Genomic DNA, 272,818 nt, shown 5'->3' with positions numbered 1-272,818 from the left:
TGATAAATTAGAAACTTGTCCCAGAACCGTGATGGAGGAGTTGCCAGGCTGAGTCAGGTTTCCCCAGTGCCTGGGCCACGATCTGGTTATAAATTAGGTTCCTCTGAAATTATATTAACATTTCTGTCCACTAGGCCAGTGGTCGGCCAACTGCAGCTCGTGAGCCACATATGGCTCTTTGGCCCCTTGAGGGTGGCTCTTCCACAAAATACCAACTTCTGCGCATGGGCCACGAAGTTTCAATTGCACTGTACGTGCGCGCCCACACGTGGTATTTTGTGGAAGAGCCACACTCAAGGGGCCAAAGAGCTGCATGTGGTTGGCGAGCTGCAGTTTGCCAACCATTGCACTGGGCCATTAGAATTCATTCTCCTAAATGTAGTAACAGTATTAGTGAGTCAGTCTGTATATGCTTCAGCTGGATTGTGCTATTTGTTGCTTGTGATAATTTCATAGTCTACGTGTCAGATGTTTGGAGAAATCACCCATCATCCTCTTGATTATCAATGGCTCTACCTGAATCTATACTAATAAAAGGGTAATATGCTAATTAGACCAGGAGACCTTCCAGACATCCTTCCGAACAAAGCCATGGTGGTGGGGCCGAGGCAGAGGTGGTTAGGGGAGATCAGGCCAGGAGAAGAGGGCAGTTGGGGGTGATCAGGCCAGCGGGGGTGGGGGGAGCTGGGGGTGAGCAAACTGGCAGGGGGGGCCAGCAGGCCAGCAGGGGGGGGGCAGTTGGGGGCACACAGGCTGGTAGTAGAGGGCAGTTGGGGGTGATCAGGCTGGTGGGGGGAGCATTTGGAGGTGAGCAGGCCAGCGGGGGGGACAGTTGGGGGTGAGCTAGCCAACAGGTGGGGGCAGTTGGTGGTGAGAAGGCTGGCAAGGGAAGGCAGTTGGGGGTGAGCAGGCCGGCAGGCAGAGTGGTTAGGGGTAATCAGGCAGGCAGGCAGGTGAGCAGTTAGGAGCCAGCAGTCCCGAATTGTGAAAGGGATGTCCAACTGCCGGTTTAGGCCCAATCCCACAGGATCCCTATTGTCTTTGATGTATTAAAAGGGATATTTACTAATTTTTACTTGACATTTCTAGTGCTTTAGTGTTTCAGGAGAACTAATCAGACATATATTGTGCCAGAGAAGCCAACACATATGTTGGCCTATAAGTTGATCAGAAACCAGTAAATACTACATGACATTCAGGAGCAAGTCTGAAACATGGGGCACATGTAGCATTTGGAGAGTTAAGACCATAGGTGGCTGTAGAAGTCAGCAGGAACGGAATCCTGCCAACATTCCCCAAGGGGTCCCAGATTGGAGAGGGTGCAGCCCGGACTGAGGGACAAAAAAAATGAGTTTGCATGTCACCTCTGACACGCGTGTCATAGGTTCACCATCACTGGTAGTGGAAGAAAAGGCAGTCAGTGACCCAAAGCTTGAGGGACATGCCATCTACTAATGATGCTTTTGAAGAAAGAGGGGACCACATACCAAGGCATCCAGGTAATCTCCTGGAGCTAAGAGTGGCTCTTAGCTGACATTCATCAAGGAAATGGGGACTTCGTGCCCTAGCTAGTTTGGCTCAGTGGCTAGAGCATCAGTATGCAAAATGAAAGGTCCCAGGTTTGATTCCAGTCAAAGGCACATGCCCTGGTTGTAGGCACGATCCCCAGTGGGGGACTTGCAGGAGGCAGCCGATCCATGATTCTCTCTCATCATGGATGCTTCTCTCTCTCTCTCTCTCTCTCTCTCTCTCTCTCTCTCTCTCTCTCTCTCTCCCTCTTCCTTCCTCTCTGAAATCAATAAAAATATATTTCTTTTAAAAAGAGCCCTTGCTGGTTTGGCTCAGTGGATAAAGCATCAGCCTGCAGACTAAAGGGTCCCAGGTTTGATTCCAGCCAAGGGCACATGCCCAGGTTGCGGGCTCGATCCCCTCCCCACTCCCCACCCCCATAGTAGGGGACGTGCAGGAGGCAGCCAATCAATGATTCTCTCTCATCATTGATGTTTCTATCTCTTTCTCTCTCTTCCTTCCTCTCTGAAATCAATAAAAAATAAATTAAAAAAAGAAATGGGGACCTCAGTCCTACAAGTGAAAGGAACTGAATCCTGCCAACAGCATGAATAAATTCTTCTAAATCCTTCAGAAAGCAGAGGGGCCAGCTAACACCTTCATTTCAGCCCTAAGCAGAGAACCGAGTCATGTCACCCCAGGTTTCTGGTCTCCCCAGCTGCGAGATAACAAATAGGTATTGCTGAAAGCCACTAAGTGTGTAGTTATTGGCTTTGCAGTAATAGAAAACTACTACAACTTGTATGTAACCTTATTAGATAAAGTGGACACTTTGTACTTGTCTGTTTGGGTTCATTTGTTTATTTAATTAATAGATAATGGGTGCTTCCTCATCAAATTGATGCTTGTAAACTGGATAAGAGTGCGTAATTCAAGACAGTTTGGTCATTTCAAAGCAAGTAGCAAATTGTAATTGGATATATTCCACATTTCATGCCCTATGTGGGGCTCTGGCTGAAAATCGGTCCTGAATATACTAGACATCATCAGAATAGCTTGATGTTCTAGCTCATGACAGCGGGGACATCATTGCAGACAAAAGTTTTATGTCAAAAAAGTGATCATAATAGCCTTAAAGTTTGAATATTCTGGGAGCTTCTGCTGTAGCAAGTACGTTTATTTTCTAATTACTGCAGTACTGTTTGGTTCTGTGTCAAATATGCCTGGCATTTGTAATTGTTTAAAAATTTTGGATAATATCCTGTTTGTCTTCTTTTTAAAAAGTTATTGTCTTTGATGTATTAAAAAGGACATTTACTAATTTTTATTTGGCATTTCTAGTGCTTTAGTGTTTCAGGAAAACTAATCAGACATATATTGTGCCAGAGAAGCCAACACATATGTTGGCCTATAAGTTGATCAGAAACCAGTAAATGCTGCATGGCATTCAGGAGCAAGTCTGAAACATGGGGAACATGTAGCATTTGGAGAGGTAAGCCCACAGGCTGTTGAGGTCAGTAGAGTAGATGTGGAGACTTAAGCCTCAAAACAGAGCAGATGTCACACTTGCCTGCAAGAGTAATGGTTCTGCAGAGAGAGGCCAGGCAGAGTGGGACTGCATGAGAGAGAAGCCTCGCTGGATGGGGCCTTGGATGGGGGTGTGATTGGATGGGAAGACCCGCAGGGAAAGCCTGAATTCCTACCAGAGAGAGAGGTTTGGAGTTGATCTAGTAGACAGTGGGGGGCTAGTCACTTTTGTTAAACAGGTGGTGCTAATTACTTGAGGATAATCAGGAGTCACTGCAACACACTGGTAGCTGAAGAGTGTTAGTTTATTAGGAAGATGCACCTGGGAGAAGCACGTCCCTGACTCACTTGAGGGCAATTGTTGCAATTGCAAATTGGCAGCCCCTCTTGTGTCAGATGTGCTTTAGAGGGTTTGGGATAGAAACAGTATTTCACAAGCTCACAGAGTGAGCCTTATTTATGCACCACTTAGAGCCGTATTTAATCCCAGATTTACTGTCTGCTCTCATTTTAAGTCAGATTATGTAGGAAGACAACCATGGTGAGGATGAAAGAACTTTGGTGAGCTTTCTTTAAGCAATTTACTATTTTTATTTAATGTCTTTAAGTGAATCCCCCAACTTTTGTCACTGAGAAGTTTATGAATTGCGGTATATAGGAAAAAACTATTTAGATTAAATGAAGATGTTCCATGATATTGCCAATATTGCCCGATATTTTATAATGAAATGTCCAGTCTCTAAATCATGACATTTTTCTTGATACCAATTGAGAATTTTTCTACTTTCAAACAGTAGAGGGAGCCATTACTCTTGCTATAGTAATTATTTTTTCTTCCTGGCAGAAATATCACCAATTTAGAACAAATTATTGAACTACTGCATCCTAGAATTTCTAATTATTATCCTAAAACTGTAATGCAGCCTTTTCTTCACACTCTATAACTTGTAACTTCTACATATGCTGTTGATGGTACTCCTTTCTACATATCTCCCAATATACATTTCTTGACCAATCAAAATGAACTGCAATACCAGGATATTTTTGGTGCTTTTGTTCCCATTCATTTTTACTCATACTTTCCCTCCTTTCTGGAACATCAGTGATTATCATCTGTCTAAATCTGATTTTCTTTCCTGAGACCCATTTTAGAAACAATTCTTTAATGAATTCTCGGATCTCCCACCTCTCAACTTGTGTAACATGGTTAAGTTCCTGTTTTATAGCACTAATACAACTGCTTATATTTATTACAATAAATAATCACTTTTATTACTCTTCTATTTTGTCATAATTAGCTTGCCAGATAAAATACTGGCGTACCAGTACTATTTGAATTTCTAATGAACTATGATTTTTTAAAAGTATAAATATATCCCATGAGATATTTGGGACATACTTGTATCAAAAATTGTGTATCAGGAATTGATACATAATTGGGCATTTTTTTCTAAATCTGGTAACCCTAATCATACACACTTTGATTGTAGAGTTTTTATCTTATTCATATTTATAACCGCAGAGCACAGTATCAATTCACAGTGGTTGCTCAATAAATAAAATGTCACATGTGGCTAACTTATTATACTGTGAAAGACTATTACTTTTGAATGCAGTAATGGCTTTGAAATGATCTACAATGGTACTGCACTAATGTGTTGACAGCTCCACCCCATTGTCTGTGTCCATGGGTTATGCATATATGCATACAAGTTCACTGGTTGATCTCTTCCCATCCACCCTCTCCTGCCTTCCCTCTGAGGTATACTTCTCTTGAATGGATTTTGGTTATAGTTATGTATATTATAGACCTTAAAAATGTCATACACTTTACTTAATAAGAGCCCTTTTGTAAATCCCCGCTGAGGAATTGTACAGAAAGTCATACCAAGCTAAATATGCAGATAATCCCGGTGCATTTTTGAGGGAATGAGGATGTTCTCAGCGTTTGATGGCAAAGCCAGAAGTGACCACAGGAGCACCCTTTGCTGGCCTGCTTCTGCCCTTGGTCATCAGGTGCCACAGTAGCAGTACCTTCTGATAGGGGACCCTTCACCTCTGGACCTGCTGCTGAATCTTGTTGAAATCTATCCTCCCCTATATCTTAATCCCCAGGCCTCCTGTGTGGGTGACCTCAGGGAGTCACGGCACCCTGTAAGAGTTTGGGCTGCTATACCAGAATACTATAAACTGGGAGGCTTATAAAGAATAGACATGTCCTGGCGGGTTGCTCAATGATTGGGTCATCTTCCTACACACCAAAACGTTTTGGGGTTTGATTCCTGGTCAGGGCACATACCCAGGTTGCAGGTTTGATCCCCTGTCAGGGCAGCTGATTAATGTTTCCTATCTCACATCAATGTTTTTTTCTCTCTCTAAAAACCAATAAGCATATCCTCAGGTGAGGGTTAAAAAAAAAGAATTAGACATTTATTTCTCACAGTTCTGAAGGCTGAAAGTCCATGATCAAGGCACTTACAGATTTTGGTGAGGGCCTATTTCTGGGTTCATAAATGTCCTTTCTCTCTCTGTGCCCTCACATGGCAGAGGGAGCAAGAGTTCTCTGGAGTCTCTTCCTAAAAGGGCATCAATCTCATTCATGTGGTTCCACCCTCATGACCTAATCACCTCCCAAAAGTATCACCTCTAAATGCCATCCCATTGGAGATTAGGTTTCAACATTAGACTTTGGGAGAAGGGATACAGTCATTCTCTGGTGCACTTCCGGAGGGAGCAGCTTAGAGGCCTGCTTTGCTTCAGTTCTGTGGCTTGGGCAGATGGACCTCTTTCTTCCATCCCTTTTATAACTATCTACAGGCCCGGTGCACAAAATTCGTGCACAGGGGGGATCCCTCAGCCCAACCTGAACCCTCTCCAATCCAGGATCCCTCTCGCACCCAGGACTGCTGGCTCCTAACCGCTCACCTGCCTGCCTGCCTGATCTCCCCTAACCTGTCTACCTGCCTACCTGATTGCCCCTAACCGCTATTCCCCTGCTAGCCTGGTCACCCCTAACTGCTCTCCTCTGCCGGTCTGGTGGTCACCCCTAACCACTACTCCCCTCCTGGCCTGGTCGCCCCTAACCGCTCTCCTCTGCCAACCTGGTCACCCCTAACTTCTCTCCCCTGCTGGCCTGATCCTCCTAACTTTTCTTTCCTGCCAGCCTGATTGCCCCTAACTGTGTCTGCCTCAGCCCCTTCCACTGTGGCTTTGTCCAGAAGAACATCTGGTCTAATTAGCATATTACCCTTTTATTAGTATAGATAATTAAGGTACACATGGAATATACAGATGATGTATCATAGAACTGTACACTTAAAACCTATATAATTTTACTCACCAATGTTACCCCAACAAATTTAATAAAAATTAAAAATAAATAAGTGAGCAAATAAAAAATAAATTAGTTTTTTAAAAGAGTAGACTGAAGGGTGAATGGAAGGTAGAGCACAGCCATCACTCTTTATTACAAAGGAGGTTGAAAGATTAGACACACATGTCATTCTGCACTGATCCCTATTGTGGGCTGGGAGGAAACACTAAAGGCCCGAGGAAAAGTGGACATTTGTGTAGATTTCCCAGCTCAGGATTGCTGCCAGTAGATTCAGTCCAGTGCTTCTGATAACTCCTCATGCTGCAAGTTCCTTGATCTCAGGGAGGCTGAAATTAATGATTTTCCAGTAATAATATTTTGCTCTCTGAAAATGAGGTCTACTCCACCCTGTTGCCAACCATATCATATGCACATTTTCTAACTTGCAGACATTCCTTTTTAAATAGCATTTTCAAGAAAGTTTTTGAAATGACTATTTCCATTTAAACAAAATTGGGGACTGTGAACCCTAAGTTGAACACTTTTCCCCCACAGCCTGCTGTTTTACTAGTAAATCTCCAAAATTGTATTCTGCCATTTTGTAGGCCTTTGGTGTTCTAACCAGTCAGCATTCTTCCAGCTTACCTACTTAAATCTTTCAACTTTATTACAATAGAATAATGTGTTCCCACATTGGTCCTTGTAGTCATTAAAATTTAAAATATCAGGTACATGGTTCTTACCTGTTCAGAATGAATCCAGATGTTCACCTACTGAAAGGTGCCAGTTTTTTGTTTCTCTCATAGATTTGACGTTGGAGAATACATTTGGAACAGCTCCGCAGGGACTGTTGGTCACAGATGGCTGAGTGATAATAAATCTTGAGGTTGAGATATAGTACTGGATTGCTGTACTTGAACTGATTTTAATAAGTTAAAATACTCTGCCCTCCATCATCCAAGTAAACAAAAGGTATCTCTTATTTATTTCTTTTTTTCCCCCAAAAAAGATGCACTCTTAATTTTGTTCTTACTCTGGCATCTCTTCCTGGAATTTGCTCCTTCCCTAATATAGGCCATAAAAAGATTCAATTTTTTCCATCTTAAAAAAAAAAACCTAATCTGACAAGAAAATTTCACTTGTATTTCCAGACTGAGTTTTTATAATGCTCTTTCTCTTATTCATCATCATACTTGCCACATGGTGCTATAATTATCAGCTTATCCATCTGAGATCCTTGGAAGCAGGGACTGTTTCTTATCAATCGTTGCATCTCCATGGCTTAGCAGAGTGACTGGTACATAATAGGTGCTCAAGAAAAAATGAAGGACAGTCTTCTAAGGCAGAGGTTTATATCAACTCATTTTTCTTGTCTAGTAACAGATAAAAGAGTGATTTAGTAAGTTCTTTGGTTAGTCTACTTAAAATGTTTTAAACTATTTACAAGCAAAAGGGAGGTTATACACTCTTGATTCTCAGAAGAATTAGATAACAACTTCTAAATGTATTTTATTACATTGGAGAGCTTAAAATATATTTTCTTATGTTAATTTTATAAACCAGGGCCTCCAGTAGAATCTGATGGCACACTCAAATTGAGCTAATTCACTGGGAGGGAGGTATATGTTTCATGAAAAGACTATAGAAAAGAGGTGTTCAGGGTACAGGGAAATTTCAAGAGACAGGGCAGCACACTTGGGCTGATATCAGCAGAGATGGGGCCACCCCCAGGATCAAAGGGAAGAGTGGAGAAAAAGGTACTGGAAGTCACAAGGAGAAAATCATGTGTTTTGAGGAAAACTGTGCCATCTTTCCAGGGACAGGATCATCCTGAGGCAACTCCCCTTTCTTCCTTTCATCTGCAGCACCCAAATGGCCAACCCAATAGCAAGTCATGGAGCAAGCGAACATGTTGCTGTGGTTCTTATAGTTGCTTCCCCATTGTATCCATGGAGAAGGGAGGAGTGTGGATCTGGAGGCTGAATGGAAGATATAGGGTATGGTAATCACTGTTTATTATAATGCAGGTACTTTTTCTGTGGAATATTCACAGTGCTTCAAGAAAGCCATAAAATCATCCAGCAAATGCCTGATTTAATTTTGACTTAAATTAAGTAATTAGTCATGCTTCACTTAACTTTGTTTTATTTAAGTGCAATTAAAGCATTCTTGACTTTAGGAACTGCAATGGGGGACAAGAAATGATACTTCCATGAAAGCCTTCACTTGTACAATATTAGCTGGAACATGGGTGAATTGAGTTCACAGATTGCATTGCTTTTGACCTCTGTCCACATCATATCAACATTTGCACTATGAAATATCTCACCCCACAAGGTGATACATTTCTCAATTGACTAAAATGCTTTCCTTTCCTTTTGTATTAGTCTTTTTAATAATGTGGAGAGATTTCTTCAACTGGGTTCACTGTACATTGCTTGAAACATGCAATTTTTTCAAATACTATAATATCTTAGTATACATCCTTCAATTTAAATTTGAGTAAATGGTGGTTTAATTCTGTGGAAATTCTCTTTATGCTCTGTATTGACCTTAAGTAGATAACAAATCTGGCTAAAAAGAATATTGATGTCTAAATAAAATTGATAATAAAAGGTTTTATACATATTGATTTGATCAAATCACAGATATGAAACATATATTTGATACCTGAAATTGGATGCTAACATAGAAAACTAATGCCTTTAAAAATATGTATGTGTAGAAAATACAGTTTAGTATTCTGACAAACATGCCAATGGCCTTCAAACAGGAAAATACCCACTCTAGGCAGTAGATTCTTGACCGAGACAAGTGGTTCAAAAGTCACTAGACCATTTACAAAATGGCAAAGTAAACTACATGTTATTGCAAACATTGTGTCCCCTAATTGCAAAATACAGCAAATTTAAATTAGAAAAATCTGAGGTCCTTTCAAAAAATTAATTTAGTCAATCAAACATGTTTCAAGTAAAACTTTATGGAGAAAGTATTATCAGTTTAGTTGGTTTTGTCACAGTTGGATAAGATGGAACTGACTTATTTGCACTAAAAAGTAACTCATTTAGGTAACAGCACACTTTGATCCAGCACATCAACACTCTTATATGCTTTAAATATATGTACAATGATTATCCTTCTAAGTAAGTAGTTATTTAAAAAAATAAATATGGCCCTAACTGGTTTGGCTCAGTGGTTAGAGCATCGGCCTGTGGACTAAAAGGTCCCAGGTTTGATTCTGGTCAAGGGCATGTACCTTGGTTGCGGGCACATACCCAGTAGGGAGTGTGCAGGGGACAGCTGATCGATGTTTCTCTCTCATTGATGTTTCTAACTCTCTATCCCTCTCTCTTCCTCTCTGTAGAAAATCAATAAAATATATTTTTAAAAAACAAAAAACAAATATGTAAGGTGAGCCTTTTGCAAAAAGAAAATTCAGAGTCAAGACACAGTTCTAGGTGAAATAATTGCATTGTAGAAAGAGGACAGTCTAGTATAGTGGAAGTCATCTAGCAAGAAGAAATCTAGGGTGGAATCCTTAATATTTTTCCATTGAATTGGGAAGTGGTAGTTAGTATCTTGGGCTGTAGGGCCTGACCATCTACCTTCAAATACAACCCCTCCACCCCATTACTAGTCATTTAAACCCAGGAAAATTACTTAGCCTTTCTGTGCTTCAGTTTTCTTATCTGTAAAATGAGAATCCTAAAAGACCTATGGAATCCTATATAATAAAAGCCTAATATGGAAATTGTCCCCTCACCCGGGAGTTCGACTGGGAGTTCACCCAAGGGGGCGGGGCCATCCATCCAACCACCTGCGGCCCCTCCCCCGGCAGGCCCCACCCCGGTTGTCAGTGGCATTAGGCATCCTGGGAAAGGAAGGCCCTGGCCGGCAGCTGGCAGCTGCTAGGAACCCTACCTGTGCATGAATTTCGTGCACTGGGTCCCTAGTAAGATTATAATGGGCCTTCAAAATTAATATATGAAAAAGTCTATAGTGGTTGGTGTATATTAGTATTATGTAAGTATTAGCTGTTTTTAATAAATGTTGAATTGAATACCACCCTATTCACTGACTTGAGTGACTTCACATAGGTTATTTCAATATAGTTCAATTTCATTAACATCGAAATCTGCTTAATACCAGGAAAAACATAGTAAGGGAGATATCACTCTACATATGGAACTCATAGCCAAGTAGGCAATGATGATACTCAGATAAGTAAAGCTTAGTTCTATGGGTGGTCCTGAATGTTGGGGGATACCCAAACTACTATATTCTCAATAGTTCTAACTCCAAAATCATCTTGTAAGTCTTGTATTTCTCTAATTTAATGATACCCTGTCTTATTCTTCAAGTCCCGAAGAACCCTTCAAGCTTTGAAGCTCTGGATCAATAATCCTGAATTGTATCCAGAGAAAGGCACAGACACTGGGATCCCTCTCTGGATACATCATCTAAAGGCAGAGCACGAGCTCTGAGAATCTCCATCTCAATTCCCCCTTCTCCATTTCCATTAGCGGCCTTTACCCTCCCTTCGCCCATGACTGCGGGAGATGCAGGACGCCACCCATTGTCTTCACTAGCAAAGAAATGCAAACAAGGATCCCAGAAGGCTGGTGACCCTTGTACCCACGGCAGGGCCTGAGTTATGCACCGATTGTCTAGTCCTGACAAAGGGAGCTCAAGCTATTTCCTGATCAAATAGCCTCAGAGTAAATCCTTCTAGTATTTACTGACCTTTATGACAGCCTGTCTGCTACTGCTATAACCTGCCTGACTAAGGGCTTTATGTTTAACCAAATTTGAATAAAAGTTTGGCATGACCTGGGCACTGGTGGAAGTCCTTCCCCTTGAGTTGGACTTGCCCGCCTGGTCCCCCAATATTTCCAAATTATCTCATCTCTTCTCTTTCATTTGTGTGTGGCTCCTCTTCCAGATCCTGAACCCTGAACTACGCGGGACGTGGGGGGTACACAAACATATAACACATGACCATCTTACCTCAAGGCCTTTAAGGCTGCCTCCTTCAGTCCAGGAACAGGACATATGGACAAAGCACCTCCAGACCCTTGCCTTACTTCTCGTGTCTCTTAGGATGCCCCTCCTAAGGTAAATTGTTAAAGGTGATTTTTATGAAGAGAAACTAGAGGCCCTGTGCACAAATTTGTGCACGGGTGGGGTCCCTTGGGGTGGCCTGTAGAGATCAGGTCCCAGCTCATGCCCCCAGCCTCACAGCCCCGCAGCCCTGCCTGGTGCCCTACCTTGACCTGGCACCACCCCCCTCACTTGCTCCACCATCCCATTTGCAGGGTGATTGATTGGGACCAGGCCCTCCCACCCAGCTCCCTCAGTGCCTGGGAGTCAGGCAGCGGCCCCACCTCCCACCACCACCGCTGGTCGCCGTTTGCCAGCAGATGGCAGAGGAGGCACTGTTGGTTGCTGATGGGCCCTGTTCGCACCCACCTTGCCTGGTGCCACCCACTCACTTGTTCTACCATACTGCCGTGGTTCTGTTCTCTGCCATCCACTGCCAGTGCCACATTGCCACGTTCCACAGTGCCCCCTGGTGGTCAGCGCACATCATAACGAGCAGTCAAACTCCTGGTCAGTCGAACTCCCAGTCGACCACCGAGAGGACAATTTGCATATTAGGCTTTTATTATATAGGATACCATCTGTGTGATGGATTCATTCTGATTTTAAAATCTGGGTTTTGTTGACATTAATATCTGGAGCTCCTTTAGGTCTGATTATATGGTGTGACATTTCTGTTCATTTTCCTTCATGTGTTCATGACTCTTTTGGTGCTTAGCTACTGTTGTGTTTGTGCTGGATTTTGCAGTTGCACAATTGTTTATAAAAGTAATTTGAGGCGTTGGATGGTGTTATCTTCCTTCAGAGAGGGCTTTATATGTGCTTTTGCTAGGCTCCTGAGAGCACTAGCAATCTGGGATCATCTCAGTTCAGTTTCAGAGATGGAGATGCTGTGAAGCTGGACTGTGCTTCCTGTGAGGGCCTCTAGCTTCCTTCTCTAGGCAGAACTTTGTGTTCCCAAACTAACGCAAGCCCCTCCTCCCCTGTGTGAAGGAACCACACTCAGTGCTTCTCTCCTTCATCTACTGAGCTGTCAGAAATTATTGAGGTCCAGCCCCAGCAGGTCCAGGGTTTCTCAAAGGTGTGGACAGAGTCGGCAAAGAAGGAATGACATGGAGGCAGCGTTCAGTCAATCATCATAGCCAGGTTCTCTCTTTATTGTCCTGTTACATCTGTATTTATACCATTGATTTTAATCCTATCCATTCTATTCCAAAGGTTAGGGGGTTCATTATCTCCATTCCAAAGTCACTACTCTTGTTCTGTTAAGCTACAAGGAAGTAACTGAAAGAGATTATCCTAAGTAAAGATTATGTAGCTTAAGCGTGATTGTTTGTAGTTAAAGTCATTAACTACCCGCCTGGCACTTAGTGAAGGGGTTTTACTGATTTATTCCCTTCCTTAGTCCTGTTAATCCCTAACTCCAGGGAAAAATCCCCACCTGGGGAAACAACCTTTCTTGGAGAGGTGACCTTGGTTAAAACACATAGCACTAAGAAGGGGAGCAAACATATTAAGAACAGTATGCCATATACACCAGGTCCCTTGAAACATATGCTGTGCAGATGTTTCTTTCCTGCAGTGACTATGTCAAGCATCAAGGATGGACCGGCTTCCGGCAAGAAATGTTTCTTCCACATGTATATGGAAGGATCCAGAAACACACAGTGCAGTAAAGATAGCCTCTTTAATAAATGGTGCTGGGAAAACTAGAAAGCCACATGCAAATGAATGGAATTGAATTACAGTTTGTCCCCATGTACAAAAATTAATTTAAAAGGATTAAAGACCTAAATATAAGACCTGGAACAATAAGTTATATGGACAAAAATATAGGAACCAAACTTATGGACCTTAGTTGTAAAGAACATTTTCTGAACTAGACCCCAAAGGCAAGGGAAGTAAAGGCAAAAATAAATGAATGAGACTATATCAAACTAAAAAGCTTCTGCACAGCAAAAGAGACTGACAACAAAACAAAGAAATAGTCAGCCAGATAGGAGATAGTTTCAAACATTAGTTCCAACAAAGGTTTAATTTCTAAAATATATAGAGAACTCATAAAACTCAACATCAAAGAAACAAACAACCCAATCAAAAAGTGGGCCAAGGACCTGAAAATACACCTCTCCCAAGAAGACATCCCAACAGCCAATAGATATATGAAAAGATGTTCAATTTCACTAGCAATTATGGAAATGAGAATCAAAACTACAATGAGATACCATCTCACACCTGTTGGTGTGTCTATTATCAACAAGACCATCAATAACAAGTGTTGCAGAGCTTGTGGAAAAAAAGGTAACCCTCATTCACTGCTGGTGGGAATGTAGGCTGGTACAACCACTATGGCAAGCAGTCCAGTGATTCCTCAAAAATTAAGAATAGTGACCATCCGACCCAGCAATCCCTCTCCTGGGTATATACCCGAAAAACTCGAAACCATGTATTCACAAATATATCTGTACCCCTATGTTCATTGCAGCATTATTTACAGTGGCCAAGACATGGAAACAACCAAAGTGTCCTGTGATAGAGGACTGGATAAAGAAGATGTGGTACATATACACAATGGAGTACTACTCAGCCATAAGAAAGGATGGAATAGTGCCGTTTGCAACAACATGGATGGGCCTTGAGATAAGTCAGTCAGAAAAAGCTAAGAACCATATGATTTCACTCATATATGTGAACTGAAACATATGAACACAAACAGCAGGTGGAGGTTGACAGAGGGAAGAAGGTGGCTGGGGGGAAGAGGGTCCTAATATATGATGATGGGAGAAGATTTGACTTTGGGTGGTGGGTACACAGTGCTGAAATATACAGATCTTGTAACATAGAAACCCATACCTGATACCTATATGTTCATGTTGACCAAGGTCACTCCAATAAATTCAATAAAACATGAATAGAAAATAAAAAAAGAAGTGTTTCTCAGCTACTCCTCCTGGAATCAAGCCTCAAAATCAAAAACCAAGAACAGGGAGGAAGAATAGGAGGAAAAAAAGAGAGGAGGAGGAAGGGGAGGAGGAAAAGAGAAAAGGAGGAAGGAAAGAATAAAGAATGGTGACAGAAAAAAGTGCATAAGACAAGTTTTTATTTTAGAAGGCATGTGGACCAATGGAAGAATTGAAAGGTCCAGGGAAGCACCAGAACCATGAATAAAAAGCAAGGACTTTGGTTCTGTCTTGAAGTTACCCAAATCCTTCATTTCTCCAGAAAACTCTTGTTCAGGGGTCCTCAAACTTTTTAAACAGGGGGCCAGTTCACTGTCCCTCAGACCGTTGGAGGGCTGGACTATAGTTTAAAAAAAAACTATGAACAAATTCCTATGCACACTGCACATATTTTATTTTGAAGTAAAAAACAAAATGGGAACAAATACAATATTTGTATTTGCATGTGGCCCGCGGGTCGTAGTTTGAGGACCCCTGCTCTTGTTAGTAAAACATTTCTCCAACTTGCAGATGACCGTACGATGACTTAATCAGAGATTCCTTTGTAGACATGGTAATGATGGTAAAGTGACCTTAGGTGAAGGGGATGTGGCAGAGGAAGGCAATGGGCAGGATGGAAGATTGGGAAAGATTTTTGGCTCAGATTTAGACTTGTTTACTGTTGGGATATTTTACTATTACTAGATAGAAAAGTTTGAAAGGTGCAGAGATCAAGGGTTGCTCATCACATAATAATTTTTGCATTTTTCTTATGGCAAAAACAAGTCTATGAATGAGAACATTGGATGTTTACAGGTAAAAGGTGAAGATTTCATGCTAATGGTAAAGTTTCCTGTGCCCTCATCCTTCAATATTACTTTCCATTGTGACCACTGGTATCATTGTTGGGTAAATTCATGACTACTTGCTGTAACATATATGTTATAGGTATTAAAATATATATAGTCAAATGTAATCAAATATACATAAAACAACCTTTGTCATTTTTACCATTTAACAAATATATTTTTATTGATTTCAGAGAGGAAGAGAGAGATAGAAATGTCAATGATGAGAGAGAATCACTGATTGGCTGCCTCCTACACGCCCCCCCATTGGAGATCGAGTCTCACAACCCCAGCATGTGCCTTGACTGGGAATCGAACCATGACTTCCTGGTTCACAGGTCAACACTCAACCACTGAGCCAAACCAGCTGGGCTTATTTTTACCATTTGTAACTGTACAATTCAGTGGCATTAACTATATTCACAATGTTCCTGTTGAACATATTTGCACATATTGTTTTTTATATATATTTTTTATTTTCTGGTACTTCTAAAGGTATAATTTTAAAACACAGATCTTAAGTATTAGATTAATGACTTTATACAATGTAAATTCAAAACAAGATCTAGAATATTATCATCACCAAAAAATTCTCATTTGCCTGAATGCTACCACTAAATGTTAATTGTGACCGTTGTAGAACTTAATAAATCATAAAATACCTATTCTTTTATATGATTTCTTTATTCAACAATAATTTTTGAGGTTCATGTATGTTGTTGCCTTTTTCAGTACTTCATATCTTTTCATTGCTAAATAATATTCATGGTACTAATTAAATAAACTATAATATGTTTCCTCATTCTTGTTTGATAACTTGTTTCCAGATTTTGGCTCCTATGAATAAGGTTGCTCTGATGATGATGATGATTTCTTTGCATAAATATATTGCGGTGGGGGATTGATGGGATACAGGGTAGCTAAATGTTTAATGTTGTAGTAAATTACCAAAGTGATCATTGCATTTACATTCCTGGCAAAGAATCAACATTACAATTGTTTTTTATCCTCACAAATGCAGGGTGTTGCCAGTCTTTTAAATCTGAATCATTCTGTTGACTATGTAGAGGTAGCACATCTCATATTTTTATTTGAATACTAGAGGCCTGGTGCACAAAAATTTGTGCACTCGGGGTGGGGGAGGGAGGAGGGTTCCCTCAGCCCGGCCTGTGCCCTCTCGCAGTCTGGGACCCCTCAGGGGATGACCACCTGATGGCTAAGGCCTGCTCCCTGGGGGATTGGGCCTAAGCTGGCAATCAGACATCCCTCTGGCAGCCCGGCAGCCCTTGGGGGATGTCCACTTGCCAGCAGGGAGCAGACCTAAGCTGCAGTCAGACATCCTTAGCGCTGCTGAGGAGGCAGGAGAGGCTCCCACCACCACCGCTGTGCTGGCAGCCATCAGCCTGGCTTGTGGCTGAGCAGAGCTCCCCCATGTGGGAGCGCACTGACCACCAGAGGGCAGCTCCTGTATTGAGCGTTTGCCCCCTGGTGGTCAGTGTGTGTCATAGTGACCAGTCATTCCCAGTCTTTCTGCTGTTAGGGTCAGTTTTTATATTACCCTTTTACTATATAGAATAGAGGCCTGGTGGACGGGTGGGGGCCGGCTGGTTTGCCCTGAAGGGTGTCCCGGATCAGGGTGGGGGTCCTGCTTGGGTGCCCTGGCCAGCCTGGGTGAGGGGTTGATGGCTGTTTGCAGCTGGTCACACCCCCTTCAGGTTGGGAGTCCCCACTGGGGTGCCTGGTCAGTCTGGATGAGGGTCTGAGGGCCGTTTTCAGGCTGGCGGGTGACTGAAGCTCCCAGCCTCTCCTTTTTTTCTTTTATTCTGGGATTTATTTACCTTCTATAATTGAAACTCTGTTGCCGTCACTGGCACTCCCAGCTCTGAGGCCGAGGCTGGCTGAAAGCAGGTATCTGAGGTTTGTTTGGCTTCTGTAATTGAAACATTGTTGCTTTCAGGCTCAGAGCCGGGCCGCGGCAGGCAGGGAACCTTGGCTTCCTCCATCACTGGAGCAAGCAAGCCTCCTGCTCGGTTCAGCTGCATGGCTGCCATCTTTGTTGGCAGTTAATTTGCATATCTCACTGATTAGCCAATGGGAAGCATAGCAGAGGTACGGTTAATTACCCTTTTTGTCTTTTATTAGATAGGATCCTTGATTATTAAGGACTTGGAGAACTTTCTTTTGTGATTATTGGCCACTGGCTTATTCTTTTTTGCAAAATGTCTGTTGCTGTGAAAATATTTGAGTCTTCATATTTTTATTGTTGATTTGTAGGAATTCCTTAGATAGTCTGAGTATGAGTTCTTTCCAGATATATGTGCTGAGTATGTATTTTCCAAGCCAAAGCTTCTATACTTATTTTATCAATGGCATCTTTTTATAAAAAGCTTTTTAATTTTAATGAGGACCAAATAATCTTATTGTTTATGGTTAATACTTTTGTATACTTTAAAAACATATTTGACTATCTTTGATTGTGAACACATATTCTTATGTTTGATTCCAAAAAATATATGTATTTTTTGTCTATGATTTACCTCAAATAAACTTTTGAGTATGAAATGACAATTATCCCAGTACTATTTCTTGAAAAGTTTTTACTCTCTACTTTGAAATGTCTTACATTTTTTAGAAAATCACTTGACCCTACATAAGTCTTGGACTCTCTACTCTGGTTCATTAATTTATTATTATAGCCAATGGTACAACCAGATTAATTAACAGAATAACTAATATCAGTAACTCTTTTGAAATAAGGTAGTATAATACTCTACCCTTATTAATTTACTTTAAGATTTTCTATCCTCATCTATGGTCTTTGCATTTTCCTATAAATTGTAGAATCAGCTTACTAATTTATTTAACAAAGCCTGATAGAATTTTGATTAGAATTGTGTTGAATCCAAAGATCAATTAGGAAAAAAGAGTTATCTCTACAAGACATATACTCAACTTGATCTATTTCTCGTTCACAGTGGCAAAGATAAGGAGACACCCAAAGTGTCCTTTGATAGAGGATTGGATAAAGAAGATATATACAAGGGAATACTACTCAATCATAAGAAAAGGTGAAATACTGCCATTTAAAGCAACATGAATGGACCTTGACAATATTATGCTAAGCAAAATAAGTCAGCCAGAAAAAGCTAAGAACCATATTATTTCATTCATATCTATATTTATCTATCTATAAAAAAATAGAGAAATATGCTAATTAACTGGGATGCCATAATGGGTTGACCAGACAGGAGGTTGCACATGCAGCGTTGGGGTCTGGGTGGCAAGGGCCTCCACGCAACTGTGCTGGGGAGGGCCTGATCAGCAGCAGCCACAGCTGCTTCAAGGGCCAGAGAGGAAGGCAGGGTTGTAACGGCAGCAGCCATGGCTGTTGTGGGGCCCGGGGAGTGAGGCAGGACCAGAACAGCAGGCTGAGGGTCCAGGGAGCGAGACAGAGCCGGATGGGCAGCGACTGCAGGGGTTGCTGCACTGTGGGCCCAGGTCAGGAGGCAACCAACTGATGTGTCCCTCTCACATTGATGTTTCTCTTTATCTTTCCCTCTCTCTTCTATGCTCTCTGAAAATCAATGGGACAATATCCCTAGGCGATTCGAGGGTGGGCAGCGCCACGCACTTTCCAATCACTCACTGGGCTCCTAGTGTGGATATAAAACTGAAACTCATAGTTACAGACAACATTATGATAGTTTCCAGAGAGAAGGGGTTGGGGGGGGGTGTAGCAGAAGGTAAAGGAGACCAAATATATTGTGATAGAAGATGATTTGACTTTGGGTGGTGGGCATGTAATGCCATATACTAGTACAGATCATGTATCATATAAATATACACTTGAAATCTATATGATCTTATTGGCCAACTAAAGGCCTGATGCATAAAATTCGTGCAAGAGTAGGCTTTCTTTCCACTGGCTGCCAGCACTGGCTTCCCTCTGGCATCTGGGACCTGGGCTTCCCTCACAGCCCTGGCTTCATCTGGAAGGTCATCTGGTCTAATTAGCATATTATGCTTTTATTATTATAGATATCACCCCAATAAATTTAATAAAAATATTTGTCTATTGTTTATATGTTTTATTTCTATCAATAGTAATTTTAGTTTTCTGTTTAGAGATCTGCCATATTTTTGCTAGATTGATTCCTAGGTATTTGATTTTTTAAAATGCTATTTCTAAATGATATTATATATTTATATTTTATCTTCCCATAATTTGTTGCTAATATATAGAAATGCAACTTATTTTATATATTGGTATTACATACTGAAACCTTGCTAAATTATTCATCTTATCAACAATCATGTTGTCTACTAATATTGACAGTTTCACTCTTGTCCAGTATTTAAAATATTTTTAAATATTTTTATTTCCTTAACACTCTAGCTAGAACCTTCACTATATTGTTGGATAAAGCAGTAAAAGTGGATATGCTTGCTTTTCCCCCAATCATAAGCGATATTTCACTATATGATGTTTGTAAGAACAGAGATCTTTTGTTTGGTTTGGTTTGGTTTTGTTAATCCTCACCTGAGGATACTCTTTTTCCATTAATTTTTTTTTAAGAGAGATGGAAGGGAGATAGGGAGAGGGAGGGAGAGAGAGAGAGAGAAAGAGAGAGAGAAGCACTGATGCTTGAGAGACACATTGATTGGCTGCCTCCCATGCATGCCCCAACCCGGACTGGGGAACGAACCTACAACTCTTGACCAGGAATCACACCCATGACCCTTGGGCAAAACCAGCCACGGCAAAATTTCTTTTAATTTTTTTTAAAAATGAGGGATGTTAATATTTGTGAAATGTTTTGCTACCTCTGTTGAAGCAATCATTTCATTTTTTTTCTCTTTCTGTTAATGTACTGAGTTACATTTTTGGATATGAAACTTATTTTGCATTCCCTTGATCTATTTCTGGGTTTGATTTAACAATATCTTGTTGATTTTTATGCCCATGATCATGAGGGATATCTGTAATTCTATTATTTTTGGAATGTTCTTATTAGGGTTTGCATTATTAGGAATATACTGGCTTTGTAAAATGAGTTGGGATGATATTTATCTTCTATATTTCCTGAAAGAATTTGTGTAGAATTTTTATGTTTAATTTTTATTTATTTTTTTAAATAAATCTTTATTGTTCAGATTATTACATTTGTTCCTCCTTTTTCCCCCCATAACTCCCCTCCACCCAGTTCCCACCCCACCATCTGCCCTCACTCCCCACCCACTGTCCTCATCCATAGATGCACGATTTTTGTCCAGTCTCTACCCGCATCCCCCAAACCCCTTTCCCCCCCAAGAATAGTCAGTCCATTCCCTTCCTATGCCCCTGATACTATTATAATCACCAGTTCATTCTGTTCATCAATTCTTTATTCACTTGATTTTTAGATTCACTTGTTAATAGATGTGTATTTGTTATTCATAATTTGTATCTTTATCTTTTTCTTCTTCTTCCTCTTCTTAAAGGATACCTTTCAGCATTTCATATAATACTGGTTTGGTGGTGATGAACTCCTTTAGCTTTTTCTTATCTGTGAAGCTCTTTATCTGACCTTCAATTCTGAATGATAGCTTTGCTGGATAAAGTAATCTTGGTTGTAGGTTCTTGGCATTCATCACTTTGAATATTTCTTGCCACTCCCTTCTGGCCTGCAAAGTTTCTGTTGAGAAATCAGCTGACAGTCGTATGGGTACTCCCTTGTAGGTAACTGCCTTTCTTTCTCTTGCTGCTTTTAAGATTCTCTCTTTGTCTTTTGCTCTTGGCATTTTAATTATGATGTGTCTTGGTGTGGTCCTCTTTGGATTCCTTTTGTTTGGGGTTCTCTGCGCTTCCTGGACTTGTAAGTCTATTTCTTTCACCAGGTAGGGGAAGTTTTCTGTCATTATTTCTTCAAAGAGGTTTTCAATATCTTGCTCTCTCTCTTCTGGCACCCCTATAATTCGGATGTTGGTATGCTTGAAGTTGTCCCAGAGGTTCTTTACACTATCTTCATATTTTTGGATTCGTTTTTCTTTTTGCTTTTCCGGTTGGGTATTTTTGCTTCTTCGTATTTCAAATCTTTGACTTGATTCTTAGGATCCTCTTGTCTGCTGTTGGATCTCTGTATATTATTCTTTATTTTAGTCAGTGTATGCTTAATTTATAGTTGGTCTTTTTTCATATCCTCCATGGTCTCACTAAATTTATTGGTGGTTTCTAGAAAATTATTGAAAGACCTTAAAAGTGTGGTTTTGAACTCTACATCCAGTAGTTTGCTTTCCTCGATTTCTGTCATTTGTGTCCTTTTTCTTTGTCTCCATATTTTTTTATGCTTCCCTGTGTTGATAAAGTGGTTTTCTGTGCTGAGTGTCCTGTAGGGCCCAGTGGTTCAGCCTCCCCAATTACCTGAGGAGGACACTCTTGGTGCACCCCCTTGTGGTCTTTGTGCACAGTCTTGTTGTAGTTAAGCCTTGATTGTTGTAGGTAACACTGGGAGGAATTGACCTCCGGGCCAATTGGCTGTGAGAATCAGCTGTGTCTGCAGTGGGAGAACTTCTGTGCTGGAGACACCCCTCCGGGGCAAGACTTGCTTCAATGGGGCTTTGGTGCTCACTGGGTCTGCCCCCTGAGTGTGTCCTTTAAGGGTCGAGCAGGTGCAAACTGGATGGCCCCACTCTGATCTCTGGGCTTCCTGGCTCCTGGATCTCTAGGGAGGTGCTAATTTAGCCTTTTCCTGAGGCTACCCAGCAAAAGCCTCCATGCAGGGCTTGGGCAGGATGGGTCCCACGGGATCAACAGGGCGGGGCTAGCAGTTATGGCTGCTCTCAGTCCTGCCCTCAGAGGCTCCGCTTCTCAATGTCCCAGTAATCACTGCAAACACCTCCGAGAGAAAGCTGCCCTCATGTTCCAGCCACTGCCAGACAGTCCTGCTTCTCCCGTATGAGTCTGGGTCCCCAAAGACTCACCCGGAGCTGGAGCCCAGAGCCTGAGACTCCCTCCCGATTGAAAAAGACAACCATGTCCTCAGCCTCCAGCCCTCTCCACATGCACCTCCGCACCTTAGTATTTTACTCCCACACCGCTCCTCCTCTGAGTCTCGATAAGCTTTTCTCTTTCCTTCTAGTTGTAGAATTTCCGCTCAGCCAGCCTTCCTGTGGTTCTGGATGATGTCTGTTCCATCTTTTAGTTGTATTTTTGAAGTTGTTGTGCAAGGCGGCAAACTCTGGTGTTTACCTATGCCGCCATCTTGGTTTCTCCTAGTTTTTATTTATTGACCAGAGGCCCGGTGCATGAATTTGTGCACCAGTGGGGCCCCTCAGCCTGGCCTGCAGGATTGGGCTGAAACCAGCTTTCTGACATCCCCAAGGGGTCCCGGATTGTGAGAGGCACAGGCCAGGCCAATGGACCCCACCAGTGCATGATCAGAGCCAGGGAGGGATGTGGGAGGTTGGCCGGCTGGGGAGGGACCATAGGAGGGCTCCAGGGCTTGTTTGGCCCGTCTCACTCAGTCCCTTTTGGCTGGACCCCAGCAGCAAATTAACCTCCTGGTTGGACCATATGCCCCCTGGTGGTCAGTGCACGTCATAGTGAGCGGTTGAGCAGCCTTAGCATATCATTAGCATATTACACTTTGATTGGTTGAACATATGACCTATTGAATAGGCACTTAGCATATTAGGCTTTTATTATATAGGGTTAATTTTAGAAAGAAAGAGGAAGGGGGGGGAGAGATGGATTTGTTATTCCACTTATTTATACATTTATTGGTTATTGTATGTGCCCTGACTGGGGATGGAACCCACAACCTTGGGTCATTAGGACAACAGTGTATCCAACTGAGCTACCTAGTCAGGGCTTATTATCCTTAAATATATGAATGAAATCAGCTTTGAAGCTGTCCTGGGCTGGCGCTGTGTGTGTGTGTGTGTGTGTGTGTGTGTGTGTGTATATTATATACACAGTAGAATACTATTCAGCCATAGGAAAAAATGTAATCTTACCATTTGGTCCTCGAGGGCATTATCCTAAGTGAAATAAGTAAAACAGAAAAAGGCAGAGTTTGATCTCATAATTTGTGGACTCTAAATAAAATCATTAACAAAAACAAATAAAATGGGAAAACAACCAACCTCAGAAATACAGAGAACAGATTCATGGTTGCCAGATTCAAGGGGTAGCAGGATGGGAGAAAAGGATAAAGCTGTCAAAAGGTATTAACTTCCAGTCATAAATACGTAAATTCTAGGGATATAATGTATAGCATGGGAAGCATAGTTGGTAACACTGTCTCATGAAGTAAGAATAGTTACAACACTTTTTGAAAAAATTGTCTTTATTATTAAAAGTATTACAGATGCCCTCCTCTTTCCTGCATTGATCCCCCCGTACCCCTCTCCTGACCCCTCCCCAGGGCTTCACCTCACTATTGTCTGTCCATGGGTTATGAATATATGCATGTAAGTTCTTTGGTTAATCTCTTCCCACCCATCTTTCCCTCTGAACTTCGTCAGTGTCTCTAAAAGGTATAAAAGACAGTTGTGCATCAAACATTGGTACAAATGCTTGAATTTATGTAGTCCTCACAATTAAGGCAGAAAATAGGTGCTGTTTTTTACGTAAGAAACATGGGAGGGAACACTGTTAAAGTACAGAATTTTCTATTGTTCTCTGATACTCTTTTTTTTAATCCTCACCCAAGGATAAGTTTTTATTGATTTTAAAGACAGAGAAGGAGTGAGAGCTAGAGAGAGAGAGAGAAGAGAGAGAGAGAGAGAGAGAGATCGGCTGCCTCCTGCACACGCCCTGACTAGGGAGATTGAATCTGCACTCCAGGTATGTAACCTGACTGGGAATGGAACCCGCCACCTTTTTGGTGTGGGGAATAACACTCCAACTTACTGAGCCACCCAGCCAGGGCTGGTCTCTGATACTCTTTATAAAGTCAGAATAATTTCTTTCTATTCTGAATGCATGATGAATTCTCTCAAAAACCGTTTGGCATCCATATAGATCAGTGGTTCTCAACCTCGGCTGCACATTAGAATCACCTGGGAATCTTTTTAAAACCCTGATTTCTGGGCCTCATCCTCCAGAAATTCTGTTTCTTTGTTATGGGGTGGGGCCACAATATTAGTAACAAAGAAACAGAATTTCTGGAGGATGAGGCCCAGAAATCAGGATTTTAAAAAAATTCCCAGGTGATTCTAATGTGTAGCCGAGGGTGAGAACCACTGATATCGATGATTATGTTAATAAAGTAAATTATATTGAAGTATTTTGTATTCCTAGGACAAACTCTTTTTTTTTTTTTTTTTTTTTTTTTTTTGCCAATCCTCACCCAAGGATATTTTTCCACTGATTTTTAGAAAGAGTGGAAGGAAGGAAGAGAGAGAGAGAGAGAGAGAGAGAGAGAGAGAGAGAGAGAGAGAGAAACATTGATGTGGGAGAGACACATTGATTGGTTGGTTACCTTTCACGTGCCCTGGACTGGGGATCAAGCCTATAACCAAGGTAAGTGCCCTTGACCAAAACAGAACCCAGGACCTTATAGTCCCCAGGCTGACACTGTATCCATTGAGCCAAACTGGTGAGAGCAAAATAAACTTTTTTTGATCTTGATATGTTAGTTGCTTAATTTTACCTTTGTACATTTGTGTATTTTAGATAGGTATGGTATTTGTATGGTACTTTTAAGCTTCTCAATTTTTATTAAAATTATAAGCATCAGTAAATAAGTTGGATGCTGACTACTATTTTCATTATGTTTGTGTAATGCCTTAAACTTTGATAAATATTTTATTTTACATTGCATCATCAATCACCAGATGACATGCATTTAACATACTGTTTTATTTGTTTGTTTGTTTGTTTTTGTCTATTTGGCTGTTATAACAAAATACTGCAAAATGTTTGGAAGCTGTGAAGTCCAAGATCAAGATGCCAGCATGGTTAGTTTTGATGAGGGCCCTTTTCCTGGTTGCAGACCTCTCCTCGTATTCCCACATGGTGAAGGGCTGGGGAGTTCAGGAGGATCTTTTTTTATGAGGGCACTAATCCCATTCATGAGGGCTCCAGCCTCATGACTTAATCACATTCCTAAGACTCCACCCCTTACTATCACCACTGGGAGTGGGGGGTAAGATTTGAATATATGAATTTCAGGTTTACACCCACATTCAGTTCATAGCATTAGTAGATTATTTAACAGATTACTCTGTGCCTCTTAAGGAAACACTATTATTAGAAGCTTGACTTCCTGATCTATTTCTGCATAGCTTTAGAATATATTTTGTTTCACTCATGTAGCTTCTGCTGGAACACACCATGAGAAGAGGGATGTTCCCACTATAATATAGTATGTCTTTTGAGAACAAGGACCATGTTCCTTTTTTTATATATTCTCAGTTCATAACATAGTTTGTGGCAAGTAACAAAAGCTCACTAAATACTTGTTGAATAGATGAGGTTACTATTGCTTGGGGAGAAGGGGAAAGATTGAGTTTATTTTTCATTATTGACTAGCTCTCACCCTGTGTGTTTCTATACCTCCTTATGATCTTCCCTTTCAATGACAATGAAACTTAGACGTGAAGTCAAATTCTGGTTTTAAAAAATGGTAACCTGGCAAATATGTTCATGCAACAGTGCTTTGCTGTTGCAATGCTAGCATCAATGATGCTTATTTCTAGTTCTCCATGTTCTGATTAGAGTAAGAGATACAGAGTAAATCATTAGACATGTCACTAGTGGACTTCTTTGGGTGGCCTTTTTTTATTTAAGGCAGATTTTTCAATGTCAAGTCATCAAATGATAAGCATATGGTCTTATTAGTTTTCCCTGGAATCCAGTCCATATTTGACAAAAATCTGTTACTAGCATTTTTTGAGCCATAAAGTCTCTGTAATCTATGAATGGAAATATAATATTGAATTTAATATATGCTTCCTGTAGATATAAAAAATGTTCTTATTCACACTGGTACAGTTACTTTAGATTACAATTTATAGTGTCATATTTAAAAAAATAAAATGTTTTAATTTTCTTTCATCTGAGCACTGAAAGCTTTATTTTTAGAACTGAAGATTTAATTCCAACAGGATATGTTTAGAACTGTCATGCACTGGCCTTCTGAAAACATTGAGTTTCCTCTTATTAAGGAAGTGTAAACAGGTTATAGCTCAGAAACAGGTGCGAGAACACTCAGCTCTTGGAAGTCCACCGTGGTGTCTTCCAGCAGAGCACAGCAGACCCTTCACCTGTGATGCAAGTAACACTGAATTAAACTCCCACATCTTTCCATCCTTTTACCCTCTTAACTGGCAGTGCATAATGTAAATTACATTCATATGTTTAAATAAAAACATCCCCTTCCCAATTTTGTCAACATATTTCACTAGGAAACCATGTGTGAAGCTAGGCAAAGGAAATCTTCAAAAGGTTCTTCACAAATAAAATGTTAATTGTAATTTAGAACAAGTGTACTTTTTTTTTTTTTTAACATTTAACAATGTTTACTGAGCATCTATGGTGTGCCGTGTATTATTTAAAGTCTAAGAGGACAATTGTAAATATGACAGGCATGATCCCACATCTCTTAGAACATAACATTCTGGAGGAGGGAGAGAGACAACAACCAACCAACCAACCAACTAACCCAGTCTTTCTAGTTAATAATAACTGTCATAGAGAAAACAATACAATATGTGCTGGAGAGTGGGCCAGGGATGGGAGCATGAAAAAGTGAGAGGTAGTTGGAGAGAGGGTACATTTTTCTTTTTTTTCTTTTTAAAAAAATATATTTTATTGATTTTTTTAAGAGAGGAAGGGAGAGGGATAGAGAGTTAGAAACATCGATGAGAGAGAAACATCGATCAGCTGCCTCCTGCACACTTCCTACTGGGTATGTGCCCGCAACCAAGGTACATGCCCTTGACCGGAATCGAACCTGGGACCCTTGAGTCCTCAGGCTGATGCTCTATCCACTGAGCCAAACTGGTTAGGGGTACATTTTTCTTTTTAACCCTTATTACCCTACATCATTTAAAAGTTGTATAAACAATGTACTATTGTTACATTGCACACACACACACACACACACACAAAATGAATTGTATTTTTTAAAAGTAAGAACATTTACTACATATACATCTAGTAGGCAATCCATAAATTTTCCCTTATTGTTCCCCAAAGTTTTGCACATTTTTTGCATGAAAATTATTGAATCCATGGGCATATATTGTATCTGATTGTCATACTTAAGTCTCTTTTGTTCAAAAACAATTTCATGACAGGAATTTGACCTTTTGAACACTGCCTCAATCTTCCTCACAGTGTCATTTAACGTTATACATAACTCAATACCTTATATTTCCTGTAACCTAGAGTTAGTTTCCAAGTCTGGATTAGATACTAAACATTTTTAGGCAGCATCATGGTGATGCATATTTCATACTGCATTATATCTAGAAACACATGATATTTGGTTGTCCTACTATTTTTGAAACTAAATATCAGCCACCATATTAAGAGGAAGACAGCCTTGTTTCTTTGTCACACATTAAAATTTTACTTTATAACCAGAAAATAATTTATGTGGTGCACTTTGGCATCATATATGCATCCATTCATTGTGTAATGGTTTTAAAACAAATTTGTGATTATTGACTACATATTTTAATTGAACATTGCAAAATAATGATTCTTTTGAATTATATTCTTTTTTCCATGACTATTAGCTGGCATTCTTATGTAGAGTAGAGCTTCTCCCATGGTTACTCTGAAATACAGTTCCTATTAGAAAGGCAGAAATACATGAATTTAATTTTTCCATTTTATTTCATATTTTCAAAGAAAAATTGATTTGATACCCAATGTAAATGCAAAAATTAGTTTTTTCTGATTTTCCCCACTTTTGGTTGCTATTATGATGGAATAATAAATTTTTATTGATTCAATTCTTTATATTAAATATTCAGCAATCACATCATCTTGCTCTTTTCAATGCTCAAAACTGTCACAATTTTAACCAGCTAAAAACTCTTAAAGCTGACTATTGGGTCTTTCTAACATAACTCTATTGTGGCATTGGTTAGGAAAAGTTTTCATGAAGAGGACACAGAAATCACATCCCTAAAATAAAAAAAATAAAAAAACTGATTAAATAAGCTTTATTTTAAAAAACCTTGCTTATGCAGAAAAAACATCCTTTCATGATTACAATTTGCAACAGACTGGGTATAGAAAGAACATACCCCGGCATGATAACGGCCATATGTGACAAACTCACAGTTAAAATACTCAATGGAAAGAAATTGCAAGCTTTTCCTCTGAGATCAGAAACAAGACAAGGATGCCTACTCTTCCTACTCTTATTTAATACAGTACTGGAAATCCTAGCTAGAGCAATTAGTCAAGAAAAAAAATAAAAGTCATGTAAATTGGAAAAAAAAGAAGTAAAATTGTTACTGTTTGTAGATGATATTATTTTCTATATAGAAATTCCCTAAAACAAACAAAAAAACTGTTGGAACTAATCAATAATTTCAGTAAAGTTGCAGTGTATAAAATCAACATGCAGAAATCAGTTGAATTTCTATACACTAATAATGAAACACCTAAAATAGAAATAAAAACTATTTCATTTATGATAGCATCAAAAACAATAAAACCTATGAATAAATTTCGAAGGAAATGAAAGATCTGTGCAATGACAATCACAAGACTTTGCTGAGAGAAATAGAAGACACAAGAAAATGGAAATACACCCCATGTTCAAGGATCATAAGAAATGTTATAGTGTCTATACTACCCAAAGTCATCTATAGATTTGACATAACCACATCAAAATACTAAAGTAATTCTTCACAGGAATATAATAAAATTCTAAAATTTTTGTGAAACCACAAAACAACCCATAGAGCCAAAACAAGCCTGAGGAAAAAGAACAAAAGTGTAGATATCATACTTTAAGATTTCAAACTATACTATGAAACTAGAGTAAGAAAACAGTATGGTACTGGCATTAAAATAAACACAGAACAATGGAACAGAATAGAGCCAGAATTAAATCTCCATGTATGTGATGAATAACAATCAACAAGGGAGACAAGAATAAAAAATGGAGAAATGATAGTCTCTTCAACAAACAGTATTGGGGAAACAGGTTAAATACATAAAGAACCATGAAACTAAACCACTATCTTACACCACTGACAAAAATTAATGCCAAATGTATCAAAGACTTAAACTTAAGACCCAATACCATGAAACTCCTAGGAATAAATTCCTGGACATTGGTATTGGGAATACTTTTCTTGATATGACACCAAAAGCATAAACAACAAAAGCAAAATCAACAAATGGGAATACATCAAACTTAAAAGCTTCTGCACAGCAAAATAAACAGTTGTCAAAATGAAAAAGCAATCCTCAGAATGGAAGAGATATTTTGAAATCCATATATCAAATATGGATTAGTATCCAAAATATTTAGAGACCTCATATAGAAAGACACTACACGATCCATTTAAAACATGGGTAGAATAACTAAATAGACATTTTTCCAAAAGAAGACATCCAAATAGTCAACAGGTATATGAAAGGATGTGCAACATCACCCATTATCAGGGAAATATAAAGCAAAACCACCATGAGATATCACCTCCTCTTGTTAGAATGCCCATCAAGAAGACAAGAGATAAGTGTTGACAAGAATATGGAGAAAAGGGAACCCTTGTACACTGTTCGGGGAGGATGTAAATTGGTTCAAGCACTATGGAAAAGAATATGGAGGTTCCTCAAATAATTAAAATTAGGACTACTATATGATTCAGCAGTTCCATTTATGGAGATATACCAAAAGGAAACAAACCATCAACAGAAAAAATGGATAAAGAAGAACACACACACACACACACACACACACACACACACACACCACATATATGTGAATATTCTGCAGTCATGAGTAAGGACATTCTGCCATTTGCAACAATATGGATGGATATTGAGCATATTATGCTAAATCAGACAGAGAAATGCAAGTTCTCTGTATCATTTATATGTGCAATCTAAAAAAGCCAAATTCATAAAAACAGAGAATAGAATGTTGGTTGCCATGAGATAAGTGGTAGGGGGAATAAGTCAGATATGTTGTTTAAGGATACAAATGTGCAATGAGTAGCAAATAAGCCCTAGAGAGCTAGTGTATAATATAGTGAATATAGGCAACAATATCCTATCTAATAAAAGAGTAATATGTAAATTAACCATCACTCTGCGACAAAATGGCGGCGCCCATAGTGGCTGGGGAGGGATGCTGGCAATGCAAGCCCAGTGTCTGGCCAGGCTGCATGGAGGGAGGGGAGGGGAGGGGCCTCAGGCCAGAGTCCCCCTCAAGGAATGCCCAGCGTCTGTGCCCCGGCCGGGCGGAGGGAGGGGAGGGCAGGGGCCTTGGGCTAGAGTCCATGGTGAGGGATGCTGGGCTCACTGTAACGCCAGCCCAGCGTCAGCGCCGAAGGAGGGGAGGGGCCTTGGGCTGGAGTTCACACCCCGGACATGCCTAAGGAAGGGAGGGGAGGGGCCTAGCAAGGAATGCTGGGCTTGTGGTGATGTGTTCAGCTTTCAAAGTTATTTGCTAACCATCAGTAAGTAAATAACTTCTAAAGCTGAACATGTGTGCTTGGCTGGGTGAAGAGAGGGGAGGGCAGGGGCCTCGGGCTGGAGTCCATGCCCCAGCTGGGCAGAGGGAGGGGAGGGGAGGGGTCTCAGGCCAGAGTCTGTGTCCCAGCTGGGTGGAGGGAGGAGAGGGAAGGGGCCTTGGGCTGGAGTCCGTGGCGAGGGATGCTGGGCTCCCAGTGATGTGAGCCCAGCATCAGTGCCCAGGCGGAGGGAGGGGAAGGGAGGGGAGGGGCCTCGGGCCAGAGTGTGAGGTGAGGGATGCTGGCATCATTGCAGGCTGGGCTGAGAGACCCCCCCCCCCCCTTCATGAATTTCGTGCATCTGGCCTCTAGTTGTATTATAATAATCACATTTGCTAAGAGAGTAGAACTTGATTTCAACCACTAAAAAAAATAATCATGTAATGTGATTGATTTAGGTGCTAATTATCAGTACAATGGCAATCAGATTACACTATATAAATGTATTAAATTCACATAATGTCTGACTTAAATTTATACAATATTATATATCAAAGATAATATTATTTGATATTTAACAAAAATAAAGATATAGAAAATATCTTGATCTTCCCAAGTCATTATTAACATATTGTAAGAACATTTATTAAATGGACTTAGGGGCAGTAAACTACCTTGGCAGCTCAATTACAGCCCACCAAGTGTTTTTATAAATAAAGTTTTATCAGAACACAAACACTCATCATTTAGCATTATCTTTGGCTACTTTCCTACTACAATGACTTAGGCCCTCCAAAGACTAAAGTACTTACTATCTGCCTTTTTGCAGAAAAGTTTTGCTGACCCCTTGTAGGGACCATAGTGTTTAGGAGTTCAAGTAATATGACCTTTTTTGTTTGATGTTGTTTCATGGGTTCATCTTGATTTTTTCCAACCAAATTGTTAGCTGTTTCTAAAGAGCAGGAATGGTGTTTTACATTTTGTCTGTATCTTTCATAACACTCGGGCACATAGCTTAACATAGGGCAGGTCGTCTGTAAATACTTGATTGGTTTGTCGACAAAAGTGTACTTTCACAGACATTTGTTTGTTTGCTTTTAACAAAGAATATTAATACAGAATAATGCAATATCTGGGAACACGTGTATATTCTGTGCCTGGGAATAATATGTGAATGCACTGAATTTATGTATTGTAAGTGAAACACATTTTTGTACCCTTCATATTACATTACCGAGGTGACCCCATATTTCTACCTATTCCATAAATTTGCCTTTTAGATAAGAATAATTTCTTCTACCAACTCACGGAAATAATTCACTGTTACTTTTAACACAACTAAGTAATATATAGATGACTTTAGAATGAACTTTCTGTGCAAATAAACACCCTAATGTTGCAGGGGGAAACATTAAGATCAATGTCTGTAGTTCTCAAGGGCTTCTGCTCAGCTTGATACAGAATATGAGATTGAAAAAATCCCAAACAAATCCATAATGGAGAGAGCAATAAAAAATAGTGCTTAATAAAAATTAAGGAAGACTCTCACTGGGCATAAACTAAAAGAATTTACTGAAAGCATAGCAGCTGCCACCCACTTTAAACAACCTATTTCACTTTTCCTATGCACAGAGCACCCACTGGATTTATATCTTACCAATTGCACTAGAATTCAGTGCAAGGAATGGCTATGCCTCATTGCCTTGGGAATGTAGAAAGAACTTGTTTTTTACCTCTATTGGCCCTTCTTTGTCTAGTGGTTATGTTTCTTGCCATCTTGCTTGACAAAAGTGGCAGCCCCTCATCCACTGATAGACATTTTGGTTGTTTCCATATCTTGGATGTTGTGAACAGTGCTGCAATGAACATTACCAGGGGAGTACTAATACCTCTTGAGATTCTAAGTTTAATTTATATATATATATAAAAGCCTAAGCGACCATTATGACTGAATGACCAAAATGACTGGACGACTGGCAGGTAGCTACAATGTGCACTGACCCAGACCTTGCTGCTGGGGCTCTGACAGCCCTGAATCTGGTTCACCTGCACCCCAGACCCAGAAAGGAGAGAGGAGGGAGCCCAATTCCTCATGGAATTGGCTGTGCCTTAGCTTGCTGCTGGGGCCAACCTCCCTTGGTCTCTCCCCCTGGCAGGCTGCCCCCCTAGATAGGCCCTAATTGCCAAGGGACCCCACGGGTGCAGAAATTCATGCATCGGGCCTCTAGTTCCATGGTTGGCAAACTGTGGCTCGTGAGCCACATGCAGCTCTTTGGCCCCTTGAGCGTGGCTATTCCTAAGCCTTAGGAGTACCCTAATTAAGTTAATAACAATGCACCTACCTATATAGTTTAAGTTTAAAAAATTTGGCTCTCAAAAGAAATTTCAATCATTGTACTGTTGATATTTGGCTCTGTTGACTAATGAGTTTGCTGACCACTACTCTAGTTCTTTTATATAAATGCCCAGAAGTAGGATTGCTGGGTTACCCAGTAGTTCTATTTTTATTATTTGAGGAACTTCCATTCTATTTTCCATTTTGTATTCTTACCAAAAGTGCACAAGGGTCCTAATTTCTTCACATCCTCACCAAAACTTTTATACTTTTGATAATACTGTATTGTATACCTATAATTTGTTAAGAGGGTAGATCTCATGTTCTTCTCACAATAAAATTATACAAAGTGAGAGAACAAAAGTGGGTGTTTTCACTGTGGTTAGTATTTGTTTTACATATGCAGTATGATTAATATTTGCCTCTGTGCAAATCAGTTTAGGTTTAGTTTTTGAAGTAGTGAAATCCTATGGGACTAAAATCTATTGAATAAATAAAATTTCTGTGCAATAAGCAAATTATTTCTTATGCTATTGTTCATAAATAATAGAGCATTTTGAATGAATAAAGAAATATAGACCTATTAATTTAAGGCCTCATTTGCCTAAGCTTATGCAGTTAGTAAGATTTACTGTAATTGTAAATTATTTCCAAATTGACTGCAGTCTTTGTTCTATACCTTTAATATGTAGATAATTTGGCAAGCAGCCAATTAAAAAATAGGAGAAATATTAAGTCATTTCATTTACTTTTCCTAAATTATACTTATAAATGAATTTTGCTATATTAAAGATTTTGTAGACATTCTAATATATTTGATATTTCTTAAAATTTCTGCAAAATGATACCTGAGTATTATATACATCTATGTGCACTCATATGTACATGTGTGTGTAGGTGTGTACATACATATATATGTATACATTAGAAAAGGTTCTTAGAAAATTTCTTTTTACTGTTTATAAGTCTTATATCTTAGAATCCCAAAGTGGATAATGGTTTTTGTGCACCGGGACTACAGCTCCTGGGTTAGTTCCATTTTGATAAAATCTGTCATTGATAAAAGAGAGTTCAAGCTTCTCTAAACCAATTAAAATGTTTTTGCCTCGGGATGTAAATAAAAGCACATGATAGAACTAAAGCAGAGTGGAGAGTGGTAATCAGTATAGCAGTTCAGTATTGAACAATATTGAACACCATAACAATAACATCTAATAAATCATTCTGAAAGGTACATTGGATATATTTTTTCAAGGACAAATAAAGTATACTCATGAGGATCAAAAGGATGTCTGTGTTATTTTTATGGTCTATTTTAGAAAGTATTGACTATTTTTTCTAGAGTAAAGTTTACATTTCTTTAATATGTGAAACATTCATCAAAATATTCAAAATCTGTCATATTATGCTTAGATACATTATGAATTGATATGTAAATCAATTTAGAGATTTATGTAAATATATTTGTAACTCAACTTAAATAATTTAAAAGCCTTTACATTTAATAAAATATCTGTACCATTATCATAAAAGACTTTAGTGTTTAAAGGCAAAGTATAGCTATTAATTTTTGTTTTAGGAATTTATTTTCATCTAGTGTGAGAAATTGTAACTGTTAAAATTATCTTTATAATAAATTAACTCTAAGGTTTTGCTTCTGCCTTTTTCTTACTGCCTTTTCATTCGTAAGATATCGCCAATTATCTATGGCTTAATAATTATGATGCTACAATGAGAAGAAAATGACTTTGAAAGATGATATTTAACACAGAAGTTTTTAAGAAACATTCAGTCTGTAGCACAAGGTTATTCTTGTTTTGGAAAACACATCGTGATGCTTTCCATGTTTTTCTTTGTTATTGTAAGTTCCCCACTCATGTATTCATCAATTCTAGATCCCTCAAAACCAACACTGACATTTTAAACCTAGAAGTTTACTAATGTTTCACAATACATGTCGAACTCAGCTGCCATACAGTAAATATAGTTCTGTACCTAGAAATAACATCTAATCCTGGCTCATTCAAATTTGTAATACCAGGTCAAGCTGTATCTGTAATTCCAAGCCCAGGCTGTAGCAGTCTCCCCCTAGGGTTACTTGATGCTTGGTTGAAGTCATCATGGCTGGCATTTGCTTATTGATATCCAAGTGGCCAGCATCTGCTGAGGCCATACTGTGTCCAGCACCCTAACTGAGACTCGTGCTGCTTTCCAGGGCCTTTGATAAAGCTTAAAGAAGGTCACATCCATGAGGCATAGATTTATGATCTGGAAAATAAATACAACCCTCCTCTATGTATCCCCTGTCTGTGGACCAAACACCATAGATTCAGTGACCTCAACATGTAAAGGCTCTATGGTACTGTGCTAAAGACATTAAAAATATAGAACCACAAGTGTAAACATCAGACACATGGCTCAGAAAAGTCTCCACAAATTGCCAAGATCATGTGCTTAACTAAAGTCCCAAAATGAAGTTGCATTTCCTAGCCCAATATGGCCTCTCCACATTGTTATTTTAGTCCCTGCATTCAAATCTTTATTTCACAGGGTTCCATGTCCAAGGAATTAGATTATAGTACCACCATGAGTTGAATTTACTATCCCCTTCCCAAAATGTTCCAACACTGTTACAAATGGCCCTGTAAATCTTTTTTATTTTTCTATCAATTTTATTTTGTATTGGTTTCAGGTCTACAGCTTGGTGGTTAGAAAATAATATATTTTAAATAGTGTTCTTGATATTTCCAGTACCCAAATTGGTGCCATACATAATTATTGCAATATCATTGACTATATTCCCTAAGCTTTACCTATTAATCTTAATGGTTGGATGAGACAGCAGAATAGTGGTTTTCTCTGAGCAGTGAGGTCCCTTTATCTGGGAAGCAGCTGTTTCCTCTACCCCTCCTGCCTTATGTTGGCTTATTGTATCTGTCCTTCTTATCCCCTGCCTTCCTTCCATTATACTCACTTTTTGTTTTACCATTGCATTTGGAATAACTGTTCTCCACATTACTGTTTTGATTTTCTGCAACCTGAGTTTTGCTTTTCACTTTTATTTTGAGTATCCCTGTATTCATTTCTCTCTCTTTTCAAAAATTTTTAGCCTACTCTGCCCACCCCATTTTGTTTTAGTCCCAGACTATATTCACATCCTATCACTGTTTCTTAATAGATATATCTTTCTGCAATCTATGGGGCTACCAGTTTTACTCTTTGACTGCAGAATTTTCTTGTGGGTCATATAGTTCATCAGTTTCAAAGCACATGGATATTCCTCCCTTGCAAGTTCTGATCAATTCTACAGTTTCCAAACCACTTTTTCTTTGTTAAACATAAGCAGAACTATCCAGCTCCTTGGTTCTTAGGGACTCTGATAGTATACATGAAACTCTAGTTTCCAGTATTCAGTTATATTAGGATTCTTTCTTCAGTGGCCGTCAGAATGTTGCTTTGGCTAATCTATTTGAATGTGAACTTCACTGCCATGACAGTTGCTTCCTGCTAAATCATGACATTTTCCTGCAAGAATAGGAAAAGTTGGTGGATGGGCAGGCTATGACAGTGAAGGTAAGAGTGGAGAAATTCAGGTAGAAAGGTACATTTGCTAGATCTCATTGTGGAAGACTCTTTAAGTATCTGAATCATGGGATGATAATGGAAAAGATCTGAAGCATACTGTCATCATTTTCTGGTTATTCTCTGTTACAGGATTCAAAGCTGGGGTATGGCCGAACTTGAGTGTACAATTACTAATGCCTCCCAGGCCCTACAATTAGATGGTTAGTTTTCATTTTCATTTTTTGATTTCTTATTTTATTTTTATTTCTATTTTTAAAATAATTTAGTTTGAAGCTAATTTTGGCTTTACACTGTTATGGACCTAGAGCTCATTTAGGATCTTTCCACACTCTAGTTTTGACCAGACATGTCATATGTTCTTAAAAATTTATTCTCGAGGAAGTAATTTAGCTTTTGAAAGTGTTCTATATTCAACAGGTTTTGAAAATACAGTGTTAAAAAAATTACAAAGGTTTGTCTATTATAGGATTTCTCAACATCTGCAAAATGCCAATGTATATGTATTGAGAACCACCAAAAGGTGTCACTTTTGTTCCTAACTTGTTTGGCCTTGATTTATTATTCCTGAACGGTACTCCACAATTCAGGACTTTGGGAATCAGCATATTCACTGTGTACTCTGTACTTCAGTGGTCTAGAGTCCTCACTATTCTTCAGTTATGAGGAAGCCTCCCAGAAAAAAAAAAAAAAAAAAGACTCCCGGTTACCATTTTCTGTACAGATGCAGAAAGACACTTAGATCTTGAGTCTGCATTAAACTTGTCGGCTATATCCTTTATTTTAAAATCATTACTCAGTTTAATGACACACAGTTTGATTCAGTTCCAAGGTCTCCATATAATATATAAACAAAGCATGAGTTCAGTGGGTTTCTTTTATTCACTTACATTATCTTACATAGTCTTCTTTGTTTTGTCAATTCTAAATAATACTTAAGACTAACAACTTTGCCCCATATAATTAAAACCATGCATATATGTTTGTGCTATAGTACCTATTGATCGATTTATTAAACTATCGCTTAAAATGGCAGAATTTAATGTTTGCCTTTATTTATTTATTTTAATAGATTTTTATTGATTTCAGAGAGGAAGGAAGAGAGAGAGAAAGATAGAAACATCGATGATGAGAGAGAATCATCAATCAGCTGCCTCCTGCACACCCCCCACTAGGGATCAAGCCAGCAACCCAGGCATGTGCCCTGACCAAGAATCCAACTATGACCTCCTGGTTCATAGATCAACTCTCAGTTACTGAGCCACCACAGCTGGGCTGCCTTTGTTTATTTTAATGTGATCTGCAGTTATGCATACAGTAAAACAAAATGACAAGTATATTGTTTTATTTAATAACTCAATTAACCCATGTAGGCTTAATACTGAGTTTGGAAATAACAAAGAGAACCAAATCACATATTTTAAGAAACAAAGTACTTTAAAAAATAAACTGAAAGATGGGATTTGAAGAACTTCAATAATAGCGTAGAGCACTTTCAATAAACTAAGGTTATTTTGCATTGCATGAAAGAGAAGGAAAGGATATTCAGGTGGTCAAATTCTTTTATGGTCTTAAACTTTTAAAAATTGAGAAAAATAAAACTGAAGACTAACAATATGAAAATTCTTTCTAGCTCTTTTCCTTTTAGCTCTCAAAATGAGCAACTCTGAAATGTGAGCCTCGAGATAATACTAAGAATTCTTTTGATGACATTTTTGACAGTGAGATCTTTTTCAGAAGTTACTTTCCTAAGTAACTTAAAAGAGAAAAATGCAAGTATGTACAACTCAAAATTTTAAGCTGCCCAAATTAAACCCTGATTTCTCTCCCATATTACATATTTATTTCATTAAGTTTATTTAGCCTGGGGTTACTTCCTAACATCACTTAGTTGAATGTACAAGCCCAGCCTTTATGGTGTACAGGTGGGAAATTATTTTCTTGGCCTGAAATGAAGCCGTAATTCCATTTCTTCAGAGGAATTGAAGATATGAGTCTATATTTGTTAAGTGCTTGAGCTCTAGCCAAATTCTGTGCCAACAAATACATAGTTGGCAGAGGAAGTGACTCTGGAGCCACAGGATTGTGACCTGAGCTGAAGCTTCAGTAATAAATTGGGAAGTCAAGGGAACACAGAAGGTAGCTGAAGAGCTTCAATTAGCACATTCCAATAGAAAATCCTGTATTAGCTTTGTATTTCTGCATATAAATACAAATGTAGCAGCTTCACATAACACACAGGTATCATTTCAGAGTTTCAGTGGGATAGTTGTCTGGCCTGGCTTAGCTGCGCCCGGTGCTTAAGTTTTCATAGGCTATCATCAAGACGTTGGATGAGCCTCACTCGCCCTGGAGGCTGGACTGAGGAGAAAGCCGCTCCTGAGGTCACTTGGGTCATTGACAGAATTCACTTTTTTTGTTGTTGTTGTAGAGTGAGAGCCCCATTTCTACTGGCCGTCAGCGGGAGGCTGCCCTCAGCATCTGAGCTCCCCCCTCCACCCCGCCCCTATAACTCTTTGCCGAGTATAATTTCCAACATGGCTCCTTAACTTCTTCAAATCCAGCTAGGAAGAGAAGATATGCAGAGTGAGTCTGTTAGCAAGATGGAGTTTTACATAATGCAATGTAATCACAGACGTGATATCCCATCACCTTTGCCATGTTCTGTTGGTTAGAAGCAAGCCACAGGTCCTGCCCAGACATAAGGGGGGAGGGATTACACAAAGATGGGAACACCAAGAGGCAAAGATCACGGGCCAATTTTGAAGTCTGTTGCCACAAATACTACGCTTTTACTTAAAGAAGAATCTCTGAAAGGAAAAGCTGTGCATTCAATAGATACGTAAGCAAAAATGTAAAAAACAATAGAAATCATTGTTCAGATGTCTAGCATCATAGACTGGTTTTGCCTGTTCTTTTTCTTTTAAAAAAAAAATTTGTTGAGATGAAATTGAAGTACACTAAATTGCATGTATTTAAAGTGGACAATTAAGTCAGTTTGGACATGTGTATACTAATGAAACCATCATCAAAACAAAGATTAGAAACATTTCTGCCACTCTTAAATGTTTTCTGTGCCCCTTGGTAATCCTATCCTCTACTTCATCCCCAGCAACAATTGATTTGCTTTCTGTACTATAACTTACTTTGGATATTTTATAATTTGAAAACTTGCCAAAGCATCAAGGATATTAAACTTAAAACCATGAGACACACTACAAACCCACTAGGACAACTAAAATTTAAAAATGGACCATGTGTTGGTGAGAGTAGAATGAGTGGAACTCTGTTTCATTGTCAGTGAGTGTGAATACAAAATGGTATAACCAGTTTAGAAAAAAATTTGACAGTTTCATATAAATGTATACATGCAACTACCATAGGATCTAATCATTTTACTACGAGGCATTTTTACCCAAGAGAATAAAAAACCAATGTTCACAAGAAGACTGTTACACAAATGTTCATAGCAGCTTTAATTGCAATAGGCAAGGGCTTATATTAGCCCAAAAATTTAGCCACAGGTAAATGAATAAATAAATTGTGGCATAATCATGCAATGCCACACTATTTGGCAATAAAAATGGATAATTACTAATACATGCAGCAAAGAATGAATCTCAAAATTTCTATGCGGATGACTGGCCAGTGTGGGGCAGTGGTTGAGCATCATTCTATGAACCCAGAGGTAATGGTTTAATTCACGGTCAGGTGGTCAGGGCACATGCCCGGGTTGCAGGCTCAATCCCCAGTAAGGGCTGTGCAGGAGGCAGCCAATCAACATTTCTCTCTCATCAATGATATTTTTGTCTGTCTCTCTCCTACTCCATTTTTATTTTATATCAATAAAAATATATATTTTTAAAAATGTCTACAGTGAGTAATAGTCTTGCCTGTTCTTGAACTTTACATGCATAGCATAGTTACAGCATGTGCTCAGTTGTGTCTGGCTTCATTTGTGCAACAAATATTTATCCACATTGTTGCTTATGTCAGTGGTGCATCACTTTTATTGTCAAATAACAGACTTGAAATTAAATACTCTCCATGTCATACATATATTAACACTAGTGTACAAAGCTCACCAATAGCAGTCTATTCAATTTAAAACATTAGAGGTTGAGAAAAAATTAATTTTTTTAGGTACACATTTACAAGTTCAGTTTGTTACCTTGAACCTTGCCTTGAAAGAAAAAGGCATGAAACTCAAGTTATGCTCTTTAGGAATATTACTAAAAACTTTGTGATAAATTAATTCATGTCACACTTTAATGACTTTCTAAATTTATCATTTTTATTTTATTAACTAGAGGCCTGGTGCACAGATTTGTGCATATTGAAAGTCAATTAATTAGCAGGTGGGCTGGCGGGGCAGGACTGGGCAAGACTGGGTGGACATGCCCTGGAGCCAACCTGCCATGGTCCCTCCCCGGCTGACAGCACCTGGGGTGGTGCTGGGGCTAGAAGGGAATCTGCAGAGTGAGTGGGGTCCCTTCAGCAGGTGGGGTCCCTCAGCCTGGCCTGTGGGGATCGGGCTGAAACTGGCATTCTGACATCCCCCAAGGGGTCCCAAAGTGCAAGAGGGTGCTCTGCAAAGTTACTGTTGCTCAGCAGCTCCTGCGTTGAGCGTCTGCCCCCTGGTGGTCAGTGTGCATCATATCTACCAGCCAGTTGGCCAGTCAACTGGTCGGGCAGGTTGCTTAGCCTTTTATATATATACTAGAGGCCCGGTGCACAAAAATTTGTGCACTGGCAGGGGGCGGGAGGATGGTGTCCCTCAGCCCCACTTGTGCCCTCTCACTGTCTGGGACCCTTCGGGAGATAACGACCTGCTGGCTTAGGCCCGCTCCAGGTTGCAGAGGGCAGGCCCAATCCCTAGGTGCAACCCCTGGTTGGGCTCAGAGCAGGGCCGATTGGGGAGTTGGGGCGCCGCACCCTGTCATGCACAGAGCAGGGCAGATCGGGAGGTTGCAATGCCACCCCCAGTCACACTCAGGGTAGGGCCAATTGGGGGGTTGGGGTGCCGCCCCCTGCCAGCCTGGATGAGGGGATGATGGCTGTTTGCAGCTGGTCACACCTCCTTCAGGGTGGCGGTCCCCACTGGGGTGTCTGGCCAGTCTGGGTGAGGGCCTGAGAGCTGTTTTCAGGCTGGAGGGCAACTTAAGCTCCCAGCCTCTCCTTTTTTTCTTTTTATTTTATTCTGGGATTTATTTACCTTCTATAGCTGTCACTGGAGCTGAGAGCTGGCTCCAGCTCTGAGGGCTGAAAGCAGGTTTCTGGGTGTGTTTGGCTTCTATAATTGAAACTCTGTTGCCTTCATTGCAGCTCTAAGCTTTGAGGCTGAAGCTGGCTGAAAGCAGGTCTCTGGAGCTTGTTTAGCTTCTATAATTGCAACATAGTTGCTTAGAGTGCAGCTCAGAGGCTGGCAGCGGCAGGCTGGGAACATTGGCTTCCTCCGTCACTGGAGCAAGCAAGCCTCCTGTTCACTTCAGCTGCGTGGCTGCCGGCCGCCATCTTGGTTGGCAGTTAATTTGCTTATCCTGCTGATTAGCCAATGGGAAGGGTGTTGGGGTTATGGTCAATTTGCATGTTTCTCTTTTATTGGATAGGATATATAGACTAGAGGCCCAGTGCACAAATTTGTGCACTGGTGGAGTCCGGCCAGCCTGGTCCCAATTAGGGCAGATCAGGGCCAGGCCTGTTGGGAGGAGGAGATGGCAGGAGGTTGGCTGGACAATCCACCCTGATTGGGGCCCTATCAGGGCTTGGTTAGCTGGGGTAGGGGCCATGAGCTATTGGCTGGTGGGCCCCACCCTCGATTGGGGGTCAGTAGCCAGAGGGAGGAGCTGTGGGAGGTTGGCTGACCAGCCCCACCCCTGATTGGTGTCGGGGGGCTGATCAGGGGCAAAGCTGGCTGGGGGGAGGGGCCATGAGCCAATCTTGGTGGTGGGGGCCCATCAGGGGTGGGGATGGCCAGGGGGAGTAGCTGCAGGAGGTTGGCCAGCTGACCCTGCCCCTGACTGGAATGGGGGAACCAATCAGGGGGTGGAGCTGACTGGGGGGAGGGGCTGCGGCCAATGGGGGTGGTGGTGGCCCACCCAACAGGGGTGGGGCCAGGCAGGAGGAGGGGCTGCAGGAGTTTGGCTGGCTGGCCCTGCCCCCTATTGGGGTGGGGGGGTGATCAGGGGCAGGGCTGGCTGGGGAGAGTGGCTGTGGGCCAATTGGGGTGGTGGGGGCCAATGGAGGGGGGCGGCTCAGGGGAGGGGCCACAGGAGGATGGCCAGCCGGCCCCACCCCCTGATTGGACTGGTTTGCTGGCCACAGTGGGTGTCATAGCGACCATTCTGGTCATTATGGCATTCTGGTCACTGGCTTTTTGATATATAGAGATTATGTTCTTGGATTATTCTAAACAAGCCTCCACTATTTCTATTTTATAATTTTAAATACTCTCAATTTTCACAGCACTTTCTCCTTATCACTCAGGAAGAAAATATATTTAGTTTTTTTCATTTTTCTTTATAAATCAGTACCTCTAGGCTCTTAATCTTTAGCTGTTGCTTGGCTTTAAATTTCCTTTGTGAACAGTTGCCTGATATTTCCTTATTGGTACTATAGACACATAAAACAATTATACATAAAGAATGTAAGATATTGAAATTATAGTTCACACTTTCATCAGAAGATTCTGGAATCCTCCAGCTTAATCAATGTGATACTCCCACATAAATTCTTTTTTAAAAAGTTTCAAAAGTTTCAGGTATTAAGTTATTAAGCTGCACTGCAGTATTATTTTATTAGGTGTCTGTGGTTCATACCATTGAATTTTCAAAATTCACTCAAATGGTGATAGGTCTATTCAATTAATGAAAAAAGTTATTGAGAGGTTTATTATTACCTGAATTTGCCTACAGAACAGGCCCATATCCTCTACAGTAACTTAAAATTTGTAAAAGCATGTTCTTAATGGGTCTGAGTCCTGTTTTCCAGCATCAAAATATAGAGTTCCTCGTGTTTTCCAAGGTATTTTAAGAATGTGTTGTGAGCAAACAGCTTCACCAAACTGCATGATATATATATATTTTTTATCTTACAGGTGTCTTTAGTTAGACCAAGTGCACTAAGCCAACAACTAAAGCTGGCTGCTTTGCCATGATACCAGTTCATTTTAAATACTAAGAATGATTTGTGGGTCCTAGCTGGTTTTGCTCAGTGGATAGAGCATCAGTCTGTGGACTGAATGGTTCCAGGTTTGATTCCAGTAAAGGGCATATGCCTGGGTTGCAGGCTTGATCCCCAATAGGGGACATGCAGGAGGCAGCTGATCAGTGATTTTCATCATTGATGTTCCTATCTCTCTCACCCTCTCCCTTATTCTCTGAAATCAAAAAAATATAAAAAAGGACTGATTTGTGGGAGTGACTTATATTCAGTTATTACCAATATTGAGTGTGCTTAATATTAGTCTGATATTTGGGACACACACCTAAGTTAAGTATTTTGTCAAAAAGAAAGATTATAGATATTAGTTATAAACAGAATAAAATCTTTGGTACTTGAAGGAATTAAAGCAGGTCATGAAGAAATAGTGAATTGATATTTTATATCCAGAGTTTGATGCTACAGGACTATTACCAGATATTTTGGCTGTCACTTATCTCTTTCAAAGTGTTTAGTATTATTTTATTTGTTAATACTTTGTATTTCTTTTTCTATGAACCATTTCTTCATATTTTTGGCCCATTTGTCTATTAGGTTGTTATTCTTTTTATTAGATTGTTAGAAGTATTTATATATAAAGGAAACTTCCTTTGTGTCTGTCATTTGGTTTTCCTTTTGACTTTTGTTTAATATTTATTTGCCATAATGAAGTTCTAAATTTTTATGTAATAAACTTTTAAATTTTTTTCTTAATGGCTATTAGGGTTTGTATCTTGTTTAAAAAAGATTTTTGTCAACCTAAGATTATACAAAATTTTATCTTAGTTTTCTTCTATATTATGGTTTTATATTTTTATCTTTATTTTTATTTTTTTTAAATATATTTCATTGATCTCTTACAGAGAGGAAGGGAGAGAGATAGAGAGTTAGAAACATCAATGAGAGAGAAACATTGATCAGCTGCCTCCTGCACATCCCCCACTGGGGATATGCCCGCAACCCAGGCACATGCCCTTGACCGGAATCGAACCCAGGACGTTTCAGTCCACAGGCCGACGCTCTATCCACTGAGCCAAACCGGTTTTGGCTATTTTTATCTTTAAATATTCAGTAAACTTGTTTTAATAAAGAGGGAAATAACATTCCTGCTCAAGATTTTTTTTCAGACATAGATTTTTCCCCACACTATTGAAACACCCACCTCTTCTCACCTATTTGAAATGCCATTCTTATCATATACCTAACACCTAGGAGTAGTTAGACTCATTTTTTAATTCCCCATTTTGTTGCATTGATCTCTTGTTATTACTGAGAAGCCACAAACTATTTTAATTAGTATAGTTTCATAAATGGATTTAATATCTAGTTGGATTATCCATCCTTCATTACTCTTTCTGCCCCCAGACTTTCTTTGTGGTCTCTCATAACAGTCTTTTCATATGAACTTTAAAAATCAGTTTTTCATGTAAAAAATTCTATTTGCTTTGTGTTTAATTTTATATACTTTCTTTAGAAGAAATACCTTTTTTTCATTATTGAATCTTATTTAAAAAATAAAAAAAATTAATTTCGGTTGACATTTAATATTATATTCATGCCACATGCACAGCATAGTGGTTAGACATTTATATAACTTATGAGATGATCGCCCTGACAGGTGTAGTACCCATGGTGCCGTACAAAGCCATTACAATATTATTGAGTCTTATTATTGTTATAACTTTGTTTCACAAAAGATGATGGAAGTAGAAAGGCTCATAATGCATTCTCTTACATTTTGACAACAAAGGATTGAGAAGAGGCTGGTAGGATTAAAGCAGAGCTATCATGGTTAAAGGGGTAAGTTATTACTTATTGAAATGAACTATATGGCACGATATCACCCTTTCTGAGGTTGGTATCAATATTCACATTGTTATAGATGAGTAATCTGAGGTGCCGACTGGGGTGGGTAATAGAGAGGGAACTGGAAGTATCTAAGCACTAAAAATGATCTACCTTAAGACATGGACTGGAGGTTTCTGGAGATGATGGGGGCAATGGGGTGACCTGAGAGCCAAAAAGACTCATCGGAGGGGAGCAAGCTGGGAGTGAAATTTTGAGAAGATACTCTCAAAGAGCATTTTGGAGGAGGTGTTATGTAGCATAAATTCATATTTCATTGTCTCCTCATGAGGTGTTCAGTAAAAACATACTATTTTTCATGACTTTGTGAATCTATCTGTTTTTAGATTTGACACTGGGATAAACTGTCAATGAGTGAGCCAATTCTTTAAAAAATATGGATCACATTATTAATGTTTACTTTTAAAAATAATGATTGTTTTTATATTTCCTAGAGGTTCTGTGATTTCTTTAGGATGTAAGCAAGTTTTTAATATGCCCCCTACAATGCTTTGCCTTTAATGGAAGTGCTCTAAAAAGTGTCAATATTTAAAATATCATTAAGAAAGGTCAAAAGTTTATTTAGCACAGATTTAAGCCTCCTAATAAATTCAACTGAAATGCATAATTTAATCCAGAATTGAGTGCTAACAATAAAACTTTAAAATTCTATGTATTAAAAAATAATTTTCTTTTTAATATTTTAGAATGTCTTTTAAGTGACATTTTTTTCTGACAAAGTAATGCATTTATAACAGAAAATGTAATACAAAAATATAAAGAAGAAAATTAAAATCACCCATAATCTTGTCATTTAGTAAATATTTGGTAGCATGTTGTTATATACATATGTATATATCTGTGTTTTATGTATGTGTATGCATTCTTATGAAAGTATATTTTTACCTGATGAATTTTTACATCTCCACATTTAAAATTATGCTTTTAAGTCATGATTTATAGTTTTAAAGACAATTTTAGGTAATTCATTCTATAATTTATAATATATCTAACCAATCTTTACCTTATACCTAATAATGGATGGATATCCTTGAACTTTATATTTCTCTTTAGTTAAGTTAATCTCATCCCCCATTATCTCATAACTTGAAGTTTGGCAATGCTCTAAGTGTTTCTAGCCTTTTCCCTTCTTCCATCCTACCCATCCAACCCACCAACACAAATAAGCATGTTGTTTGCCTTGACTGTTGCTAGCTTGCTTCCTCGGCTAAGGGGCTGTCATCTGGCTCCACAACTTTCTAAGTCTGATACGCTAAAATCAAGCCTTAGTACCCTTAGTTGTAGATTCAGTAGGTGATTAAAAAGTGAACTTAGCCTTTTGCAAGGCATTTAGTAAATAACTGTTGAATGGATATAAGTTTACTTTGAGCTTGATGATTTAGATCTTATTCATATCAGAAGCACAAAGCCTACTTGACTGGCCTTTCTTTGGTTCTCAGTGTGTGTGTGTGTGTGTGTGTGTGTGTGTGTGTGTGTGTGTGTGTGTTCTCTTAATTCAGAGAAACAAATTCTAGCAAACATGCCCTTTTTTCCCATTTAGTTAGGATGTAGCAATTAAAAATTGTGTATTTATTTTACTTAGCTCTTTATTAGAATTAGAAAAAAAGGATTACAAAATTACAGAAACAATTTAAAACTGCTCAGAATTGCATAGGGATTTAACTTGTTTTATCACAATTATGATATAATATTAACTGTATCTATCAAGAGAAGATTGGCTGCTAAATTATTTGTAATTATTTACAAAGCTAGTTCTTGAACTTCAAGGATTTCAAAAACTAATCCTATATGCAAAATCCTGAGAAAGAATGCAGAACTAATGAATTAAAGATTTATATTCTAATATCAAAATTACATTTACATTATGCTAACATGATAGAAAAATTAGGCACTAGAACATTTCAGGCTGCAAAAGGATAGATAATACACTTTGGAAGATTTGAGTTTTAGAATTAGCTATATTATTCCCAATTAACAGTGGAAACATATTGATATACTTTCCATTAATGCAAAGGTAAAGGTATTTCTCCACTAATAATAATAAATGGTAGCATTTAGCATATAAATGGTGCAGGATCTTAAATTACCTTTACTTTTGCTATGTAAGGGCAGCTGAAGGAAATTTAATGCATTTTTTACATGGTGTAATTTTATCTTGCTCATACAATGTGAGAAGAGTAATAATGATATTATAATATTAATATAAGTACAAAATATACATATTGATGAATAATAGCCATGTTTGTCGGACCTCCTTGCCAAGTCATATTAAAATGACAAATAATTGCAATTGCTTCACAGAGAAATGGTGCAGGATCTGTAGTCAAAAGCACATTAGGGACCAACAGGACCCATTTGTTATCCTTTGTCAGGAAAACATGGCTCCTAATGAAAGTGAATGAAAGAACACTGATTGAGGACAGTGACACTAAACCTCTTTCTCGACAAGAGTCATGACATGGGTATTAATGAGAGGATTGAAAGTTAAAGGCAAAGCTTTGGGTCTTAACATCTCTGTATAATCCTGACTTTCTTTTTGTTTCGTTTTTAAAAACAAAGCCTGATCATTTCGAGGTCTGGGGGAAATGTAGCTATGGGGAAGGAAAGTGCAGTGTAAAATGTAGTGGAGATATCCAAAGACATTTCAGGGTCAGCGTGTTCAGAATGGATTCCCCAGGTAACTTGGGGCAATGTTATTTAAAATCTGAACAGCTCTCAAATCAAAATCTGAATACTTCCTTCAAAAGAAAAACTGCTTTATTTTCATTCCATCAGTTAAACATTCTTTTCTTCTTAATTGCTTCATCTTTGAAAATTATGGTCTCTCTATGCAAAATATTGCTGGATGAAGAATTTTTGAGTAGGGAAATGAGTAGCCTGATGAAAGGAATCAGGAAAACTGAATTCCAGTCTAGAAATCTCACAACACAGTTTTAAGGAATTATGATGGCTTTGTTATAAACCCAGGCATATACAGTTTTATTTCATTTTATACCTACTGATTCTATTACTGAAATATTTAAGATCAGCAGTTCCTGGCTGATATGGTGTAAATATGCATGTACACATCTATGAACATAGAGAAAAAGTACCTTGTAATTTCTAGTATTTCATTCAATATTTATGTATAACCTATCACCGTGGTGCATACTGGGAATATCATTGCCCACAATGAAGCAGATGGATAATACCAACTCTCACTAATTGAATACACTACATACCAGGCACCTTGCTGAGTTTTACAAAGGTGATCCACCTTATACTCTGCACAGCCCTCTGGAGTAAATACTGCTACTGTTGCTATTTTACAGGTAGGAACTCGGAGGCACAGAGAGGCTTACCATATTGCTTCAGATCATATAGCTGGTATGTGCTCAACCTACACAGATTCCAGAGCCTTTCCTCCTATTATCCTATGTAACAAAGAGCTAACACACTAATTAGACTGAACAGCAGAACTACCATCCAGACGACCTTCTGGATGACCTTCCAGATGAAGCCAGAGCTGCGAGGGCCAGCCGAGGCAGGTGGGGCTGTGAGGGCCTAGCCCTTTGCACAATTTTGTGCATTGGGCCTCTAGTATCTTTGTAATATACAATATATTATATACGTGTATACATACACCACACACACACACACACACACACACACACACACACACACACACAGACAGAGCTGTTATTCTGAGTTAGTTCCCTGAGAATCTCAACTAGCTTTGATAGAGCTAAGGACCCTTAAAATGAGCAAAAAAGACCTCTGAGTACCCTAAACAATTTTTTCAGTCATAAAATAAGTGAGTTACTAGGTGCTCACACACAAATGTGGTCAAGACAGATTGAGTCTGACCTCGAGCCTTTCTACTGAAGTGAGCGTACTTTCCTAATGCAGGACTTCCTTTGGTTCTCACTTAGAGAGCTTTATCTCTTGACAACTTGCATATTATAAGTGGCAGGTTTCAGGACAGGTGAGTCACAGTGGAGAAGGCTAGAGATGGGTACACTGATATCATGAAAAGGGAGAATAAAGATGTAAATAAGGCTATGAAATTAAAAAAGAAGATTATTTAAAGCCAATTATCCTGTATCTTTCAAAGACCCTAATTCTATTGAAATATAACACATTATGACAACAGATTCCTAATGATTATTCTGAAGTAATAAACACAAGAGAATATGGTTATTATGCATGTAAAATATAATATACTTTAGTAAAAATTTTAACAAAAGATCGAAATAGTAAATTTTGACATTTAAATCTGTTTAAAAGGCTGTGCCATAATTTACTTAAAATGAACACATCCTTTTGCAACAATTACAATATGAATAAGATGCAATTGTACTTCATATATTAAGAAAGGTATAATGTACATTTGTGTTGCTATTCTGTCTTTTGGCAATGACCCTGATATTTTGGGGAGGAGAGGGTGCATTTAACCCCCCACCCCATGTCAGATAGTCTGGTGGAGGCTCTACCTCTAGTCCTAGGGTACAGCATGTGATGCAGACCTACGCCAATCAAGGCATCACATTTTCCCAAGGTGTTATGTTCAGAGATGCAAACAGTTGATCTAGTAAGAGTGCACCTCAGAGTTATTGCTTGGAATGTTAAAACAAGGCTCTGTCTCTTTCTTGTTAAATGTCAAACTAGAAGAATGTAGCCCCAGGAGTTACTGGCCTCTATGATGTGACCTGAGGGGAGAGCTAATCTGAGAATGAGGTTCACAGGGCGGAGCAGATGCTGAGAAAGAGGAGAAACCACGGTTGATAACATTGTACAACTATGAGTGATTGATTCCTTTTTTGGTTAAGCAATCTAGGAGCTTTCTTTTGAAATTTGTAATGGATAGAATTCTAACTAATTCAATAGATAACACATACATAGAAAAAAATGAAAAAGAACTACAATGCCTATTATAGGTAGTGGTGTGGGAAAAGTATACACATATACATTGAGGTAGAAATATAAAGTATTACAGTCTTTATGGCAACATCCATTAAAATTTATATGTATATAAATAAATTATATACATGTACTAGTAAATGTGTTTATATATAATGGTCTATATATCATTCATCTTACTCCTGGGAATTTATATCTTAAAAACAAAAAACATACATAGGACATGTATTTCTAATAACTGAAGTTGTTTATTGCAGCATTTTTCATAGTAGCAAAAAAGTGGAAACCGTGAGTGTGATAATGGCTGCATATGTTATAGCACAGTCACAGCGTGGACAGTAAGTGCTGTGATGTAGCCTTAAAAGAATGAATTAAGGGCGTAGCAGATGACTTGGAAACATTTCCACAAGGTATCCAGAATGACAATCAAGATGTAGAGAAGTGGTGCACCATGACTTTATTTTTAAAAGCCAAGATAATCCCCAGCATGTGACTATGTATGACTACATAGGATTAGAGGAGTACAAAAATATGAATAGTATTAGACTTTTAACATGGATTATTTGGGGGACAGAGTTTGATGTCAATGAAGAGGGAAGCATAAAGAAGGAAAAGAAAAAAGCAGGAAAGAAAAAAATTATACTTAAAATAAGCATGTGTATGCTCACATCTGTGTATTTATGTAAAATTATACTAGTATATATGGATTACATTCTAAGTCATATTTATGTATCGATATATGTACAAAGAAATCAAATACAGATGGGCATTTTAGGTAGGTATGAATTTTACTATTATATGTAAAGAAAAGAGAATGAAATGCACTAGCTGACCGAGTTTGTGGTCCTATTGCACCATAGTGGAGGGTGGTCCGGGGCCTATGCTTCTGGCCTACCATGATTAGCTTCTCAAGACCTTGGCTTTCACAGAGAAAAATGGTAGTTTGGGACATGTTCATCCCATGGTAGCCCCAAGGGAGAGGATCAGAGGACAGACAGCGGTCTCCAAGCCCTCACTCCAGGACACTAGTTTTCTGAGTGCACTGGTGCTATCCTTTCCCAGCTACAGTTACACATCCACCCAGGGTCATGTCCTGTCATACGCTAGTCTACTCATATTGTATTACAGTCTGCTCATAGTTTATTATACCATGTTATGTTACATTAGTTATGCAGCATTTTTACTATATTTTATTATTTTTTTTGTGGGGGGGGGTGATGCATGCCTTTTATTGATGTTTTAAATTCCTAACTGCCAAATTTATGTTTTTGTTTTGTTTTCATTTAGATCCTAGGTCTAGAGTATAATTTCTTTTGATCTTGCAACTGCAATTTTCTTTTCATTTGTGAAAATAAATGGCTTATTGGGAGTTGAGATTGCTCTAAAAAAATACCACACACACACCCATAAAAACAAAATAAACATACACAGAAGCACGTGAGGTGATAGGGGAGGAGGGGGGTCTTTAGAATCGGAGGACTGCTAGCATAGACCCAGGGGGCAGGAGCCAGGCCTCGGAGTAGGTCCTGTTTGCCACTCCAGGACGGTGAGGTGGAGATCTTGACGGGTGAAGGGGGAAACACAGACTTCATCACCAAGGAAGTGGCAGGCACCTTGAGTCTCTTTCAATGTAGGGAAGAACCATTTCAGGGGGCTTTTTTCCATCCAAAGCCGGAGGCTGGAGAGTTAGTGCTCACTGAAGGGAAGGGGATGCTGGTGAAGACAAACCAGGCAAAGGCAGCGTCTCACATGGTGACAGCTTTACACGAGGCAGAGGGCGAAAAGATGAAGGCAGGAACCCATGGAGTTGAGCAAAGGAGAAAAACTTGGTGAGATAAAAGGAAATGTCCAGGAATGGAGTCTAGCTGAAGAAGCAGCAGGCTAGAAATTGCAGCATGGCCACCACGCAGACTGCGTGCAGGAGCTGGGGCACGTGGGGATGGAGAGAATAGGGAGGGCAGAAAGTATCTGAGGTGGAGAGAAAGGGGTGATCTGCCCAGGTCCAGCACCACTGCAGGTATGGGGAGAATGACACAGGATTTCTCGGTTCTCTTAGCCTTTGAGACAGCATGGAGGACCTGGAGAGAGTATTATACTGAGTGAAATAAGCCAGTCAGAGAAAGGCAAGTATCACACGATCTCGTTCATATGTGGAATCTAATGAACAAAATAAACTGATAAACAAAATAGATCCAGGGATGTAGAAGCATGGAACAGACAAATTTCGGAGACAAGGAGGTGTGTGTGTGTGTGTGTGTGTGTGTGTGTGTGTGTGTGTGTGTGTGTGCGAAGAGATTAACCAAAAATTTATATCCATATTTGCATAACCCACGGACACAAACAATAGTATGGTGAAGGCCTGGGAGTGGCAGCATGGAAAAGGTAAGGGGCAGGGGGAAGGGGGGCGGGGGGAGGAAAGGGACATCTGCAATACTTTTAAAAATAAAGATAAATTTTAAAAAATAATAAAAATATTTTTTAAAAAGCCTTAAGACCCACTATTGGTTATACCTACAAGATGTGAAGTGCTGTTGTTACCAGTCATCTTGCAGAACAGTTCAGAGTGGTCCATATTGACCAATAAAGTTTCCATGTTCCCCCTCTTCTGAGTCCTTACTACTGGATGGGTCTCGTTCACACGGCAGCTTAGTGGGCTTGGTAGCTGAGGAAAGAAGCTGGGCCTGGAGTACTGGGAGGGCCTGGTGGCATGGAGCGTGGCTGGGAAGGAAGGGGGAGCAGGCGGCAGAGCTGTGAGCATGGATGGGAAGGAAGGGGCTGTGAGAGGAGGATGGGGGGCTGGCTGCCCATCTGGCCAGAGGACCGGCCTGCAGCCTTAGCTGACAGGAAGGCAGCTGAGTGGAGACCCAGCTGGGCCCCCTCTCCGGGTTGGTGGTGAGGGACAGGGCCGGGCTTGCTCTGAGGGGGTTGCAGCAGGGGCAACTGTGAGCCCAGGTTGCCGTGCGGGGTGGCCCAGAAGTCTAGCTGATACCCCGGGAAGAGGCAGGGCTGTCACAGGGCTTCCCAGGGGGGCAAGTACTAAACACACGGTTCTTGCTCGGGAGGCCAGAGAACCCTCCGCCTCTTGGACTGGCTGCAGGGCCTGTGTCTGCTGCAGCTGGTTCTCTCTCCTCTCCTTTTTCCCGCTGGGGCTGTCCTGGGCTCAGCGGGTTGGGGAGCAGGTGGTGGAGCTACTGCTCCTTCTACTTCGGGGCCATTTCCTAGGACTTGGCCTGGTCTCAGGACAGGTGATGCTGCTTTCTTTCTTGCTGGGATTTGGGGAATGGCTGCACTTTCCTCCTGGGGGCACTCAGCCACCACCTGGACCCTCAGCCCCTCCTCTTAATGAAGGCATTAAGAGGCTTCTTCACGTGAGGTTTTCTTTTTTTCCTCCTTTATTTTTTCACCGTGACTGGTGATTTCCGGCTAAGGCTGGTCTCAGGCAGGGGGTGCTGGTTCTGCTTGACGGTGGGGGAGACCATGGCGGGGTGGGAATCCCTGAGGCGGGCGGATCAGGATGGGCCGGAACCACCAGGTGAGCAGAGAACCCCCTGGAAACCAGGCTGGACATAAAGGCATTCATGGCGAGGGAGGGGTGTCCCCATGCTGAAAGCCACCAGGAGGAGGGGAGCACAGGGCTGGGCTGCTGTGGGGCAAGCTAGCTGAGGGGATGGGGTTTGTCCCAGGCTCTGGGGGGCAGTGGGTAATGTGGAGACAGTTCATATGGGTGAGGGGCCTGGGATTCCTGCCTTTGCATCAATCTCTGGGGAGAGATGTGGGGAGGGAATTCAGGGGAAAAGTGGCAGTTGCTGTAGGTGATGAGGGCGTCAAAGGGTGCCTGTGACCTGAAGGCTGAACAACAGGAACTTCATTACACAAGTGTGCTGGGTGAGGAGGCCTGGCGTCCCTAACTGTGGCGCTGGAGGGGACATCAAGGAGGGGCCATTTCATCTGCAGGCACCTGCGCACTCCTGTGGGACCCCACTAATGCACAAATTCGTGCACTGGGCCTCTAGTATATATAAAAGCCTAAGCGACCTTTATGGTGGAATGACCAGAACGACGGGTAGCTATGATGCGCACTGACCACTAGGGGCAGACGCTCAAGGCAGGAGCTGCTCCCTGGTGGTCAGTGTGCTACCACAAGGGGAGAGCTGTTCAGCCAGAAGCTGGGCTCACGGCTGGCGAGCGCAGCTGTGGTGGCAGGAGCCTTTTCTGACTCCACAGCAGCACTACGAGCAGAGGCAGCAGGCGCAGTGGGCCGGGATGAGTGCGATTGTCACAGCGCCTGGCCCCCGTTTGGGCTCCTCCCTGGCCGCCTGCCGCTTCGAGCACTGCTACATCCCTCTGGGGATGTCCAACTTCCGTTTAGGCCCGATCCCCACAGGGGATCCCAGCTTGTTTAGGCTGGGATCGGGCCTAAACAAGCAGTCAGACATCCCCCAAGGGGTCCCGGATTGTGAGAGAGCGCAGGCCGGGCTTAGAAGCCACCGCCCCCCTTGCACAAATTTCATGCACTGGGCCTCTAGTCTTAGAACATTTACATCCCTTCCCCCAAAACTCCACAGTTATTAGCAGTCACTCTCATTTCCCTCTCTCCTTCTTGGCCACCACTAATCTTTACATCATTGTCTTTTGTGACTAGCTTCCATCAGTTGCATAAGTGTTCAAAGTTAATCCATGTGATAGTATGTACTAGAGGCCCAATGCATGAAATTAGTGCAAGAATAGACCTTCCTTTCCCCAGCTGCAGGCACCGACTTCTCTCTGGCACCTGGGACCCAGGCTTCCCTTGGCTGCCAGCAGATACCTGCAGTCTGGGCTTCCCTCTGACCACTGGCAGGCACCTGGGATGCAGGCTTCTCTGTGGCCACTGGCAGGCACCTGGACATGGGCTTCCCTCTGGCACCCAGGACCTGGGCTTCCCTTACACCCCTGGCTTCGTCCTGAAGGATGGAAGGACATTCAAAAGGACATCTGGTCTAATTAGCATATTACATTTTTATTATTATAGATTAGGGCTTCATTTGTATTTATTGAGAAGTAATATTCCATTGTGTGGTTATACCACGTATGTTTATCAACTCATCAGTTGATGAACATTGAGGTTGTTCAACATTTTGGTTACTAGCAATGCTGGTATAAACATTCATGTACAAGTTTTGGTGTGGATGTATTGTCTTCATTTCTGACATATATATCTGGTAGTGAAATTCTAGGTCTAATGGTAACTCAATGTTTGACATTTTAGGAAACTGTCAAACTATTTCTCAAAGTTGCTGCACATTTTTATAATCCCACCAGCAATGTATAAAGGTTCAGATTTCTCCACATCCTGGCCAACATTTAATCTCTGTCTTTTTTATTGTGGCCATCCTAGAGGGTATGAACTGCTATGTCAGTGTGGTTTTGACTTGCATACCCTAATTATGATGATGTTTAACATCTTTCCATGTGCCTATTTCCTTTTGTATGTCTTCTTTGGAGAAAATATTATTTAAATCCTTTGCCCACTTTTAATTTGGATTGTTTTTCTATTATTGAGCTTTAACAGTTCTTTACATATATGGATATAAATCTCTTCTCAGATATATAATATTCAAATATGTTCTTCCATTTTGTGGGATGTCTTTTCAATATTTTTCTTTCTTGCTTTTGACCATAATTGTAAGGGTTTACTTCTAAACTTTAAATTCTATCCCAATGATTTATATATGTATCCTCATGCCAGTACCATATTGCTTTGATCACTCTAGCTTTGTACTAAGTTTTAAAATTGGGAAATGTAATTTCTCTAACTTTGTTTCCCACCCCAAAAAAAATTTTGACCACTGGATCTCTTGCATGTTCACTTTGTGAACTTTAAAAGAGGCAGCTAGGCCTGGCTGGTGTTGCTTAGTGGTTGAGCATCAACCTATGAACCAGGAGGTCAGGGTTTGATTCTCCATCAGGGCATATGCCCAAGTTGCGGACTTGATTCCCAGTGTGGGGCATGCAGGAGGCTGCCGATCAATGACTCTCTCTTATCATTGACTAGAGGCCCGGTGCCTGGTGCATGGCATTTGTGCTTTGGGGGGGTGGGGCATCCCTCAGCCTGGCCTGCGCCCTCTTGCAGTCTGGGCAGGGAGTGGGCCTAAGCTGGCAGGCAGACATCCCCCAAGGGGTCCTTAGCACTGCTGCAGAGGCAGGAGAGGCTCCCACCATTGCCACTGCGCTTGCCAGCCATGAACCCGGCTTCTGGCTGAGAGATGCTCCCCCTATGGGAGCGCACTGACCACCAGGGTGCAGCTCCTGCGTTGAGTGTCTGCCTCCTGGTGGTCAGTGTACATCAGAGTGACTGGTTGTTCTGCCGTTCAGTAGTTTTGCATATTAGGGTTTTATTATATAGGATGTTTCTATCTCTCTTCCTCTTTCTTCTTCTCTGAAATAAATAAAAATTGATTTAAAAAAAAATAAATAAAATAGGCAGCTAGGATTTTGGTAGGAAATACATTGTATGTGCATATTAATTTGGGAGTTACTGCCATCTTAATAATATTAAGTATTCTTGTCCATAAACATACAATTTAATTTTTCCAATAAGCCCATTAGCTGAATTTCCTCAAGGGCAGTTTCTACTTACTCCTTTTTAAAATTCTCCTGTGTACTTTTGTACAAGTCTTATAAGTTTTTGTCTTTGCAAGTCTCTTAATTTTTGTTGAATTTTGGACATTGTGTGGAAACCTAGAAATGAGATTCACTTCCCTCTCTAAAGTGTGTTTAGTGACATTCCTGGACTAATTTTGCAATGTGTGCAGCCACTGAAATCTCTATTAGTTAGATTAATGGTCAGATGATAACATTAGAATATGTATTTAAAACAGAGACAAGTAAACTCTTCCTTACCCAGTCCAAAGATTTAACTAATTTTCTGCACCAGGAATAATAATCATTTCCTCCAGGGCACACTAACTTTCTATAACAGCAATTTTCAACCTTTTTTCATCTCATAGTACACATAAACTAATTAATAAAATTATGCCACATCAAAATATATTTTATATTTTTGCCAATCTGACAAAAAATAGATATACTTTTGATTCATTCACATTGGACAGCAATTGTTGTGTTGTCTCTTGTCATATTTTTAATTTGACAACCTAAGAGAAAAGAGGTCAGTGCCCCGATTAAATAGTCAAGTATTGCATGTTTTAAAAATTATTGCTGCACACCAGTTGAAAATGACTGTTAATAGAATGTGGTCTAAATTGTGTTTTCAGGAAGACAAATTCTTAATTGATATATTAGAATTTGGACTCTTAGACCTCATTCATGAGGTGGGGGTGCAATATATATACTTTAGTCATAGGGGAATGCAGAACCACTTTCTTTGTTAAATAGACTCGTACTAAGCAGAGAAAGATTGGGGTTTTTGGTTCTGGCTATACAAGGAATTATTTGTGTGGTCTTGACAAGCCATCTGATTCCTGTCTTACTTCCTTTTGCTATAAAATGAAGAAGGTAGTCAAATTACTATGGGCTTTTTAAAGAGTGCAGAAATCACTCTTACCAAAAATGGGTAACTAAAAGTCAGGAATTGGTATGAGGATGGGTGAATAATAGAGACAATTCAGAACATTTTTTTTTTTTCAAGTAAGGAAGGCATTTAAATTCTGTTGTATGAAGATAGGCTCATAGGGTTGGATGCAAGAGAGTACTTGTGGATTCCTCTGCTCTAACCTCTTGTTTCTGGGATCACTTATTGCCAAACCATTCTACCCGGCTACTGCTTAATCACTTGGGTTTTTAGGGATAGATATCACATGCCTCCCCCCCCACCCCAGATAATATCACGGTAAACCTGACTTTTAACTTTATTATTATGGTCTGTTACTTATGTAAACAAGATTTTCAAATGTGTGGTTAAAATAGTGTTTGCTAGTTTTCCCATATCCTAATTTTCTAGACAAGTGAATCCTTGAAAGATAGGAATACTCAATGAATGAGAATCTTTCCATGATACTGTTTTTAAAAATAAGAAAGCAAATCTCCAAAAAGAAAGATAATACTAGGGGCTTATGACATAATCAGCTCCTTAAGATGTTCTGGTTTTATCCACATTTAATCCAATATTATACACCTTTTCCTCTAAATTTGTAGAATTTTTACAGTGATATTGAGGTGCAGAATGAACTTTTACAAGACTTTAAATCATCATAAAAATGAAATATGGAACTATACTACTACTTACTATACTAATTAATACAAAACACATCCGCTGTTAGAAATATCTTCAAAGTTAAGGATTGAAATAAAAAGGTATTCCTTATAAATGTTCTAAAAACTCAATTAATTGAAACATTATTTTCTGAGAATTCTATGCTCTTTTTTCTCCCTGATATCTTTCAACGTTGGCAATCCATCAATTCTCTGCTCTTCCTTTTCCCCTGAGTTCTACAATCTTATTATCTTTCCGTCATTTGCTATCCCCTGTGTGCTTCTAAAACAACCACTCAAGTACCCCTGACAATTCTTAAGTACCACTCACTTATGCATGTCATAAAATGAATATCATCAAGCTCTAATTTGAGATTGTCATTTACGTATGCCCCCTGGTGGCACCATCAGCAGAAAGACACTTCTAAGGATAAGAAAACCTCCAAAGCATAAACTTACCCAATTATAGTAAATGGTACAGAAGAACAGAGAGAGCAATTAATTAATGACCCATGACAACCTGTTTACTTCTTCACACATAAGTTATTACTCTTTCTAAGCAACATTCTACACAGTAATTATTGGTTATAAAATTATCCATAAAAACTGTTGAGAATTTAAATAAAACTGCCTTTGGTCTTAACTGGATTAAAATACTCAAAGGTGATATGTTAACATTTTTCAATTTCGGATTTGCCTTAGACTTGAAAACTTAGCCTAGAATGAACTTGTTGAAAGTGATAAAATTAAGTGGCATTTATATTTTTAGTGGAGTTGTTTTATTTTTAAATAATGGAATATTTAAAAACCAGTGTTGTTCTCTAACATGTCTTTATTTTTGTATTACTGTATAACAACCCCTTAAACGTTTACTTGGATTTTTTTTATTTATATTTTGTTCTGTTGTAATCTTGCACTTCCCTACTTTAATTTAATAGAAAAAAGCATGCCAGGATGCTATGCAGACCTGTTAGCATTTAATCTCTTTTTAGATAAATGCAAATATTGCCACTGATGGTATTGGATCCTTGTTCTGTAATCATTTGGGGAGCTTCCTCATCCATTTTTCAAGTTGTGTCCATTACAATTAGTCACTGAAAATTGGGATCCAGAATATTCGTTCTTGACAAAAACAATAGAATGAAGCTATAAGGCTCTGGAAAATTGCTTTTATATTCAAGCAGGACTTCACATATACAGACACCTTGTTGATGATTTTACTGCCTTGAAGAAAATATATTGCTACTGCCACCAGCCTGTCTTTTGGCACTTTATCACTTACAAGTAATGATAAAATTGCGACAAAGAGACTTCTTTTTAATCTTATAGGTCACTGCCTGCAGTCTGGACTATCCACTCTTTTGTCCTCTCATGTAGGTTAGATAAGGTGGAAAATTCCCTTTGGTTGTCTCTAAATTTCATTTAAATGGTATGAAACACAGACTTTGTCTTCTGATTTTCAAGTCCCTAAATCTTTTAATATATAAATTTTATTTCTTCATGTTTTAAAATTAATTTTTAGAAAGAATATGGAATGTGTTTAAAATGGTATTATGAAACTGAGTCCCTGGATATATTTTGAAGGGTTCAAATTATGAAACATAAATATAATCTATTTGACATCATGAGAATCCTGACTGACCATAAAACAATTTTTTTTTACCAACTTTCCTTTTATGATTATAACCATTAGTTTCTACTAACTGCTTTTATAAGAAGATTTATATAGATATCTAAGCTGGCAACACAGAGTTGGCAAAATATAGACATTTCTGAACAAATTTCACTAATCATTGAGTCCTTGTATAAGAAACAGTGAAGCAAATGAGGACAAAAGCACACATTAAAAAATCCTCTATTTTTGAGCTATTTATTCCTCTTGCTCTTTTTTTTTTAAAGTATATTTTATTGATTTTTTACACAGAGGAAGGGAGAGAGATAGAGAGTGAGAAACATCGATGAGAGAGAAACATCGATCAGCTGCCTCCTGCACATCTCCTACTGGGGATATGCCCGCAACCCAGGTACATGCCCTTGACCAGAATCGAACCAGGGACCTTTCAGTCCGCAGGCCGACGCTCTATCCACTGAGCCAAACCGGTTTCGGCCCTCTTGCTCTTTGATTTCTAAACTTTCTCACAGGTTTTCTGTTTGGGATCCTTCTATGAAGCCACGAATGCATACTGTCATGGTTTATTTCTGTGCCACAGATTTTGTGTGTTATATTAACAATCTCTCAGCAATAAAAGAAGCCTTTGTGAATACACTAAGTCTTACAGAAGAGTATTTTATGTTATATAAGTAAGGAGAAAATTTACTCCCAAAGCAGAATTTTATTTATACTGAAACAGCAAGGATGCAATTCAGAATGTCTTTCTCTCATGTGGTCTCCCACAGTTTACAAATATAATTTTTTATCTCTGATTTAAATATACTCTCTGGCCTGTTAGTCTCCTTTTATAGGTGGATAAACTATCAGAAAGGAATGTTAGCAACTTTTAATGTTTTTTAAGTCAAGATATAATGTATAGACAACAAAAACAGGCAGTGGACGAAGTCTTCCTAAAATACTATTAGTGCCCAGCCAGTGTGGCACAATGGTTGAGCATCAGCCCATGCACCAGGTGATCATGGATAGATTCCTGGACAGGGCACATGCCCGGGTTGTGGGCTCAGTCCCAGGTAGGAGGCATGCAGGAAGCAGCCAATCAATGGTTATCTCTCATTGATGCTTCTCTCCCACTCTCCCTTCCTCTCTCTGAAATAAATAAAAATATATTTTAAAAAATGAAATGCTATTAGTGAGAACTTCCATTCATTGAGAATTTCATATGGCAGGCACTATGCTGGGAGAATTATGTGCATTATCTGTAGAACTTTCTGCAGTCTGGGAAGATATGCATTATCATACCCACTTAACAGATGAGAAAAGTGATACATAGGAAGGGTAGTTGTCGGGCTGTGAAGGACAGAGCCAAGATTCAAGTAATGCTGTATTACCCACTAATAATTAGCTGAGCAACCCATATTTTACTTCTTTGTGCTAACAAATGGAAAGCTTGGCAATGAAGAGAACTAATAAGAACTTAGGGATACTGACATAGGGCTTCCATCTTTTTGCCATGCTCTCTGCAGGGTTGCCATTGACTTTCAGTTTCTACATCTGTACTCTGTCCATAATATCTATTTGTATATCATGCATGAGACCATATTCCAAACATGTTTCTGGATGAGTAAAAACGTTTTGGGGAGAGGGTTTGTGGGAAGAGGCAACAACCTATATATATATTTTTAGTTTTTATTTCATCTTGAGTGCAGGGCTCACATCTTCTGTCGTGGCCCAAATAGGGATGCTTTCTCACATTGTGGGCATGATATATACTCCTGCCTTTGTAGAATTGTACCCACTATTTGCCCCTTACCACAGGTGGCTCCATGTAAGCATCTCTGTTGAATGACTTACAGACTCCAATATTAAAAACAAATAAGCATTTTACTCAACAGTCAATCTTCTTTCCTATCTTATAAACAGCACCATGAAGTCTTGTCCAATAAACTGAAAAAGAGGACACCTTCCCACCTCCCCACCCTGTCTAAATCTGCAGCTTTTGTACCTACACTCAGAGATAAACAAGACAAGCAGACTCACTCTTGGCCTCTCCGTTGGTGTGCCGATGACTGTGTGATACAACTGTGTACAATGCCTAGAAATGCACGCGGAGTTCAAAATCATGGAAGGGCATTAAATGAAACTTACAATGCTAGAAGATTGTTAGCACCTCCATCTCAGGTGGTTTCTGTTTACAGATACAGGCTTAAGGCTCACAGTTTTATTCTGGACAGAGTGCCTGCAATGATACCTCAGAATTTAACCTCCCCAAAAGCTGGCTTAAAATCACAGAAGGACTTGTAAGTTCTAAATAACTTTTCTGCTGTGAGCAAAGGGTTTTATTTTGCTTTTATCAGCCTTTCTGGGGAATTTCCCTATCTATATATATAAAAGCCTAAGCTACAGAACGACCAAACAACTGATCGACCAGTTGACTGGTCACTATGATGCACACTGATCACCAGGGGGCAGATGATCAATGCACAGGATCGGGCTCCCTCCTATCTGGATTGGGCCTGTGGGGATTGGGCTGAAACTGGCTCTCCAACATCCCCCAAGGGATCCTGGATTGCGAGAGGGCACAGGCCAGGGTGAGGGACCCCACCAGTGCATGAATCCATGTACCGGACCTCTAGTATAATTATAAAAATGCCTATATGTGTGACCAGAAAATCTTTAATGATAAATGTTTAAAGATTCTAAATGAGGAGTAATTGGATCATTTGTAAAAGTATCACAGCATGACTTATTAAAGAATGTTTATGCAAATGGGTAGGTACTCTTAGGATTTCTCTAAGAAAATGAATAGTTCCTCAAGGAAATATAGCAAACGCTTTAAAATAAGACTCTTTGTGCTGAAACTTTGCTTGAAGAGAAATTATCTTTATGTTGGGGAATATGGGAGAAGGCTCGTGTTCAGAGGCATAGGGTGGTAGCATGGCTTCATAATTTTACCAGGAACTAAAGTTCATTTCTCTTGACTTCTAGGTTTAAGAACTGGATTTCACTAGTAAAATCAAAGATGATTTGATTCATAATGGACTTAACTGATACAAGACATATAGAGGGGTTTATAGTTGTGAGTATGGAAATACAGAGTTTATCCTTGTACTGTTATTTATTAATTATCGTATTATTTTCTGTGTGAATAACTGTAAACTTACTTTTGCTAACCCATGTATAAATCAGAAAGTTCACTTATTAATTTTAATGTGGGAGTTTCAGCAACTGGATGCATATATCTCTTAATGAGGTCATTCCTTTTTCTAATGTCAAGATTTCTGAGATGCTAAGTAGAAATTTCCTTGGTGAGCACAGATTAGGCCAGGGGTCCTCAAACTACGGCCCGTGGGCCACATGCAAATACAAATATTGTATTTGTTCCCGTTTTGTTTTTTACTTCAAAATAAGATATGTACAGTGCACACAGGAATTTGTTCATAGTTTTTTTTTTAAACTATAGTCCGGCCCTCCAACGGTCTGAGGGACAGTGAACTGGCCCCCTGTTTAAAAAGTTTGAGGACCCCTAGATTAGGCTAACCCTTAGCAATATTTCATAATGAAAGTTATAGAGATATACTTTCTCTATAGAGCATAAGAGGTCTCTCATATAGGAATACTTGCATACCCCAGATGCAGACTTTCTCTCATCTATATTATGGTAGACATAAGTGTCATTTATGGCATATGAACTGGCAAGAAATTACTATTACTACTATTATTGTTGCTGTCCTTGTTAAATCTATGCTGTAGCTTTTTTTCTGTCTCATCCCTTATGTTCAGGCTGTGTTACCAGTTCTTACTGATGTCAATTTGTTGCCTTTAATGTCTCCCACTTCTAATGTATTGCTTCTAACTTGCTATAGACAGAGAAAGCAAAGCAGTTAAAATTATGTTTAAAGTTTGTGCTAGGTAGAGAGAGCAAAGGTCTAAATATTTCTTCAATGAGCACAGAGCTCATAAAATTTGGCCTGTATGTTACATGTTTTGGCTATTCAAATACTGTATCACTTTTGTTTTGTTTTGTTTTGTTAATCCTCACTCAAGGATACTGGTTGCCTCCCACAACTTAGGTATGTGCCCTTGACTGGGAATTGAGCCTACGATCCGTTGGTGTGTGGGCCTATGCTCTCATCACTAAGCAATACCAGCCAGGGCTCAAATACTGTATTACTTTTTTTAAAAAATATATTTTATTGATTTTTTACAGAGAGGAAGGGAGAGAGTTAGAAACATCGATGAGACAGAAACATCGATCAGCTGCCTCCTGCACACTCCCCACTGGGGATGTGCCCGCAACCCAGGTACATGCCCTTGACTGGAATAGAACCTGGGACCCCTCAGTCCGCAGGCCGACGCTCTATCCACTGAGCCAAACCGGTTTCGGCTGTATTACTTTTTTATATTTGTTATTTTCTAGATAATTAAAGTTACTAGATAAATAACTTTTTTGTGTGTTTGTAAATAACAATTGTTGTATTACTGTTATACACGGTCCGTTCTCTGCAAGAGGCCTCAGTAGGACATGTCATTAACTTACACAATAAATAGGTCTCCATTCAAAGAAAGGGTACAATACATTTTCGTTGGGGGTGGCACACAAGAAAGAAATAGGTCTTCAAGACTCCTTAGTTACTATCCAGCTTAGGTCAGTCCTGAGGCTACAGTCATTTTAACCTTAAGTTACAGCTTTTGCCTAGAGAAAAATATACTACACTTTAAAAATCTCAAAATATTGTCAAATGCACATCAATCAGGGTCCTAAGGTATTTATGATTTTTATCCTGTTGCATAATTTTGTGCTACTATTTAAAATAGAGTAGCTGAAGCTGCCAACTTGCTATTGGCTCCTCTTCCCCCACTGAGTAGCTGCTCTGCTTTTATACGTCCTCATAAACTGTATCATATAATCAGCATAAGGTCAGGAGAAGTTGAATCTAGTAATCAAGTGGTTCTCAGGGGATGACTTATTTTATCCAAATACTTTTTCATAGATCTTTATTATCCCTGGGACGATTCAGAAAGTTTTCTGTTGGACATTCATGACACCTATAGAATATTTCTCGGCTATATCTTATGATGGTAACATCATTTGTTTTCACTTTTCCAATGAGAGGCATTTTGAAAAATCAGAATATAATTTTTACATTTCTTTGGTGATAATATATCTACATAGTATATTTTGATGTCAATGATTTATAAATAAGTGACTTTAATTCATTCCTCAAGTCATCTGAGCAATTTGTTTTTTCTTTTAAATCAAATTTACTTTTAAACTATATTCTACAATGTAATTCTTTAATAGAGGCTCTGGATCAATTCAAATTTGTTTTTTAGAGAGAAAAGTGTGAACAAAGTAATTCTAAGTAATGTGTTTCCAAGAAGTCATATGAATTATGGTCAAATCAAGATTTCATTTACCTTTGAAATCCCTTTAACTATATGATTTAGAATAACAAAAATATATTTTCCCTTTGCTCCAAGTCACCATCTTACTTTAAAACCAGTTGTATTTATATGTAGAATTTTCTTAGCAGCACATAAAATAATTTTAAAATTATTTTCTCAGTTTATTTATATATCTGAATCACATACAATTTTTTCTTATAAAAATAATTATAAGTACTTACAAAACATTCAAGTGCCATAAAAGTGAACCCAGTAAAAAGCCTAATTCCTTAGGTCTATTTAAATCCTACAATGTTTGATGAATATATTGATAATAAAAGGACCCTTAGTTTAAGACTTTTTTTTGCATTACCAAAGGATAATGAACTTGCTTTTTCACCAAAGAACAAAATGTTAGACTTGTACGTGGATGTCAGCTAACATGAGCAGATACGAGCAATTGAAATTTGTGCCTTAAAGCCTAAAAACAAGTATACTTGCATGCTGGAGACTAAGATATGAGAAAAAAAAACATTGGCAAAATGACCTAGAGAAATGTAATATGATCTGTATCTCAGTGCATCTGCCATTATTTAGGGATATCCATTCTTCCTATCTGTCTTCCTAACCTAGTGTTCTCCTTTTTCCTTTAATAATACTAAATTTTGTTTTTTCTCATGTGTTTGATTTATTATTCTTTACTGTTTATAGAGATAGAGATCAGAGCATCCAAGGAGTCAATTAAAAAAAAAGCAAACAAAATTCTAGAAGATAAGGACAGCTATGGGGTGTTAAGACCCCAAAGCTCATAATCAGATTTCATTTGCTCTGACTATTGATTTGATGCACAGGATGAACGTGGAGTGTTCATCACTCATAGGTGGCTGTTCCAACAGAGTTCCTGAAAGCCTCCCTGTCCAAAAGTGTCATGATCACACTTAAAAGGCAAAGAGAAAATCATGAAAGCTATTTGCAACATTTATGACAAAAAGCCTCTTAGTAGCTAAACATCAAATATTCAAACCAATCAGAAAAAACATGAACTGCCCCAATAGAAAATATTTATAACAGCCTTGGCTTGAAGTAGTGAAAAATTGACACCAATAAAAATGTCTGAAGTAGGATATCATTTAATGTGTAACAGACAAGTAATACATTACTAATAAAAGCCTAGGTGGTCCTCATGCTGTCACAAAATGGCTGCACGCACAGTGGAGGTGGAGTTCCTGCGGCCCCATGCACACGCCACAGGAGCGGGACCCGGCAGCCACTCTGTGTGGCTTCCGCCGGGGTTCCCGCAGCCCCAAGCCCGCTGCGAAGGTGGCTTCCCCGGCTCTGGCCTTGTTGTGCCCAGATTTCAAGGTTCCCAAAAAGCCCATCAGGGAGCCAGCGAGTCCGATGTAAAAGCAAAGAGTCCTTCATTTCGAACTAGTTTGGCTCCCCAACCACACTCACTGATACAACAACGGTAAGCCCAGTGGCCGCAAGAAAGCGAGGCCTGATGGGATTGTGGGTTTTATAGTAAGGGCAGGGGAGGGGACTGTGGGCCCCGCCGAATGGCCAGGCGCGAGTCGGGTCTTGTTACACAGGATGTGGTCATATTGATGGCGTGCACTTCCCTTGATTATCATTGGTTAGTCCAGAGAAATCCTGGGCATGGCCAGCAGAGGCCTGGGCCTCCAGGAAGAAGCCCCCGCCGAGCACATGGCTCTGCCCAAAAATGGAGGACCCAGGGCAAGATGGAGGGCGCAGTCCTCGCCCCCCCAAGGGCGAGCTGAGCCCGGGCTCCAGGGGCCAGTCCGGTTGCCGGCGGTCTAGCAGATCGACGAGTCCCAGCCCAGACAGGAAGCCCACATCCTCCGTCTCATCCCCGGGGGCGCTGGCGATCTCCTCCTCCTCCATCTCCTCGGGCGAGGGCACACGCCCCGCCCCGCCGCTGCCGCTACCGCTGCCGCGTGTCCAGGGGCGGCGGGCGGGTGGCCTGCGCTGGGCTCCCGCCATGGGCTGGGGAGTCGGTGCCCGAGGCCGCCAGCAGTGTGGTCAGGCTGTGCCTCATGGGGCCCGGCGGCCGGCCCACGTAGTCCTCGCGATGACTCGCCCTTTCAGCCTACCTCTTTGGGGCAATCCATCGAGGAGCCCTGGATGGGTGGGCGGGGCCTACCTCTTTGGGGTGACGATCGCGGGGCTCCCACACTGTGAAAGGGCACAAGCCAGGCTGGGGGATCCCCCCAAGTGCACTAATTTCATGCACTGAGCCTCTAGTCCAGGGGTGGGCAAACTTTTTGACTCGAGGGCCACAATGGGTTCTTAAACTGGACTGGAGGGCCGGAACAAAAGCATGGATGGAGTGTTTGTGTGAACTAATATAAATTCAAAGTAAACATCATTACATAAAAGGATACGGTCTTTTTTTTTTTAGGTTTATTCATTTCAAACCGGCCGGATCCGGCCCGCGGGCCATAGTTTGCCCACGGCTGCTCTAGTCCTATTAATAAAAGCCTATGTGGTCGTCATGCCCTCACGTCATGATGCCTCCATGCTGTGATGCCCTCATGCTACAAAGAGCAATCACCAGGAGGCTGTGTGTGCAGCGGGTGCACATGGGTGGGCGGGGCTGCACGCACACACGGGTGAGCAGGAACTTGATGTTGCATGTGCGGCCCAGAGGTGGGGCCCACAGCTCCGTGCAGCCAGGCCTGGGGGTCCCGCAGCTCCACGCGGCGTGGAGGTGGGGCCCGCGGCTCTGGCCTACCTCTTTGGGGCAATCCATCAAAGAACCCAGGATGGGTGGGTGGGGCCTACCTCTTTGGGGCAATTCATCGCGGGACTCCTGCATTGTGAGAGGGCACAGGCCAGGCTGGGGGACCCCCCACCCCCAGTGCACTAATTTTGTGCACCGGGTCTCTAATAGTGGAATATTATGCAATCATTAAAACCAGCATTTAGAAATGTATTCTCTATTGTTAAATCATAATATGGTCAGCAGGATCTGACCATAAAAGTGTTCAGTTTTATGTACCCTCTAAGAACACAAAAGCAGTTGAGTCAGAAATGAGAGACCCTGCCTCTCTGAGAAGTTTTTTTGATATTTGTTATTTAAGGCACTTCTTATCTAAGACATAAGTAGGCTTCTGGGTAGTGGTCAGTAATGCTATTCAGCACTTTTCTAGACCTTATAGGACTGCACTTTCCTGACCCCTTCAGTTAGGATTGGTCATGTAACTTGTTTTAGCCAATCACATGTGAGCAGAAGCAGTAATGTCAGTTCCAGGAAGAAGCTTTCTTATCCAGTGTGATATTGCTCTACTTTCTTTCCCTCTATTCTGGTGACTGGTGGTGTTCTATCAGCCTGGTGCAGTCTTGAATGAAAGCAGCACAGCATAGGATGGATATGTAATGTAGCATACACAACAAAGAAATTTCTGTGATTTTAAGTCACTGTGATTGTAGGGGTTGCTGTTACTGCTGCAGGACCCAGCCTTTTCTTACTGATGCAGCATGCTTCTGAAGTAAAAAACTTAGTGTTGACTGGAATACTTCCATCTAGGTCCTTATCCTGGCTATACCTCTGTGATCTTGAGTAAATTATCTAAGTGCAAATATAAGCCTCAGCCTCCTTACATGTATAAAATAAAGATACTAACACTATTCTGTAGGGTTATTACAAAGATTAAATACAAAAATACTTAGCATAGTTCTTGGTATGCAGTAAACTCTCATTATACATTAGCTATTATTATTACTATCAAAATGAGGACCTTAAGAAACACACCTCTCTTCTGATGGACAGGAGGTGGTAGAATTGTGTGGGTAGGGGAACAAATTCTATAAGAAGCCTGAGGCCATACCCTAAGATACAAATATTTGTTTGAATAGTGAGATCGCATTCTACTTCATCATTTTCTTTTTAGAACAAGTAACTAAAGAGGGCCTCATGCTAACTAAACATTATACACAAGGACAAAAAGCTAACATCCATTTTCAAGCACACTGAACCCAAAAGAGGATTTTGAGAACATTTCAATTTGGTAGCATGGCAGGAAATGAGGAAACACAGGAAGGTAGTGTTACTACTTTCATTTCCCTTCCTCTTTGTCCAATAAACAGTAAATAGTATTATTCCCCACCTTTTTTATTTTCCAGTGCGATACTAGGAGTGATCATATGATTTTTTCCATGTGTGTGGCCTGAGGGATGATGGTATAAGATGCCCTGTCCAAAGTCCAGCTTGCTCAGAGATGTCTGGAATAGCACCCACACATTGCCAGTGATTCTTTCCAATATATCACTGATCCTCATTATTTCCAGACTTTGCACTTGTGAATTTCTCTTCGCTCTAAAATTTATTTGTAATCCCCAAATCAAATGTGACATTTGTAGCTCATCATGGACAACTGTAGAGTGGCAAAAAGTTTAAGTCCTCTGATGCTCATTTCACCAGTTGAAGTTGACAAGTATACTGTTAACAAGTATATTTAGTGCTGTATTTTACACATTTTCATGCTTCTTGTTGGAGATTTTGCTGTTGAAAATGGCCTCCAAGCATAGCACTGAAGTGCTAATATTTCTAAGCACAAGAAGATTATGTTGTGTCTTATATAGAAAATAAGTGAACTAGATAAGCTTCAGTGAGTCATGAGTTATAATGCTGTTGGCTGTAAATTCGATGATAATGAATTAACAATATATATTAAGTAAGGAATCTTTAAACAGAAACATATATAAACCAAGATTATGTATTGATTGGTTGATGAAAATGTCATGACCTAGGCTCATAGGAACCTAACCTGTATTTCCTCTGGGAGCACTGGTTCAATAGTCACTAATTCAGTGTTTATACAATATAACAACCACAAATACTATATTGAGAATTGACTATAACTTCTTTCAAGTTTCTGTTAAATTATTTGAGAAGGCACATAAAAAGACACACACAAAAAAATGGCAACATAATATGGAGTTAAGGCCAACACTTAACCATTTTCTGGAGCCTAGTAGGATTTCCTATGAACTACAAAGTGGATGGAGACAGATTTCAGAGTCCTCACTGAACATAGGTCAAATATTTTCATACACTGTCAATATTCTTATTCTGTCAATGGACATAAGAGGGCCCCAAGAATTGATTGAGCGAGGATGATTAGAAGGAAGTTTGAGGGAGGAGCAAACTGTAGGAAATATATTTTTGCATTTCAGGGTCTCTGAGTGTCTGGACTCATAAATTTGACTTCTACTTAATGCTGAAATGCTCCTGAGTACAGCCAGATTTGAGGTTCAGCAGACAGAGAAAGCTCACACTGTATGATGCACAGCTCCATTTGCGTGAACACCAGGTATTACTCAACAGAATTTCAGTTACTGACAGAGCCCAGTCATAAGTAAGGATGTTTCTCAAAAGAATAGCAGTTATGCATCAGAGAGGTCTTATTTTTGTCCCTCAAATCCAACAGCTCTCATTATAATTATTTTATTGAATTTACCATATAACACACATTGTACCTGATACCAATGAAGCAAGAACTCTAAATTTCCTTAAGTTGAGTCATGGGGACTTGACAGCAGGCCAGTTAATGGTGTAGCCTGGAATACCTAGAGCAGTGATGGCGAACCTATGACACACATGTCAGAGGTGACACGTGAACTCATTTTTTTGGTTGATTTTTTTTTGTTAAATGGCATTTAAATATATAAAATAAATATCAAAAATATAAGTCTTTGTTTTACTATGGTTGCAAATATCAAAAAATTTCTATATGTGACACGGCACCAGAGTTAAGTTAGGGTTTTTCAAAATGCTGACATGCTGAGCTTAAAAGGTTTGCCATCACTGACCTAAAGAGACTTCCATTGCACTGGCCACTTGAGGAGGTAAATGATTCAAAGAAAATCTCGCAGAAAGGACATTCAATCTTTGAAATCCAAAGTTACTCTGCAGTTGGTGGGTAAGAAGCTCAAGGTGTCCAACTTGTTCTTTTCCTTGGATGTAAAATCCATATATGAGCCCTTGGATCCCAGAAACATGACTAAGATTATAGCTTCTAATCCTATCTATACTAATAAAAGGGTAATATGCTAATTAAACTGGGTCAACCAGACATCTTGACTTCCTTCCTGACTTCCTTTCGGACAAAGCCATGGTGGCAGGGGCTGAGGCAGAGGCAGTTAGGGGCGATCAGTCCAGCAAGCAGAGGGTTTAGGGGCGATTAGGCAGGCAGGCAGGTGAGCAGTTAGGAGCCACTGGTCCCACAGGGATAGGGCCTAAACTGGCAGTTGGACATCCCCTGAGGGGTCCCGGATTGGAGAGGGTGCAGGCCGGGCTGAGGCTCCTCCCCGCCGTGCACAAATTTTGTGCACCGGGCCTCTAGTATGTTATATATAGACATTCAGGAGGCTTGTCATTTCTCCAAAGGTAGCCATAAATATAGGGGACCTGGCTGTTATTCCTAATATGATCTGTACATCTGCTAATATAACCATATCTCTATACATTTCCAACATTCAAACCCCTTCCACTGTGCCCTCTGGAATTCAGAGTTTATCAGCAGCAAAATCCTCTTCATCCTCAACCTCATTTTCTGATGTTCCCTTTACCTTCTCACCTTAAGTGAAAGCTGGCTCTTCTCCAGGACACTGGTGTGGTGCTCTGTACCTTCAGAAAGTGGCTATATTCTCTCACATTGCTTGTACTATTGGGCCTTTTTGCTCTTCTCAAATTATTCACCCTTCATTCCCCATAATTACAAATGCTCATCATTTTCAAACTCGTGCCATAATCTGAGTTCACGTCACCTACTAAAGCCTCTTTGTTTGAGCCATTATAGACTACCAGATTTCCATGCTCATTTTTTGAGGATTTTAGGTTAAGGATCCTTATTGTTATCTGTAATACTACTTTAATAATTCATAGTTATTTTAGTATGTAAATGGTGATGCCAATACCTTGGCTTCCAGGACCTGACCTCCTTTCTGTGAATGACCTTACTCTTCCCCTTAGACTTTAATATTACCAATAAGTGCACAGCCTCCAGAATCTCAGTTTCTGGTATCCACTGTTTTACCACCACCTTCTATTTTGTAGCTCACATTATTTTGTATCCTATATCCAACAATCCTCTACACCTCTGGGTCCTGCAATTCATTGGCTCTATTAAATCATCAATGCCCCTCAACCCTGCCTTATAATCACCTTTCTTCTTAGCCAGCTTGGATTCCAAGATCCATCGTTACAACTCCATTGCTTACACTCCCAGCTATCATGACACTACTCCATTCCATTGTCCTCAGTAGTAAAACCTCAACCCTGGTTAACCCTAAACTTGGCATATTGGAGGCTTAGACCAGGCTGGGGGGAAAAAAACACCAAAATGCTAACTAGACACCAACCTCAAACAGCTGGGAAATGCTGTATTTCCCTTTCCATTCTCTCTCTTTCTCTCTCTCTCTCTCTCCTTTCTCTCCTGACAATTTTATATTTAATTATCTCTTCTCAAACAATTGACACACTCTGAGTTATGTTCACTTTCAAATGATTTTATTTCTTATCTTTGACAAAACAGAAACAATCAGAAGAGAGCTTCCACAACTTGCTATTTTATCTTGCCTCCTGTTTCCACAGATGAACTCTCTGTGTTCCTACCTAAAGCCATTCAGGAGGCTTGCCATTTCTCCAAAGGTAACCTCCCCTTGTATTTTGAATCCTATTCCTTTTCATCTACTTAAAGACATCACCACAACAATTTATCTCTTTTCTTTCCTTTTAAAAAAGAGAAACTTCTCATGCTTCCATATGCCTCATGGCAGATGCCCATTTCTCTGTTCCCTTTGCAGCAAAACTCCATGGAGGAGTTGAATCTGTTTCTCTCTCTCTCTCTCTCTCTCTCTCTCTCTCTCTCTCTCTCTCTCTCTCTCTCTCTCTCCTTATTGGTACTGGCTGGAAAAATCCTCCAAGGCTAGAATTCTATGGCAAGAAAACAAAAGTGGATGAGGGAAAAAAAAGAAGAGATTTGTACAAAGTATCTGCAAGTCAGATTTCCACTAAGTACTTATCTTTTTAAATCCAATCCTAATAAATAACCAGCTACCTCTCCTACCACATGCACACATCTTCCTATCCTACACTTTCCTACCACTGAGAGAATCCTTATGTCAGTGCCTGAATCACTGTTTTAAGGCCACTGACCTAAACCTTTTTGGACAGCATCAGAAGTAGACTCTTTTAAGCAGACAATAAATCCCACGTAACATATTTCTCAAAGCTTTTGTTTCCTTTTGCCATGAAAAAAAATTATGAAATCACACAAATTCAGTTTTGGGGGAAAAAACAATTATTTACCTCACAAAATTAAATGAGCACAGATTGTTCTCCAGTTTATTTTTGGGATTTATGAATGGTAATGCTTCTTAGCTATAAAGAATTATAATTAAATGGGCAGTTCAGAAGGATGTGTTTTAAAATTATAGACTAACAAATATTTTTTCCTAGGCTCTTTGTGTGTTTACTTTCAAAATGCACAGACTGTGTGGGTAGTTCCATTCTCTGTACAGCATGCATTTTATGTTCACTTAAGCTTTCTATGGATTAAAATACTCTCACCCTTATTACTAAAATTCTACAGTTTTAGCCTAATATGATTTGCAAATTACTTTGTTTAATGAATTATGTATTTTCTCTATAAAACCTTCGAATAACACATTCCCTTTTCAAGGTCCTTTAAATGACCCTTACACTACCCTTGAAAACTTATTTTTAGTCTGTCTAATCTTGAATGATGAAATATTTGAAAACATCTAATCACAACATTTAGGAAACTTTCTGAGATGAATTTGCAAAGTCATATATTTTGCTTTCTTTGACCCCAGAAAGTTCAATTTATGTGTCCTGGATTTCTCTTTGAAGAGAAGGGAACCAATTAGTCACATGATGATCAGACTTTTGGGTTGAATGTATAATGCATCATTTTTTTTAAAATCAATCATTAATTTTTATCCAAGAACCAACTGTGACATAATGGGTTTAAAAAGGGATAACAAGAAGCAGGTCCTACCAAGAATGAAAGAAATTCCATATATTTTTAAGAAGCTGCCTGCTTCAAGAGGTCCTTCTTGTATTGATTCTCATTCTTCCATGTCTACATGTCTGGGCTCAAATCCCAGAGTTTCAGTTCTCACCATTAAGGTTTTGAAAATATCTTTGGACTTTCAAGGCTCAACCTCTGCCATGGGCAACTGTACCACGGAAACGTACTGAGAAACTTAACTAAATATCACCAGGCCCCCCTAGGTCTATTACCACTGTGAAGCAAGAGTGCTTATTTATATCATTCATTCATTCACTCATTCTTTCACTCAGTTGTTCATTTATTTCTCTATTCAACAACCATTTGCTGAGAAGGTCAGATTCGGTACCAAAAGCACTAACGACACACCTGTGATTGAACTATAGGTAACACCCTCAAGGAACTAACATTGAGTAAGACACATCATAAGTAAATAAATAATGAAATGCAATCCAATCTGGTAAGAGGTGATTGTGTCTCTGTCTCTGGTTGTCTCATCATAGTCCTGCCAGGATCTTCTTAGAGTAAACATCTACCATTCCTTTGTCAACCCACATCTGCAATGTTTCCATTCTGAGTCTTGGTAGGAGGGAGAACCTGTCTCCCACTCTAAAAGTTAAACGTGGTAGAGCTTTCCTTTCCCAGGTTTTGGTGCAGTGAGGTTGTGAGGACATGACTGGCTTCTCCAATGGAGTGCCTCTGTCCTTTATTTTGAGGTGGGAGCCATGTGGTGGCAGCAGTTGGTAGTGGTGCCAGTGGCCACATGATGTTTAGTGCTCTGGGCACTGGGAGTGCAGCAGCAACTACCAAACTGGTAGGCAGTTTTCTTCGCAGCGCTGTCCTGTGCCTCGATCCTCAGTCCTCCTACCTGTTATGTGGGCTACTTTCTATCCTTCTAACGAGTTTCGTTTCCACTTATTGTCAGGCAGATCCCTGGCTTTTTAAATGCATTGGCAAGCCAATTGTTTTTTTCTCTGTTTTGGGGGATTGTTATGTTTTGCAGGGTAATGACCTGGACACCAAGTCAACAGATGTTTGTATTGTGACATTATTTAGAATTTGAATTAATTTGGGTTAGTTCAGAGATACTCTTAGATTCTTTACTTGAAGATTATAGTCCCCATAACAATGACATTTAGAAATTATTTATCAGAAATGTCCATAGGCTTTTACACTAATGGTCTTGCTAATAATAATAAAAATAATCTCCAAAATATTGATAGTGCTTATTATTTGTTTTAGACATTTTCTTAAAAAATCAGTTTGATAGTTTGTACTATAAATCTGGTTCAATGTTTTGTCTTTTTTTGGTTCTCTCTTTGAGTGTTTAATTTTTGTTGTTGTTGTTTCAGTTTATTATTATTATTTCTCACCTGAGAACATGTTTTTCATTGATTATATATAGAGAGAGGAAGTGAGAGACAGAGAGAGAGCGAGAATGAGAGCGAGAGTGTGAGAGAGAGAGAGAGAGAGAGAGAGAGAGAGAGAGAGAGACATTGATGTGAGATAGAAACATTGATTGATTGCCCCTATATGTGCCCCAACCGTGGATTAAACCGCAACTTGGGTATGTGTCCTGACTGGGAATCAAACCCGTGATACTTCAGTGCACTGTTTAGCAGAACATAGCACTTCATGTGTAATGCAGGTCCATTTACATATCATTTTAAATAACACTTAAGGCAGTGGTTCTCAACCTGTGGGTCGCGACTCCTTTGGGGGTCGAACGACCCTTTCACAGGGGTCGCCTAAGACCATCGGATAACACATATATCATTACATATTGTTTTTGTGATTAATCACTATGCTTTAATTATGTTCAATTTGTAACAATGAAATTGGGTGTCACCACAACATGAGGAACTGTATTAAAGGGTCGCGGCATTAGGAAGGTTGAGAACCACTGACTTAAGGTGATTTGAAAGGCATAAGAGATCAGAGAAACACTGACTTTTTCAACAAATTATATCTAAAACTCCAATTGACCATCTAATTTTGGCGGTTATGATTTGAATTATATCTCTGATTACTGCTCTATTAATATTGATATTTATCATAAATTTTATTTGATAAGGAGGACTTAACAAAAGGTATAATTTTTAGTATACTTAAGTGTGAGAATTATTATTTACAGAGGGAGATACTAGCTCACTGTCTGAATAGCTTTTTTTGTGTTAATCTTCACTGGAGGATATTTTTTCCATTGATTGTTTTTAGAGAGAGTAGAAGGGAGGGAGGCAGAGAGAAAGGGAAACATTGATGTGAGAGAGACACATTGATTGGTTGCCTCCCTGCTGACTAAGGCCAGGGGATTCAGCCTGCAATCCTTCAGTGTGTGGGCCTTCACTCTAACCACTGGCCAAGGGTGAATATAGTAACTTTTTAAAACCTTTCTTCTTCATATAATCTTTGAAAAAAATACTAAATAAAGATCACAGACTGTCCTTCGATCTGTTCTATTATTTTTTGAGTGTTTTTTTTTAGTAGAAGTTAATACAATTTGTGTTTTATATAACATAAGACTAAGAGTGGGGTGCACAAAGATTATTTTTAGGAGCATTTCATGGTGGATCACATACTGTTCTACACAAAGCTCTAGGACTCCAGTGGAAGAATTCTGAATGGTCACCTTCTGTATCTTAACTCTTAGGCCATTTAAGGAGGAAGAGTTACAAATATATTTTTATTAGGAGAAAAATAAATCATGAGCTTATATTAAAAGATTTTGATAATATATTTTACTTATAACTGTATCTCATCTCATACACTGATCATATTTTATACTATATTATATTAACATAAGTATTCATTTTAAACTATAATAGTTTTTAAAATTTCTATACAGCACTACAAATAGTACTACTAATAATAAGATACTGAATGCACTTTTGGACTTCTGGGTTCTTTTGCTTTAAGAGTATAAACCATTAAAATATAAAGTCTGAATCTTATGCTTTAAAATCAGTTAAAGAAATTCAATTGTCACTGTGGTTATCTCATCAAATTTTTCATCATTTGCATGTGAAAAATAATGTCAGTTTGTTTTTAATATTTAGGAGTTATTTTTCTTTCCTTTTGATCATGTATTGTTTTTAATTGCATAGAGCATTTATATGATTCCAAAGCCAAAATTATGAAACGAAGTATTTTCACAGAAGAGTCAATTGATCTCTTTCCCCTCCATCCTGTTCTTTCTCCCAATATAGGTTATCAATTTTATTAATTTTTACTCTATAATTTTCAGTAACATTTTAAATAACATAACTGAAATATGTCTATAATAAATATATTAATATTTCCTTAATTTCTTAATTGAGGACACAATTTTTTGCCTTGCTTTTCCACATAACAATACATTTTGGAGATTGCCCTGCATTAGTATTGAGAGATCAGTTGCTTTCCTCTTTATAGCTACATAGTTTTCTAATTTGTGGATGTACCATAGTCTATTTAATTCCTTTCTTTTTAAACATTTGAGCTGTATCTAGTCTTCTGTTATCTATACTAATAAAAGGGTAATATACTAATTAGGCTGGATCGACAGGACATCTTCCAGACATCTGAATTTCTTCTGGACGAAGCCACTGTGGCGAGGGCCAAGGAAGAGGTGGCTAGGGGGTATCAGGACAACAGGGGAGCAAGAAGTTAGGGGTGACATCAGGACGACATGGGGGAGCAAACAGTTAGGGGGCGATCAGATTGGCAAGGGAGGGCAGTTGGGGCGATCAGGCTGGCAGGAAAGGGAAGTTAGGTGGCAATCTGGCAGGCAGGCAGGCAGAGGCGGTTAGGGGCATTCAGGCAGGCAGGCGAGCGGTTAGGAGCCAGTGGTCCTGGATTGTGAGAGGGATGTCTGACTGCCTGTTTAGGCCCAATACCTGTGGCAGTCAGACATCCCCCAGGGGGTCCCAGATTGGAGAGGGTGCAGGATGGGCTGAGGGACAACCCCCCATGCATGAATTTTGTGCACCAGGCCTCTAGTCTATATATATAAAAAACTAATATGCTAAGTGTCTGACTGTCTGAACAGTCGCTATGATGCACACTGACCACCAGGGGGCAGATGCTCAACACAGAAGCTGCTATGATGCACACAGAGAAATGGCACTGCGGATCTGGGGTCCACAACATTTGGCTTCCTCCAAGTGGGAACAGGCCCTGCCACCACACCAGAGCAATAGCCCACCAAATCACAGCCTACCCTGCTGAGACTCCATGGTGCCAAATGCAGCCCACAGCCCAGCCCGGAAACTGTCGTTGTGGGCACTGGGTAATGACATCACATAGCAATGCTAGGCTTCCTCCCCCTAGGGAAGACTAGCCTCTTTGCAGTTTGTTTAGTCCAGGAACACGACTTACTTTACAGCCAGGTGCAAACATTTCACACTTTAACCAAATGTCTGTGAAGCATTTTTCTGTGCCTCACCTCATTTGATCCTCATAGAAGTCCTGGAGTAGGTAGATAAGAGACCCGGTGGAATCCTATTTTCTTTTCATTAGCTGGAAAATGGAGATTTAGAAAGCTTAGAAACTTGACCCAACTGAAAAGAAGAAATGGTGGACTTTGAAAATGACTTCAGGTTTTGTCACTGCACGGAATATAGTCAAACACTGCTGCAGTTAAATATTTTAATCTTTGTTCTCCCTGCATGATCTACAATAATAATCTGCTTTGTGTTGATATTTACTGCTGTGTTGCTAACAATTACCTGAAAGAGAATTTGGGTGCTTCATTGGGCTGGAAAAAGTTTAGTTAAATCAGAAAGCAGGTCTAATTAAGCAAGTTTATTCTATATATATAAATGGTTAAGTTGACTCGCGCATGCGCAATACATACTAGTAGAAAGCTCTCGCTGGCACCAATCGCATGCTTGTGTTTCCATCTGTCATTGTCGATTGTGAATTCGGTTGACACTTCTATTATAGAGAAAGGGAAAATTGTGATATTAAAGTATTTTTTCTAATTAATTTCCTTTCAATGTGCACAAATCCGTGCGCTGGGCCACTAGTTAGAAATAAGAATACATGGTTGCCTCTTGAATGCCCTCCCAATGAGGGATCAAATCTGCAACCTAAGTGTGTACCCTGAGCAGGACTTGAACCACAACCTTTCAGTGTACCCAACAATGCTCCAACCCACTGAGCCACACTGGCCAGGGCTCTTTAACTTTTTATTTTGTAACATGACCTTCTTGTCCTTGTCCATATATATGTGTACTTTACATAATTTCACTCATATTTACAAGGATTTTATATTTTGGATTTACATTTAATATAATTGTTTATCTGTGTCTATACCTCTTTAAAATTATTTTTCATCATTCTGTAACAGTTAGTCATTGAAGAATATTTTAAAATCAACTATCTTCTATTTATGTTTGTCCTGAGTAACTACTTAGTAGATAGGTGTTAAGCCAAAGAGGATCAATAGTACGTTATGTCTATATAATGCTCATGAGGAAGTGTTTGTGTGCATATGAATACACATGCATAACAACTTCTATGTATCTCTCAGAACACCTGATTGCCTATACATTTTTAATTTTTTAAATTTGATCATGCAAAAGTTTTCAGACAACTGGATTTCAGATTAGACCAGCTCATCTTATATTATATCAATCAGCTAATAAAGAGATGGACTTGGTCCATGTCACATATTTTTATACAATTGGGGCATATAAACTGACCAAGGCCAAGAATTCACTTATGAAATTAAAAATCACCCAAATTCACCTCCCACCACATATTTCCTTCTTTTAAAAAATATATACATTTTTATTGATTTCAGGGAGGAAGGGAAAGGAAGAGAGCGATAAAAACATCAACGATGAGAGGGAATAATTGATCAGCTGTCTCCTGCATGCCCTACACTGGGGATCGAGCCTACAACCCAGGCATGTGCCCTGACTAGGAATCAAACCATGACCTCCTGGTTCATAGGTTGACACTCAACCACTGAGCCATGCTGACCAGGCTTACCTTGTTGAGTAGATGTGCTATGGGTTAAGAGGAAGAATTGCTTTGTTGGACCTGATCCACTGATCCCTTGTCACAGCACTTGAAGCCCAGCACCCTTTTCTATGCATATGAGCCTCTGGAACTCCTTTTGTGCCTGGACTCCTTCTTTTGTCCTCTCCATTTATCACAGAAATTATATTTAAAATTAAAAAGCAAGTTATTGAAAAGTGTACATTGATAAGATCTAGTTGGTTTGACATCAGAATGTCCATGCAATTTAGGAGGTAAGTTTTGCTAAATTCTCTGTCTCAGTTTTCTACTTATATAGCAAGAATGCCAAAATTTAAAAAAAAAAGAATTCTGAAAATTAACCATAAGTAAGCATATAAAGCATATTTTAGCTCTTGAACTATAGTATCTTTTACAAGTTATTTTCTGGGCGGAGGATGGGGAGGTGGATAAATGCTGATGGAAGGAGACTTTGGGTGATGAACACACAATACAATATATAGAGGATGTATTATAGAATTGTACACCTGAAACCTGTATAATTTTATTAACCAATTTCACCCTAATAAATTCAAGAAAAATAAAATATATTTTCTAAATCTAATTATGAACACTTTGGGATATTTAATTTTACATTTCTTAACCTAGCTTTGAACCATAATGACTTTTCTTGGAAAAAATAGAAGCACAATTTGGTTAAGCCTAAAAGAAATCACTCAGCTATCTGTTAACACATGATTACACAGTACAGAAAGTCAGACATATTCCTTCGCTATTTTGGAATTAGAAACTTAATGTCCTGCAAAAATCCATAGTTTTTAATATTAAAATACATATCATAAAAATAGAAATGTAGAAACATTTTATTATAATTGCTAGCCTCACATTTTAATGGTAAAATAATTCAAAATTATTAACACTGTCACAAAAGCTAAGACAGATGTATTCATTATAGATGAACAGATCCATGAAAATTATGTTAAAGTGAATGGGAGAATCACTTAAGATTATTTATAATACAATTACTGAGGACATTTCAACTAAAAAGGAAACAAAAAGGACATAAATGAACTAAAAAAAATGACAAAAGAAATCCTTTTTGTTTGTTTGTTTTCCTTAAAGGGAAGCCAGTAAATAAGGGACTCAGAAGCATTTAAAATGTAATAGAGCCATGTGTGATTTTTTCTGGGACCCTGAGCCACAGTATTATCTGGTGAAAAATGAACCTGAGACATTTATTGTTGCCCGGGGAATGCCTAGGCCGTCAGTGATAGGTTTGGATTGAGGCTTCGCTTGAAGGTTATGTGAAAACTTTGTCATTCAAAGTCACACCACTGACAAGCACTATCCTCCATGGGCTACAGTGAACTCCAGTGGATAAACAAAGGGGCAAGATGTATTAGTGCGGGGAACCCTCTGCCTCCTCATGATTACTCATTCAGATTTATGGTGTATGATTTTGACTCACTCTGGCCAGGTCCCTGATCATGCCGTAAAGAGGCTCATGACCAATAAATGCACATTGATCACAAGTGTTGAAACATGCACAAGCTGGCACAGATATCACAAAAGAAAGCTAGTCTTTAAATTGTGGCAGTCATTAAAGTGTAGACCCCAAACAATCACTCTCTATTTTGATCAACCACCGTTTTCAGCAGACCAGTACTAAATGATAGTTTGGCTGTTTCTAAAAAGCAAATCCATCCTCACAGACCAGAGATTTACTGCTCCACAGGATATTGAGAAAAAATATTCCACAGGTTTTGATAGCAATCTTTAAAAAGGCATCCTAAACTGATTTTGAAATGCCAGCGTCAGTGGAATAAATGAAAGATTTCCCAAGATGATTACTTTGAAATGGACAACTCTAATTTGGGATTTATATCAGTTCTTTACTCTTGATTCTGTGCCCACCCCATAAAAAAAGAGGATAATTCACCCATTAATCTTCACCATTTCAGCAAATGACCCTTCCACTAATTTGTCAGTCCCAAAGACTTATGGTCATCCTTGACTCCTTTCAATTTTTTATAACTTACAACTCATCTAACAGTATATTGACAAGGACAGCAAAGTAGTTTTGGTGTTGAAAGAAATCTCTTCAGGTATATTATGCCTAAACTAGTGGCCCAGTACACAAAATCTGTGCACATTAAAAGGGGATCAATTAAAGGAAATATTTTAATATTGCTATTTGCCCTTTCTCTATAATAGAAGTGTCAGAGATGAAAGAAAATTAGCAAAATCTATATGAAAATCTTCCTCCTGTCAGAGTCTGGGGCACACCACAGGACCCAGAGTCAAGTCCCCGCCCACCCATGTGCACCTCAAAATCACATGAGGCCCAGACCTGGCTGCCCCCCCCCCCCATTGGGCTAGATCCAGACCTGGCCGGTCTCACCCTTGTCAAGCCCTGCCAGGCAGGGGGCACAGCCTCAGGTCCCCTGGCCCAGCGCCGGGGCAGGGCGTGTGACCTGAGGTCCCCCGTCAAGCCATGCCAGGTGGGAGACATGGCCTGAGATCCCCTGTCAAGCCCCACAAGGGTGGGGGGTGCAGCCTCAGGTCCCTGCTGATTGTTCATTAAGGCTCCTTACGGGAATTTGGCCTCTGCTGTGGGTGCAGCCATGTTGTGTTATAGAAACCTCACCTCCCCCATGGGCACTGCCATCTTTGTGGTGGAGTGGTGGTCAATTTGTGCCGGGGTCCAACCCCAGCAGGTCCAGGGGTTCCCAAAGGCGTGGATGGAGTCGGCGAAGAAGGAATGACACGGAGACAGTGTTCAGTTGATCAGCAGCCTAGCCAGGATCTCCAGCCAAGTTCTGGTCTGGATCTCCAGAGAGGTTCTGCTTAGGATCTCCAGCCAGGTTCTGTGTCCATGTTCTCTTGCTAGGTTCTCCAGGTTCTCCAGCCAGGTTCTGTAGCCATGTTCCCTCGCTAGGTTCTCCAGCCAGGTTCTGTGTCCATGTTCTCTTGCTAGGTTCTCCAGGTTCTGTCCAGGTTCTCCAGCCAGGTTCAGTCACCAGGTTCTAGTCAGGTTCTCTTGCCAATTTCTGTAGTCAGGTTCAGTCCATGATCTTTTGCCATGTTCTCTCCAGCGAAGTTCTTCTGTCTCTAGGTTCTGTCTTCTTAGTTCTGTCTTGTTACATCTGTATTTATACCAGTTGATTCCAATCCTATCAATCTCTATTCCAAAGGTTAGGGCGTTTCTTATCTCCATTCCAGGGAGTAAAGATTATGTAGCTTAAGCATGATTGTTCCTAGTTAAAGTGATTAATTACCCGCCTGGCACTTAGTTAAGAGGTTTTATTCCCTCCCTAACTTCAGGGGAAAATCCCTACCTGGGGAAACAACCTTTCTCAGAGACCTTGGTTAAAACACATAGTGCCAAGAAGGTGAGCAAACATATTAAGAACAGTATGCCATATATGCCAGGTCCCTTGAAACAGCAAGCATGGACCGGCTCCCAGCAAATTTGCATATTCCCTCTTTATTATATAGGATTCTAGCTCAAATACAATTTGCTAAAGTACAGTTTGAGGTGATGCAAAGTAAAACAACTATTTGTAGGTTAATCATGAAAGGAATACACAGATCCCGAGTGTTATGTTTGCCCTGAGGTAAGCATCTAGGTGCCCAAACCATTTGATGGGTCACAAGAGCAGGGAGGAGTCAAATGAGAGGTCTAGGAATGGTAAGGGGTTGGACTGGAGACTTGGCCATGAAGCCTCTATATAACGTCATGGCAGGGATCAGGATGAACAAGTTTCTTAAGAGTCTCTTACCACCAGCTCACCTTCAGGGGGTTAGGGCCTAAATTCATATTACATGTACGGTCCTTTCAAAACAAGCAAAACTTATTGTCATTCCTCGGGATCCTTTGCTGGTTCATCCTCTTCTCCCTGACCACTTAGGCCTGAGTGCTTAGTTCTTATTTTTCTCTATACTTGCTTCTTGGTACATATTCACTCATAAATGTATGTTTTCCTCCTACTTAAACTCCAGCTTCATATATCTACCTGCCACTAGGCATCTCCACTTGAAAATCTGTAAAGCTTCCTGTTTGGTCTGATCAAATAATTGAATTAATACCCCCGCTCCTGGGAACTGACCTTTAAACCACTTCACAACTGACATTCCCTATCGCTTAGACCACATTCCACTTGCTAAGACCACATCCCACTTACTAAGACCCGCCTAGAGAATTCTCTGCCCAAATAAAGCCTGCCTAGAGTCCTTTAAAATCTCTGACTCCTGTCCCTCGATGCTGGCACCATTTGGGGGCTCAGCCCATCTGGTTTTCCAGATGACTTAATAAATTCATAATTCTTTACCCCTTTCAGCCTTGTGCAGTCCTCCTTTGGTGACCCTAACATTTGGTCCTTAAATGGTACAGGCCAGTAAGTCAGGACAAGCAGAATAGGGAAATTGAGATAGTTACAGAAGTTTGCAGCCATCTAGGAAATCTAGATATCAAGCAGTCTGCAACCATCTAGTAAATCCTGTCTTCCCTAAACCACGGATACTTGGTAGTGAATGGTTTATATTTTTCCTCCTTAACTAGAGGGTAAATATCTTAAATCAACCTACTCAGGGAAACAGATAGCAGAAACCCAATTAGTGCCATTTGCTGACGACACCCAAGTACAAATGAAGCTAAGAGAACTAACCTCATTTTCGTATATTAGACTAACACCCTTCAAACAAATGTCTCTTTCCTTCCACTAGACCAGTGGTCGGCAAACTCATTAGTCAACAGAGCCAAATATCAACAGTACAACGATTGAAATTTCTTTTGAGAGCCAAATTTTTTAAACTTAAACTATAGAGGTAGATACATTGTTATTAACTTAATTAGGGTACTCCTAAGGCTTAGGAAGAGCCACACTCAAGGGGCCAAAGAGTCGCATGTGGCTCGCGAGCCGCAGTTTGCCAACCACAGCACTAGACCATTTGTCATAATTCTTGTTGTTCTAGCTTTTGCCTCAGTAATAGCAAAATTTATAAAACAGTTTGTCTCCACCAGTTTACAAGCCCTACTTGTACTCAGAAAATACCATCCTTAGACACCATCACAACCTCTTTTTGTGCTCAGGCCTCATCATCCCTCTGACAGCAAGGATTTTGACTCTTAAGGAAAACGTCATCTCCTTTCAACCGGAAGCAGCTAAGAGCCCTGCACCTCTTTCTCCAAAAATCCTAGAAGGGGGATGTAGACCCTGAGACCCCCAGAGCAAAGACAATAGGCCAGGTACAGGTATAGAAACTCACTGGGCCAGAAAGCTCCAGATGCCTAGCAAGGGGGAAAACAAGACCCTTGCCCCCAGGGTAACATATCCTCCCCTTTCATATTACTAGTCAGGCAGTTTAGACTCCTGATCTTTCCCTCCTAAAGCTAACATCTAGGCCTCAGTTGTTTTTCAGCTCCAGCCCCAGAGAAGCAGCAAAACCAGAGAAATGATGATGTGGCAGCCTCAGCACCAACTTTTACCTCCTAAGTCACTCAACAGGACCACTTTCGAGCCCTCACCAGCCAGTCTCTTGGGGAAAGCATGCTGCCGCGACCCTTCGCTCCAACCATGAGAAATCTATACATTGTTCCAGCTGACTACAATCAAAGTCCATTGCTCTATGATCTCAGCGTACCCCCTCAGCAGGAAGCAACTGTGGAAGGTATGTCCCTATTCCATAAAACAAAAAGGCTGGAATGTTAGGTCTGATCAAATATTTGAATGGATACCCCTCCTCTGGGAACTGACCACTTTAGACCACTTCACAATCAACATCCCCCTTTGCTTAGACCACATGCCACTTGCTAAAACTACATTCCACTTGCTAAGACCAGTATCTCTCTCTTTAGGACCTGCCCAGAGAATTCTCCGCCCAGAAAAAGCACACCTAGAGTCCTTTAAAATCTGACTTCCTGTCCCTGGGTGCTGGCACCATTTGGGGGCTCAGCACCATCTGGTTTTCCAGATGACCTAATAAATTCATAATTCTTTACCCCTTTTGGTCTTGTGACCCTAAGACTCTCTACAACTGAATTTCTGATTTCTCCCACTCCTCACCAAACCTGCTCCACCTACATCTTCCCCATTTTACTTGCTCAGACACAAAACTTGGGCCATACTTCACTCCTTTCTTCTTCCCACATCCAATCTATGAGGAAATTATGTTGGATCTACCTTAAAAACTATCATTATCTGAGCAACTCTCACCACCACTACTGCTACCTTCCCTAGTCTCTTGCTTGGATTACTGCAATAGTCTCCAGCTTCTCTGTCTTTGCCTCCTTGCAGGCTACTCTCAGCACAGTAGCTGGAATCATACTCCTAAAATGTAAGACAGCTCATGTCATTTCTCTGCTCACACCTTACAATAGCTCCTGGCTTCCCTCAGCGTAAAGCCAAGTTCTTAGAGTCCCAAAGATCCCACATGACCTGACTATACTGCCCCTCTGACCTCTTACCTCATTACTCTTCCTCACTTACTCACCCAGGCCCACTGCCATCCTGGAGGTTTGTGGAACACATTACAGACATGCCCACCTTAGGATCCCTGGAGACACTTTTCTCTCTGTCTAGAATGCTCCTGCCCCAAATAGCCATGTGGCTTACTTTTTACTCTCTTCAATGCTTTCCCCAAAATGTCCCTTCACAATGACAGCTCCCTTAGCCACTCTATTTGAAATTGTAACTTGCCCCTCCCTTGTATACTTGATCCTTTTTTTAACCCTATGTTTTCCTTTCCATAGCATATATCCTCTTCTAATATACTATATAGTCAAATTATTCACTATGCTTATTATTTATTATCCATTTTGCTACATTCTGTGGATGTAAAAAAAAAAAAATTAAAAAGCCCACATGCTAACTGAACAAGCTCAGGGAAGGCCTGCAGTCTTGCAAACTCAAAGACCTAAAGTACGCACAAAAGATGGTTTGAAATTAAAACTTTAACGAAAAGCAGTTTATGGTGGGTAGTCATGTCCTAGGTTGGTATCTTCCCTGACAAAGATCAGTCTTTACCTTAACTGAGACTATTGTCTTTTTGCATCTCAGATCACATCCCTGAAAAATGTCAGGGTAACCTGTCACTTCCCTTTTTCCATCCCCCTCAGGGCACAACCAAATGTGCTGGGTGCTTAGAATGGAGACATAAATTCCTTCATTGTTATTGTTATCATGTTAATTGTTGACTTTTAACTATCCCGAACCCACCTAAGTAAAAGAAGTATGTGACTGTGATTTTACTTTTTATCCAATCCCAGAGGTTTCCCTGCTTTGCTTTCTCCTGCCTCCCTAATCTATCACCAGTGGATTTCATGTAACCCACTTACCTCTCCTCCTTTGATTGTAATGTATAAAACAAGGTGAAAAACTGCCATTCTCCAGAGCAGTATCCCAATACGTTGAGATTCTGCTTCCCGGAAATTGTTGACAGTTTGGCTCAAATAAACTCACAAAAATTCTTTACAGGTTTGAATGTTTTTATGTTAACAGTTCAAAGGTAAACTCAACAAGGGCAGGGGTTGTGATTGTTTTATTTGTTAATTTCTCCAAAGCACCAGACCACTGCTTAACATAAAAAAGAAACTGAAAAAGATCTAATAAAGGAATCAAATAAACCTAGAATAAATATGATGCCCAAATATGAAATGGAAAATGTGAGAAAAAAGTCACAGGTCTTTCTCATTCATAAAAATATATGTAAAACTAAACAAATTAAAATAAATAAAATGACAATTCAAATCCTCCGATGTATAAAATTTATGTTGCGTGTAGTGCTGAGACAGAAAGAAGCTAGGTACAGAGGAGCAGAACCATGGGAGGAGCAAGTGAAACCCGGAACCCAGTTCCGCGGAGTTACTATGGCACCCAACTGGGCAGGGAAGAAGGGTTAAGGTGAGTGGCATAAACTTAAAAATGTATGGCTATTACTAAGACAGGCAGTTTGCAGATAACCAATCAGGAGCTAGCAAGACTGTCTCTCCTCCCCGCCCCCATCCCCAAATTAAAAGCCGCACACCAGCTTCCTCTTTGCCCCCCTCCCCCTGTGCAGCTCTCAATGGGTACCTGGCATTCCTGTTGTGGAGGAGCACATCCCCAGTGCCCGCGTGGCTTATGACCATGTGGGCCTCCACACAGGAGCTATTGGACTGTAATTAGCTTGGATACTAAACTACTCCCAACTGTCACATGGAAAGGAAGCTCTGGACACTGGGCTCCTCCTGGAATCCCAGCTGCACCTTTTCCAGGACTGGCTTCTCTCAATAACTGTTGGTTCCATTAATTATTTTTGTCTGAGACTTCATTCTTCAATTTTTGTGAGACAAAACACCCACATTTTTGGTTTTGAGATGCAACGCTGTTTCACTGTTAAAAAGTTCATAATTTTCTTAAGGTAATATACTACATGATCATCTCTTAGACAAGAAAACAGCATTTTATAAAATTCAGAGTTCATATGTGTTTTAGCAAACTAGGATTGAATGAAAATATTCTCAGCTCCTAAAGGGACTACATTAAAGTCATACTCAATAAGTAATTTCAAGAGCATTTTCCTTAAAACTGAGAAATAAAAATAAGGAAGTCTGCTACCACTATTTATATGCAACATTTTTTATGACTAGAACTATGCAATAATGTAAAGATAAGAATTTCCTCAAAATAAATATGTGATTAAATACATTTCTTTTTTATTTATTTTATTTTTTAAAAATATATTTTATTGATTTCAGAGAGGAAGGGAGAGAGAGAGAGATAGAAACATCAATGATGACAGAGAATCATCGATCGGCTGCCTTCTGTACGCCCCCTACAGGGGATCGAGCCCAAAACCCAGGCATGTGCTCTTGATTGGCTATTGAAGCTGGGAATTTTTAGTCCACAGGCCAATGCTTTATCCATTGAACCAAACTGGCTAGGGCTGATTAAATACAGTTCTAATTAAAATAGTTACCATTTATTGTGGAATTTGATAAGTTGATTCTAAAATGTATTCGGAAAAGGAAGTATATATTTGAAGAAAAACTGGGAACAAACCTGCCATATCAGTTAACAAGACATTATAATGCTACAGAAATTATGTAACTATAGTAATATGTAGTAAATAGCATCAAGGCAGGGGTGACAAATATACCAATGGAATACACAGCCTAGATCAAGCCCACCTTTGTGTTGAAACCTGATATATGATAGAACTGGCATTGTAGCTCTGGGTGGAAAGGATGGACAGTTCAATAAACTATATTCTGACAATTTCTTATCCACATGGGAAAAACTAAAGTGGTATCTTCCCCCATAACATACATACAAATCAATTCTAGATGGTTCAAAGATTTAAGTGTTAAACACAAAATGTTAAATTTCAAAAGATACAAATTTTTATATTTTGAGGAGTAGAAAATGATTCTTAAATAAGATCCCAAAGCAAAATAATAAAGAAAAACCCTGATAAATTTTACATTAAAGGTAACTTTCTCTAATTATCAAAATACATGGTAAATAAAACTAAAGCAAAAAACTGGGAAATATTTGCATATCATATAACTAATAAATGACTAGGTTCCAGAAAAACAAAGAACTCATAGGAATTAACTAGACAAAGACATTCAACCCAATAGAAACACATAACAAAACCATGCACTGGCCTTTCTCAGATGAGGACACAATGATTGGTACTATATATATGAGAAATTTCTTAGTTTTATTAGATCAGTGAACTGCATATTAAAATCATAATAAGATGCATTTTCAAACCAAGTAGGTTGAGAAAAACTGAAAACACCAGGCATAGTATTGGTGAAGATACAGAACCAAAAACTCAAGCATTATTGAGTGGAATGCAAAATGGTTTAACCATTTTTAAAAACAACTTGGAATTAACTAGTAAAGTTATAAGCTAGTTATTCTTCTTCTAGGCATTTCACCTAAGAATTTATTGAACCAGTGCTCCAAGAGGCATAGACAAGAATGTCTATATTAAACCATCAAGTCTGGAACTTGATTATTTCACCCTGCTAGCAAGCTGATGAGTTAGCCAGTCAGAGATTCATAGATTCTGGCAGAAAGAAACAAGCCGTTAGAGTTAGAAGCAAGATAGTTTATTATTCATAGCAAAAGCAATGGTCAGAGTAACTTGTAGACCCCAATTCCCTCAGGATGATGTGGTGAGAGCCAGGTGTTGCTGGTACAAGCAATGAAAATGCATTACAGAGAGAAACCCTGAGACAAAGAGACCTGGTTTTATTTAAGAGTTGCTGACAAACCTGCTTATTCTTCCTTCCAGAGAGTGACAATACCTTATTAGGCTGAAATATAAGCAATTCTCTGGGGGCTGGGGGGATAAAAGGTGGGCATCTCTGTCTTTATTATCTTGGGATATCTTTAGGTAGAGGGTCTCTCTATCTTTATTTTCTGGGAACATAAATAAATGAGCTCCAGAGTAGTCCTTATTCCTATCTTTTTAGGGGTGTTTGCTTACACGAATATTCCTAAAAGGATCACACTGGAGCAAATTGGCTGTTAGTGTCAGATGTTAAGCAACAGGTGAGATGAATAGAGAGTCATACCTGACAGTTTGTAAGAGCATGGTTTATAATAGTAATACAAAGCAAAACAAAAACTACATGCTTGACGACAGAAGCCTGGGTGACTATTTTGTGGATTACCCAAACAAAGAAATATTATGCAAAAATTTGAAAATAAAATGAACTACAGCTTTTCTCAACATGCATTAATCCTATGTTAGCAAAGAGAGAAATACATAGAAACATATACATTTCGCCTAGAACGCCAGGAATCGGGTCTCTGAACCGAAACTGCTGTAGCCGCGGCTGAGCTGAAGGATAACGGATGCTGTGGGCAGCTGGTCAGAGGTCTGTTCTCCATGGCCGGCCGCATCTGGCTGTCTGGGAGCAGAAGCAGTGCAGGATCCGGGACCCTAGGCCCCGTGGAAGCCCTCATTCGCACGAAATTGGGGCAGGCCCTGAACCCAAGTGCTGGAACTGCATACAGAGGGCGGCGGCCCTGTGGTTCCACCAGGCAGCGAGACACACCCGCGTGGCGGTGGTGAGCTCTGGCTTCCGGGGACTGAGCTCCCTGTAGTGACACTGGCTTGTCCAAGCTGTTCTGGCCGAGGAGCTAGCTGGGCCCGTCCACACTCTGGTCATACAGATGGAGAGAGAACCCTCAACTGGACTTGAGCCGCCATCACCCCGCTACACCCCACCCCACCCCCACCTCCCGCCTGGGTGGGAGCAAGAAAACGCTAGGAATCCCCTGCACCCCAAGAGAGCGAGGACCAGGATCTAAATGGGTTGGGTGAGAAGACACTACCAGGGCCTTCTTCCCTTCAGTACGGTCCAATATTTGTAAGGGATGAGGACCGCTGGACCCCCATTCAACGGGCCTACACGTTATTCTCTGGCGGTGGCAACTCATTGCAGATGAAAGCTAGCCCAAGGAAAGAGTAGAATCACTCATTACTGCTTTTGCCCTGGACTATTCAGGAAAAGCTGCCCACTCGCTTCATGTTAAATTCTGACTAAGGAACTACCAGATCTGATGAGTTGGAAATAATCCTATACGTTACAAGAGAAATTATCGTTAAAAAATGTATATGTTTCTATGTATTTGGTAAAACTAGTAAAATAGGTTAATTTGAGCTATACACATTAGAAATAAAATTATAAAGGAAAACAACAGAACAATTAACATAAAATAGTGTTTAACTCTGAGAGGAAACAGAGGAGATGTGTTTAGAGATAGACACAGGATATTCCAAAGATATTGACAACATTTTACTTGCTGACATTGATATGGGTATTAGTTTTATTAATACTCTTTCAACTGTACATAAAAGTTATAGACAGTATTTTGTAACACGACAACAACAAAACTAAGTACCTGTTTAAAAAATTGACAAAGGACCTAAACAGACATTTCTCCAAAGAAGACATACAAATGGCCAACAGTTAATGTGCTCAACATCACTATTCATCAGAAAAATGTGAACCAAAATATAATGAGCTATCACTTAATGCCTGTTAGGATATCTATTATAAAAAAAAGGAAGGAAGGAAGGAAGGAAGGAAGGAAGGAAGGAAGGAAGGAAGGAAGGAAGGAAGGAAGGAAGGAAGGGAGGAAGGAGGGAAGGGAGGAAGGAGGGAAGGGAGGAAGGAGGGAAGGGAGGAAGGAGGGAAGGGAGGAAGGAGGGAAGGGAGGAAGGAGGGAAGGGAGGAAGGAAAGGGAAAAAAATAGAGGCTGAAGGGGAACCCTGATACAATATTGGTGGAAATGTAAATTGGTAAAGCTACTGTGGAAAAAAGATTCCTCCAAAAATTAAAAGAACTACCATATGAGTCAGCAAGCCCACTCCTGGGGATTTAGCCAAAGGAATTGAAATCAGGATCTTGAAGAGATACCAGCACGTCCATATTCATTGCAGCATTATTACAATTGCCAATATATGAAAATAACCTAAATGTCCATTGACAGATAAATGGATCAAGAAAAATGTGGAAAAGTGATGTTACCAAGATGCTGACATAAGTTATTCTCAATTTTGTTCCCACTCACAAGAGGCACAACTAACAACTCTTCATGAACAAGACACCAGAAGAAAATTCTAGAAAACAGAGGTGAGACTGAACTTCCCCTTGCACCGCAGAGACCAAGAAAGACTGCATTAGAAGGGTTAGAAGAGCGGCTAACATGGACCACACTGCCCCTCCCACAGGCTGTCACAGAACCACTCTGAGAGGTCTCCCCTGAACCTATGGTTTCTTCAGTGGAAAAAGAGAGCCCAGGCATGACATCTAGCTCCCCCAGAATTATGGGTAGCTTTTTGAGAGTCCTCAGTTCAGTCTTGACTCATGAGGGTCAGGGGGAAACCTGGTGTGCTTGATTACAGGGAATCTGATTCTGATGAAAAAGAGGAAGGGAACTTGCAGCAACCAGTGCTGAGATCTTGTCATTTTCTAGTATAGACTATATGTTCGATCCCAAAACAAGTCTTACCAGATTCTAGAGATTGAAGTTACACCAAGTTTCTTCTCTGACCACAATCGTATGAAATTAGAAATCAATAACAGGTAGGAAATTGGAATACCCATGAATACATGAAAATTAAATAACAGTCTCTTGAACAATCAATAGACCAAAGAAGAAACTAAAGAAAAAATAGAAAAGTATCTTGAGACTAATGAAAAGTTTCTTGAGAAAATGGAAACACAATATACCAAAATTCATGGGATGCTAGAAAAAAAAAAAGCAAGAAAGATCTTAAATTAAAAACCTAAGTCTTCACTTCAAGGAAAAATAGAAAGAACAAACTAAGCACAAAGATTGTAAAGAAAAGAAATAAGAATAGAGTGGGAATAAGTGAAATACAAAATAGAAAAACTAACAAAACTAAGAGTTGGCTCTTTAAAAAGAAACAAAATTGCCAAACTTTAGCTAGACTAACCAAGAAAAAAGAGAGATACTCAAATCAACAGAATCATAAATAAAAGAGGAGATATTACAACTGATACCACAGAAATAAAAAGAATCATAAGAGGCTATTATGAACAACTATATGCCAACAAACTGAACAACCTAGAATAAATGAAAAAAATCTAAGAAATACACAGCCTACCAAGACTGAATCAGGAAGAAATAGAAAATCTGAATAGTCCTAGTAGGAGAATGAATCAGTAATAAAAAATAAAAAAGCCTCCCAATGAAGAAATGTCAAACACCAGACAGTTTTACTGGTAAATTTTACCAAACACTTACTGAAGAATTAATACCAACATTTCTCAGACTCTTCTAAAAAATAGAAGGTAGGACAGTCCCAAACTCATTTAATGAGGCAAACATTACTTAATACCAAAGCCAGAAAAGTACACTACTAGAAAAGAAAATACAGGCCAATATTCCTGATGAATGTAGATGCAAAATTTCTCAATAAAATACTAGTACTAGCAAATTGAGTTCAGCAGCACATTAAAAGGATCATTCGCCACGATCAAGTGGATTTCATCCCTGGGATGCAAGGATGTTTCAACATATGAAAAATCAATTGATGCGACATATCACATTAATAGAATGAAAGAAAAAAATGATTATTCATCTTAACAGATACAGAAAAAGCATTTGACAAAGTTCAACTTCTGTTGATGATAAAAACTCTTAGCACATTAGGCACAAAAGTAACGTACCTCAACATAATAAAGGACATATATAACAAGCTCATAACTAATATCATACTTAGTGGTGAAAAATTGATAAATTTCCCTCTAAGGTAGAGAATAATACAAGATGCCCACTCTCACTACTGCTATTCAACATGGTATTAGATGTCTTAGCCAGAACAATCATGTAAGAAAAAGAAATAATTTTCCCTAGCCGGTTTGGCTCAGTGGATGGAGCGTTGGACTGTGGATTGAAGGGTCCCAGGTTCGATTCTGGTCAAGGGCATGTACCTTGGTTGCAGGCACATCCCAGGTGGAGAGTGTGCAGAAGTCAGCTGTTCGATGTTTCTCTCTCATTGATGTTTCTAACTCTCTATCCCTCTCCCTTCTCTCTTAAAAAATCAATAAAATATGTTAAAAAAAAGAAAAAGAAATAATTCAACAAAATTTGAAAGGAAGAAGAAAAATTGCCCCTACTTGCAGATTTCATGATTTTATATATAGAAAATCCTAAAGCTTCTACCAAAAATCTGTTAATCTAATTAATTTATAAAGTTTCAGGAAAGAAAATCACTATACAAAAATCAGTAGTGTTTATAAACAGCAAAAACAAATTATCTGATAAAGAAATAAGGAAAATTATGCTATTTACAATAGCATCAAAAACAATAAGATATTTAAGCAAGAAGGTGAAAAATTTCTACACTGAAAACTTGAAGTCATAAGTGAATGATATTGAAGAAGACACAAGTAAATAAAACATATCCTATCCAGTCATGGATTGGAAGACTTAATGCTATTCAAATAGTCATAATACCCAAAGCCATCAATAGATTTAATGCTTTTCCTATCAGAATTCCACTGGCAGTTTTTACAGAAGTAGAAAAGAATCCCAAAATGTATATGATACTACAAAATACCCTGAACAGCCAAAGCAATCCTGAGAAGGAGCAAAGTGGGAGACATCAGACACCCTGATTTCAAACTATAGTACATAGTTATAGTATACAAAGTAGTATTGCACTGGCATAAAATCAGAAACTTTAGCCAATGGAATAGAATTGAGAGACAGAAATAAATCCATGCATACACAGTCAAATAATATTTGATAAGAGAATAAGCAATGCTCAATGGAAAAAAGAAAGTTTCTTCAATAAATTATGCTGGAAAAATTTATATTCTCATGTAAAAGAATGAAAGTACATCCTTATCTTATACCACTCATAAATATTAACTCAAAATGTATTATTAAAGACTTAATGTAAGACTGAAAATCATACAATTCCCAGAAGAAAGTATAAAAAAAACCTTCTTTTGTTATTGAATATATTGGGGTGATATTGTTTAATGAAGTTATATAGGTTTCAGGTCTACAGTTCTATAATACATATCATATATTGTATTTTGTGTTCACTACCCCAACTCAAATCTCCTTCCATCACCATTTATCTCCATTTCCTCCCTTCTATTTTCCCCTACCCCTTTTCCCTCTGGTAATCACCATATTGTTGTCTGCGTCTATGAGTGATTTTTTTGTTTGATTGTTTGTTTAATCCCTTCACTTTTCCCCTCCCCTCTAACAGCTCTCTCAGTCTGTTTTCTGTATCTAAGAGCTATTTCTATTTTGTTTGTTGTACATTAGATTCAACATATAAGTGAAATAATATGACATTTGTCTTTCTCTAACTGGTTTATTTCACTTAGCATAATACTCTCCAGGTCCATTCATGCTGTCGCAAAAGGTAAGATTGCCCAAATAACATCAGTAGTTAAGTGAATAAAAAAGCTGTGGTACAAAAACAACAAGAAAGCCCATTGCATGGGAGAACATATTTGCCAATGATATTTCTGATGAGGATTTAATCTCCAAAATTTACAGAGAACTCATAAAACTTAACAAAAGGAAGATAAATGATCCAATCAAAAAATGGGCAAAATGTCTAAATAGACACTTTTCAAAAGAGGACATACAGAAAGTCCAGAGACATATGAAAACATGCTCCAAGTCACTAATTATCCGAGAGATGCAAATCACAACAACAATGAGATGCCATCTCAGACCTGTCAGAATGGCTATCATCAACAAATCAACAAACAACAAGTGCTGGCAAGGATACGGAGAAAAAAAAAACCCTCATGCTCTGCTACTGGGAATGCAGACTGGTGCAGCCACTGTGTAAATAGTATGGAGTTTCCTCAAAAAGTTAAAAATGGAACTGCCATTTGACCTAGTGATCCCACTTGTAGGACTATATTCCAAGAAACCAGAAACACCAATCAGAAAGGATATATGCATCCCTATGTTCATAGCAGCACAATTTACAATAGCTAAGATTTGGAAACAGCCTAAGTGACCATCAGCAGAATAGTGGATTAAAAAATTGTGGTACATCTACACAATGGAATACTATGCCGCTATAAAAAAACAGAACTTTTACCATTTGCAACAGCATGGATGGAACTGGAGAGCATTATGCTAAGCAAAATAAGGCAGTCAGAGAAAGATAAATATCACATGATCTCATTCATATGTGAAATATTATGATCAACATAATTTGGTGAACAAGAATAGATCCAGAGACAAATGGTAGGGGAGGGGTGTTAGAGAGCAACCAAAGGACTTGTACTAGTATGCATGCATATTAGCATAACCAATAGACACAGACACTGGGGTGGTGGGGGCTTGCCTGGGGTGGGAATGGCTGGGGGGGATGTCAATTGGGGGAAAAGGAGACATACGTAAAACTTTAGACAATACATTTTTTTTTTTAAAAGCAAAAAATAATCTGTGGTACATTTACACAATGGAATACTACTCAGCCCTAAAAAGAAAGAAACAAACAAACAAAAAAACCCCTTTTTTACATGGACTTTGACCCTTTTAATGTACTGCTGAACTCAGTTTGTTAATATTTTATTGATTTTGGGGATATGGCACCTAAAGTACAAACACCAAAATAAAAACAAGTGGGACTACATTAAACTAAAAAGGTTCTGCACAGCAAAAGAAATTATAAAAAAAAAAAAAGACAAGCGCCTTGGAAAATAAAAAATACTTGCAAATCATATATCTGATAAAGGGTTAATATCCAAAAGATTAAGAGCTCATATAACTCAACAGCAAAAAAAAAAAAAAATTAATCCAATAAAAATATGGGCAGAGGACATATGTGAAATATTACATTTCACATATTTACAAAAATATACATTTTTTCTAAAAATACACAAATGAGTGACAGGTACATGAAAAAGTGTTCAAGTTCACTAAGCATTAGGGAACACACAAAAAACACATGAAATATCACCTCATGCCTGGTAGAATGGTTATCATAAAAAAGACAAGAGTTAACAATGCTGGCAAAGATGTGAAGAAAGCAGAAAACTTGTGCACTGCTAGTGGGAATGTAACTTGGGGCAGCTACTATGAAAAGCAATATGGAAGTTTCAAAAAAAATTAAATGTAGAACTATCATCTGATCAGAAAGTCCACTTCTAGGTATTTATTAGAAAGAAATGAAGACACTATGTCAAAAAATATATGTATTTTGCAGCTTTATTTACAACTGGAGGCCCAGCGCATGGATTTGTGCACCAGTGGATTCCCTCGGCCTGGCCTGCAGGGATTGGGCCACAACCAGCTCTCCGGCATCCCCCAAGGGGTCCCAGATTGCAAGAGGGCAATTCTCAGGTGATGCACCCCGAATCAATCTCCCTCCTCTCTGGTTCCCGGTGTGCCACCTGACAACCGCAGCTGCCAAGTCACCGCAGCTCAGCAGCGTTGAACATCTGCCCCTGGTGGTCAGTGTGCACCATAGCTACCGGTTGGATGATCAAACAGTCAGATGGCTGCTTAGGCTTTTATATATTTTTTCAGTCTGCCTTCTGCATAGTCTGGCTTTGTATGTTCCCAGTTTCACCATCAAGATCCAAGCATAAAGAAGAAACATCAAGAAGAGTGGCAAAGACAAGTGAAATCAAATTGTAGAGTTTTATTTATATTTTCCACCCTACCCCTAGATCCCCAACAATTCCTGTGATGTTTACACTCCATGCTTAAGCCAGTATGTGGTTGCTGGAGGGCTTCTACTTTAAGACAGTGATAGATGCATTAACATCAAAACATTTGTGAAGTGTTGGGTGCTTGCCTGGCAGAAGAGAAGACAGTACAAGGGAAGGACATCTGATCTCTGACAGCCAGCCCAGACAGCCCAGACCTCCAGCTGTGCTCTCACCTGGCTGTCTCATTCTTCCTGGCAAGAGGCATCTTTTCTATCCTGTAAGAAAGGGTAGTTCCAACAAGGACACTTCATTGTCTAATTAAACCAAAGAGAACAGGAATCATGAACCATTCTGGGATGGGTTTTTATCAACCTGAAAGAGTGCAATGCCTCTTTTGCAGGTTCTTTCCCTGCAAAACAGTAAATACTCCAGGCTGAAAGTAATGTCTTTTATAACTGGGAGATGAGTTCTGCAAAGTTTTGTAGGCTTCTTAGAAACATCAAAGATTTTGTGGGATAAATCTTGCATGTGATAGATTTCTGTATAAGACTTTCTAAAAAAATATTTTGTATTTATTTAATTTTTCCTAAATTGAGTATGGAAATCATGATAAGGCTTTTATAACTTCACATTTAGGTTTGGGGAAATTTTCCTACAGCTTCTTATTACATCTTTTTTTTTTTTAAATATTTTTATTGATTTCAGAGAGGAAAGGAGAGGGAAAGAAAGATAGAAACATTAATGATGAGAGAGAATCATTGACCAGCTGCCTCCTCCATGCCCACCCCCTGGGGATCAAACCCTGACCTCCTGGTTCATAGGTCAATGCTTAACCACTGAGCCACAACAGCTGGGGATTCTTATTACATTTTAATACCATTCCTTTCTTGTTCCAGCTAGTGTTTCTTTCAGCTCCTTTGCAGCTCTTCTTTGCAATTTCTTCTTTGAGCCTCTTCCATTATTGTGATAAAATCTTCATGTCCTTACTGTCTATGAACAAAAGGTGCACTTTTCTAGATCCTGCTACTTCATTTACAACTATCTTTCCTTTCCCCTTTCGTTGTCTAACTTAAAAGATGATGTAACAACAACTACCTTTCTTTCTCTTCTCAAGCCCTTGGTAATCTGGATTTTGCCCCAGTGATTCTTTGAAACTGCTCTTATAAAAGTCCTCACTCCCTAATTGTTAAACCCTTTGGGTTTTTATAATTTTCTCAACATCATTGAATTTTATCCTTTCTATACCTATCTCCACCCCTGATTTTTCTTTTGGTCTTCATTCACTTGTTTTTCCCATTGGCCTGAACATGTAGTACAGACACTCAATGTGGTTTAGAGGATCTGCCATTATCTGGTAGATCATTATATTTCCAGTCTTATCTTTTTCAATTTGCTGCCTTATATTCCATGCATTAGCCAGGCCAAATTACTGTAGCTCCTTAAATATACCAGTCTTATTCTGTCCCACCTTTACCATTTCACATGCTGTTCCCCCTTCTGGAACATTCTCTCATATTTACTATTCTTATTTTTATTGTGCTATTATTACATGTTTATTTATCTCTGTCTCATCTTAGACTCCAAGCTCCTAGAAGCAAAAGCTATATATTTTTTCACACTTGTATCTTCATCACTTAATGCATTGCCTCTCCTAAAGTAGTTGTTTAGGGATTGACTGCATGCATTATGCAAAAATTAACGCAGCATTTGATCCTCCCACCAGTGCCCTCAAGGATCCTTTTCTTTCTTTTTCTATTGGATTTAGTCTTGTTTAATCCCCGTATATCTCTTCATATATCTCAGTGGCTTCCTGTCTTACCTCTGTTCCATAGTCTTTCTCTCCCACTGTTTGGCACACAGCTGCAGACTGTTGTTCACAAGGTACAATTCTGTCTTTGCTAAATAATTTTCAAGGACTCCTCAATGTTTGTATTATAAAGGTCAAAGTCCTTAACACACAATTATAAACTTACAGGCAGCGATAATATACTTCCCTAGTCTTGTTTTTCACTAGTCTGTTCTACTGTCACTCTAGTAAGCATACTGCCTGCTCCATGATTTTCTGTTCAAGCTGTTCTCTTCCCTAGTCATTAGAGCGACTTCCTCTCCCTCTAATGAAATCTCAGCCATGCTTCAAGGCTCAGCTCTGTTGCCACTCCTCCATAAAATTTCCCTAACTCCTCTGGGAGACATCACAGTTTCTTCCCCCTGTGATCCCAAAACACTTTGTTTTTTACCTCCTTTGATATTTGTTATACCCTACCTTTTGTTAAGGACTTTTTAAATGGGGATTTGCAATTCGGTGATAAGGTAAGAATGGGTCTTATTCATCTTTATATTCCGCAGAGTTTCTTGTACATATGTGTTTAATAAATGTTTGTTGAATGAAGTGTGGTAATTAATTAAATATATTAAGACTTAATGCTGAGGTTTAAATCACAGTAAGTTATATATTTTACTTTTTATCCAAAGAAACTGTGGATGGTAACTACACTCAAAAACTAGTGGTAGGTATGTTAGAGTTCTTTAATACTTTTATTTAAAGCAATAAGACTATCCCTAACTTATATGAAAAAAAAGATTAGCTTAATCTTAATTAATCAGGATAAGAAATCTATGAAGCCTTTAAAATATAATAAATAACATGAATATTAAATATGCTTCCTATTTGTAAAGATTAATTTAAAAATAGAGTGGCTAAAGCATTCAGCAAACCAATGAGGTTCACGTAGCATTTCAGAAAGTGTCCTCAGTTATGTCTTCAAACTCTTCATATGCTGTAAGGTTGTCCAAGATACATATGGTCCTTCTGTCATATCCTGCAAGAGTGACAATTCCTTTTGGACTCTGCACTTAATATAATAGTACTGCTTAAAGAAGCGCCAGTGCTGCAATGTAACAACTGGGGTCCATAATTATCTTTTAATTTCTTCATTCTGTGTGTGACCTTGGAAAAAGTTGTCTCACCTCCTTAGAAGGGAGATGCCTCATGAGGAATACGCAGATACTAACACCTTATCTGGATGAGAACAGGGAGCTTGCTTAGATGAGCTACAATACTCTTATTTGTCACCTCCTCTGAAACTCTCATCTAGTCATGGGTACCTTAATCTCTCAGAATGAATTCCTCCAACATTAGCAGTGTCATCATGATCATGAATGCTTTAATGAAGGTTGAGGAGTGCTCAAAAGCTCAGGATTGCATGGAGAGTACTGGTAGACTTCATTCTCTGCCTCGCCTAGAAGTAGTCTCTAGATAAGACAAAGAAATAAGGAACGGTTGCAGACAAGGCAGAGATATCTATGCCCTTGCTGTGTCTAAGGATGGTCAAACATCGTAAGAGATTAATCTTTCACAAGAGATTGTCTTTCAGATAAAGGAATCCACTTCAATGAACCACCCCCAAGGATGGACTCAGGCCAATCTGGCATCTGCCACAGAGAGGCACATCCCCGTGAGCTGCTTCAGGTCAATAGTCAGGAAGTATTTCTTCTGCTAGAATGAAACTCATGTGGAAGTCTCCCCTGAAATACAACCCCAAAACACACTGTCTTCTGCAAGCGACAAAAATTATATTTGCTCATCAGCAGAGTTAATAGTCACTTTCAGCAGGTCTTGTTTCAAATTGTGTGTTCTCAGGTATGAATGAAGGAGCTTCTGAAATTTAATCAGGCGCAACAAAATTATATGCGCTGTTCCCATTTTAACTGTGTGGACTTGATAGAGACATTTTAAAGCAAACTACATTTTAATTATCTCAAGCCCTTTTCAAAGAGATCTATAGGAAACCACAAGTGGACTTGAGCAATCAAATCATCATTTCCTAAGTGGCCGCGCCCTTGCCAACCCTAAACAGTTATAGACAGCCACATCTTTTGATCCACTTTCTCTAAGGAGGCACTATGTTTGAGGAGACAGCATTGAAACACTGAAACATTTCTTCTTTCCAGTGGGACTGATAGCTTCTGTCTCCTGAATGGGTGAGAGACTGACAAATATGCAGATGAAACAAAATCTACCTGGGATAGCCAAGTGGTTTTCTGTGCGATGCTTGGGTGAATGGAGATTTACAACAAATCACAGCTTGACAGAGGATAGTTTTTATTTAATCATGGGCAAGTAGAGTACAACAGGACTGCATACACTTCTTCTTTTTTCCCCTTTTATTGTGGTAAGAACACTTAATATGGGATCTACCTTCTTAACAAATTTGTGAGTATAGTTTTGTTAGCTATGGGTACAATTTTGTACAGCAGCTCTCTAAAAATTTTGTACAACTATGTACTTATTTTACATAGTTGAAACTTTCTACCTCCTTAACAACAGCACCCATTTCCTCCTCCCCACGGCCCCTGGCAACCACCATTCTACCTTCTGCCTCTCTGAGCTCCATTGACTAATCTGAATGCTCACAGAACTGGAACCATGCAATATTTGTCCTTCGATTACAGGTTTATTTCACTTAGCATTCTGTCCTTCAGGTTCATTCACGTGGTTGCATATGGCAGGGTTTCCTTCCTTTTTAGGTTTGAAAAATATTCTATTGGGTGTTTATACCACATTTTATTCACCCATTCATATATAAATGGGCATTTCGGTCGTTTCCATATCTTAGCTATTGTGAATAATGCTGCAATAAACATAGGAGTGCAGATATTGCTTTGAGATGTTGCACAGCACATCTTTTCATGATCCTGGTGACCATTTGTATCTTCTTTGCAGAAATACTTATTCAAATCCTTTGTCTGTTTTAAAAATATATATTTTTTTATTGATTTCAGAGAGGAAGGGAGAGGGAGATAGAAACATCAATGATGAGAGAGAATCATTGCTTGGCTGCCTCCTGCATGCCCCCTACTGGGGATCAAGCCTGCAACCTGGGCATATGCCCCTGACTGAAATCGAACCTGGGACCCTTCAGTCTACAGGCCAACGCTCTATCCACTGAGCCAAATCAGTTAGGGCCCCGTTGTCTATTTTTTAATCAGGCTTTTTTTTGTTTAGTCTTTTTGTTTTTGCTATTGAGTAGTAGTAGTTCCTTACATACCAATCCCTTATCAGATATATAATATGCAAATATTTTCTGCCATTCTCTAGGTTGTCAATAGCTTGTTGATTGTTTCCTTTGCTGTGCATAAGACTTTTGTTTAATATAGTCCCACTTGTCCATATTTGCTTTTGTTGCTTGAATATTTGGAGTCATACCTAAGAAACCATTGCTAAAACCAATGTCATAAAGCTTTCCCCTTGTTTTCTGCAGCCGTGGGCAAACTACGGCCCACAGGCCGGATCCGGCCGTTTGAAATGAATAAAACTAAAAAAAAAAAGACTGTACCCTTTTATGTAATGATGTTTACTTTGAATTTGTATTAGTTCACACAAACACTCCATCCATGCTTTTGTACCGGCCCTCCAGTCCAGTTTAAGAACCCATTGTGGCCCTCGAGTCAAAGAGTTTGCCCACCCCTGTAATCTAGGGCTTTTATAGTTTTAGTTGTTAAGTTTAAGTATTTAATCCATACTGAGCTAATTTTTGTGTAGGGTGTAACACAAGGGTCCCATTTCATTCTTGTGAATGTGTATATCCCAGTTTTCACAAAGCAATTTGTGTAACATACTATCCTTTTTCCATTGTGTATTTAAAGATCAAATTGGCTATATATGCATAGGTTTATTTCTGGGCTATTTATTCTGTTCCATTGGTCTATATGTCTAGTTTTACGCCAGTATCTTACTGTTGTTTTTTTTAAGGTCATTTTAACTCTTTATTATCTCTTGCATTTATCCATATTCTTTTTTTTCCCATTTTAAAATCATTTTTTATTTTTCAACTGCAGTTGACATACATTTTTATATTAGTTTTAGTTGTACATACCAGTCATTAGAAATTACATAATTTACTAAGCGATTATCCTGCTAAATCTTGCACCCATCTGACACCATACCTAGTTATTAGAATATTATTGACTATATTCACTATACTGTATTTCACATCCTCATGACTATTCTGTAACAACCAATTTGTACTTTTTAATCCCTTCACCTTTTTCACCCATCCTCTCAACCCCTTCTCATCAGGCAACCATCAAAATATTCTCTGTATCTCTGCATCTGTTTCTGTTCTACTTGCTCATTTTGTTTTTAGATTCAATTGTTGATAGATATGTGTTTATTGCCATATCATAGTTTATACTTTTTATCTTTTTTCTCCTTCTTCTTAAATAAGAACCTTTAATATCTGATAAATACTGGTTTAATGTTAATGAACTCCTTTAGCTTTTTCTTATCTGGGAAGTTCTCTATCTGTCCTTTTATTCTAAATGATAGCTTTGCTGGGTAGAGTAATCTTGGTTGTAGGTCCTTGCTTTTCATCACTTTGAATATTTCTTGCCACTCTCTTCTGGCCTGCATAGTTTCTTTTGAGAATTCAGCTGCCAGTCTTATGGGAGTTCCCTTACAGATAACTAAGTGCTTTTATCTTGCTGTTATTAAGATTCTCTCCTTATCTTTAACCTTATGCATTTTAATTATGATGTGTCTTGGTTTGGTTCTCTTGGGTTCATCTCATTTGGGCCTCTCTATGCTTCCTGAAATTGTATGCCTATTTCCTTCACTAGCTTATGGAAGTTTTCTGTCAATATTTTTTCAAATAGGTTTTTGATTTCACGCTTTCTCTCTTCCCCTTCTTGCAGACCCATGATGTGAATGCTGGTACGCTTGAAATTACCCCAGAAGCTCCTTACACTATCCTCACTTTTTTGGATTCTTTTTTCTTTTTGCTGTTCTGACTGGAAGTTTTCTACTTCCTTTTCTTCCAAATCACTGATTTGATTCTCAACTTTATCTATTCTACTACTGATTCCCTGTAAATTATTCTTAATGTCAGTTAATGTATCCTTTAGTTCTGACTAGTCCTTTTTTTATCCTATTGAGGTTATCACTAAGTTCATTGAGCATCCTTATAACCAGTGTTTTGAACTCTGCATCTAATAGATTGCTTGTTTCCACTTTGTTTCATTCTTTTTCTGGGGTGTTTTTTGTTTGTTTGTTTGTTTGTTTGTTTTTTCATTTGGGACATGTCTCTTTGTCTCCTCATTTTGGCAGCCTCTCTGTGTTTGTTTCTATGTGTTGGTTATAACTGGTTTATCTCCCAGGCTTAATAGAGTGGCATAATGTAGTAGGTGTTCAGTGGCACAACCTCCCAGATCACCCAAATTTGGCACTTGAGGTGCACCTCCCGTGTGGGCTATGTACACCCTCCTATTATAGTTGAGCCTTGATTGCTTTTGGCATGTCAATGGGAGGGATTTACCCCTCAGGCTGATCAGGTGCAAGAATTGGCTGCAACCATTGACCTCTAACCCCCTGGAGGGTCAGCTGTGCAGGGGCCCACTCCACAGAGCAAAACTTACTTCTGTGGGGCTCTGGTGCCAACTGAGTCGGTTCCTTGAGTGTGTCACTTGTGAAAATGGTTGCGTGGTGGTGCTTTGAGTTGTTCTACCGCTGCCCACTGAGTGTGCTGCCTCTGAAGCCTCTCAGGAGATACTGGCCAAGGTCAGTCACCACCAGTGTTCTGCCTGGGTCCACCCAGCATGAGCTACAAAGCAATCTGCAGATGGCTGTTAAGTGTTCTGGGCTTGGAGGTGCCCAGTTTAGGCCAAGCTGCCAACCAAGGTTGGCTGCTGTTAGTGCTGAGCCTGTAGCCATTTAGCGAGGGCTACCGGGCACCCTGAGGCCAGATGCTGCTCATGTTAGAGATTTTAGTAAAATCTGAAGCATGAACCAAGACAGGTCACTCTTATGTTAAAGCCACTAGAAAAACTTGGGTGGGTCTGAAAGTTGGGTGGAGCAGGGCCTCAGGGAATAATCAGAGCAGAGTGAACAGTGTGAGTCAGGTTGATGGAGACTCAGATATGATGCTCTGCTAGCTCTGTGGGGGGAGGACTCATCAAAGGAATAATGGCCTCTGATAGCACTTCTGTCTGGGAGAGAGTTGCCCATTCCCCCATCACTTACCCTGGTATCAGACAATTCAGTTCCTCCCTGTATATCTCTGTACCCTTTCAAGCTGCTGCCCCAGTACTGAAGCTCAGAGGAAGTGAGTCTGAATAAGTACATGCACAGCTCTTTAAGAGAAACTGCCTGCTACTCCAGCAACCTCCATGTCACTGAACCACAATCCTCACTGGTGTTTACAGCCAGAAATTATGAGGACTTCTCTTCCTGGCACTGGAACCCTGAACTGGGAGTCCTGGTGTGGGGCTGGGTCTCTTGCTCTCCAGGGAGGGGGACCTCCACAACTAATATATCCCTCCCAATTTTTACTGGGACCAGCCCATTCCACGTCTCCACCCCTCCTACTAGTCTCAATGTGTCTTCCCCTTTAATTCTCTAGTTGTAGGACTTCCATTCAGCCAGATTTTAGGCAGTTCTGAATGATGGTTGTTCTGTAGTTTAGCTGTAATTTTGATGGGGTTGTGGAAGGAGGCGAGTATCATGTTTACCTATGCCACAATCTTGACCAGAAAAGTACCATACTGTTTTAACTCTTACAGCTTTGTAATATATTTAGAAATCAGGAAATATGGTGCCTCCATCTTTGTTCTTCTTTCGCAAGATTGCTTTGGCTATTTGGGGTATTTTGTGGTTCCATGTGAATTTTAGGATTTTTATCTCTTGGTAAAAATGTCACTGGGATTTTGACAGGGATTGCAATGAACCTGTGATTGCTATGGGAAATACAGACATTTTAACCATATTAAAACTTCCAATCCATGAACTTGGGATGTCTTTCGATTTATTTGTTTTTTATTTAATTTATTTTATCAGTATTTTATAGTTTTCAGTGTATAGGTCTTTCACCATTTTGGTTAAGTTTATTTCTAAATATATTATTATTTTAGATACTGTTGTAAATGGGATTGTTTCTTCATTTCTACAACTGTTTTTGATTTCTTTCTGTGAGCAATCTCTATATCAGCAGAACTCACCCTGACTGGTAAGTGGCAAAATCAAAATGCCTATTTGTAATGCATTAATCTTTACCTCTTTTAAGGGGAATCTACCTGTCTGGATGTCAGAAAAAAATATCTTGAGAAATTACTTCTTAGTTATATTTTAAACAGTCAAACAATCATAATACTTATGAATTTTCATTAAACATGAATTGATTATGCTATTTGCCTGACTTTCTCTCTTAGGCCTGATGCACCTCAAAAGAAATATTGAAAAAAGCAAAGCATTATTAAACCATTGTGTCCATTACACAAGGCTTATTGATACCTTTGGAAAACAGGAAAAGATGTTAAACTACTGGCCTGGCCAGTTTTCTCAATGGTTAGAACATTGGTCTATGTACCTAAGAGCTATGGATTTGATTCCTGGTCAAGGGCATGTACCTCAGTTGCAGGTTTGATTCCTGGCCCTGGTTGGGGCCCATACAGGAGAGGAACCAATCTTTGTGTCTCACATCAATGTCTCTTTTTCTCTCTCCCCTCATCCCTCTTCCATTCTCTCTAAAAATCAATGGAATAATATCCTCAGGTGAAGATTAATAACAACAGCAAAAAGATGTTAAGGCATTGGTTTATGCAATTATTAAGATCTTGCCTATGCCTTTGCTAGAGCATAAGAGCATAAGAATTTCTATTCAAAACGAAACAACAACAAAACAAAACCTTATTATCCAAACAATCATGTTAATCAAATACAATAAGGCTTAGTTAAGTGCAAACAATCCATACAAAATGACAGCTAAAATTAGGAATCTACTACATCTGCAGGAATATCATGATGTATGGTCTTTGATTCAAACTTTAGAGAATCAGTTAAGAAATAAAATATAGAAGTAGGATTCCAGAAGTCATGAAAATCGCAAACTACTATACTTCTTTAAAAAATTATCTCAGTGCATCTGAGCTATAGAGTGAAAGCACGTTGATTTGTGTTGAAATCTATTACTGGGTGCCAATTCTGAAGACACCGAGGACTCTGTAGGTTGCTTATTAGTGGGTTTATATCTAATTTTAGGGACCAGAACATTTCTGTTCACTTCACCATTTTTCTCACTATACCAAAAAAGATCAAAGTAAGGGCCATTTTCTGAGAACTAACTGATAGCTTCCCCAGGTTGCAATGTTTTAATTAGAGAGACAAAAAGAAAAAGCCACATTCTGATGTTCAATAAAAGAAGTCCTTTGTAAAAGCCTTATAAAAGCATGAGACAGTTTTTTATTTGATAATGAGAAATAAAATGTGTAAAAAAGAAAATGGGGGAAAATACTTTAAGCAATAGAGTGGTACTAGATGGCTTTTCTTTTCTTTCTCTTTTTTTGTAAATAACTTTAGAAAAAATTAGCACATTTCAAAATTAGATTTACTTTTACTATATTGAAAAGCATCAAAACCTTTTGGAAATGCCTAGATTGATAAATAGGGTACAAAAACGGACTTCTCTGTGGTTTAAAACATTTGCTTTTGTTGCTTTCCTAGTTGTTTTTTTTTTATTATTCTGGAAAAAACTCTGCATAAAAATATATAAAGCTTGGCCCAGTTGGCCAGCATTGCTCAGTGGTTGAACATTGACCTGCGAACCTGGAGGTCATGGTTTGTTTCCTGGTCAGGTACATGCCCAGGTTGTTGGCTCCATCCCCAGTGTATGAAATGCAGGAGGCAGCCAATCAATAAATCTATCTCATTATTGATGTTTCTATCTCTCTATCCCTCTCCCTTCCTCTCTGAAATCAATAAAAATATATATTTAAACAAATATTTAAAGCTTGGCAGTTTATAAGAAGGAATGCATTATTTTTATATTTTGATTATTCAAAAACACTAACACTGTATTTTAGTTGTATGAATTTATTTGTGACAACAAAAGTGATTGAAACTATAAAAAATATTTTCTTAAGCCAATTTTGTGCAAAATAACGCATACAATAAAATTTATAGAAATTTTATAAAAATAAGAAATTTGCATTTATATTAAATTCCCAACTCAGTTTTAATACTGTACTTGTCAAATTTTAAACCATAGATATGACTGTCTAAAATATATATTAAAAAGAAAATAATTTTCTCATGACATCTGTGAAGAAAGGTCAGACAATTTTACATTTTCTCAGGCACTGAAATTAAGTGAAATTAAAAAGAACATTGACCTTTTCTGTTTCTATTCTCTTTTGCAAATATATAGCTATGTCAATCTTATTCAATAAATAGCATAAATGCAAGGCGAATAAACAAAAAAACAAATTGTACTTATGCAGTTGATGTCCTTAGACTGTAACCCTGGACTAGGATCTGGATGTTTCGGAACAAGAAGCCAGGTCTGCTTTGCCTTCCGATCTAATACACACAGAGTTAGGATAATGATGGCATGTCATCTCTGTGGGCATGCTGTGCAAGATTTATCTTCCTGTGTTCAAGCAAATCATTAAATTTATCTTTTTTGGTATCATAGGTCTTCATTGAGTCAAATAAGCCATATTTTGTTTACTACACTGGAAAGATATAAATGCTAAATACTGTTTAACTTTATTTTATGAGAGTGAATATTATATTCTTCTTTCCAGTGACCTTTTATTGCCTCGTGAATAAAGAAATAATTTGCTAGACAGAAATAGCAGCAAGAGAGTGATGGAATTTATGAGCAGACCAACTCTCCTAAAACAGAGATAAATATGATAGTTTCAGAATAAAAATAGGGAATGTTTCTGTACCCCATTCTCAAAACTTTTGGTAACTTTTTATCCTACAGTAAATAGTACAGAAGGTTTAAAAAGTAGACAATGCATTAATCTTTTGTAATAAAAATGAATTCCAAACTAGTAATAGGTAGGATACTTTGCAAAACTCTTAAGCATTTGTTCTTTTAACAGTGTCAAAAAAGGAACACAGAAAAACAGGGAAGGAGAATACCCTTTACAAGAGAAAAAATAATCCAAGCATACCAAAAGGAAGGAGTACAGGTGTTTCTAAAACTTTATAGAACATTTATAGTGGTGTGATATTGGGCAAGTCAGTGCTTTCTGAAGCTCACTTACCCCTAGTATGAGATGGAGATCATAATTATATGTTCCTATCTTATAGTGGCGGTAACATAATTAAATGATATGAGAGATGTGAAACACCTTGCATTGTGCCTAATACATTTGAAGCACTTGGTAAATGTTAGTCGTTTTTATTAATTTTAGTTAACATCTGAACTTTCTTACCATGCACAAATAAATTGTGGTTGCATATGTAAAATTTTGGCCACTCAAAAATTGTATAACTCAGCCTATCAATCTATTTTCCAATCTCTCTTGAAGTATTCTAAACAACACACTTCTGAGATTTCCTAGTTTTGACACTGTATCAGAATCTTGTACTCTGAGAGAAAGTTAAAAATCAAGTATTCAAGGATTCTGCTTAAGATGAACAAAGCTGAAAAGAATACTGTTGCCACTGTTACAATAAGAAAAAAATGACTAACCTATAAAATCTTAAACTTTCCTGAATGTAGTTGTGGTCACAGCAAAGGCCTAAGGCTGGTAGTAAAAAAGAACCATTAATAAAATACTCCAGAAATAAAGCCATTACCATAGGCACAAAGTGCCACCAGAGAAATCTGAATCCTGTGGTGCACTAAGGGTGACCATAGTAAAAAACAAACCCAAATCAAAGTCAAGTCATTGGCTACATTGATTCAACACCCACAGCAATAACCTACCAAATGAAGATGTGTGCCCATTTCCAGGCGTAAGTACTCTTTACCTCAGACACCACTGTTCAATAAAAGATAGCATTCAATTACAAATTATAAGAGAAGAAATAAAGAGACAAGAAAAAACAACACAATATAAAGGATAGCAACAGAATCCATCTCCAATATTATGTGGATGTAGGTGCTATCACATAAGGAATTTAAAATAATCATAATTAATGTATTAATACGTTCAATACTAGAAAAGGTGGATAACATATATTAACAGATGAAGGGTTTCTACCAAAGGAAGAAACTGTAAACAAATTCAATCCTATATAATAAAGAGCTAATACACAAATGGTAGTTGTGCCTTCTCACCCTTGCGCCCTAGCGCTGGGGCTGGGAGACCTGAGGCCACACCCCCTGCCCTGGCGCTGGGCTGGGGGACCTGAGGCTGTGCCAGAGCACCTGAGGCTATGCCCCCTGCCTGGTGGGGCTTGATGGGGCACCTGAGGCTGCACCCCCCACCCTGCGGGGCTTGACAGGGGTGAGGTCGGCTGGGTCTGGGTCTCGTGCAATTTCAAGGCGTGTGCAGGTGGGCAGGGACTTAACTCTGGGTCCCACGACACAACCTAGACCAGCCGTGGGCAAACTACGGCCCGCGGGCCGGATACGGCCCATTCGGCTGTTCTATCCAGCCCACGGAGCCGAAAGAGCGGAGGGTTCTCTTGCTCTCCCCTCCGCTCCTTCACCAGCAGCAGTGTTAACATGGCAACGTCAGGAAACACGGCCGCAGCTCCTTCTTCTGATTCCAGTTTAAGAACCCATTGTGGCCCTCGAGTAAAAAAGTTTGCCCACCCCTGCCCTACACTCTGACAGGAGGGAGATTTTCATATACATTTTACTAATTTTCTTTCATCTCTGACACTTCTATTATAGAGAAAGGGCAAATAGCAATATTAAAATATTTCCTCTAACTAATTCCCTTGTAATGTGCACAAATTTTGTGCACCAGGCCACTAGTGTATAAATAAAATACACAGTAACAGAAATTCAGGAAGTTTTTGATAGGCTCATCAGAAGGAATTTGACACAATCGAGGAAAGAATTTTTGAACTGAAAATAGATCAATAAAAATTACTCACAACACAAAAAGCAAAAAGAATGAAAAACTAAACAGAAGATATAATAGCTATGGGACAATATCAGTCAAACATATGTGCAATTGGAATCCCAAAGGAAAAAAGATAGAATGGGAAAAAAATATTTAAAGAAATAGTGGCTGAAAAGTTTTCAAATTTAATGAAAGACACCAAAACACAACTCGAAAAAGCTCAGAGGAAACCAAACTTGATAAATAAAACAGAAATACATCCATATGACAAAACTGCTGAAAACTAAAGACAATGTCTTGAAGGCATCTAACACACACACACACACACACACACACACACACACACGCGCGCGCGCATAGTACATACAGAGGAACAAAGTATAGACATGCATCAGACTTAAAATTAGAAATAATTCAAGGGGAAAAAATGTTTATTAATATCTTTAAAGTGTTGAAATTTAAAAGAAAAATTAATTAACCTCAATTTCTATACCCAATGAAAATATCTTTCAAACATGAAAGGGAAACAAAAAAGTCTTTAGACAAAACAACACTGACAGAATTCTAATGAGAATGCATGTGTTATAAGAAATATTAAAGGAATTTCTTCAGGAAGAAAAAATATGACACCAGGCAGAAAATAGGTTCTACACAAAGAAATCAAGAGTCCTAGAAATGGAATGAATAAATGTACATATAAAATTTATTATTTTTAAATCTAAATGACTCTAATAGAAAATAGTCTAAAATAGATAGCAATAGTGTATTGTGTGTTAGCATTGTGTGTATTGTATAGTGCAAACTTAAAATCCATATGGCAACATAACCCAAAAGATAGAAATATTTGGGAGTACACTATTTTAAGGTCAATACACTACATGTGAAGTTACATATTATCAAAGGTAGACTGTGATGAAAGAAGTATATGTAAACATTAGAGAAATTATAAATGTCTTTTTAGAAAGTTATAAATAATAAGCTAATAGTGGAGATAAATGTGTAACATAAAGTTCTTAAAGCAATAAAAAAACAGAAAAATAGGAAGAAAGGAGAAAAGAACAGATGAACAAATAGAAAAGAACTAGAAGAATGGTACATTTTTATTAACAATATAAATAATTATAATATAAATAGTACAAATACATCATAAAAACATTGTCCAGTTGAATTACAAATTCAATTACCTAATTGTATAGTATCTATGAGAAATGCACTCTAATTATACATCATTTTTAAATTAAATTAAATTAAATGACTGAACTGTATACTATCTATAAGAAACCCGCTATAATATAAAGACATAAATAGGTAAAAAGAGAAAAGATCCTATAAAAATGAACCATTCAAACAATAAACAAAATAAAACTAATTATACTAATGTAAAAAAACTGATTTTATAAAAGGCAATATTTTTTTGGGATAAAGAAAAATATTATTTAACAGTAAAAGACCAATGTACAAAGAACATGTTAAATATAAACATCCAAAATGTGTATGTATTTAACAATAGTGCTTAAAAATACATGAAGCAAATACTTAAAACTGATAAGAGAAATAGACAAGGCCACAATTATAATGGTAGAATTTATGTTTCTCTCTCAGTAATAAAAACAAGAAGGCAGGAAATAAGATATAGATGATGTAACAACACTATAAACCAACTTGATCTAATTGACATTTACAGAACGCTCCACATAACAACGGAATAAACATTCTCCTCTGGTGCACATGGAACTTTAAATAATATATTCTAGACCATGAAAGAAACATTGAAAATTTAAAAAATCAGAAATCATGCAAAGTAATATTTAATTATAAAAAATGAATTAGAAATTGATAAAATAAAGATAATAGAAAAATTACAAATACCTGATTCTAAGAGTTAATATAAAGAAACAGAAATCAAGACATTGTGGTATTGATTAAAGAATAGGCATTTAAACCACTAGGCTATACAACTGCAACAAATACAAAATAATACTGAATGCAAACTTTAATTGAAAAAAAATGTAAAATTTAAAAATTACTACTCAGTTATAAGAAAAGATGAAATACTGACATTTGCAACAATGTGGATGGACCTTGAGAATATCACACTAGGTGAAATAAGTCAGTCAGAAAAAGTTAATAATTATAAGATTTCAGTCATATGTGGGATAGAAACATGCAACTGATAGATAAGACAACAGTGTGGTGATTACCAGAGGGAAGGGTGTGGGAAGATATTACACAGTAAAGGGGCCAAATATATGGTGATGACTTTGGGTGGTGGGCACACAATACAATATAGAGATCATGTAACATAGAAATGTACACTTGAAACCTGAGTGATCCTATTAAACAATGTCACCCCAATAAATTTAATTTTAAAAATAGACATATAGATAATCAGAACAGAACAGAATCACACATATATAGTCAATTGATTTTCAACAAAAGGGGAATGGTAATTCAATGAAGAAAAAATATCCTATATAATAAAAACCCAATATGCTAAGTGTCCGGTCAACTGGTTGGCTGTTCAACCAATCAAAATATAATATGCTAATGATATGCTAATGCTGTTCAACCATTCACCATGACATGCATCGACGACCAGGGGGCAGACAGTCGACTGGTCAATCAGTTGCTATGACGTGCACTGACCACCAGGGTAGGTTAGCTTGCTGCTGGGGTCTGGCTGATCAGGACTGAGTGTGATGGCCAGACACGCCCTGGAGCCCTTCTGAGGTCCTTCCTCAGCTGGCCAATCTCCTGCATCCTTCCCCGGCCCCAATTGTGCACTAGTGGGGTCCCTCGGCCAAGCCTGCACCCTCTCGCAATCCAGGACCCCTCAGGGAATGTTAGAGAGCCAGGCCAAGGGACCCCACTGGTGCACAAATTCATGCACTGGGCCTCTAGTACAAAATAATATTGAATAAAAACTGTGATTGAAAAAAAATGTATAAAGAATAAAATTAGCAAACTGGAAGACATGTCAGTAGAAAATATACAAATTAAGATAAAATGAAAAATAAAAAGAAAGAAAAAAGCATAAGACACATGAGAGGCATAGAAAAATTTCTTTAAAATTGTGTATTTGGAGTCCAAAAGAAGGAAAGAGGAAATATAGTTGAGCATTTTTTGAAGATATAATGGTCAGTATTTTCCAGTACTGATGAAAAAAATCAACACATAGACTCAAGAAGCTCTATAACTCTCAAACAGGATAAATAAAGAAAACTAGTCTGGCCTGCATGGCTCAGTGGTTGAGTGTTGACCTATGAACCACAAGGTCACAGGTTTGATTCCAGTCAGAGCACCTGGTTGCTGGCTCAATTCCCAGTGTGGGGTGTTTGAGAGGCAGCCAGTCAGTGATTCTCTTTCATCATTGATGCCTCTATCTCTATCTCCCTTTCTCTTCCTCTCTGAAATAAATAAAAATATATTTAAAAAGGAAAAAGAAAACTGCATGTAAGAGCATTAGTCAAAATATTGAAAATTAAAGACAAAGAGAAATCTTTAACAGTCTTAGACAATAAACTATAGAGAATTATAAGAATTAAAACTGGATTTTCCAACAAACCATATAGATGCCAGAAAAAAAATACAATGACATCTTTAAAATGATGAGAGAACATTGCCAAATTTACCTCTATAAGCAGAGAAAAAATTTCTTAAATAATGATCTCATTTTTAAAAAAACTGAAATGAGACAACCTTTCATCAGTTGACCTACACTAAAATAAATTGAAGCAGTAGTTCAATGGAAGTAAAATGATACCAAACAGAAATTTTACAATGAATAAAGAGCCCTGAAAAATAAAAAAAAAAATCTATCCTATCTAATAAAAGAGAAACATGGTAATTAGCCATACATCCGCTATCCTTCACATTGGCTAATCAGGGTGATATGCAAATTAACTGCCAGCCAAGATGGCAGCCAGCAGCCAGGAAGCTTGAAGCGAACATGAGGCTTGCTTGCTTCAGTGACGGAGGACTCCAATGTTCCCCGCCTGCCACTGCCGGCCTCTGAGCTTGCAGTTTGAAACATTGTTACAAATATAGAAGCTAAATAAACCCCCAGAAACCTGCTTTCAGCCAGCCAGGATCTCAGAGCTAGAGTTGAAACAGTGTTTCAATTATAGAACCCAAACAAACCAGATACCTGCTTTCAGCACCAGAGGCCTCAGAGCTGGAGCCAAGCCTCAGAGCTAAAGCTGGCCCAGAAAAAAAAAGAGAAAAAGGAGCAGTTGGGAGCTTCAGTCACCCGCCAGCCTGAAAACAGCCCTCAGCCCCTCACCCAGACTGGCCAGGCACCCCAGTAGGGACCCCCACCCTGAAGGGGGTTTGACCAGGTGCAAACAGCCATCATCCCCTCATCCAGGCTGGCCAGGCACCCCAGTGGAATATGCTATGCTTACAGATCTGAAGATTCAAAACTGTAAAGGCATTGACTATCCCAGAAATATCTCATAAATTTAATGCAGTACCAATAAGAATCTGATTATTTTGTTTCTGGAACTTGATAAGCTAATTATAAAATTTACATTTTATAGCCAGAGAAAATGGTTTACCCAAAGCTTCAAGAATAGAGAAATCTTAAAGAAAATACAACTAAAAGATGTAAATTACTAGATATCAGAACTTCGCAAACCTATACATATATCATATGACAAAGACATGTTACCAAGCAGTGCTAAAGAATAGAAAAAAATTAAAAATTGTTTGAAAAATAGAGAAGGATATGTTGAGACAGGAAAATATTTCTTAAACATGATTTAAAAACTCCAAATATAAAGAAAAATTTAGAAATCTGGCCTTACTAAAGTTAATATTTTTATGCAACAAAGGATGTCATATGCCATTGTGAAAATAAGAAAACTGTAGAAATGTATATGCATAAAACCAAAATAATTTGATACACTGAATATTTAAGAAATGAATAAGGACAACATAATAACTCAAAAGAAATATAAACAAGTAATAAATATGGGCTATATATAAAACACTTATATAGAATAAACATATGAAGAGGTGATTAATCTCACCAGGGTCCATTCAAATGTAATTTGGAGCAACAATCAGATATAGTTTTACATTCATCAAATTGGCAAAAATTAAAAATTCTGATAGCATCAAGTGTTGATAAGAATATGTGAGAGTAGGATTTCTTTGCGTTGGTGGTTAACATATTGCTTGAGATAACAATTTGGCAATAATTTGCAGTAAAGTTGAGGATGCACACGTAATTCTACTTTCAGGTATATCACTTAAAGAAACTTGCAAAAGTGTACAATAGTTGTGTTGTTCAATACACATCAGATTAAAAAATAAATGCTAACAATATAAATCAATAAAGGAATAGATAAGTTGAGGTAAAATAATTCAATGAAATTGATACATTAATTAAAATGAAAGATCATCATAAATCAGTCTCAAAAGCACAATGGTAAGTGATGGGGGAAAAGGGTTGAAAAAAGATATGTACAATATACTATTTATAAAATTTAAAAATGTCCACACAACTATCTATATATATAAAAGCGTAAGCGACCAAACGACCGGACAACTGGTCGCCTGGTCACTATGACGTGCATTGACCACCCGGGGGCAGACGCTTAACACAGGAGCTGCCCCGTGGTGGTCAGTGTGCTCCCACAGGGGGAGCTCCACTCAGCCCAAAGTCGGACTCACAGCTGGCCACTGCAGCCTGGAGCCCGTGGCAGAGCAGCAATGAGCCTACCGAATGGTGGCAGCAGGCACAGTGCGGCCGGGATGAGCAGGAGCAGCAGGCAGGAGCAGCAGGTGGCGTTGGACTGTTGGTTTGGGCCCGATCCCCACAGGCTACACCAAGGAACCCCACCAGTGCATGAATCCATGCACCAGGAATCTAGTACTGTATATTATTAATGTATCCATATTTATTAATCTTATAGAAATGGCTGGAAGAATATTTTCCAATTTCAGAATAGATGTAATTTTGGAGAAGGGAGAGAAGGGAATGTAAAGTAGTGACGGTTATAAAGACGATGGGGAAATTTTCGATGTTTTATGTATTAAAATATAAAACATTGATATTTGCAATATATGGTTGTTTGCCACAGCTTTTACTTATATTTATATGTACATTTTTATTTAAGTTTGAAATATTTTATAATAAAAAAGAAAAAAAAATTAGAGAGTTAGTAAACCTGATCTGGGATAATAGCAGGTCAAATAGAGAAATAGGAAACTGAGCTAGGAAAAGTGATGAGTTTTGGTACCCAATTAACTACTGAGAGGAAACAGGAAAGAAAGGGAGAATGGAGGAAAAGAGGGTGTGGGGAGGGATGGAGAGTTGGTGAGAGATTAAAGGTGAGACTAGTTGATGGGGGATGTGAGAGTGGATGGGGGATGGGTAGGGTAGGCAGCTGGATTAAGGACAATAATTCTATAAATAGAATCAGAGAGCAGGGAACAGGAATTTCAGAAAGAGAGGATGAGTTTTAATTTTTAAAGAGTGAGTTAGGGATATTGATAACGCATCAAGTTATTGATATACTTGAAACTGGTCAAAAAGGGGAGAGAAAATTAGGATGAAGCTATAGTGTTTGAGAGCAATAGAACTGATAACTGAAACCACAAGTTAGCAAAGTTTCCAAGGACAGAGGGTTTTGGGAGGAAGAAAAAGAACCACAGTAAAATCCTTGGCACCACCTCCACAGTGCAATATGGGCCTGAACATAGTTGCCAGGGCTTAAGGTGTAAGAGACAGGGAGACAATCAGGAGAGGGCTGGCCTAGAGGCCAGTGGGAAAAAGAACTTCACAAAAAAGTGGTCACCAGTGTTTTTGTTTTAAAAATATATTTTATATTGATTTCAGAGAGGAAGGGAGAGGGAAAGAGAGATAGGAACATCAATGATGAGAGAGAATCATTGATCAGCTGCCTCCTGCAGGCTCCACACTAGGGATCGAGCCCACAACCAGGGCGCGTGTCCTGACCAGGAATCAAACCATGACCTGGTTCATAGGTCAACACTCAACCATTAGACATGCCAGCCAGCACCAGTGTTTAATGTTATGGAGAAATGAAAGAGGGAGAGCATGAAGGTAAAGCTGTCATGCTGGGCAACTAGAAGGTCACTGATGTCCTTAACAGAAAGAGGAGGAAGGACAGAGAGGGTGGTCGCTATCAGGGTGATTGTCTGGCTATCAAATGTATACAGAGAGGATCAGGGGGCAAAAATAAGTCTCTGCTCCCTGGACTCTGTGTCAGCTGTCTTCCTCCTTTCTGCCCCTTCTGATTGCTACTCCTGAGACTGGCATTCTTCCAGACTCGGTGAGTGCTCACCCAGCTGCCACCATCCTCTCACCTTCCTCCTGTGGGTCTCTGCTGAAGAGAGCTGGAGAACTGATTCAAAAATAAAACTGTTTATCCCAGCCCTGCATAAATAAATGTCACTTTACTATTCCCTGCATCTGAATCACTGATATTCTGTATTTCCATGATCTTGTTTATCCTTGAAGCTGTGCTCAAACATTTCCCAATCTCCTGAACTGCATACAAATGGAGGAATAGTTGAAAAAAAATGTAATTGCTGTTGTTTGTTATTTTGTCCTGCCACTGTGCTTCCTTATACCATCTGGAATGGGGGTGGACTTGTTAACACACACACACACACACACACACACACAGAAAGGCCAGTTCACAAATTTTAGCCCTTAAGTGAGAAGGAAGTCCTAAGTCTCTCCCCAGAAAACAGATCTTTACAGTTTCCTGGCCAAACGTGCAGCCAAGATGTTGCTAAATCTGGGAAGCTTTTCAAGTGCAAACTGTGAGTCTTCTCCTCACAACTGTGTTCAATGACACATGGACTGTTTGTTGCTTTAAATGAACATCACAGGAATAATCACAACAGACACCTGTGTGGTACCGTGCACTTTGCACATTGTTTTCCCTTGTGAGAGATAATTTTACCCTCCTAGTACCTTTGTGAAGTTCTGAGACTGTGAGAGGCTACACGATCAAGATGAAAAGCAAGCCAAGTCCATGGTGGAGCCAGGTCTTTTGATTTCCCACCCGGTGCTTCGAACCACTGAGGGTCATCTTCAATCAATGCCACAACCGAGACTGGAGACATCTGTCTTCCCCCGCAACAGCAATTAGACAGGGGGAAAGGAAAAGTTAAATGTCCACCCTACAAAGATAGATATATGACTGATTCACCATTTCTTTCTGCAAAATGTCGCATCAAATGGATCCATCAGAGTTCCTTTCAAGGACAGTATTGTGCTTGTTGGAGGAAATGACTGAACAAGTCTATCATGCTGCAATCCTGAATCACAGTGCATCTTGGGCTTACCCTTCCAGGCCCCAGGAGAGGAGCATTTTGATTGGATTAGGAGGAAAGGAGAAGAAAGATGAAAAAAACAATAAGGGGAAGAGCCAGGGAAAGATAGAAGCCCTTATGTTTTGCATTATGACCTCTTTTCCTGAGAGTGAGAGTTTAATTAGGATTCTAGAAAAATTGCAGGGAGGGCTCTGGACTGTCACAGTCTATGGATTTGGGATTTAGGCCAAGTTGGACGACATTTCTGAAGAGTAGGAGGCCTTGACTTACAGCTGGGTTACTTTAGAAACCAGAGAACATTTCCGAAGCATTTATTTGCATGTCCTTGATCTTGCGTCTAATTTACTACACAAAAGAAAAAAAATATATGTATGGCTGCTTAGCTATTTTAGTGATACATATATTTTTTAAAATAATCAATTAATCAAGAAAAAGTGTGTCATATGATATAGAATTTCATTTTAAGTGAGGAAGAACATTATAGTTTTTACTATATTCTATCACAAAGCAACTTTGGCTAACAATGAGTGGATGCTCATTGGAGACAGTTAAGATTTTGAGGACATTGGAAGCACAATCTTGTCACTGCTAGAACATTGATCCCCATCAACTCTAAATTTGACCTTTATTATTATTATTATTTTTTTAATTAGCAGAGAAAGACAAGGACTATGAAGGCATCATAAATACTATCTGAGGTGGTTTCTAAGTCTAAATAACAAGAAAAGACAAGTATAGCAGAAAATTAAAATACAATTTCGCCTTACCTTCAATTTCTGACAAGGCTAGGATTTTGTTTTTGCTTGTTCATTGAGTTGCCTAATACCACCTTGACCCTGACTCTATTTATTCTTTGACTCACACCATTTGGATTTTGAAAGAAAGGGCTACAGAAGGTTTAACACACTAGGAGGGTCCATTTCAGATCTTGCATGTCACATTGAGGACAGATCTTTCCTCTTCCTCATTATTGCTGATAAAAGAGAAGTGTGTCTAGTTTTCATCACAAGAGAGATATTGTACAAAGGTGTGTCACTTGCTGGAAAACTCCAGAATAAAACTAACAAAACAAGCAAACTACTCTTTCACTTTTGTCTATAACACTGAGCAATAACATTGAGCCTGCCAAAAGACAGATTCCAGGTGAAGAAGGTATGCAGGCAGAATTGGCACCATGCAGCCAGTGAAAATTGTGGAGTGTGGGGAAGAGCTGTAGAATTTAAATGTCACATTGATAAAAGCACCAGCTTAAACTATTTGAGACAAGAAGGAATCAAGCTGTAGGTAGAATTGACCCCTAAAGTGAAGTGAGTAAGAAAGGGAGGAAAAAGAAACATTTGAAACATAAAGGGGGTATCATGGGGCAGAGTGTGGGGGAGGGCAAAGGCCTGGAAAACTATTTTATTTCCTTTAGCTGGTGTCACAAATTATCGCAAACCAAGTGGCTTAAAGTAACACAGATATCTTATCTGACAGTTCTGGAGGACAGAAGTCCAAAATCAGTCTCAGTGGATTAGTCAGAGTATTAGCAGCATTGTGTTCCTCTTGGAAGCTAGAGCAGTGATGGTGGACCTATGACACGCGTGTCAGTGGTGACATTTGAACTCATTCTTTTGGTTGATTTTTCTTTGTTAAATGGCATTTAAATATATAAAATAAATATCAACAATATAAGTCTTTGTTTTACTATGGTTGCAAATATCAAAAAATTTCTATATGTGACACGGCACCAGAGTTAAGTTAGGGTTTTTCAAAATGCTGACACGCCGAGCTCAAAAGGTTCGCCATCACTGCTCTAGAGCAGTGGTTCTCAACCTTCCTAATGTCACGACCCTTTAATACAGTTTCTCATGTTGTGGTGACCCCCAACCATAAAATTATTTTCATTGCTACTTCATAACTGTAATTTTGCTACTGTTATGAATCGTAATGTTAAATATCTGATATGCAGGGTGTATTTTCATTGTTACAAGTTGAACACAATTAAAGCATAGTGATTAATCACAAAAACAATATGTAATTATATATGTGTTTTCCAATGGTTTTAGGCGACCTCTGTGAAAGGGTCATTCGATCACCAAAGGGGTCGCGACCCACAGGTTGAGAACCGCTGCTCTAGATACATGTCTTGCTTTTTGCAGCTTCCTGTACTATTGTTCTTGGCTCATGGGTGCATCACTGAAGCTCTGCTTTCACGGTCACATCACCTTCTCTGACTCTAACCTCCTTTAAAAAACTCCCGTGATTACATTGGACCTACCAGGATAACTTCCCCATCTCAAGATGCCTAATTTAATCACATTCACAGTCTTTTTTTTTTTTTTTTAAATCATATAAGTACATATTAATAAGTTTCTAGGATTAGAAAGTAAATATCCTGGGGTGGGGGCATGATTCAGCCTCCTACAGAAGGCATCCACAAAACTCTCATCAGGAGTGCTGTGATCATAGTTAAGTATATGAATTAACATTTTAGTACACAAGGAACAACCAGCCCTATAACCCTGGAAACCTTCCTATAGGGTGAATAGCTGATATAATTACACATTGATAAGATAAGATGCCTGCTTTGTGTCATGGGAAGTGTTAGGGATTTGAAGGAGGGAGACTTTGGATCCTAGCTATGGGGTAAATATCATATGTTTTCTTTCATCTCTTTGCCACTTGGCCATTCTTGTTCCTCTCCTGAAAATTATTTAGGTTTTGGGTTCTGTCTTAATATTCACTCCCTTCAAGAAGATTTATATGAACTCTGATATTCCCAATATGGCATGCCATGCCCTCACTTCTTTCAGGAAGAGAGAAGGAGGACATTCTTCTCCTTGAAGGCAGGGAAGGCAAACTCCAAGGAAGTCACTTGTGAAGTGGCCAGTTTCTGACCTGTCCCATATTCCACTCTGTGGGGTCTAATGACTATCCAACTCCGCTGAGGGAGGGGAAAGACAAAGATGCCAAAGATGACTGAGGAACAATAATTTTGGAGTGCAAAGTAGCCTTTATCCTCACTCCATCGCATGGGAAACCTATGCAATTGTCCATGGGCCAAGCAGGCAATAAAGAATGTGACTTGAATCAACTTGCTGGTACTTCATTTCAGAGCAGGACGATCCCAGCAGTTAGAAGCTGAGGGAAAATGCATCTGTATTGTGAGCTTTGGAATGGGGAGAAGAGGTTGGGCAGACCCGAACAAGATCTCCCAGATCAAGAGAATAAGTAGTGGGGAGGTCCCTGTAGGTCCTCCTACAGGGGTGAGAGTGAGGTAATGACTTAACCACGCCCATGGATTTATTTTGTTGAGTTGGTGAGGGATTGGTATGGTTACAAAAAACCTGTTCAGATTATATAAACACTATTGAATCTTTTAATAAATGAAATTCATTGGTTTAAGAATCTTAGATTTTTAGTGGCTCATCATAATCTCAGTATCTCTATAGCTAGGATGCGGATATCTCCCACCTACACCAAAGGGAGGCCATTTGAATATAGATATATAAGAAAAGCTGCATATCCCATTTCTTGTCTCATTGAAAGTTTTCATAATAAGTGCTTTCTTGGTTTCAGCATTTTAAAGCAACCAGCTTCATTGTCAGGGACCAGCGAGCTTGCCACTGCAATCTTTCTACCCATTTTGGGGATATTTTCCCTGAGAATCATCTTTCTTTCTACTTTTCATGACATTTAAATTAAAAATCAATTTGTTGACTTGGAACAAATATAAAACCATCAAGAGATTAAGAAAATAAACAACTAGCCTACTTGACCCACAAAATTCTATTATACTCCCTGTACCATGTAATTCTTCATCACACTTCCCCAGTGAGTACATGTTCATTATATTGGGGCAAAATAAAACTTAGCGCATCCAAGCTGTGTCAGTTATTACCTATCGATGGATAAAAAATGCAAGATGGTAGAAAATTGTAATGATAGGACTAAAGAGAAAAATTAATAAGAGATATCAGTCAAAGCCAGGGTGGCTTTGATTCAAGACATCTCACCTGAGGGCAATTCTAGACCAGCTCTTACAGGGATATCCTCACAGGGTTGTTCTAAATTTAAGTATTTTGTCTTTAAATGTTATTTATGAAGGATTTCAAGTTCACGTTTCAATTTGTACATAATCCTTGATAGAGATGGGAAACGAGGAAAGACAAGGAAGAGTCGCAGGAAAGGTTCTTCCATGAGAAGGTAGATATAAACTAGATGTTAGGAGGTGATGGAAAAACCGTGCATAGTAAAAGTAAACCCTTCTTCTTCTGGCAAAGGGCCAGTTTGTGATTCCTTTGGTTTGATGAGCAAACTCTGATTTCAGAATCTTTGAAAAGTCTCTTGCTTTTTCTTTCTCAAGCTCAGTTCCAAATCACATTGCCTTCCATTATCTTTCAAAGGAGTTACAACAGCTTACAAAGGAAAAAGATTCAGGAATGAAGGAAATAAAAAAAAATACCATAAAAAAGTTATCATAAGGTTATATATTTATATATATATTAAACATGTAGACACACAATTTTTTAAAGATTTTTATATTGCTTTTTACAGATAGAGGAAGGGAGAGGGAGAGAGAGAGAGAGAAACATTGATGAGAGTGGCTGCCTCCTGCATGCCCCATTCTGGAGATGAAGTCCACAACCTGGGCATGTGCCCTGATTGGGAATCTAACTGGCAACTTCTTGGTGCATGGATCAATGCTCAACCACTGAGCCATACCAGCCTGGCAGACACACACATTTGTAAGTAGATCACAGTTAAATGATAACAATGAAATTACACCTTTAGCTTCTAAACATGGAGTAAGGCAATAAAGCACACCCCTTTCATCTTATACTTCCGTAGTTGTGAACTGTATGTAGTTCCCTGCACAAACTGTCTATGCTCGTGCTGTCCCCAAGGCCTCAGACCCATTCCCACCTTTTCCTTCAGTAACTCCTACTCAAGTTTAACACTTAGTTTTAGTGAAACCCAAGGTATAATAGTTAAATTATAAGCCTAAATATATCTGGTATGTTTTGGCTATTGATGAAATAAAAAAGACTAGGTAACTAGTAAGTAAATGTGGTTTTCTTAAGATGATCACAAAGATGCCACAGTTAAGTTTCCTTCTGTTGTGTAGATAAGTGGTTTCCTAGCATCACTATTGTAGCTGATGAACTTCTCTGAGAGATGGAATCTTACATGGAAACCTCATCTCTAACAGTTCAATGGGAAACAGACCTCCAGTGTCCCTCTCAGTGCCAAGGCATGTACGTCTTCAGAAATCTTCATGTAACACTGAGCAGAAGTAAAATCAAGTGCTCCGAGGTATGTGGAGCATTCGAAGAAGAAAATCTCTTCAGTTCTTCATTTTTAAATATATCTTGTTTAAATTCATGAGGAAAATGGTCTCACATAGGCATAAATTATCCTGATGTGGCCTATAAAATCTTTATATAACATTGACACCACAGCATATAGCAAAATTAGTGGTGTTACATTTTCATCATCTGTGGAATGGGAATAATAATTCATTTCTTGCTGACTTCATAGAGATAATTGAAGATTATTCAAGAAAATGAATATAAAAACACACTGTAAACAGTTATGCATTCACAAATATTATGTCTCTTTCTGTAAAAATATTTGACCCATAAAAATTCATCTCATTCTATGATGAGTTATAAAAAAGAGAATTAGCGAAGTATCAATTCAAATATTGCATAAAAAGAATCAAAGGGGAAAGAGCAATTTTTATTATTTAAAAAATACGTTTTCATCATTATTATTAGCCTGTTTATTTTGTTTGTGTTTCTATCAGTGCTTTATATATTTTAGGATGATGTTGCAGGCTTACAAAGTTAATATTTAATCACCTTGGTGAATTGTTCCTTTTACGTTTTATAATATGCCACTTATAACTTACTTCTATTTTAAATTATATTTTCTTATTAATATTTATACACTAGCATTCTTTTAAAAATGGAAACATGATAAAGAAGAAAATCGTGAAAAATATTGTGCCATAAATAAAATTTTAAAACTTACATAGCCAATTGTTTCCATAAAGGAACATCAAAAGCAGCAATATACGAACTCAGAGAAGAGATCGTGAAACTATAGAACATGACATGAGTTATCAGAGCACAGAAAAGAAATAGAAAAACATGTCATTTCAGAAAAGAAGACAAAATTGAAAGGAACAGTAGGGACAATTGGGGAAAATAAACACAACAAGGAAATAAAGTCATTAAAATAAAATAGAAATTAAACACATTTTAAGAAGGATTAGAAGACAATGGTAAATAAAGAAGAAAGACAAAGAATACTCAACATAAGCATAATTGAAACCCTTGAAGAGAGTCAAAATGATGATCAAAACAATATAATAGAATAAAAGATTTAAAGGTATAATTTCATAAACACTAAATAAGACCTGAATCTACATTTTAGATGAGCACATTGTAGTGTGAAATTGTCTCTTAACTTTCAACATCATTATACCATGAGATAGTTATTGAACTTTAAATAAAATATTTTTAAGTATACAAAGGACCAAGTCAGCATAAGGTAGGATGGCTATAAAACTTGTCATTATAGCCGAAACCGGTTTGGCTCAGTGGATAGAGCGTCGGCCTGCGGACTGAGGGGTCCCGGGTTCGATTCCGGTCAAGGGCATGTACCTGGGTTGCGGGTATATCCCCAGTGGGAGATGTGCAGGAGGCAGCTGATCGATGTTTCTCTCTCATCGATGTTTCTAGCTCTCTATCTCTCTCCCTTCCTTTCTGTAAAAAGTCAATAAAATATATATTAAAAAAAAAAAAAACTTGTCATTATAACACTTTTGACAGTAAAAGGGAATAAGACTTGCTAAGTGCAATGAGATGTTGAGATAGCCACATGGCATGACCATCTTAGACAAACAGGGCTGAAAATCACCCTACTGTAGGAGAAAAGCATTAGGCTGACACCGGGTTTTAGAAAGCAACATTCCATGTTTGAAGATAGTAGAGCAACATCCAAAATTTTTTAAAAGAAGAAAGTCATCAAATTGATACCTAGAAAGTTCTCCAAGTATATAAGCAAAGATCATCAAATGGAATTCAAGGGATATACTTCCACAAATGCTTCTCAAAGTATTAGAGGATGACTTCAGCAAAGCAAGGAACAGTTTCAGAAATGATGGTGAAACTCCTCACTGTTAGTAAGCCATGAAAACATTTAACTGAAGAACTAATATTCAAACAGATGTGGGGACTAGGGTGGAAAGAAAAGTATTGAATATTATATGCCTTGATAATGCAGAAATACCACTGATGAAAAAAAAATTGGGAAGGAAGAGAAAAAGTGGGAGGCAGAATAAGTTTATTGAGTCCATCATCTATGATAGCTGTAAATTAAAATATATCATTTAAAGACAGCAAATCAAGTAATGTGTTTTATTTAAAAATATTTAAAAGTAAAAAACTAAATACTAAAGAGTATAATTAGCTGAAACTGAAGGGTGGAAGAGAGAGAAAGGAAGGAGTAGGAGAAGAAATGCAATGATCTGATCAATATTTATGGCAGAAAACTAAGGTTATTACATAAAAGTGTAACTAAATAAGAACATTTACATATATTCTATGGAATATTGCTCAGTCATAAACTGATGGTTACTAGAGAGGAGGAGGTTGGGGGGATGAGAGAAAAAGGTGAAAGATATTAGTCTTTTGTAAAACAAAAGTCTTTGTTTTACTATGGTTGCAAATATCAAAAAATTTCTATATGTGACACGGCACCAGAGTTAAGTTAGGGTTTTTCAAAATGCTGACACACCGAGCTCAAAAGGTTCGCCATCACTGCCATAGGGAATGCAGTAACATTGTAATAACTGAGTACAGTGTCAGATGGGTACTAGTCTTATTGGGGTAATTGCTTCATAAGTTACATAAATGTCTAATCACTATATGTTATACACCTAAAACTAATATAATATTGTAAGTCAACTATAATTGAAAACATCTAGAAAACAAAGTAATAATCTTATATATAAGAGAAACTAAACTTCAACAAGGCAAAGAAAATAGTGAAACTTCTTTAAAGACTTTTAAAGAAACTCTTCAAATCAGATTTTTAAAAAAAACACCACTAAATGACCCCATAGAAAAAAGAACAAAGGACATGAATGGAGTTCATAGAAAAAGAACATATTTTACTCATAATAAAAGAAATGAAAATTATAACTACCCCGAGATACAATTTGCACCTACCTGTGGGCAAAAATTTTAAAGTTTCATTATATATTCTATTGTGAGGCTTTGGAGAAACACTTAAAATAGACTTAATTGTTATTATTATTATTTTTTTTAGAAAAGCTCTACATTCACAGCGAAACTGAGAAGACAGTACAGAAAGTTCCCATTTACACTCTGCCCCCTACTCATGCACATGACCTCCCTTACCATCAACAGCCTACACCAGAGTGGTACAGTTATTACAATAGATAAACCTACATTGACACATTATCATCACCCAAAGTCCACAATTTACTTGTAGGTTTATTCTTGGTGCTGCACATGATATGGGTTTTGACAAATGCATGATGACTTGTATCTGCCATTATCAGACAAAATAGTTTCATTGTCCTAAAAATCCTCTGTGCTCTGCCTATTCATCCCTCCCTCCTTCAAACCCCTGGCAAGCACTGACTGATCTCTTCTGTTTCCACAGTTTTCTTTTTACAGAATGTCATATAATTGGAATCATACAGTATGCAGCCTTTTCAGATTGGCTTCTTCAGTTAGTAATATGCATTTAAAGCTTCTCCATGTCTTTTTCATGGCCTGATAGTTCATTTCTTTGGGGAAGATATTTTTATGGAAGTGTTGTTACAACACTTATAAAAAGACAATCTAGCACATCCACCGAGTTTATACATGCATAAATTATTTGATCTGGCTTTAATGGCAAGTTCAGATTACTGTGTGTGCCAGGTGAAATCCTCTACATAGTGGGAGACATGGAGATTTATCACTATGGAAATGATAGAATTAAATGTGCATTTTTGAAGAGTTAAATGTAACAATATGTAGGCTGTTTTGGAGTACAAAGAAATAGAGTCAGAGTAATTTTATAGGAAAAAGGTCATTTAATTTGATATGACATGCATGTTTGGTAATTTTATATAGCATAAAAGCAGAATTACAAAGACCTGGTAAGTAATGAATAATGAGAAACTGCAAGTAGTGAAGAGAAATTATGAATTTGAGAACTAAAAGTAAGGAGAAGCATAAGAAGGTGAGCAGAAGAGGAAGAAACTTCAAAATATATTCAAGGTAAGTGGAAAACTGCTCATGTATGAAGACACTGTGGAAAGTATCAGCAAAGAGGGAGAGACTTATGATTCAAGGGAGGGCAGGGTGAAATCACGGCACTGAGATTCATGGGAGATCAAGTGCATTTTAACCTAAAATATAAGAAAAATAAAAACCATAATCCTAAGGGATGCAATTGACTTTGAAAGTAACAGGAGTGAAGAAAAATTTTCATTAGAAACCCACAGTGGTTCAGGGATTATTTATTCAAGTGATTCAAATAAAATAAAAAACAAAGTTGCAAAACAGAAAACTGCTACTATAGGTTCTGTTTTATTGTGTCCCAAAGGTTCCAGAACATCAAGCCTTTGAACTGAAAGGGAATATAGTCAGATAGCTCTACTTGAGATCATGAAGAAACATCCCAAGAAACCAATACCTCCTCTACTGCACACATAGTTGAGTCAGGCAATGTTGTGCATTTCAGTGGTTTAAGTTTTGCTTCTCACATAAAATGCTTTGCAGCCCAGGACTCAGTCATCATAGCCTATCTGCCTGGCAGGATGTCCCTCACAGGGAGTTTTTGACAGTGAGAGATTAAGTCAAGTCAAAAGTTTTCTCCATAAACTTCATGAGGGTAGTAGAGCCTTTTATGTTTTTGGTCAGTTTATATCTTCAAATCCTCACACATTGTACCTGGAATTAGAATGTATATGTTGAATAAATATAGATATTCATAAATAGTCTTGTACATATGGGGGGGGCAATTAGTGAATGATATTATTAGTGACTTTTTCTGCAGGCTGCAGCTTCTACTTTCCAGAAGGTAATAGTGATGTAAACACACGTGCCAACTAGCATTTCATAGCTCTGATTATGAAGGAGTCAAGTGTCTGTGACTTCACGAGAGGGTCAACATTCCTGACATATGTTGGTTTCAATTGTTTTATTACATAAAGAGGAAACATAAAAGAATGAAAATTAGAGATAGAGTAATAGAAAAAGCTAAATTTAACTTTAGACATTGTGGAAAGTACACATTGTGCACGTGTAGAGTATTTTTATGAAGCTCTTAATACCTGGAGCCACTCAATGGATAGTGAATGACTGGATGAATGCTATCATCCTTGCCATGTGGAATACATAAAACATCCAGGCAAACATAAACCTACTAGGATTGTCTTAGAAGTCACAGTGGATCTCAGCACAAAGTTTTTATTGTGACAGGGGCTGTTTTTGTGCGACCTTGTGAATGGAGTTGTTTGCATAGGTTTTTACTCAGTTCTGTGAAGTAGAGAGCTGACATTTTTTTATTTGAACCAAGACCCACTGGAAGTGATGTTCTTTTAAGAAAACATTGTAATATCTCCTTCATGTCCTAGCAAATGCAGGTAAATACACATGGTCCAATCTCACTAGCATTTTAGCACACAGCTTCACTACCCCGAGGTCTGGCCCCATGGTCCCGATCACCAGTGGATGCACTACCAACAAACCTGCCCGGCTCTGGAGTGCACCCTGTCTGGTTCCTCCAGCGTCACAGTTATGAAGAAAGTGGTTCAACAGCTCCAGTGGGAGGCTGGGCTCAAGGGTGTGAAGCTTTCCCAGGCAGCTGCAGATTTGAAACAATTCTGTCTGCAGAATGCTCCACATGATCCCCTCCTGACTAGCGTATCTTCAAGTAGGAAAGTATTGTTTTGTTGTTCAAAGGGAGGAGACAGTAGAACTTGGGGGAGTGATCAATATATTAAATGCTCATGTTATATCTGTTAGGTCGGAGAGAGCCCAGGATCGGATACATGCAGACCTGTGATGAGATAATGGACCCTCCCTGGAATTTCTAACAGATCAGCGTGCCAGACACAGATACCAGCTCCTCCCTGGAATCCACATGACCCCCACACAGATACTGACTCCTTCCTGAATACCCTGCTGACCCCCTGTGGCAGGAACTTCCTCAGCTCATGCCCACCCCCCCACCCCCCAGCCCCTCACCAAACACCTGTATAAAAAAGAAGCCCCTCCCTCCCCGTGGGCGAGAATTCACTGGCCCCACCTTTCGGCTGGTGGGTCTCGCCTAAGAACGCAGCATTAAACTCCCCTCCTTCCCTCCTCTTTAACCGTTTTGTTCTCTTTGTTCTCTACACCACTTTCTGGGCCACCTCACAATATCATTTTTGTTAAATTAGCCACTGTAAGTACACGTTAGACTACTCTTTCTAAATTTTATTTTTCAACCATATTAGCTTTCACAAAAATCTCAAACATTTAAAAAAATGATAAGATTCAAACTTTTCCATGTGACAAATAAGATCCTCTACACTTTGACACTGACTCATGTTTCCAGCGCAGTCCTCACTGTTTCGAATCATCCTTCTATTCACGCTCCTTTCTTCATTCTTTCCGCAACAAATCAAGGTTTCACCTGACTCCATCCTCCTTTCCTCTGGTTTTGAAATTTATCTTCCATGGCTGAACTGAAATTCCATTTCATTCATGAGAGCTCAGTGACTAAGCACACACTTGTGTGTCCTTTCATAAAATTATTCTTGGGTAGGTTATGCCCATATTATCAGTGTTTTGAGGATTTATAAAAGCAAAGAGCAGCTATGGATTTATCTTGCTATAAGTCACAACCAGAACTTATTTCTTTGGGTTTTAGCATTTCTATAGGAATGTGTCAAGTGGGAGCTGCCCATCTGATTTTGAAGCTCCTTCTCCCCGTGCTCATAGCTACTGCAACACTAGAAACAAAGACAAACAAAAGAAGCTGCATGAAGACCATTTTCTTCACATCTTATGTTTCTATTGCTCACTCTGGGGACTAAGAAAACTTGCCATTATTTAAAAAAAATCTTTCTACTGACTTATCAGGGCAGTGCCAGTTGTGCTCAATGATGGAAGAATGTAGATAAGGGTGTCTGAATGGTGATACTCAAGGGTGATGTAGATATGGATGTGTATGGGGTGGCTCATGGGAGAATGTAACTATAGGCGCTGAATGGTAATGCAGCAGAAGCTGATTTGACTGCAATTGAAAGTTTCTTTTCTCATCCACACCTAGCAGCCCCTTTAGAACAACATCTACTTATTTTTTAAATTCAATTATCAAACCCGCTGATAAATGTTTTTTGATTACAGTGCATTGCAGCACTGTTTAAGGAGCTCCCACCATATATGTTACTGTTCTTAATACAGCAAATTATAACTGCCCATTTAACTGTTTACTCCACAAGATGTTTGGATGAAAGAGAACAAATATTAACATTTTTTCCAATGTCTAACATGACACTTGAATAGTTAGTGTTGAATAAATATTTGCTGCATGAATGAAGTGCATGAATACGATTGCTAGGTCCTCCCTAATCATTGTAGCAATTGATTGTAGAAGCCTCTTAGTTTCTGAGGTTGCTATACTTTGCTTTTATGTTTCTTGAACAATTTTAGTGTACTCAGAAGGTTAAAAAAGAGAAAAAAGAAAAGACATCAACAGTGAGGATCTTCAACACTAGAGTCCAAGTTACAGGAGGAATTTCTGGTTAAGATAATGAGTAGAAAATCATAATTTCATTGGCCACCTCCTTGATTGCCACTGAAACAAATAACTAAATGTATTACTTGAAAAACCCTTCCTATGAAAAAGAGAAATCCTACCTAGAAGAAAGCATCCCAAGAGAGTAATAAAATAGTGGTAAAACCCAACTAACAACATGTTAGTCAGATGGATGACAGACAGAGAAGCAATGTTGGGCCTGTCAGGGACTCACTGCAAGCATTAGGTCAGTTAGCACTCTGAGAGACTACCTACAACTGTGGGTGAGCCTCCGATTCACACCTGGAGGGATGAGCTATAATAAACGGAATGGCAGCATTGTAGGGGAAAGGGGCACTACCTTTGCCAGGCACTGCTGCCGCTCAGACCTGGCAGTGGACTAAGCAAAGAGAAATTGGCTATCCCGAGAGCTGGAAACCAGCATGCAGTTCACTAAACACAGAGAAGCATTGACACTGAGACTCATCTTTGAGGGCACTGCGCAGGAATTCAGCTTCTACCCTGCTTCCCTCAGGCTGCTGCATTGTGAACTGGTCATGATAATTTACAGATTCATATTTTCCCTTTCACTATTGTCTAAATATGAAAGAATTGGACGGAATTCCACATCAGTCTTTGTCAGACCCATTTTAATGCCGAATTCAGCCAAAAGCCAGTAGAATTCTTGCTGTAAAGATAAGCCAGCAGAAATGTTATATCACAGACTGGGGAGGAAAATTCCAGTACCAAATATGAGATGCTACAAAGAATCAGAACACTGTTGATATAGATTTACTGAAAAAGACAAGAGGAAAATTTGTGATTTCTGATATTTTTGTGTTTCAAGAGAATATAGCATGCAAAACAAAAGAGAAAAAATTAGATCAAGAGAGATGGCAAGAGGTTAAAAATGATTGCAGAATAAAAATCAGGGGATAGCAGTGTATATCAGATTGAATACTGCAAGCAATCAAACTGCAGAAGACAACATTTAAAAATTCTTCCAGAATTCCGAATGAATGAATAAAGAATAATGGAAGGAATATAATATAGATCTCGATTTTAATAGTGTGTGAGCCAAACTACCAATGCATCTGCAAAATATCCACCAACCCTCACCCCCACCACGCACACTGACACACACACATACACACACACACACACACACACACACACACACACCACACGCACACACGGCATGTAATTTTTTTTTCTGTGTTCTCTGTGGTAAGAACATTTAACATGAGTTCTACCTTTTCCACAAATATTTAAATGTACAATAAAGTCTTTTCAATGGCCACCTCTTAGATTCCCATTGAAACAACTATAGGCACTAAGTTGTAAGCAGATCTCTAGAATTAATATATCTCACAGAACTGAAGCTTGATATCTCTTTAACAGCAACTCCTGATTTCCAGGTGCAAGGTGACACATTCCCTTTTTCCCTTTGTCCAGAGCCAGGTCTTTTGTCCTCAGCCCATAAAACTAACGTGGAGGTATCATTGAAGACAATAAAAAAACAGATTTCCTATTATTTAGATGACATATTTGCGATCCCAACTCCTTGGGATGTCTTTTTATTCCACCAATTACATGACATCTGGGTTTTTAAAAGCAACACATTTTCTTATCATGTAACATCTTTGATTTGTCTCACTTCCTAACAGCTGCCTGGTGTGAGGAAATTCTATCATGTGCTCTGACTGGCCACCAAGGAAGTGATCATGGACATCTTAAAGCAGCAGACTTCCTACTTCCAGTTTTGCACAAATTATAAGTGACCCTCAGAGAGAAATTCTCTCATTGGTTTTCATCCATTGAAGAGGGTAAGACTAGGAGGATATATATTTATTATTAGCAGAGAATTGGAACATGTCTCATTGCCTCTCTGTGGTAGGCTTTGATATGATTGATATCACTTGTCTTATAAGACCCTTTTCCTCTCCAGACTGAGAAAACATGAACCAATGAAATCTAGAAAAATCTTTGCAAAACACACTACCCTCACAGCCAGAAAGAGAAAAGCTGAGGAATTATATGATCAAAGGCCAGGTTTCCTGTGCCCAGTGGGACACTCATTCAGAGCAACCACTGTAAATTACAAACTTGCTTAGAGATCAGTGAAGAGAGACCAGAAGAAATAACCACTTAGATATTTAAAAGGAAAGGTCCAGACAATGAATAAGAGTTAAAGCCATGAATAAAAAACATTAACTAATAGCATGAATTATCACTTTATTTGTGAACTATGTAGTAAAAATTGTGCAATCAGAATAAAGAAAAGTTCCATAAGCATCTAAGCAGAAAGATCAGGTGATCCTAAGATAATAATTAAGTTGGTATTAGAAAATATTTGAAAAATTTGGTCAGAAAAGAAAAAATATTAGAAAAATATATACATGAAGGAGGCAGAAAAATAGTCTTAGATATTTAAGAATTGAAAAGTAGTAAACAATTCTTATATCTTTCCTAAAATAATCACACAAAATTTTATCCTCTAATACACCAATGGTGAGGCAAAATGAAAATTTTAAAGATTTCATGTGGAGCTCTAGTCACTTTGGCTCAGTGGACAGAGTATTGGCCTGTGGACCAAAGGGTCCTGGGTTCAATTCCAGCCAAGTGGACAGGTACCTTGGTTGCAGGCTCCTCCCTGGTCTGGGCCATGGTCTGGGCACATGCAGAAGGCAACCAATAGATGTGTTTCTCTCACATAGACGTTTCTCTGTCTTTCCCTCTCTCTTCCACCCTCTAAAAGATCAATAGAAAAGTATCCTTGGATGAGGATTAGCAAAACAAAACAAAGAAAAGATTTCATGTGGAATCATATCAGTAAGCATGTAAATAGGATAAACAGAATTAAGCTTAAATAAGTGTAGTAAATATAGCTACAAACCAGTATATAATCTCAGTACACATTGCCTCAAGAAAGACGCAGTATATATTCTTTTCTCTATTTTTTTAAGTACAACTAAAGCCCCTTGAAATTTTATATAAAATAAATATAAGAAAACTATGAAAGATGGAGAAGAGTCAATAGAGTGGTTAGGGATCTTGAAATCTAGAAACAATAGGCAGAGTTCCTTGGGGTTTCTTTCTGACCCAGATACTCATACTTGTAGCTGAAGAATCTGGAAACTTAGAAATGCCAACAGGTATAGATAAAAATAAAAAGTTCCAACAAAATCAAGTTTTCTCTAGTCACAAAACCAAAACCAGGAGAACAGTCTACCAAAACAGAAAAGATCTAGACAATAACTGTTCTCTTCCAGCCAAACACCACAGAAAAAGCCATAACCCCAAACACACTAGAGAAGGTTAAGTCTAAGGAGAGTCTACACTGCTATCCTTGCGAGACTGTGATAAGGTGTCCAAGCCACCTTGCTGGGTGGGTCAGAGCAGGCCAAGTACAGATTGAACACTTTCATTCTCACTGGTGTTACTGAGCAACTCACTGCTGTCCTGATGCTGCTGCTGTGGTATCAGTGGAAACCACATTGGGGGCCTGAATTTCTACACCAGCTCCCGCAACAGGGAACCCCATTCACCTCACTGCAGGCATGGTGTCAGAGGAGGTCTAGTGGAAATGTAGGACTTTTACCATGCCCCAGAGCTATGGTATGGAGAAGGCCATGCCTCCTGCCATGGGGTCACTGAAAGCCATGTGAGAAGTAGTAACAAGGCACTGACACTTCTTTCAGCCATGACAGAATCAGGGGAGGTTTAGTGGGGAGCCCAGCAGTCACATGGGGACTCTCCCCCCATGTGTCAGCAACAGAAATCAAGAGGAAAATCTTGATTTCTAATAGCATGAATTATCACTTTATTTGTGAACTATGTAGTAAAAATTGTGCAATCAAAATAAAAAAAAGTTCAACCACCCCCTCCTCCCCATCCCCACCCTACTCCCACCCTCCTTTACTGACTAACATTTACCAATGTCAAAAAATACAACACCCAGCCAACAGAACAGAGAACCAAAAATCAACACAAGCCATTATGCTCCATTAATATTTGACAAAGGAGGCAAGAGCATACAATGGTGTCAAGACAAGTCTCTTCAATAAATGGGGTTGGGGAAATTGGACAGATACATGCAAAAAAAACAAAACTAGACCACAAAATTATGCCATACACAAGAACAAACTCAAAATGGATAAAGGACTTAAACGTAAGATGGGAAACCATAAAAACCTTAGAAGCCATAGGCAGCAAAATAGCAGACATTTCTTGTAGCAATATCTTTACTGATACAGCTCCTAGGACCTAGGGCAATGAAAACTAAGGAGAAAATAAACAAATGGGACATCAAAATAAAAAGCTTCTGCACAGCAAAAGAAACCATCAACAGAACAACAAGAAAGCCTACTGCATGGGAGAACATATTTGCTAATGTTATCTCCGATAAGGGTTTAATCTCCAAAATTTACAGGTGATATGAAATTTTGGACTGGAACCCAGATTCTTTGTCTGCCAGAATCGAAGAATGAATCCACGGACAGAAAGTGGTATAGCAAAGGTAGAAATTTATTGAAGAACAAGTACAGACTCACACATCGGGAGAGGGAAAGAGTCCCACAGAATGGACTCCCAAGTAGGGAGGGGGAAAAGGTCCCACTAAGTTCCTTTTCCCTATGGCTTATAAAGGCTGCAGATCCTGGTGCCTTGATATCCCCACTGATTGGTCACTATTCTCTTAGACTGGTTACTATAGTAACTCCTGGGCTCAAAGGTTGAACCTCACATGGGTCATGTGAGGTACCCCTCCCCTCCTTCCTTATTGTTTTCCTATTCCCTTTGGGCTTTTTTCCTCTCCTTCTGCATGAAGGGTTTCCTTCTCTTTATTTTGTAAATATAGACCTTTTGCTGTTCCCAGCTTCCTCATTCTATGGAAATGTACCTGTTGCAACTTTTCAGTTCCCCTATTCTATGGAAATATACCTTCTGCTGCTCTGCAGGCCTGTGCTTCCTCCATGGTCCCCTAAATTTCTAAAATTCCTAAAATTTCCTAAACCTGTCCTATTTTACTCCTACAATTCCTGTTTCACAGGGAACTTATACAACTTAACAAAAGGAAGATAAACAACCCAATCAAAAAATGGGCAAAGGACCTAAATAGACACTTTTTGAAAGAGGACATACAGAAGGCTGAGAGACATATAAAAAGATGCTCAAAGTCACTAATCATCTGAGAGATGCAAATCAAAACGACAATGCCCATCAGCAGATGAGTGGGTTATAAAACTGTGGTACATCTATACAATGGAATACTATGCTGCTGCAAAAAAGAAGGAATTTTTACCATTTGCAATAGCATGGATGGAATTAGAGAGCATCATGCTAAGCAAAATAAGCCAGTCAGTGAAAGATAAATACCACATGATCTCACTCATTTGTGGAATATAAACTGATGAACAAAAATAGATATAGAGGCAAAAAAGCATTGAACAGACTGTCAAACTTCAGCAGGAAGGCAGGGGAGGGTTGTGGGAGGGCGGGTAAGAGATCAACCCAAGGAATTGTATGCATGCCCAATGAATGCAAGACACTGGGGGTGGGGGAAGGCATGTGCTGGGGGGTAGGGGTGGCCAGAGGGAGGTCAATGGGGAAAAAAGGAGACATATGTACTACTATTTGTAATACTTTAAACAATAAAATAAAAATAAAATAAAATAAAGGATTAAAGATTTAAAGAATCACAAATAAAATTAAATCAAATTACAATTTAATGACCAAAATGTGAAATAATGTTAAACTTCTTAAAATAAAAATTTAAAAACACAAATAATCAGTGAACATAAGGTTGTCAATAAAATTTTGAATAAATGAAATATATTTCATTTACCTATAAATAAATATTTTATAAGAAAAAAAGAGAAAAGATAAAAACCCAGCCAAAACAAAAAATTTAATAAAATGTAGAATGCTATAACATAATATCTAAAATGTCTAAGCCTGAGGAGTGGGGCACTGGGGCCCCAGGGGTGGTCTGCTGCTGCTGCTGTGTGTGTGTGTGTGTATGTGTGTGTGTGTGTGAGTGTGTGTGTGAGAGAGAGAGAGAGAATTTATGGGTGTGGGAGTGTGGGGGGGATCACTTCCCTGGCAGGCAGCTCCATTGCTAGGACTGTGGTGCTCCAAGCTGGCAGGCAGCTGGGCTTCTATGGTCACAGGTGGGCTCCTCCCACCCACCAAATCAGTCTTATGAGAAATGTTTTTAAGAAGAAGAAAAAACAAGCAAACAAACAAACAACAGAAAGGAACATAGTTATGAATAATAAAATGGCAATAAATACATACCTATCAATAATCACTTTAAATGTAAATGAATTACATGTTCCAATCAAAAGACATAGGACAGATGAAAGGATTAGAAAACAAGATCCATATATAGGGTGTTCCTCCCCAAAATGTATATACACACTTTGAATAATCATCAAGGCAGTTTTTATTAAAATACATTTGATTTTAGAAATTGAACTGTCAGCTCTTACAGCACGTATACATTTTTGGGGGGGCAAGCTGTATATGCTGCCTACAAGAGATACACTTTAGATGGAAAGACACACAGATAGAAAATAAAGGCATGAAGAAGTTTATGCCACACAAATGGAAATAAATAAAAAACCTGGGGTAGCAGTTCATATATCAGACAAAATAGACTTTAAAATAAAAACTATAATACAAAATAAAGAAGCACACTTCATAATGATAAGCAGATCAATCCAATAAGATATAACCTTTGTAAATATTTATGCACCCAACATAGGTTCATCTAAATATATAGAGCAAATCTTGATAAACATAAAGGGAGAGATCAACAGTAATACAGTCATAGTAGGGGATTTTAATACACTACTGACATTAATGGAAAGATCTTCCAGACAGAAAATCAACAAGGAAATAGTGATCTTAATTGACACACTAGATCAGAAGGACTTAATTAATATATTCAGAGTATTTCACCCTAAAACAGCAGCATATAATTATTTTTCAAGTACACACGGAACATTTCTGAGGATAGATCACATGTTAGGAGACAAAGCAAGTCTCAGTAAATTTGAGAGGATTGAAATCATAATCAAGCATCGTCTCTGACCACAATGGTATAAAACTAGAAATCAATTATAAGAAAAAAACTGGCCCGGCCAGCATGACTCAGTGGTTGAGCGTTGACCTATGAACCAGGAGGTCACAGTTTGATTCCTGGTCAGGGCATATGCCTGGGTTGCTAGCTTGATCCCCAGTAGGGGTGTGCAGGAGGTAGCCAAGCAATGATTCTCTCTCAACAATGATGTTCCTATCTCTCTCATTCACTCCCTTCCTCTTTGAAATAAATAAAAGTATATTTAAAAAAACAAAAAATGAAAAACACAAACACAAGGAGGCTAAATAACATGTTACTAATTAAACAATGAATGGGGCAACAATGAGATCAAGGAAAAAATCAGAAGTTACCTTGAGACAAATGAAAATGAACAACAATAACCCAAAACCTATGGGACACAGCACTTTCAGCACTCTTAATGAACATAGTATTGGAAGTCCTAGTCATGGCTCTCAGAACAGTGGAAGAAATAAAAAGCATCCAAATTGGAAAGGAAGAAGTAAAGCTCTCCTTATTTGCAGATGACGTGATACTGTATATAGAGAGAGAACTCTAAGGACTCCATCAAAAAACTACTAGGGACTAATAAGTGAATGCAATCAAGTAGGAGGATACAAAATTAATATTCAGAAATTGGTTGCATTTTATATATAATAAAATATCAGAAAGGGAAACTAAGAAAACAATCCCATTTACAATTGCACACACACACACACACACACACACACACACACACAAAACCCCAACCACCTAGGAATAAATTTAATCAAGGAGGTAAAAGACCTGTACTCAGAAAACTATAAAGGCACTGAAGAAAGAAATCAAAGAAGATACAAATGAATAGAAGCATATTCTGTTCATGGACAGGAAAAAATGAACATCATTAAAATGTCCATACTACCCAAAGCAATCTATATATTCAGTGTAATCCCTGTCAAAATAACAATGGTGTATTTTGCAAAATTAGAACAAATGATCCAAAAATTTATATGGAACCACCAAAAATACCAAATAGCCTCAACAATAGTGAAAAAGAAAAAAGTTGGGGGTTGTCTTACTACCTAATATAAAACCACTAGGGGCCCGGTACACAAAATTTGTGCATGGGGGATGGGTCCCTTAGCCTGACTTGCACCCTCTCCAATCTGAGAGCCCTCAGGGGAGCCCTCTCCTATCCGGGAGTTTCTGTCTGTCTTTGCAATCATATGAGCGAATTGTCTGAGACCCCAACCAGTTTGGTTTGGTGCTCACAAAATAATAGAGGTCTATTTTTTTTCTTTGCTCTATTAGTGGAGATTTCCTAGAAGTTGCAGGATATCTTCCTTTTAATTTTTCCTCGACACTCTGACTTTACTTATGTCTCTCACCTTTGCTTTCCCTCCATCCCCCACTGCAACAGTAACTTGCTCCAGGCTCACTTTGCTCTAGTGCAGGGGTCCTCAAACTTTTTAAACAGGGGGCCAGTTCACTGTCCCTCAGACCGTTGGAGGGCCAGACTATAGTTTAAAAAAAAACTATGAACAAATTCCTATGCACTCTGCACATATCTTATTTTGAAATAAAAAAACAAAACGGGAACAAATACAATATTTGTATTTGCATGTGGCCTGAGGGCCATAGTTTGAGGACCCCTGCTCTAGTGTCTATGACAGCAGTTCTCAACCTGTGGGTCGCGACCCCTTTGGGGGTCGAACGACCCTTACACAGGAGTCACCGAAGACCATTGGAAAACACATATATAATTACATATTGTTTTTGTGATTAATCACTATGCTTTAATTATGTTCAATTTATAACAATGAAAATACATCCTGCATATCAGATATTTACATTACAATTCATAACAGTAGCAAAATTACAGTTATGAAGTAGCAACAAAAATAATTTTATGGTTGGGAGTCACCACAATATGAGGAACTGTATTAAAGGGTCGTGGCATTAAGAAGGTTGAGACCCACTGGTCTAGGAGATCCCGCAACATGTCTGCTACCAGAACTATGATTCCCAGCATTCCTGGTGCTCCCCATGCTCTGGGCTTCCACCCCCCAAGCCGAATTCTGTCCATCTGCTCTCCTGCTCTACCAAGCCCCCCAAGCCACCCACTCTCCATTCGCTCTCCCACTCTGCCAAGCCCCCCAAAGCCGCTGCTCTCCCACTCTGCCCCCAACCTGCCCTCAGGCCGGCCATCTTTGTTGTATTAATTTGCATACTCACTCCTGATTGGCTGTGGGCATTGTGGAGGGATGGTAAATTTACATATTTGTCTATTATTCGTATAAATACTACAAGGCCATAACTAAAATGGCATGGCACTGGCATAAAAACAGACATAAAAATCAGTGGAACAGAATAGAGAGTCCAGAAAAAACCCAGGTCTATATTGCCAATTAATATTTGATTGAGGAGGCAAGAACATACAATGGGGTAAAGACAGTCTATCAATAAATGGTGCTGAGAAAATTGGACGGATACATTAACAAATAAAAGTAGACCACCTCCATTTACTTTATACAAGAATAAACTCAAAATGGATTAAAGACTTAAATGTAAGACTCAAAACTATAAAAATCCTAGAAGGAAACATAGGCATTAAAATCTCAAATATATCTCATAGTAATATTTTTTTCTGATATATCTCATTGGGCAAGGCAAACAAAAGAAAAAATAAACAAATGGGATTACACCAAACTAAAAAGTTTTTGCACAGCTATCAAAAAATGAAAAGACAACCCACTGAATGGGAGAACATATTTGCCTATACATCTGATATGGGGACAACATCCAAAATTTATAAATAACTCATAACTCTCAACACCAAAAAATAAACAATCCAATTTAAAAATGGAAAGACAATCTGAATAAACACTTCTCCAAAGAGTACATACAGCAGGGTATTAGACTATGAAAAGATGCTTATCTTATCATCACTAATTGTCAGAAAAATGCAAATTAAATCCACTATGAGATATCACCTCATACCTGTCAGAATGGCTATCAGCAATCAATCTACAAATAATAAGTGTTGGTGAGAAAAGGAAATCCTTGTGTACTGTTGGTGGGAATGCAGATTGGTGCACCCACTGTGGAAAACAGTGGAATTTTCTCAACAGATTAAAAATGGAACTAAAAATAGAGATTCCAGTTCTGGGGATTTATCTGAAGAAACCCAAAATACTAATTCGAAATAATATATGCACCCCTATCTTCATTGCAGCATTATTTACAATAGTCAAGAAATGGAATCAACCCAAGTGTTCAGAATGGAATTTGTACAATGGAATGCTGCTGGGCCAAAAAAATGAATGAAGTTGTATCATTTGCAACAGCATGGATGAACCTAACGATATTATCCTCAATGAAATAAGTCAGTCAGAGAAAGACAAATACCATATTATTTCACATATATGTTGAATCTAAAGAACAAAATAAATAAAATTGAAACAGACTCATAGATACAGAGAGAGAATTGGTGTTTGCCGGAGAGGATGAGGTTTGGGCACTTGGTAAAAGAAGTGAAGGGTCTAAGAAGCACAAATGGGCAGTTACAAGTAGTTATGGGGAAATAAGTAAAGCATAAGAAATACAATCAATAATACTATGATAACTATGTAAGTGCTAGTTGGGATACTGGAAATATTGAAGAGAACACTGTAAATTACATGATTGTCTAACCACTAAGCTGTACACCTGAAGCCAATACATAATAAAAAAAATAATCTGAGCTTTTATCAAGAACCTAGAAAATATAGCAAAGTGAACCCAAAGCAAGTAGGAGGAGAGAAATTAAGATAAGAGCAGATAATATGAAGATATCAAAACCATAGAGAAAATTATGAAGCAAAATGCTGGTTCCTTGAAAATATCAATAAAATTGAGGAGCTTCTAGAAAGACTGACCAATATAAAAAGAGAAGACACAAATGACCAATGTTAGAGAGAAAACAGGGGATATCATTACAGACTCTATAAGTATCAAAACGATAATGGAGGTCAACAAAAGAACCTGTATGCATGCATATAAGCATAACCAATGGTCAGAGACACTTAGGGGGGTGAGGGAATGTGTGTGTATGTGGTGGGGGGGAGTGAAGAGAGCCAGGGAGAGGTCAATGGGGGCAAAAATATGTAATACTTTAAACAATAAAGAATTTAAAAATGATTTAAAAAAAGGATAATGAAGGAATACTATAACACATATGGGTAAAATGAATCAATTCCTCAGAAAGTACAAACTACCACAACTCATCCAATAGAATTGGTGGAGGGGAGACATACAGAACCATCTTCTTCTATAATAATAAAAGGGTAATATGCTAATTAGACCGGATATCATTCCGGAAGGAAGCCAGCCTGGGTCCCAGTGCCTGCGGGGGGCTCAAGGGAAGCAGCCCAGGTCCCAGGTGCTGGAGGGAAGCAGCTGGGGGAAGGAAGGCCTATTCTTGCATGAATTTCATGCATTGGGCCTCTAGTTGAATATAATATAGAACCCAGAATTAGATGCATAAAAACCTGACCAATTTATTTTTGATAAATGGGCAATCCAATGGAGGATGGATAGCCTTTTCAACAAGTGATGCTGGAGCAATTGAACCTCCATAGGCAAAACAATAAACCTTACCCTAAGTCTCACACCTTACACAAAATATAACTCAAATGGATCATGGACTTATTTTCCAACTGCAATTGTATCCCCAGGCATTAATAACAGAAAAATGTAGATGTATCTTCATACAAAATCATGTTAAAAATGCTCATATTAGCTTTATTCATAATAGCCCCAAACTCGACACAGCTCATATGGCCTTCGCCAGTAAATGTTTAACAAACTGTGGTACATCCATACATGGAATATTACTCATCAATAAGAAGAAACAAAGTATCATTGATATATATGATATCTGTGTAAATTTCCTGAGAATTATTCTGAGTGAAAAAAGTCAACTCCAAAAGATTACATACTGTAAGATTATATTAATTATTGTTTTTAACCATTTTATTGAGATATAATTGATATATAACATTATATTTGCTTTGGGTGCACCATATAATGATTCAATAACTGTATATATTGCAAAATGATCACCACAATAAGTATAGTTAACATTGATTACCATACATAGTTACAGAATTTTCTTGTGTGATGAGAACTTTTAAGATCTACTCTCTTTGAACTTTCAAGCATACATTACAGTATTATTAACTATAGTCAACATGCATTACATCCCCAAAACTTACATATTTTGTAACTGGAAGTTTGTACCTTTGACCACCTTCACCCATTTTGCCAACCCCCACTTCCACTTCTGGCATCTATTGATCTATTCTCTGTATTTATGAGGTTTTTTTTTTCAAATTCTGCTTGGGCAGTTTAAACATTTTTTTTTTCTGTGTGTACTTATCCAAGATTTTCTTTTATTCTGTACACATATTTAAGATTGTTTTTCATAATCTGGATTTCACATTATAATATCTAAAATACTGCAGTTTTATTCTTGCTGACTCTTGTTTCTGCCATTTCTCTTTTATGAAGGTGACATTTTTATTAGTGTTTTGTTTTTTTCAAACACAAATCAATTAATTAATTTCTATTAGCTGCTCAATTTCCTTGGATTTAAAAAAATATATTTTATTGATTTTTTACAGAGAGGAAGGGAGAGTCATACAGAGTTAGAAACAATGATGGGAACAAAACGTCGATAAGCCACCTCCTGCACACCTCCCTCTGAGGATGTGCCCGCAACCAAGGTACATGCCCTTGACCAGAATCAAACCCAGGACCCTTCAGTCTGCAGGCCGATGCTCTATCCACTAAGCCAAACCAGTAAGGGCTCCTTGGATATTTTTATAGAAACTTTTTTAAAGGCTGAAATTAGAATTAAATAAAAATTGCTTAGCAACTGCTATGATAGGGACAGTATAAAATCAAAACAGATGCTAGTTTCAACAGTGTCAATATTAAAAATATTTAACTGGCATGGCATGAAGATCAACCAGTCTAAACAGTTACTGGCTCAATCAGAAACAGAAACAACACTAGCAGTAAATATATATATACTAGAGGCCTGGTGCACAAAAATTTGTGCACTCGGTGGGGAGGGGTGGTCCCTCAGCCCAGCCTGTGCCCGCTCTCAGTCTGGGACCCCTTGGGAGATAACGACCTGCTGGCTTAGGCATGCTCCAGGGTGGCAGAGGGCAGGCCCAATCCCTAGGTGCAGCCCCCTGGTCGGGCTCAGAGCAGGGCTGATTAGGGAGTTGGGGCGCCGCCCCCTGTCAAGCACAGAGCAGGGTGGATCGGGAGGTTGCGATGCCACCCTCAGTCACGCTCAGGGTAGAGCCCATTGGGGGTTGGGGCACCGCCCCCTGTCACACTCAAGGCAGAAATGGTGGGGAGGTTGCGGCACCAACCCCGTCATGCACAGAGCAGGGCCAATCAGGTGGTTGGGGCGCTGCCCCCTGTCACTCACAGAGCAGGGCCCATCAGGGGGGTTGGCGCTTCATACCCTGTCACGCACAGAGCAGGGTTGATCAGGGGGTTGGGGCACCACCCCATGTCACACACAGAGCAGGGCGGATCAGGGGGCTGGGGCGCTGCACCCTGTCACACTCAGGGCAGGGCTGATGGGGAGGTTATGGCTCTACCCTGTCACACACAGAGCAGGGCCGATCAGGGCGTAGGGGTGCCGCACCCTGTCACACACAGAGCCATAAGGCGATCAGGGGGTTGGGGAGCTCCCCCCTATCAGGCACAGAGCAGGGCTGATCAGGGGGTTGGGGCGCCTTCCCCTGTCACAAACAGAGCAGGGCGGATAGGGAGGTTGTGGCCCCACCCTCTGTCACACACAGAGCCGCAGGGAGATCAGAGGGTTTGGACGCTGCCCCCTCTCATGCTGATCCCGATGCCGGGAGGCATATTACCATTTTACTATCTAGGATAGAGGCCTGGTGCACGGGTGGGGGATGGCTGGTTTTCCCTGAAGGGTGTCCTGGATCAGGGTGGGGGTGCCCACTGGGGTGCCTGGCCAGTCTGGGTGAGGGGCTGAGGGCTGTTTTCAGGCAGGCGGGTGACTGAAGCTCCCAACCGCTCCTTTTTTTTTTTTAATTTTTTTTTATTTTGGGCCAGCTTTAGCTCTGAGGCTTGGCTCCAGCTCTTAGGCCTCGGCTGCTGAAAGCAGGTATCTGGTTTGTTTGGGTTCTATAATCAAAACACTGTTTCAACCCCAGCTCTGAGATCCCGGCTGGCTGAAAGCAGGTTTTTGGGATTTTGTTTAGCTTCTATATTTGTAACAATGTTTCAAACTGCAAGCTCAGAGGCCGGCAGCAGTAGGCGGGGAACGGTGGTTTCCTCCATCACTGAAGTAAGCAAGCCTCATGTTCACTTCAAGCTGCCTGGCTGCCGGCCGCCATCTTGGCTGGCAGTTAATTTGCTTATCGCCCTGATTAGCCAATGGGAAGGGTAGCAGAGTGACACCAATTTGCATGTTTCTCTTTTATTAGTGTAGATATATACATACACACATACATATACACTAATCTGTTCTGAATAAGCAATAGCACTTCCTAGAATGAAGGTAAATTCTCTAGAGAGTATTTGTATGTGGTTTTTTAAGTTGGCTGGAGACACTGCTGTCCATGATTATTTTATTTTATTTAAAATATTTTCAAAAGAATTGTTTATTGATTTTTAGAGAGAAAGGAAGGGAGAAGAGAAAAAACATCAATGTGAGAGCACAACAATTGATTGGCTGCATCCTGCATGCCCCCGATCTGGGATGGGGCCAGGTCCTGGGTATGTGCCCTGACCAGGAATCGAACCAGCAACCTCTAGGTGCACAGGATGATGTTCAACCAACTGATCCACACTGGTCAGGGTCATGATTACTTTAAATTATACTTTTTCTTTTTTTAAAATTTCTTTATTGATTAAGGTATTAGGTATATGTCCTTATCCCCCCATTGCCCCCTCACCCCCCCACTCATGCCCTCACCCCCCTGATGTCTGTGTCCATTGGTTAGGCTTATATCCTTCATACAAGTCCTTTGGTTGATCTCTCTCCCTTACCCCTGCCCTCCCCTATCTTCCCTCTGAGGTTTGACAGTCTGATCGATGCTTCTCTGCTTCTGGATCTGTTTTTGTTTATCAGTTTATGTTGTTCATTATATTCCACAAATGAATGATATCATGTGATATTTATCTTTCTCTGACTGGCTTATTTCACTTAGCATAGTGCTCTCCAGGTCCATACATGCTGTTGCAAATGGTAAGAATTTCTTCTTTTTTACCACAGTGTAGTATTCCGTTGTGTAGAGGTACCACCGTTTTTTAATCCACTCATCTGCTGACGGGCACTTAGGCTGTTTCCAAATCTTAACTATGGTGAATTGTGCCGCTATGAACATAGGGGTGCATATATCCTTTCTGATTGGTGTTTCTAGTTTTTTGGGATATATTCTTAGAAGTGGGATCACTGGGTCAAATGGGAGTTCCATTTTCAGTTTTTTGAGGAAACTTCATACTGTTCTACACAGTGGCTGCACTAGCAGTGCACCAGGGTTCCTTTTTCTTCGCATCCTCTCCAGATTTGTCATTTGTTGATTTGTTGATGATAGCCATTCTGACAGGTGTGAGATGGTACTGCATTGGCATTTTGATTTGCATTTCTCAGATGATTAGTGACTTTGAGCATTTTTTCATATGTCTCTTGGCCTTCCTTCTGTCTTCTTTCAAAAAGTATCTATTTAGTTCCATTGCCCATTTTTTTTATTGGATTTTTTATCTTCCTTTTGTTAAGTTGTATGAGTTTCCTGTAAATGTTGGAGATTAAACTCTTATCGGTGATGACATTGGCCAATGTGTTCTCATGCAGTGGGCTTTCTTGTTGTTTTGTTGATAGTTTCTTTTGCTGTGCAAAAGCTTTTTATTTTGATGTAGTCCCATTTGTTTATTTTCTTTTTAGTTTCCATTGCCCTAGGAGCGGTATTGGTGGAGAAATTGCTTTTGCATATGTCTGAGATTTTGCTGCCTGTGAATTCCTCTAGTATTTTTATGGTTTCCTATCTTATGTTTAAGTCCTTTATCCATTTGAGTTTATTTTTGTGTATGGTGTAAGTTGGTGGTCTAGTTTCATTTTTTTGCATGTATCTGCCCAATTTTCCCAACACCATTTAATGAAGAGACTGTCTTGACTCCATTGTATGCTCTTGCCTCCTTTGTCAAATATTAATTGAGCATAGTGGTTTGGGTCGATTTTGGGGTTCTGTATTCTATTCCATAGATCTATATGTCTGTTCTTGTGCCAGTACCAGGCAGTTTTGAGGACAGTGGCTTTGTAATACAGCTTGAAATCTGGTATTGAGATCCCACCTACTTTGTTCTTCTTTCTCAGGATTGCTGCAGCTATTTGGGGTCTTTTGTATATCTGGGATAAATTATACTTTTTCTTGAGATATTTTTAGGATCTAAAGTTATGTGAATTTCAGCTATAAACTCTCCTAATGGCCATCTTTTGGTTCTAAGTATTTGGCGATTACTCTTTCCACCTTTTGCTTAGCACCTAGTTTGAGGTAAGTTTATCCTCTGTGAGAATTCTTGTAGATGGATTGATTTCTTGTTTTCTCTTACAAAAGGAATCTCTGGAAGGTCCCAGCCTTCAAGGAAAAATATCTATTATATTTAGTGCTTTTGGTGGTCGTTGGATTTTGTTGCCTCCGCACTGTCCCCTGGAGTCCTGGAAAACTGAAGTGCCGATGGATCTTAGGCAGAGGAGCACAAGACAAAAGCCAGCTACTGAGAAGTGTTCCAACCACACCACAGATTTCTTGGCTTGATGATTTCATACTTTCCTGCCAGCTTATTAACAAATTTAAAACATTTTAAAAAAATTTATCCCTAATTGTTAAATTTTTTGACGTGGGAGGGAGTTAATTGAGCTACAGATTTCTTTTTCCTATTTTTGCAAATTAAATTCCTGTTACTGTATTTTTTAACACAAAGTTAGTTGAATTATGTATTAATTGAACCCAAGACCATAACATTGTTTTGACGGAACTTAATCAAATTAACTAGATGAGGCATACTAGTTTAAGCATTTTTTTGGTGTTTAGTGCAATTATGATAAAATAATAAAAAAAATTTACTTTCAAAGTTTTTGTTTTCTAGAAAGAAAAAGAAATACTTTGCCTCTAAATTAGATGTAATTGTTTGACATTGACCAGTGTACAAATGTGATTGGAAAATACTTGCCATTTAGAGAAAGGATGTAACACTAATATCTTAGAGGCATATGATCATAGTTGGAATTGGTACATTGATTACACCATTTAAAAAACTTTCAAACATTGACTTTGATGTTTATTGGTCTGTTTATCATATGGGTAATTTGTACAAAATAGATGAAATTTTCAGTAAATCTCCCAAGACATATAGTATTTTATTCATAAGAGATATGGAACCAATTCCCAGAGAGATCTATCAGAAGCACAGGCTTTATTACATATAAACTAGGAGTGAACATGAGGCTACAAGTGTCCAATAATGTATAGACTTAAATATCTTCAAAATAGGAGTGTGAAAATATTGCTATATTTCTTGCAGTTAGTAAACAGTTTGACTTTATAAGTGCATTGTACTTGAAGCATTTGCTGCAAACAACATTGGGGAAACAGAACTAGCTCCGAACACAAAGGAATGTGGATAAAAGATATTCTTTGCTTTCAGTTTTAGTGGGCAAATTACAAGAGAATTGGAAGAATGTTGGCACTATTTTAAGGGAAAAAAGAAATCAGATTTACATTCATATTGAGAAGAATTTAAATAGAGTAGCAAAATAACTGCTATGTTTTATGTTCTGATTTTTTATAAAAGCAAAAACTAACCAAATAATTCTAAGCTTTGCAAAACATCTTTATTTGACACAACTCAAACGCTCAGTGTAAGAGTCATATATAGCTATAAAACATATATGACTTGTATTATATACATATATATAAATTTTATGCAAATCAAATGAAATATCTAGTTTTCTGATATACCAGTATATAATTCTTCAGTACATATGATTCTAAAATAAAGATCTTTTTTATAAAAGTCAATTTGGCTGACTTATATTGAGAAAAAAGAGATTTTGATTAATGCATTGTGGGTAATTATTGTATTTGCTTTATTTTATATCGATGGCACTTAATATGAGTAACAAAGATGTAGCACACAATATTTTCTTTTTGCAAGGCTGCTATGAAATCACACTCAAAGCTGACAGTGCATGTAAATGTTTTGAAAATTTTTTCTTAAAGCTCTTCTGTTTTTCAAGTTTTTCCTCTGACAGTTGGTTCTAGAACAGGATTACGTTAAATAGCTGAAAAGCATCTGTCCATATTCAGATGTAAGTGCATTTTAAAATTTATTTTATTATTTTTATTTTGGTTAATCCACACCTGAGGACAACTTTTCCATTGATTTTTAGCGAGAGTGGAAAGGAGGGAGGGAGGCAGCAGTGTAGGAGAGAGAGAGAAGGAGAGAGAGAAAGAGAAACATCATTTGATGTGAGAGAGACACACCAATTGGTTGCCTTCCTCATGCACCTTCACTGGGGCAAGGATCAAACCTGCAACCCAGGTATGTGCCCTTGACCAGGAATTGAACTCATGACCCTTCGGTGCACTGGCCACACTCTAATCACTGAGGACACTGGCCAGGGCAGTGCATTTTTTAAACACTTGGACTAAGCCCATGTAAAAAGAAATGAGACAAATGAAGTGATTAGTCACACATAAGGCCAGAAAAAAATCTGTTTATTAAGGATTGGCCAGATACTCAATTTCTTTATATTGAACTCTAATAAATATAAACGTGCAGTTACTTTCATTTCTGAAATGGGCATGTTCCTGTAATGTTTGAATCCCTGGTTCCTCAAACAGTTCTCAGTCTGTGAAAGCTGGGTCTCTCCAAGGAGCTACCAGCGAGTCTGGCCATAAATCACAAAGCCTCCTGTTTGCCCCCAAGACTGATCTCTAGAAACAGGATCAATGCACTTTCATTCCTTACACCTGAAAGCAAGTATCTATGAGAGAGCTTGTCAAAAGGCAATATTTTAAAAGGTCAAGTCTTAATTCACATTGGTTCCCAGAAAGTCCTTATAGCTTTTATATGAAAACAATTTTCTAGCCCCTGATGATTACATTATAACATCCTTGCTAGTTATATGTTCATTTTAACCTTAAAAATTCTTAGCTTTGCTAAAACAACATCCCCCTTTTCAAGCCTTGGCACAAACAAAAGATAGACCAATTTCTTGAATATAGATTCTCATATAAATACTGATGTGAAAGTGTGTTCAGAAGGTAGCTTCTACCAAAATGGAGAGGGTCTTATTTCAAAGATGCATGCATTGTGCTTAAAACGTGTGCAGTAAGAGAAACTAAAGTCATATTTTTATTCTACTTCACTGTCTTTCTTGGTGCCTTCGATTACAATTATATTGCAATATCCTCTTGTAATTCATTTGTGTAAGATATAAGTAAAATTATACTTTCAATATAAAATCTGAAGAAAAAAAAATCTTTCCAGTTGTTCTACTTTAAAATGTATTTCTTCTCCCAGAGCCCAAAACTTTCAAAAATATGCTGTTTGGGGAAATAGCATTAACAACGTCTTACATAAAAACACTTTCATGAATGCAAACTTTGAGTGATTTTTCTGGTTAACATCATTTATTTAAATTAGCTTTATTTAATTACACATACAGCTGTTCTGTGCCCTGAACATAGCCCAAGGGACTATTTAAAGTGCTTAAGTCTAAATGTCATGTTTTATCACTATGTTATATGTAGCAAACCACAAAAAAAGTTGTTGTTGTTCACTGAGTAATACTTCAAGAATACAATACTTTTCCTTGTTCTTTTTTCTCTGTTATCATAAAAGTCATGAAGCCATAAGCTAAGTGTAAGTTAAACTGTCTTTCCTTTCATCTGAACATCATTCATGACATAATTCAGGTTACAGTGCTTCCCTTGTTCAGAGAGGTCTCTTCCATCTAATGGCTTTAATTACCATTCATAACTAGGGTTTTCTAAATCCTAACCACCAGCCCAGATTTATCTCTAGTGCTCAGACCCTTACATACATCCAGTGTCAACTGAACAGCTCCCCTTAAATAGTTCATGTTTCCAAAGTGGAATTAATCATCTTTCCTTTAACCAGCTCTTCTTGCTCTAGTCTAACATCACCAAACGGGCTTCACTTATCATGTAGACAACTGGTTACCAAATGATGTTCCGGACAAGATGGCTTAGACCAGACATCACCTCTGTCCTTATACAGAACAGACTTCTAGTTTGCCATATTAGAAGAAGTTTGGACTCTGGAATCAGTTGATCTGGGCTTGAATCCCAGCCCTACTGTTAGTGACCAAATGATGTTGGGCAAATTGTTTCTGGAAACGTCAGTTTCCTCACCCATAATGAAAATACCATCAAACTTCCCAATGATAACTAGAGAATCCAAAGGGAAAATATAGATATGAAAGTGCAATACAAGACATAAAGCTCATGTAAATATTGATCATTTTTATTTAGCAAATTCCAAGAAGCATCAAAAGGAAGATAGGCTTAAAGATCAAATGAACCATCTTAATTTATAAGACAATCCTATATAATAAAAGCCCAGTGACTGAATGGTGGAATGACCAGAACGACCAGTCGACCAGTCGCTATGACACTCACTGATCACCAGGAGGAAGTCGCTCAACACAGGAGCTGCCCCCTGGTGGTCAGTGTGCTCCCACTGACTGGGATGAGTGGCACTCCCACAGCGGGCCATCCCTGCAGGCCACACTCCTCACCAGTGCACGAATTCCATGTACTAGGCCTCTGGTAGTATATAAGCCACCACCAATGAATAGCCACACAATGCAATTTGGTTCTCTGAAATTTCATGTGATTTGTTCAATTCTAGTGCCAACTGACAATGTGGAGGGCAAAACTCTTTGTGAATTAAGTAAAGGCACATGTCAAGAAATATTTGATCCATGCACATATAATGTTTAGACAAAGAAGGTTGGTTTTCCTGGTAATATATGGACTTCTTAGATTAGTAGAAATCAATGAACAATTGACTTGCATTAAAATAGCAGTCAGAATAATTACTTCCCTAATTTGCAATTAGGTAATGACTTAAGAACTGACAAAACCAGAATCAAAATGTGACTGTCCTCAAAATTTAGCCTTTCTCCCCAAAAGGATATTCTAATACAATTAAATTTAAATGAGATTCTGTTATAAGCTCCCTTATTATTGTGCCACCAAATCAGCCCAGGAGGTCCAACTCCTCCTGCCCTAAGTTGACATATGAGTGGTTTGGATGACACTGGCCTCACAGAATATGACCTCATGTCGTGACTGTCTTTAAAGTGGAGGATCTTGAGAGTCCCCTGATGACCTAATCTCAGCAGGTTTCAATATCCTGAAAGCTGTTGAGAAACCTCTACAACCGAATGTCATAGTCTGATCAGAGCTTCACTCTAATAAGTATGTCATGCAGCCACATATACAGTCACGGTGTCTTTTTTATTTGAAAAAGTAAGTAATGGCAGTGTCTGAGAGGAAAATTTTAATCTTCTTTTCCTCCCAATAAAACAATTCAAGGTCGTCTGTGCTATGCATTCAAATGCTTATCTCACATATGCACCCAAAATATCCACAATCCAATTTTCATTGTAGTGTCATTGAACTTGTTTGTACAGCTAGTTTAATCTCATGTTCAAACTTTATCCCTCCCCACCCCCCAAACATTGGCCGGCTGACAGTTTTATTTCCTTACTGCATTAGGTCAGCCTTTTGCAAGCAAGATGTAGCCAGTAGCTAAACATCTTGGGGATAATTGCTCTTCCAATAATTTGCAACACTAATGATACATTTCCAGTTTTTTATGGTGCAAGTGTTTTATGCTTTATTAGTTTGCACTTGGTCTTTTCTCTGATATTTTCCCTCTTGTCTGAGACTTTACAGGTCTACTGCTTGTAATATTCTTGTGAAGAATGTATTCTACTTTAAAAGAAGGAAGATGATTATGGTAATATTGAAAAGGCCAGATGTTGGCCTTTAGAAAAATAATATATTATAAAACTTGATTTTGTGTCTTTCCTAGAATAAGAGGTTAGATAATAAGTAGAATGAGTCTGGTTAAGGAATATGTGCCTCATGGGTATATACAAACCCAGATGACTGCAGTAGGCTAGTTATCTTTAAGAGACTAGGCCAGCACAGGAGATCAAGTCCTCTTGGTACTAAGCTCTGAGGTTTTACCCTGGGCAGGATCCAAATGCTCTAGAATAAGAATAGCATGCCAATGCAGCAACACCAGATGAAGCTGTTATCACTCTGCTTACTGTCCCTATGGTTTTGCCATTTCCAGATTATCATATAAATGGAATCATATAATATATTGCCTTTGGAGTCTGGTTTATTTTACTTTAAAAAATGTACTTGAGAGCTGTCCATGTTATTACATGAATCAGAAGTGGGTTTTTTTCTTTTTATCGTTGAGTAGTGTTCCATTCTGTAAACGTACCATAGGTTATTCATTCACTTGTTTAAAGGGCATCTTGGCTGTTTCCAGGATTTTGCAATATGAATAATGCTGTTGTAAAAATCTGTATATAAACTTTTGTGTGAACATCAGTTTTCATTTCTCTTAGGTAAATAAATACCTAGGAGTAGAATCACTGGTCATATGGTAAGTGGCTATATTATTTTGCATTGTCACAGCAATGAATAGGCCTTTCTATTTCTCTGGATTCTCACTAGCAACCTTAGGTTATTATTATTCACCTCTGGCTTTATCCATAATGGGCCTTCATTGCTTGTGGTGACTGGTCTTCTGGGATCATCTACGGAAGTCTGTAGCTGGCCCTCTGAAGTCTGTATTTTCACTTGGCTTAGTCACTGCATGGCACTCTCCTTCAATTCATTCCCAATTCAGGCTTCACTGGTCCTGAAGACTCCTCTAATAGTCAGCTACACTTTCTTTCTGGCCTCTGGCTTAGGAATTCTGCACCTCACAGCCCCTACAGAGGTCATCTTATGCCTTGCCTTCGCTGCCTTCTGGGAAGGCCCAACATTTCGCTCCTCATTTTCCCTGCCCTCAGGTTAAACAGGAACATTTGCATTCTTTCCATGCGACCTAGGAGCCAAAGTAGATTCAGGAGGTCTCTTTTCTCTACTTACCCATGATATACGGTCTATGTAGTGTATCAGCATGATAATTGAGGTTAGGTGACAACCCCGCTTTAATACAGTTCCCTTTGGGGCCTTTTAATGGAATTTTGGAACTGAGTAGGTTTCAGAATGAAATGGATGTGCCTCTTCATTTGCCACATTAACCAGTAGGCTATTGAATTTCCCTTTAAACATCCAACGTTTTTATTGATTACATTAATTAATAAGTTGCAGTTCATTAATTTATTCATTTTCATGAGTGCCATTTTGGTTAACACACACAGCAGGAAGCCACAGAAGAGTGAAAATTAAATTTTCTTTAAAATCTCTCCTAATAATTCACTTTTAAAAAGGGAAATCAGAATATGAAACTTTGCCTTCTGGGACTGGGTGTTTCCTAAATGAGAACAGTGACTGTGCCCTTGTTAAGAGCTTCTTAAAAGCTTTCAATAAAATGTATTTTGAGATACATAATGCTGATTAGACACTCGCCCATGAAAGAAATAATAGAAAGGGATCAAGTGATAAATGAAATGAGTGTTGCTTTATCAAAGCAAATCATGATAAATGAAAGACCTCTGCCCCTGTTGCTTACACTGGCACTTCTGTAAACAATTTGTAATTGTGTTTTAGTGTTTTGCAGACCAGTCATTTATATTAACAGTAACACTAAAGTGATAAATTATAAAGAAGCAGGTTGTGAAATCAGCAGATCAGCAGTGTTGCAGTTCAAATCAAATGAAGAGACATCCTGTTTCTTTTCCATGTTAATAATCAAACATGGAAGGATCATTTGGGTTAAAAGGAAATTTGCCAAATATGCAACCACTCATATAATTAAATTATTGATATTTCCTTTCCTTCCATTTCAAAGTTTCTTTTTTATTTAAGTCCTCCTTCAAATGACCTACCTTTTATTTTAATCACATAAAACAAGAATTGCAATAAGTTAATGCCATGAAAAGAAGATCATTTCTTGTACCTTACCTATTAGCTGTTTCAAAAATTTAGTATTAACTATTAAATTTTTGTAGTGGTTTGTGACTATCCTGCTGTGACTTGTGACTTTTGGAAGGAAAGCATACCCAGCAATTCTGTGCTGACTGTTAGATTTTGATATACCAGCTAATAAGCATATTCTTAATTAAGTGTATGTATATCTTGTAAGTAATGAAAAAAAATTAAGGAAAGATATGTGTATCTTAATGTTAAAATGTATACTTATTGATAAAATATGGATGAATATTCACTAATAAAACAACCCACCATTGGTACTGATTACATTTTACATATTTTTACAAAATAATTGTATTAATTACCAAATATTAAAGATTTTTTTTAGGGAGCAAAGTTGTATTTGTTAACTATTTGGCGTTCTGAAGTGATTTTTTTTTTCTAGTCAATAACTAACTTTCCTTTCCTTCAAGATTAGCAAACTTCCTTTCCACTTTTGGAATTCTTTTGTGTGCTCTTATTTCCAGCTGGATTTGAATTGTATGTGCTATGAAGATTTTGTTGTCTTACTTTCCCCTTGCTATCTATATTCTGGGAGCATGATACATGGTGATACCAAAATGCCACTGGTTTCACTGTATACATGTGTTTAATCTCTTTTGAAAATGTTTTACATTTTTATTCAAAATTTTGTATTTATGTACTATTACCTCTGTGGTTTCAAAAATATCAGAAAGGAAGTATAATTGCATAAGAAAATCAAATAACATAAATACAACAGAGAAGGAAAGAAAAGGAATAAGAATAGGAATATGTAAGAAAAGTAAAAATAAATAAACAAAACCATGATTGAGACTTTGGTATAAAAGTATTCCATAAAGAGAGTGAGCAACTATAGCCCAAGGGCTAAATTTAAATTCAGTCTAATCTTAATGACATCAAATATCAATAAAATGTTAAGTGCATAATACACTAGTATTACCTATAGACATATTTTATAGAAGATTTCTAGAATTTATTCATCTTGCCTCACTAAAACTTTATACCCGTTGAGCAGCAACTCTCCTTTAACTCCTGTCAGCCATTGTTCTACTCTGTTTCTGTGTGTTTGATTATTTTATAATCTCACATGAATGGAATTATACAATTTATCTTCTGTAGCTGGTTTATTTCATAATGTCCTCCAGGTTCATCCATGTTGTCACATATGGCAGGATTTTCTTCCTTTTTAAGGCTGAATTGCATGTCACTGTATGGACTTTTAAGGTGTCTCCATATCTTGGCTATTGTGAATATAGCGGCAATGCACATGAGAATGCAGATATTTCTTTGAGATCCTTATTTCCATTATTTTGCATATGTACCCAGAGGTGGGCTTGCTGAAAGATATGGGAGATGTATTTTTCATTTTTGTGGAACCCCAACTCTTTTCCATAGTGACTGCACCGCTTTAAGGTAGGGTCCTATTTCTTTACAACCTTGCCAAACTTGTTAACTTATTTTTTATTAATATCCATTCAAACAGGTATGAGGTGATATATCATTGTTTTAATTTTCACCTCCTTAATTATATATTCGTGATGTGGACCCATTTCTACTTGTATGTCTTCTTTTGAGAAATGTCTACGTTCTTTGTCCAGTAAGATAATACTATGGAGCCTTGTATATCAACAAATTGAGTTACAAGAAGAAATGGATACGTTCCTAGAAACATACAACATACTCAGACTGAATCATGAAAAAACAAAACATCTAAACAGTCCACATTACTAGGAAGTAGAACGCATCAGTAATAAAAAAAATATGCCCATAAAAATGTCCAGGATCTGATGGCTTCACTGGGGATTTCTCCCAAACACTTAAAGAAGAATCAATACCAATCCTTCTCAAAATCTTCCAATAAGAAAAGGAGAGGGAACACTTCTACAATAAATTTATGAGACAGCATTTCCCTGATACCAAAGCCAGACAAGGACACCATAAGAAAACTATAGGCCAATATTTCTGATAAACATAGATGTAAGAATCCTAAACAAAATACTAATAAACTGAATTCAACAGCACATTACAAGGATCATATACCATGAACAAGTGGGATCTATTCCCAGGACACAAGGAAAATCAATTAATGTGATATACCACATTAACAGAATGAAAAATAAGATTCATAAGATCATTTCAATAGATGCAGAAAAAGCATTTGACAAAATTAAACACACTTCATAATAAATACTCTCAACAAATTAGGTATAGAATGGATGTAGCTCTAACATAATAAAGGTCAAATATAAAAAGACCACAGCTGACATTATGAAAAACCATGAAAAATAGAAAGCTTTTAACTTAAGACCTGCAATAAGACACGGTTGCCCACTCTTAGCACTCCATTCAGTATACTACTAGAAGTTCTAGCAAGAGCAATTAGGAAAAAAACAAAAAAATAAAAATAAAAAGCATACAAGCCAGAAAAGCAGAAGTAAAATCTCTGTTCACAGATGAGTGATCTTATATGTAGAAAACTTATTAGAATTAATAAATAAATTCATTCAAGTTGCAGGGTACAAAATCAACATACAAAACCAGTTGTGCTACTATACACTAAGAAGAAACAATATGAAAAAGAAATTAAGAAAACAATCCCACTTACAATCCCACATAAAAATGGATAATATACTTAGGAGTTAACTATAAACTTGTACACTGAAAACTACAAAACAGTGATAAGAGAAATTGAGGAAAATACAAACAAATGGAAAGATATTCCATGTTCATTGATTGGACGAATTAATATTGTTAAAATGCCCTTAGTATCCAAGTGATATACACAATCCCTATAAAAATCCCAATATCATTTTTCACAGATAAAAAAATCTTAACATTTATATGAAAAATAAAAACACCCCAAATAGCCAAAATTTGAGAAAGAACAAAGCTGGAAATACCACATTTTTTTTGTTTTCAAAATATTACAAAGCAATGGGAACGAAAATATTATAGTACTAGCATAAAAAATAGACATATAGACCAATGATACAGAATAGAAATCCCAGATATAAACTCAGCCATATATAGTCAACTGATCTGTGACAAAGATGCCAAAAGTACACAATGGGGAAAGGAAATGGTGTTCAACAGTGGTGCTGGGAAAACTAGATATCCAAATGCAAAAGTATGAATCTGAACACTTATCTTAACCCCTACACAAATACCAGCTACAATGGATTAAAGATTTAAATATAAGGTCTGAAACTATAAAAATCCTAGAAGAAAACAGGAGAAAATCTCATGACATTGGTCTTGGCAATGATTTCTTAGATATGACAGCAAAAGCACAAGCAACAAAAGAAAAAATAGACAAGTGGGACTACATCAAACTAACAAGCTTCTTCACAATAAAGGGAACAATAGAGTGAAAAGGCAACCCCTAAAATGGGAGAAAATATTTGCAAACCATATATCTGATAAGAGGTTAATATCCAAAATATATATGGAAATCCTACAACTCAATAGCAACAAACACACACAAATGCACAAACAAACAAACAAAAAACAAAATTAAAAAAACAAACATTTGCTTTTAATCTATCTCTTTCTCTATTTCAAATGATTTTGGAAGGTTCTTTTGAATTGTCCTGTAAACTATGATATTTCTGTGAAATGCTGTTTCCTTATCAGAAGAAATTTCAGAAGGATAATGATAGCGTTCACCTGCCCAGAAGCTGAGAGCCTGTGTGCATTATCAGTGTGCTCTAATGAATAAAAGACAGTGCATCTGTTTGGTGTGTATAAAGTGCTAGGAATTTAAATTTATTTTTAGATGTAGAAAAAACATAAAAAATTGAAATAAAGAAAAAAGTAAAAGAAACCAGTGATTTAGAAAGTAATTATTGTTTTGAATACCTTAGTTCCATTTATTTTCTTCCTTGTATAACTCAGTTTTTCTATTTGTCTTCCAATTTTTAACTTAGGAGCCACTTTAATGAATTGGATATTCCACCAGGTCACCCAAACACTACTCCATCAAAGGCCTTGTTGTAGCACTTAGAACAACCTTTGTAATGGTCTATTTCCCCAGTGGAATGTCACTGGTGTGGTCTGAATGTGTGACATCAAAATGGATATGTTGAAATCCTAATCCGCCAGGTGACAGTATTAGGAGGTGGAGCCCTTGGGAGGCTATTAGGTCACAAGGTTGGAGCCCTCATGAATAGGAGTAGTGCCCTTACGTAAGAGGCCCCAGAGAACTTTCTTGATGCTTCCACCATGTGAGGACACCATAAGAAGATGCTGCCTCTGAACCAGGAGGTGGGCCCTCACCAGCCATCACACCCTGCTGGCACTGTGATCTTACACTTCCCAACCTCAAGACCTGTGCAAAAATAAATTTCTGTTGTTTATAAGCCTCTGTGTTGTGCTATTTTGTTATAGCAGCCTGAACGGACTAAGACAATTGCCTTGAAACATGGACAAAATTATAGTCACTCTCTCTCCCCAAGAATTGGCTCAGTGTTTGCTATAGAGTACTAGTCGTACCGGTTAATAATGGCGGATTTTGTAATCAAGTGGTAATCTGAAGGAGCAAGGTCTGGTGAATACGGTGGGTGGGTTAATACTTCCCAGGCAAGATCTTTAAACATGTCTTTAACTGGTTTTGAAGTGTATGATGGTGCGTCATCACAAAGCAAAATTACTTTGCCATGTTTTCTGGCACATTCTGGTCGTTTCACGATCAAAGCATGGTTCAAATTGATTATTTGTTGTCAGTAGCGATCAGTATTAATGGTTTCACCTGGTTTTAGAAGCTCATAATACACCACACCTTCCTGATCCCACCAAACGCAGAGCATTGTCTTCTTTCCAAAGCGATTTTGCCTTGCAGTCGATGTTGATGGTTGACCTGGATCAACCCATGATTTTGTGCATTTGGGATTCTCAAAATAAATCCACTTTTCATCACCATAATTCAATGCAAAAAGACTTTCTTTCGTGCCATTGAAGCAACATTTTACTGATGACTTTTTGGTTTTCCATTTGTCTTTCATTCAGTTGATGTGGCACCCATTTTCCTTCCTTTAAAATCTTTCCATTGCTTGTAAATGATTGGAAATTGTTTGCTGAGCAACATTTAATCTTTCTGCAAGTTGTTTTTGAGTTTTACATGCATCTTTATCCAATAAGTAATTGTTGGTCTTCAAACTTTTTTGGTTGACCTGGACGTTCTTTGTCTTTCACATAGAAGTCATCACTTTTAAAGCGTTTAAACCAGCGTTCACAAATATCTTGAGATGGAGCATGTTCACCATAAGCTTCCTGAAGTATTCAGCAGCACTTTTCTTTAAAATAAAGTAATGAATTATAACTTCCCACAAATGCTCTTTTTTTTTGGCACAAAATTTGACATTTTTAAGTGTAAAAATATCTATGATATTTTAACACCTTCAGCAAATTTGACATATGAAGTTTTGAAGCTTGTTGTCAATAGAACAAAATAGCATACATATCAAATCGCATATATATCAACATATGTATAACTCCATCTATTGAAAAAAATCCGCCTTATTAAGCGGTACACCTACTAAGTGCTTACATGGTAATGCTTTGTGATTAGCTGAAATGGCAGTTATATTGTTGAGACTGAAATCACGTTATAGCCAAGAGTAAAGGTCTGATTTCCCTTATATGGGATTCTGCAGAGCTGAACAAGAAATTATTATTACAATTGTTACTGTTAAGTTATTTTCATTTTTCAATTACAGTTGATAGTCAATATTATTCTATATTTGTTTCAGGTGCATAAGATAGTGATTAGACATTTATATAATTTAAAAGTGGTCCCCCTAATAAGCCTAGTAGTCCCTGACATAGTGATACATACTTGTTACTGTCATTTTACTAGTAGATGGTAGAAATTCCAACAAGCTCTTTCCTTTAACAATTAAACATTTATTCTCAAAATTTCTCTTCTATAAAAAGGCAAGAATAGAACCCCACATATTTTCCCACTTATTTGCATTTGTGAACTGCTTTCAGTGACAGGAATTAGAAAATCTGAACCAAGGTGATGATTTTTTTACCTGTCTTCTCACCTAAAGTTAATCTTTAACTTGTACAGAGTCCAAGTGTATGGTGTGTATGTTGTGCGGAGATGCTTGGTGATGATACATCAGGGAAATACTTTTTTGTGCCTACTTCTGCAAACAATCAAACTAAAAAATAATAGTTTGAACCAATGTTAATGTAAGTTGGTAACTCATTTGGTTTTCAGACTTTTTTTATTTGGTAAAGTAAGAAAAAATGGCTCTAAATTGGACTCATAATACTTCCTGTGACATGGAATAGCCTATGAATGATACCTGAACATTTCCCCTGTGAACATCCCTCCTATATAAAACCTTCTTAATTACTTCAATTGACAGCTGTCAATGTTCATGATAGGCAATGTGTAATTTTCATAAATTATTATTTTTTATACTTTATTTTTAATAAATATTTACTGAATGCATCCTATGGTAAAACATAATTCCAGCCATTGAAGGGACTTACTGTTATGATTGTTACCGTAAATGTTATTCTCAATTGTTACTAAGATTTTTAAAACATGCTAACAGTATGATAAGAAGGTTCTGAGTTCAGTTAGGTATAAAGAAAATAGGGCTCTAAGTTCTAAATTGGAAAGGCTCAAATTTTGAGTTGTAAGTTGGTGAGAATATAGTGTCTCTCAAGTCTAGTAGTCAAAAGAAAAGGCTAAATTTAGGACTCTTTTAAAGACCATAGTCAGAAAAAGATAAATCTGGAAGACAAGTCTTATTTGGAGGTTAGCAAGGTTCCAAAATTAGACACTGTTTCTTCTTTCTTTTTTTATCTAATTAATAAAACTAAGAGTATTTCTTTATTTCATGTTCAGGCTTATTTTTAATGGATTTTCTTAATAATGAATATCAAATTAATTGAGACCATTCCTTTCTTTGCTTAACTTTTGCTTTTTGGAAACTGAGCTGGTACCCTGACTATACACAGAAATACGATGGGAGCTGGAATACAGGCCACCACATATGACAGTAGAACCTTTTCCAAGGGCAACAAACAGGCTTACTGAGCATTCAGTGTTTGGAAGAATGCTCATTATTTCAGCTTGATTAAAAATATACAGGAACCCAGGGAAGGCAGGGGAGGGTGGGCAGGTGGGAAGAGATCAACCTATGAACTTCTACGCATATATGCATAACCAATAGACACAGACAATAGGGGGTTGAAGTTCTATCTGGGGGGTGGGGACAGGCTGTGAGAGGTCAATGGGGGGAGAGGGGAGCATATGTAATACTTTCAATAATAAAGAATAAAAAATAAATATATATTGGAACCCAAAAATATAATTAAGAAAAGCCTAGGGAAAAGCATTTATAAATATAGTGGGTGAAAAATATGGATGACTTGTGACACCTGATCTAGTTGTTCTCTCTTTCTTTCTAAAGTACTGATTAAATAAAGGACAGACTTCATATAGTGAACTATTTAACTTTCTGCAGCATGCCACAGCTCCAACAACATTAAGCATTTGGGATATTCAGCATCTGAATAATGTAGCCTTTTATTATATAAGGTTTCCTTGTTAAGTAGCAAAAATTACATTCCAGATTCTTCTTTATATTTTGAATCTTTGCAGCAAAATATCCCCAGATTATTGTAATTAATCTTGTTTTGTAGATAAAGAAATGAGATAATAGTAAGAAGCATATATTTTTTAAGATTTTAAAAGTTTAGGAGATAAAAATGATTTTACTAGATTATCGTGCATACTAATCTTTTTAAAAATGTCTATCACAATTTGCAAACAATTTGTGTAAAATAACAGTAAAAATCAAAAGATGGTATCTTTGTTAGCTTTGTTTTTATCAATAATGATATTGCTAAAATGACTTATTATAATCACATATTGCTATTGTATCTACCACTTTTATTATAAAGTTATTTTTTTAATTTTTTTATTGATTAAGTTATTACATATGTGTCCTTATCCCCACATTACCCTCCATCCCCCCCACTCATGCCCTCACACCCCTGATGTCTGTGTCCTTGGGTTAGGCCTATATGCTAGCATATAAGTCCTTTGGTTGATCTCTCTCCCTTACCCCCACCCTCCCCTATCTTCCCTCTGAGGTTTGACGGTCTGATTGATGCTTCTCTGTCTCTGGATCTGCTTTTGTTCATTAGTTTATGTTGTTCATTATATTCCACAAATGAGTGAGATCATGTGATATTTATCTTTCTCTGACTGGCTTATTTCACTTAGCATAATGCTCTCCAGTTCCACCCATGCTTTGCAAATGGTAAGAACTCCTTTTTTACCGCCACATAGTATTTCACTGTGTAGATGTATCATGGTTTTTTAATCCACTCATCTATTGATGGGCACTTAGGCTGTTGCCAAATCTGAGCTATGGTGAATTATGCTGCTATGAACATTTGAAAAGTTATATATGGTTTGCTTGAAGACAGAGTCAAATAATTTGGTTGGGAAAATAATAGTTTCCTATTAATATATTATATTTATTTCTATAAAGCAAACATCTTTCACTACACTTTACCTAAAGTCATATTCTACTCTTCAATTGATGAGAGAGAGGAAAGACTAAAATAACTAAAATAAGGAATGAGGAAGGAGATAATACTACCAAATTTATAGAAATTATAAAAAAGAATCACAGTAAAATACTATGAACAAATATAGGCACCAAAAATTAGATACTTAGATGAAATGGAAAAATTCTTAGGAAAACATAAAATATTGAGACTGACTCAAGAAAAATAGTAATGTAAAAATTTCCTAGAAAGAAGTTTAGGTACAAATTCTGCCAAACATTTAAAGAATTAATATTAATTATGCATAAACTCTTCTAAAAACAGAAAAGTAGGAAACACTTCTCAACTCATCCTATAAAGCCAATATTACCAATACTAAAACTGAAGATGTTATAACCACAACACAAAAGAGACCAATATCTCTTATGAATATAGATATAAATATATTAAACAAAATATTAGTAAATAGAATCTAGTAACATATAGCAAGTATTATGCACCATTAGAAATTGGGATTTTTTTCAGGAGTGCAAGATGGTCTTAACATTAGAAAATTTATTAAAGTGAAACCTCATTAAAGCAACGAAGGTGAAAACTACAGGATGGTCACCATAAGACTCAAGAAAAACATTTGACAGAATACAAGATCTTTTATTATAAAAACATTGAAAAAAATAAGAATATAGAGAAATTTCCTCAACCTGATAAAAGATATGCATAAAAAGCCCACAGCTCATACTTATTGTTAAAAAAAAACACCTAAATTCTTTTCCCCTAAGATCAAGAACAATATAAGGATGTCCACTATTGCAATTTTCACTCAATATTCTCTTACAGGTTCTATCTAGGGCAATTAGACAACAGCTATATACAAAAAAGCCTAAGTGACCATTACGATGGAATGACTGGAATGACTGGAATGACCGGAATAACTGGTTGCTATGATGGGAAGATGCTCAGTGCAGGAGTGCCCCCAGTTCACAGACCCTGATCACTGATGGGGCCTGTCAACTCAGCTCCTGGTCCCTCCCCCTGGCCGGTGGGCTCCCATTGTCCAATCAGGGCCAGGCCCCCGGGCTGGGATGGGGAACTGGGGGTGGGTGGCAGCAGACACAGGCTGTGAAGGAAGGAGGGGGAGAGGCAGGGAGGCAGGGAGATGTGGAACCTGATTGGCCCTGATTACCGGCCAGGCCTAGGGACCCTACCTGTGCATGAATTTCATGCACTGGGCCTCTAGTTTAAATGTAATGGTGAATTTGTTGAGTAACAAATCAAACATATTTGAACCCATATTTGATAGGTTGAGCAAACAAAAATTAGTAAACATACTAGTATAGATCATTTGACAGATTTGGGCTAATGTGTGTTTATAGAGGCTCTACACACCAACTTTCTAAAACATATATTCTTTTCCAGCATATCTGGGAAATCTATTAATAATGCACACATACTATGCCAAAAGCAAGTGGTAATTAAGCTGTATCAGGCACATAGTAAATACAGAACTATTACCGTGCTCTGTGGCCAGTAAATAGTGTGGCATACTTGAACCCAGATAATCTAGCTCTAGAAAGATTGCCCTTAATCACCAGGTCATATTAAATATAAGAAGCTGTCTTAATTTGACAAACAGTGTCTTCCATTAACCTATACAAATATTTGATAGTTAAATATTTATATAATCTCCCTAAAGTCATGTATGTGACTTGATATCTACTTTGACACTTTCTATTCAAATAATAGTATATGCCAATTAGGTCAAGATTGGTAGTTGTGTTAATTAAAACTTCTATGTTCTTTCTAATTTTTTTTCCTGCTTGTTCTGTCAGCTCTTGAGAGAAATGAGTTAAAGTTCCTAACTATAGTTGATTGTGGATTAGTTCATTTCTTCCTTCATTTCGACTAACTTTTTAAAATTATGTTTAACTAAGTTTTTATAGGACTGTCCTCCTTTGTCTTTGGTCCATCCATGCTCCTAGACATTGTTGTTCCAAGAAAATTAAATACTCATTAAAACTTTTAGGGGCATATCATTTACCTTTAGACATAACTACATCTGCTACTTACATCACCTCTTGTGCCCTCCCTTAATTTGCTATAAATTGGGAAGGTATTATTTCTTTCTGTATGTTGAAGCTATGGCTATATCCTACTTTTACTGAGGGTAGTATTGGATTTCGAATTTTATTTTTTCTGGGTTTAGTAGAGTGTCAGTAAATGCAATATATTGAAAATATCAATACTCCATATCATTATTACCATATATATATATGCCTAAGTGACCAGCTGACAGGCAGACCTTCAGACTGGCCAACCAGTAGCTATGATGTGCACTGACCACCAGAGGGCAGATGCTCAACACAGGAGCAAAAACCACAGGCATGGAAACATGGGACAGATTGATGAACCTCAGAGGGAAGGAGGAAGGGGGGAGGGTGGTAAGAGATTAACCAAAGATCTTATATGCATACTAGAGGCACCAGTGGGGTCCCTTGGTCTGGCCTACACCCTCTCACAATCTGGGAACCCTTAGGGGATGTTGGAGAACCGTTTTCGGCCTGATACCCACAGGCCAGGCCTAGGGACCCCACTGGTGCACGAATCTGTGCACTGGGCCTCTAGTAGTCTTAATAATATGTATAATACTTATAATAGTATGCATGCATATAAGCCAAACCAATGGACATGGACAACAGGGGGATGAGAGCATGAGTGGGGAGGGGAAGAATGGGGGTTAATGGGAGGGGATGATGACACATTTGTAATTCCTTAACTAATAAAGAATTTAAAGATAAAAAAAATAATATGGGCTTTAGAGTTACACAAATATGAATTTGAAAGCGTAAGTATACTAAGAACAGACTAGAGCACCAGTGGCTATCGCTGAGGTCCTACCTCTCCAAGATGCAGAAACTTCCATCTTTGAGCTATTTCTGCCATTGCTTTGAGACAAATATGTTCCAGGGAATCTGGGAAGCTGAGATCTGGTATTTAATTTAGCACTTTAAAGAGGAGCAAGAATGGTTTATGCAGAACATCATTTATACTTTATTCCCATTTTACTCAATTTATAAATTATATGTACGAATTCATATTCTTATAAAAGAATAGCATTCATGGATTTATTTTGCTGGTATGCACTGTGTGATTCCTTGTGGAATTCAGGGAGCAGAGTGCTATGGTAGCATACCTGAAAGCATTCCATGAGTCCCTGTCCACATGCTCTGGGAAGAAACTAAAGTTTTCATGATTAGAGTTACAATATGTGCTTCTCAAACCAGCATTATACTATTTTGCTGAGTTGGGTCATCAGTGGAAGGTATGAAACATCCATCTTGGAACCAACTGTAATCAGATCCTTTAATTAATGGCTGGGGAATCTCCTTTATCTTTTAAAAGGGTAAAGTCTAATTGTGGTTCAAATTAAACAGTCTAATGAAAGTGACCACAAAGCAATTGATCAAAACTAATGGGTGAGTAGTTTTGTTTAGTTAAATAAACCTCTTGTTTGTTTAGCATAAATACCTTAAGGAGCTTAACTCAGGTTATCAATACCTCAGAACCTCTAGAGCAGCGGTTCTCAACCTGTGGGTCGCAACCCCTTTGGGGGTCGAACAACCCTTTCATAGGGGTCGCCTAAGACCATTGTAAAACACATATATAATTACATATTGTTTTTGTGATTAATCGCTATGCTTTAATTATGTTCAATTTGTAACAATGAAAACACATCCTGCATATCAGATATTTACATTATGATTCATAACAGTAGCAAAATTATAGTTATGAAGTAGCAACAAAAATAATTTTATGGTTGGGGGTCACCACAACATGAGAAACTGTATTAAAGGGTCGCGGCGTTAGGAGGTTGAGAACCAGTGCTCTAGAGGAAGTATAGCCAATTATTTTGGAGACTATTTTTTAAAAGGAGAATTGAGCGTAAATAATTTAAAAATATATCTTCTCACATTCTTATTCAACTAACATTTATAACATTTCTAATCTATGCTGTATGCCAGGAATAAGAAATGAATAATTTAGCCCATGACAATAGAAGGTAGAACAATGAAAATGAGAGCAGTTAATTTTGCCATCTTGAAGTGATTATTTTCAATGAATAATATTCTTCATGCTTTCCTTTCAAAACTTCCTTTCTAAATTTTAACTTATTAAAATTTTTATTTTTTATAACATGGATGATATGTTGACTATTAAAATGCTACAATACTTATAATAAGCACTATTATTTAACTTATTATGTATGGCAAGGACTCATTTGAGAGGCTAGGAGGTTCATAACACTGGGATTTGAATTAGTAGGATAATTTCTGTAGCCTCTCTTTCTTTCACATCTTTCTTCATCTCTTATTGACAATACCTCAACACAGAAGTTATAAGTAGTTGTAAATTATACATAGTTAAAAGCAAAGCCATTCAAAATTCACTCAAGCTTGGGTTCCCAACTAGATAACAGGTTGAGTTATAAAAAAAACCTTGCAATTTAATCTTATAATGTCAAGCCGTCTTCAAAATGGTAACTTCTAGGAAGAATTAGTCCATCTTTCTTAAAAGTTCTATGAAAAATTGGTGACTTTTCAGAATTATTTTAATGACAATGCATTTCTCTTCCCATTTTGTTTATTCAGTCTTTCAAACTAAACATATCTAGATTGACAATTGTAGAATACAAAAATTGACACATTTAAGAGCTGCATTTTATTTTTAGATGAACTTAAGAGCTCCATGTTTTTTTATTTAAAAGGAATAAAGGATTATAGATTATATTTGGGAAAAATAGTAACCAAAAATAAAAGAAAATGCAAAATTTAAAAATGATAATAAATAAATAAATAAATAAATAAATAAATAAATAAATAAAATGACAGATTGCTTACCACAAAACAAATTTTTAGAGAAGAAATTTATACTAGTTATGGGTATTTCTTAATGAAGGAGATGGTTAGTCTTTTTAAATACTATTCTATCAAATCTTTGTTTTAAAGTGTTTTCTTTTATAAAACTTCTCCTGACAAATTCTGTGTATACTTTGTAGTAGAAACAAATATCCATTGAAAATATGGTCATTTCAAATATGACTTGATGTTTGCTTCTCATAGTTATGTTTATTCCTATTGTAAGAACTTTTCTTGATCCTGGCTTTAACGCGTTTTTCCAAGTCAAAAATAAAAATGTGTAATATACTTCTACAAAAATAAATTATTGCAGCAAATAATATATACCAAATATTTAGTGAGCCACCATATATGCCTAACATTGTTGTGGGCACTAGAGAACTGTGAGTGAACAAAACAAGAACCCCTGCCCGCGGAGCGCATATTCTAGAAGGAAATCCAAACCATACACAATACATGTGATTAACAAATAGCATACAGAATGTTAGGAGTTTTATATTCCATAGAAAAAAAGAAAAAGTTGAAGAGGTTTGAGCACAGGCAAGAGTGTGAGAGGCTGGGCAAGAAGTGAGTGCGAATAGGGGAGATCAAGAAGGCCTTATTAAGAGGATAATATTTAGGCAAAAATCTGAGGTCAGTGAGAAGGTGAGCCATGCAGTAGTCTGGGAGAAGAGCTTTCTAGGCAGAAGGAGCAGTCACGCCAAAGACTGTTGGAAGGTTCCTGAGGAACATGAAGGATGCCAGTGTGCTTCGATCAGAGTGAACAAGGAGGATCATAAAAGCTGCGTTAAGAGAGACAAGGGAAGAGAGGCCAATCATACACAGTATGTGCCATTGGTGCTCAACCTCCAGTGTAGACAACAGCCATCAGAAGGCGGGTTTAAGATATAGATTCTTAAGAGCCACTGCCAGAGATTGTCATCCAGAAGGTCTGCAATGAGGCCTAGGACTCTGAATTTTAACCAGAACAACCACTCAACACTGGGGATTCTGATGCAGGTGCTACTTAGTACATACTTTGAGAAGTATTTATAAGTCACTTAAAAACATTGCCTTTTATTAGTAAAATGAGATTTATTACAGTCTTGAACAGACAAGTGCTGTGGCCTGATTTATATTTTATTTTACTTTATTTTTTAATATATTTTTATTGATTTTTTTACAGAGAGGAAGGGAGAGGGATAGAGACTTAGAAACATCGATCAGCTGCCTCCTGCACACCCCCTACTGGGGATGTGCCCACAATCTAGGTACATGCCCTTGACCAGAATAGAACCTGGGACCCTTCAGTCCACAGGCCGATGCTCTACCCACTGAGCCAAACCAGTTAGGGCTGATTTACATTTTAAAGCAATGAGTTTGGCTGCTATGTTGACATTAAATAATAGAGGGACAATGGCAATATCCGATAGTGGGGACTCCCTTTCAAAGCAATCCAGGACAGAGATGATGCCAGCTGGAATAAGAGTGAAAGCAGAGGAGCTGGTGGCTGTGGATTCTGTGTAATTTAAAGGGAGAGCCAAAAATGTGGTAACAATTTGTATGTAGAGAGTGAGAGAAGAGCAAGAGTCAAGAATGGTCCCAGGTCTTTTGCTCTGAACAGGTGGAAGTTTGTAATCAACAGAGATGTGGAAGGCTGCAAGTGCAGCTTATTTGAAAGAAAATATCAGGAGTTTGATTTTGGAACTTGAATGTCTTTAAAACATACAAGTATGGAGTCAAATTAGCAGTTGGATGATTTTGGAGTTTGTGGGAGAGGAGCTTTTCTCATGACGGTATGAACACCACAGGTGTTCTAGATGTCAGGTAAGGAAGGCTTAGCAAAGAAAAGTGGTTTCGTCTAACATGGTGGCAGTCTTGGTCTTGAACCAACAGCAGCTCTGTTTCTAGTATCCTGTGAATCAGAGGGAACAGAACAAGTTGTATTTGCAAATTATTGTGGGTGTCTGTTCTAACTTGTCTGGGGAATACTGAGAAACTGACACAAGGCATTCTTCGAAGACAGAACTAACACAGGGAAACGGTGGGCATGGCTCATAAAAGCTAAAAGGTGACTTCAAACCCACAGACACCTTTGACAAAACGTTAGAACTAGTGACATACCATAGGACATCTGAGGCCTAGAGGAGACATTAGGGTGAGACTCTTTGGGAAATTGGGACATTCGAAAGCAGCTGTGTATATGGCGGAATTTAGGTCACTATTCACAGCCCAGGCAAGACCCAAACCAAGACATGTCCTAATCAAACTTTCAAAAGCCAATGACAAAGAGAATTTTGAAAATAGCAAGAAGCAATGTATCATTTACAAGGAGTCCTCAATAATATTATCAGCTGCTTTCTCAAAAGATACCTTGGAGACCAGAAGGCAATGGGATGACATATTTAAGGGTATAAAGATAGAAAAAACTGTCATCTGAGAATTCTATATCCAGTAAAACTGTCCTTTAAAATGAGGGAGAAATTAGAATATTCTCAGGTAATCAAAAGGTGAGGGAGCCCTGGCCAGATGGCTCAGTTGGAGCATTGTCCCATGCACCAAAAGGTTATGGGTTTGATTCCCTATCAGGGCATGTATGGGAAGCAACCTATTAGTGTTTTCCTCTCACACTGATGTTTCTCTCTCTTACTTCCTTTCTCAAAAATTAATAATAACATTTCTTCAGGAGAAAGAAAAACAGTGAGGGAGTTACTTCCCACCAGGCTTGCCATATAAGAAATACTAATGGAGGTTTTTCAGGTTGAAATGAATGGATCCTGCACAGCAACTCAGAGCCATATGACAAAACAAAGATTTCTGGATAGGTTAAAATATGTAAATATGAAAGCAGTTTTATTTAAATTTTGGTCTATAATTATACTTTTTAATCTCTACATGATTTAGAATAAAAATAATAAAAATAATTATAAATCTTGTTACTGTCTACACAGTATAAAGAGATATATAATTTGTGAAACCAACAACATAAAAGGAAGATGAAGCTTTATAGAAGTAGAGTTTTATTTTTTGTATGCAATTGAACTTAAGTTGGTATAAATTTAAATTAGATCACTATAACTTTAGAATGTCATACGTAATCCCAATAGCAACAAAAAGAAAACTATCACAGAATATACACAGAAAGAAATGAGAAGGGAATTAAAATATGTCACTATAAAAAACAACTAAATACAAAAGCAGGCAGTAATGGAGAAAACAAGGAACAAAAAAGTTATGAGGCATATAAAAAAAACAGATGGCAAGCAGTAAAATTTCTGATATCTCTCTTATATATCTTTCTGATATATCTACTCAGACAAAGGAAACAAAAGAAAAAATAAACAAATTGGACCACATCAAACTAAAAATTTTTTTTTGCACAACAAAGGAAACCATCAACTAAATAAAAAGTCAACCTAGTGAGTAGGAGAAGCTATTTGGCAATGATACATACAATAAGAGGTTGATATTTGAAACTTATAAAGAACTCATACAAATCAACACCAAAAAAATAAGCAATCTAATTAAGAAATGGACAGAGGACCTCTTGAGTAGACACTTCTCTAAAGAGGACATAAAGATGTCCAATAGACACATGAAAAGATGCTTACGATCACTAATCATCAGAGAAATTCAAATTAAAAACCACAATGAGATATCACCCCATACCTGTCAGAATGGCTATTATCAATAAATTAACAAATAACAAATGTTGGCAAGGATGTGGAGAAAAGGGGCCCCGTGTGCATTGCTTGTGGGACTGCAGACTGGTACAGCCACAGTGGAAAATAGTATGGAGCTTCCTCAAAAAATGGAACTGCCTTATGACCCAGAAATTCCACTTCTGGGTACATATCTTAGGAAACCCAAAATACTAATTTAAAGAATGTATGTACCCCTATGTTTATTGCAGCATTATTTACATGCTTAAGTTCAATTGCAGCCAAGAAATGAAAGCAACCCAAGTGTCCATCAAGTGGATAAAGAAGAAGCCCGACATTTACATAATGGAATATTACTTAGCTGTACAGAGAAACCTTACCATTTGTGACAACATGGATGGACCTAGAGGGTATTACACTAAGTGAAATAAGATAGTCAGAGAAAGACAAATACCATATGATTTCACATATATGTGGAATCTAAACAAAAAATTTTTAAAAAAAATTGAAATAGACTCATAGATATATAGAAAACAGGCTAATAGTTGCCAGATGGGAGGGTGCTTGGGGTAGGGGGCTGGGTGAAAAGGGTAAGCAATTAAAAATTAAAAATTGGTAGTTTCAAAAATAGTCACAAGGAGGTAAAGTACAGCATAAGGATTATAGTCAATAATATTATAATAACTGTATGGTGCCGGGTGGGAACTGGAAATATCAGGGGGAGTACTACGTAAAGTATATGATTGTCTACAGTTATGCTGTACACCTGAAACTAATACAAATGAAATGCAAACTCTAATTGAAAATTAAAAGTGATGAAAAAAACAGAAATATTATTAATTTACTAATCTTGCCAAAATAATGCTATTTATTAAAATGCTTTGATCTTAAAAAAACACACACACACACACACACAAAAACACAGATAGTAAAATGGGACAAGTCTTTCGTTAGCAGTACTTACCTTACATGTAAATAAATTTAACTCACCAATCAAAAGACAGAAATTAACAGAACCTGTTTTTATAAAATGATTCAATTATAGGCTATCTATAAAATATTCACTTTAGATCTAAAGATGAAATTAGTTTGAATGAAGTGAAGGTATGGCAAAAATTATTCCAAGCAAATAGTAACCAAAAAAGAGCTGGGGTAGCCAGGCTAGTCAACTCATCAAGAATATATAACAATAATATGCAACAATAAAACAGAGACCTCAAAATAAATGAAGAAAAAATTTAAAGAATTAGTGAAGAAATAGATAGTTTTGTAATAACACTTGGAGACTTCAGTGTCCCACTTCAATATGCATTAAAAGAAACAGAAGATTAATAAGGAGGTAGAGAATTTGAACAATAGTATAAACCAGTTGGACCTACTGACATCCATAGAACATTCCACATAGCAAGAGAAGAGTACACATTTTTCTCAAGTGCAGGTGAAATATTCTCCAGGACAGACCATATAGTAGGCCACAAAAAGGGTCTTAATAAAATTAAAAATTTGACATCATACAAAGTACCTGTCCAGATTAAAAAATAAAATGAAACTAGAAATAGTAATAGAAGGAAACAAGAATATTTACAAATATGTGGAAAATAAACAATACACTCTTAAGCAACCAATGAATCAAAGAAGAAATCACCAGAGAAATTAGATGACATCTTGAGACAAATAAATTAAAACACAACATATAAACATTTGGGGAAGGCGGCAAAAGCAGTTATAAGTGAAATTCAAAACTATAAATGCATGCATTCTAAAAGAGGAATGACCTCAAATCAACACCCCAACTTTATACCATAAGGAATCTTAAAAATAAAAGTACATTAAACACAAATTGGCAGAAGGAAGAAAACCTAGATGAAATGGGCAAATTTCTAGAAATGCATGATGTACCCAAATTTACTAAAAAATAAATAGAAAATCCAAAGAGACCTATAACTAGTAAGAAGATTGAGACAGTAATAAAAACTTCCCCAAAACAACGAAGACTTGGACCATATGACTTTACTGCTGAATTCAGCAAACATTTACAAAAGAATTAACACCAACCCTTCTCACACTCTCCCAAAAAACTAAAGAGGAGGGAGCACTTTCTAACTTATTATATGAGGGCAGCATAGCCATGATACCAAACGCAAAGACACTACAAGGAATATTCACTAATATCCACCACGAATACTGATACTAAAACCTCAACAAGATTCCAATAGAGAATTCAGGAGCATATCAAAAGAATTATACACCAGAACCAAGTGGGATTTATTCTTGAAATGCAATGGTGGTTCAATATATGAAAATCAATAATTATAATACAACACATTAATAAAGTCATAAAACTAAATGGTCATCCCAATTTTTGAAGCAAATGCATTTTTAAAATATTCAACATCTTTTCATGATCAAAAAACAACAACAAAACACTCCACATTCAATAAAACAGGAATAGAAAGGTAACTTCCTCAACATAATAAAGACCACATGTGAAAAGCTCGCAGCTGACTTTATGTTCAATGGCAAAGACTTAATTTTCCCCTAAAGATCAGGAACAAGACGAGGATCTTCAATTTGCCATATCTACTTAACGTAGTACAGGAAGTTCTGATCAGGGCAATATGGAAAAAATAACAATTAAAAAGAAAAGAAATAAAAGGAATCCAAATTAGAAAGGAAGAAGTACAATTTATCTTTGTTAATAGACATCATGGTCTTACATGTAGAAACCCTTAAAGATTTCATAAATAAACCTTTAAAACTAATAAACAAATTCAGCAAAGTTGTGGAGCAAAAAATCCACTAACAAAAATCAGTTGTGTCTCTATATACTGTAAAAGGAAATTAAGAAAACAATCCCATTTACCATACCATCAAAATAAATAACATACTACCAGAGGGGAAGAGGTTGGGTACAGGATGAAGAAAGTAAAGAGAATAAAATACACTGTGACAGGAGACTATACCAGGGGGTGACCACACAATAGAGTGCACAGGTGACATGTTTAATAGAAAGTAAACAAAATAAATAACATACTTAGGAATAAATTAATCCAAGAAGGCAAAAGACTAGTATATTTAAAACTAAACTATTGCTGAAAAAAAATTAAGACACAAATAAAAGGAAAGTCATTCTGTTTTCATAAATTCAAAGACTTCATAATGCTAAGATGACACTACTATCCAAAGCTATCAACAGATTCAATAAAATACCTATCAAACTCCCAGTGGCAATTTCTGCAGAAATTGAAAATGTGTCTTAAATTCATATGAGATCCCAAGGGACCCCAAAACCAAAACACTCTTGAAAAAGAAGAACAAATTTGAAGGACTAATATGTCCTGAGGCAGGAGAACCATGAGTGTATGTAAAAGAGTGTTTATAAAGACCAGAGAATTTAATGAAGAATGTGAAGAAGAGAAAGAATACCAAGTTTGATTAAGGAAAATAAGAAGTTGTAGCATCAATGAATTGTTTTTTAATGGTTGCAAAGGATTGTTGAAGTTGGAATAACATAGGAGGAAGGAGTTATAGTGATATGAGGTGGTGGTCATAGAATGGAATTAGGATTTTGCAGATATTGGTTATGTGAAGGTCTAGAGCAGTGGTTCTCAACCTTCCTAATGCCACGACCCTTTAAAACAGTTCCTCATGTTGTGGTGACCCCCAACCATAAAATTATTTTCGTTGCTGCTTCATAACTGTAATTTTGCTACTGTAAACAATATATAATTATATATGAGTTTTCCGATGGTCTTAGATGACCCCTGTGAAAAGGTCGTTTGACCCCCAAAGGGGTTGCGACCCACAGGTTGAGAACTACTGGTCTAGAGGATGAGAGTGAGATATTGAGGTTGGTTGGAGTGTAAGATTATTGCAGAAGAGGAATTCATAGAATTGGAAACCAGGGCCTGGAAAAGTCACCTCTTTTTTGTTCACCAGTTTATGTTGTTCATTATATTCCACAAATGAGTGAGATCATGTGATATTTATCTTTCTCCGATTGGCTTATTTCACTTAGCATAATGCTCTCCAGGTCCATCCATGCTGTTGCAAAAGGTAACTGTTCCTACTTTTTTATAGCAGCATAGTATTCCACTGTGTAGATGTACCACAGCTTTTTAATTCACTCATCTGATGGTGGGCACTTAGGCTGTTTCCAAATCTTAGAGACTATCCAACCTCATTAGGTAGACAGGAGAGGGTGGGTTGGGGGGCTAAAAGAGCAACCAAAGGACTTGTATGCATGTATATAAGCATAACCCATGGACACAGAGAGTAGGGGTGTGAGGGCATGTGCTGGGGTCGGGAACGGCTGGGGAGAGGTCAATGGGGGGAAAAAGAGGCATATGTAATACTTTTAACAATATAGTATTTAAATTAAAAAAAAGAATCATCTCATTCTGTATTAAAACCTTAAAATAATATTGAAAAGAATTACCATAAGTAAAGGGGGCTCAGACTGTAAAGAAATAAAGAGGTTCATAGATAACATCAATACTGAGAAGTGGTAGATGATAAAATCTTCTGAAAAGGAATAAGATTCAAAGTTGAAGAGGCAAGAGGGAGGAAGAAGGAAAAAGGTCTGGAGCTGCATTATAGAGCCTGGACACTTAACTCACTTCTGGGTCTAGGGTACTCAGGGCTGTGGGAGTAAAAGAGAATCACAACTTCAGAGCCAGACTTCCATCTAAGAACAAAAAGGAGAAAAGAACATGCAGGGAAGAGGTTTGGGAGGAAGGAAGAGAGCGATGGAAGGAGAAAGAGAGAGAGTTTGATATCTAGTCTAAATTTTCTCTTTCATTTCATTCTATATTTTAAAATCTTCATAGTTTTAATGCTATTTGTTCTTAATTTAATCTTATGACTATATTTTAGTTTTGGAAAGAATCATGTAGTAAAATATAACAAGTAAGTTCTTTAATTTAGCCAAAGCCACGGATCCATTGGATGCTACTCAGCTTTAAACGTAAAGAGTTAAATGGGAAGCCTAGATTGTTTCACAAACTTAAGTTTGAAAAATTAATTACATATTTCAAAAGATATTAGTGAATTTGTCAAAGATTATGATATTTTAAAATATATTTCTGTTTTCCACTCAAATCTTAGCAGAAGAGCATTCATTAAATGCATATAAACCACTGCCAAATGACATTGAAGGTGTTCTTCCCTAAGTACCTTCCAATTTACCATGTGCCAATGATGTCTCCATGCATTTATGCCCATCATGTGACAACATGGACTCTTATTACTCCACAAGTAGTTCTAGGGGACGAATAGCCACATTTAGTAACCAGACAGGCCACAGAAACATCTGTTCATGTGGAAATAGTAACACAATTAAAATTTGCAATAACTTTGTTAGTCAGGGAACTTTAAAATTGTATTATGGGAATCAGTGCTTTCCAACACATCATGTTTCTTTTGGTTTTAATTTTCAAGGGTCTACACTTTGGAAGGTCATAAATAATAGTAAGAAGGAGTGGAACAGCATCGATTCACTTTGAGACAGAGGAAAATTAATATAGAAACTATGGGCCAGTCTTCACTAATGAGGAACTGTTACAAAGAACAATATCGATTTTTTAAAATGTATATACAATAAATGTCTTATTTATATATTATTGTATAAAGCTCAGAGAGGCAGTGGAAATCAGAAGGGAATGAATTTTTTTTTGCACACAATTTTAGTCTCTAAATTATGAGACCCCAAAATAAAACCAATGAGTCAGCATCACAAGAAATGAAGTGGGAGTGGGCAATAATCCTTCCCTCAGTAAAAGTGGTAAAGTTCTGCAGAAGCATTAACTTGACAAATTGAGCCTTTTCTGGAAATATAACTGTTACATTCATTTCAACTTTAAGAAATTCCTGAAAGTGATACTTATTTGTCTGTCTTGTTAGGTGTCTGCTTTTGAAGTGAGGGTAGCAATTAGATGCATAATCTTTTAACTATTTTTTGTAAACTGATTCTTAATTTCCAACCTGGCAAGGTATACTTGCTGCTCTGTTGGATATCAAAGGACACTTTGGCTAGTCTATCACCTCCATGCTCAATATTCTCATTTCCTTCTACTAAATATCTTCTTGCACTATTTCTTTCTCTCCCTAAGGTACTCACAGCTTTGGTCTTTGAAATCAGATAATTAATTCATTTTTCCACCAATTAAATAGTTTTGTTTCCTTTCCTATATGCCCTTTTATAATACATAATTGCTACATTATAACAAATAATTTTAATGATTTTATTCTCTTGTATATTTTTCATGTGTGTTTATACCAATACTGGACATTTTAGTATTTTATTTTCTAGGGACTACTTTGCCCAATTAATGTAAAAGGGGTTCTTGAAACAGCTAGATTATGAGTTCACATTTTTTAGTGCTCTTGGTGCAAAGAATACAACAAAATTTGAGGTAGTGTGAGTTTTATTTTATTTTATTTATTTTTTAAAATCTACTTTTATTGATTTCAGAAAGGAGGGGAGAGAGAGAGACAGAAATATTAATGATGAGAGAGAATGATTGATTGGCTGCCTTCTTCACATCCCCTACTGGGAATGAGCCCACAACCTGGACATGTGCCCTGACCGGGAACTGAACCATGACCTCCTGGTTCATAGGTCGATACTCAACCACTGAGCAACACCTGCCAGGCTGGTGTGAATTTTAAAATGACTTTTGATGTAAATGTAGCTGAAGACAGCTACTAGTTAAATAATTTACTTTAAGAATAGTTGTTCTACTATCTCAAAGAAAAATTTATTGCATGGGTGGGACAGTCACTGTAATTATATATCAGTTAGGATTGTAGCTACAACTAACAGAAACCCCAATAAAGAGTCAAGTAAAGAACGGAGGAAATAGTTAATTTCCTCATATAACAAAAATGTCCAAAGGGAGGCAACCAAGGTTGATGCAAGCATCCAGCAATGTCATTGACCCACACTCCTTCCACTTCTTGATGTGAGAGTCTTCATACTCATGATTGTCAGGTGTGGGCCTCATTGTCACATTACAGGCAAAAACAAACAAACAAACAAAAGCAAACAAATAAAATCATGGAAGACTAAAGGGACAAAAAAGCTTTCTCTTTGAGGGACAGGGGCTTTGGCTGCATATCATGGTCCCAGAAATGCATCACTAATCATCCTTAGCTGAATTTGGGCTGGAAAAGTGAGTATTTTCACTTTCCAGACTCCTCCATCAATAAAGACAATAAAAAAGTGGCTTGCTCATAGTTTCTGACCAGTTAACTAATAGTTCCCTTCAGTATATGGCAGGTCCACCAAAAATTAATGTTCCCTTCCATCTGTAGGGCTATTACATGGAAATTGCTGTCCAGACACAGACTACATATTGTTGCTTGTTCCCACACTGCTTTCTGCATTCAGGAGCGCCCATGTGTCTTGTTTTCATCAATAGAATGCAAGCAATGATGAGTGTCACTTCCAGGCCAGTGTTTTGTGAATGATAGATTTATTTGTGTCTCCTCAAAATTGATATGTTGAGAACCAACCCATAATGTGATGGTATTTGGAGGTGGGAACACTGAGAGGTGATTAGGTCATGGGAAAAGAAATTTAACAACCATATCATTTACAATGGGATCCAAAAGTATAAAATACTTAGAAACAAACTATCCAAGTGCAGGCAAGTCTTGAACACTAAAGAATTTAAAAGTGGAGAGCTATGCCATATTAATGAATCAGAAAACTCAATATTGTTAAGATGCTAATTATTGATATAAATTGATCAGCTACTTGCAAAATTTATATATAAATGAAAATGACTTATAATAGTGAAAGCAATGTTGCAATATTGGAAAACTTACACTGACAGTTCGCTGAAGTGAGTGTTAATTCCGTAAAGGCAGAAAATAAATAAATAAAACATAACAGATTATCTAAAAATATCCATTCATACATAATCAATTTATTTTCAACAAACAATGCTATACCAATTCAAAAGAGAAAGAAATATCTTTTCAATGAATTATTTTAAAGCAACTGGATACCCATATGAAAACAAATGAAGCTCTACCTTTATTTCACAATATACACAAAAATTAAGTTGAGGTAAGTCATAGACTAAATGTAAAAACTAAAAGTATCAGGCTTCTATAAAAATACACAGGAGGTTATTTCCATAATCTTAGGTTAAACAAAAAATATTTTTGGTTAGATACAAAGAGCACAAATGAAAACCAAATAAATTGGTTAGTTGATAATTGATCAATTTAGTATCAACAGAATTAAAACTTGGGATCATCAAAAGACACCATTAAACGTGAATAGTAGAGTTACAGATTGGGAGACAATATTCTCAATGCATCTATCTGGCAAAGGTGTTGTATCCAGGATATATATACAACTCAATAATTAAACAGACTATTTTTTAATGAGAAAAAGATTTAATAAGATACTTTGCAAAGGAAGATAATTAAATAGCCATTAAGAAGAAGAAAAGCATTCAAGATTATTAGACATTAGGGAAGGATAAATTACTAGTATATATAATTCCTCACTTACTAGAATGACTAAACTGGAAATAATCCAAATGTAATTCAACATAATAATAAAAAAGAAAATTTGTTTATTCTACAAGGAATAGTATTTAGTGGTAAAAATTAATGACCAATTGATACATAAAACTATATATATATATACATCTTTAAAACATTACACAGAGTAAAATCAAAGCAATTGAAACTATATGATTCCACTTATGTGACGTTCTAGAATAGGCAAACCTAATCTATTGTGGTCAAAATAAGAAAGGTGGTTGCTTACAGGTGAGGAAAGGAATACAAGAGAACTTTCTGAAATGATGACATTATTTGTCTTGAAAGCAGGGTGGATATACAAGTTTATATATTTGTAATTAAGTTTTATTAATTTCATGATACATGATTCAACATTAATGATGATATGGATGAAAAACTACAATGAGAAACATCTTTACTCAGTTAATTGAAAAAAATCTGAAAGCTTGACAACATATACTTCAGTTAAGGCACTGGATAACAGATACTTATGTATATTGGTGCTGAGAATATAAATGCATGTTGATATAATGCCCTATGGTGAAAAATTTGGAAATACTTGGAAAGCAATCACACATATTTACCCTTTGATGCAGTATTCCTACTTCTTATATTCTACTCCAAAGATATGCTGCAAAACACAAAATGACCAAGTTTACCCATTGTGCATTATTTTGAACAGTAAAAAATAGATACAGCCTAAAGCTACAAATAAACTGTTGTAAATCATAATTGATTTACACAAGAACACTATGAAAACTCTTCTTAGCCTTTCCTCAAAAAGGGGGAACTATTAATCTGAATAATAGCACAAAGGAGAGGGAAATAACCAAACTTTGGTGATAGCTGGGAAAAGAATGGTTGTTATACTAAGCAACCACTATATGTTCCTTCATAACAAAACTTATTCTTTTAAATTAAAGAATGTTTCCAAACCATATTGAAAAAATATATGTTTAAAGTTTTCATTATTAAAAATAAGTGAACTAAAGGGGTAATTCAAGATCTAAGAAGAAAAAAAGATATTCACCATTATATTATGAGAAAAAATAAAAGTAATAACACAAAAGAGAAAACAGCGATTTTCATATGTAACTCTAGGAGCTACTCTAAAAATTAGTGAAACATCTATTACAAGTCTAAAAGAGAGCAAAGCCAACAGGCTGAGAGAATGAGTATAGAGAGAATTAAAATCATAAGAGAATAATATTTATGAGAGTGGTGGATATATTTGAAAGTCTTAATAAATTACTTGGTTTTCAAAAATGTAAGGTCATCAAAATTTTATTCAAGAAATTGAAAACTTGAATAAATTTAAAATTCTTCAAAGAATGTCCTCTAAAACACAGTTTTTTCAGTTAGTGTAGTCAATGATTACTTTCAAATTAAACTTGTAGTTTTAAGGAACAGAGTACAAAGAATAAGATGAAACTATTCATAACCCAACCTAGCACAGAAAAGAAACTATACTAATTTAATTTATGAATGTGGCTGTTAAAATCCCAAATAACACAAGTAGCTGAAATCCAGCCATATGTTTATTAAATAATAATCCAACATGATCAAATAGGGTTTAATCCCAGAATTACAAGTATAACTTCTTTCTTCTTTCTATATTTTCTCCTGTGTTCCTCAAAATATCCCCATGGAATATATTGGTGAAAGAAGCACTAGAATTTTAAAAAATCACTCAACAGGCAGTTCTCTATAGGCCATAAAATCTGGTAGAAAAGGATTGCAGCTGTAATGGATTGGAATTGGAGATCTTTGAAGTAGCTCAGCCTAGAGGCAGACCCTAATCAAAGAAGCAAAGTGGGTATGGATAAGCAAAAGAATAGGTATATTCATCATATCCTGAAGAAATTTTCAAAATGCAAATATCTCTAATTATCCTATACTAATAAAAGACAAACATGCAAATTGACTGTACTTTCACTACGCCTTAAGCCACACCCAGCAGCCAATCAGAGAGACTATATGCAAATTAACCCAACCAATATGGTGGCCGGCAGCCACGGAGCTGGAGCGAGCAGGAGGCTTGCTTGCTCCAGTGATGGAGGAAGCCAAGCTTCCCCGCCTGACATGGCCTGGCTCTGAGCTCCACTGAAAGCAACAAAGTTTCAATTATAGAAGGTAAACAAACCCCAGATACCTGCTTTCAGCCAGCCAAGGCCACAAAGCTGGAGTGAGCAGAAGTGGGTTGACCCTGGCGATGGAGGAAGCCAAGCTTTCTGCAGGCCTCTGCTAAAGGCAACAAAGTTTCAATTATAGAAGGTAAATAAATCCCAGAATTAAAAAAAAAAAAAGAAAAAGAAAAAAAGGAGAGGCTGGGAGCTTACGTCGCCAGGGTGCTTGACCAACCTGAAAATGGCCCTCAGCCCCTCACCCAGACTGGCCAGGCACCCCAGTGGGCCCCCCGACCCTAAAGGGGGTGTGGCCAGCCTGAAAACAGCCATAAGCCCCTCACCCAGGCTGGCCAAACCTCCATGGGGTAAGGGTCCCCACTGGGGTGGACATCCTCCGAGGGTTCCCACACTGCAAGAGGGCATAGGGCGGGCTGAGGGACCCCCCGAGTGCACAAATTTTTGTGCACCGGCCTCTAGTACAGTAATAAAAGTAAAAACAACAAGAAACTCACTAAGGAGCTACTTGATATGCAACCCAAAATTTCTCAAAGACATTTGATCAGAGAGGCCTCTGAACTACTTATTTAGTTATGATCCTATAGCCTACTCCCAGACCTGGTTCAGTTCACAAATGCAGGGTCTCTTGAAAAGCGGGAGGCTCACCACACTTCATGACAGATTCTCTTAATCAGTACAAGATACAGTATGAATATTCCTGTTAACCTTTCTAAAGCAATGTGAAACCATTAACTTTCACCCCAGTACCTGGGGAAAGAAAAAAAGTGTTGGTAATGAGTGGGGTGAGATTAGTGGATACTTATACTAACTTAACCAACACTATTTTCTTTGGATTCATAAATGCATGACAGCCAATTCCATAACTGTCAGAATTTATTCCATTATCAGAATAGAAATAAATAAAATTTCAGGTGAGAAGTGCATTTTGGAGAGTGATTACAGTTTTTGGACAGGTTTAAGCCTTGGACTAATGAGAGGGCATGGTCCCCTTGTGACAAAGCCATGTGCAGGTCCCAGCTTGGAGGGCAAAGCCCTCCCAGCACAATTATAGCCAAAGCCTATGGTTGTAAGCTTGACCTTATGGTCCGAACCTGTGGTCCCAGGTGGCTGAGTGATATGGGTTGTAGGAGATGCAGAAAGTGCTGCCAAAACAAAGCTTGATAGAGTTCTCGGATGCATGTAATTAAGTAGATTTGAAACACGTGAGAACATTGTAAACATCTTGACCACACCCTTGCTTTGCCTCCTGGGATCCGACTATAATATAAAGACTCAGCTTGCAGGCTGTGGCACTGTCTCTCCATCCGAGAACAGTGTCCCAATTGGCCCCAACTCTATTCTCTGATCTGTCTTCTTTAATCCTTCACCGCCCCTCCTCAGGTTCACCCCTGACCATGCTGGACGCGGTTCAATGGAGTTTTTGGCAAAGACTATTTTTAGGAGGCCTAATGTACCCCAAAATATATCATGAATATTATTCAAGTTCTTGCATAAATAGATGGAATGGATGCCTTGAACAACTGAAAGAATTCCCACATTGACTGCCTGACTCATGGAATAAGGGATATTGTAGTACAAAAAATAGTGGACCTATACTTCTAAATAAGATTAGTTTAGTATGTTTTATCAATACATAAAAACTGTTATATTTTAAAAGTAATATTTATAAAGACACCATGGAAACCATGATAATTTATTTAACTAAAATTCCACAAAGGAAGAGCCCTTATTATCTGGGCTGATAATTGCTAACCATTTATTGCCCTTGGAGGAATTTACTGATGCTGAGGTTGGGTAAGAATACACTTGGCTTGGGTAAAGGCACCAAATGTAGAAGAGAGAAACCAGTAGACTTTTGACAGATGTGATGTATTGGAAACTGAAAGATTTCCAAACAAATGACAAGTTTGCACCATGAGATGTTAGCTAGGTTCTTTGTGCAAGACAGTAAGGAGCAGCCAAGAAATTTATACATGGCAAACTAAAATCCCATTAAGTGTACAGGATACAAGTCTTGCTAGGGGAGGAAAGCCTGACATAAATACAGAGTTTCACAAGATACTTGCCAGATTTTGAAGCTGTTTGGGGTAGGAATTAAAGCACTAAGCTCAAATTTTCCAAGGAACAGAACTGCTTCTTATGTAAATTTTAGGGCTGAGAAAATGAGGTTAACCGCTACTCAGTCAAAAGCCAAAGAGGACCAAATCTGAGGAACAGGAATGAACAAGAATTGGACTAAATTTTACTAAACACAGCAGAAGACAGGATGAGTAACTCTATAGATGAGTTAATTTAAAATGTCCAAAACACAAAAATTAGAAAAAATAGAAATAAAAAGACATACATATCTGGAGTATCAGAAGGAGAGTAAGAATGAGACAGAGCAATATTAGAAGAGATAATTTTTTAAAAAATTGAAAAACTGATGAAATATATAAACTCACAAATCAAAAGGCGGAGGAAACAGAGAAGGACCAATAAAAAGAAAATCACACCATAGTTAAACTACTGAAACCAAATCCCAGTCTAAAACAGCTAAAGAAGAAAAGACATCAATAGAGTTGCAATGGATATGTTAGGCTGCTTTTACAGCAGAAACTATAGAAGCCAGAAGACATTAGAACAATATATTTTTAACTTTATTTTTATTGTGGACACTATCACAGACGCCCCCATTTTCACTTCTCAGTCCACTTTCACCCAGGCCTTTTTTATACACTCATCTACGATGGGCACTCGGTACGTTTCCAGATCTTGGTTATTGTAAATAATACTGCTATGAACATGGAGGTGCTTATATTGTTTCTGATATGTGTTTCAGGATTCGTAGGATATATTACCAGAAGTGAGATTGCTTGGTCAAAAAGCAGTTACATTCTTAATTTTTTGAAGAAACTCCATACTGTTTTTGACAATGGCTGCACCAGTCGACATTTCCACCAACAGTGCACTTGGGTTGCATTTTCTGCACATTCTCAATAGTGCTTGCTGTTTGTTGATTCATTGATGGTGCCCATTCTAGCAGGTGTGAGATAACATCTCATTGTGGTTTTCATTTGAATCAGTCTGATGATTCGTGATGTTGAGCACCTTTTCCTATGCCTATTGGCCATCTGTATGTCCTCTTTGGAGAAATATCTATTTAGGTCCTTTGCTAATTTTTTAATCAGATTGTTGGTCTCCCTGGTGTTGAGTTGTGTGAAGACTTCATGTATTTTGGAAATTAACCCCTTATCAGATGTACCAATTGTAAATATGTTCTACAATACAGTGGGTTCCCTTTTCATTTTGTTGATGGTTTATTTTGTTGTGCAGAAGCTTTTCAGTTGAATGTAGTTCCATTTGTTTATTTTTCTTTTGTTTCTCTTGTCCTAGGAGTATATCTGCCAAAATATAGCTATGAGAGATCTTACAGATTTTACTGCCTATAGTTTCTTCTAGAATTTTTATGGTTTCACTATTTACATTTAAGTCTTTTATCCCTTTGAGTTTATTCTTATGTATGGTGTAAGTGGTAGTCTAGTTTCATTTTTCTTGCATGTACCTTTAAAAAAGGCATTTGATGAAATTCATACCCATTATGATAAAAACTCTTATAGAGGGAACATATCCCAACATACTAAAGTCCATATATAAGACACCACAGCCAACATCACACTCAATGGGCAAACTCTAAAAGTGTTTCCCTAAGATTAGGAACAAGAAAGGAATGTCTGCTTTCATCGCTCTTATTCAACATAGTACTGGAAGTCCTAGCCACAGTGATCAGACAAAAAGAGGAAATAAATGGATCCAAATTGGAAAGGAGGAAATAAAACTGGCATTATTCACAGAAGATATTATATTATACATAGAAAATTCTAAAGCCTCCACCAAAAACTGCTAGATCTAATAAATGAATTTGGCAAAGTAGCAGAATACAAAATTAATATTCAGAAATCATTGGCATTTTTATACATCAATAATCAACTATCGAAAACAGAAACTAAGAAAACAATCCCATTTACTATTGCAACAAAAAATAAGTTACCTAGGAATAAATTTAACCAAAGACGTAAAAGAACTGTACTCAGAAAACTATAAGGCATTGAACAAAGAAACCGAGGAAGACACCAAATAAGTGGAAGCATATATCCTGTTCAATGATTGGAAGGAAGAATTAACATCATTGAAATGTCCATACAATCCAAAATAATCTATAGATTCAGCACATTTCCTATTAAAATACAAAAAGCATATTTCACAGATCTAGAAAAAATATTCCAAAAATTACGTGGAACCAAAAAAATACTCCGAATAGCCTCAGCAATCTTGAGAGTGAATAACAAAGTTTCACAATACCTGATATAAAACTATGCTACAAAGCCATTGTAATCAAAACAGCCTGGTACTGACATGAGAACATGCATATAAATGGAACAGAACAGAGAGCTCAGAAATAAACCCACATCTTTATGGTCAGTAAATAGTTGACAAAGGAGGCAAGAGCATACAATGGAGTAAAGGCATTCTCTCCCATAAATGGTGTTGTGAAAAACAACAACAAACAAACACAAAACTTAAATGGTGCTGCAAAAATAGGACAATATCTTTAAATAGCAAAAGGTATATGCTGACCTAGAATTCTATACCCACTGAAATAAGCTTCCAAAATGAAAATGGAACAAAGCTGTTCCAAAACAAACAGGAATGGATTAGGCTTTATTTCTAGCAGACCCTCACTATAGGATATACTTAAAGAAATTCTTGAAGTTAAGAGCAAATAGTCCCAGATGATAGCATAAACTGAAGAATCAGAGAGGTGCAACATTTGGTGCTCTTTTTAATGTGAAATATTTGCTGATTTAAAAGCAACAGCTGAGAGGCTAAAGAGCTTAGGAGAAAATTGTGCTTGGATTGTATATAAATGACCAAAAGGAGTAATGCCTTCATGCTTTCAATGGGGGCCTAAAAGGCAATCCTTAAACGTAAAGATAAACTTAAAATAGATCTCCCCCCCCCCAAAAAAAATAACAAAACAAAAAAACTAAAACCAGCATTTGGAATCAAATAAATTCTTATTTGCTTTAAAGTGATCTGCATATATATGAAATGCCTACTAGAAACAAAACTATGTCCTCTCTGAAGAAATATATTATTTCCAAAGTCTCAAATCATATTTTTAAAGTTTCATTAATAATCCCTGGATCAGAGAAAGACAACTAGGCAAAAAACAAAAAGAAAATAACAAATTATGAACTAAATAGGTGGAATTAGTAATAGATTACACATAGCCAAAACAATATGGTGGTTTATATTATAAATGAGAAGAAACTATCCAAACTGAAACAGAGACACAAAGCAATAGGAATAAAAGAACATATGATAACATTTTTTAAACATACATGAAATCACAGTCCTAGAAATGGGAAGTAAAGGAATAGGAAATAATCAATATCTGAAGAGATAATGGCCAAGAATATTACAAAACTGACAAAAGATATCCATAGCTTCAAGGACCACTACAAATCACAAATGGAATAAAACAAAAATAATATCTATACTTATCACATTAACATGTCAAAAACACAGACATAGAGCCCAGGCCAGGTGCTCAGTTGGTTGGAACATTGTGCCATACACCAAAATGTTGCAGGTTTGATTCCCAGTCCCAGTCAGGGCACATACTTAGGTGGTGGGTACTATTCCAGGTTGGAGCATGTACAGGAGGCAACCAATCAATGCTTCTCTCTCACATCTCTCTTACTCTCTCTGTTTCTCTCTCTCTCTAAAAAAAAAAAATCAATAAAACCATATCCTCAAGTGAGGATTTTAAAAAAGATATAGAGAGAACCTTAAAATTTTCCAGGTTGGGGCCCCACACCCTGTCACACACAGAGCAGGGCCGATCAGGGGATTGGGGCGCTGCCCCCTATGAGGCACAGAGCAGGGCTGATCAGTGGGTTGGGGCACCTTTCCCTGTCACGAACAGAGCAGGGAAGATAGGGAGGTTGTGGCCCCGTCCCCTGTCACACACAGAGCAGCAGGGCGATCAGGGGGTTTGGGCGCTGCCCCCTGTCACACTGATCCTGGTTCTGGGAAGCCTTGTGGCTCCGCTGATCCCAGTGCTGGGAGGCATATTACCCTTTTACTATATAGGATAGAGGCCTGGTGCATGGGTGGGGGCTGGCTGGTTTGCCCTGAAGGGTGTCCTGGATCAGGGTGGGGGTCCCCACGGGAGTGCCTGGCCAGCCTGGGTGAGGGGATGATGGCTGTTTGCAGCTGGTCACTCACCCTTCAGTGTGGGGGTCCCCACTGGGGTGTCTGGCCAGTCTGGGTGAGGGGCTTAGGTCTGTTTTCAGGCTGGTGGGTGACTGAAGCTCCCAACTGCTCCTTTCTTTTCTTTTTTTTTATTCTGGGCATTCTTTAGCTCTGGCTCCAGCTCTGAGGCCTCTGCAGCTGAAAGCAGGTATCTGGTTTGTTTGGGTTCTATAATCAAAACTCTGTATCAACTCCAGCTCTGAGACCCTGGCTCTCTGAAAGCAAGTTACTGGGGTTTTGTTTAGCTTCTATATCTGTTACAATGTTTCAAACTGCAAGCTCAGAGGCCGGCAAGGCAGGCAGGGAACGTTGGAGTCCTCCGTCACTGAAGCAAGCAAGCCTCATGTTAACGTCAAGCTGCCTGGCTTCCAGCCGCCATCTTGGCTGGCAGTTAATTTGCATATCGCCCTGATTAGCCAATGGGAAGGGTAGCGGTCATACGCTAATTACCATGTTTCTCTTTTATTAGATAGGATATTCTCTTAGTGAGAACATCAACAGAAAGATAGAAAACATAATAGTAGAACTAGAAAACATAAAAAATACCAGTCAGAAATGAAAAATATATTAGCTGAAAAGAAGAATCAGGGAATCAGCAGCGAAGTAGATAAATTAGAGGATCGAACCAGAGATTTGGAAAATAATGAAGCAAATAACACCCAATCGTAACAGCAGAAAGAAAAAGAATCCAAAACCAAACAAAACACATAAAATGAGGATATACAGCCAACATTATACTCAATGGGCAAAAACTAAGACCATTTCCCCTAAGAACAGGAACAAGGCAGGAATGCCTTCTTTCACCACTCTCATTCAACATAGTTGTGGAAGTCCGTAGTGATCAGATAAGAAGAAGAAGTAAAAGGAATCCAAATTGAAAAAGAGGAAGTAAAACTCACATTATTAGCAAACGACATGATACTTCATAATGACATAGAGACCAAAAAAAATAATAATACAAAAGATCAATGAAACCAAGATATCAAGGTGGTTCATTGAAAGGATAAACAAGATTGATAAACCTCTAGCCAGGCTCACCAAGAAGCAAAGAGAGAGGACACAAATAAACAAAATTAGAAATGAAAGAGGTGAAATAACAATAGGCCCCACAGAAATACAAAGGATTATAAAAAAATACAATGAACAATGCTAGTCCAACAAACTGGTCAACTTAGAAGAGATGGACATATTACTGGAAAAATACAAACTTCCAAAACTCAATCAGGAAGAATAAAAAAATATGAATAAGCCAATAACTATGGAGGAAATTGAAGAAATAATAAAAAAACTTGCAGCAAACAAAAGCCCTGGGACAGAAAGCTTCACAGGGGAGTTTTACTAAATATTCAAAGAACTAAAATCTATCCTCCTCAGACTATTACAATAAATTCAAGGGGAAGAGGAAGGCACGCTTCCAAGCTTTTTCTATGAAGCCATCATTAGCTTAGTCCCCAAAACAGATAAAGACACTACAAAGAAACAGAATTACAAGCCAGTATCTCTGATAAACATAGATGTTAAATCCTCAACAAAATCCTAGCAAATAGAATCCACCATTACATTAGAAGATCATACACCATGACCAAGTGGGATTTATTCCAGGGATGCAAGGATGGCGCAATATCTGCAAATCAATAAATGTGATACATCACATAAACAAATTGAGAGACAAAAATCACATAATCATATCAATCGATGCAGAAAAGCATTTGACAAAATCCAACACTCTTTCTTGATAAAAACTCTCAGCAAAATGGGAATAGAGGGGTTATACCTCAACATAATAAAAACCTTATAAAACAAACCTACAGCCAACATCATACTCAATGGGCAAAAACTAAACTCATTTCCCTTAAGAACAGGAACAAGACAGGGATGCCCACTTTCACCACTCCTGTTCAACTTAGTACTGGAAGTGCTAGCCATAGGGATCAGACAAGAAGAAGAAATAAAAGGTATCTAAATAGGAAAAGAAGAAGTAAAATGGTCATTATTTGCAGATGACATGATATTGTACATAGAAAACCCTAAAGGCTCCATATTAAAAACTACTAGGTTTAATAAATGAATTTGACAACATAGCAGGATACAAAATTAACACCCAAAAATATATGGCATTTTTATACACCAATAATGAACTTACAGATAGAGAAACAAATAAAAAAACAAAAAGCATCCTATTTACCATTGCAACAAAAAAATTAAGGTACCTAGGAATAAACTAAACTAAGGAGGTAAAAGACCTGTACTCAGAAAACTACAGCACACTGAGTTTAAGAAATAAACAAGTGGATAAATATATCATGTTCATGGACTGGTAGAATCAACATAATTAAAATGTCCATACTAACCAAAGTAATCTATAAATTCAGTGCAATCCCTACAGCATATTTCACAGACCTAGAACTAACTCTCCAAAACTTTATATGGAATAAAATAGACCCCAAATAGCCACAGCAATCTTAAGAAAGAAGAACAAAGTTAGAGGAATTACAACACCAGATATCAAGCTATATTACAAAGCTACTTTTCTCAAAACAGCCTGGGGTACTGGCACAAGAACAGACATATAGACCAATGGATAAGAACAGAGAACCCAGAAATCGGCCCAAGCCATTATACTCAATTAATATTTGACAACGGAGGCAAGAGCATACAATGGAGTCAAGACAGTCTCTTCAATAAATGGTGTTGGGAAAATTGGACAGATACATGCAAAAAAAATGAAACTAGATCACCAACATATACCATACACAAAAATAAATTCAAAATAGATAAAGGACTTGAATATAAGATAGGAAACCATAAAAATCTTAGAAGAATCCACAGGCAGCAAAATATCAGACATATGCCATAGCAATATCTTTATGAATATGTCTCCTAGGACAATGGAAACTAAGAAGAAAATAAAAAAAAATGTGACTACATCAAAATAAAAAGCTTCTGCACAGCAAAAGAAAAAAAGAAACCAGCAACAAAACAACAAGAAAGTCCATTGCATGAGAGAACATATTTGCAATGTTATCACCAATAAGGGTTTAATCTCCATAATTTATAGGGAATTCATACCACTTAACAAAAGAAAGATAAACAATCCAATAAAAAAAATTAGGCAAATTACCTAAATAGACACTTTTTGAAAGTGGACATACAGAAGGCCAATATGAAAACATGCTCAAAGTCACTAATCATCTGAGAGATGCAAATCAAAATGACAATGAGGCACCACCTCACACCTGTCAGAATGGCTACCATCAACAAATCAACCAATGACAATTGCCGATAAGGATGTAGAGAGAAAGGAACCCTTGTACACTGCTGGTGGGAATGCAGACTGATGCAGTCACTGTGGAAAACAGTATGGAGTTTCCTCAAAAAATTAAAAATGGAACTCCCATTTGACCCACTGATTCCACACCTAGAAAGAAATGCCAAGAAATCAGAAACACTAATCAGAAAGAAGATATGCACCAGTATGTTCATAGCAGCACAATTTACAATAGCTAAGATTTGGAAACAGCCTAAATGCCCATCAGCAGATGAGTGGATTAAAAACTGGGGTACATCTACATGATGGAATACTATGCTGCTATATAAAAGAAAGAATTCTTACCATTCACAACAGCATGGATGGACCTAAAGTGAAATAAGCCAGTCAAAGAAAGATAAATATCACATGATCTCACTCATTTGTGGAATATAATGAACAACATAAACTGATGAACAAAAATATATCTAGAGATTTAGAAGCATGAACAGACCATCAGACCTTAGAGGGAAGGCAAAGGAGGGTGAGGGAGGGTGAGGTAAGAGGTCAACCAAAGTATTTGTATCCATGCATATGAGCATGACCAATGGACACAGGCTATACAGGGTTGGGGGCATGTGCTGGGGAGCGGGAGCAAGTGGGGAGAGGTTAATGAGGGGATAAGGAGACATATGTTTTTAACTTTCAACAATAGATCCAGAGACATAGAAGCATGGAACAGACCATCAAACTTCAGAGGGAAGACAGGGGGGGTAAGTGGGAAGAGAGCAACAATTAACTTGTATACAGACATGCATAACCCCTGGACACAGACAATGGGGTGGTGAGGGCCTGGGGTGGGGGATGTGAGAAGGCTGGAAGAGGTTAATGGGGAAAAAAGGTGTACCGATGTAATACTTTCAATAATAAAGATGAAAATAAACAAAATATCACACTTATCCACTGCATTGAAGGTAAGTTGATTGAACCTAATGACCAAAATAAATAAATAAAAATAAATACATAAATAAAGAAGGAAGGAAGGAATTAAGACAGAAAAAAGAGATAGTATAAGGACACTTGGGGACAACTTCAACATTCATATATGGGGGTGTTAGAAGGAGTAGATAAAGAGCAAAATTAAAAACCTATGTGAAAAAAAAATAAAAACCTATGTGAAAAAATAATGACCTAAATCATCCCTAAGTTGGAAATAGACACAGAAATACAGGAAGATTGGAGTCCCAAACAAGATGAATCTAAAGAGGCCAGCACTAAAACAAATTATAATTAAAATACCAAACATTAAAGACAAATATAGAATCTTAAAAGCAGGAACAGAAAAACAGCTAGTTATCTATAAGGGAGCTCCCATAAGACTCTTAGATGATTTTCAACAGAAATTTTGAAGGCCAAAAGGGATTGGCAAGAAATATTCAAATTTCATTTCCTTATAAGGATATCAGTCATATTAGATTAGGGCATACTCCAATGCCTCATTTAACTTAATTATTTCTTTTTAAAAATCTTTGTAGGTTTTTTTTTTTTTTGGGGGGGGGGGTATTGTTTGTCTGGGTTATTTTTAACTATAAATCTACAAAGCATTTTGATCACTGTGTTTCTAAATTTACTGTTTGTAAGTGTCCATTTAAATTTCTACTTGAAAATAAGAATGACTTGGAATTGTGTATATTTTATTGTGGTGGTGATTTAAGGAATATTATGTCTCTGTTTCATAGACTCTGATCCTCTTATGACCTACAAGCAAACAAATAACACTTTCTAAATTATTGGTAACCTACATTATGGTTCCTGGGATTTTTGAGCTGAATTTTTGTGCAAATGTCTTCATAGCTTAAACAAATAAGCAAATCAGTGCAGCTTGACTCAAAGGTAACAAATGGACCAGAGTTGCTTCTCTGTCTTTTAGGTTGCCCAGGCTTCTAAAAGGCAATACAATCTATAGTGGAATGGTCATCCATCATACCTGATTTATGTAACATCATAGTTAATAATTTGGTTGGGTACTATCAAGAAAAATAATGTATTCAGGAAATACTAAGTTGATTCACATAGAATAAGCAAGCTCTGGTGTGTCAGCATTTGAGAGTACTTCTGCCATGACCATGTCATGTAACTACTAGTTTTCTCTTTTCTTAAATGATCTCATTATAACAATTACAATACCTTACATGTGTATATGACTCTGGTGCTTTTACAGACATTATCTCTTTTGATATATGTCAGTGATGATGTTATTATTGCCCTCATTTCATGGAGATTAAAATCTCAGACTCTGATGAGGATTTGAAAATAAAAATAAATAAATATTCTCTCTCCAAATATAGTCAGATTCTCATATACTTTGAGGTTAGTTAGGATTTCAACATAATTTAGCCCATTATAAAAATACAAGACAAAAGTTTGAAACAATAACTGCATATCTAGAATTTTAATACCTCCAAAAACTTTGCTTCAAAAGTGAAGGTAAAAATAGACATTTGCAGAGAAAAGTTGAAAAATTTAATCATCAGCAGTATACCCATGATTAAAAAATTCTAAAGGAGATCCTCAGCAAAACCAAAATAGTCTTAGATCAAAGCAAAGAGAAGCAAGAAGAAATTTAAGAGTAAAAGAAAGGGTAAACAGTAGAAAATTAAATGAATATTGACTGTAAATGAATATTGACTGTAAATGAATATTGACTGTAATTTTGACTTCCAGCATTCAAAGTTTATATAGAATTAAAATATGTGATGGCAATAGCTCACAAATAAAACAGTGAAAAAAAGTTAAAATGTTCTAAGGTTCTTATATTACACAAGAAGTGATAAAATATAATTTTTTTAGTTCAATAAATCAAGGATTCATGCTGTAATATTTAGAGTTATCACTGAATCAATTGGGATAGCATAACTAATAGGTCATGGTTTAGATAAATGGTTTTCTATATTCAAACAACAATTTAAAATAAAATTTTAAAAACTACCACTTATAATAGCATCAAGCATCATTAGATTCCTGGGAATAAATAGGGTGAATGATGTGCTAGAACTCTACACAGAAAACTAAATATATGATTGAGGGAAATTAAAGACCTTAATAAATGGAAAGATATAGTATGTTCAGAAATCAGATTATAAAGGTAACCTTTCTCTGCAAACTGATCTATAGATTCCATATAATTCTATTCAACATCCAAATAGGTTTTGTATTGTGAAAATTGATAAGAAAATCCTAAAATGGGTATAAAAATGCAAAGAGCCAAGAATACATGAGAAATCTTTGAATGCACAGAATAAAATTGAAAGACACACTATGTTGGATAAAAAGATTATAAAATTACAATAACAAATATAGTCTAAAATTGGTGTAAAGATAGACCAGTAATCAGATAAACAAAATAGAGGGTCTATAAATACACCTAGACATATCTACACCTATAGAGTCCCTGACTGAAAACAAGGTTACACAATATTGCAGTGGGGAAAGAATGATCATTTCAATTAATCACAGTGGATTACTTCTATAGATGGGGCATAGTGGCTATGCGGGGCATGTGGAGGGCATGGGATGCTGTTAGGGCCTCTCAATTATTTGCATGGTAGCTATCTGGGTGTGTTTGCTTTGTGATAATTCCCTGAGAAAAGCACTTATGATGTGTGTACTTTTGTGTTATATTCCCAGGATACATTTATTTTCAAACTGTTAAAATGAATGAACTAGAGCTACATTTAGCAACATGAATAAATCTTAGTAATATAACTCTAAGGGACAAAAAGGAAGTATCAGAAGACTATATAGAGTATGACACTCTATTTAAACACTCAAAAACAAGGAAAAATATATTATTTAAGGCCACATATATTTGAGTAAAAGCAACAAAATAAGCAAGGAAATGAAAAGTACACAAATTAGAAAAATTGTTGTCTTTGGGGATAAATAGATAATAGAATATGGGAGTAGGACATAGTTTAGAAGTAACTTATTGATGATATCCTAGAACCTGAAGTTTGTGATGAGCATATGGATGTTTATTATTAAAATGGATAAACAAAAATATGTAAGAAATAGATAAAATGCTAGAGATGATGGCATGACATGAAATAAAGATTATGCTTAAATTTTATGCATTTGTAGACCAAATAAAAAATTAAAAAACTAAATAGAGGTCAACTAATTCTGAAACTAGTAACTTGGATAGCAAAAGTAGGCAAGATCATCAGTGACTGGATTGCCCCAAATTGTCTATTTTAGGACTTACGATGAGGAGCAGCCCACTCTCCTCACTGTTCTACACCCAGTTCTAAGGAGAGGCGTGGCTAGCCAGATTAGCACAGTGCTTATAAATTTAGTCTCTAGAATTCAACTACCGAGGCCCAAATTCTGGATCTACCACTAACCAGCTCTGGGCAGAGTACTTAGGTTCCCCAAGCTTCATTTTTCTAGTTTTCAAAATATAGATAACCATAGTATATATTGCATATAGTAAAACACATTTTAGAAAAGTCTAGAACAATATGGTACAGAGACAATAGTCAACAAATATTAGCTCTTTTTATAGAAAGGCAAACCAAATTATGAAAGACATTTGTTTAGATCTAATATCGCATCTGGCTCAGAGTGGCCCTGTCTATTGATTTCCTATGACTTATTGTCATTTTTATCTGTGAATCATCTGATAATTTCTAATTCTTTTTTGTTGCTGTTAAACATATGGGATTCATTTTGCAAATCATCTCCTCCTAACCACGGACCTTATTAGGCTCTCTTAGCACCAGCTCGCTGTTAAACAGGAGTTGAGAGTGAAAAGTGAAACTCAGTCTGACAGACCTTCTGGTGATGCGGCAGGAAGACGGAGTTTATTATGCAGTTTGGAGCGAGGTGGCAGATTACTGCTGGTTGGACGGCTACCTACACTAATCCAAGCCTCAAAGTAATTTCGGTTTCAGATATTTATTTTGAATTTACTACATGGTTAATGATGGGGGATATTACATTTATTTTTTAAGCTGATAGTTATTCCTTCAAGCACATGATCAATGTCAAACAAATCATGTAGCTCCCCAAAAGGATATTGCTTATTTGAGGCTTCCCACTACCTGAGGCAGAAGGGAAAAGAATGAGATTAGGATCTAAAAGAGATTTGATGGCTGTCATTTCCACAATAGGAATGTTGACAAGGGGAATAAATAACGTCTGGAGAGCAACTTGTAAAACTGGGTTAAAAGAAGATCTGTATGGGCATGGCCGAGCCTGATGCTGCCTGCCAATCCGATTATATTTTATTAGTCAGCTGCCCTGTATTCCATGATTCAGTTTGTGGCTATCCAAAGGGGTCACGAGCCGCAGTAGCTCATATTTCCTGAACATATTTTGGCAGAAATTGTGGATTGTTTTAAGAGAATGCCAACTAGTGTGAGAAATAAAGACAAAGGGCTTCTTTGTAGTTATTTAACATCATCCAAGTACCAACCAAGGAGAGACAGGGGGCAGCCTCCTTTGTGAAACTGCAGTGCTCACTCAGGTACATCAGAGACAAGGAATGTTCTCTCCACTAGAAAGCCATCCTTCACACGCACAGGACTTACGCATATACAAATCCAGTTTCTCTGGGTAAAGCCACATTGTATTGTTTTGAGATCTCCACCCTCGGTTAATTTCAAGAGCCTCCCTTGGCTCTTGTCTGCACTTTTTTTCTATTTCTAAAAATGATGAACTCAGGTCTTTTATTTTATAGCTTCCTTATTCCCATTCTGACCTTACTGTTTTCCAATTCTTTGACTTCCCTTTTTTGTACCTAAGCAATATGTCTCCTTCAGGCTTCACATATTTACCTACCCAATCTAGATCTCATGGCTAACCAATTTATTTACCTTCTTATTCATATTATCAATTCTTTTTCTCCCTTATTAGTAATCTTCTGGAACAACCATCCAATCTTGGGTCAAGCTAACCATTCAGCTACGTTTTCTAATACTGAGGCTGCTCATGCTGCTGAGAAGATTGGTGATACCAGAAGTGCACAACTTCCGTACCTAAAGCCTTTTGCAATCCAGGATTGATCACTATTCAAGATTCTCCTCAAGTTCTTTCGTATCATTTTGCCTGTAAACCCCCTCATATATATTCTAAAAAAATGATATTTTCCCTCCCAAAGAAATGAATAATGATCAGTATTCAATGTTTGAAATTTAGAACATGCCTTTACTGACTTATCTATATGAGAAACAACCCAGCAGTGTGATTCAGACCAGGATCGTGGTGGGAGCCAAGCCTGTTTAAAACATTGGCTATGTGTGTGACCTCCAGCAATCACAAAACTCCTCTAATGTTTGGGTTTCCCACATATAAATGGGTAAAAACACAGGTAATTTTGAGATTATTCTCAAGTAAGATAGTAAAGAAATCATATACATACATATAAGAAAAGAGAGAACTTAGAATAGTGCTTCCAAGTTAGTGAATATTCAATAAATGTTCACTATAAAATTAATTGCTATTGTTATATTTATACTTATTCCTGCCTCCTTCTCTCCTGTGTCAGAAAGGTGTCCCTTGTTCTATCCAAGACTAATTTCTCCATTTTCTCATGCTTCATTGATACCACAGTCCATTAATTTTGCTTCTCTTATCCTATATTTTTCAGTCTCTCAGTACATAAACCAATTCATGCACACACATGCGCATGGGCACACACACACACACAGCAATCCTATCTCTGACTTTCTCTTTTCTCTTTACAATTTTGCTTCCATAACAATAGTTAAAACTCACTAGCTAATAGTTAACTAAAAATAGTTCTAGCAGATATACAAATAGTTATGTTATTAGTTATATATGTAACTATTATGTTATGGGGCGGGGCTACAGTGTTTTGGTCAGGTTCAAGCCTCGGACTAATGAGAGGACACAGTCCTCTCATGGCCACGTGCAAGTCCCAGCTGGAGGGCAGAGCCTTCCCAGCACAAATATAGCCAACAGCTATAGCTGTAAGCTTGAATCTGTGGTCCGAACACGTGGCCCCATGTGCCTTGTGATAGAGTTCAGGTGCATGTAGTTGAGTAGGGTTGAAACTCACAAGAATGTTGTAAACAACTTGATCACGCCCCTACTTTGCCTCGTGGCATCTGCTATAAAATAAAGACTCGGCTTGTGGGAGCTTGCGCTGTCTCCTCATCAGGGCCACTGAGACCCAGCTTTCATTCTCTTGTCTGTCTTTTCTTAATCCTTTCATCATCCCCACTCAGGATCACCCTTGGCTGTGCTGGCATGGCACATTATGTATGCAAATATATAACTACTAGAGGCCCACCATGTGAGATCGCGCAAGACCCAGACCCAGCTGCCTTGCTGTGCACGTAGCCCCGCCCACCTTGAAGACAGTTGTGGACCGAGATAAGAATAGTTTCCTGCCCTAACCTTTCCTTCTCAGGAGCACTTAAATTGACCTTTGTTGGAAGATGAGAATTGAATAGAGCAATAGTTACTTGTTCCCTGCTGAACGTCAGGTGCCTTTTGGGGTTTGGTAGTGACGCAGTGACAGCGTCACAGCCACGGGGTTTTTATGCTATAGATTACATAACTATGACAATAATATATTGCAACTAATATAACATGTGTAACTATTCCCTTGTTCAACTCCACTTCTATTGCTACACACACAAAAAAATGACCTTTGATAAAATAATCAATGACTTCCAAACTGTTATGTTCATACACATTTAATGCCACTCTCAGGTTACCACTTATTAAATGTGTGTGCCTAGCATGGTGTGATGCAGTTTTGTGTGTATTTGTACATTTAATTCTCACAAGGATGCTAGGAGGTAGGCATCTTACTATTGTATAGAGGAGGACAGAGAAGCTCCTGGGTGTCACCTATCCAGTCACCCTTCATTCACTGAGCAAAAACTATGCAATAATCACTGTTCCTGCTTTCCATGGAGCTTGGAGAGAGAGAGAGACCATAAATTGTCTAACAAGCAACTTATGCCAACTGAGGTAATAAAGAATTCCATGTTTGACAATAGCCGTGTTGGAAAGGGCAGGAGGACCTCTCTGAAGAGATGAACTCAAGCAGATAGCTGAAAGCTGGAACATGTCTGCATAAAGCAGCGGTCCAGGAAAAGGAGAAGCTAGACAAGAGCTTCAGGAGTTGGAGTTTGGTTCCAGTTTTCCCAAATGATACCAGGCAGGGTTAGCCATGGATCTTCCTCTCCTATGACACTGTGCACCTATTTTCATGTTGCTAGACCCTAAGCACCTGAGGGCAGGTGTGCAGCCCTTAGCACTTGCCTAGCATACAATAAATGATAATAAAGCAATGTTTATTGAACCAACTGCTGGCATTTTATCCTAATGGGAATTGCCAACATAATTTGAGGGCGGGAGACTGGGAATTTGATCATATCAAGCAGGGTCTTCACATCCTGTGTGGTCACTACCTGGTCCTCAGTGTTCTTTTACCTGGTTGCTCAAATGAATTATGTGCAGTCAGCTGCTGGTATTTGGAGATTAATGAGGCTGAGAAACTGAAGTCTATGTGCTATCTCAGTACAGTTTCAATATTTCCCTATCACTGCCAACTATTGGGTTTTTATATCAAAGAGACAGCAATTAGCATCAAAGTTTGGCTGATAAAATTTTTAAGAAATGGTAGACTTTTCTTCTCAGACTTATGAATATGCATGTTAGAAGCTGTTCTTCTTTCAGTGTGGCCTCCTGGAGAGAATACTAAACCAGAAGGTCAAAGCCCTGAGTTTCTTTGTTGGCTTTGCCACTCATTCCCTCGGTGACCTTGGACAAGTTGCTTAGCCACTCTGCAGGCAACTGTTTCTTTGTTGATAAAGATGTGAGTAATGATAGCTAAAGCAGCCTTCCATAGAGGGACGTTGTGAAGATTAATGAGACACTGTTTATAAGCCAGTCTGAGCTCTCTGAAAGAAAGGTGCTGTGTAAATACAGAGTGTTGCTATTGCTATTCAACAACATCTTTACTGCAAGCTCTCTATACATTTTTCCAAACCTGGGAAGGGTGGTAAAGTCAGAATGTATGGATTATTTCACATGACATGTGCCAGTTTCAACCTCCAGTAAACTGTCCACTGAGTTTGCCTCTGTCCTATTTCCTATATGTACAACCTTTCTTTGAAGTAAAACACACACACACACACACACACACACAAAACACACACAAAAGGCAGATATAACTTTTTAAAATTCAAATGATTTTAGAGGAAATAATCTTTAGTGGTCATTTGTGGGAACCATGTAAGAACGAAAGCATAAGACCCTAATTTTCATGGTCAAGGGACAAAATGTGGGTAATGTTTCCTGAGTAATGATGATTTCAATCTAGCCCTTCATCCACATCTTCTAGACCAATAATTGAGCAATGAATTGGAAACAAATTGCCAGCCAGCTCTCAATTTTATTTCTTCTCCCTGAGCTTGAAGGTCCTTTAGTGGAAGGGGCAACAAGAAAGAAGGCGGGGGGAGTGACAAGGATCATACTAACTCACTGATTGGACCCTGAATCATTAAGAGGTGACACTACTGCGGTCGTTTACTAAAAAAGTGAGACTGACTGCTACTCCTTTCATTTGTATCCATTATACTTCAAATACTGTGTTTTTCAGAAATAGCTAGTCTTTTTAATGTGATACCTTAATATTCAGAATGTGTGGAATGAGGGAAAATTGATGTTCCTCTGAGAATCTCAATCTTGTATTAGTAGACTGTTTTGCATTTAATTTTGTGCTTGCTTATATTAAAGGCAGAAGAGGTTTCTTTTGACGTGAGAAACTTTATAATGTATGTAGGTAAAATCCTTTAGAGAACTCTGCTTTTCATCTGCTTATTAGGGCCAGTAGGAACAGCTCTTTTCCTGGATTTTAAATTTTCAGATGATACAACGTTATTCTAAATACATTAGCCTTATGGATTATTTGTTTCTAGAAAGAACTAAAACAAGTAATCTTGAGAAGGCATGCAGTTGGAGTTATTGTATTAGCTTTTGAGCACTACCAATTGTCCCCTAAGGCATGTTGAAATTTAGGAAATATGTTAAGCTGTTAAAAAGATTTCTAAGTTTATAAGAAAATGATAAAAAGGAATCTAGAAAACAACCCAATGTAATTTTTTATTCTGTTTTTAATAAACACAGTTGTATGACTTTTTTCTTTACTATGGGTGTTTTATCTTTTGGAGTTCCCTGAATGGTATATTGTAGAGCAATACATTTCAAAATTATTGAAATTATTCTTAAAATTTAGAAAATATGAGGCATGATCTTTTTGTCTGTTCTATTTTTATACCACAGTTTCTCCCTGAAGGAGTAAGAATGAGCTGCTGTACATTTCAAGGACAGTGACAATGCACCAGTCACACCTGCATTTCAGGTCTGTAACAGGAACACAGAGTAACAGTCCTTCTTCTTTGATAACAATGGGGAGTTATAATTGGGACTCAGAATTTTTAGTTTATCATTCCATTTAATTTTTCTGACACCTTCTAGTCCACTCTTTCTACTAGGATTACATCTTCTAATGTTGAAAGAAGGAAAGAAAGAGTGGGAAAGGGAAAGGAGGAGGAGAGGAGGGAGGAAAGGAAGGAGGAGGAGGAAAGGACAGGAGAATGAAGGAAGAAAAGTGGGAAGAGAGAAAGGGAAGAAAAGAAAGGAAAGAACTATAGACCAGGCTATTTTATTCTTCCAGTTTTGCTATCAACATTAGAAAAGAGGAACTAATGCTGTTCACATCCTAATTCTCAGAACCTATAAATACGTGCTTTTTGTGGTGAAAAGGACTTGTTACATGTGATTAAATTAAGGACCATGAAATGAGATTATCATGGATTATGCTGATGGGCCCAATGGAAGCACAGGTTCATTATAAAAAGGTGGTATTATAAGAATCAGAGACAGAGAAGATATAAGGACAGAAATAGAGCTCAGAAAAGAGAGAAAATACTACGTTACTGGCTTTGAAGATGAAAGAAAGGCCAAGAAATGCATGTGGTTTCTAGAATCTGGAAAAAGCAAGGAACACAGGTCTACTGACATCTTGATTTTATCCCAATGAAAATTATGTTGGATTTATGATCTCCAGGAATACAAAATAATAAATGTTTGTTGTTTGAAGCCACTAAATTTGTGGCAATCTGTTACAGCAGCAATGGAAAACTAATACAGCTTTATATCGGTGATCTAGCCAGTGCCATTCCTGCTCAAAACGAGTGAGTGAGCAAGCAGTGTTCCAAGTGAACTATGAACAGGGGGCAGTGATCTCTACCTTGATCCTCATGCTGTAGAAGGAAGCAGGGTACCCATCCCCAGAACACACTGCCCAATGGCAGGGATTGTGAACGTTGGCCAGCTTGCCCTGGGGAAGGAGCCCAACATACTCAGAAACTAAAATGACACTCAGAAAACAACAGACTCCCTTCCCTAGCTGCCCTATACTCCTCAGGTTTACATAAAATAAGTGACATTATACTCCTGCTCAAGTCTCACCTTGGGATTTTAAATACGATTGACGTGACCATAGCATTCTTGAAAATAACACAATAGGAAGCAAGAATATTTAATAGAAAGGCATAATGCAGTATGAGTGAACTGTGTGGGAGAATATATGTTCTTGAGTGAGAGAAGCAGATACTAAGAAAAAGAACCTTTAATAAAAACAAAAAGTATACATATGAAAAAGGCACAAGTACAAATTTCTAAAATATTTACAGACTCAACAAAATCAATTTTTGGTTAACTCCAAAGTATTTAGGTGTTGCTTATGTTAACACCTCATAATTTTAACAAATTTCCACTAAAAATAATATCCCAAATTGCTGTATCAAATTTTACATCAGTCCCCTGAAAACTCTGTGTGAATACTTCATAAATACCATTTATAATCAGAAGGAATTCAGGATGATACAGAAGAAAGAGCACAAGATTTAGAAGAGGGAAGATTCCTCTTAAAACCAGCATTTTTTAAAATAAAAAAATACACTGGAGCCCTGGCCCTGTGTCTTTGGACAAGCGATAACTTTTCTGAGCCTCAGTTTTCTCATCTACAGAATGAGAATAGCAATCTCTCTCCCACGAAGGAGAGGTTAAGAGGATAACAATAAATAACGTTTACAATCTACCTTTTAAAGTCTGACCCAGAAGCCACTTACTTTTCCTTTAGAAAAAATCTTTAGAGGTCAACAGGGAGAATTTCACTAGATCACAGTAAGATAAGTCAGGTGGGCAGGTGCAGGCCTCAGAAATTAGACCTATTCACTGAGTCAAGATGGGAACCAGAGAAGTGACCTGGATGTGAAGGCCCTCGGGCTGTGCTATTTGAGATGCTAAGCATTGTTGGCAAGAGGTCTTGTCCTCATGCCCAGTTTCTAGGCCTGTAACTGACGACATAGAATCTAAGCTGATATGAGTTTGGTGGTTTCCATAGAAAGGATGAGAACAATGTAGAATTGCTACCCCTTAGGGCAGAGTACCAATCAGGACACAAGACAAAAACCAGGCAGCTTCCCAGAAAAAAAAAATTGAGAAACAAGGACCAAGGTCAACCCTTATTTATACAAACAGGGGCATTTCTAAGGGATGTGAGGGTGGGATCAGAGTTCAGGAACTAAATGGAAACTCATTTATTTCAGGGTCAGAATAGCAAGTAGGGGATCTTAAATCAGGGGAGAAACCTTCTGCCTCTGGCCAGGACTAGTCTAAACAACAGGGAAAAGGATCCTGTCTACAGGTAAGATCAAAGAAAATTTTTACTAAGCAGAATTAAACAAATAGGGAAGAGTGATTAAACTCAATTCCATTGAAACAAGAGGTGGGAGAGTTTAAAGCACTGGGATGAGCTAGGACAGTGATGGCGAACATTTTGAGCTCGGCGTGTCGGCATTTTGAAAAACCCTAACTTAACTCTGGTGCCATGTCACATATAGGAATTTTTTTAATATTTGCAACCATAGTAAAACAAAGATTTATATTTTTGATATTTATTTTATATATTTAAATACCATTTAACAAAGAAAAATCAACCAAAAAAATGAGTTCGCGTGTCACCTGTGACGCGCGTGTCATAGGATCGCCATCACTGGGCTAGGGGGAAAGTACTATGAACATTAGCAGGGAGGTGACCCATGTGATTAGGCAATTTGTGTTTGCTATTTGGAGCCTATGGAAATCAGGCACCCGCACTCCCACAGATAGGAAGATAAAGGTGCTACCTTTCTTGATGACTACATTTCAAAGGGATGGCTCGCAGGTCCTGGAGAAAGACATCCCTGGATTATAAAACTGGCAAGAGCCTGGGATACTCAAAGGGACAGAGAAAATTTATAATTGCAAATTTATAAAGTAAATGCTCTAAGAAAAAGGAGGTCAGGTGCTTATTGTCAGGAAGGAGTCTGTCCAAAACTAAGTCAAATGAGGGAAATGTTAAGACCTTTTGAGTCAGAAGAGAATAAATAGTTATAGGAACTTTTAAATACAGTTCCCCAAGGACCTGAATAATACCCAGTTCTAACATTCTAATGTGTGTATTAAAAACCAAAGTGGCCTTTCCGGTGTGTGGTAGTCAGTGGCATAACAAAGACTAAACACATAAGTCATGGCTCCCCTTTGTCTTCTACAAAGAACTACCCTGCTACCTTTAGAAGGTTTCTTAAATTTTCTATTCTCAAGTCACATCATTCTAAGGGTAAAATGGGGACACTTAACAAATTTCCAGGCCTTAATTCTTCCAACTGTGAAACCTGTGGAACTCCTTTCATTCCTTCAATTCCACCAGCTATTTCTGGGGGCCCCTGGGGATCCGTTATGGGTACTCACCAACAAATCCTTGGAGCTCCAAAGAGGCCACTCCCACTCTCCTTCCCTCCTGCTCTGACCCTCTGTGGTGATCTCTTCACTGAGCCCTTGTTCATGGTCTTGCTGGAGGTCCCTGTCAAGGAAAGTCTGAGCCAATGTCATCCTTTGCTCCAGTGTCTGGCACCACCTGGCTCTGCTGGCTCTGCTCTGGCTGTTGCTGGAGCCGTGCGTGATGGAGACAGTCACAAATAAAGAGGCAGACCCAGCTTTCACTGCACCTGGAGTCATGGTGGGAATGATGTGCTGGAGCCCAAGGTGTTCATATGTCCAATGCCCAAGGGGACACAATGCCCCAGTTTCAATGTAATCCAAGATACTTTAGATTTCCAATGTCTCTAGCGAGCTTGTGGGAAAACAGCTTATTCGGTTTATTCGAATAATTCTCCCCTCTCTAGGTCTCAAGGACATGGAGGTGGGTGAACTCACTTGAGAAATATGAGTGACAATGTGTTGTATTAAGATATACCCTGTTCTTTAATGGCTGATACTTTATAGAGCCAAAGTGAATATGTGAGTTTCACTCCTCTTAAGATGGGACCTTTCCCAAGGGGATACTCAGTCCCTCTGTGAGAGTGAACCAGCCATCTTTTCTGTCAAAGAAAGGAGCTCGCTGCCATCTTAGGCTCCACCATTTTTATATGACCTTCAGATTCTCAGGGGCCATCGTCTTACCCCTCCCTTTCCTCTGAATTAGCCAATTTTGCAATAATGTGAATCCGAGCTCTGAGCTCTGACCAATCAAGTCAGAGTCAGAGTGAGGGGCAGGGCAGACCGCACCCGGGAATAAAACCCCAACGGAAGTCCCGTTGGGTGTGCTTTGCCCATGATTTCCAAGCTGGCAGATGCGCCCTGCTGCAGAAGGAAACTTGCCTTGGCGATCCAGTTTCCAGTGTTTGTCTCATTCCCGCGACACCATTGATCAGCATTTCTAACACCTCATAGGAATAAACATTTCCAGGGCGTGACCCGCAGGTCTTCCTTGCTTACTCAGACAAATCTAATTGCCAGGGGTATGCTCAGTCTACACCCGCAAAGGGTCGCTAGAGGCTCAGGATAAATACAGCCTGCTGGCTGGAAGAATAGAAAGAAAACCCTCTTTTGCCACACAATTATTGACTATTTCGTTAATTTTAGTCTCCAAAATTCAGTATAAGCTTCCATTTGGGCACTATTCTATTCAGTCAAGTAGGTAATTTTATTTTTTTAATTTATTTTTAAATTTTTTTCTTCAAGTAGGTAATTTTAATTGGAAGAATGTAAAATGCTTTTACATGCTACTCAATACATCTGTTCTTGTTTTGAGTTCTGGGAGGAAAAAAGGTGTCCTATTAACATTTGTCTTTTTCTAAAATGTGTCCTTTTGCAAAAAGTTGCCGTATTTTCTTAGAAGATTCGTTCTCATCAATTTGGGGACAAAGAGAGAGACCTTACAGGCAGAACAGACAGAGGAGCCCATGCCTTTCAGAGAGAAGTGTAAGGGGCTCATGGGCTGTACATGATCTCTTTCCCTCAGACAGTTGAACTGGATTCTCACCTGTTTAAAGTACAGGTCACTAGCCTGGACGAAAGAAATCTCAGAATGGGATTTTTTTCCTCCTTGTATGGAGTAAAATGTATCCTGAAAGAAATATGCTTTTATCTTCAACTAAGCACTGTTTTTAGTTGGTATTAAGAATGAAATAATGGCTTGAGGGTGAGTTACTTTTCTATAAATGTTGAAAAGATTATTGAAAATAATCACTGGGCGATACACTTGTTAATCAGGTATCTCCAATGCCTCCAACAGTGCCTATAACTTAGTATGTTTTCAAAAAAGTATTAAATTAATGCTTGGAGAAGTGAATAAATTTCAGGATTTATAAGGAGATGTAGCTGTTTGCACTGAAAAAGATTCAAAGCCTGGGGTCAGCTCCGGATTCTGTTTTGTTTCTTTACTTTTCTCATCTGGAGCTGGCTAAATAATACCTAGGACCTTACACACATCTTTCAAATTCTTCTGTTTTTATGTGTGTGTGTTTAATCTGTAAAGTGCAAGTTTGGACAAGAAAACTGGATTCCATGAAGTTCTGTAAGACTAAAATTTTCAGTTGCTAGGTACTAATGAGCCCAAATTAGCAAGTCTCTCCTTAAAAAAAAAAAAAAAAAAGCAAGCTGCAAGTTGCCTCAGGTCCACTAGGGGGCAGGTAGGTATTGACTCACATCTGTGGTTAAGAATGACTAGCAATACAAAACAACACCACATGAGTTACTATGGCACAGAAATGCAAGTTGTGCAACACTTAACACTTGAACATCACAAAATATTTTACAAGGAGAAAATATTGACCCTATTTGTCAAAAAAACAGTTACTGTAATATATTCTGAGCAAATTACTTCCTTGAAAGCACAGAAATTTCACCAAATATCATGTTGCTTAAGTTTTGAACATGGTCCACCACTTGGCTGAATTACATAATGGTGTAATCTGAAAGTTGTCTGGAAACCCGGAGGTCATTTCACCCAATAGGTAAGATAGACTAACTCATCTGTTTCCAATCCCCAACTCTGTCTGTCACAGAGCAGGCTGAGGAACCACTCTGGAGATGCCCTTCAGGGCGACTTCCTTTGGAAGCACTCAGGAAGAATTGTTTAAACCCAAGAAGAAAATATCTTGAAAAATTTGGCTGCTGATGGTACTGTCTCTTGCAAGTTGACATCATCAATCAACCAACAGTGGAGGAGATCTGTCAGATTCTGGCAGCATGAGGGACAAGAGAGCACCGCTCCACAGCACAGCTGGAGCCTCACTGCTGTTATTGGAGGGGTGGGTGGGGAAAAATTCAACGGGGAGTGGGGAGGGAAGGAGAGGGTGTTCAGAAAAAGAAACATCAATTAAAATGTGCCTGATTCATAATTTTCTCAATTTCTCGGCAGAATGACTTTCTGCCCTGCCTTATGCATTGTGCACGGCTACCTCAGATTTCATTTTTCAGCTATTATTCATACTTTGCTTTGGTGTTTCTGAATGCATTCTTCCTCACAGTAACTGTTGACAGGTCCAGCCCTGGAACCATCTGGCTCCTGAAGTAATGAGACCAAATGAAATGGAGCTTGAAGAAATTAACATTCCTTTTTTAATCTATTAATAACTGAAAAGTGTTGATTTTGGTGACAGCTAGATACTTTATTATGAGGCATATTGGTTAATTAAGAGCATCATAATGAAGGTTATAGGAACGCATATCCCTCCACAAATACACATATTTTTAATAAGCATAATTTGATTCTTCCCACAGGCTCAAAAAAAAGTCAGTGAAAATGTTATGCACAAAGAAAGTCTCAACAAAGAATAAACAGACAATTTTGTATGTATGGACCACAGTTACTGCTGTTTTATTATGTTAAATGTGCCTATGTATATCACATACAGCTGCTGCATATCAATAGAAATTGCAAATTTATTTCAACTCCATCACTATCCTGTCCCATGATTCTTCCCTGAGCTAGTTCAGATGATGCCTGTAACTTTGTAGGGTCCTTATAGGGTAGTGGTGGGGTATCATAACTTTGCCAAAATTGAAAATGCACAGACTTTGATATTTAGATCACAGACAATATTTCCTTTCTCTCTTTTGATATTTGCAAACATTTTCCTTTGGCCCATAAAAATTTTACAAAATCTCTACCTTTCACACAGACCTGTCATTAATAATAGATTGGGTGCTGTATCTTTTTCTCGCTTCTCCCTCACATTGGGCTCAGAGAAGTTCTGGGTGTCTCTTGCTGCAGTGTTGATATGTAGGCACAGTTAGTCTAAGAATTTGCTCCTAGATTTCATGAAGAAGTTTTATTTTTCCTCGGTATACAGTCTTCTCGTTCAATTTTAGTTAACATACATATGTACTTTTAGGGAAGTTGCATATCATTTTTCTTTCTGACTGGTATTCCATTATAAACACACACAAGTAAACTCCAAATATTTTCTCTACTGAGAGTATGAAATGATTTGTGTGTGTATGGATATTATCATTGCACACATTTGCTGCACTGTTTCCTTCTCATTCTCCCTTTCATTTTTCCATTGTCTCTCCTCTAGCTATCCAAGAAATCCCTGTGGAATAGCTGCTTTGTCTCTCTTGCTTTTTTATTCACAGGACATACCATATAAAATTGAGTAGAAAAAAAAGGTCTAGATAACACAGGAAAAAAAACTGACTAATGACAATCAGGGTTGGGTTTTTCTACTTTTGCCTCAATTATAGAGTTTGGTTGTCAACATTAAAAAATTACTCAATCAGGACCAGATCTTTGGTATAAATATTGTCTTTATGAGCAGAGCGAATGTATATCCTCTTGGTTTTCCAATTCTCTTTGTTAAATTTGGTCTCCATTTAACCAATTCCTTCTCGCTATACTTTCTGAAACCTTCTCTCCAACTCCTCCTCCCCCACCTCCCTGAGCCCCATCCTTTGTATCGTTGATGCCAGGCAGGTGTCCGTGCCTTTGTAACATTGTGTTCTCAGGAGGTGTATGGGGAACACACTTCCTCATTTTGTGATAAGCATTTCAGCTAGACTCTGAAGACTACTTATTTCTGATGGAGAAATAATTCTGTTTTTGAAAATACAGTTAAATTACATTATTAAGCACAATATTAGAGTCAACTTTAGTAGCTACAGAGCACATTGGCTGGCCTTCTAAAACTCTGAGCTAGAGCTCTGCGTATCAGGATAACTAGGCTGAGGAACTAGAAACAGATTCAAGGGCCATCCTTATCTCCTGTGGCCACAGTGAGGCCTGCTTCCAAAGCCAGGGCAGAGAATTCTGGACCTCACAGTCTAAGCTAGGGGCCAGAAAACTCATGGCAAAGTCAAGAACCATGATAGCTGGGTCAAGGTCATTCTTAGTACAGTTGGCACCAAGAATTGGAATAAGTGTGCTTAATTATTCTTTGAGAATATTGTGCTCAATTATTCTTTCCAAAGATTGGTGATTTAAAAAAGGAAGAAAGATTGGTGATAAAAAAGGAAGAAAGAAAACTTTGCTGGAAAAAGCTTTATTTAAATCAGTGATGACCACCACCACCCTCCACCTCCCCCCCCCCCCCACACACACACACACACATCCCACCTGTTTCAATGGCAGAGAATTGACTTCAGGGAATGATAAAAAGCTGTTCCTTTCTTCATTTTAGTTATGCTGTTCTAGCTCACTCTGGATATATTTTTTAATCCTTATCCCAGGATATATTTTTATTGATTTTAGAGAGAGGAAGCGGGGAGAGAGAGAGAGTGGTTGTCATACACACCCCAAAAGAGGATCAAACCTGCAACTTGGGTATGTTCTCTGACTGGGAATCAAACCCATCACCTTTTGGTGTATGGGACGACTCTCCAACTGAGTCACACTGGCCAGGGCACTCTGGATATATTAAATGCACTTACCTGTCTCATACAAAGATTATTATTGAGAGGGTATAAAACTTCAGCATCAGGCTCAACTCCCTATCTCTAGGACTTTTTGAGGCTTTTCCTCCTCATTTTTCTATTACTACCAGCAAATACTTGAGGCCTTCTTGACTTGCCTATCTTTTAGCTGTCATTCTTGCTCCCAGCTTCTTCCTTCTTTCTTCGGATAGCTATGCCCTGACATCCATGTGGACCCCCTTCTCTGGCTTGAACCCCCAGTACTACTCTTCAGCCAATATTTTTCTTCTAGCACCACATGCGCTACAGCTGAGGCTAAGAAACATTTCTGTCATGGAATTCCACTTGCAAAGATTTATACCTACCCCACTGGGCAGCAGAATCAGACAGCAGTCTCTATAGATCTGCTTAAAATGTTACTCTTCAGCCCTAACTGGTTTGGCTCAGTGGATAGAGCATCGGCCTAAGGACTGAAGGGTCCCAGGATCGGTTCCGATCAAGGGCATGTACCTTGGTTGCAGGCACATCCCCAGTAGGGGGTGTGCAGGAGGCAGCTGATTGATGTTTCTCTCCATCAATGTTTCTAACTCTCTATCCCTATCCCTTCCTCTCTGTAAAAAATCAATAAAAATATATTTTAAAAAAACTATGAAAAAAACAAAATGTTCAAACCTGTAGAGAATTTTTTTAAAAAAAGTTACTTTACAGTTTGTTTAGAATTAGATCTTCAAGAATGTAAGAATCATGTAGAGAACATAGTCTTTTATAGGACTTGCAGATAGATGGCTTGGAACACATGGCGAAACACCAATGTATTCCTATAAATGTTTTCCTTATTGTCAAAGTTTAAATAGGAACATGGGCCATTCCATTTTGTTAAAGGTGAAAGTCTGCTAGCATTAGTATAAAAATTGGAATTGTCTATAATATAAAAATAGAATGATGGTTAAGTTAAGCCTATAAAATTTGCCAAATCCAAGCTAAAAAATTTGGGACCAACATATTTAGAACCAATACATGACTCTAAAACCATGTGGATTTATTATTACATGCCAAATAATTATCTGAGAATTAGAGCAACACTCCTTAAACAGGTGAAATATAACCAATGCTATTTAAATGAGGCCTGAAAATACTAGTAGAACTATCTGGAACTTAGATAAATTAAGTTTTTGTCCCATATTGCAAATTTCATTTTTCTCAAAGCATTTTACTCTTCTTATAAAATAAAAGATATACTCTAATGTATAATTTGAATTACAAAAAGAATATAAAATAGTCTTGACATAACACTGATTTACTCAATGGCCAGAATATTTTTGCTTCTTATTTTTACCTTTTTATAAAATGGAATACATTATATATATTCACTAATTGAAATATGGGAAAGGCCAACAAAGTTAGTTTATGTGTCACTTTTAAGTCCTTGCTGTAAGTTCAATTATCTAAATAGGTAATGTTAAAGTGAAATTATCCTTTTTCTTATATTAATGATTTTTCTATATATTATGAAGAATGTAGTGAAGGAAATAATTTTTCCTTTCAATTAGAAAATGATTCCCCATATGAACTTGTTTTACTATGTGTCCCTCTTTCACAAAGTTACTTTTGGTTCAGTTACCTCAACTTCAAATGAATGATGTAGTGTTATTTCCAGAGCTAATTAGGTTTTGTTGTACTTGAAACCTTATGATGGCCCTGGCTGGTGTGGTTCAGTTGGTTGGGCATTGCCTTGTGCACCTAAAAGTTGCCAGTTAGATTTTCCACCAGGGCATTAGCCCCGTTGGGGGTTCTGTGTACAGGAGACAGCCGATCAATGTGCTGACTCTGCTTGCAAGAGGCAGCCAATCAATTTGCTCTTAAATTTGTGTTTCTCTCTTTCCCTCTCCCTTCCTCTCTCTCTATAAATTAAGAAAAAATAAAATAGAATAAAAATCTTTGTGATGCATCAGAATCACTTATTTTCTAAAGGAAAACCAGAAGTCTCTCATTTTATACTAACATATACAAATCATATGTGTCAGGATTTAAAAACAGAAGGTGAGACCTTGAGTATCTATATATATCTATCTATATCTATATCTATATCTATATCTATATCTATATCTATATCTATATCTACATCTATCTATATCTATATCTATATCTATATCTATATCTATCTATCTATATCTATATCTATATCTATATCTATATCTATATCTATATCTATATCTATATCTATATCTATATCTATATCATCTATGGCTAATATGCTAAGTGTCCTTCCACCTGTCCAACTGGTTGTTATGACGTGCACTGACCACCCGGGGGCAGGCACTCAACACAGTAGCTGCTGAGCTTCAGTGACTTGGCAGTGCCAGTTCTCTGGTGATGCAACCTGAAACCAGAGAGGAGGGAGCCCAATTCCTTGTGGGGCCACGTGATTCCACCTTTGGCCGTAGGTTATGTTGTTGCTGGGGCATTGTCGGCCCTGAATCCAGTTTACTGCACACTTGCTTTTGCATTCCACACCCTGTATGACAGCAACTTTGCAGAGTGCCCTCCCGCACTTTAGGACGCCTTGGGGGATGTCAGAGAGCTGGTTTCAGAGCAATTACCACAGGCCAAGATGAGGGACCCTACCTGCTGGAGGGACCCCACTCATTCTGCAGATTCCAGGGAGGGACTAAGGGAGGTTGGCTCCAGGGTGTGTCCAGCCTGTCTCACCCAGTCTCGCCCCACTGGCCACCTTCTAATTAATTTCCTTTCAATGTGCACGAATCTGTGCACCGGGTCACTAGTCATGAGATAAGAGACTCCCCATATAAAAAAGGACACAATTGTGGAGAAGCTGGCTGAGTAGTAGGCTCACCATGCAGCCCCTCTGAAGCAGTGGTGTAAGTAGGCCAATAGGAGCTTTTCAGGGAATCTGGGAGGATGGGCAAGTCCAGATTTGGTGGGACAGGAAGGAGGCTTGTGGAGAGGTCCATTCCCACACAGGGAAGCCTGCTGCCTCTGCTTCTTGCAGAGGACGTGGTGCCCCTGGTGCAGTGAGTGAGAACAAGCTAAGTCTGCCAGGGGCTCTGCATGCCCATCTCTCAGGCTGCCTTTTAGCACGCCGACCCACAGACCAGGTGACTGATGCTTTTTTCCCACTCCCAAATTTCACATGAATTTCTCATTTGGATTACTAACTAAAAAAATAAAAAATAATTCAAACACAGCAAAGAGGATTCTGGGAAATGTAGTTCAGATTAGCCCTGTAGATATAATACAAACCACCACAGTTACATAAGCCTATATGGTTTACTGAATATTGTGTGAAAGTATCATGGGAGATGCAAAATACATAGCCCGTGTTTATGAGGAGGACGTCATTTCAGAGAGACAAAGTGGTCCATTCAACAATGCAAGATGACAATTCCCACAAAGTGTCAGAAAAAAATGCTACAGCCAAAAATTTAAAATGCTGAAAAAATTGCCTTAAAAATAATGTTTTTCATATTAGTTTTGTTTCCTATTTTCTACTTTCATTTTCTATTAGCTTTGAAAAATTCTATGTAGTGAAATAAAAGAGAAAGGCTATAATATGCATAGAGATATGAATAGCTTGCCTTTTTTCATTTATTAGAAGTAAAGAATTCATATTTTTTATGGTTTCAGAATAACCTTTGCTATATCACATTCGCAGAACATATGCTCTTTGAATAAATGTGAACCCATTTTGTTGAAACAATAATGTTTTTTTCTAAGTTTAAAACCTTTTCATTGGTATCCAAGAGAAACACACTAAGCACTATAGAGCAAACTGCATTGAAATCTGTTCTACTTACCAGATGTGTAATTTCCAAGGCTCTCCCTTCTTACAAACACCTTGAGGGAGAGGCACATCTTTTGAGAGAGAAAAGATCAGTTTGAATGATAATGAGGCTTGCAAAGAGAGACCTTTACCTTTTTCACACAATGGGACAGAAATCTTTTTTTTTTTTAATATCACTTCAGAACACCCATTAGCTATAATAGGAATTATAGGTCCATCAAGAGAATATACCCTATGGATTAGGCAGCAAAGGTCTCCCTCTTTGAGCTTCATTATTATTACAAAAGCCTCATTCATACCAGGCTAATGGGAGGTAGAAGCATGCTTCATAGAATAGATCTCATGGGATGGAGTCCCATTCAGCTAGTTTCCAATTCATACATACATGGAAAGAGAGCGAGTCTTGCTGTGTTTTCATTTAGACTGGTCCCCTTGCTACTTTTCGTCTTCATCACTGTCACCCTCTGCTCTCATCCTCTCTCACTCAGAAGGACCACAATGAAGTGTTTTACCTGTGGTCCTAGGAAAGCCCCCTAGACTTGCCAAATATAGCATGTCTATCCTGGGCTCTATGGACAACTCTCTGTACCTAAGAAAATTGGCCCCCAAGATATATTTGCAGGTTAGATCCAGGAGCAGAATGACCTCCTGAATATTTCAAGTTTTGGAGAACTCTTTCACAGAACAAAAAATCTTAGTATTACACTTTAGTTGGATTGAGAATTTGTTGACGTTATTTATCACAATGTGGAAATCAGTTTGGAAGCATTTCCAAATGACCCTCAGGAGAATAAAATTATCTTTTCTCTTTTGGGTCCTGAAGGGAGAGTTGTTCAAAGTTACTCCTCTCATGTAACCACAGCCCAGGCACCTTGTGGAAAGTGAAGATGGTGAAATATCTTGGTACATAGAGAACTTTAGGATGGGATGTTTATATATCCTAGAATTATTTTACCATGTAAAACTGTGTCTTTTCTTTCCTTTAATCTCAAAGTAAACATCTCTGGGATCAGTGATGTATAGTAACAGTGAAGAGGAATCAGCTGGAAAGAGCATATCAGAGAGACAGTCAAACTCACAGCACTAATTGGGAGCACAGAGGCCTGAAACACCTGCACTTAGAAAGAAAAGCAAATATATGCTTATTGGTATAAAAGTATTAGCCTGTCTGACAGAGGGTTTACTAACTGGTCTATAACATGAGACTGGCAGTGCATTTTGCTGTGTTCTCATTGACTAACTTTTTTTTTTTTTTTTACCTGCTTTATAGTTTTGAGTCTATTGGCTATGAGGCTATCAAAACAAAGGCTTCTGATCTAAACAAATAATAGCCATAACTCAGGCTGGGGGAGATCTCCTGGGTCTTTCTCTGAGTGTGCATGCTACACAAGAAAATTATGTTTCCAAAGATCAGAAAGAAGATGCATATTTATGTTGCATGCACTCATGTGTGTCTATAAATAAACAAATACTGTTAATATATTTTATGGGTAAAGAAGGAAATTTTCCACTTAGTATTTTTATTTCAGTACCTTTCCCTTTTACTACTTGAACACTCATTGTGCTTCCTTTAATGGGGTCACATTCAACTAGAAACACTCCATCCTTCGCTGACATGAAGTTAGAAGGGGCCTCAACAGGTCATCAGAGCTATTTCTTTCCTAGTTATTATTTTCAAATTATCATTACTCCTTGTTAGCCTTAGGTGGGCTTCTTACAGTTTCAATCTCCATAGGAATGGGGGGACTAGTTGTATACCACAATTCTAACGAATCTATCTTAAAGTCCATGATTTTGCAAGGTAACGTTTACTCTTCAATCTATTAAATAATGTAGGTGGTGTTGTTGTTTTCACGTTTGTCTTATAAAACTGACCTCTAATCATTTTTCTTCAGATTCTCCACCTCCTCATTGAGTCAGAAAACAGAATCAGAATCATTGCTTTAAAATGGGTCAGAATACAGATGAATCTAAAAGAGGATCATCCCCAAAGAGACCTCGAGGATTCAACCATTTTATTATAGGAAGAGTTCTGGTAGGAGAGTAGTCTAGAGTCCTGGGTGCAAACTGACACACTGCAATTGGAATTCAAACGGATTTATTTTTATTTCTACCACTTTTATATAATGGTTGCATTTTAGTGCATCTTCATAGAGCATGCACACTCTCAATCTCCACAAGGCTCACCTCTCCCAAATTTCTTCTATCAGATTCTGCTACTTTCCTACTCTCAGGATCTGAGTTTGATATCTAAAAATATTGCAATAATATGGACTCATGCTCAATTTGTGGTCTCCCATTAATTTTTTTAAGTCATACACAGCAGCCAGTCATTACCCCTTTTCAACATTATTTCTCTGTATTTGTCTGCTCAGGCTGCCCTCACAAAATAGTGCAGACAAGGTGGTTTAAATAAGAGACATTTATATTCTCACATTCTGCAGTCTGAAATTCCATGACCGAGGTGTGGCAAGTTTGGTTTCTGATAAGAGCTTGCCTCCGGTTTGTAGATGGCTACCTTTTCACTGTGTCCTCACATGGCCTTTCCTCTGTGCCCATGCAGAGAAAGAGCCCTATCGTCTCTCTTACTTTTCTTATAAGGACATTAGTTCCATCAAACTAGAATGCCGCCCTTATGATCTCATTTAACCATAATTTGTCCCTCAAGACCCTATCTCCAAATATAGTCACCTCAGGAGTTAGGGCTTCAATGCAGGAATTTGGAAAGGAACACAACCCAGTCCATAACACTCTTTATGTAGCTTAAAGACTATTCTCTTTGTGCCACCATTAGGTCATAAACGAATGTGTCACAAATAGACTCTTGTTAGGATTACCATGACCAAAGCATGTTCTTGAACTGTGGACAGAAAGGTGACTAGCATTTGTTTAATGACAGATATTCTGAAAGATCAGTTAACATGGACTTTTTGTCTGAGATTTCTATGTTTATTCTCTGGTTAACCCTTAGGATAGTTGAATTACTGTTGAGCAAATATACATCCCCACCCCCTACTCCTGTGTGTAGAATATACCCCCCTGCCCATCGAGTTTGCTTTGGCACTGGGATATTAGCAGACATGATATAAGTAAGGGTTTGAAGCATGTTTGTTCTTAGGGGCTTGCTGTCTCATCTTTCATCCATTGCCGTAAGGATAACATGAAAAGAACATGTTGGTCCAAAGAGGATGAAAAGCATGTGGAGGAGACATGGGCTCGACCTGCATCTCAGAGCCAAGGCCAACCAAGCCTAGCCTTGATCAACCTGACCCCAACTGGCCCAAACACCCACAAGAATTAATAGAATTATAATTATGTGCAACCAAGTTCTGGGAGTTTCTCCCTTAGGTAGTGGTAATTAACTAATATAGGTATTCATATCCTCAGTTGGGGTTCTTCATAAAATATAAACCTAAAATATGTGTCACAAGCTTAGGGTTTGGCAGTGGGGGATAAGGAAACTATTATAAAAGACTAGATGAATAGTGAGAAAAATAGGAACATGAGAAAACGGTTACCTATTTAAACAGCAACACAATTTTGGTTAAAATCATCTGAAATAACCTAGAAGAAATTATATACAATGACCTTGTCTTATTGAGTGTGGAGATTTTCATACAAAACTTTTGAGTTTGCGGCAGTTTCTTAATAGAAATAGCTAACTAAATACATTGTCTAATCAATAATATAGAGTCCATTTTAGTTGGAAAAATTACCTTTATTCAATGGTATTACAAGGTGATATTTCTTTTCTTTTTGTATATTGATAATCACATCAATAACCTGCATTTTATATTTCTTCTTTTTTTAAAATATATTTTATTGATTTTTTACAGAGAGGAAGGGAGAGAGATAGAGAGTTAGAAACATCGATGAGAGAGAAACATTGATCAGCTGCCTCCTGCACATCTCCTACTGGGGATGTGCCCACAACCCAGGTACATGCCCTTGACCGGAATCGAACCTGGGACCTTTCAGTCCACAGGCCGACTCTCTATCCACCGAGCCAAACCAGTTTTGGCTATATTTCTTCTTAACTTCAAATATTTTCAAGCCAAACTCAAGATGAAATGAAGAGGTGTAACTCCAGAGCCACACAAAACATTACAAGCAAAAATATATGCAACAGAATTTACACAAAATACTTTTGGAGTGCCCTTTAAAGTGGAAGTAAGGTTCTAGTTCAGCTTCAAGTTTGTCTAGAAAGAGCCAGAAAACAACAGATTTATTATCATGTTGTCAGAATCGGTGTTGTTGCGGGGTAATGAAAAGTTTCCACAAACCTGAAACAAAACATGCAAACTGACTGGGAAAAGTAACAAGTATTATAAAACAAGGAATTTGAAACTCACATAGGAGAGAGCTGTAATTCTGTAAGGGAGTTTTCCTGGCCATATGACTCAAATGGCAAAACACCAATGTGGCTTATGTGATCTCAGAATCACTGCTCAGTGCCTGAAATGAAGAATATACCACAGTGACTCCCGAGAGAGGGTTCAACAGAATGTAAAATGGCTACCATAATTCTGGAGGTGGGAGAGGGTTACAAAGGAGGGAAGTAATTCAGAAAGTATAAGTAAAAAAGATTAACACTGGACTCCTACAAAACTGTAGAACTATTTAACAGACTGTACGTGAGAACTTAAAAGAGAAAGCAATGATTACCAGGGTCAGGAAGTTTGATGATAGAAGTCACTTTATGCGTTTAAAAATACCACATTCCATGAAGTTGAAGAAACCATTGATTATGAGAGCCATTGTTATTTTCCATGACATTAAGAAAGAAAAACATTGCCATCTATTCTAAGCTTCATGCCAATGGCAAATGTGTTTAAACGCGAATGAAATGTGTGTGCCAACGTGGGAGAAATATGATGTTGCTATTTCTTCTGTAGGTAACTCCTTCTTGGGGGTTGTCAGAGGAACAATGAAAGGCTTGAAGAGGGACAAAAAAAAATTTCCTTCTTATTTTGCTTCATATTTCTTGTGTTTTTTTTTTGTCTTATTGTTTTCATCATCATTCCATTTATTATGGATCAGCATTTTGTTCCTGTAAATAATGTAGCAATTGTTTACACTTTGCAGGTTGAACAACATTCACATAACCAGCATCAGCGCCCTCTCTCAGTGATATCAGCACCAGCCAGGTGTTAGCATCAGCTCCCTGAGGTCCCACCTCCATGATCCCTGTTTATGGTAATTCCAACCTATTTCTTTTTCTCTCCTAGCCCTAGGGGTGGTAGCTGATCTTACAGCTGCTACTGGGGGTTATCAAAGTGGTCAATGATTGTCTTTTCCATTCTCCAGTATATAGTTAACAATAACTTAAATTATCTGTTAAAATGATTCACATGGTTTGTCTCCTGATTAGACCCTGATTGATGCAACATCTGTGTGCATGCACATATCACAGAGAGAAAGAGGGGAAAAATAAATTGGAACATTGTTGACCTGTATAACAAATTCTGCTGGGTTGTGGAGAGAGAGCCTTATATGTATACTTAGGTTATATGACACCCCTTTGAGCAAGAGCATAACATTTGATTAGCAGTGATCAGAAGAATCTAGTGTCAAAGCAGTATCTGCTGGCCAAAAACTGGGTGAGTTTCTGAGTAATGTAAATTCACTATGCATGGACAATCATGACTGTAATTATGTCCACCTTATGTTAATTGTCTATTACAAATGGACAGTTGGAAAAAATATTTTAAAGAAAATACCATGTGTATATATATACCTGTTTTATTATTCTCATACAAATCTGTAACTAGGAAGTCTTGAATGAGGATCACTGTTACTCCAGGATGGGCCCCATTTGGATTAATCTCCTATATAACATTCAATAAAAAATTACTAGTTATGTTAGAAGACAGAAGCAATACTAAAAATTTAAGAGAAGAATAAACAGACATTGGAATAGACCCAGAGGTCATAAGAAATATACTTTAAAATACAACTATGATTAAAATATTGACGAACATATCAAAAAAGATGGAAGGTACGGGATGTTGGGGGTAAGGGAGAGAGATCAATAGAGAAATAAAATATATTAAAAAGTACCACAGAAACCCTGGAACTAATAGATACAATGATTGAAATTAAAAACCATATTAAATCCAATGGTTGGATTTAATAGCATGTTAAACATAGTAGAAAAGATTAATGAATTGGACGATAAGTCAGTGAAAAGAACCCAAGTTGTAGCTTAGAGAAAAGAAAGTGTGAAAAATAAAAAGTTTGCATACTTACATATGATATAGAGAAAATGATTCAATATGTGTATAAATTGAGACCCAGAAAGAGAGAAATAAGGAGAGGGACAGAAAAAATAGTCAGAGATATTGGCCAAAATATTTTTAAAATTATGAAAACTATAACACTACATAATCAAGAAGGTCTACAAGCTCAAAATGAGATATGTAAAAAAGAAAACTACATCTAGGACCCCCCACCTTGAAAGAAAAAAGGAAAACTTAAAAAGCAGCCAGAACATCGTTGACAAATGAGCAAAGGCATTACACTGGGGAAAAGTTAGTCTTCTCAACAAATGGAACTGGAACTAGACATCCACATGCAAAAAAGAAAGAAATGAAATGAGACACAGATCTTACATCTTTCACAAAAAAAAATAACTTAAAATGGACCACAGACCTAAATGCAAAACTATAAAACTCCTAGATGATAAGATAGGATAAAATCTAGATAATCTTGGGTGTGGAGATACATTTTTAGACATATGACACCGAGGCAAATCCATGAAAAAAGGAACAGCTGGACTTAAAAACATGTGCTCTGCAAAATGTGCCATGAAGAGTGTGAGAAGGTAGGGCACAGACTGAGAGAAAACATCTACCAAAGACACATCTGAAAAAGGACTATTACCCTCAAAATGTAAAGAACCTTGTGGACAATAAGAAAACACATGAAAAACGTGGCAAAGACCTGAGCAGACACCTCACCAGAGAAGATACACAGATGGAAAAGAAGCATATGGAAACGTGCTCCACATCATGTGTCACTAAGAAATTAAAATTAAGAGAGCCGAGGATGGGAGAAGAGCCGAGTGCCTGAGCAGCACTCCCAGCTTCCTCTCTTCCCCGCTCTGCACCCGGCTCTCACGGCCTGCCCGCCCTGCCCCCCAGAGCAACTTCCACCATGTCCACCTCTGCGAGTTCCCACTTGAACAAAGGCATCAAGCCGATGTCCACGTCCCTGCCTCAGGGTGATAGAGTCCAAGCTGTGTCATCTGGTTGGCGCTACTGGAGAAGGACGGCGATGCAAGGCCCGGACCCTGGACAGTGAGCCCAAGAACATAGAAGAGTTGCCCGAGTGGAATTTTGATGGCTCTAGTGCTATGCAGTCTGAAGGCTCCAACACTGACTTGTATCTCTTTCCTGCTGCCATGTTTCAGGGCCCTTTCCACAAGGACCCCAACAAGCTGGTGTTCTGTGAAGTCTTAAAGTACAATCGCAAACCTGCAGAGCCCAATTTAAGATATACCTGCAAATGGATAATGGGCATGGTGAGCTCAGCATCCCTGGTTTGGAATGGAGAGGAGTATACTCTCATGGGCACAGATGGGCACCTTCGGTTGGCCTTCCAATGGCTTCCCTGGACCCCACGGTCCATACAACTGCGGCATGGGAGCGACAGAGCCTACGACAGGGATACTGTGGAGGCTCACTACCGGGCCTGCTTGTACGCTGGCATCCAGCTCACAGGAACAATGCCAGGGTTATGCCTGCCCTGTGGTAACTCCTAATAGGACCCTGTGAAGGAATCGCCATGGGCGATCATCTCTGGGTGGCCCGTTTCAGCTTGCACGGAGCGTGTGAAGACTTTGGAGTGATAGCAACCTCTGACCCCAAGCCCATTCCTGGGAACTGGGATGGTGCAGGCTGCCCCACCAACTTCAGCACCAAGGCCATGCGGGAGGAAAACGGTATGAAGTACAGAGAGTCCACTGAGAGGCCGAGCAGGCGGCGCCAGTACCACATCCGAGCCTACGATCCCAAGGGGGGCCTGGACAATGCCCGGCGCCTCACTGGATTCAATGAAACCTCCAACATCAATGACTTCTCCCCCAGCGTGGCCAACTGTAGTGGCAGCATCCGCATTCCCCGGGCTGTGGGCCAGGAGAAGAAGGGGTCCTTTGAAGACTGGCGCCCCTCTGCCAACTGTGACCCCTTCGCAGTGACAGAAGCCCTCATCCGCACGTGTCTTCTCAACGAAATTGGCGATGAGCTCGTCCAGTACAAACACTACGTGGACTAGACTTGCAGCCATCCGGCTCCTTCTAAGTACTTCTTCCTCCCGCTCCCACTCTCGCCCCTCAATTGTCATAACAAATGTAACTCTAAGAGCAGAATATCAAGGTCTTTTTTTATTCCTCGTGCCCGGTTAATATTTCTTGCTTTCTTTGGCCAGGTTAGAGGGGTCCTGTTCTTAGTCTCTTCACACACACACACACACACACACACACACACACACACACACACTTTTCTCTATCATTGAAGCTTCCCCTACCTTCAAAGAAAAAGGAAAAAGTTCTCATCGCTTGGTCCTCCGTCTATAACACAAATCAGAGTAGTGTTTTATATTTAAACTAGAGGCCCGGTGCACAAAAATTTGTGCACTCGGGGGGGGGGAGGGGTCCCTCAGCCCGGCCTGTGCCCTCTCACAGTCTGGGACCCCTCGGGAGATAATGACCTGCTGGCTTAGACCTGCTCCCGGGTGGCAGAGGGCAGGCCCAATCCCTAGGTGCAGCCCCTGGTCGGGCTCAGAGCAGGGCCGATTGGGGAGTTGGGGTGCCGCCCCGTCATGCGCAGAGCAGGGCAGATTGGGAGGTTGTGATGCCACCCTCAGTCACGCTCAGGGTAGAGCCAATTGGGGGGTTGGGGCACCGTCCCCTGTCACACTCAAGGCAGGGTCGATGGGGAGGTTGCAGCGCCACCCCCTGTCATGCACAGAGCAGGGCCCATCAGGGGGTTGGGGCACTGCCCTCTATCACCCACAGAGCAGGGCCGATCAGGGGGTTGGGGCGCCGCCACTCTCACACTCAGGGCAGGGCCGATGGGGAGGTTATGGCTCTACCCCGTCACACACCGAGCAGGGCCCGGGGGGTGGAGGGGTTGGGGAGCTCCCCCCTATCAGGCACAGAGCAGGGCTGCTCAGGGGGTTGGGGCCCCACCTCCTGTCACACACAGAGGCGCAGGGCGATCAGGGGGTTTGGGCACTGCCCCCTGCCACGCTGATCCCGGTGCCGGGAGGCATATTACCCTTTTACTATATAGGGTAGAGGCCTGGTGCATGGGTGGGGCCAGCTGGTTTGCCCTGAAGGGTATCCTGGATCAGGGTGGGGGTCCCCACTGGGGTGCCTGGCCAGTCTGGGTGAGGGGCTGAGGGCTGTTTTCAGGCTGGGAGTGACTGAAGTTCCCAACCGCTCCTTTTTTTCTTTTTTATTCTGGGCCAGCTTTACCTTGAGGCTTGGCTCCAGCTCTTAGGCCTCCGCGCCTTTGCTTACAATGTTGTGAATCTGCTGGCTGAAGTCCGGTGGTATTTGTTACAATGTTTCTTAAACTGCCCGCTCAGAGGCCTGCAGCCGCAGGCTGGGAACGTTGGAGTCCTCTGTCACTGAGGCAACCAAGCCTCATGTTAGTTTCAAGCTGCCTGGCTGCCGGCCGCCATCTTGGCTGACAGTTAATTTGCATATCTCGCTGATTAGCCAATGAAAAGGGTAGCGGTCATACGCCAATTACCATGTTTCTCTTTTATTAGTGTAGAGGATGCAAAAACATTATATACATTATATATATATATATATATATATATATATATATATATATGGATATGTGTGCTTTTTCTAAAGGAGAAAGACCGTTCTGGTCACTGGGAGCCAAATTTGAGACGAAATTAGAAATAAGACTCTCCTTTTGAGGGGGAGGGGTGCTTGGAAAGTTGGCTGTTAGGGGCTGTTAAACCCTCACTACCTTTAAGGGTTTCTCTGTGCCCTGCCTGCCCTTCTGGACACGGGTCGGCTAACAGGAGCAAATAGCAGCAGTCACCGAGTCCCATGGCTCTGGTTTATAAAGATGCATGTGTGCACAGGGGTTTAGAAATATGAGTTGGCTGATCAACTTGAGCATGTATGTTACTGACAAGGGGATATTGGGTTATTTTCTGGGGGACTAGCATGTCACTAAAGCAGGCCTTTTGATATATTAAAAAAAAAATTTAAGTAAAACCAGTTTAGATTTTAACCATTGCTTGTTTGTTTCCACTGTCTCCTCCCTGTCTCCTCTTAGAGGGGAGGGGGACAGGACTGGGGTTAAACACTTGTAATTTTGTATCCTGGTGTCTGTTCTGAGTGTGAAATATTCCTTTTCATTCATTAAGATTCTGAGGAGGTAGTTTTTCTTTTATAATAAAACTACAAACCCCACCTTCAAAAAAAAGAAATTAAAATTAAAATGAGAGAGCACTAGCCGTCTGCCAGGTTGGCCCAGAACGCTGACAGCAACAGTGCTGGTGAGGAGGGAAGCAGGAGCTTTCCTTCACTGCTGCTGGGAAGGCCAAATGGTGTAGCCACTTTGGAGGATGGTTCGGCAGTTTCTTACAAAAGTCATCATGAGAATGACTGAGCACTACCTGCATGCAACCACATAAATACATCTTGCAGACCTCCATGAAAGAAATCAGACACAGTACAGTAACTGCTGCATGACTTCATTTCTTCCAGTTCAAAAGCAGGAATATAAATCTATAATGAAGGCAATAGTAACCAGTTATATTGGGGGCTATAATTTGGAGGAAATGAAGAGACACTGCCGGGTGCTATTAATGTTCTATATCTTGACGTGGGGAGTGGTTACATTTTGTAAAATTTTATTGAGCTGCACACTTAAGATTTGTACACTTTTCTGCACCTATATTAGGGGCATGTGGGTATAGTCCTTCTGAAATATCCCAGTGCTATACCAATTTGAGGTTACATTAAAATTGTTTTCTCTCTGTACATCAAGGTAATTTAATTTCAGGAAAATCAAGAAATAGCACAGAAAAGAAATAAAATGTGTCAGCAGTTAAAAATAATTACATGGTCACCGAAACTTAAAAAATAATAATAAAACCCTAAATTTTGATTTAAGCAAAAGGGAAGTGTTTGTGTCTGTTTGAAGTACGTGTGTGTGCATGTATCTCTTTCAATGTAGGATAATAGATAGCTATATACATGAAATTTATAAATGTAGAGTTAAATACCAGAAGAAATAGCTATAAAGTTTTAATTTCTGATTCGCTGATAGTAGAGAAGGATGAGATAGAGCAGGGACTGACATTTACTGAAAAGGATCACATATTATCTATTTTAGCCTATGCAGACCATATGGTCTCTAATGCAAATATTCCCCTCTGTCCTTCTAGTGTGAAATCCACCAGGTACAATATGGAAACAAATGGAAATAGATGCAGTGTTCCAATAAAACAGCTGGTGGGGTATAGTTTGCTGACCTCTTAGAAAGGATGACTAATTTTCATAATAACCATAATATTATTGTTTAACTTTTAAATTATATGCTCTCTTGAACATAATAAAATTATTTCAAAGAAAATATATCATAATATCTTTACAGCATCATTAGCAGTACTCATCATATAGTTTCTCCTGTATCTCTTGAAATTACTTTGCAAACCAATGTACCTTTTGCATATGTTTAAAAAGCCATCTAAAAATCTTGATCATATGTTTCAAATGGTGGGAATTCCAGTATGTTATAAATATTGTCATTTAAAAATAAAACTAGTATAAAAATCTTTTAAATGTAGCCAGTGAAGATATAAAATGGCCAACAAACATATTAAAAGATGGTCAATGTCACTAATCATCAGAGAAATAATAACAATCAGAATGAGATATCACTTTATACCTTTTAGGATGGCTATTATTTAAAAAAAGAACAAAGATAATAAGTGTTGGTGAGTATGTGGAAAAAATGAAAACTTGAATACTGTGAGTGGAAAAGCAAAATGATGCAGGGGCTATGGAAAAGAGTATGGAGGTTCCTTAAAACATTAAAAATAGCTGTACCATATGATCCAGTAATCCCACTTCTGGGAATATATGAAATTAAGTATTGAAACCAGGATCTCAAAGATATCTGTACTCTCATGTTCATTGCAGCACTATTTGTAATAGCCAAGATATGGAAATGAACTAAGGGTCTGTTGATAGATGAATGAATAAAGAAAATGTGATATATATGATATGTACCCATATATGTATATCTAATAGTATATATGCAATGTGATATTATTCAGCCTTAATATAGAAGGAAATCCTGCCATTTGTGACAACATGGATGAACCTGGAGGACATTGTACTAAGTGAAATAAACCACACATAGAAAGACAAATACTGTAAGATCTCACTTGTATGTGAAACCTGAAATAATTGACCTCCTAAAAGTAGTGAGGAGAATGGTGGATGCAAGGGCTGGGGAAGGAGGGAATAGGGAGTTGTTAATCAATGAGTGTAAAGTTTCAGTTAAGCAAGATGAATATGTTCTAAGTTCTCTGTACCACACTGTGCCTGTAGTCAAGACTGTATTGTACACACAAGACCTATTAAGAGGGTAAATGTCAAGTGTTTTTACCATCCTATCTAATAAAAGAGAAACATGCAAATTGACTGTACCTCTGCTACACCCACCAGCCACACTCACCAGCCAATCAGAGTGACTATGCAAATTAACCCAACCAAGATGGCGGCCGGTGGCCAGGAGCTGGAGTGAGCAGGAGGCTTGGATTGCTCCAGCGATGGAGGAAGCCAAGCTTCCCACCGACCCTGGCCTGTGTGTCCTCTGCTCAAGGCTACAAAGTTTTAATTATAGAAGACAAATAAATCCAGATACCTGCTTCCAGTTGGACTGGCCTCCACTCACAGAGGTGCTGAAAAAGAAAGAAAAAAAGGAGAGGCTTGGAGCTTGGGTCACTGGGGGACTTGGTCACCCTGCAAACAGCCCTCAGCCACTCACCCAGGCTGACCAGGCACCCCAGCGGGACCCCCCACCCTGAAGGGGCTGTGGCCAGCTTGAAAATGGTCCTCAGCCCCTTACCCAGGCTGGCCATGCCCCCATGGAGTAAGAGTCCCCACTGGAGGGCATGGCCAGCCTGCAAACAGCCATCAGCCTCTCACCCAGGCTGGCCACACACCCAGGGGGTGAAGGTCCCCACTGGGGGGCTTGACCAGCCTGCAAACAACCATCAGCCCCTCATCCAGGCTGGCCAGGTACCCCAGTGGGAACCCCCACCCTGAAGGGAGTGTGGCCAGCCTGAAAACAACCATCAGCCCCTCACCCAGGCTGGCCACACCCCCATGGGATGAGGGTACCCACTGGGGGCTTGGCCAGCCTGCAAACAGCCATCAGCCTCTCAACCAGGCTGGCCAGGCACCCTAGCAGGACCCACCGCCACCCTGAAAGGGCTGTGGCCAGCCTGAAAATGGCCCTCAGCCCCTTACCCATGCTGGCCAGGCACCCCAGCGGGACCCTCACCCTGATTTGGGACACCCTTCAGGGCAAACCAGCTGGACCCCACCCGTGCACCAGGCCTCTATCCTATATACTAAGAGCGTAATATGCAAATTGACCCTAACAGCAGAACAACTGGAAATGACTGGTCACTATGACATACACTGACCACCAGGGGGCTGACGCTCAATGCAGGAGCTTCCTCCTGGTGGTCAGTGCACTCCCACAGGGGGAGCTCTGCTCAGTCACAAGCCAGGCTGACAGGTGCCAGCACAGCGGTGGTGGTGGGAGCCTCTCCTGCCTCCTCAGCAGCGCTAAGGGTGTCCGACTGCAGCTTAGGCCTGCTCCCTGCTGGCAAGTGGACATCCCCGAGGGCTCCTGGGCTGCCAGAGGGATGTCTGATTGCCAGCTTAGGTGGACATCCCACGAGGGGTCCCAGACTGCAAGAGGGCACAGGCTGGGCTGAGGGACCCCCCCTCACCTAGTGCACAAATTTTTGTGTGCCAGGCCTCTAGTAAGAAAATAAAAACACATGTAACCAATGGACTTCAAATGCCACAATAATTTAATACCCACATTTTCAAATTTAAAAGTTCATGGCCTCTTTATAAGAAAAATTTCAAAATACTCCATTTCCTCCTTCATATTCTATTTTAGTTGTCTACATTTTTATCCTCTTGTAATTTATTTTTATTCTTGAGTCTTTTATTAATTTTATAAAACATATCTACCACAAAAATATATATATAAAAGCCTAAGTGACAATCACAACCGAATAGACAACCAAACAGACTGCATAGGGCAACCAGGCCCACAGGGGGCTTAGTGAGGGGCAACCAAACGACCAAGCAGCAGGTTGCAAAGGGTGACCAGGCCCTCAGGGGAGGCAGGTGGGGGTGACCAGGTGGCTGGTGGGGGGGAGTTGGGGGCAACTAGGCTGGCAGGGGGGGCTGTTGGGGGTGACTAAGCCAGCAGGGGGGAAAGTTAGGGGCGATCAGGCAGGCAGGCAGATGAGCAGTTAGGAGCCATTGGTCCCAGATTGTGAGAGGGATCCTGGATTGGAGAGGGTTCAGGCTGGGCTGAGGGGAACACCCCCACTCCGTGCACCAATTTCGTGCAAAAGGCCTCTAGTATGTATATAAATTAAAATTTTATGTTTAGTAAATGATTTTTGACCATAAGGCTCTAAATGTTCAAAAATTGTGGGGGTTTTTTGCATTGAGTTATAAATAGAACTATTAGTCATATATTATTATAATATAATTAGTGTAACAAATATATTGCAAACTTAGAACACAATTTAAACAGAGTAAAGTTTAATTGGAAATGGTTCTCATAATGAGATAACTAGGGTTGATTTTTACTTCGATAAGTTCATGTATTCCTAGATGAATATTCTTTGTTGCTAAAGTGGGATGGGGTAGAACACTAATCTTATTTAACTCACTGTGTTTCTTATGGTAAGGCCTGAGAGATCTTGCTGATCTAATTAAGTAAATAGGAATGAAAGAATATTTTAATTATTATTGAATTTATTGAAGTGACATTGGTTAATAAAATTATATAGGTTTCAAGTGTACAATGTTATAATACATAATCCGTATATTGTATTGTGTGTTCAAGTCTCCTTCCATCATTATTTATTCCCTTCTTTACTCTCTCCTACCTGCCCCCACCCATACAGGGAACAGATTGATAGCTGTCAACCTGGAGGGGCATTGAGGGGCTGAGTGAAAAAGGTAGAGGGATTAAGCAAAACAAAAAACAAACAAACATCAACAACAACAAAAACCACAAAATCCTCGCAGACACAGTCAATAGTATGGGAATGGAAGACTTTTTCTAGCAATGTTACTTGATTCTTCAAACTTGAAATATATGCTAAATGTTATGTGGTGATGTATTATCAAAATTAGTTTTAGTGATGTATGAGCTGACAACTTTAACAGGGTCTGCCTTCAACTGTTTCGAAAGAAAAGGATTGAAAATTACCTGATTTGCAAAAGCATTTGTTAGTCAACAGAATCTTTTAATTTCTCAACTTTGGGGAAGTATATCAACAGGCTTCACTAAAATTTATCAAATATTTATTAATTATGCCTGCTTGAGGCACTTTGCATAACCTAATAGGTTCAGAAAGAAATGGAAAAATAGAAACATTGCTTATTTTCATACACCTCTGCTATAATATTTTTTACTAAATGTTTTTATTGTATCATATCTTTAAATACCTTTTTAAATCCAAATCTTAAAGCTGGGGATTTAGCTCTTTCAATTTGTGGAAAATAGTCTAGAGACAACCTACTAAGCAAAACAAGTTATCTCTCTCAACAATCATAAAAAGTTTGAGTTCATTTTTCAATTCAGAGAAATGTCTAATATTCATATCAAGGAAAGAGGGAAAAAGGCAAATAAAAATTAAAAATTTTATGATAGTTTACTTATCTGCATCATATTGATTTATAAAAATATGAGAATTTATTTCTCATTTCTTAGGCTATTATAACCCAATGTAATGTCTAGTTAAGATTATACTTTACGGAATTTATAAAATAACATGACGTACCTTCAGTGAATTTTGTATGCTTCAGTGTAGCATGTATGCTTAACATGTGAGAATAATTAAATAAAAATCACATGTAAAAACTCTGAGATAACTGTAACATCATAACTGTACTTTTCCTATATATTTAATGAAAAAAGTTATTGCTAAAATTAACTGATTGATAGATTAGTATATAATTTTATTTTTGGTAATGAAGTGGATAATAGTAAACATTTATAAAATGAAACACTGATGTAGAATGCATATAGAATAATTGTACCATGGTACAATTTTTTGCATAGTACAATTTCTTGCATATCATCTTGGTATTGTATAATTTTTTATCTGATTTGATAACTGTTTTAAATTATTTTTGGAATAAGATACATAGCCCTGGCCTGGTGGCTCAATTGGTTGGAGCACCATCCCATACACCAGGAGGTTGTGGTTTCAATTCCTGGTCAGGGCACATACCTAGGCTGTGGGTTCAATCCTCAGTAAGGGTGTGAATAGGAGGCAATAGGTCGATATTTCTCTCTCTCTCTCTCTCTCTCTCTCTCTCTCTCTCTCTCTCTCTCTCTCTCTCTCTCTTTCTCTCTCCCCAGTGAGGATTTTTAAAAAATCATACATAGATTCTAAAGAAAAAACAAGTAAAATTTTATCCATAGGTTTTAAGTGTACCTTGAAATTTTTTCATAGCCCTAGAAAATATTCAAATAACTTTTAAGTGAGCCAGTCTCATTAAACTGCTTCAGATATTTAAAGGTCCATTTCTCTCCTGCTATTATCAAGACCGGAAAAGGGGAGCTGAAAATAGCTTTAAAGAAATAGCTTTTGCCACTATTTAAATATAAGGTAAACAAGTCATTCTTAGTGTTCATTATTTCTTGCTGGTGATACCTATTTTATTTTTTGACTTGGCTCTTAAGAAAAGAGGCAAATACCTTGTGAAGGCAGAGAAGCTGAAACGTCAGTGCTCGTCATTTGTTAACGCGATGCAGAGGCCAGGCCAGGAGGGGCCCAAACCGTGTGTTCACGTGGTCACTATATTCTGTAAAATTTGTAATAATGAGATAGTGAAACCCTGCCTTCTCCCTCTTTTCACTTTGGCTTCCCTTCCTTCATCCTTCCCTTTGTGCTCAAGTGGCCTCGGGCTTTTTGGAGGAAGTGACTAAAAAAGGAGGAGAGATGCAGATACATCTACTTTGGGTTTAACGGGTATCTTTATGACTCGCTGCGAGGTAGTCACGGCCACGTATACTTATTACTTTAGCTGTCCTAATATAGAATGGCTTTCAGGAATCCTCCCCACATTGTGACATGATGTGAACTTGCAGTGCCGAGGTGTGAACTTGATGATTAAGCTTGCTGCTGGAAATTTGTGAGTAGCAGAGGAGAAACAAGAAGTTAGTATGGGAAAGTTCTTTCAAATTTTTCAGCTTATTTAAAAAAGAAATTTATAGCGATTGCCCCACATTTGACAGCAATCCTAAAGAGTCACCAGATATTACCAATAATGGTTGTAAAACTGCCAAAGTGTTCTGTGTTATCAATGCTAGGAAAAACACTTCCATCACTCATGCTAGAGCAGTGGTTTTCAACCTTCTGGCCCTTTAAATACAGTTCCTCATGTTATGACCCAACCATAAAATTATTTTCGTTTCTACTTCATAACTGTAATGTTGCTACTGTTATGAATCGTAATGTAAATATCTGATATGCAGGATGGTCTTAGGCGAGCCCTGTGAAAGGGTCATTCGTTCGCCAAAGGGGTCGCAACCCACAGATTGAGAACCGCTGTGCTAGAGGAAAGACTGATTATCTTTCTACTCAGTCTATTGGAAATGGTGTTACCAAACTGTTAAATGAAGAATGCTCAAAACATATGCCGGGGGGTGGGGAGAGGGAAGAGGACTTTTTCATTAGGGTAGTTAATAAAGCATGCCATTTTTCTGAATTTTGTGGCATTTGTCAGCATTTTCAAATTTGAAACAAAGGTAATTTGTAGGGTTTTTTCCCCTCATCCTAGTCACTTTTGTACAAAATTTTGTATTTTTTTAAATAATGAGGGCTTCCCAAATTTTATAAACTTCAAGCTCCCAAACTTAGTGCATCCTTGTTCAGTAGTTGGGGGATGGAAGACGTGAAGTCATTCAACAAAATTGCTATTGTCCCCAGTGCTCTCATACCACAAAACACCCATTTCTACTATTTTAAACAGAAATATGTGTGAAACAAGCGGAGATGGGAAAGCTATGGTTTTATGGTGACCCGACTGACCACTAAAGTGAAGTCTTCAAAATAATATTGAATTTTCTTTATAGTTGGCTCTCCGGTTTGTTGTTTTTAACATCCCCAGGAAATGCACCATTGGAAGATTCAGGATGGGGAAGGAAGGAAACTATTCTTTCATAGACGGAGGGCTGCTGTAAAAAGGAATTTAGGAGAAGAGACCCCATGTGATGCTATCTAGATGGATGCTGAAATCCTGGAAATCAGTAACTTTTAAATTACCATGCTCAGTGAATTCCTCGGAAAGCCCATGAATACATTTTAGGGCAGGTGTACCCTAGTTTCAATCCTTTCACTTTATAAGAGGTAGAATGGGGCGGTAGGCCAGCGATGGCTACACTCATAAAGCCATATGCTAGACCTGAGCATAACATCCAATTGGTATTGCATCGGTCTCTGGCTCCTCTTGTCTTTCCCTAGTTTATTTCCTCTTTCCTCTCTCTCTTTCTCCTTTCCTTGTTCTCTAATTGCCACACTATTCACTCATTTGGTTTGGACTTCCTTTCATCAAGCTGTATACTCTGCTTGCCAACCTTTGTCCCCTGCATTCTTGTTCTTTTAAAAAAACGTATGAATTGGAATTTGTAAGTTAGTGCAATTTTTAGAGCAGTTTTAGACTTACAGAAAGATTGCACAGGACGCACAGAGGTTTTCCACAAATCCCTCCGCCACACAACACAGTTTCTCCTAAATTAATATCTTGCTTTAGTGTGTTAAATTTGTTACAATTGATATACCAATATTGACACATCATTAATAACTAAAAGCCATACTTACATTAGGTTTCAAACTTTATATCTATAGTTCTATGGGTTTTGACTAATGTCATATAGCCACCATTATAGTATCAAACAAAATAGTTCCACTGTCCTAAAAGTCCTCTGTACTCCACGATTCCCCACTTCCTCCATCTCTCCCCCTAAAATTACTTATTCTTAAAAACACTACCACCCAAACCAAAATTCCCCTATGTGGCTGATATGGCTCACCTCTGTGAGCACTGTCCCATACACCAATTCCCTGTCAGGGCACAGGCCGCGGTTACCGGCTCCATCCCCAGTAGGGGTCATGCAGGAGGCAGTTATCGATGTTTTTCTCTCTCTCCCCCCTCTTTTTCTCTCTCTCTAAAAATGTCAATAAAAGCATATTAAACACACACACACACACACACACACACACACACACACACACACACACAAGACCACCCAAACCAAAATTTCCCTATGTGGACATCAATAGAAAAGAAAACGGATTCATTAACTGCCAGGCATTCTTATAGATGTTTACTAATAATAACTCATACTCAATTAAATATGTCATTTGATTATCATAATAAGTATAATTATCCTGACATTAGGAATAAATATAGTGAGTTTCAGAAGTCCAAATGCCTTGCTCAAGGCTATATGCTAGTTGAAGATGGATGTGGTTGAGCCAATGCCCTTATTTGCTGATGGTTGAGTAATGGTCTCTTCACTCTACTACCTCTTAAATGCCCATGAGCTTTATTAGAGACAGTAAGTGTGTGTTTAGAAGAGAATGATTTGTGACTGCTAACTTGTAAGCATTCTTTCAGTCCCTATCTATGGCTTGTTCATCAGCAAGTAGAACTTTAGTTCCCCTCTACAGAATTCAATGATGCATATAAGTATTTAATAATGCATCTCTCTAAAAATCCTCTTTGAGTGAACTTTAAAATGTTCTACTACTGCCCTGACTGGTTTGACTCAATGGATAGAGTATCGGCCTGCAGACTGAAGGGTCCCAGGTTTGATACTGGTCAAGGGCACATGCTTGGATTTCAGGCTCCATCCCCACTACAGGGCATGCAGGAGGCAGCCGATCAAGGATCCTCTCTCATCACTGCTGTTTCTCTCTCTCTCTCTCCCTTCCTCTCTGAAATCAATAAAAATATATTTTTGCCGAGACCAGTTTGGCTCAGTGGATGGAGCGTCGGCCTGTGGACTGAGGGGTTCCGGGTTCGATTCCGGTCGGGGGCATGTGCCTGGGTTGCGGGCGCGTCCCCAGTGGAGGATGTGCGGGAAGCAGCTGATAGATGTTTCTCTCTCATTGATGTTTCTGACTCTCTATCTCTCTCCCTTCCTCTCTGTGAGAAATCAATAAAATATATTTAAAAATATATATATAATTTTTAAAAAACGTTCTACTACTTTATCATCCATAGACTAGATTATTTTCTCTTATTTCCAACTCTGCCACCCAATATTTAGTGGTATATCATCCTTAGCAAAGTGTTAATACCAAATATTTTACAATAAAATTAATTTCAGTTAGATAACATCTCAGGATTTTCAGTTTCAACTGCAATCCTTCAGATATATACATATATACACGTATATATACATATATACACGTATATATACATATATACATATATACACGTATATATACATATATACATATGTACATATATACATATATACATATATACATATATACATATATATTTAATAACATTTTAAAATTAGAGTTGAGGCACAGTATAGTTTCAGGTGCATAACCTCATGATTGTACATTTATGTAACTTGCAAAGTGATCATCCCAATAAAACTCGTACCATCTAGCACCACACATAGTTATTATAATATTATTAACTATGTTTCCTATGCCAAATAAGAATTTTTTTAAAATATTATAAATTAGCAGGTACAGAATAGTCATGGAGATGTAAAGTACAGCATAGGAAATATAGCTATATATTTTTACTTCAAGTTTTTAAATATTTGTAATCTGCTTATTCTTACACAAATGATAACTTTTTAACCTGTGTAGATACAGACTCAGCCATGCTTTGTTTTAGCCTTTGCAAACACTGTTTAATGCAGAGAGCACAGTTTTGTTTATGCTGATAGCTGTGTGAATATTTTTACTATTTTGAGAACTGAACAGGTTGAATTTGGGGTGTACAAGCAAGATAGTACATTGTTGCTGGCACAGTAGCACTTCCTTACAGATTAATAATAGATTTTCTTCTAACTTTTTTAGTGATACTACCAAATCACAGAATGCATGATAATGATGTCTAAGTTCAAAAACTTTTTACCAAATGAAATGATGAAAAGTCTTTAAAATCCAATTAGTTATTGGCAGACAGCATTAAGGGTGGGATGATGCAGGAAATAATATTTGAGCCAGATTCTTATTTCTAACTCTCATTTTTGTTGTAAGACAGACAGCTTTGGGGGCTGCTGTTATTTATTTCAAATGACTAGTATGTCAGAATGACAACTAACTAACATTGAATGTTAGTAATTGGTTATTGTAAATCAAATTTCAAAGTTACAGCATGAAAACAACTCAACTTGCTCTACTCATTGTGGGACAGATTTTCTTTAATTAATAGACTGTTTAGAGCACCTTTAGGGTTAGAGAAAAGTTGCCCAGAAAACACCACAATTTCATATACATACTCTGCTCATCTACCTCACCTCCAGGCACTGTTTCACTTATAATTAGTACTTTACATCAGTGTACATTTGTTACAATTGATAAACCAAGTTCCATATATTGTTACTAACCAAAGGCCATAGTTTAAATTATAGTTCACTCTTTGGGTTGTACAGGCCTATGGGTTTTGAGAAATGAATAATATCATGTATCCATTATTATGGTATCATACAGAATAGTTTCACTGCCCTAAAAATGCCCTGTGCTCCATTGACTCATCCATACTCCCTCTCTGTGAACGCCTGCCAACCACTGACCTTTTTATTTTAGTTTTGCATTTTCCAGAATGTCATATATTTGATCTATGAAGCCTTTTTAGACCAGCTCCTTTCACTGAGCATTATGCATTTAAATTTCTTCCATGTATTTTTGTGTCTTATTAGCGCACTTATTTTTATTGCTGAATAATATTTCATCGTAGGGATGTATCCCAGGTCGTTTATCCATTCACCTGTTGAAAGACACTTTGCTTAAGGCTATTTGTGGTCATAAATAAAGCTGCTATAAATATTTTATGCACATTTTTGTGACAAGATAAGTTTTCCACTCACTCCCGTGAATGTGATTGCTGAATCATATGGTAAGACTGTTTAGATTTGCACTTCCAACTGTCTTCCAAAGTGGCTGCACCATTTTACATTCCCAGCAGAAATGAATGAGTGTTCTTGGGGTTCCATACCCTGCCAGCATTTAGTGTTGTCAGTCATTTGAATTTTAGCCATTCTAATGAGTGGAGTGGTATCCACAGTTGTTTTACTTTTTATTTCCCTAATGACATGTGATATTAGGCAGATTTTCATACGCTGACTTGCCATCTGTATGTCTTCTTTCATGAAGTGTCTGTTCTAGTCTTTTGCCCATTGTTATTTTTTTTTAATTGGGTGGTTTGTTTTCTTATTGTTGAGTTTTTAAGAGTTATTTGTATATTCTGGATAAGTCTTTGAACAGGTACATGTTTTGCACCCTAGCAGGTGTGATTCAGTGGTGGAGCATCAACATATCAAAGGGTCATGGGATCGATTCCAAGTCAGGTGCTCAGACCTGGGTTTCAGGTTTGACTCCTTGCCGCCAGTTGGGGTGCGTGCAGGGGGCAACCAATCACTGTGTCTCTCTCACATTGATGTTTCTCTTTCTCTCTCTCTCCCCCCTTCCTTCCATTCTCTAAAAATCAATGTAAAAATTGTCCTTTGGTGAGCATTAACAACACCAACGAAAAAAACAAGTATGTGTTTTGAAAATATGTGTCCCGGTCTGTGACTTATCTTTCATTCTCTTAACAGTGTTTTTCACAAAGCAATTTATCATTTTAATGATGAACAACAGCAATTTTTCCTTTTACGGGTCATGCTTTAGACATTTATCTAAAAACTCATTGCCAGGGTCATCTAGATTTTCCTTATCATCTAGGAGTTTTATAGTTTTGCATTTTACATTTAAGTATGATTGATTTTGAGTTAATTTTTGTGGAATATGTAAGATCTGTGTGTAGATTCCTTTTTTGCATGTGAATGTTCAGTTGTTACAGCACCATTTGTTGAAAAGACTATTATTTTTCCACTAAGTTGCCTTTGCTCCTTTGTGAAAGATCAGTTGATATTTTTGCTTGGGTGTATTTCTGTGGTCTCTATTCTGTTCTACTGATCTAAGCAATTGGCTCATCTAAGTCATGAGCAATGAGTTGTTCATAATTTTTTTATTCTTTTAATGTCCAAGGACTCAGTAGTGATAGCCCCTCTTTCATTTCTATTTTAGTAATTTGTGGTTGCACTATTTTTTATTATTATTCTTGATTAACTTCGTTAGGGGTTGATCAAGTTTACTGACCTTTTCAAAGAACCAGCTTTTGGTTTCACTGATTTTCTCTGTTAATTTCCTGTTTTTAATTTCATGGATTTGTATACTTTTTTCCTTCTGCTTACATTGGATTTAATTTGATCATTTTTTTCTAGCTTTAAGATGGAAATCTAGATTTTTGAGTTTAGCTATTTCTTCTTTTCTAATATATACTTTTCATGTTATGCATTACCCTCTAAGCACTGCTTTGCTGCATCTTGCAAATTTTGATAAATTGTAGTTTTATTTAATTGAATTGAAAATATATTTTAATTTATATTGAGAATTCTTTGATCCATGTGTCATTTAGAAGTGTGTTGTTTAATCTCCAAATATTTGGGGATTTTCCAACTATGTTTCTATTATTGACTTCTAGTATAATTCCTTTGTGGTCTGACAGTATACTTTCTGTGATTTCTATTCTCTCACTTTTGTTAAGATATGTTTTATAACCCAAAATGTGATCTTACTCGTTGAATGTCCAAGTAAGCTTGTGAAGAATGTGTATTCTGCTCTTTTTAAATAAAGTAATATTTAAATGTCAGTTGGACACAATTGACTAATGGTGCCATTCAATTTAACTGTGTCCTCACCGATTGCTTTCCAGATTTGTTAATTACTGATACCATGATATTTAAATCTTAATTATGATAGTGTATTTGTCTACTTTCAGTTCTATAAATTTTTACCTCATTTATTTTAATTCTTTGTTGTTAGGCGTAGACATAACTTAGGATTGTTATGTCTTCCTGAAGAATTGATCATTTTATCATTATGCAACGCCCCTCTTTATTTCTGATAATTTTTCTTGCTCTGAAGCCTGCTTTGTCTGAAGTTAATACAGCTGCTCCACTTTTCTTTTTTTAGTGTTTACATGGTGCGTATCTTACCCCATCCAGACACAGAATTCCAGGCTACTGGATTTTTTTCCAACAATTTGATATTCATGCCATTATTTTTTACTTGCTAGGTTTCTGAAGAAAAGTATGATATGATTATCCTTATTGTCTCTATAGTTAAGGTCCTCCCCACCTCCGGCTTAATTTAAGATTTTCTCTTTGACTTTGCTTATTTGTAGTTTGGGTATGCTATGCCTAGGTGGAGATGGGCTTTCCTACCTGGCGATTTCTGAGCTTCCTATGTGGTTTGGTGATGTCGGTAATTAATTTTGGGAGATGATCAGCATTATTACTTCAAATATTTGTTATGGGTTTCTTTCTTTTTTTACTTCTTCTGGTAGTCTCCTTTTCTAATTGTCCCATACTTCTTGAACATTCTGTTCCACTTCTTTTTCAGTGTCTTCCTCTGCTTTTCAGTTTTACGTTTCTCTGGTCAGGAGTTAGACTGTATTTACTGCTTGCACCAGTTGCAGGTGTCAGAGACTGCAATTTCCTTCAGCGTCCTATTTTTGTCTCTCCTATTGTCTTTGGTTTCCCCTGTAGACTCCTTAAATGGAAAGGGAAGCTCGCAGTTCTGTTTGTTGTCATCCCCCCCCACAACAGAGCAGCCCTGTTGATCTGGCAGGTAAGGTGTGGGAGGAGGAGAAGCACTCCATAAGCTTACGATTAGGTCTCAGACTTTTAATGGGCCTGTGCCTCTGGGCTGTGATCTTTGCAAGCGTTTTTCAGCTACTGCAGCCACAATCTAGGTCACACAGGAGGACTAGAGGGGACTGCAGTGGGGTATTTTCCATCCCCCATATCACTTAACTTTTGATAAAACTGATGTTGGTTAGGCTCTGCTAAAATATTTTTTTATGAAGGCAAGTCTTTTTATAGGAGAACAGAATGATCTAGGTGTATTGCACAATGTTTACTTTTCCTCTCCCTCATGGAAACATGAAGGACTTTTTCTCTCATCTTTACCGAGATCTTAGTGGGGCTCCCAGAGGTAATAAAAGTGTGGGGCCTTTTCAGGCTGAGATTCCAGGCATTTTCACCTCTCAAGCTATTCCACACTCAATCTCCAGCAATTAATAAATTACTGTTTGTGTTTTCCTACCACTCCCTGGCTCCTGGCAGCTTCTGCTCCCAAACTGTGATTCTCAGTATTCACCCATCTCTCAGGATGCAGGGTAGCAATTTGCCCAGTGACCTCAATTCTCTGAGAGATCTAATAAAATTTATTAATTTTCCATTTGTTCAGCCTTTTCCTTGTGAGGACTGGATGAATGACTTTCATGCTGTTTACATGTCAGACCAGAAAACAAGAGTTGATATTTTTTACATCAGTCATGGTGCAGTTATAGAAGAAGACTGATTTTTTTTAAAAAAGTAGTTGTTTCTGTGATTCTCATCAAATTTTGTCACCTTAGGGGTCACAATAGACCAAGGGTCCCCAAACTTTCCCAGGCCTCCAGTTTTCTATTATTAATTCCTTAGGAAATGAGCACTTTTGGAAGAACTGAGTCACATTAATCCAAGACAGGAAAGATTAACGTACGAGAAAAAAAGCTGATTTATAAAATAATCATTAGAAATGTAGTTGTCAGAATAGCTATGTATTTAGAGTATAGGAGCTCTATATTAGAGTAGATTAACATAGGAAAACCAAACATGAATTAGGGTAATGAATAAAGAAGTAAAGGAGAGCAATTGTGTATTTATTGTTATGAAATATTTCTATCAAACAACTACATCCTTCGTGAATTACCCATGCTTCTCTGAGGGTATTTCTGATCAGAGATTATCTGTACCATCCACACTGGGTAATTTTTTCTAGAGTGCTAATCCCCCTGCCCCTTAGCCCCAAATCAGTTTGACATTTTTTAAGCTTTGGCTTTCCTTTTTTTATGTCCCATAAGAACCACTACCCATCTGCTGTGGCAGTATCTATTTAGATAAACTCAATTAATTAAATAGCAGTTTACCTTATTTTCTCCTTAGTCGTGGTTAGAACGGCTATATGTCTTAAGGTAAGATTTAAGATTCCTCTTTTTTGTCTTGACCACATGAATCAATGATTATTGAGTGACCAGTATTTGTCCATTCTTGTGCAGGTAGCAAAGAATAAGGTGATAAGACAGACCCATCACTGTCCTCAAACAGCCTGCTCATTACAAACCATTCCTTTAAGATGTCTAATACATCTATTTTCTGCTGCCTCTTATCACATTCCGTTTTTTAAAAAAATGACATTTTTCACCAGGTATTAAAATTATGGAAATAGATGTTGTGCTTTGGAAGCTTGGGTGCCAATGCTTATCATTAAGTATGAATTTATGAAGTTGTATTCTTCTTGCTGAGAAATGAAATTGTATTGTTCAGATTCAGTAAAATTGGAATAACGCCACAGTAGAGTTTGGCTTCTAGGATCCCAAAAGGACAGAGGCTCTCGTCCCCTGTCTGTTCAGTTATTACCTAAAAAGTCATCTTGAAATCAAGAACACCCTGGCCATGAGGTCCACTAAAATAGAAATGTACCAAAGCTTGAGGAAGAATTGATTAGAGTCAGAGAAGTCTAAGCCATGCTTACCTTTGTAATTGGCAATTGTAACACATTTACTATATTTTGTTTCAATTTTTTTTCCAGGAATAATGGTGTCAAAAACAGTAAGTTAAGGTGTTATGAACCTCACCTGATAGATACTTAAGTATTAGAGCTTTTATTAATAGTGCCATGCCCTGCTAATCATTTTTTTTTTTACTTTCTTTAAAAGTGAAATCAATGCTTATTGATGTAAAATTCTTCCTTCTTTATCTACAAAAATATTTATAGTATACAAGATTCAGTAAATTTTCACAAATGCCAGAATTTGTCTAATAAAAATAGATGCTTATCTAGGCTAATGCTTAGGAGGATACAATTTTTATGTATGTTTCCTTGAGCTGTGCTTGAGCTTATTTTTAAACAGTGAGCCACTGTGATTTGAAATGTTGGTGCATGCCCCAGGAGGGGATGGTTGCCAAACCCCAGCTTAGGATAGAAAACAGCACCTCATTCACTCATAGGGCAATGCATGTACAAATGCCAACCAAATTGGAGTCCTTCCCCAGCCTTCAATTGTTGATATGGTTATGTGCAGCTGCAGTGGGCAAAATGTCTGATATGATTTTGAAAGGCAATGATCAAGCAAGTAAATGCTGTGATACTGTTCATTATGTAGTTTCCTCAATGAAAAAAATCTAGACTAGTCCACTGGAACTTTCTACCACGAGGAAACTGTTCTATATCTGTGTTATTCAGTAAGATAGCCAGCCACTAGACACGTATGGCTAGAAGGTTAGTGCAATTCAATTTTCAATTTTTAATGTCATTCAATTTTAATTCATTTGAATATAAATAGCTTCTGAATGTTACTGACTATAGTATTGAACAGCTCAAGAGAGAAAATCATCACACATCATGGAATCAGACTTGTGGAGAATAAAGTTACTAAAGGATAATTACATACCCTGAGAAAATAGGTTTAAGAGGTTCTGGAGTTAGTAAAAATGAATATGTAGATCAAAGTCAAATAAGGTGGGTTTAAATCTGAGTTCTATTATTTAGGTAAGTAATTTTATAAACTTCATCAGCCTATTATGTCTCCCTCAGTCTCAGGATCCTACTTTGTTAAAGAAGTTAATAAATATAGCAGTACTTAATAAATTTCCATTAAAGAAAATGTAGCATTGTGAAATTATTCTATTCTTAAAAAAAAAAAAAAAGAAATGGCTAAATAATTGACAGATGTAGTCTTTAAACACACTTTGTAAAGAACTTCCTTATTAATAGTGATCTAGCTTACAACATTTAGTGAGTTTTTAGAATGTTCCAGCCACACGTGTTATCCTGTGTTAACCTAACACAACTATATGAGTTGGTATTACTATTATTAGCTTCATTTTAACATGAAATATTCAGGCTGAGAGATTAAATAACATGCTTAAAGTCATATAGTTATGAAGTAATAGAAATAGAATTTGAATTTAGGTCTCTTCAGTGCCCAATAAAGTGTTCTTTGGTGAATGTGTTCTTTATTGACTCCATACATCATAATAGTAGAAATTATAATATACATTTGTGAAAATAAGGTGCATTAGATATTCTGATAATCAATCCCTCTTGCCCAAAAATATCTAGGAATTCTATAAAAAAATACAACCATAATCCCATTAAATGCATACCAAAGTCTGCACAGATGTAAGGGTAATTCCCAAGGGTCAAATATAGAAAAGAAACTAAAACAAATATTTTGAGGATTTTCAAACTGAATTTTATTTTCTATACCAATTATTTGAAAAAGTATGACTTTATATTGCAGATCATTTAAAAAGGATCATTTATTGTTTCTAGTGACTTCCATTGCTGCCTGTAGAAAAGGTAATAAATATCCCAATTAAAAATACATAATTGGCAAATGGTCTCTTAGAGATGATACCTAAAGTACAAGTAACCAAAGAAATTGGACTCCAACAAAACTAAAACCTTTCTTATTTCAAAGGACACTATCAAGAAAATTAAAATACAATTCATGATATTAGATAAAATAATTGCAAACTATATATTTAATAAGGGCTTATCTTAAAACTCAATAATAAAAGATAATTCAATAAAAAATTGGCAAAGAATTTGAATAGACATTTCTTCGAGATGGTATAAAATGGTGATGAGAGTATGAATATAGATGCTCAATGTCATTAATTATTGGAAAATGCAAGTCAAAACCACAATGAGATACCATTTCATATTCACTATGATGGCTATAATAAAAAAGACAAATACTAACAAGTGTAGCCAAGAATTTGTAGAATTATACTTTCATACATTGCTGGTGGGAATATAAAATGGTACAGATGCTTTGTAAAACATGTGATTCCTCAAAATATTTAAGATAGAGTTATCATATGACACAGCAATTATAATTCTAGGTATATACTCAAGAGAGATGAGAAAAAATGTTTACACAAAAACTTATACATAGCAACATTATTCACAATAGTGCAAAAGTGAAAACACCCAAATGTCCATGAGTTAATGAATGAAAACATTGCGTGGTATATCAATAAAAAAGGAATGTCATGCTGATACATGCTACAACAGGGATGAACCTTGAAAACATGATAACTGAAAGGAGCCAGACACAAAAAGCTCCACCTGTATGATACATTTTATATTATATGTCCAGAAATGGTAAACCCATAGAGAAAAAAAGTATATTAGGTGTTGTCAGAAGCTAGTAGAAGAGGGAATGAGAAGTAACTGCTAGAAAACTATAGTCCACTATCCCTGATGAATATAGATGCAAAAACTTCTCAACAAAATGTTAGCAAACAAAATTCAATAACTCATTAAAGGATTATACAATATGACCAAGTTGGATTTATCACTGGGATGCAGAGATGTTTCAATGTATGCTAATCAATAAATGTGATAGACATATAACAGAAGAAAAGATAAAAATTATATGATCATCTCAATAGATGCAGAAAATCATTTGAAAAACTACATCTTTTCATAATAAAATCCTTCTACAGATTGGGTATAGAAAATACCTCCACATAACTGAACAAATAAATGACAAATGCACAGCTAACGTGATATTCAACAGAGAAAAATAGAAAGATTTCAAGGTCAGGAATAAGACAAGAGTGCCCTTTCTAACCACTCTTACTCAACATAATACCGGAAGCCCTAGCCAGAACAATTAGGCAAGAAAGAAGTAACAGACATCCACATTTTTTAAAAGAGTAAATTTGTGGTTCTTTGCAGATGATATGATTTTCAATATTGAAAACCCTCAAAACCTGACTTAAAACTGTTGGATCTAATCCATGAATTCAGTAAAGGTGCAAAAAATAAAATCAATACACAGAAATTAGTTGCATTTCTATACATCCAAACACAAATAAAAATAACTCATTCACAATAGTAAAAAACAATAAAATACCTAAGAATGTATTTTACTAAGAAAGTGAAAGATCTGTACGATGGAGAGTTAATACATCATTGAACAGAATCAAAGAAGACAAACAAATGGAAGGACACCCCATCTTTGTGGACTGACATAGCTAATATTGTTAAAATGTCTATACTACCCAAAGCTGGCTATGGATTCAATGTAATCCCTATCAAAATTCAAATTTTAGGCATTTTTCAATATAGAAAAAACTCTCTATCATTTGTATGAAACCACAAAGGACCCAGAATAGTCAAAACAATCCTGAGAACAAAATTGGAGGCATCACAAGTCTTGATTTCAAACTATAATATAATGCTATGGTAATTAAAACAGTATGGTTTTGGCATTAATATAGACACATAGACAAATGGAATAGAACAGAAAACACATAAATAAATCCCCACATATATCAACAAATAATAAGGAAGCCAAGAACATCCAATAGGGAGAGTCTTTTTTTAAAAAATGATGCGGGGCACCTGGATAATCACACATAGGAGAATAAAATTGGATCCTTAAACCACACATAAAATTTAACTGCAGGTGAGTCAAATATAAAAATATAAGACCCAATACCATAAAACACTGAGATGAAAACTTGATAAGAATCTCCTCAACACTAATCTTGGCAATTATGTTTTTATGACATCAAAAGCAAACACAACAAAAGAAAAAATTAACAATAGGACTACATCAAATAAAAGGTTCTACTCAAACTAAATAATCAACAAAGTTAAAAGGCAACCTACAAAATGGGAGAAAATATTTGCAAGCCATACATTGAATCAGGGGTTAATATCCAAAATTTATTTTAAAAAATTCATACAATTCAATAACAGAAAAATAAACAATCTGATTTAAGAATGTGCAGAGGAACTGAATATACAGTTTTTGAAGGAAGATATCCAAATGGCCAAGAGGTACATGGATAGATAGTCAACATCACTACTTATCAAGGAAATGAAAATTAAAACCACTATGAGATACCTCACACCTGTTAGAGCGGCTATCATCAATAAGACAAGAGATGACTAGAGATTAGGTATGGAGAAAAAAGGGCCCTTGTGCACTTTGGTGGGGTTACAAACTAGTCCATCCACTATAAAAGGCAGTATGGAGTTTCCTCCAAAAATAAAAAAAATTGAACTAGCATACAACACAGTGAACCCACTTCTAGGTATGTATCCAAAGGAAATGATAATAGGTTATTGAAGAGATATATGCAGTCTATCGTTATTGTAGCACTATTCACAATAACTAAGATATGGAAACGACTCAAGTGTCCATCAATGGATAAATAGATGAAGAATATATATATACATATATATATAGTGGAATAGTATTTATCCATGAGAATAAAAGAAATCCTGACATTTGAAACAATATATGTGGACCTTGAGGATATTATGCTGAGCTATCAGACAGAAAAAGACAAATACTATGTTATTGCTTACATGTGAACTAAAAAAACCCCCACAAAACAGGGTGGAATGAGTGTTATTTGGGGCTAGGAGTTGGAAGAATGGGAGAGATGTTATTTAAGGGTACATATTTGCAACTAGCAGATAAATACATCTTGGCTATTAAATGCATAGGACAGGGGTCACAGACAGCAAGAATGTATTACACTAGAAGAAATGATAATCATGTGAAGCAATAGAGGCATCAGCTAATGCTACAATGCTAATCATATTGCAAAATATGTATCAAGTGAAAAAATTCTGTTCCAGCTAAACCACCAACCCAGAAAAATGTAGAATAAAGATATTTTGGTGCAGACAAAAGCAGGTTTGCCATCAATAGACCTTATCTATATACTAGAGGCCGAGTGCACAAAACTCGTACACTTGGCGGGGGGGCGGGGGGGCAGGGACCCCTCAGCCTGCATTGTGAGAGGGCACAGGCCAGACCAAGGGATCCCACCAGTGCATGATCAGGGCCAGGGAGGGACACAGGAGGTTGGCCAGCCAGGGAGTGACCCGTCTCGCACAGTCCTTATCAGCCAGACCCCAGCAGCAAGCTAACCTACTGGTCAGAGCATCTGCCCTCTGGTGCTCAGTGCACATCATAGCGACTGGTCAACTGTCCCCTTGGTGGTCAGTGCACATCATAGCAAGCAGTTGAGTGGCCTTAGCACATCATTAGTATATTACACTTTGATTGATTGAATGGCTGACCAGACGACTAGACACTTAGCATATTAGGCTTTTATTATATAGGCTATAAAAGCCTAAGCAACCATCTGACCATTTGACTATTTGTCTGATTACTATGATGTACAATGACCACCAGGGGGCAGATGCTACAAGCAGTAGAGGAGGGAGCCCGATTCCTCGCGGAGTCAGCCATGGGTTAGGTTGCTGCTAGGGCACTGTTGGCCCTGAATCTGCTTTACCTGGACCCTGGACCCAGAGAGGAGGGAACCTGAGTCTTGCTTGTGTCACCTGAGAACCACCCTCTTGCAATCTGGGACCCCTCAGAGGATGTCGGAGAGCTGGTTTCAGCCTGATCCCCACAGGCCAGGCTGAGGGACCCCCCGGTGCATGAATCCATGCACCAGGCCTCTAATTTAACATAATTTCTAAAGTATGTATCTAAAAAAATTTCAGAAGCAAGGTCTGAGATGAAAAAAAGTAATGCCCAGAAAAAAATCAGCAAAAAAATTGCTAAACATTTAGGTAAATTAAAATAAACATATCCACTGCTGGCTTTGCAGTCATGTGGATTGGTAGTTAGGAATTCAGATTAGATTATCTTGAACTATCCACAGGATTAAATTCTGTTCTCAATATTGTCATTGGATGACCAGAATAGCTCATGTGTTTCAATCACTTCAAGGTGTGTGTATGTGTGTGTGCAAACATTTTCCAAGGGCTCAAAATGACTGACAATATTTTCACTTAATTCACTGGTTTCTCTTTGTTCCTTTGCCAGAAACTTACAGTGAGTTCATCTAGTTCTGAATGGGCAGCACCTGCTCTGCTTTACACTCAAATTCCATCCACTGGGTGGTATGACCAGTGACATATTTCCAAGAATCTGAAATCATGTGAGCCTAGAATGCAAATGAGAATTCACAGCTACCTATTTGAACTTCAGAGATCATTGGAAACAAAGACTATATACAAATCCACAGCCTGTTTCATTTCATTTTTAACATTAACTGATACTTACCACAACTTCTAGGTTTTAAAAAAGTGAAGCCCTGTCACCTATGATTAAAAATAAATTTTAAGAAAAGGAAAGTTAAATTCAGTACAGATTCCACTTTTTATGATCAAAGATTTCTTGATAAAGTGAAAGGACTAAGAGGAAGTTTGATGGGAAAAGCATTTTCAGGATTTATACAGCTCACGATAAGATAGATACTAATGTTAATGAAGTTTTGTGTGTTTTTTATAAATATGTTTTTATTGATTTTAGAGAGGGAGGAAGAGAGAGGGAGAGAGAGAAACACCAATTGGCTGCCTCCTGCACTCCCCTCCTGGGAATGGAGCCCACAACCCGGGCATCTGCCCTGACAGGGAAATGAACAGGCAACCTTTTGGTGCACAGGATGACATCAAACCAAAGGTGCCACACTGGCCAGGGCCTGAATGAACTTTTTAAAAACTGTATTTTATACTCAGTGCAATGATGATCCATGTCCAACCGAATGGTTTGTCATCTTTTAGGTAGATAGGAATAAAACAGATAATTAACCCAAGTAGAATTTTTAGCTTTTCAAAAATGTAAGGATAAAAGAAAGGGCTATGTTCTAATAGTTGTCCTAATTCTGTGATGTAATTTTAGTATAAAAGGAAATTAGAAATTTCACAAATTCTGGTATTGAAAAAACCACCTCATACCATCAATCAATCAATAAATTAATATACAGGTAAATAAATAGATCAAATAGGCAAAGATGACTATTCCCAATGACCAACGTCATTTGGAAGAACTTGCCATGTTAATAAACTCAGGGTATTTCACTGCCTTCATGCACAGGGAATTAAGAATATATGCACAACATTAATTTTTATTAGTCTTTTATTTGATTTCTTTTGGCATTTGTGGTTTTTACAGCATAGATGATATGATTAATTTATGTTTTCTTAATTGGACAGCTAAGTATTCTTGTATATGTTAATTTTGCACAGTGCCTAGATATTTCCAGAAAACTCTAATAAACTAATTAAATCAACCAACACACAATCAAACTTATGATTCATCCATCATTCATATGCTGATTCCAATATCCCCTTACTTTCCTGGTGTGCATTAATTAGCAGACTATATAAGGAGAAAAATAACACTATGATAATGCTTTTATTAGATTCCTTATACTGGCTGATAATCAATATTAGCAGGCTATCCTTCCATTAGAAAAAGAGCTGAACAATATCAATTATTGGGCTCAATGCCTTTGATTTCGTGGTCTAAGGCAAACTAATATCAGACTTACAGACTTATGATGATGTAGTCCCTCAGTCTCCTCACCCTCTGCCTAATTAGGAACAGCTGTCCTTCAGTGGTCAGTGATGAGAGGAAGCAGAGACTCTATAATCCTGCTGGCTTTTGTAATTAGAGAGTGAGCTTGAAGAGAGTGGTGTTTAGCCTCTCAGTGGCCTGGAAGTACAGTGAGGCCTTGACTTATGAGTTTAATTCGTTCTGAGACCGAGCTCGTTAAGGAGCTCATTAAGGAGTTCGTTAACTCAAATTACTCTATCAACTCAATGCAAAAAATCCCCCGAGAGACAGCTGGTATCTCAAAAAACTCGTTAGTCGGGACACTTGTAAGTCAAGGCCCCACTGTATAGGCATTTGCTTTCATTAATGCATCTGCTGAAATAACACAGCTCTTGCAACAGCCAGCCAGGTATGTCTCTACCAAAATCTTGGTGTAAAATTCTGAAATATTTAAATATTTTTAAAAAACATATCTGGAAATGTTTTTGGAAATGTTTTACAAATAGTAGAATATATAAACATCAGGGTATGTATGAAATAAATTTGTCAGGAAGCTTAATATTATTGTTGTGCATTTTTGTTATTGTTAATAAAACCTTAAACGTGGTCATCCATTCAAAGGGTTTAAAAATTCCCCACCTTAACTTTCTAGTCAACTGCATTTCAAGGAGTTATGCTAACAATGGGGAACTGGAAATCCTGGTGACTGTTACCTATATAATAAAAGCCTAAGCAACTTTACGGTGGAACAACCAGAACGACCGGTCACTATGATGTGCAGTGACCACCAGGGGGCAGAAGCTTAATGCAGGAGCTGCCCCCTGGTGGTCAGTGCACTCCCACAGGGGGAGCGTGACTCAGCCAGAAGCCAGGCTCAAGGCTGGTGAGCGCAGTGTTGGTGGTAGGAGCCTCTTCCTCCTCTGAGGCAGTGCTAAGGAGCAGCGAGCCAAGAGGTAAAGAGCAGTGAGCAGACAGGTGGTAAGGAGTGAGGGGTCCCGGACTGTGAGAGGGCACAGGCCAGGGTGAGAGACCTCCCCTCCCCCAGTGCATGAATTTTATGCACCAGGCCTCTAGTTTAATATATAATATAATCCCCAAAGGATTAGAGAAAATGTAAAATTACCTGCAAAAACAAACAAACAAAACAAAACAAAAAAACATTGTAAAAACCAATAGATAGAATTTTCTGTCTGTCCTTTGTTTGGTTTAAATAATTCCTTACCCTTGAACGTCTCTGACCTAACTAAATTACGACTAAATTCAACAGTCTCTTGTATAAATGGACAGTGTCAGGGAGGTCCATGTATTGCCATCTGCTGGTTGGTTTTCAGAGACTTCATGATCTGACTTTTTGAAGGTCACGTACAAAATATAAATCTCCACAAATAATATTAAAGTTCCAGATCACAGCTTGACTATTGCAGGTATTTAGCCGTGTCACCATTATGGTGGCTTTCTAATCTCACATCAATGATGATGGCTCTTAATTTTCCTTGAAGTTGCTGTGTATTTAAGAAGCCAGAGCAACAATGAACAGAGACCAGTGGCAGAGGAAGAAAGCAAAGAACTGCTGGCTAGTACCTGCAGGGGGTAACACCACTTATGAAACACATGTCTTGAGGCATTTCAAATTATTCTTGGCAGGTGTATCATAAACAGATCCTCAGTCTATGCCAAGGCACTTGGCCATTGTAATTAAAATTACAATATAAAAAGCTCCTGATGCTTCCTTCTAAAAAATGCTGACAGAGACTTCCTCCAACAACTATGACAGTATTCCCAACACCTCTGCATTTGCTATTTCCGTGGCTGCAAACAACAGCATCCATCTTTACCTTAGTTACGTTGCAAATTAGAGAGGGCAGGGAGATACCCCCAGCATAATTATGCACAAGACAGAACAGTGTGCCTTTGGGTTGGAGGGCAGCCTCTCCAGAGAGCAGCAAGGGAAGAAGGGGCCATTTGGTTTTTAAAACTCAAAAGGGAAAGTACTTTTCTGGGCTAGGAAGAAACTGAAACTATAATATCACAAGTAAGAATAAAACTCAAAAAAGGTGCTAGAGCTGAGGGAGATGAGGCTTCAGTGTGATACCAAAAGAGGTAATGCCATTTTATCTTGTTTCGTGGAACCTGAAGCATTTGGTAGAAATCTATGTGTCTGGAATGGTTAAATATCTAGAGACAGAGAAATAAATTAAATGACTTTTTAAAAGACTTGCAGTCATATCATTGTAAGTGATAGATGCAAGCAATAATGCTTCAGGACTTTCTATCTAAACTTAGTACTCATAAAAACTAAAAATAGTGACAAAAGGTGGCAGCTGCTTTATGGATCAAAATACTAGCCTTCCCTACCACTAGAAGACAGTGCTAGGTACTTTAAAAATACTTATGGAGACCAGAAACTAATAGCAAATATCATAACTAGGAACAGCACACTGAAGGACCCTGATAATTTGCTCTGGTAATTCTGGCTACTCGCCTCCGCTGTGATATCCCCGCTTTCCAAACTCAGGGTGAGGCTCTACAAACCTGTCTTCACTATGTGCTCACGAAAGCTCTCCCCGAAGGGAACCATCTTAAATTGTCAAACATAAGCTAGTTCCCATTAGATTAAGTTGCTTTAAATAAAAAAAAAAAATGTTTGCATTTTAATAATTTAAACAGTCTGTCATTCTTCGCCCTTCCCCGTGCTTCTAAAACTCCTTTCATTCATTCATTCGTTTATGCCCACTGAGCACATGCTTTGTGCCAGAGACATATCCAGGTACTAGATATAGAAAAGTGAACAAGTCAGACCCAGTGTATCCCCTTATAAGATGTATTCTAGTTGGGAACACAGATAATAAAGAATTAAAAAATGAATGATGAAGTAAATAGGAGATGTAATGATGAACAAATGTGTGGAACAAAAGAGATATTAAACAGCTAAGCTAGGATACTACCATGTTAAAGGTATGCACACACAATTCCACAATAAATAAGCAATATTTCCTCATGGAAAAACTCCAAAGATGCACATATACACGTGAATTTAAGGAGGATTGTCATTGACATTTAGCCTCTGTGTATAAATTTCCCTTTTTGTAAATATCTTAAATTTGTAAATATCTTAATTTTTACATGTGCTTCATGACCAGAGTTCTGTGACAGCTATAATCAGTTTCATGACAAAGGAAACAGGCGGAGCCTCCTGGAAGTTAGCATACTTTTACCCTATAGAACTTTCGCATTGTCCCACCATTACATCTGGGTCCCTCTGTTTGGACTTAGAGTCCCTGACCACATTGCTGTCTTCAAGGACTGTGTATCCTAACTATACGTGATGAAGGGGAGGCTAAATTGTAGACACGGCTGGAGAGATGATCTATAAAGAAAAGATAATATGAAAAAAAGGATAGAAAATACCAATTGTTCACAAAGACATGACCAGTGGGAAGACTAACTAGCAGAACCTACCAGAGCTGAATGTGCACATGCACCCTATGAGGCATCATTTCTACTTCTAGCAAAACAGACAACCTAAAGGACATGACACTGAACACATTCAAAAAAAGATACATATTAGATTTTTTTTTAGCAGCACGATATATAACAGTCAACAGCTATAAATCACCCAAATGTCCATCAACAACTGAGTGGATAAATTGTGGTATATTCACAGAATGCAATACAACATAGCAATGAGAATGAATGAACTACAACTACAAGCAACAATATGGATGAGTCACAGGTATAATACTGAGCCAAAAAACAAATAAGGCACAAAAGAGTAAATATGATATGATTCCATTTACAGAAAGCAGAAAAGCAGGAAATAATAAGCAATGGAAATAGGATTTTTTTTTTTTAAAAAAAGTGGTACCATTTGGGGTTTTGGGGAGTAGAGGGGAGAAAAGTGGGGGCCTCAGGTTACTTACTATTTCTTCCCTTATCTGGGTGCTGGCTATATTGACATTTGCTTTGTGAACTTTCATACCTATGTGCACTTATACATAACATATATAAACGTTTATTGTACTTTAATTAAATAATTTTATTAAAAAATAAGAAGAAATACTAAGAAGTTTTAGTATTTCTATGTCTCCAAGTCTAAAAGTCAGTACTCATTGAGCCAGAATCAACTCCACAGTAATCTGCACTCTTTCCCCTACCATCTTTCCCAGGCCTCTATAAAAACTAACCAATTCACCGGCCAGCTTGGCTCAGTGGTTGAGCACCAACCTGTGAACCAGGAGGTCATGGTTTGATTCCCAGTCAGGGAGCAGGCCCTGGATGTGGGCTCAATCCCCAGTGGGGGTGGAGTGTAGGAGGCAGCCAATCAATTCTTCTCTGTCATCATTATATTTCTATCTCTCTCTTCCTCTCTGAACTCAATAAAAATATTTAAAACAAAACAAACAAAAAATACAACCCAACTAATTCTGAAATTATTTGGTAAGTTTTTCTTTGTCATTACCTTTCCTTTACCCTTACCGTACTTCATCCATTCACTTTAAAGTCAAACTATGATAATGATTTGCTACTGAAGATCCATTATTTTAATTAACAAGCTTCCATAGTAGATTGTAGTGGGTTACTATGTCTGTGACATGTTCAGCAGACAGGAATACTTTGGGACTCTATTAACAGTAGTTTTAGAAATAGCAGGTAAGCAGCTCTACTTCTTATGGGGAATAAATCATAACTTTTGAATGGAACAGCTTTGGGGAACTGGGGGCCAGGATGAAGTGCCATGCCATTAAAGGGTCTAATGACAGAAATGGAATAAACCAGTGCTTTAAACTGTCTGCAAGGTGGCTTAAAATGGAAAATATTCTCTCATCTCTCTCTCCATAACTCCTTTAATGATTTCCTATGATCTTTCCCAACCCAATTTTCCTTCTCCAAGTCCTCACTTCCAAGTGTACTTGGTGCCATTTCTCACAGTCTGGTATGGTATTCAAGACGCGTGATCATTCTGTGTGGTAATATTTTAGTAGAGCTGAACTAGCAGTATTCCCTTTATCTTAACAGTTCATACTTTGCAATGCAATTTCACCTCTACTTAAAAGGATTCCTGAAGCAGCCTTGTTATTTCATGAATGGAGAAAATTCCCTTTCAGGCTATTTTTCAAGCCATGGATGTCCAATCCCTGGCATTCCCTCTGCCTTCTTCATCAGTTTTCCTGTTTTCTCTAGAGTCATTAGACTGAAATAATTAAACTCCAATTTCACTTCAACTGGCATCCCGTGAAGTTCTTCCCTATGAGGCTAAACATCTGCCCAAATATTTCCATGTTCTGTTCTGGCTGTGATTTATATGATATAAAATATATGTACCACTTAACTTCTTTTTAAGAAAATAGTGCTTGACAGCTGGGATAAACAGACAATAAGCAGCCTCCCAGTATTTAATGAATTAAGACTCATACCTCAACATTATTACTTAATTCTAGGGACTATTAAAGATAGTGTTATTGAGAATAGCCTAATAAAAGGAAAAACAGGTTTGGGTAACAATTGATATGACCTATATCAACATAGTTTATCTTTTTGGACTAAGAATTGGAGCCATCTGTGTCAACATGACTTGACAGGTGTTTTGTGTGTTTTTTTCCAGAAAGATAAAAACTTAAAACAATATTTTATTTTACTGCTTCAAGAAATTCTTTTTTGTTTTTTTTTTCTTTATTGATTAAGGTATAACATATGTGTCCTTATCCCCCCACAGCCCCCACACACCCCACTCATGTCCTCACCCCACTGGTGTCTGTGTCCATTGGTTATGCTTATATGATGCATACAAGTCCTTTGGTTGACCTCTCCCCCTTACCCCTATCCTCCCCTACCTTCCCTCTGAGGTTTGTTCATCAGTTTATGTGTTCATTATATTCCACAAATGAGTGAGATCATGTGATATTTATCTTTCTCTGACTGACTTATTTTGCTGAACATAATGCTCTCCAGTTCCATCCATGCTGTTGCAAATGGTAAGAACTCCTTCTTTTTTACCACAGCGTAGTATTCCATTGTGTAGATGTACCACCGTTTTTTAATCCACTCATCTGTTGACGGGCACTTAGGCTGTTTCCAGATCTTAGCTATGGTAAATCGTGCCACTATGAACATGGGGTGCATATATCCTTTCTGATTGGTGTTTCTGGTTTCTTGGGATATATTCTTAGAAGTGGGGTCACGGGATCAAATGGGAGTTCTATTTTTAGTTTTTTGAGGAAACTCCATACTGTTCTCCACAGTGGCTCCACCAGTCTGCATTCCCACCCACAGTGCATGAGGGTTCCTTTTTCTCCACATCCTCACCTGCATTTGTTATTTGTTGATTTGTTGATGATAGCCAGTCTGACAGGTGTGAGATGGTACCTCATTGTTGTTTTGATTTGCATCTCTCCAATGATTAGTGACTGTGAGCATGTTTTCATATGTCTCTTGGCCTTCCTTAGGTCTTCTTTCAAAAAGTATCTATTTAGGTCCTTATTTTTTGATTGGATCATTTATCTTCCTTTTGTTAAGTTGTATGAGTTCCCTGTAAATACTGGCGATTAAACCCTTATCAGTAATAACATTGGCAAATATGTTCTCCCATGCAGTGGGCTTTCTTGTTTTGTTGATGGCTTCTTTGGCTGTGCAGAAGCTTTTTATTTTGATGTAGTCCCGTTTGTTTATTTTCTCTTTAGTTTCCATTGCCCTACAGTGATGGCGAACCTATGACACGCGTGTCAGAGGTGACACGGGAACTCATTTTTTTTTGGTTGATTTTTCTTTGTTAAATGGCATTTAAATATATAAAATAAATATCAAAAATATAAATATTTGTTTTACGATGGTTGCAAATATCAAAAAATTTCTATATGTGGCAAGGCACCAGAGTTAAGTTAGGGTTTTTCAAAATGCTGATACGACGAGCTCAAAAGGTTCACTATCACTGCCCTAGGAGCTGTATTGGTGAAGAAATTGCTTCAGCATGTGACTGAGATTTTGCTGCCTGTGGATTCCTCTAGTATTTTTATGGTTTCCTGTCTTATGTTTAAGTCCTTTATCTATTTTGAGTTTATTTTTGTGTATGGTGTAAGTTGGTGGTCTAGTTTCATTTTTTTTGCATGTATCTGTCCAATAAAAGTAAATAAATAAATAAATAAATAAATAAATAAATAATAGTAAACTAAAGTACATTCATTCTGGAAGTAACATTTATTGAAGAGACTGTCTTGACCCCATTGTATGTTCATGCCTCCTTTGTCAAATATTAATTGAGCATAATGGCTTGGGTCAATTTCTGGATTCTCTGTTTTGTTCCATTGGTCTATATGTCTGTTCTTGTGCCAGTACCAGGCAGTTTTGAGAACAGTGGCTTTGTAATACAGCTTGATATCTGGTATTGAGGTCCCTCCAACTTTGTTCTTCTTTCTTAGGATTGCTCTTGCAAACCAATTTATCCAGGCTAAAGTTTGCTTCTGTAGTTCTCCTGTTGGGACAATAGGTTGCTCACTTGAGCAAACGCTCAACTTTCCATGAAACAGTTTCCTTACCAAGTCTTACAACAAAACCCATATCTTGCTGCATCCACCGATCCTATGCCATCCATTTGTCCGATCCCATTTTTGCCTCTTGAACTGCCTGTCTTAATCTGCGTGAGCCCAAACTTCCAAGCTGTGTGTCCCCTTCCGATTTTCTACTTAGACACATCCCGCCACCCAGCCACCTGCCTAGGTTGTTTCTTTTTTATTACAGGAAGCCTGACTGACAATTTTGTTGGTATACAGTTTTTCTGGAAACTTACAGTCAACAAGCAATAGAAAGGAATGTTAGTACATAATTATCAAGGCTGGCTTAACAATAACTAGTTGTATTTTAACCATAAGGAATGAATGCTTAATGAGTTCCCTTCTTTCATAAGTCTATATCTCTCCAGTCATAAATATTTTGAACGTTAAATGTGGCTAAATATATAATCATCACCTAACTTTTTAAATCCTCACAAGAGAGTGTTTTATTGATTTTAGAGAGAAAGATCAATTGGTTGCCTCTTGTATGGGACCCAACTGAGGATCGAGCCCGCAACTTAGGTATGTGATCTGATCGGGAATGAAACCCGCGACCTTTTAGTGTACGGGACTACACTCCAACCAACTGAGCCACACCAGCCAGGGCACATCACTTAACTTTTTCAAGGGCCTGACTAAAAAGAGAAAAGGCTGTTTGATTCCATAGAAAGCATCTTAAATCAAAGGATTGATAAAGATGGGCCTTAATTAACATGATTAATAAAAGGATAATTATAACCTTATTCAATTTCTTTTTACCATGCAATTAGATTACATAATTTTTAAGAAATTCAAACCTTTCAATAAAAAATAAAGCAATGCACCCTTAACTGTAAACTTATTTTTAAAATCCCACTCAGAATTATAACTTAAAAAAGCAATTGTCAGGTAATATGGACTAATGGTTTAATTTAACCAAAAGACATTGTTAAAAATAAATAAATACATAAAAAATAGTAAACTAAAGTACATTCATTCTGGAAGTAACAAGATTTCAGTTATGTCTTTCTCTAGGAAACTCCAGGTTCAAATCTGGACCAAATTTGAAAACACCTCCTGTCCTCATTGATGTCTACACATTACTCAAGGAGAGAGCTACTCAACTCAATTCTAATGCTGTCCTCTAGTAACTCAGATATGCGATGGTACTAGTGTAGAGAAAGGCTTTGAATACTTCATACCATTATGATTGAAAAAGGAAATCTTCAAGACATTAGTTCACTCAACAAATATTTTGGGGAATCTTACTCTGGGGCTAGGATGCCACGACAGACTTAAAAAGAAATAATTTTATTTATTTATTTATTTATTTATTTATTTATTTATTTATTTATTTTATTGCTTAAAGTATTACAAAGGGTATAATGTCAAATGCACCATTCAGGTGATTGTGTGATCAAACCATCAGGTCATTTATGGAGACCTTTAGGATTGTTTTTAAAATTATTTCTTTTTGGTGCATCGCAAAAAAAAAAAGAAATAATTTTAAAAACAATCCTAAAGGTCTCCATAAGTGACCGGATGGTTTGATCACACAATCACCTGAATGGTGCATTTAACATTATACCACTTGAGCCTGAGGAGGAATGTTAAAATGATTTCTATTTCAGAATGTCAAATTTACTAAGAAATAAGATTTTACTCATTAAAATCTTCATTTGAAATGACTGAACTAGGCCTAAAGCACATTCAAATAATGTGCTTTGTGGTGCTTTCAACTATATTTTAAAGAGCTAAAAATGTTAGATTCAAATCTAGTAAGAAAACTTTGAGAAATCTTAGAATTAAAATAATGATAATAAAATAGCAAGATAATCTATGCAGCTTAAGCTACACAAGTAGATTACATGCGGAGAATGCAACCTATCTACATACATAATAGGAACTTGTGTGAACATATCAGCTCCAAATTATTTTTCTTTCGAATTAAATTAATGGTTTGTCTAAGCAAATAATTCAGCTCCTTGCTTTGCTTGGACTATAAAGTTAAACTTTAATGGAGCCTACATGCTGAAAACAAATGTTCTTGATAAATAAGTTGATTCTCCCCTTGGTGGCTTTTCATTAGTTACTAACCAATCATTAAGGAATGAAGGGCAGTTAAGAAACAAATACTCACCCAGGTACACTAAAATTTTCCCATGTGTATTTCCCCTTGATTGCCCTTAATAGTACACAATTAAACAGCAAAGATTCTATAAATACTTATTTTTTCACATGAATCCTATTTATCATAGAATATATAGTTGTTTTGATATTTTTATACATTTCAGCTTATTATTATTAGCGTATATATTTTAGTGGTTTCCTCAATATTGGCAAGGGATTTACATCATTACTGATTCATATGGTTGAGTGAGAGCCAAAAAAAAAATAGACATTATATAGCCAGGGATCATATTCATAATCTTGGTATCATTACCTATTTATGACAGATCCCACATGTCCCATGTAGAAATGAATATATAATGTCTGTCCAAGCTTCCTCTTTTTGGGGGAAAACTATTTTTAAAAAGATAGTTTTGCTCTTTATCACTTTCCTCTACTTTGAAATATCTGAAGTACAAACTACTGTTTCTCTGTTGAGCAAACAAAATTTGTTGCTTATAAGATCATAGACCAAACATAGACTGTGGTCCTTAGCTGTTGTCTCTCTCACTGCTTCTATTTTTATGCCCCACATTCTCTCTTTTCTCAGTTCTTACAATTAATCAAGATAATTAAAAATATAAAACACAATTCTCAGTAAGGTGTAAAATTAAACTGATAGCTTTGTTTCTTTTAAATTATAATTTTAGATCAATATCCATATATTTCTATATACTGTACAAAGGTGCTATCAGTCAAGAAGGGTGTTAATCATAAATGCTTCTCATACACAAGGCAAAACCATACTCTAAACATCTCTCTTTATGACATCTAGCACTTTAATTGCTTTTCAAATCCTTTATTATTCTAATTAATATATGCTCATTTTGGAAATATGTAATATTTCCAAATAATTATAAATATATAGTTATTTATGATAATTCCATCACTCTAAAATGGCCATTGTTGATACTTTTATGTACTGCCCTCAAGCCTTTGTTTTTACCCACATATACAAATTGAGATCACATTGCACATAATTACATAACTTGCTATTTTCGTTTAACAATATATCATGAGTTTTTTGATTATCATCTGAGCTTCAATATTTTACCAATATTGTTTCATCTATTTCTCCATTTATAATGGGTGAGTGGAGGAAAACATTAGAATGTTTGGAAACAATTTTCAGATATCTTTCAATTTATCTATATGTATTTAAGAAAATAGCTCTAAGAATTAAGAGATTTAAAAAAAAAAACTAACCATAAACACATTGTCACCCTATCAAAATGAATACATCATTAGCACATCATAATCCCTTAACAGCAACTAAAATAAAGTCCATTATAAATGTAGCCTGTGGTCTCAGAAATGACTTTTATTCATATCATGATCTAAACAAGGTACGCAAATCGTCTTTTGTTGATTTGTCTCCCAAGACTCTTTAATATATAATAATGCTCCTTTCTTTATTTTTCTCTATGACATTTATTTATGTAAAGAATGAGTCATTTGTTCTAAAGAGTTTCTCACATGCTGAATTTTGGTAATTGCCTCTTTATAGTTTCATATCGCTTATTTTTCTATGCCCCTGTGCTTCCTATAAAGTGATAATTGGATGTAAGACAGTCTTTCCTAAAGAATTTTCTGTCCAAAATGTTAGCCACAGCTACATTGAATACTACTTCAAATGTGGGTAGGATGAACTTTTATTTAATTTAAATTTAATTATAAATAAACATATGTGGCTAGTGATAATCATGTTACATTTTAGAGAAAGGGCTTGAATATATACATATTATTTCTTTTTCTTAAAAGCCATTCTAATGGGTATGAAGTGGTATCTCATTGTGGTATTTATTTATATTTCCCTAATGACTAGTTTTATTGAGCATCTTATCATCTTATTATGGTTCTTATCAGCCATTGTGTGTCTTCTTTAGAGAAATGTTTATTTCAAGTGCTTTGTCCATTTTCAAATTGGTTTGTTTTTTGCTGTTGAATTTGAGGAGTTCTCTACATATATGGATACTAATCTCTTATTAGATATGTGAGTTATTAAAAAAATTTTCCCATTCTATTGTTGCCTTTCTTGTTACTGTTGATACTATTGACTTCATATAATAAGTTTTTAATTTTTATGAAGTTTAGCTTGTCTATTTTTTCTTTCATTGACTGTGATTTTGGTATCAGATCTATGAAATCATTGTGAAATCCAATGTCATAAAGACTTCCTTTATATTTTCTTCTAAGAGTTTCACAGTTTTAGCTCTTATGTTTAAGAATTTGACCCATTTTGAGTTAAATTTTATTGTTGAAAGGACTGTCTTTCCCTATTTAATGGTCTTGGCATTCTTGTTGAAAGCCATTGACCATATTTGCAAGGGTTATTTCTGGGCTCTCTGTTTTATTGCATTGGTTTATATGTCTGTCTCACACTGTTTGTTTTGTTTTCTATAGCTTTGAATAGAAACCACAACCTACAATGAATAATTTAAGCACAGTCCATTTCTACCAGATTCACCCAAATGTATGGTTACCTGGTTGAGGTTGTGTTTGTCAGGTTTTCCTGCTGAAAAGTTACTCCCCTCTTCTCCATGCTGTTGTCCTTGGAAGGAAGTCACTATGCCCAGCTCATGTTTAAGGAGTGGGGCATCATGCTTCCTTTACTCGAGGACAATGGATCTACATAAATTATTTGGAATTCTTTTGCATGGGAGATTTATTCACCTAACCAATTATATCAATATGGACTCATGGGTATTTATTGTACAACTTGGGTTAAATTCCAATTCTTTCTTTCCCTTTTTTTCCCTCTCTATCTTTCTTTTCTGTTTCTTGTTCTTTCTCGAAATATTTTAGCTTTGGCCATTGAGAGTGCTTTCAATTGGTTCCTGTATCCCTTTGACATGGCCCATCATTTCATGGGTATTTTTTAGTACTTTTTTTTCTGATGCTACAAGATACTCCAGACTCATCATGTATATTCCATTTCTCCAAAAATCCCTGGTTCCTTTTATTAGAGAAACCAAGACCTGGATATAAGGTGTGCTCATTGTTACTAGTACCTTAGATTACAGAGCAAGGAACTAGATTTCCCTCAGGTAACAGAGAAAGGAATATATGTGTACATTCTAACATGTGTATATACATATACCTGTGAATATTCCTACATGTAACAATTTGTATCCATATTAAGATAACCACAAGCTCATATCTAACTCCAAACAATTAGTACATGGATCATCCCAGCCTCCTCTCCTTGGCTATCTGTAAATTCTCAGTCCTGAGGTATCTTTCTGATTCATCATCTACTCCAGGTTCATGATGGAGTCCTGCCTGATCTCTTTCCTAATCTGCTACCTACAAAATGTAAAAGAGAAATCATGATGACTTTCTACTTGGTGTAGTCGCTGCTCAAGTCCTGAGCTATTTGGTACAGGTTTCACAAGACACTGATTGATAGTGTTTGGTGGATTCCATGTGGTCTGTTTCTAGCCTCTCCAGTGACCCATCCATGTCCCCAGCCCCCAAGGGATGTTGATAGCAATGCTTTGTTTGGAAGCACCACATTGACTTCTGTGACACTACTCTAATTTCTCGGGAAAAACTGTCTTTGTGTGATCTGTGGTTCAACCTGCGGATGAAGGGTCAGGCACGAGTGATCATATTTTGTATCAAAGGCTACACATATCACATATCTCATTAGGCTTAAAGCACAATGGTTTCAGGTTACATTCTTTGTATACATGTATCCAGACACCTATCCCCTCGGGGATGGGTCGCAGAATACAAAAAGGATCAAGAATACAAAAAGAATCTCCTCTGTAATGGCCAAGCTTCAAGAGATCCAAAGTAAAAGGCAAATCTGTGCTGATGAAATATTAGTTCATTGACTTTGTAGGTGGGATCTCAAGGTTGGACACATTCCCAGATTTATTCTGGGAAGCCACATTCAAGTTATAATTCAATTCTTATTTAATAAAGAGAAAAATGCATGTGGGAAAATGGTCCTACTTTAAACTGACATTATGGGTTGGATTTCTAGTTCTTGTGGTTTTGGGTTTGTTGTTTCATATTTGTTTTGTTTTGTTTTGTTTTGTTTTGTTTTGTTTTGTTGGTTATTTGCCTCCCAGCCAGTTAATCACACAACTGTTGGCTTCCTACTTCCTAATTGCTATTCTTCATTTTTTTTCTCAGCACATTATTACCTTTACCAGGTCCTCCCACTCCCCACCCCCATCCTTGTCCCTACTTCACCTATGTCTCGTTTTCTGGTTTTTCTGACGAACAGTGCCTTTCTTCTCTTTCCTCAGAATTAATTCTATTTTTTAAGTCAGAACAACTCTCACCGTCCAAAGGTGTGAGTGGCTAAGAACTTGCCATTCCCACTGCGTTGCCTAGCTTGGGAAGATTTTATGCTGCCTAATCTTCTGCTTTGTTGCAATATACCACGTGGCTTTTGTTAATGTTGAAAGTAACAATGTGTTTTTAATCGAATTTACTAATGTGAAACAGCTTTCTTCTGAATCACAGTGGTGTAACCATTGACAACCAAGGCTTTGGCTCATGTTGAGTGTGAATGTGTAGGATCAGGAAATAAAATTTTCCAGTATCTCACTATCCCAATTTAATCTTCATCAATCTTGTGAATTAATTAGCAAGTAGTAAGTGATGCTGTATCAGTAAATGCTTGTGAATAATTATGTGGTTTCTTTGAATGTTTAGCATCTCAAAGCCGTGTCATTGAGTTCAAAGAGGCTTTCACTGTTCCTCTCACTTCTTTTATTGGATTATTTTTAAACTTTGTGTACACCGAGCAAGTAGTTGTTGAAACCATTCTTCACATACTCCTTATCACTCTTATTCTAACAGCTGGCATTACCTGACATGCAGTCTCCCCACCCCTATTAGATCTATGCTTTTATGCTTATTTTCAGGAGAGAAGTGCCTTACATTCTTTCTAAGTTAGTCCCCTTTATCTCTACTCTTTCTGTTGTGAGCACCTCTATCCCCTTTGAGGACATCTATCACACTTCTCCTTTCTTTTCTGCTTTGAAATAGGTCAAGTCTCCCCAGGCTTGAAAAACAAACAAACAAACAAACAAAAAAAAAAACACCCAAAGCATGACTATTGTGAACCTTCAGGCTACGTCTTATTCTCCTGTGTTCCTTGCCATTTTCTGTTCTTCAACACCCATTATTAGCACCCTGAAACCTGGCATCTCTCCCTTTGCTGGACTGAAAATGCTTCTGCAGAAGTCACCAATGGCCTCATCATCAATTTCGTGACATCCCGACTGCTGATTATCTTTGCCTTGACACCATCAGCGTGAGCTTCTCCCTCTGAAACTCATCTCTTGGTTGGTTTCCATGACACAATAATGTAGTGTTCCTTCCCCTTCATTGTTTTCCTCTTGCCAATTTCTTTTTCTAATCTCCAGAACTATGGCTATTCATAAAATTAGTCCTCATTAATTCTGTTCCCCTTTATCCTCTATACCTTTTCCTACATTAATGCTCACCCACATTAACAATTTAACCATGGGGATGATTTAAGCTCTATGTCTACTCAGGTTCTATCTCCTGAGTTCCAGTCCGGGATTACATACTCGTCATTTTCATTTAGTTGCACCCCTTGACCTCAGACCCTGAATGCCTCAAGTGGAATTCATTTTCTTACCCTATCTCTTAAATTGGCTCATTTTCCTATTTCTATATTTCTGTCAGTATTTTTATCAGTTGCTAGATGCATAGGCTATCCAACAGCTCAGATATTTGTGTGTCTCCATTTCCCTTTCTGCCCACAGCCATCACATATCTTCCTTTCCAGTTATATGGCTTCCACTAAAGATCACGAACTGTTTCCCCATGCCTGGATTATTGCTAATCAGGAGCCCCTTTCTTCCACTTCTCCCTACATTAAAATGCACTTGCAAACTGAGATGATTCTAATTTTCTTAAAATAACACTTTATCCAAGAACCAGAGCCAATGCATGGCTTCTTTATTACCTGTGCAGGAGAGATCTAAGAATTAAGGACTTTGAATGACCAGATAAAAATCATTGGAAGACTTTTAAGGGTTTTTCATTGGGAAGCTATATAAAAAAGATAATAAAGAAGAATAAAGAAAAGTAATTTGCTTCAATTATATTGTGGTGGACAGGTTAGTAAGGTTGAGCCTGAAGGCAAGAATACCATTTTGGAGTTTTTGCAGTAATTGGCAAATGAAATGATGGCTAAGAAATTCAAAGGACAATGTGGTAGGATCAACTTAAGAAAGACTAGAAGGAGAAACCATCAAGTGTCAAGGATTGATTGATTGGTGTGGGGGTAAGGGAAAGGGAAAAACTAGGAATAACTGCTAGTTTCAATGGTGGTAATTTGTAGGATTGTGGAAAAATTAAATTCATAAGAATGTAAGAAAATAGAACTGTTTGGGGATAGAGAAAGCTTGTGATTTCCATTTGAAAAATAGTGTGTTAATGATATGTAAATATATGTCAAACAGAAAAGTTGAGGTATGTTAGACATTTTTAAACATAGGATGTCTTCTCTGAACAATTTTCATGGTTTTTCCTGAAAGAAGACACGATAGAGCCATATATAAGCAAAAGTCCTTTATGCAGCAAGATAACCAGCCTCTTTAGAGCAAGTAGAGACTGAAGATTTCAATCATGCATCAGGTTCAGAAAGAGTAACTATAGACATTAATCAGTTATCAATATTATGATAAGTCTGAAAAATATTCCTTTACACATGACAGTACTGTATCTTGTTTCTTCTGAAGTAAATCAAGGAGGTGAGGGAATTACATAACTTGTTCATTTATTCTCATTATCCATGTTCCAAGAAAAGTAAGTCAATGCTTTTTTTATGATGTTTACACTCACCACCCTTTCAACCCACGAATTCATTCATTATTCCCCCTATTCACTTTGTCTTCATTTTGGGGACAGACTGAGGATTTAAATCATGACCTTTTTGTTGTTTTTAAAGCAATGCTTTTGCTAAGGAAAACAATCTCTCTCTCTGTCTCTCTCTCTCTCTCTCTCTCTCTCTCTCTCTCTCGCACACACACACACACACACACACACACACACACACACACACACACACACGTCTCTATTACCTTCAAATGCAGAGCAGTCTTTCTAACTTTAGGTACTAGTTTAAAAATTATTCATTGTTTTAAAAGTAACATTTTACCCACAGCCAACATCACACTCTGGGTAAAAACTAAAAGTATTTCCCTTAAGAGCAGGAACAAGACAGGGATGTCCACTTTCACCATTTTTATTCAAGATAGTACTGGAAATACTAGCCACAGTGATCAGACAAGAAGAAAAAGTAAAAGGCGTCTAAATCAGAAAGGTGAGAGTAAAACTTTCATCACAGAAGACATGATATTGTACAAAGAAAACCCTAAAGACTCCACCAAAAAACTACTATATCTAATAAATGAATTTGGCAAGGTAGTAGGTTATAAAATTAATATCCAGAAATTGCTGACATTTTTTATACACCAATAATGAACTATCAGAAATAGTTACTAAAAAATAATTCCATTTACTATTGCAACATAAATTAGGTATCTAGAAATAAATTTAACCAAGGAGGTAAAAGACCTGTATTCAAAAAATTGTAAGATACTGAAGAAAGAGGAACATACAAATAAGTGGAAACATATACCATGTTCAAGAATAGGAAAAATTAACATTATTAAAATATCCATACTATCCAAAGCAACCTTCATATTCAATGTCATTCTTATTAAAATACCAATGGCATATTTCATAGATCTAGAACAAATATTTCAAAAATTTACATGGAACCAGAAAAGACCCTGAATAGCCTCAGCAATCTTGAGAAAGAAAAATAAAGGTGGAGGTATCCCACTACCCGATATCGAACTTTACTACAAGGCCATAGTGATCAAAACAGCATGGTATTAGCACAAAAAAGGGCTTATAGAACAATAGAATAGAATGGAGCCCACAAATAAACCCACACCTTTATGGTCAATTAATATTTGACAAAGGAGACAAGAACATACAATGGGGTTAAAGACAGTCCCTTTAATAAATGGTGTCATGAAGATTGGACAGATACATGCAAAACAATGAAACTAGACAACCAACTTCCACCATACACAAAAATAAAGTCAAAATGGATCAAAGATTTAAATGTAAGTCATGAAACCATAAAAATCTTAGAAGAAAACATTGGCAGCAAAATTTCAGACATTTCTCATAGCAATATTTTTGCTGATATATAGCCCCAGTCAAGGGAAACAAAGGAAAAATAAACAAATGGTACTACATCAAACAGGAAAGTTTTTGCACAGCAAAAAAACTATCAACAAAATAAAAAGGGAACCCACTACATGGGAGAACATATTTGCCAAAGATATATCTAATAAAGGGTTAATTTTAAAAAAATATAAATACTTGTACTACTCAACACCAAGAATACAGACAACCCAAGTACAAAAACAAAAATGGGCAAAGGGCCTGAATAGACACTTCTCCAAAGAGAACAGACAGATAGCCAGTAAGCATATGAAAAGATGCTCAATGCCATTAATTATCAGAGAAATGCACATTAAAACCACAATGAGATAGTATGTCATGCCTGTCAGAATGGCTATCATCAATAAATCAACAAACAACAAGTGCTGGCAAGGATATGGAGAAAATAGAACCATTGTGCACTGTTGGTGGGAATGCAGACTGTTGCAACCACTGTGGAAAACAGTATGGAGTAACTGCCTTTTAACCCAGTGCTCTCACTTATGGGTATATATCCAAAGAAATCCTAAACACTAATTTGAAAGAATATATGCTCCCCTATGTTCATTGCAGCATTATCTACAATAGCCAAGATCTGTAAACAGCCCAAGTGCCATCAGTAGATGACTGAATAGGAAAGATGTGGTACATTTACACAATAGAATAGTACTTAGCCATTAAAAAAGTTTTACCTTTTACAACAGCATTGGTGGACCTGGAGATATCATGCTAAGTGAAATAAGCCAGTCAGAGAAAGACAAATTACAGATGATCTCACTTATATGTGGAATCTAATGAACAAATAAACCGATGAACAAAATAGAAACAGAGGCATGGATACATGGAACAGACTGACAGCTGTCGGGGGGGAGGAGGGGTTGGGAGGCTGGAAAGAAAGTGAAAGGATTAAGTGAAAACACACACACATGCATACACACATCTATAAAACACATAGCCACAGACAACAGTGTGGTGATAGCCAGAGGGAAAGGGGGACAGGTGGAGGTGGACAATGGGGGCGTGATGGAGAAGGAAAGAATATTTGCTTGGGGTGATGGGCACACAATGCAGTGTGCAGATGATGTTTTATTGACTGGTACACTTGAAACCTGTATGCTTTTGTAAA

At 38.0% G+C, this 272,818-nt stretch overlaps 2 pseudogenes; one reads left to right on the top strand and one right to left on the bottom strand.

Annotated features, from left to right (window-relative positions):
• Positions 1-53,309: 53,309 nt before the first annotated feature.
• Positions 53,310-209,789, bottom strand: LOC118666842 (annotated as a pseudogene).
• A 16,112-nt stretch (positions 209,790-225,901) lies between these two features.
• On the top strand, positions 225,902-227,043 carry LOC118666727 (annotated as a pseudogene).
• The last annotated feature ends 45,775 nt before the right edge of the window (positions 227,044-272,818 follow it).

This window comes from Myotis myotis, unplaced genomic scaffold (assembly GCF_014108235.1).
Source record: "Myotis myotis isolate mMyoMyo1 unplaced genomic scaffold, mMyoMyo1.p scaffold_m19_p_1, whole genome shotgun sequence".
Taxonomy (NCBI): Eukaryota; Metazoa; Chordata; class Mammalia; order Chiroptera; family Vespertilionidae; genus Myotis; species Myotis myotis.
The sequence above is the reverse complement of the archived record's forward strand: the minus strand, read 5'-3'. Positions and strand labels throughout refer to the sequence as shown.